This window comes from Anas acuta, chromosome 4 (genome assembly GCF_963932015.1).
Source record: "Anas acuta chromosome 4, bAnaAcu1.1, whole genome shotgun sequence".
Taxonomy (NCBI): domain Eukaryota; kingdom Metazoa; phylum Chordata; class Aves; order Anseriformes; family Anatidae; genus Anas; species Anas acuta.
In genome coordinates this window covers 2,206,688-2,478,341 of record NC_088982.1, presented here as the reverse complement: position 1 = coordinate 2,478,341, position 271,654 = coordinate 2,206,688, and the positions used below count along the sequence as shown (strand labels likewise).

Below are 271,654 nucleotides of genomic sequence, written 5' to 3'. Positions count from 1 at the left end.
CTCAATTTTGTTTTATTTTTTATCCATGAGAAATACAAGGAGCCGTTTTCCCACTGTGACAGCATTTTTAAGGAAATCTTTCAGACTTGTTAGAGAGAAGAAAAAAAGAAGCGTGCCATACTCCTGTGGTAAACAAACAAGGTAGTCACCCGCTGGGTTTTGTACGAATTGTTTTTCCTCCCTTCCGTTCAGATTTATGGGATCCCGTAGAGTTTATGGGATCCCATAAATGTTTCAGCAGAGCCCACCCTCCAGGCAGTGTCCTCAGAGCAGCGGATGTGTTCGTACCAAGAACAGGCGTGCTGCCTACAGAGCTCCTGCTGAAACATTTATGAACAGCACCAGCTGAGGATAAAACAAGACCGTAATGAAAGTTTCCCACTTTTTACCTTGGGAGGGAAAATTGAATAATAACCGATGATGGCGATAAATACTTCCTACTCCATTTATCCCAGTTCTCCGGGCTAAAAGATCTTAGTTCTTCTCAGGTGTTATTTGGGGGAGGCAGATGCTAAGATTTTAAGATTTCCTCTACCCTTAAGTTATTGTTTTGTTCTCGTTGCAAAAGGCAACCCTCGAGTCAAGGAAAATAAAAAGGCAAGTTCATTCTCAGCAAGCTGAGCACAGGAGATGATGGAGACGTGACACACCAAGATCCTGCGAGCACAGGAAATGTATCACAAAACCAGCACTGCCACCAGATGTTTCTTATATCCCTGCTCTTTGTAAGTGGAGAGTTCAGCTAAGAGAGGTGTGAGGGTGACTGTGGAGAGCTTTATGAGATGCAGTTTGCTGTAGCTAACCCCATGCGGGTATGGAAAACTGAATTTGGGGCTGTTGGTGGTAACTGCTGATGTTGTCATTGACTTCGTCAGTGGTGGTAGGAGCAGGGAGGCGTTTGCTGCCTGATGGGGGAACCACTGTCCCTGAGAATAGTCCCTGAGAATAGTTCAGTGGCACGGCTTCTTAATCCCAGCGTGATCTTTGACATCTCCGGGTGCCACGCTGCGACACCTCTTGATGAAAAAGAAATAGGATTTTTGCAATCCGCCCAGCTGCTGTTCCCTGGTGTTATTCTGTCTGGCTCCATGAAATCAAATTCAGGTCTCACCTGCTCACTCACAGCGTGACCCTGGAGGTTAAAGGTAGCATTTTCTAAAGCTGCTTGGGAATGTCAGATTTGCCAGTGTGGGATTTGTCTGATAAAAACCATGAAATGATTGTCTGGAATGATGCGCTGGCTTCTCCTCTGTAATCCCTGGATGCTCTGGAAAGGCTCTGCAAGTGCAGAACAGTCGGGGTATGTCTGAGGATCATAGGATTGTAAGGAAATTCAGGTTGGAAAGAACCTCAGGAGGTCTCTACACCAACCTCCTGCTCCAAGCAGGGACAGCCATGAGGCTGGAACAGCTTGCTCAGGGTTTTATTGCATGTCATCTTGAAAACCCCCAAGGATGGAGACAGCACAACCTCCCTGGGTCCTACAACCCCAAACCTCAAACATTTCCCTGGACCTGCTCCTTTACAAGCGCTTGACCCCAGCCTCCACTTGCCCACCCTCAGCACTACAGCCGTCCTCCCTCTAGATGGCCACAAGCTCCTGGAGGCAACTGACCCTAAATCCATCTCTTTTCCCCCTCTTTGACGTCCTCATTTCAGCCTCAGAAGCACCGAGGAAGCCAGGACCTACTGCGCCTGCTGTGTGGCCTCTCCTGCATCTCATTACCTCCAGGACCAGCCTCCCACCTCTCCCACCCCGCTCCCTCCGGGGCTCAAATCCTTCCCCTCCCTCTGCTTCACCCTTCCAGGAGTCTCCTCTCAACGCTGCCTGGAGAAACGCTTCTTAAAACTCGATTTAAGGCGGCAGCAGCAGGTTATACAGCTCTCCAGCTTGCTCTCAAGTCTCTACCTGTCGGCTTCAAACCATCAGGCCCGGAGAGGCTGCGACTTCAGGCAACGCAACGTCTTCAAAGGCTGGATGCGTAGGCGAGGAGCATCTCTGAGCCTCCCCGTGCCCGGCAGAGCTCCTCAGCCGGTGGTCCTGGAGGGCTCTGGGCTCCTGCAGACCCCACAAAAGGTGCCTAAAGAAAGCCGAGGTGCCAGCGTGCCTTGAACCCTATTGCATCACACTGGAAATTTGCTGGGGGCTCTGCAAAGATCTGAGAGAGCTGTGCTGTGTCGGTGCACACCTCTGCTAAACACAGAAGACATCCAGCTCTCTTTATCTGGAATTTCCCCCTCCTGGGCTCTGTTTCTTGTAACGGTTTCTGGCTCAGAGAGGCTGCGAGCTGGCAGGGCCGGGGATGGCAGGAAGGGAAAATCCACCTCAGCTTTTCACCGCCTTTTGCCAACATTTCAGCCAGGTGATGTATTCCTGCTGCTGAGGCCAACATCTCCCGCGGCTTCCTGCCCACCACCACGCTCGGTCCGGCTCTGACCCTCTCCTACATGGACCACAGACAGTGGGAACGGGGATCTGACCTCTCTGAACCATTTCTTTGTCTTCCCCAAAGAGGGATTTTATACCCTCAGGCTCTGCTGCTGCTAATTTCCAGCCCGTGGAGTCACCACTGCCTTGCCACCTCCTTCCAGACTTCTTTTACGGCAAGATGCAGCTCCTGACCACGTCCCCCTCCGGCTTCCCAGCTTCCAGTGAAGCAGCCCCAAGCTCTCTGCGAGCCAGGAGCTGGGACCACGGGCAGGACTCAACACCGACATCATTTGCAAAGCCATTTTTTCCCATTCGGCTCACTCCGTGGGAAGCCAGGGGTCTGATGGGCAAACGCCGAGCGGCGATTGCCTTCACCCCGTGTGATAAATGAAACTCATTCTCTCAGGACATTATCCGTGAAAACACAGGTGATGATGAAGTCCAGGAGCACTCTGTCTCTGACTCTGTCCTCTTCCATCCTGCCTCAGTCCGCAGGGAAGAGGGCTGAGCTCGTTTTACAGCTCACTTTCACCAGGTCTGCTGTGAAACTGCCAGGAAAAGGGTACTTTGAAATCAAATATGTGATTATGGAGGTTTGGAAGGGGGTGCGCGGGGACAAATTTGGTTAATGCGCTGCCCTTTGGCATAGTTTTTGTGTCTGGGAGCAAGAAGAGTGAAACCACGCAGTAGTGGAACACCAAACAGAGCCTCAAATCCAGCCTTGGGAAGGAAAGCTCCCCCGGTCACAGTTATTCTTGCAAAATACGCAGCACACGGGCTTAACCAGCCGTAAATCTTGGTTTCCTAATAAACTCCTCTCTCCCTACCTCTAGGACAGTTACAGCTGGAAAGTGAAACCCTACAGTCTGTTGCTCAAAAGCTGGGAAATCACCCGAAATCAGAGCTGGCGGGCAGGCTTCGGAGAAGCCCTGCTCAGACCCTGGTGAACAACCTTTATTGCATTTCATGAGCTAAACAGTCTTGGGGGAGAGCATCTGGAAGGAAGACCCAGCTGTGAAGAGCCTACGGGGAAGACAAGGCATGTGGGTCGTAGGTAATAAAGGGCTGAAATCTGCCATTTGGCCCCAAAATCTGCTTTTTGGCTGCTCTGTGCCGCAGGACTGTGTGTGGAGGGGTTGGGCTGGAGCTGATTTCATGACTCAAGCTGCTCCAGGTCTTGCATCACCCCCAGCCTCTTCCAGCGGCTCGCATCCGTTTCCTTCCCAAATGACCCCGGGGAGAGCAGCTGCTCCGTGCTGCTCCCAGGGTTTGTGCAGCTCTGAGAGCAGCAGGGGATAGGGGAGAGGCTGCCGGCCACCAGCATCATTGCAGAAAGGGTTTAGGAGGAAGGGTATGGGGAGAAAAAGGTGAGAAATGGGGGTTTGCAGACTGCTGAGCTGGGGAGGAGCGCTGAGATGCAGCGTGCAGGGCCGGAGGACTGGGCTTCGACTCTTCTTTGTCTCAGGCTTCGCTTTTATCCACCAAAAGGATTGCTGAGTGCAAACCCATTGCTCTAAACCATCACCAGCCTCCTCTAAAGGACCGTGATTTACTGCCTGCCGTCCACCCGAGGGCTGGCCCAGCCCGGGTGACAGCAACGGGAGCAGGAACCGAATTCCCCAGCGGGTGCCTGCAAAGCGCCGGCTGCCGCAGCACAAAACCCCACTGGGAATCCCAGAGGCATTCCTTTCTTTATTGTCAGCGCTACCAACAGCACCACATCCCTGGGCTGTGCTGCCACGGGTTCTTCACACGCGAGACAATGTTTTCTCCTATTTCGCCCCAAAAAAGCGGCCGCCCCATCGCCCAGCAGCGACGCAGGCGGGGCGGCTAAATCCCACGGGGCAAATGCGCTTTTTTGCCGTCACCCAAGGTCACCGGCTTTGACTGGCGGCTGCTTTGCCCGTTCCCTGAGAAACGGAGCATGGAGCTGGCCGGGCAGCCTCTTCCCGAGGGTTTTCCCACCGCTTCGGCTCACCCTCGCCAGCTTTCCTCGGGGAAAAGGGGCATTGTCAGCCCTTTCCTGGCAGTCATGCGTGACACCCGCCAGCAGCAGCTGGGTTATTTATTGTGGCTCTGCTTGTCAGCTGGCCATACAATGCACAGAATGGGCCCCGGGAGCTGCTCGCGCAAGGAAGCAGGGCACACAAGCAAAACTGGGATTTAAATGTCATTTAAGCCATGTCTCTGCATGCCTCTGAATTATAATAATACAAAAAAAAAGAGGTCTTATAATAAATCGCATATTTTTCCATGCAGCTTCTTACAAGCCTTCTTCAAAGGGAGGGTGCAGTGAACCAGCAACAGCTATTGCAATCTTTCCTCCTATAGAAGCTTCCAGTCCTGCAGGTAATTTAAATGAAAGTGGCCACCACCTAAAGTCCCCCAAAATCCAGAATAAAACCTTAACCAGCTGTCTGGGGTTTGGGGTTGCCCCTGCAAAACACGTAGGGGACATTTGGGGTGTCAAAGAGCTCGTTGGGGTCACCCGCACTAAGCCTGGGGCAGAACCTGGCCAAGATGATGTGTGCACATCAAGGGATGGTGGCAAGCAGGAGGATGCCAGCTTGCAGCATCGCTGATACGCCATCAGGTAGCAAAATCCATCATCACACTATGAAGAGAGCACAGCAGGGATCTGAGGGTCTTGGTGCTCTTGGGCACAAAGCTCCAGATGCTCAAAGGGGCTGATTTGAGGTCTAAGAGCAACCGATGTGTTGCATTTCACTCTTGGTCCCCTATGGTTCTCTTCCCTGAATGAAAATCATTATTTTTTTCCATCTCCTGGGGCAGTTTTGCTGCCAGTTTGCCTGGAAATAACGCTTCTCAACAATAGCCCTCATCGGGCAGTGCAGGAGGGGGATATTGTCTATAATCCTGTGAAACAGGCAACAAAATTTCTCGGTCTTATTGCATAGTGATGTTTTTTTCTTCTTCTTCACTCACAAGAGCCCTTTGTGTATAGCTTCTCCCAAAAATACCGTTGCCCATCTTGGTTATTACCGGCCCCACGAAGCTGGTAATTACCCTAAAAGCCACAACATTTCTGTGGGTCCCCAGAGAGGGGCAAATATCCGTGCACAGTGCAGTCTGGGGGACAGTGCTGCCCCCGTATCCCCAGCTGGGGGGCTGGCCGGGTGAGCCCAGGCAGAGCCAGGGCAGATTTCCCCAAAAGGAGCAAATTGACACCAAAAAAAAAAACCTTCCCAGGTCCCTGCCTTGCCTGGCGTGAACCCTGAGGGCTTTGCTGTGAGCCGCAAGCATGCGGCAGGGGCTGCAAGGAACATATGGGGACAGAAAGGCAACCTCCAGTGTCATTAGCTGGGAAAATAAATAAACCATAGGTGTCTCGCCTCCATTGGCCGGTTTTTATATCTGGAACTAATTTTGTCATCATGCTGATGAGTGACGAGATAATTGCCGCAGCTGCGCTATTCAGCCTGCTCCAAAGAAGCCCTTTTTTCATTAATTCAGGCGGTGATTACACACTCGGAGCCAAATTTCTGCTGCATGTAACCCTATTAAGGCAGCGCCTTTACCCTGGGGATGGGCTCAGCCCTCCCTGTTCCAACAGCGTGCTCACGTTTCTTTGTTCTCCGGGAGACAAAGGAAGAGCTTTTTTTATTTTTTTTATTTTTTTTTCCTAAACAGAACAAAATTAAGGAAACCCAATGTATTCCTGCATAAAACAGGATGCTTAAGATGCAATCGGGGACAGCAAGTCGCTATTTACTGCCTAAAGGAAGCTAAAATGTGGATATTAAAGTGATGTCCTGCCAAAAGGAGATGTCTTCTTCCAGTGGCAGCAGAAGGGGTGTGAGGAATCGCCCGTTTTTGACCTTGACATTCCCCTCGTCTGCCTTCACCCGGAGCTTTTCATCCGGGGCATCACCTTGCTTGGTCTTTAACGGGGAACAAAGGGAGGCGAGCTGTTGAGTGAAACGGGCAATTTATTGCTGTCGCCTACCCCCAAAACAAAGGAGCTCAGTTGGGGTTTTGCCTGACGGCCTCCTGGCAACACTAATTTCAAGCCAAGTGCTTTTGGGGCAGCTCATGAAGCCGCAACACACCGCTAGTTCCAGCAGCACAGGCGCTTACAAGGCACAGCCCTGGGCTGCTCTGAAAGGCAAGTGACAGAAACCTTGCAAAAGCCAAAAATCACATTTTTTGTGTGTGTTTTTTTACAACCAGATGGCTCATTGGAGATGGTTGTTGTTGGCGAAGCAGCCAGAGGGCTGGGCACAGCCAGGTGGGTGAGCAAGGGGAATGTTCACATTGCTCCGTGCTGAAGACCTGTCTCTGCCTGGTTTCCATCAAGATTTTGTGTTCATATTCAGTGCAAATTATTTCCATTTCCATGAAAATGATGACGGTGCCTTGGTGATCTGGGTTTGATGTCCCAGCTCCGCATGAAATCCCCACAGCTCCAAGCTGATTATGAAGCAGGAAACCCACAAAACGTACCTTTAGCTTGGGGAAGAGGACGTTCACTTGGAAACATTTCATTTTTAAAATATCACTTACACCTAGCTCTGTGTCATCTCTGTGGGCTCTAATGTAATCCCAAATGTGACAACTAGAGCCAAGCAGGATCTATTTCAATCGTGGCATTGCACCTGGCCTTTGTCACGAGGGAGCAGGCACGGTGTCTGTGGCTCCACGGGAGCTTTAGGATGAGTTGGTACAGCAAGGGAGGTTGCTTGGGGTAAAAGCACACGCTGACTTTTAAAACCCTTTGAATTTTCAGGTCTGGAGCTCTGCCTCTGCTCTATCAGCCTCTGCAGTTGGTGGTCAAGTCAACTTTGTTGTCATGGGTTTAGGAGATGAGCCAGGACCGTACCACGCACGGCTTCACCTTGGAGGATCTCATTGCTTTCACCACGGCAGGGCCGAGCTCAGGCAGCACAGCAGGGCCAAGGGGCTGGGATTTCACTGCTGACGTTTTATTTCAAGGCAAAAACCGTGAAATCACCAGCCCTCGCTTATCTTCATGCAGCGCAAGGGTGGCGTGGCAGCCTTTGTAAAGCTCGTGACGCAGATGATTTAGAGCAATCCAAGGGCAGGTTGCTAGCACTGCGATTGCATTGTAAATCACCCTGCAATCAGCCACCAACAGCTTTTTCTTAGGAAGAAACCAACCTTTTCTTAGCAAGTCCCAAGAGAAAATACCAAGAACTCACGGGGGTTGCCTAGAGGTGAGGACAGCCTGGTCACACGACGGGGCATGTCGTGGGAGCAGCCCCAGCAGATGCTCTGCAGGAGCAGATTGCCTTGGGATGGCTTTTTCTCCATTTAATAGGAGGCAGCATGCATTTCTTTCTATTAATTTACATTTCCCATTCTGCATGAAGTTTCCCTTCGGCTCTATTAATTTTTCTACAGCCAAACCTGACAAGTCCGTGCTCATCCACAGAGCCAGGAGCCGCTCCGCTTCCACGCAGCCACCAACATCAGGCACAAAATCGCACAGCTGGAGGATGTGGCTTGTGAATATCGGGAGTTTTGGCGTGGGTGACCGGTCATTTCTTGAGCTGAAGAAGATTTAGGCAAAGCAAAAAGCAGGGCAGACAATGATTCATGAGGAAGAGCCCCGAACGCCAGCTGCCTGTGCTAAACCCCACCTGGTGCTGGGTTTTCACCCAAAATGCTACTGGGGGGAGCTTGGGCTACAAAAGGCTTCATGGTTATTAACTTAAAAGTATCACATTTTGATTAATTTCAACATATCTTATTGTTAACTTAAATAACACCTCCAAAATGATCACACATCCGAGAAAACTTTGTTCATGTAGGAAACTGGGACTTGCACAGGGAAGGTTTCGCCTCCCAGGAGGTGGCCTTGCAAAAACCTCTCTGTTCGTGAGCAGAAACAGCAGAGCCTGGCCCAAATTCGCTACCAAACAGCACAAAAGCCTCTGGGGCTGGGTGCATGCCAGGTGGGAGCTGGCATTTTTGGCTCTCCGGTGGCTTCGTGCCTCTTGGAGGAAAGCTGCTCAGCGCCTCGCTCCGCAGGCACCAGGAGGCAGCATATGCACAATAAAGGTGCAAAGCTGACTGTGAAATCTAGCCTGGTGCTTTGATTCCTGTGGCTACTGCAGAGCTGGGGATGTTTTCCTCTCTGTATCCTCAAAATGTGCCCTGTGTTTGACGGCAGCAGCTTCTTCCTTCTGGACCCCTAAAGGTAGCGTGTGGGATCCCAAAGGGAGCCCCATAGCGTGAGGCAGGAGCTGGAAACTTCAATAATCACCCTCCTGGCTTCTGCATGGATGCTCATTTCTGGGGCTTTTCTACAAACAGTGGCTGTTGTGTCGTTTGGTGTCTTAAAAGCCGTTTTTAATTTAATCTGTTTTAATTTGTGGTCTGCTATTTATTCCTAGGAGCGCAAGAGTGGCTGCAGTGGAGAGGGAAGATCCCTTTAGCCAGTGCCCGTCTCTGTACCAGGCAGACACAAAGTGCCCTGGCCCTAAAACCCCACAACAGCAGGTGCTTAGGAACTGGCTGGAAAGAAAAATAGCAATGCCATCCTCAAATGTAGTCGAGGGAGCAATCACAGATGAGAAACTCCCAAAAGATGTTGGGGGAGAAGGACTCTGCGTAAAGGAGTTACAGCGGTGTCATTCCTGGGGGATGCTGAACATGTCTCCTCAGTGATTAATTCCCCTTGTTAAAGGTGAAAAGCATTTTTCCTGCCTGCTCCCCGTGCCAAACATTTATGCAGTCACAGCACAAAGCCCAAAGGGCTCGTCTAACCCAGGATGGCACAACGGGGCTCGAGAGAGAGTGCCACGGACGGGGCATGCCCACCGACAGCAGCACAAACCCAACTGCACCACCAGATAATTTGCTTCTAAAATTCCTCCCTTCCAAAGTTTTGACACAGCCAACGTAGCCCCTGCAGAAATGCTGCGGCGTGTCAGATGTAGGAATTACCTACGCAGCAGATCTTGGATATTACAGAGCAGAGAAAGACAAAATTGACACCCAATAGTGAGAAGTTAATGAAGCAGTATCTATATGGGAAATAAATAAGACTTTTAATATATTTTTTCATCAGGGAAGGAGATTGGCTATCTGCACGTGCTGCTGAGGGGTAGGAGGGGGATATTCCCCACGTGGTAACACCAGCTTATCTAAGGTTTTATTGCTTCCCCAGTGTCCCCGTGTTGTAGTGTGCCTTCTTTTGCAGACCTTGGGGCTGGAAACGTGGAGGCAGATTCTCGAGTGCGCTCCTATGGCACACAGACCAAGTCCTAAAATCGGGTATGGGAACCAAGAGCCACAACTAAGCCACAAGATGCAATAGGAAAACAACTTGTACAGCAAAATTAAGCGGGGTGGCACGGTGCTTGCCCTCTCCAGAAACGGTCATCAGTGAGGGAAAGAAATAAGGGAGAGCCAAGAGGCTGAGCTCCCTACATGCAGGCAGGCATCGCTGTGAGCTCAGCTTGATTTTCATGATTGGGCTGAACCTCCAGAGAAGTCTAGGATGTACAAAAGGAGGTCACCACACCGAGTTTGGCTCCTACATTTATTTTGAGGTGCAGGGAGGAACCCTAACAGCTAATGAACTGGACAGCAGTGCCACGACGTGTTGGTTATTCCTCTACTTACCGTTGGGTCTCACCGCGAGCAGGAGGATCGGAATAATGCTCGCTCGCTCCCCTGCAAAAACCCTGAGGATCCAATTCCATTTTTTTTCTTCTTCCTAATTTATATCCTCTCTCCTCCCCGTAAAAACTATCATCCTCCAGCCAGGAGCTGGACAGGGCTCTGGGGATCCCATCAGGGTGGCTGAATCCACAGCCAGAGTGAAGTGGGCCAGAAACACGCAAACTCTTTAGGATTCTGCCCGGGTTCTCCCGCTGCGTAATTCAGCCTGGCAGCACAGGAGAAGACGAGTTTCGCTAACTTGATGAATGTCTTAGATCATCTGCAGACTAAACGGATGCTGTGCTGAATAAAGACACCTATATCTTACTCATTTCAGCGTGCTGGGTGACAGCCGTGGTGCAGCCTGGCTGGGGGAGAGCAGAGATCCTGCAACCTGGAGGGGGCTGCCCTGATGCTGGGTATTGCACCTAGGAGAAAAAAGTTAATATGCACCTAAGTTGCCAGGCCTATTACCTATTTTTTTTTTATTATTTTTTAAGTATTTCAGCCCTTTTTCTAAAGCACAATGCCCTGATGGAATAAATCACTTCAAGAGGCACAGCTGTGGTAGGGATGTTCGTATCCCCACCTTACCGAGCTGGCTCAGAGGTGTTAGAAATAAATACCAGATTTTATTTAATTGTCAATGCACGGCTTCCCTTGGAAATTTTGTACTCAAATACTTTAAGGGGTTAGCCCCAAGTGACCAGCTGTGGCTGGGTGGGAGCTGAGCTTTCACTACCAGGCTAATTGGAGGCTGAAATCTGAAATCACCTGTGCCGGAGCTGTACCTCTGCAGGGGCTTTGCGGGGATGAAAATCCAATTTCGAGTTATTCAACCACTGTGAAGCCTTTAATGCTTGCAAAATTCAAGCTTAAAAAAAAAAAAAAAAAAAAAAAAAAAAGGAAAACCAAGAACAACACACCTTCATCATCTCTATTGGTGTGACAGGAGAAATAAATCCACAAGGTAATGTAATCAGGTACGTGTCTGACAGGACACAGAGTGCTGCGTGCCAAAAAAGACTCAGAAACTCGCTGTTGGCATTGATCTCCCATGATTTCCTCAGGATTAAAGAGGCTTTTCCCTGTCCTTGAGTCGCAAGCCGTGGCACGGCCACCCTTGCAGGATGTGGAGGAGGCAGGGATGCTCCAGGATAACCCGTGCTGTAAGAGCAGACACAGGTTGCATGGGTTTTCAGCTCTAGGAGCAGCTGCTGAGCTTTCAGGTTCCTGGATTTCCAGGGGGAAGGAGAGGACAAGAAGTTTCTGGTTTGGAATGAAAACATAACAAAAAAAACCCCGATGTTTTCCACTTCCCCCAAAGTCCACGTTGCCCAACTAAATGGTGCCGCCCCATTTTTGTTCTTGCACTGAGTCAGTGTGGTGAAAGTAGAACCCTCTCCTTTGATTTTCTGAGGTTCGGATCTCACATAATCACAGAATATTAGGGGTTGGAAGGGACCTTGAAAGATCATCCAGTCCAATCCCCCTGCTGGAGCAGGAACACCTAAATCATCTCCTCCCATCTGTGCTAACTGCTCTACCCGCAGCTCTGTCAGGGAGCACGGCACCTGCACAGGGAACTGCAAAGTGCTTGTCCGGGGTCCTCAGCCTGAATTTGGGGTTAGATCTTAGCCCACAGCTGCCTTCTGAAAGCTGAATCCTGTGTGGGAGCAGGCAGAAACCTAAACTGGCCTCAGCACAACATGAGGTTGGGCAATTCCACCTCACGCTGCCACAGGCCATGTCCTCACCCTGAGTTGTGAGTGTTTCTGGCCTTGTCCTGGTGGCTAATGGAGACACCTTTCTGGGCTACCTTGCCTCTCATGTAATCCTCGATCACCTCTGATTCCTGACTTTTTCTCCTGGAAAGAGGCCAGCAGAGGGCCACAAAGATGATATGGGGCCTGGTGCATCTCCCCTGTGAGGAAAGGCTGAGAGGCCTGGGGCTGTTCAGCCTGGGGAAGAGAAGACTGAGGGGGATCTTATCAATGTTTATCAATATCTGAAGTCTGGGAGACAGAGGGGTTTGGCCAATGTCGTTTCAGTGGTTTGTGGGGACAGGACAAGGGGTAATGGCCACAAGATGGAGCCCAGGCAGTTCTGCACCAACATGGGAAAGAACTTCATGGTGAGGGTGACGGAGCAGTGGGACAGGCAGCCCAGGGAAGTTGTGGGGTCTCCTCTGGAGATATTTAAGGCCCGTCTGGATGCCTACCTGGGCAAACTGCTCTAAGGAACCTGCTTTGGCAGGGGGGTTGGACCCAATGGTCTCTGGAGGTCCCTTCCAACCCCTACAGTTCGGTGATTCTGTGCCTGCCAAACCCCTCACACCCTTTGAAATTTGCGCAGAAACCTCAGCCTTGCCTTGTGTCATCTGCTGGAGACACTGGGACCCTGAAGAAAGGTCTGGTCTCTGCTGGACAGGCAGAGAAAGGATTCCCCATAATTTTTTTCTCCTGCGGGCTCAGACAGATTTTCTACTCGGCCTTTGTAACCTGCCCGTGCATTTCCCTTTTTCCTCTGCTGCCGGGATCTCTACCCCAACTACACCCAGGCTGCTGTGAGCAGGGCTCATAGCTGCCAAAACCAAGGCAGGCTTCCTCTAGGAAAACAAAAGTCATTAAAATTAATAATAACCTGCCAAGAGCTCATGATACAGTGAATAAGCATTTTAAATCAGATCTCACTAGGCTCTCCGCAGCCTGGCCTCAGAAGGCTGGGAAGCTGGAAGAAACAAGTTTCAAATAATTGTGTTTTCATGCTTGGATTTTAATTATATCCACATGCAGACACCGTTTGACATTTTAGGAGCATTTATCTTAAAGGCAGGAGTTTGGGATAACCACAAAATCCAGGGGAGGCAGTGAGTGAATTGTACACTTTACTCCAGCAAGTTATAATTACACTTCTTTATATCACACGCATATATTTAATGCTCTTGACCCCTCCATCCATCCATCCATCCATGTACAAATTATGTCTGAATATGATTTTAAGGCTCTGTCTCCCTGTCTGTTAGAGGCAGCTCCCCCCAGCCTAGTAAATCCTGTGTAAAGGCAAGGGGAGGAAAAAAAAACAGCCCTGAACTGTCTGTAAGGAGCTCCCAGACAGCTGCTCTGTAAATCAGGGGACGTGCACGATCCTATAAATCACGATCCCAAATAGGGTCAGAGGCTGCACGTGCTACACAAAGTGATGCCCGGTCCTGTTAGGATCGCTCCCACGGGAAGAAAGCCAGCGTTTCCCTCCGCAGCTAATTGCAAATGACTGCAAAGTCCTTGGCTCCCAGGAGCCCGGCACTGAACAAAATAAATCCCGGTCTTTTAGGGATTCTGCTCTCACCTGAACTAGATGCCTGTCTCTAGAGGAGGAAGAAAAAAGAGTTGCACTGCCAGATTTAATACCTTACAATGGCTCACTTGGAAGCTGCTGAGAGCTTTGCAATTTGAGAAGCAATCCCGGGAGAGATGGGAGTGCAGGTGAAGGGGGCCAGCCGTGCAGACGAGAAATGGTTTATCCACATTTCTGAGGTCCAATAACCGCACAGAGCCATCAACTATCATAGTTGCCACGCTAGTATCAGCCATCCAAGAGTCTCCGCATGCTTGATGGGCAGAAAATCACGGCCACGTGCCCCCTCCACTGCTAGATGAGCTTTCCTTGGTCTGTTTGAATTGAAGGAAATAGGGGAGTTGTAAGGTTAAGGCAACTTCATCACTCCCTGCTGCACAGAGATGAAGTTCCTACCGCAGGCACATCTCTGCAGCTCTCCCCGTCACCCTGTCTTCAGAGAACTAATGCTGTCATTGGTGTCTGTTTTTTTCTAGAAATAGGTAGATAACAGCATCTATGTCAACATCATGTGCCAAATTCTTGATGATAGGAGGCGGCGTGCTTTGGTTTCCTTACAACAAAGCTCCTGACCTCCTCTGATGTGAGCAGAGCCAGCAGGAAGCACCCGGCTCACTTCAGGCCCTTAAAATGCCACCACAAAACACACCAGGACTTTGGTGCCATGTAGGCACCTCACTCGCAGAGCTCTGTGCTTGATTCTTACCCTCACACAGAGAGTTTGGGGTCGCTGCTGACACCCAGCTGCACACCAGACTGAATTTACCGGCTGTGTGCAGTGGGAACCTGAAATGTGCTGCCCGGGTAGGGCTTTTCCTTTCTTTCTAAGCTTTTTCCCTCCTTGTTTGCTCAGCCCTTTACCAGGAGGAGCTGCAATGCCCCATACTTAATGTTGGGCAGCCTATATCCCGTGGTCGAATTTCATTAGCCTCTCTGGGGATGTGGAGCGTGAGTTTGACCCGCTCGAAGCTCTGCTGTGCTCACCAACCCCAGAAGCAAAGAGGGAAAAATCGATCCGTAAAAGTAGTGCTGAGCGTGCAGTGGCTGGATGCAAGCTGCCACAGTCAGCCTCTTAATTAGCTAGAGAGATAACGAGATCACTTGGTCCTGGAAGCATGTGCATGAACACAAAGCCATACACACAAGTCCTCCTTGGGAAGGGCTACGTAATGTCACCTGTGAAAAATACAGGGTATTCTACATGGTTGCTTTATAGGGGCTAATAATTTTGAAGGAAGGGGCCCCAGATGGAGTTTTTCCCCTTCCAGTGCTTTCTAGGGGCACTCCCTGATGCTCTGATCTAAGAGGGGATGGAGAATGGGCAGTGAGGGATTTTTGGAGGAGCCACCTCTTTACTGAATGTCCTGCAGGACCAGAGAAGAAATGAAATAAATCGCATTTCCCTCGAAGGCTGGAGAAGTTTTTAGAGCGTGTTGCTTGGAGAGGGGGAAAAAGATGGATTGGTTGGTGGGACTCAGCCCTGGACCCTCTGGGGGTGGAGCCCACCACCCCAAACCATGCGCCTCGCCTCGCCTGCGGCTCTGTGAGGTGCTCCAGAGGCTTTGGAGACCTGTTTTGTAGTTCCCACGAAGCCACACGCCCTGGTAAACTGGGACAGCAGTGGCACAGCCAGGACCTTTTGCACCTCAGTGCAAAAAATAAACCCAAACAGAGGACGAGGGAGGGAAGTGGAGAGGAAAAAATGGCTTTTTCAGGCTCACAAGTGCTTGCAAAGGTCTTGCGTACAACACCCCCTCTCCTATTTCTTACCAACTTAAAGGAAAACTTTTCCCCCGGCACCTTTTCTTCCCTTTGCTCCTTCCCATCCCTGGGAGCCCTCCCTGCAGCTTTGCTGGGTTTGGGGCCTCTCGTTCAGTGCGGCCAAGCAGATTGAGTGCAGTTCTGGGCAGATTTACCGAGGCCCAGCTATTTGTCATTCCCCTCGCTCTCACAAAACGCAGACAAATCCACCCTCCGGTCAGGGTAATTTGTGGCCTTTTATGTTGCATTTTGGAACGTGTCATTCTGTGTATTTTGCAGGAACAAGAGCAATTTTAAAGCAGCATTAAATAATAAATTGTCCTAAATAATAGCCCTGCTGATACCACTGAGGACTAGAAATCCTGTCCTCTCTGGTTAGAAGTAAAATAAAACATGGGTTACTCGCCGAGATTTTAAGCATGCATCAGCAAAACATCTGGAAGTTTAAGTTAGTGATTAAATAAACTTCTGTGTATCTTTTAGGGTGATAGTTTTAGAGAGTTATTGTTTTGGTAAATAACCCCCAGACAGAAAATAACGTTACATAAATAAGCATGCTTAATCTTTCATTTTCTGTTTTTATGCCTCTTCACTAGCTGGCATCTGCAAAAGCTAAAGTGCATTTTTTTTTATTCTCCCATTAATAACAGGGCATAAAACATAAAGGGAAATAAAACCCCAGTACCTGCTGGGTACGGAGGGACTGACGCCAGAGTGAAATCTGTTTTGATTTATGTGTGCTGAGATTTTCTCGTGGACAGATGAGTTGGATGGAGAATAACTCACTGAGATCAGGGGAGCTGGAGATTTCACACTCTGGGATAAACACTGGCTGCGATTATAAAAAGAAAACAATGCAGGAAGCCAGTGAAGGAACTCTGAAATTAAACTCAATTTTTTATTTTTTTTTCCATTTTGTTTTGGTTTACACTCACACGGGCTGAACAAAGCTGCCGTCTGGCTAGGGACATGCATGGGAAGATCCATCACGGAGCCACCCCTTAACTGGTGATGTCGAAATGCCGTGCGGCCGCCGACAGCAGCAAGAGAAGTGGCACACAAATAACGACGTGCCCTATAAATAATCTGCAGGAAGCCTTGCTTCCCCACCTCCGCGGGAGCAGCAGAGAGGAGACCTGAGCTGTCAGCACTCATCAACACGAGGAACTGGGAGAACTGGGGAGACTGGTCTGCCTGGCGGAGGCACTGGCTGGTGGCCCAGCAGATGCCATCCCTGGCTGTTGTCCAGGGGCAGATTTTTTTGCAAGGTGGATTTGGGTGAGGAGGGCACGGGCAGGAAGGACAGGGGTGAGTCCTACAGCCCTCGTGGCTCCTCTCTTATCTCCAGGAGGTCCCAGGGTTTCCCACGAGGACGGTTTTGTGGCTCTACAGGAAAACAAACATTGGCAGCTTCCCAGCTTAGCATGATTTGCAACCACGCTGACAGGGAAACTGAAACAAATTGGGAGCCTCTAGACTTCTGCGTAGGTGTGTGGGGTCTTCACTTAATTCCAAGCAAAATGAGGTGGATTTCTCTTTGGGTCCCCACATTTGAATCTCCATTCTTTTTTATTTTTTATGGTGGAGACCTACTGCGTTTGCCTTCTCTGAGGGTGCTGGAGGAAAGCGATGGGAGGTCTGGTCCCAGAAGAGCTTGGGGTTCCCGTTGCTCCACGGGAGGGAGGAAGAAAGGCGCACACAACTTGTGAGCACTTCTCCTATGCCCTTAGGCCTTGGTTCTTAGGCACCACTTGGCTGGAAATTTCCAGTCTATGATAATTTATCCCTTACTGCGTGTATTTTGTCCACAGAGACCAACATCTTCAAATCCTTCCTTTAATCCGTAACACCCAGAGATCCCTGACCACCTCCCCAGCCCCAAGATGCTTTCCCAAGACTCATTTTCCCATGACTGTCATGATGGAAGATCCCCGGCCTTCTTCTCCATGCAGTAGTGTCTCCAAGAAAATCAGCCAGTCTTTTTAATTTCCTCTGGTGCCAGCTCCACAGATTCCTTTTTTTCTCCGAGAGATCGATATCTAAATGGCTGTCTGATTATTACGGCTTCGCAAGTCTACAGCTGGAGGTCACCTCCAGGCATGTTCATAAATAAATCATAAAACGTTATTATTTATATAGTGTCAACAGTGTGATAAGTGCAACATAAGGCAAATTCACCGTGACAGCCGACTTCCAATCTGTTTTCTTCCTGCAGATTTCTGATGCAGCTAACCGGAGCTCTCCCTGTGTTATTGCTCAGCCCCTCCATGAAGTGGGATGTAGCCCCCCTTCCATCACTGGGGTCTCACCTTTGATTTCCAACCCATCCGAGCTTTATCTCCTGTCTCATTGCCCATGTGAGCAGGTTGGGAGCACCTTTGCAATCTCATTTTCCCCCCTTCAACACTTCAGCCTGGGTACCGATGCCTACAGTTGTGGTGTAGGCCGACGGTCACACAATTTGCCTGACTCGTAGACCACCACGTGTCAGTAACATGAATTAGGGTTAGGAACAGCTCAAGATAGGAAGAGCTTCTCCATCGCTTCTCCATCTGACAAGAAATGAAGGCTGGACATGGTTCTGGGCACCCAGCTCTAGGTGGCCCGGCCTGAGCGGTGGTTTTGGGCCTCCAGAGGCCTCTTCCAACCTCAGCTCTTCTGTGATTCTGCGAGGGCTCCAGGCATCTCCTTGCCTCTAGCACTGTGTGGGGATGCCCACACCCTCTGAGCATGCATGGACAACAGATCCAGGTTTCAAAACCCTGAAGAATCAGGATTCAAAAGAGCATTTTGTTCCCACTGCACCATGAGGGCAACCAGAGGCTCCAGTTAGGCAGCGCCTCAGAGGCCCAAGCACACAGCCTCTTCCAAGGGGCTTTTCCCATGGAATAAGGGATTTTTGCTGCTGGGACAGTGTCCAGTGAGAGATAACGGCCACAGATTGGTTATTTTAATTGCTTCATTCCCTCTATAAATATTACCGGAAAGTGACCTTTAGCATCTGTCAGCATGGCACCAAATCCTCCCCTGCCCCAAAGGCTGTTTCTGAGTCCCCGAACCATTTGCCTTATATTTAAATCAGCCAGGAGATGTTTCGCTGCGAAAAGGGCAAATTGGGCAATTTGAAGTGAGTCACCTGCCGGCTGCTCACAGAGAAATGCTCAGCCCCAGCAGCAGCAGCAGCCCGGATTTCACGACTCCTCCATCTCCTCCAAGCACCAAACAGCCTGGGATGTGGTTCCCCCAGCAGGGTGCCCAGCCCCACGTCCCTGACTGCTCTTTCTGAGCAGAAATGTCTCCTCATTTCCCACCCAAATCTCCCCGGGTCCTGCTGGCTTTGAAGGAAAGATGGGGCTGTGTGAGGGGTTGTGCAGTCCCTCTGCCTGCGGTGGATTTGCCCTTAATTTTGAGGAATAAAAACGCAGCCTGTATGTGCATTACACAAAGAAAATCCTTCAGCTCCATATTTTCTGCAGTTAGCAGTTCTTAAGAGAGCAGGTTGAAAAACTTGCAAAGGCAAATCAAAGAGGTAAGCTTCCCGAGACTGAATATTTAATTAAATCCCAGCTTTAAAAAAAAAAAAAAAAAAGTATAAAAAACCCACACAATTGTTTTAAAGGTAGCAAACCAGAACGTTTTAACATTCAAGTGTGAAGCCTTTTCATTTTTCATCTCAGAAGGGCTTTTTATTTCGGCGTCTTACGGACTGAAAAAAGAAAAAAGAGTCAAAATAGAAGAAGAACATTTTGATTGACCAGAAGGTTCGGGGGATTTTCAGTGATGCTCTCCAGGAGAGGTTGCAATGTTTTCTCTGATTCAGAGAACCTGATTTGGAAGCGTGGCATCTCTTCGTGTGGGAATCATGTCCCCCCCCCCCCATATAACCCACTGGTGATTACAGCCGATTTACACATCGGGCTGGAGCGAAACACCACGGGCATTTTGCTGAGGAGGAACAAGACCCAGAATTTATTTCATTTGGGATGTATCAATGGGCTGGGAAGGGGGCTGGAAAATTGGGTTTCTGATCTCCAGCCTTTGGAAACGATGCAGGAAGCTCTCAGTGCCATGAGACTGCGGAGTCCTCAGCTTCATCCAGAAGAGATGCATCCCACCATGTCCCCAACATGATGGCCCCGTACGGGCTCAGCAGACGTCTGTGACAGTGCAAAAAAAATTGTTATCCCCAAATTGGTTAAAAAGCAACCAGCAAGGCTTCTCCCCATGGGCATACTCTTAGGGCTGTTGTTGCAGCAGCCCCTCTTTATTTCTTTCCTATTAGAAAGAGCTGGAAAGAAAAAAACAATTCTACAGTCTTGATTTTTTTTTTTTTTTGAACAATTTCAATCCTACCTGCATTGCAGTTCTGCAAATTAATCGTGTGGATGCTCGCACACACACACAGAGGCAGCATCAGGATGGAAAAGGACCCTGCCACGCAGACGGCCTGAGTCACTGCCAGTGGGAAGGGAGGGGAACAGGGCCCAACGTGCTTGGTTGGTGTACCAAAAACATGGGAGAGACTCCCATATAAGAAATAAGAAATAAGAATAAGAAATAGAAATAAAATAAGAATAAGAATAAGAAATAAATTAGCCCACAAAAAAACCCTTTGATCAGTGAATACAGAAGTGTACAAAGTTCGTGGGGAAAAGAAGCAGATGGGAAGGCGGATGGCAATCCGTGGGGCTGTGAACGGGAGGGGAGAGAAGCAGAGGAAGCAGCAGTGGGGAGGAAAACGGATGGCAAAGGGCCTTTGGATGACAGAGAATCTTGGTGGCATCCTTGATACAGAGAATCACAGTCCGCACTTGCAGAGATGCTCCTCAAGAAGAAAATAAGGACAGCTGTGAGCAGGCACCTTCATCACTTGTGCTTCAGCTTTGTGCCCCCTGGCCACCAGGGACAAGACCTTTCTAACATGTAGGACTCCACAAAGAGGCCAAAACAACGGGGTTGTGAACTGCAAAGGGGTCAGGGAAGGAAAACACTAAAGGTCTGAATCTGTTTTCTAAGCTAAAGGAGGGTAAATGAGCATTTTTGCAGCCTCCTCATCTTGCTCACCCCAGGAAGGATGGCTGGGTTGAAAGCTGCCTGTCGAATTTGCTTACAGAGGTGATTGCAGCCAATGTGAGTGAAAATTCAATTCCTTCCCATTACGGGTGCTGCTTATCGGCCGCCTGGCACGTTGTGCAGCAGGGGCAGTGAGCAGACACGAGCGTTTCCAGCCTCGCTGCCTCTGCACTGATGCAGCCAGGAGGTTTCAGCCACGGACAGGACTCTGTCTGGACTTGGTTTAACGCAGAGGAGAGCCCCTGGACATCACAGCAGTGTTCACGCCAACCCAGATGGGAGGAGGGATGATCTGAGAGCAGTGACAGGCAGCGAAGAAGGAGTCCTGAAAGCTTTGGCCCTGAAAGAGAAGGAAGAAATATTGGAAGTGACAAACAAAGAAGCAAAGAGCTGCAGAGGCGGGTGACATATTTGGGTGAAAACCACAGCAACCATCCCTATCTGCATGTCAGCCATCAGACACTCTCTAGGTGAGAAAAAAAAAAGGGATTGGAATGGAATTTGAACCCAGTAATTGCATATTTTATCTCCGGTTTTCAGTGTTGCCAACTCAAAAAGAAGAAAAAAAAAAAAAAAAAACACCAAAAAGCAACAAGCACCCCCTTTGTCTTACTGTGCTAAGTGTTTTGCCTTCCCAAATCAATGAAAATGAGATTCCTCTTTCCCCTTCAGTCCCTTCCCAGCTGTTTTGTCTCCTGGGCTGCGAATACATTAACATATAGATGCACCTGAGCCCTCTGGAGCTGAAGCCGAGGATCTTTCCCAGGAGCAGACTGCTTGGTGCCTCTGGAGCAATTAGCACTTCACCAGTCCCGGAGACAGAAAAACTGGTCTGGGACATAAAAGAGGAGAAAGAAAGAAAGAAAGAGGCTTGTGTCTTCTATCTAATGAGGTGGTGGCTCTCAATTAGCACAGAATAAAGGTTCCCTGCGATTGCAGCTTTGACCTCTCCATGTCTCCAGTGCGGAGAGGGAGCAGATCAGAAGAGAGAAATTCAAGGCACATCCGTTCTGCCCAGCTGTTCTCTGCTCCATTTCAGTGCTTGGGACCGGAGGATGATTTTTATCCAGAGGTTTAACCAGGAACATCTCGGGTCTGGTTGCATTTTATATAAAAATGTCCCTGGTCCATCCGAGATGCTCACCCCTAGCAAAGATGAAGCTCGCTCCCTTCCCCTCTTTGGGGGAATTTGACAGCCTGGGTGGGATGCTAGCAGCAGGATCTGTCCCTGACTCAATGTCTGTATTACTTTTAAGCCAATAAAGCTGCTATGTAGAGGCAAAGCCACCCAAAATACTGCTAGCACCACGTGGCTCCTCAGCTGCGTCCGGAGATTGTGCTGGTGGAGCATCCTCACTGCCCATGGAGCATCCTCAATGCTCTTGGACAATCCTCCTTGCCCATGGAGCATCCTCACTGCTCCTGGAGCATCCTCACTGCTGTTAGAGCATCCTCGCTGCTGGTGGAGCATCCTTGCTGCTGGGGTCAGGGCCACAGGACCCCATTTCACCCCTCTCCCTACTCCATCCCTTCCCCTCCTTGGTCCAGGAGGGCTTCCACCATGGTTCCTATACCAGCACAGTGAGTGCTAAGAGAGTTTTCAGACCTCGATTAAAAAAAAAAAAAAAAAGGGAGGCTTAGAGAAAGACTAAGCAGGAGCCACCTCTGCTTTAATGAAAGGTTTAGACATGGTGCAGAATTGGACTAATTAATCAAATTAATTAAATGACTGCAAGGCAGGCAAGTAGCATTAAGGGAAAGGGAAGAGAAGAGACTAGAAATTTTGTGTCCTCTTCCTAGACAATTCTGAATCTAGTTCTCCATGCCTTTTCAGCCAGCCTGGGCTTAAATGCGACTTGTTAAGATGTAATCAGAAATCCTCATTGTTGTGTAGACACAGTGGCCTATCTTTATTTATGCAGACATTTGTATAACACACAAAGTCTTTGAGCAAGCCCTTCTCTCTGGATTTAAGTTTTATTTGTACCGGGCATTTGAATGCAGGCTGGAGGGCTATCGCCCTGACTTTTCCCTTCCCTCGTGGAAACAAGCAAGACAGTGTGTCATAGATTAGTTCATTTTCCATCACAAAGAGAACATTTACTATTAGCTGTCCCTGTTAATATCTTGCACTGCCTGGTAATGAAATATTTAATGCCAAGGTCTTTATGCTGCCCTACAAGACCACGAGGATATGAATGAGGATAGTAATTGCAGCAAAAGAAAGAAGAGGCCTGGAGAGGTCAGGGAAGCATCTCATGAGGAGCCCACAAGCAGCAACAGCAAAAAAAAATTGTGATGAACACGTTATTTCCATGGAAATGAGGCAGCTCACTGGCACAGTGAGCAGTTTCAGAGCTCAGCCTAACAGCCAAGCCCATCCTCCCCTGTGGGACACAGTGGAGACACCTCCAGAGTTAGCTCAGCTGCACCAGTTGACTCTTGCTGGTAATTTCCCTCTCCCTTTTTCTTTTTTTTTCCCCTAAATCTCACTGTTTGGCACCAAGAAAGGTATTTTTTCCCTGGTCTTAAGGTCAGGTGGTGAAGGAAGGGGTGACCTTTCAGTCTTGCTCTGTCCCTCAACATGAAGAGCATCAGCTCGGACAAGTCTACGCAAAACCAGGTTGATACATGGGTACAATATCTAAGGATTGTGTTTCCTGCAGGTTTCTGCCCATGAAAGGAATGCTATTGATTTTTTTTTTTTCATTCTTCTGTTGATTTAATCCATCTGGATTTCCCCTCAGCCAGCTGAGCTCTTGAGTCACTTGTAACGTGGTCATGGTAAGTCACGCTGACCCAAGCCCAGCTTCAGAGATTTCAGCCTCCCTTAATTTAGGGAAGCCTTGCTCTTCGCCTCTTCCTCTGTCAAGCAGGATCTGAAAAAGAAAAAAATATATATATATATATATATATATCATTTTTTTCCCTCTGTGTCCTGTCTGGTTTCATAAATTATTCATATAATTTCTGGCTTCTCTGAGCTGAAGCAGTCTCAGTGTAAAGCAGTTATTATTCTCCGTGGGCCAGATCTTTGACAGTTAAAAGGATGGTTCTTGTTAGTTTTAGGCACAGATTTTGAGGCTGAAAGGGATCATTGTGTTTGTGAAACTGGACCCCCCCAAAAAAATCGGGACACGGGATTTGGCTGACCCGATATGCACTTTGAGCTCCCAGGTTTAAGAATGGAAGATCCTGTGAACATCCACACCCGAATTGGAAGGGACCCACAAGGATCATCGACTCCAACTCCTAAGTTTTAGTGGAGTTTAGTAGGGTTTAGTGGAGTTGGCTAGCCACTTTTTGAACCCATGGGAAGCGTTGGCCTTCACATCACCCCACAACAACGGTCTGTGCTGTTGAACCCTCCCTTGTGCTGATTTTGTGCCAGGCATCCATAATCTCACTTGATCCATGGTCCCACCAGGTCAAGGGACCTCCCACCCCTAAACTTTGATAAACCTGGGCAAAACATGGTGGCATGCCCTGAAAGTGAATGCAGAGACAGGTCCCAGGAGTGGTGCTCAGCTTGGTCTTCTCCCAGTGCACTCTTCATCCCTGCCTGAGCCCTTGGCCTTCATCCCTCTTCCTGCTTCTCATTAGTTTTAATTTCATTCATTTTCTCCTAAAAAGAGAAGGACAAAAGGTACCGTTTCCCTGGCCACCCCTGCTCTGTGCTCATCGCTCCTTAGCGCAGTCACGGATGTCAAACAGGAGCAAAATCACCGGAGCTCAAATTAAAGCCATTAAGCAAGGACAAGCCCTTGGCCCAGGCACGTTCAAGCTGACTTCATCCCTTCACACCATCCACAGCAACATCCATCTCTCTGCTTCACGCCCAGGATGATATTTCTGAAAGAAATGCCTCTAAACACGATAAAACACAAAATGCAAACAGAAACTGCTCTAGGCTCACTCGTAGGGTGCTTCTATTTTTCTCCCCACCTTTCCAACCCAATAATCTTCCCTTCCATGCCTCCATGCTTTAAGGAATGCTGACATTGTCTTCTGTGGCTGATCAGCAGATTTAGGGCTGTATGTGAACAGGATTTCGTGGAAGACACCAAATTCCCTGTTGCAGGAATTGCCTGTAAGGCACCGATGTCCAAAGGGATAACCATAGACAGACACCCCTCCTTCTCAGAGGACGGGAGCCTCTGTAGCACAGGTGAGTCCTGCAGCATCCCTGCTCTTTTGGGCTCAGATTCAGGAGGTCACTTAGGCACATGCTTAATTTTAAAGGCGTGCTTAACTCCTTTCCCTGAGCAGGCTTGCTGTCCCCTGCGAGAGCCAAGGCAAATGCAATCTTCAATTTCCGGGGTATTAATCTGGAATTCTTCATGAGCCCTTAACTTGGTAGAAGAGCTTTTAATTTCTCAGCAGCAAACAGGTTTCTTTGGTTAATAAAATATGACTCCACCTAGAAGGAATCAAGGAATCCTTTGATTTGCACTCCTTGAGCAGGAATCGAGCTGCCTCCAGTCGTCCTTGAAGAGGAGTAGTGGAAGGGGACAGAATAACTTTATACAGCTGCTGGTAATAAATTATTTAAACCTTTATGAATACAACATATTATCTGTCCCAGTGCCTTCAGGCATTTTCTGTTCCTTTTGTGCTTTCAAAGCAATTAATCTTGCAACTTCACATCACTTTCCGAGCCAGTCTTACAAGTCTGGAGAATGTGTGAAAATTGGGGAAATTGCAGACGGCAAGCGGCGGATGAGCTCCGGCGGCCACTTTGCCTGCCGGTGTGGGTTGCAGGGACCATCCTCAGCAGGAGGCTTTCTGGAGTTGTGCCTACTGAAAGCTGCAATTTCCCCATGCTGGGACTCTCATCCCTTTCTTGGAGAGTTGCTCCTGGCTGTTAGAAAAGGCATCTTCCTTGCCAGCCTTCTATTAATCACGTTACTCCCAGCTCTCTCATCTATGCGACCCCTGCATCACTGATTTCTTGTTGGCAGCGCTTGCGTGCTTTCCAAGCACCAGACAGAAAATCGTGCTCTTTTTTTTTAATTTCTTATCATAACTCCTCAAAATCAAAATCTTCATTTACATCTAGGCTGGACAAGAATGTTTCATTTGAAGCAAAACCAGGCACGCTCTTGTGAAGCACCCAAGAGGGTCGGAGCTGAGGGATGCTCTGCTCAATCCCTCTGCGGACATTGGGCTTTTTTTTTTTTTTTTGTGAGTAACAAGAGAGAAATGCTCTGATGCTCTGATTTTCTCATTTCTGGGTGAACATCTGGCAGTATCAGCTCAAGCTGCTTCCATGGTGAATGCTTCAGCGCTTCACACTCAGCCAAATGGCTCCATCAGGACAGACCATGAGAGGTCCACGTCAAGATACCAGACGGCCTTGATATGGCAAGGCAGAAGTGGTTTAAATTCAAATGCTTCCACATGGACTGCAGGGGACCCTAAAACCACTCCCTTTGGTTGTAGGTTGGGGTTGAAAGCATCCTGCAGAGCAGCAGGGTCAGTCCCTGGGGCAGGTTGGTGACTTCCCCAGTGAACCCGGGCTTTTCACCAGTTAATATCCCAAATTTAATTCTGAAGGGGTTTCTCCTGCCAAAAAAAAAAAAAAAAAAAAAAAAAAAGAATTTGCTTTGAATTTGTAAATATTCTGAGTAGAGGCAGCATTGCCCAGGTGGCGATGTCCTTGCTGGTGATGTCCCTGAAGAGGCTGGGGAGGAGGGCGGTGGGGTTTGCAGAGCAGCCAGGAGATGGAGCCCACATCCAGGGCACCAGGGATGGAGTCCCTGGGCATCTCACCCTGCCAGGCCATGCAGAGCGGGGATCTGGGGGTGAAGAGGCCCTGAGTGTCTGTCCTTACACAAGAGACTTGCAGAAGGGCTCGTGCCACCTCCCCATCTTCTCAAGGGGCCCCCCGATACGAGCAGAGAGCCACCGATGTGCTCCCCTTCTCCAAGGCCTCACACCCCTGACCACCACGTGCATCAGGGGACCCAAATGCGGGCCCCGTCACAGTGTGGCAGGCACCTGGCAGGCCATGGATTCCTCAGCCTGCACATTTGAGCCAAAAGACAGACATTTTGTGGCACCAGAGAGGGTCCCTGCTATGGTCACGGCCTTCTCGTTGTGTACCAGGAGGGCTGGCATCAGGCTGGGCCTTGCCATGAAAGCAGGGGAGCAGGAGGAACAGAACTGGGGTTTGTGGCCTCACTCTGTGAGGTTTGTGGGCCAGCACAGCTGGAAGGCTCCCTGCTGCTCTTCTGTCCCTCAAAAATACCCGTTAGAGAGTACCTCAGCTGAATTTTTATGCCTGGTTGCTGACCTGGAGTATCTCTGCCCCAAGTCCACCTGCAGAAGCAGCAGTGCTGCCACATAAACCAAGCCCTTCCTCCTGAAAGGTTCTTTTGCTCACATCACTGCTAATGAGATGTGTCCTTCTGGGACAAGCACGTAAACAGGATTTGGGAGCTGCCACAACATCACTTTCTTCATGCTGATCCTGGCTCAGTGAGACACCCCAAGATACAGACAGAAAAACAGCCCTGATCTTTACAGCATCCTTCCTGGGATGCCCTCCTGGAGATGTCCTTCCCTGAAGACCAGCAATTCCTGGCTATGAGTCCTTACTCCTGGCACTGAGTGACCAAAGGGAACAAAAATCCTTTCTAGACCTGACCTGGGGTTGGGGTATAAGCATTAGTACTCCATTTGGGGGTTGGACCCAATGATCTCTCGAGGTCCCTTCCAACCCCTACAATTCTGTGAAAATTAAGAAACAAAGACTGGATTTCACCAGCTGTTTTTGTTTGTTTTGCCATTCTCACAGGAAAGTTGGGGTTTTCTTGGGCTGGGCCATCCGACCACCAGATCCTCCGCAGCGGAGCAGCCCAGAAACCTTCGCCCCCATTTCAGCACTCGCACGATCGTGCTGCGGTGGGTTCCAGCCAAACTGCAGGTCAAATCACCTCATCAATTGCTCAGCCATCACAAAGATCCTCTCTGCTGACCAGGAGGAAGTCCTGAGCAAAGAGGTAGGAGCAACGGACACATCCCCAGCACATGGGAGATAGGGGAAGGGCTGGCTCCAGGATAAAACATCTCCTGGTGAATCCTGCATCCCTCAGCGAGAAGCTCCCCGGCACATCCCGCTGCCCGTGGGGCCCCCCGGCTCATAATGCCCCTTTATAAGGCTTCACAAAGCCCTTCTTGGTTCCTATCCAGGCTGCTAAGAAAGGTTGCCAAGGGTGTCTCTGCAAACAATAAGGGGCCTCTGTTTGCAAGGCGGCTGTGGTCACAAATGCTGTTTTTGTGACCTCCAAACGAAAATAGCTTCTTCTTTCCCAGCAGATCTCCTTCTTCTGCGTCTTCAAGTCACATCGGGCTGCTGAGGCGCACACGGGCCTCGCTGCCAGCAGTGATACCCCTCGGGGAAACGAGCTCTCTCCCTTTGCTAAAGCCTTTGCTGGCTGAGTCCTTGTGAGGATTTTTTATTGCTCGTGGAGCCCAAAAGCCTCCAAGAGCAGTTGGCTTCACCTGGCAATGCTCTTCCCAACCGATTCAGCGAGCCAGCCAGAGCCCTGCTAGCAAATTCTGATTATTATTATTATTTTTAAATCTTAAAAAGCCCAAAGACGCTTCTGGGGTGGGGCAGGAGGATCCTGGGGAGGGACTCTGTCAGGTAGTGTAGTGATAGGACAAGGAGTAATGGTTTTAAATGAAAAAAGAGTAGATTTAGGTTGGATACAAGGAAGAAATTCTTTACTATGAGGGTGGTGAGGCCCTGGAACAGGCTGCCCAGAGGAGCTGTGGCTGCCCCATCCCTGGAAGTGTTCAAAGACAGGCTGTACGGGGCTTTGAGCCTTGATCCCATACTGATCTAGTGGGAGGGGTCCCTGTCCATGGCAGGGGGGTTGGAATGAGACAATCTTTAAGATCCTTTCGAACCCAAACTGTTCTGTGATTCTGTGATTCTATGATTCTATGATTCTATGATTCTATGATTCTATGACACTCAGTCCTAGACTGGACTTAAAAACCCTCAATTTCTCAGTCAGGCCACCTTAAAAGCATGGAGAGCTGAGGCAAAGCCTGCACAGATACAAATTCCTCTCCAACCATGGCCTGCATGGGATTGGAACTCCAATCCTGCTTTGAGGCTGGTTGGTAGCATTTACTAAGAGCCTTTATGAAAGCAGGTAGCTGGAGCTCAGCTTCCAGAGCTCAAAGCACCCAGGGATGTGTCCTTTCACAGTGAAATGTCCACCAAGAAGGTGGTGGAAGGTGGAGGAGCAATTTGTCAGTGCTTTTTGGGATAGAAGTATGAAGGATGGATGGCTCCATGGGGGAGCTGAAGGGCATGGGGACAGTTTTTGCACCCTGACATGGTGTCAGGGATATGCTGATGCATCAATTCCTTGCTTTCACCTCTATGGATTGAAGATAGGCTCACAACGACAGTGATAGCTAACAGATCTCTAGAACTGACCAGATACAAATAAATTTTAGAGTGATCATGGAACTGTTAAGTTGGAAAGGACCTCTGGAGGTCTTCTGGTCAACCCCCTTGGAAAGCCGTGCACTGTCTTGGTGGTGGGGAGGATGACAGATGAAGGTCATCCTAGAGGTGCCCAGGAAAGGAAGAAGCTGCAAGGTGCAGCAAAAGGAAACCCAGTTGGCTATAAGGAAAAAAAAAAAAACCCTGCACCATGAGAGTGTTTAAACACAGGAGCAGGAGCTGGTGCAGTCACCATCTTCATGCTCAAAGCCCTAACCCTGATCTAACTTTGATGTCGGTCCTGCTCTGAGCAGCCTTCTTTAAGCTCCCTACAGCTAGCGAAGCCCTTGTTTTGCTAACTGCTTCCCCAAAAGCTCTCTAGAAAAGGCTCTCATTTCCTGCCTGGTGGCACAGGGCTTTCCCCTGAGGGTCTCTTTGGTGTTTTCCATTGCCCTGTGGTCCATCGCTGGTATTTCAGGGGAAAGCACCACAACGTCTGGAGCAAAGAGAAGCATGGAGGTGGCAGATATTCCCCCGACACCGGCAGATGAAAGATGCTGTGCCCAGACACAGAAAGGCTGCTGGTTAGAGCAGGAGGACGTGCAGCTATCTCCCACTCTCTAGCACTGATTTTCTGCCAGCACACGGGCTCACACGGGGAATTTGAGATAAACGCAGGCTTTTGTCTCCTTGGTTGAACTGCCTAAAGCCCTGGAGAGCCGAGAACACCACGCTGCAGGCGGAGAGATGCAGGGATGCAAAATTTATGAGCACATGTTGCTGCGCGCTCCTCTGACCCATGCATCTCCTCCCGACATGCGTTCCCCCCGTCTCGCTCCCTGAGGAGCGACATCATCTATTAATTAACCCAAACGGCTGAACACATGCTTCCCTCCCAGCGAACGATAAACAAAGCCAGATGACCCGCGAATGAAAAATCAAGTGGCGACATGCTCCAGGCAACGTTGTGCCAGGATAAAGAGACGGCGTCGCTGCGGGATGGATGGCCCTGCGATAAAAAATGAGGCACAGGAGCAACGGATTTGGCGTGCAGACCTAACTCTCGAGCAACCCGACATGGGCTTGAATAAATCACTGCGAGAAATCATCGGGGCTAGGGACGGACCCGAATCCACAATGGCCAGGCAGTGGCCGAGCATCATTTCCATGCAGTGCCTGTTAGCTTTGTGATGAGTTTAGTGGCCTCCCTAGATTACAAAGCTGTCGTTGTGAGTAATTGTCTCCTTTCCAGCCAATATCGGAAAGATTTGGTGGTGGAGACCAAACCCCTCCCTTCCTGTTAAATGCCATGCTAAGTGTGGGATGAACTGCTTGGACAGAGCCTTGTTCTGCTGCTGAGTCCTTCAGGGACTCGTCTGTGTGTAATGCAAACTCATCTGTATGGGGAATATTCCCTCCTGACCCACAGCAGCAGGTGACTGATCTCCAGCACGGAGAAGCAATCCCTCTGTGCAGTCCCTGCGAGCTCGGCTGTGCCATAAATTCCTGACCCTGCTAGCTCGAGCCAGGCCGGCAGGCAGAACTTGCAGAGGAATTGGAAAGATTTGTCTTCGGGTGGTGCTGAATTCATCGTTTTTCTCCCATCGCTGCGTTAATTGCTGTACCTGAGGAGCGCAGAGGGAAAAGGAGGAGCAGCACAAGGATTTATACCCCAGCACTGCTTGCAGGCATGTCAGTCCTTTCCTCCCTGCTCTCTTGAGATATGAGTACTTCGGTCAGGGTTCCTGCTATCTATAAGATGGATAGTCAGCAGAGAGAGACCAGGAGGATGTGATTGCTGGTCCTAGACTTTGAGCCACCTCCAAACCAAGCTGGGAGGTCACAGCTGACCACAGCAACCCCCAAAACCCCAAAAAGTGCAACTTGCCTTACCGACCCCAGGTGGCAGCCCCTTACCTCCCGCAAAGGCCTCCATGGTCACAGCCTTGGATGCTGCTGCAAAGCCAGTTAATATCGTTATTAATATTACTAATAACTAGAAGAACACACAAAGCTGTCCTCAAGCAAGAAATATCCCTCTCCAGGGTAAATCACAGCCATTTGCCTTCATGCCACTGCTCCCCTCTGGCCACCTTGCTGCCAGGGGGCTTTACGACACGGGACAACCTCAGCCCCCAAGTGCACAGGTCTTGTGTTAATCCAGCAGTTAAACTCCAGCAATTCCCGACTCCAGGGTAGGAGAGGGTTAAGGGAAAGCTCGGAGGCCTGAGCTCTCTGGCTGTGGGATGCTCAGGACAGCTGAAATCTCCCCAGAAGGCCTCCTACCCTTTTGACCAGGCTGGAAAAGGAATGTCTCTCGTCATTAAAGTCAATTCTTCCAGGATGGCAAGGAGGGGCATTTTCATGGCTGATTAGCTTTGTAAAGCTCAGGCCAATTCAGCTGCTGGAGGCAGACACACTGTGCTTCTGCCTCCAACAGCCCGAGCAGGCGGATCAGTGGTGCTCAGAGGTGTGCAGGAGCCACGGCACCAAAAATAAATCCAGTTGGGGACCGGAGAAAGTAACAGGGCTCCAAAGCCAGACTAAAAGCCCTGAAGTTCCCTGCCTGCTGCTCTGGCCGTGGCTGCATCTTTGATGTCTGGGTACAGCTGAGACCGGAGCAGGGTGAGCGCTATGAGAGGGGCAGAGAGGTCAGGAGCTAAGCAGCTGCACGCTGGAAAGCAAAGAGCATGAATTCAATAAGCTTCTCCTTCCCACTCCCTTCTTTTTTTTTTTCCTTCTGGCTATGCCAGAATGACACCGAATTTCCACCTGGCCCCCCATAACCCCTCCTCTTCATGCGTGGCTTTTGGGGAGAAAACAGCTTCTCCAGGAGGCTGCTGGTGGGAGCTGGTGGGAGCTGGTGGGAGCCGAGGACTTTTCTAGGGCATCTCCTGTCACGGAAGGCTTTGTTCCCAAAAACGTGATGCTACGATGCACTTGATTTGAGTGTTGCATGGAAATCCCCTCCTGCAGCTGATACAGGGAGAAATGGCTTGAACTGCGGTCAGCTGGGGAAGGCTGCGTGCAAGGCACAGAGAGAAGGAGTCCCCTGCATGCAAAATTGGGACTTTCTGGCTATCTGAGCTGCTGGGCCCTTGTTTTAGCAAGCTGGAAACTGGGCTGGTCACTGGGGCAGCAACCGCAAGCTGGAGCAGATTTCAGCATGCTCCCATGGGCAGCAGGGATCTGGGTTGCTTCGAGGGTGATGAAGAGGAGATGGCAAAGCACGGGGCCTCGTCCTGCCCATCACTTGTGAATGCTCGGTGCTGGCAGAGCCGCTGGGATGCTCTCTGCCTCTCTGCTCACATGCAGCTCGGCTTAACCTGGCAGTGAGGAGCTGGAAGAAGAACCTGCAGAGATGAATTTCTGGCCATCTGCATGTCCTTGGTCCTTATTCCGTCACTGTAGTGGGTGACCGTGACCTGAACTACGTCTGCCTGCAGTGTGTACAATGGCATAAGGAGGCGAGTCCACGAGTCCTGGGCTGAGGATCTCAAGGGTCAGGTGTTAGAAATCATCACTCTTCTCCAGCGCTGCCTTGCAGACCTGCTGGAGAAGACCCCAGGCACTGCTGAGAGGTTTTTCAGGCATAGCAGGATGCCTGGAGAGGCACGGAGGATATCAGGCTCATGTAACAGAACCGAGCCCTGGGGAGCAGAGGTTAAAACAAGTTCATTATCTCCGTGGCTATGGAGAGAGTTCATTGACACGTGAGAGCACTTTCATGCCCCTCTATCAGCCATCAGGCAGGCAGATGACTTGTACAGCATCGTCTCACACAAGGTAAATCCTCTAAAAACAGGCAGCGGAGCATTTAATCACCAAAGATGCTCACCCCAACACAGGACGAGCTCCCCTCTTTTTAATCTTCATGCCTCTACCTTGAGGTACCAGGCTGGGACAACTCAGCAGTCCCAACCTGTGTCCTCCAGCAGCTCCTGAAACTTCCCCAACCATCAGCCAGGAGATCTTCATGCTCTGTGGGCTCAAGCAGAAGAAGAAGGTGTTTTCACACGAGGAGACAGAGCATAAAGAAATGGGAACGATGTATTAGTGGCTGTCACGGAACAGCTCTTGCAGAAATAGCCACTCTCCCGGGCAGACACCAGGCACTCACTGATCATGGCATGGTATCCCTGTGCAAATTAAGGAGCTTGGGGTGCTAAAACTAAGGCAAAGGATGTGGGAAAAAAGGTTGCCATCTGGATATGTGCTGTAAAACACTTCCCCTTCACCTCTCGTCTGACATTTTTATAAGACAATGTAAACATTTTTATACTCAACAATGCCATTCGCTGTTTATTTAAGTAATAACAATCGAGCTCGCAGACATTTCCTGGAGATTACCTTCTGGTGGGGAGCTTTCGTGCTCTAACTCCTCATTAATCCCCCAGTGAATATCCCGGTTTGACACCATTATTGAGACTGCTGTACGAGCACTGTGGAGCCCAGAATGCCATCTCTTCGTGGTAGGTTGTTAGTTTTCAGCACTTAATTCTAGCGGGGTGCTTGTTGTGCATCATTAAAAATTACTCCTGTGTAATAATCCCTGCTCTTAGCCCCCCTGCTCCCACCCCCAGCTCCCAGTGTCACCAGCTCGGTTATTTCCCCCTCCTGTTCCTCGTCCCTTAGCTTGAGATTTGCCTAGAGGTGAATCATTTCTTTCTTTTTTTCTTAATTTTAATTTATTATTTTTTTTTTTTTTGCTACATTTGCCCCAGAGGTAGACCTCTCATCCCTGAGCAAAGAGAGAGCGAAAAGGATAATAAAAATAATTATGAGAAGGAGCCACTTTACACGAGATTTCTGTGCAAGCTGAGGGGACGCACGCTGGCTGGAGGGGCTGGGTTATTTATGGCCCCTCTCCGCAAGCATGTGGGGACTCCTCTGCAAAACATCACTGCTGGGGCTGTCCTCCAGCTCGTCCCCCAAACACATCACCCTTGTGACTCCGTCCTTCCCCTGCCTCGCTGTCTGAACCCCTACCAAACAACATCTCCTTCTTTTCCGCTTTAATTCCTTTCCCCATTTAGCTGCATCCTCTTGCAACCCGCAGTGTTTGGCATTTTGGTCTGTTTTTTTTTTTTTTTTTTTTTTTCCTTAACTCTCTCCCCACTATTGCCTGGAAGGCCACCCCTTGCTGAAGATTATAAACCACAGTCCGAAATTTGTAGATTTTGAATTTTACGCTTGTCCTCCTGCTCACCTCCTCCTTCTGCTGAGTCCTGCTTGCCACTTGGCTACCAGCTTGCTGCAGAAGAAAGGCTTTGCTGTGCTTGGCGCTGCTTTAGCATCTCCGGCACCAAACCTCTGGTCCTCGCCTGTGGTTAAATAATTACATAATGCATTAGTTAATAACACAGGAAAATAATTGGGACTTAGCGAGTAATCCACTAGGGAGTGACAACGAAGCTGAGTGGACCTTTAGAAGTGCCCGTATGGAAAGCTGGATGTAAATAGAAAATTCCACTGCAAAATCTGCACATATTGTGTCCCTGCAGAGGGGAGCATGGGAGCGTTTTGGCCACCAGCTGGATTACGCCTGATAATGGAAAAATTCAACGCTGTGTTTACCAACACATTGCCACTAGAAACACATCGATCTCCCGCACGACTCATGGAAGGATGCAGTGTGCACATTCTCATTACGAGCTGCGATTCGATAGTATTTGAAAGGAAACACGTGGCCATCAGTGACAGTTATATGGGAAAATCTGAACCAAGTCGGGCTGGCTTCTTCTGGCTGGGAGCCCTTCTGTAGGGGGCTTTGGGTCAGCTCAAGGACCAGTCACGAGCATATTGGCATGTGGTGGATTATAATAGGCGTGTTTATGGGTCTGGAACATGCTGAAGGTCAACACTCGTGGCCTGAGAGACCACCCCTGCCTGCTGGTGGGGCTGCTCTGGGCTTTCCCAAACCTTCTTCCCAGGAGCAGCAGTCCAGCCCTCTTCCCCAGCCCCACGCAGGCACGTACAAACTCTCAGGAGCCACCTTTGGCTTTTGTAGGGCAGAATCCCAGACTCCCAGACTGGCTGAGCTTGGAGGGGACCTCTGGAGGTCATCTGGTCCTGAGGACTGCAAAGAGCACAGTCCCTGGCTGAAGAGGAATAACCATGAGCAGCCTGAGGTATCCGAATCAGGAGCTCTGGAGCTTGGGCTGTGCCATGGGGCAGCTGTAACAGCTTGTCCTCACATAGGAACGAGCGGGATCCACGGGGGCACCAGCTGCTATCTGCCACGTGGAGCTCTGCTTATTGTCCAAACAGCCCCTCCAGCCCCACAGGGTGCAGTGTAGACAGACCTCTGTGTAAAGCATCTCGGGAAAACCCCACGCTGGAAAGTCCACGGTTCCCTATCGACCACAGAGAAAACCTCAGATGGAGACATCTGTGCTGCCGACGTCTCATGCCAGCAGAGATGAGTCCCAGCCTCTGAGACAGAGGCAGCAGTATCGAAAAAAATATCAAATAACCTGGAGCAGATGCAGCAAGCACTTCTGGGCTGGAGCAAGGACAGCGTTCATGACTTTGCAAAGGCCGTCGCCGCCTACTCATTGCTGGAACACAGTTCAGCCAAGGAATGCATTTTCTTGGCTCTCCCTGACTGTTCAGAGCTTAACCACAACAGCTTCTTAACGCTGATCTCTGCATGCAGTTAGTAAACGTGCTGGTCATATCGATTGTCTGAGGCTCTAAGCTGTTCCTTTGAGTTGGGTATTATTGCACGCACCTAAATAGCATATTTATCTCCCAGCACCAAGCATAAGCTGACTCACAGATCCCCAGATAAAGCTTCCAGCCAACGTTGTTTCTAAAACACACAACGCTGCTCTAAAGACCCCTCTTGGGAGCATCTTGTTGCTGGAGAGCTCGCTGTTTCCCAGTCACATTCTCAAGCACCGCGGCAGCAGCAGCCGCCCGCGTGTGCTCACGGAGCAGAGGCTGTCACCAAGCAGCCCAGAGCTGTGGTACGAGGCAGTTCCACTCCTTCCAAAATACCTTTTCTATTTTATTAGGAGTCTCCTCACCTCCCAAGGGCCTCGAACACCCAGATGTATGTCAGGGGAAAGCGGTTCTTCAATGTGCTGAACGGGGCTGGGATTTTCCCATTCCTCTGCCTCCTCCACTTTTCCTCCTCTGTTGCCTTTGCTTAAGACTGGCTGCTTACAATAGCGCTGCTGAAAGGAGCAGAAGAAAAGCAGAAATATATTTCTTGCAAAAATCACAACAGATTTAATAATATTAAGCATTTTAACAACATGAAACTGAAAGAAAAGAAAAAAAAAACACCCCCTCGACCTTTTTGGATCGTAATGAAGCACTGTTTCCTCCCAAGAAACCCAAGGGACTATAGAGCAATATTCTTGAGCCAAACGTTCTGCTTTTTTGCACAGCTGCACAGGGCTCCAGTTGCAGTGGAAATCCCCCCAAACTGTGCCATGGCGCTGAGCTTTTCCAGCAGCTCCAGGGCACGGGGATGCGAGACCCTCGGGGGCTGCAGTGGGGTGGGAGCGCCACGCACAGGGCAGGGGCATCGGGATGGAGGCACGGGGCCAGCCTCAATGATCCCACAGTCCCTTCTTGCCTCCAACTCCACGAACTGGGGCCCATAAATCCCACACAGAACAGAGCACCGGGGTCGCATCCGTTCCCTTTTCTTCTCACCTTCCCTTTCTTTTCTCACTCAACTCTTCTACCCTTTCACCCCAAATTTTGCAAGGACCAACCCCCCTCAGTGAAAACTGTCATGGGTCTGTCCCCAATTTATTCCTCCTACCCATGCCTCCCCAAACCCATGAGGGAGTTACACTGCCTGAAACAAGTGAGGAGCGAGTGTTCTTCCTTCCAAGTTTCTTTCACTCATAAAATTGGTTTAATCCTTAGTTAAGCCCTGTAATATTTAGGTATCCACGGCTGTGCTGGAGTTAAGTGGCATGAAACTATTAATCTTGGTTTAGTGGTCAGAGGTGGTGACTGGCCATTTATTTTCAAGCCCTGAACGTTGCTCCAAGGTGCTCTGAGCTGCTGGGAGGAAGGGGGCAGGGTTGGACTGGGTGATGCCTTCCAACCTCAATTTTTCTGCAATTCCCCATTTCTGTTTGCTCCACGCGTAAAACAAACACATCCACGTACACCCTGTGTGCTCTGCACATAATTGTGCTTCCTCCCCTGTAACTTTTAGTCATTTCCTACTCTCCGGTGATGTTCATGCCGCTTCTAATGAAACACCTGCTCCCATGCTGTTATTATCCCGGGCTTTATTACAACAATTATGCTTTGCACAACTATCTTTGCACCGGGGTGCGAGAGGCGTTTGGAGAACTGGTTCCAAACCTGGGTTTAAAATCAGTAGCTGCGTACTGGTTTGGCCTGCCACGATAGGAGGAAGCAGAAGGAGTTGATGCAATCTGGACCCGAGTTCCTTGTGTGCTGTTTCACCGGGGAACGGGCAAGCCCATGTGGAAGTTTCACTCTTGTCAAGCTGCGGGCACAAGTTCAACCACACGTCCAGGCACTCCCACGGAAGTCAGCCGGCTCATTTACGCTCTTAATCACACCTGTAAAAGTTGGGGTAAAGTGTAAATTAATAAAACGTGTGCACACACTAAGCTCCAAATCCCAGAGCACCTTTGCATCCAAATGAGCCCAAGGTGGTTGAAAGACAGGGCTTACGTCCCTTCTGCAAACACCGCCCCCAGCCCATAATTAAGCTGGTTTAAACCAGCATAATTTCACTCAGGGAAAGCAGCAGCCTAGTGCTGGTCAGGTCTGGTTCCTTTTTGCTTGGACGATGAGAAGGAAGCAGCTCAGCCGGAGCTGGGGGGGTCAGCCTGGTGTGAAACTGCTGCTGCTCAGCAGCCACCTGGGCAAAGACGGGAGCGAGAAGCTGCAGGATGGCAGAGGGCAAATTCAGGAGCATTACCCCTAAGCCGCTGGTATTATAAAAAAAAAAGATATGAAGGCTTTGAGACAAGTGTGCCATGGATGGAGAAGAGCTTGGGGTGTTTTTTTCGGGAAGATTGAGGAGCCAGCTGGGGAGAGGGCTTGCACCAGCTGCCTTTCAGCAGGGTGTTTTCCTGCAGAGCCGCATCGAGGGGGAACTTGTGGAGGGCTGGTGCCTCCTTCCACTGCTGCTTCCTTGGGGAAAAGAGGGTGAAGACCTCAAGCAGCTGAGAAAATGAGATGAGCACCTTCTCCCAAAGGGTGAAGAACGCCCAGGTGTCCTTCCCAAGAGTCAGGGTCAGCCCCATGGCGAGCTGGAGGGAGGAAAAGGGAGAACTGGGACTTGGAGCCTGACCTCCCCGCGGTCCCCTGGGGGCTGGCAGTGTGGGGACACCCCTGTCCCCAGGTGGTGCCTGGGGCTGATTAGGGAAGGAAGGTGTTGCCATGGCCGGAGCATGAGTCAGAGGCAGCTGGGCTGCACGTCACAGCTGCTGAGGCCACACCTGGAGCCCTGTGCCCAGTTTTAGGCTCCTCAGTGCAGACTTATGGACATAGTAACAAGAGCCCAACATTGGGCCCTTGAGCAGGGCCTGGGGCACCTCTGCTGTGAGGAGAGGCCGAGAGAGCTGGGGCTGCTCGGCTTGGGGACAAGGAGGGTTTGGGATCCCATCTGAGGAGGGTTTGGGATCCCATCCATGCCCGACAAGCCCCACAGGGAGGTGTTGGGATGCCAGAGCCAGGCTCTGCTCAGCGGAGCCCAGGGCCAGGCCCAGAGGCTGCGGGCCCAGCCCGGAGCCTCCCCCTGCCCCTGAGGCAGCACTGCTGGGCCGGGCAGGGTTTTGTGTTTTTTTTTTTTTTTTAGTTTGTTTATTTCCATCGCACAAAACCGCCTTGCCTCCCTTTGTTCCTGCCCAGAATGCCCCGCATAATCACCACAGCCCCTCTCTTTTCATCCTCTTCCCTCAGCATTGTCCCAGGGGCTTCTGAATGCCTGCCCCGATCCTCTCCATCCTCTCTCGCTGGGCTCCCTTTTGCAAGGAGGGCAGACAGAGCTGTTTTCACAGCATCTCGGCTTTCCCCAGACTGCGTCTGACTCGCTATTGTTGCTCAATGGTCTTTCAGTCACTTACCACACTCGGGATTTTGCGCTGTTCTTGCAAAAAAGAAAAAAAAAAAAGGGCTGGTGTATTCAACACACTCTTTGCAAAGAGCCGGCTGGATGGGACGACTACGGCAGGCAGAAGGGCTGCCTGCAGACAAAGCCTTTCTTTTTATACACAGCAGAGTTTGAAAGTGAATTTGGTCAATCCACCCTTCTGCTTTAAGTCTTCCAAACATCGCTGCCAGGGTGGCATCCTGAGGTGATTTTTCTGTTCCCAAGAAGTGCTAGTTACTTTCTTTCGAATTTAATTTAGTTTTAATTTTATTCTAACTTTAACTCTTCATACAATCCCCTCCTTTTCACTTTGAAACTCAAGGTCATCTCCGAATATGCCGGGATTTCGGAGGAGTGGCTTCACAGAGGTCACAGTTCTGGGCTGGGATCCACACTTCCCAAGGCCTGGCCCAACCTTTGTCCCAGGCCAGTGCACATCCACTTTTTCCCAAACACACACTGTTTTCACCCAATCTGAGGCGATTGGATGCTGGTCTTCAGAGCCCGCACATCTTCCAGCTAACACGGGGGGAGAGATATGGGTCAAACCTTCCCATAAAGCTCTTTCAAGACACAGCTTGGAAACTGGAGCACTTTTGATCCGAGAGCCAGCTCAAGGCAGCCGAATGCCACCTGGGCCACTCCCGGTAAAGCTTTCTAAACTTTGGTCTCATAAAGAAAGCAGCCTTGACTAGTGTTTGAATAGAAAACCTCCATGAAAACCAGCGGCAGGGCAGATATACCGAAAGCAACTCGGCCACCACTGTGCTTCCTGCCGTCCAGGGATCGATCCAGCGGCCGTGCGGTGCTGCAGAATTGTACAGTATGAAATACCAGTTCTTTTGAATGAGACATAAAACCGAGGTCCTCACTTTTTTTGTGATCACTGAAGCTCTCGCAGGGCTGTGCACAAAGGCAGGGGAGCGGAACTGAGGTCCGTGGGAGGTAGTTATGGCCTTCCTGGCCACAATTCCCACAGCAGCTTTGTAAGAGTCTTTCATTTTCTGTCCCAGTTTCTGCAGTTGCAATGGAGTTTTATTACCAGTTTCCCCTTACCCTAAAAGATAAAAGATCTGAAGCAACTGTGCACATGCAGGTATTTTTCAGCTCCTCGCCACCACTGTGCCTATCAGACCTTTGTCCCCCGCAGCACTCCATTTGCTATATTTAATTCCTTATTAATTACATTGTCTAAGGACCTTTGGTCATTATGCTCACACCTAAATGAAGGAAAAAGAGAGGTCAAACTAGACCTCTAGCCATCTCCGGGGTGCCTGCATGTGCTGTAATAAGTGGATGCATGCTGTCAGACGTGCTCACCACGGGATTTCCAGGTGGGTGGGTAGAAAATCCTGGGTTTCTGTGCTCGCTCCTACCATCGGTACGCTTGTAGCAGCTGGGAAAGCTCCTGATTTGCATGCGGGAAGGAGGAGTGGTGCCAGCGTGAGGTCTGAGACATTATCAGAGAAACCCAAAGAAAACAAGCGTGAGTTGTTTGCCGGGAGTCTGAATTCTGGAGAGGAGAAAAAAAAAAAAAAAAAAAAGATCAAACAAGCCCTTCAAATGACCCAGACAGTGTTTTGAAGGAAAATCACGTGGCAGCTGTTGAGTGCACGACTGGCCCACACACCTCCCCAGACAACATAGGAGTACTTCCAGTGAATAAATATATCTTGCTTTAGGCCTGATGCTGCCCGGGCTCTGACTTTCCCCGAGCTGCAGAGATGAAGTACCAAGGGAGGAGAAGCCTTGGGGAAAATCGGTCTTTGTTTCGAGTCGTCTCTGCTATTCGGCCTGAAGTTGCATTTGAGGAGAAGGGCTTTAGTGCTAGGCACAAGCTGCGTTTTGGCATGGCAGGAATTTCTTTCTTGACATTTTCTTCAGCCTGGGAGGGTGAGGAATTTCTGGTGGGGTGCATGGGATGGCCTTGGTGATGGACGGCAGGAAATCCTTTTTCTTCCTCCTGCTCTTTGCAGACCAAGTAGGACTTTTTGGATGGGCAGCAAGGACACGCTGCTGGAGCCCTGTGTCATCTGGGTCCCAGCAGGGTGTCTGGAAGGGCACCAAGAGCAAGGACAGGGCTGCAAGATGCTGAGGATTCAGGAGCATGGGCAGAGGTTGCAACGGGTGGGAACATTGGGTTGGGTGAGGAACAGAAAAACTGGTGATGCTGGGTTGTGAGCTAATTGGAAATAGCTGGTTGCAGGCCCTTGGGAAGGGCGTTATTTCTGGAGGTCAGCATCTCAGCAGGGCTCCTGTGCAACAAGCTCATCTCACCAGGCGGCAAGACGCATTTATATCACGGCGTTAGGCTCCATGTGGCTTTTGACCCCAGGAATTAGGGTGACTCTGCCCATTTGAGTGGCAGAGATAACCAGAGCGAGCCAGCAGCCTGGCAGGGCAGCTCCGCTGTTTACACTTCCACGATACCCAACTCAGCCCTGACTCAGCCGTCAGCAATGATGGTCTGACCTTATTAATATCTATGGGAGTCTTCCTAACGAGGACGTAATTTCACCTCGGAGGCCAATTCATTAATTAGCGTCTCCGGCTATCCTGTCATTGGGCATGCGAGCAGGGGAGCGACTCGACTTATATACTGAGCAAATATGCGCTGAGTAAATATGGGTTTAACTTCAGCACAGCAACAACATACAGGGTCATAAAATTCTGGCAGCAAGAGTGAAAAAGAGGCGAGGGCAGCTCCAAGGATAATTCAGTGCCGGTGATGCTTGCTCACTGCAGGCTTGTCTAAAATCCACGTCCAAGGAAACGCTCGCTTATTAATTAGCTGTTGTTTTCAAGTGCTGCATGTAGTCGTGTGCTGTTCTGATGACTTTTTTTTTATTTTTTTTCCCCCAGGACTCTTCCATCCCTCAGTGCAATACTCTTACTATGTGTGGTTTGCAAAAACACCATTGTCCTGCCGTGCCTGTTGCCAGGAAAGGGCGTTTTATCATTCTAGTATGTCTATTATGAAGCATTTCAGCTTTCCAAAACAAAAATAGCCTAGCCTGCCTTCTGAGCTAACCTAACTCCTCCCCTTCCAAACCATATTCGCATGTTGGAAAGTTGCTTGATAGCATGAACAAAAACAAACAAATAAACGAGAAAGAATTTACGAGCATTCTTTGCGCGTTAAAATTGGTGAGACTGAGCTTAATTTAACAATAATGTCCTCCCATGGTTAATGTTTTATTCCAGATAGCAACAGGGCACAGTGTGATCCCTCGCAAGGTCAGGAAAGGATTTCTTCTATTGTGCAACACTCACGGATGTTAGTCTTCTCTGAAGCATTTGAGATTGGCCACTGGCAGCTGATGAATGCTGCATTAGCTGGACTATCACCTTGCCACAATGTGATTCTCTCCCCACTCTCCTTCGCTGGATGATCTTATGCAGCCGAGCTGATCTTTCTTAACCCTTCCTTTAAGACAGATGAAGTTTGCTTGATTTAAACCAACCCACCCCTGCACAGGTCTGATTATTTCAGTTATTTTGTAGAAAAGTTTTCCCTTGATTACCAATTTTAAGGAACTACTTACTATACAAAAAAGGGTAGGACAAGGTATACGGAGAGATGATATCTTGTGTTGGACCAACAAATTTAGGTGAAAAAAAGAAAAAAAAGTTGTTGAGCACACAAGCCCTTCTCCAACTTTGATTTAACTGGAGGATGCAAGCAGTTTCTCCAAGTTTATTCTCACCATGTCAATCAACCTTTTTACTTTCATTCTCTTGTGCAACAAATACCTGTGTTTGGCAAGAAAGAGGCAAGCAGGAATTGTGAAAACACAGGTATTGTTCCCTCTGACAGCTGCAGGTGAATACAAACAGACCCAGGCAGAGGGCGGAGGTGATATTTGACAGCAGATGCCAACTCCAGGCAAGAGCAGGTGATATCTAAGTGATACACACGATAAAGAAGCTGTCCCAGAGAAATTCCACAGGTGGAAACCCTTTGACTTGAGCTGGTGGGAGCAAGTCATGCTGGCAGCAACAGAGGACAATCCAGAGAGCAGTACCATGTGCTGGCTGCATCCCAAACTCGGTGAGCCTTGGAGTCAGACTGGCTTTTGGTGGCAATGCCTTGGACAGTGGCAGGCCAGTGGATGGTATCCGAATCCTCCCTGGGCGTGCTGGCAGTTGTCTGGGGCCCAGGAAAACACATGCAGATAGAAATACCATCTCCATATGGTCCAGAAGGTTTCGTAATCTCTTTCTCATCTCTGACATTTTTTTCTTCCTCCTTTGGCTACCAGAGCAGCCCAGCATTTTTAAACTGAAGCCATGATTTCATTCTCCTTCCCGGGCCTCAAGCAGAAAAGGCAAACTATAAGAAAAATGAGTTTTGTTAGAAAAATGTGTGACTGAAAGCAGACGTACACATCTTGGTCTTCAAACCATTTTCTTTCCTATGCACTCAAACCTATATCTGTTTATTACCCAGACCTCCTTCAGCTCAGGTAACTGCTGTTTTTATTCATAAATAAGAATGAACCAATAAATACGGTGAGTCAGGCTATTTCTATCTCGGTCATTGTTTATCATCGCATTAGTATACCTAAATCCTGGTTGCCTCCTTTCAAGGGAAAAATATGAATAATATGCATTTTTCGCCTTTCATTAAACAACAACAACAACAAAATACTTCTCAACTGTTGACATCTTCCTACATTTGAAACAAGGTATTAAATTAACTACCCAAGTAACTCCAAATACAGCCAGATTAATGAAGATACACAAAGGGCAACGTTTACCCAAGAACACCAACATCTTCAACTTTCTCACTACTTCACCCAGCTGAAAACGAAAGGCACGATAACTTCAAACAGCACCCACATTTCTGCTCCACCCTTCCTGCTGCATATGGCATCCTTGCTGGTGTGTTCGGAAGACCTCCTGCTGTTTTGCCCAGGAGCTCAGGAGAAGGCTAGAGATACAACCGCGTTACTTTTTCGCTGTTAGGAATTAAGGTTTAGAAATCCTTGCAAAGCATTAGCTCGTTTTGCAGGGTAGGAAGGTATCCCTTTCTGAAGACTGCATTTCCTAGCTTACACAATTAGGTAAAATGGATGAATCTGCCCAATTTTAACCATGGAGCCCTCACTGCCATGCAGTGACAAACACCCCGCGCTTCCAAGCTCGGTTTAGTGCCCCTGGACAGCAGCCTGCTCCTTGTGCTTATGCGAGTCCAAATGATGTTTTGGCTCAAAATTTGAGCTGCCACTTGGATAAGGTCAGGGCACAACCCGAGCACAAGGCACAGCTCCCTTGGGTGCTCCTGCACCAGCCCTGTGTCCTAGGGGGGATCCCAAAGCCTGGCTGGTGGCACCCTGCTCCCCTCACCACAGCTGGGACACCCTGTACCACATGCAGCACGAGTGCTTGTTTAAAAGCCAACCAACCAACCAAAAATAAATGAAAACCATTTATTTTTTTGATCTGATTTCAACCTTGAAGCCTCTGAGCCCATGGTGGAAACCTCTCTGTCTCCTTGTATTCTGCTCCGCTGAAGCCGCACCTTGAGGGTTGGGTTCAGTTTTGGGCCCCTCAGTCCAAGAAGGACATTGAGGTGCTGGAGCGTGGCCATGATATGAGGCTGGGGAATGGTCTGGGACACCAGTCCTGTGAGGGGCGGCTGAGGGAACTGCGGGGTTTTGGGCTGGAGGAGGCTCAGGGCAAACCCCATTGCTCTCTGCTACTGCCTGAGGGGAGCTGTGGGGAGCTCTGGTAATGGTGGGAGGATAAGAGGCAATGGCTTCAAGTTGTGTTAGGGGAGGTTCGGGTGGGAAATGAGGAGACATTTCTGTCAGAAAGAGCGGTCAGGGGTGGGGACGGGGTGACAGGGAGGTGGTGGCGTCCCCATCCCTGGGGGTGTTCGAGGGAAGGTGCTTGGGGACATGGTGCTTGGGGACGTGGTGCTTGGGGACGTGGTGCTTGGGGACGTGGTGCTTGGGGCCACACTTCTTCGGGCGACACCGGGGTCGATCCGTGAGGGCTCCCCCACCCCTCCCACCCCCCTCACTCCACCATTCCAAGCACCAACCGCCTGGGAACAACATGGCGGGGCGCTGAGGTGGTGGTGGTGGGGGGGGGCACAAGATGGCGGAGGGGTGGGGGGGGCACCCCCTCACGCTCCCCGCGCCAACGAGTGACGTCACCGGCGGCGGCCGGGCGGCGGCAACGGCGGCACCGCCTCCCCCCCCCCCCATTTCCCCACCCCCCCGCCCCGTTCCCCTCCCTCCCCTCCCTCCTCCCGCCCCCTCCCGGCCACCGTAGCGGCGGCGGCGGCGGCGGAAGCCCCCTCAGCGGCCACCGTCCCGGGAGGCCCCCGCGGCGGATGGGCCGCGTCGTCCCGGCCGGCGTTCGGCAGATGGCTCAGGAGCTTTCAGCGTTTCTTCACCCGGTTACCCGGGCCGGGTGGAGGTTGTTACCTCCTTTTTTTTTGTTTTGGGTTCTTTTAGGACCGGCCGGGCCCTTTTTCGGTGCAGCCGGTGCCGCCGGAGCTTCTGAAGAAGCGGCGGTTTTGGCGGCGGCTTTAGGGAAGGAATGCGACAAACCCTGCGCCAACGGTGGGCGCTGCCAGCCGGCCAGCGGGCAGTGCGAGTGTCAGCCCGGCTGGGTGGGAGACCAGTGCCAGCACTGCGGGGGCCGCTTCAGGTCAGTACCGGGAATTTTTGGGGTTGGGGGGGGCACCGGGAATTGGGGGGGGGGTACCGGGAACCTGTGGCCTTGAGGGGATCTGGGGGGAGCTGAGGGAGGGGAGCGAGGCTGGGGGCTGTGGTAGGGTTGGGGCGTGTGGAGGGGTTGTGAGAGGGGTTTTGGGGGGTTGGGGGGGAGTTTGGGGGTTGGGTGGGGTAATGGGGATGTGGTGGGGTGAGGGGAGATTATAGGGTGGCTCTCCTATGGGGTGGATCTAGGGGGGGTGTGGGGCGGCCCCTTTATGGGGTGGTCCCCGTGGGGGGGTCGGCTGTGGGGTGGTCCCCTCTGGAGTGGTTCCCGTGGAGGGGGTTGTTTGTGGGGCGGCCCCATAAGGGATGAGCCCTGAGGTGGGTCTGTTGGGGGCCCCCCTAAGGGATGAACCCCGAGAGGGGTCTGTGGGGTAGCCCCCTAAGGGGTGGTCCCCACTGGGGAGGGGGACCTCTGTTGGGGGCCACCCAAGGGATGAGCCCTGAGGGGAGTCTGTGGGGCAGCCCCCTATGGGATGACCCCGGGAGGGGTCTGTGGGGCGGCCCCCTAAGGGGTGGTCCCTATTAGGAGGGGGTTGCCTGTGGGGTGGTCCCCGATGGGATGACCCCGGGAGGGGTTTGTGGGGCGGCTCTCTAAGGGGTGGTCCCCACTAGGGAAGCCGTTGTCTGTGGGGTGGTTTCCTATGGGGTGGCCCCCCGGTGTAGGTCTGTGGGGTGGCCCCTGATGAGATGGTTCTGGGGTGGTGTCTATCGGGGGACCCCTTAAGGGATGAGCACCGGGGGTGGTTCCCTATGGGATGACCCCAGTGGGGGCTGTGGGGCAGCCCCCTATGGGGTGGGCCCTGTGTGGGAGGGTGATTGGCGGGGTGGCCCCTTATGGGGTAGCCCCCCAGGGAGCATCATTTATGGGGTGGCTCCCTATGGGATACCCCGGTGGGGGTCTATGGGGTGGCTCCCGGCTGCTGGGGTGTGGTGGGGCTGGGGAGAGGAGGAGAAGGAAGGAGGACAGGGACAGTTGGGATTTGGGTGTAAGGCCTGGGGGCAGCAGGGGTTGGGTTCCTCCCTGCTGGCTCTGCCCAGCAATGGGGTCTCAGGGGGGTGGGGATGGATCGAGGGGATGCAGGGTGTGGGAGCAGTGGGGTGAGAGGACGGGGTGCTGATTCTGCAGGGGGGGCAGGAGTAAGGGAGGAGGATTTGGGGTGCTGGGGGCCTGCAGGGGAACCTTCACCATCGGTGGTGAGGCTGAAGGGTTGGGGTTGTGTAGGGCTGCGGATAGGGGCGCATCTGGGTGTAGGGCTGAGCGTGTTAGGAGGGAAAACTGGGTGATGGTAGCACACAGGGGGGGGAGTAATGGGGTTGTAGGAGCTCTGGAAAGTGAGAAGGGGTTGGGGAAGGTGTGGGGGCTGCGATTGTAGAGGGTTTGGGATTTGTATGGAGACGGCTGTGGTCAGAGGCAGGTGGAAGAAGTGAGAGTGTGGGGCCGGTTCCTGGGTAGGGTCAGAGGTATGGGAAGCTGTGGGGTGCAGCTGGGGGGCAGGATCTGGCTTGGAGAGGAAGAGGAGGGGTGTATGAGCAGCTTTTGGGGCTGGTGGGAGTGGTGCTGGTGCCTGGGGAGGGCCGGGGGTGGTGGCTGGGAGCTGCTGGGCCGCCTGCGGGACCGAGAGGAGGGGTGTGCTGACGGGGCTCTGAGGTGGGCTGCGTGGCTGGCGTCTGTCCCACGGGGCGAGGAGTGGGAGATCTGTCTGGAAGCATGTTGGAAATGTGCCCTGCCTGCTCTGGAAGCTTTTATTTCCAGCCGAATTGTCCGTAAAGATGGTGAAGTGTCCGTGAGGTGGTTACCTGCTTCGGTTTCAGCAGCTGTGGCAGCAAGAGGCAGCGCGTGGCCGCGTGTGTTCGGTGACTTCTCAGCAGGGCTGGTGCTTCAGGGAGAGGAAAAAAAAAAAAAAGGAAATGGAAAAAAAAAAAAAAAAAAAAGGCTGATTGTCCTGGGTAGAGCTTGCTTCTGAGACGGCTCCTCGTGGAAAGCACCAGGCACCCCTCCGGTGACGCTCGGGGGAAGGGGAGCCACATGGATGAGAGGAGAGAGACTTTGTGGGATTTCCAAGTTGATTCTGCTGTTTTTTTATTTGCAGTTTTGTTTCTATCTGTTTGCAGCTAATTGGGAAGAGGTTTTGGAAGGGATCCGTGCCTGGCCAGGCAGGCTCTGGAAGTTGAGAGCTTCCTTTTCAAGGGTTTTAGCCAGTGTCATGAGAAGTATTTTTTTCTGGTTAATTTTCTCCTAGTATTTTATTCTAGATAAGTGTTTTCTTCTGGTTGAGAAGGGTGCACTTCAGAATAGCCGCTTGCTGTTACCTTCTGTGAGCACTTGAGGACATTTGGACGTTTACGGGGACCAGATGTGAATAGAGGCAGAGGCTTTTTTGGGTAGCACAAGTGGGGCTGCTGAGTACAAACGAGTTGGTTTATTTTCACTGCTAACTGCTCGTCTTCCTCGATAAAGCTGCTTGTTCCTCTTTCAACCCCAATTCCAGCGTAAAATTTTGACTGAAAATATACCGGATGTTTTTCTCTCCTGCTGTTTTGTTCCCCTGTTTGTTTGTTTACCGGTGAGCTGAAGTTTCTAGTCATCTTTTTAGACTTTGAGCTCTAAGAAAAGTGCCAGCGAGTGTTCTTGAGCAACGTTCAGAGCTCTGTGGTCACAGCTCTCCCCTGCCTCGGACTCACTGTCCCGTCAGCAATGGCACCGAAGCTTTTTTGGTGTGTTTCTCCAGAGCTTGGCTCCGAAAGGATTGGTTTTCCACCCGTAGGGATGGATGGGAAGCGTGAGGGCAGGTGAAAATTTATTTCCAAGCGTGGTATATCCCACATGCTTACCTACCTGACGGTGAAATGTAATTAAAGTGGGCACGTTAATCGCCCTGCTCTTTATCTGGGTGTTGATGGTGACTGCGTTCGTGGCCTTGGCTGGTTTATGGTGTGCACTGGAGTTGTGATGCTGTGCCCCGTGTTACAGGCTGCTCATACCTGACATCGGGCTCTGTGCTTATGCTGTGGTTAGAAATGTGGCCCATTTTCCTTCTTGTTTCACCCAAAACACAGGAGGGGAGATGCCGTGCGGTGCAGCGCTGGTCTCACGTGGAGGTGTTTGTGTGTTTTTCCTCAGGACGCCTGCTGTTCTGGCTCGAAAAAGAAGCCACGCATAAATGCACCTGCACGTGGTCTTGGTGGTAATTTGTACTTCTAGGAAAATGAAGAAAACGCCCATTTTTGCACGGCTTAAGGGTGGGCAGGCAGAGGAGCGAGGTGCGAGCCTTTCCGGGCGGCCTATTTTTCGAGGCGAGGAGCCAGCCACCTGAATCCTTTCGAGGCAGAGCCCGAGAGCGTGGCTTTCCACAGAGCTGCGGCAGAAAATGTAGGGCACGCCTGGCGTGCTCCTGTCCTCTGCTGCTGCCCTGCTGCCTGGTGCCAGGCTCCTGCTCGAGGGAGGTGCAGCACCAGGTGCTTTGCTCAGCACTCGGTGCCTTCAAGGGAATCGTTTCAGCTGGCTGCAGAGGGAGGGAGGGCACAGGTTAAGAGGTGACCGCTGTTTTACGCAGGTTTCTTGGCCAAAAATTGGAGAGGATTAGATGAACTCTCAAGGTGCTACCTTCTGGGAAGGTGGCTGGGTGCTAGCGGTGTCGGTAGGCGCGCTGCTGGGCGATTTGGTGTACGATCCTAGCAGCGAAAACGAACAGACTCTGTGTTGTATATAATTAGACACCAAATGTTTCCAGAAAACCAGGGTTTTGTGTGTAAGGGTGCTGCTTCTCTCCTTTCATGGTAATCCTTTTTTGTTTTTTTTTTTTTTGAGGTGGGAGATGGAAAATGCGAAGCGGTGCTTAGCAATGGAACGTGGCAGTGGGGGGGAAAAAAAAAAAATAAAGATTAGGGTGTATCTTTGCAACTACCACTTTATTAATTTAATGGAGGCAGTTTGGGGCTGCTGATTGAATGTTATTAAGGACTCTGTGGTTACACGCTCTCCTTGGCCAAAGAATATTGCAGTAAAAGGAATTTTCTCCCTAGATGATTTGGGTAGATCGTAACCTGCGAGAGCTGCTAGCAAGCAAAGGACTGTCACGAGTCCCGTTCTTAAATAAATGGGAATTTGGTCAACAGCTACTGCACAAATTCTCCGTCTTTAAGGAGCTACCTGATGCAGTTCAGAGCTTCATGAAAGTCAGAAAGCTACTTAATATATTAGAGGTTGTTGGCAATTTGAATCAAATCAGTTTAAGTGCTCAAATTAGATTTGGGTGTTGTGTTTGTGCCTGATCCCAGCTCCACTGCTCTCTTTTCATTAGGGCATTATCGTGCGTTTAAAATTCTTTTCTCTTCCATGGTGCTGTGCGAAAGGCTCCCTCCAACGATGTGCCCTGGTGGTAAGAGAGTGGGCTATGCGAGCTGGAAATGTCTAAGCAGGATGAGCTTCCAGGAAAACATTGGGGGAAGAAAGAAGCCTACTTAAATGGTTTAATTTAGATCTCGGAGGCATTATTTACAAGTTTGGATTTTGAAAATTTGCTCGGAGGTGTGTGAATATGTCTGTGTGTATATATATCTATCTGTCTATGGGCTTATGTGGTCTGTCCGTGGAGAGAGAAACTCTTGGTTGATGTTTCATCCTCATTCTCGCCGTTTTGTTGTTAATCTGTGGATGGAAAGGCTGCTATTTTACTAGAGTTCGAAGAAAAAAGATTAATCTCTGAAACAATTCAGTGTTTTCAACATACCTAGGAGGTTCTGTACATCTTGCTTTGTGGCCAGCAGAATTATTTGCCTGGCCTCAGTTGTTTAATGCTTGCAGTAAGCTCACCTCTACTTCACAGCGTGCTCTACAGCAAGGAGAGGACAGCAGGCAATGCAGGACAGTAAAACAGTGCAGAGGGGGCTGGATCTTTGTCACCTCTGCCTCATGCCCACCGAGCACCTTCCTCTTTGAGCATTTAGGTGCTGGAATCACCGAGCAGCTCACAGCCTCAGCCTGTGGGTGCGAGGAGCAGGACCAGTGGCTGTCTGCTTCCCGAAGTGTGGCTGAGCTTTGGGACCTCTGGGGGTGATGGAGCAGGTAGGGGGAACCTTGCTGTGCCTGCCAAGTCCAGGAGCACGCCTTGGACCTGAGCACCAGCACCTCCTTGTCTTCAGCAGTCCTCACAAAAGACATTTGTGTCCCATTTCTCTCTTGGAATACCAGGGAACAGCCACCTGCATCAGGTCAGCAGAAGTTGTCTGATGCTTGTCTAGTTTTTTCCATTATTTTGCAGGCTCTGTTGCTTCTTTCACCGTGGATCCAAAATAAACTCGCGTTGAGCTGGGTGTTCGTTACCATCTTACTCAATTTACAGACAACAGAAGCAATTTCATTGAAATTTCACCAAATGACTGAGTCTCCACAGAAATGGCATTTTCTTATAAGTCTTCAAAAGAACCGGGAGGTGCTCTTATCGTGCGCCCTCGTGAAGTTAAACAATGCTTGGAAGGCAGGTGGCAGATCTCAGTTTCCCGGCTTGTTCCTCTGAAGCTTGGGTGAGCAATCAAATTTCAAACCACGAACTTCCAGCGCGTAACGTAAGTGTCTGTGATGATCCATGCTGAAAATCCTCTCTATCCTGAGATAATGCTGCTGCTGACCAACCTGCTGGATTACCGCATTAATTAACGATACCCTTGGGTGCTCTTTTCTTAAACAGTTTGCCGGAAGAATTTTTTTTTCCAATTTGAAGTTCCAAGCACGGCGCTTGGAATTAGCTTCTTGATCTTGTAGAGCTTTGCTTTTTTTTTTTTCTTCTGTGCTCAACGTTTTCTCTGCAAGGAGTTCTTTAGGAGCTCTTAAATTGTGTCTTCTAAAATGTAGTGGAAAAAATATAGTAAAAAATGCAGAAGATGGGGTTCAGAATTGTGTGATTTTGTAAGTAAAGGGGTTTTAGAAGAGGAGCAAGCCAATACAAACTGGAGCTCACCCTAAGAAGGACTGCAAGAATCTTCTTAGCAGTGTTTTGTTCTTGTATAGCCGAGGTCTGCCTGCGAAATCTCTGCAGTGCATTGAAAGTGGGGCTGGAAGATTTGATAAGCAATAGTACAACACAGAATGAAGATGATAATTTACCTTTCGGCATGGCTTTGAATCAAACAGTCATGAAGTCATGAAATACTGAACCAGGAATGATGAATGGTTTGAGTTTCCTGCTTTTGTTCCTTTGTTTATGGCAGATCCACGTGGAGTTCCTTTGGACACGAGACCGCCACAAACGTCCTCCCCTCCCTTTGCTTAAAATAAATATTTATTTTACATCTTTCTGGGCAAATGGAGATGCAGGTTGTTGCAAGGGTTTCAGTGGACGTGCTGCGTGTGGGATTTGGGCCATGATTTTGGCTTCTAGAGCCTTAAATCCCTGGGATTCTGACAATGGGAGGGATCCTTCCTGGTGAAATCGTGAAGGATGGCAAGAGACCTGACCTGCACGCTGAGCAGTCTGGAAGTTAAAATCTGATGAGCTAAATTTAGCACAGCAGAATGGCAGATTTTTAGAATAACGTTTTAAAGGAAACGGACTTGGTATTTCGGGCTGATAATGGCCTTTGTCATGTGGAACAGATTTCAGTGTTAGGCTGATCAGCTGAGCGATGTTCCTGATAACGAAGAGCAGCTGATGGCCAGATCAGATGGCTTGAAATACTTCTAGGATGAAGTGGGGGCTGCTTGAAGTTTCAGGTACCAGTTGTGGTTTCCTTGGGTAAATCTGCTTCCCGCAGAGTCCCCAGTCAGAGTTTTCGGTTCTCTGAAAATGCAGAAGCAGAATCCAAGTGATGCAAGGGTGATTGTGCTAGCTGGGGTTTTCCACTGTCTAAAACTTTTATTTTTCCCCCCCTCTCCTGCCGAGCCTGCTGAGCTCGTAGCTGCGGAACAAACAGCGCTGCCTTACACCACGCTCCTCATCTTGGACATGCTTCACAGGTGTCACAAAAACCCACGTAGAGGTTGTTGCTTCAGGTAGGTAGGGAGGGCATTACACACACTACTGAGGATGAAAACAATCCTTAATGTCTTTCAGCACTGCCCAGGGCAGACGGGCTTTGTGTGGAGACCTGAGGATGTGTGAATGCAGCTGTGAAAATCCCACTTTTTCTCTTATTTGTTGTTCTCTTTGTATCTCCTGTTTCTCAGAAGCCTTAGTTTTTATTTGCTAGCTTCTGTAGCCTGAAAGGACAGATAATAAGCGAGGCTAAGGTAGGAAAACACCCTTTTGAAGAGTTTCTTATTAGTCAGTGTTTGTATTGCATGAAAATTTAATATCCGTCTCCGAGGTGGTGCTTGTCTGCTTAGGGTATAAAAGCTTGGTGCGGATGAATTAGCATTTCTGTAAACCCATTTATGAACCCGAATGCAGAAGGTGAGGAGCATTGTTCCATTCTGAAAATGTAGGTTGGAGTTAACCTTATTTCATTGTCAAGCGAGAGAAAAACGGCGGCTTCAATTACGGTGCTTTTTGAAGCTGTGGTCGCCTTTCTCCCTGCTGCTTTTCACTCATTAGTATTGTCACGAACAAAAAAAAAAATAAATGACGCTTCCAGGGTCTCTTGCTTTGGTGAGTTACTGCTGGTGTAACGCGTGGCTGGGTGAGTGTGGGTTTATTTTCAGCATCCTTGCACGTGTGGCGTTACATCCTTCCTTTCACAGCTTTGTAGCACTCGAAGCGTGGGTATTGTGGGGCTGCTGCCAGATATTTTCAGCCCTTATCGGCAGAAAATCTATGACCGAGGCTCACTCTGCCTGCGCGTTTTGGATTTCCTTGTTTGCCACCATCGAGAGCGTGTTTGTGTTCCTCCAAAGTAAGCTGCCCAGGACGGCTTTGTGAAAACCCTTGCTGTAGCCGCGTGTGGTGCTGGTCCTGCCCAAGTTAGGCACCTGCCTGCTTAATGATTAATTCCCAAGACCCCATTAATGCAGACCGCAGGCTGTCACGTGAATTTTTCCAGCAACCTCTGTGCTGAGGTTCTCCGCTATCTGCATTTGCACCAAACTTTGCTCTTCTGCGTCATCGGCGGCGGTGGTTCCAAGAAAAAACTCCGCAGCCGCTGCAAGACCGGAGCTGCCAAGGAGCACGGGGTGAAATGCTGACTGCGGGGCAGCAGGAAGAGGCTCGGGGTAAACCTCCTGTGATTCTTGCCATCGAGGTTCTTAGAAAAAATGTTCTGCCCTGGCAGGACTGCAGGCAGGCATCGCAAGCTGCTTGTTCAGCTGGAGGAGAAGCACCATGCTGCAAATAACACGTTGGGAAATAATTCCTTGTGAGGTCACTCAAGGCTCTGTGGCTTTTATATTTTTTTTTTTCAAACTGAGATTGGGAACGGGAATAATTGCGGCCGGTTGCTTGTGTATTACGTGAAAAATTTGGTGCTGAATTCCTGGTGCGAGATGGGCTCTGTGCTTCCAGATGCATTTATTTATTTATAGCTGCAGCCTGACAGAGTTGGTGCTTTTGTTAACTGCTTGATTTATGGCACTCAGCCTCGTCACCGGGAGTCGTTTAAATATGGGTCAGTCGGCGTCTGCTTCTCGCAAGCACAGGTTGGGGAGATTCTTTAAATTTGGTGTTTTTCATTTGGGGAACTGTGACGGGTGTTTAAACATGCCCTCGCTCAACTATTGGAGGATGAATCATTCGGAGGAGGTGTTGGAGTAGTTCAAAGTCAAAACCAGAACTTGACTTCTTGCCTCTGCACATTTTTTCTGAACCATCCGTTCTAATGCTGCTGGGGATTTGTTTTTTAGAGGATATGCTGATAATTTTTTCGCTTGTTTTGTCTGGATTTGTACCGGGAGCCTGAAACTCCAACCTGTGCATAACGCAACAGTCCACAAATGCCTGGCCTGACGTTGTTTGCTGCTATTCCCAGCAACCTGAGCTGTCAAAGATTTCTGGGGCAGCAGACGCATGTGCCAATTTGTGCATAAATCCCTGCTGCAAATGGCAGAGCTCGCAGCTTGCATGCAGGTCTGGGTTTGGGGTGTAAAGTGGGGGCGATTTGGTGGGAATTGGGATCATGTGGTTGGTTCGTGAAGCTGTAAGGACTTGGTAGCCTGTAACTTTTCCTTCTCCTACAGTGGAAAAAGGGCGAAGGGACTTAAGTCCTGAAAAGGCAAAGGCAGTGAACAGAGAAACAGCTGGAGTTGGCACAGCAGTTGTTCTTCAAAATCGGGCCATTTCTTCAAAACTTCTTCGAGGTGAAGCCCGGGCTGGTTTCTGTTCCCCAGCCCCTCAGCCAGCAGTGCAGGCAGCTGTTCTCCCTGGTCCACGTCTCCTGATGGTTTGTTTTTAAGCAAACACTCGGTATTTATATTGCTGTAAGGCGTGGAAGCCTTGTCTCAAAGTAAAGGATGCTATCGCAGCCAGCGTTGGCTTTTTGTTTCCTCCTTGGCTTTGCCAAAACTCCCAAGTGCTGCCGTATCACATCTGCCTTTAGCTTGAAGACCTTCAGGGTGCAGCATCACCAATAGTAGGGTGCAATACTTCCTACTTCTAGGAATCGGGCAGGAACACGGCTCATCATCTGATCTTCTTGGTTTACCCTCCTTATCTATGAAACAAGGACAGGTTATTAAAGAGAGATGTTTAAAAATGTTCTGATGGTGGCGTTATTCATGCAGTGATGTGGAGGTTTCAAAGGACGTTGTGGTTGTTCTGCATGGCAACTGGTATCCAACTTCTTTGTCTGTACTGTCCTACAAAAGAAATGTGGTTAATGTTACTATAAATACGCCGTAATCAGCTTCGCTGAGGCTTGTGAGAAGGGATATTGTATGTAAAAAGTGAAGAAGTTCAATTGGGATCTTAATTTCTCTCTTCAGAGCCGACAGGAATCTGTCATGTGGGATTTACTCCGATTTTCACGTGGTGGCTTCTCCCTTTATTTGCTCAGAGCTGGTCAAGGCATCAGAACATCTTTTGTGCCTGCGGTTTGCTTGTTTCCATGCGAGCTGGGTGTGTACGAGGGTGTGAAGAGGTTGTGTTGAAGACAACATCCTTTTTCTCACTTGCAGCCTCCTGAAACCAAACTTTCAGCATCTCGAGGCGCTTAAGACTGAGACATCACGGTGAGAAATGAGTGCAGGCACGAAGGTAGAGTGGCTTACTCTCTGCAGCTCCCAGGGGAGGCCCAGGGAGGTTTTCCCTTCTTTTTTGTAGGTTGATGCAACTTCACGCATCTCCTTGCATCATCGTGGGGTAAAAAACATTGGCTGTGTCATGGGACTCGGGACGTGCACGGCTGCTGTGATCTAAATAGTTCTCTTCTAGGAAGGAGCAGTGTTTCTGTGATCCCTGGAAAAAGGATTTGAGAGCTGCTGCTCGCACGATGTGTGTGGAGGAGGGAAGGGTGCTCGGCCCTGTTGCTTTGCAGACCTACAGCAGTGTGGTAAAGGTAATATGGGGTGAGCATCCCCCTCCCCAAATCTGGAGTGTTTCCTGGAAAAGAGATCAGTGTTTTCCTGTTTTCTGTTTGCGCAGAGCTGTGGCTGCCCCGTCCCTGGAAGTGCTTGAGGCCAGGTTTGATGGGGTTTTGAGCAACCTGGGCTGGTGAGAGGCGTCCCTGCTCATGGCAAGGGGGGTTTTAGGTCCCTTTAAACCCAAACCATTCTGTGATTCTCTTATTTTGTGTAGAGAACAGCAGAAGTCAGCCTTCAGAAAGGAATTGTTTTGTGTTTTTTTTTCTTTTTTGTGGATGGAAGAAGAAATACTGTAGGAGACGACTGCGTACGTGTCCATCGATTTCTGTCAACCCTGTAATGTTCCCACAATTCTTCTTGCTTTAAAGCTGTGATGGAGTCATGGGCATCAGAAATCTGCCTGGATGTTTCAGAGCTGGGGCTTCTCTTTGGGCATCAAAGCTGTCTTGTAGGATCTGAGGGCTGCAGAGGACAGGCTGGTTGCATCCCTCTGCCCCACGGGACTCCAACGCTTGACTTGCTAATTCCTGTAGTGCCTTGTAGCCTAACAGTTTCATGAATGGCTTGGCCAAAAGCAACAAATTCTCACGGAAAAATTCAGGGTAGCTGGGTGAAGGCCGCTTTCATAGCGGTGTATTTCCTCCAGCACTGACAGAACGCTTTCCATGGTATCATTGTCACATCTGAAGAGGAAATGCTGCTCGTTTTGAGGCCAGCAAATATTGTGGAGAATTCTTAAATTCTCCTGATTTACACGTGTAAACACCCGGAGCGCTGAAACCCCTTTGTCAGTCTGGACCCTTGCTGGGCTAAGGGTTTGCAGCAGGTCAGGATTGTGGCTTGGCATGAGCTGCTTTTACTTAAATGTCCAGTTAAATAATAATAAAAAAATAGGTGTGATTTTAATGGGGTTAAAATATCTGTATCTGTCCATCAGGATGTATCTCTCTATCCAGTGACCTTCTGGCACTTAGACCCAGAGTCTCCTTTCTGAGAAAAAGAAATGACTTCGAGTAGAAATTGCTCTGCAGGGAAGAAAAGCTTTTTATAAGCTTTTACCCTTGGTCAGACGTTTTTATTATTAGCTCTTGAATACGTAGAAAAAGTCTTCAAAAACAAAATCTGGAAAATCTCAGCTCTAATTAGTTTTGTCTCTGCATATGCTGACAATTAGGAGTGGTAATTTTCTACATTTTTTTTCCATTTAGCAGTTATATTTCTGTGTCTTCTGCATAAAACAGTTGCAGTGTAGTAAAGCTGTGCAGTTACCTAGGCATGGGTTTAAAATAAAGAGTTGTGCAGGTCACAACTCCTATTCCTTAGTGTATAATATCCTGTTTAAGGAACAGATTTATGGAGGAAAGAAAACGGGTTCAGAAAACTATTGGGGAGATCGTTTGCCCAAAGGAGTTTTCATATAGATAATGTTAAGTTTATTAATTATCACTTCATCCTAAAATTTTGCTGTGAGCTGCCTTTTGAGGATTACCACCCTCGGACTGTGTGGACTTCCCAGCTGTCTTGGCTTCGCAGTGATATCAACAGCAAATTGCAGCAGGTCTGAAAATGGAGAAAGGAAATCTCTGATCCTTTACAGTCAGGGTCTGTACCTTGGTTTCTTCCATGATTTTTTTCCGAAGAAGCCTCACACGAGGAGGGTGCAGCACGTTTCCCTTTCGGAGCGAATTAACGTGGGCTGGAATTACAGGATTGATTTATGAACTGGTTAACTGCTTTGATGCCTAATTGATTCAGTACAGCAAGCACTTCGCAGCCCTTGCAGGCTGAGGCCGGGCTGCTGACAGCCTCCTGAAGCAAATCAGTGTTTTAGCTGTCAATCTGCAGCTGGTAATTGGGAGCTGTTTCCCACACCACTCTTTTGGGGATTGCAGAGCCCTTCCCCAGACGGGTTGTTAAACTGCAAAGCTCATCATCGGCGTTGGAGATGAGAACCTCGTACGTACGTACCCAGATCGTCTTACTTATTTGTACTGAGGGAGTGCGTAGGAGTCCTAGTCATAACATTTGGATTGTGTTTCCCCTAAAATAGTCCCTGTTGTAAGTTGTCCTGATTATTTGTAGCCACGGGACTCACGTTCACTGGTTCAAATCGAATTTTCTGGCTTTTTCATTGCTGCTCTTCTGTCTTAATGGCTCGGTGAGGTTTTGGGAAGGGCTGCTGTATTCTCTCTGTCCTTAATTCACTTTTAAAACCTTTTCTTTGTCTAAGTAGCATCAAATTTTTCTCTCGGGTGAGGATTCCCGTAATCTTTTAAGAGCAGTTCTAAACAACAGTCGGCGTGAAGAGCTGGTCGTAGAAAGTAACATCAGCTGAGTCTTTGGACTGTGCAATATAGAGATGTGGAGTGTCCCTTTTTAAAAATAAAGGTGAGAAGGGTGAGCTGTCTGCATACAGACCTGACAATCTGACCTTGAGAGCAAATGGGTTTTAGGGCTTGTGTTAAGGGAAGGAACGACTGAGAATGGACAGAAGGTGCCAGGTAGGGTTGCTGTTTTACATCGTGCTGTTTTAAACAAAATAACGCCTCGGCCGGAGGGCTGTGGGGTGTGTGGGGGTGGTTTTTAGGCATCCTTTAGGACCAAGGCATCTGCAGCAGGTTGCTCAATGCTGCCTGGACTTGGGAAACCTGTCTGAATTGGTGTCATCCGGAGCAGTCCTGAAGCTGGAGCATGCTGCGTGGTGTGCAGGGAGCTTTTCCCCTTCGGTGTGGGAGCTGACAGCCGAGCATCCCTCCTGTTGTGCCACTTGTGCTGCCATCGGGGGAACCAGGCGCCCTCCCAGGTGACAGGGATCACGGGCAGCGTTTGGGAGAGGGAATTTGTTGGTAAGTCAGAGCTGGAACCTGATTTGGTATTTCCTCTGCTGACCTGGGTGCTGATTGCATCAGCTGATGGTGTCACGGGGAATCCCAATGCGGAGATCCCTGCGTCACGCTGGGAAAGCAAAAGGATGAGCAAAGGAACAGAAGCGGGGTGAAAGCACTCTGCGGTGCCGTGTTACTCGTGCTGACTTACAGTAACTGGTCTTTGAATGGTTATTTGTCAGCGTGAAGCTTCTCACAAGGCCAAATGAAATAAAAAGGCGGCGAGGTAAAAGAGGGAAAACAATAATATCATTTAAAGCACTGCTAAAAGCATCTCCTGGGTCGCCTCCTCTAACCAGGCGGTGGGTTTCTAACCCCTTGTTACCCAAGAGGAGCGCTCAGCTCTTATTTCTAGGATGTCTGGCTGAGGTTTAACGCTTAGGGAGCCTGGCTGAGGCTTGCACTGAAGTTGTTCATGGCTATTGATCAGCAAATGCTCTCGCCTGCAGTTATTTCTCCCCAGCGTAAGGAAAAGCTAGTGTTACAGCGCGTCAGCGGTGCGAGCCACAAACGATCGCTGCAGTTACCAAAGGTTCCCTTTGCCAAGCGTGCAATGCTCGTCTTGCGATTTGGAAAAACGGAATAAATGATGTTTTTTTTGACATGAAGCAATCCCCATGTTTGATGCGGAGAGCTGGATGATTCACTGTGGCCCCAGGCGCTCTGATCCTGCTCGCTGTACAGCCCGTGGAAACCTGCCTCAAGTAGGAAGCATTGCAAGCTGGAATACAGCGATCGTGGTACCTTTTGTCATGCCATCTTCCCCTTGAAAACCTATTAAATTATGTTAGAAGCCAAGATTGTGGTGGCTTTTTTATTTACGTCTTGCTTTCCAGCTCCCAGTCTAGCAGTGTAGATGGGGAAGGGGATATTTTGTTTCCTAATAGTTACTGTCTCAGTCTTTTCCCAAATGAAATATTTCCATATTACGATTTAACAGCGTGAAAAGGTTATATAAAGTCCTCTAGCCCTCTTAGTACAGAGCAGCAACCTCAAATGGAAATAATTAAAGCAAAATAATGTGGTTATGCTGTCACTCAGCGCTGGTTGGCATGGAGAGCTGCCAGTGGAGCAGGCTGGGTGCTCTCACCAGGCTTTGCTCTGCGTCAGGGTTTGAAGTTCAGCGTTTCTACCCAAAAATCCCACTTGGAGGGAAACCTGACCTTTTGAGGGGCTTAAGAGCTGGTCTGGATGTAAAATCATTTGCAGGAAGTCCAGTTTTTTCCTTGCATGCAATGTGTTAATGTTTGTGGGGTTTGTTTTATTGAAATCCAAGGATTTCTTTGGAGCTTTCTGCTGAAAAGTGCATCTTCCACTCTCAGTGTGACAGACCCAACAGCACTCATGGTCACTGTTTATATGATCAAGAAGCGCTTAAAGGATTGAGATGTTCATTTCAGCCAGTTTAGCTTTTAGTGCCTTGGAACAGTCAGATAAAATCTCACGCAGGTGATGCTGTTGGATAGGGACAGTGAAGCAACGATTAAATAGATTAAATAGTAAATTAACTATTAAATAAATTAAATATAAATAGTAAATATACTGTTAAATAGATTAAATAGTAAATATTTGGGTGAAATTTCTGTAGGGGCACAGAAGTGCTGAGTCCCTAAAGCACTCTTTTTTTTCCTTAGATTTATTTCCATAAAATATTTCACTTTTTTCTTGCAACCTTCCTCTTTGGGTCAAAAAGTGACCGTTTTTAATACAATTCTGAAAATCTTAGTGCGAAACGTGGCTACTACTGTAACTTTTACGTATTGCTTCACTGCCCTGAGACTTTTATTTATAAAACCTCATCCTGACAGTGCCTCTGTGTTTGGTCAGAGGGGAAACATGACTGAATTAAGCAAGCTCCTCAACGCCACGCAGCAAATTCGCGGCAGGACAAGGCTTTGGAGTTTCGGGGCTCGCTTGGCAGAGCGGTGTCTGCTTGTTGACGACTCGCAGCGCTGCTCATGTAGAAATAATTCCTTCTCCAGAGCAGCCAGGGTGAAGAGCCCTGGGAAAACGCCGGCTTTCCAGTTCGTTATGGAGCGATGGGAGGTGAGAGGCAGCTCCGAAGCCGAACCCGTAATAAATCGATCCGCTGTGACTTGCTCCTGCCCGCTCGCCGGGCGTGAATTCCTTATTGATTCTCGTGCCAGCCAACATTAACAGGATGAAGTCCTCCACCTTATCGAAGCGGTAAAGCTGCCCATGCAAATAGTCCCCAAATTCAGTAGGGTTCTGAAGCCGCAGCGAGTCTGCGCTGCGTTTAACTTGCAAATTTGGCACGAGCCCCGTGGAAGCGCCCGGTTTGCTCCTGTTGTGAAAGCTCCCGTCCTGCATCAGGTGGGCGAGTTTAATGATTGGCTTTGGCTGAAGAGCCCTGTCTGCTTTCAAGGATTTTGGGTGTTTGCTCTTTGTGAAACACTTGGAGCGCGTGTTAAAATCATTGGTCATGCGTGGCAGAAAGCGGAGGGTTGGGTTAAGCCTTTAAATGAATGGCCCAGCTCTTAAAATGCTGGGTATTCATTATTTATCAGTCTTTTTTTGTCTTTTGACCATCTGCCCTTGTGGACAGTTGTTTAGGAGGGAGGAAAAAAACATCTTTTGACTACCTGCCTTTCTGGATAGCTGTTTAGGATGGAGGTGGGAAAAAATATCATTGAGTTTTGTTATGTAGCTGATGGTAAGTGTTTAAATGCTGCTGATCCTTACAGCTTTTGGGGTGTTACTGCCCCTTAACCCCAATTTGAAGGTGGCAAAGCCAGGGCATGCTGGCCCTAGGGCAGCTGCTGTCTTCTCACCTGTAATATTTAACTACCGATGAGCGGTTAACGGGCTTTAATTTTTCGGCTAAAAGGTAAATGGACTGGTTTCCCGGGGAATGCCAACTCCTAGGTTGAGAACTGTCGGATGCTTTCAAACTCTGCTCGTTCAACTTGAGAGGAGAAACACCCCCCCACACCCCGAGCAGAGAGCTATGCAGCTGGAGAATCGGAGCGTTCCCACTTCCTCTAAAATAGGGACTGTAATTAGCGGGAACAATTTGACTCCGAGCCAGTCTGAACAGCCTGGCTTAATCTAAATAAAAACCCGAATGCTTGGAGCAAGTTTTGTCTCCCCAAATTGGGCTCTAATAAATAAATTAAATAACGAGATGCAAAATTCTCAAAATAGCCCCGCGGAGCTCTTGGGGGCGAGAGCACATCTGTTTGTGCGGGCAGGCTGAAGGGGAAAAACAAATTGGGTCCTTGTCCTCTTCCCGTTGGGGTTTTGTGGGTCCTGCCTGCCTGCCTGTGGATCACGTTTGCCTTTTGTCCTCCAGGAAGAGATTGCAGCTCCGTGTTCGAGTACAAAAGGGCTCAAACGTGACCTGTGCTGTGGGAACCCCACCCAGGAGAGCTCCCGGTAACCCCGATGCTCGGAAATCGGACGTGCAGGTGTAAAGGTTTCAGAGAAAACACCGTGCAGCCTTTTTTTTTTTTTATTGCTGTTCCTCATTTTGAGACCTCTGTGAGTGAGTCTCGTGCAGGTCGTAGTTGCAAGAAGTTTGTAGAGGCCGCTGTGAAACTTCTCCATCCCATCAGGAGTGGCTGCAGGTAGCAGGTCCGGGAGCTGGACTCAGATCCTCGTGGGTCCCTTCCAACTCAGGATATCCTGCCTTTAAATTAAAACAGCCACCCAAAACTTTATTTATGTTTTGGAGAGGTGATTTTGGTGTAAGAACCAACTGGTTCCTGAAAATGTTTCCTTCCAGCGAGTGGTATCTTTGTGCTGGCTGTCAGTGAGGAATTTATTACCGTGACTGCTTCGCTTCTATAAATTACCTCTGGCAGATTAATTGAAAGTGCAGCAAATGAGGGGAAGTTCCTGACCTTATGATGCATCGATACGTTTGTTGTTATGTCTGGAAGCCGTTCACCTTCAATTTCCCTCCTCTTAATAACTTGAAATTTGGTATTAGCACCATTTATTGCATTAACCAGCATAAATGACTACTTCTTCCATCGAGATTGTGCTCGGTGCTGCGGCCGTGACCATTAATCTGCCCGACAGCAGGGCAGAGCAGCTTCGGGCCACGAAGAAAAGCACAATTTGGGGGAAAACAGCCTTGTCAGCACCCAGGTTGGCCATCGCTGGACTTGACCCACGCGTGGGATGCCAGAGCCTGCTCTGGAGTCATGCCAGCACCTCCCGAGTCCTCCCAGGACGGCAGCGGGCAGACAATGGGGCAGTGTTGGAGCCAAACACTCGACGTGAAGTGGGTTACACGTTCCTGCTCCGGAGGACTCTGCAGAAGTGGAGTGGCCGTGGGACAAATTGGAAGTTTTAAGTCTTGTTTTCAGCATTTTAAAGGCAGGAGTGAGCTTTTTTCTTGCAGGGCTTAAGGGTGCTTAGAGTAGGTGGTCGGCGTTGCTCTTTCAAATTGTGTTTTAGGACATCTTGGCTGTGCAGAGAGGTAACTAAATGGAACTGCACGAAGCTAACTGGGAAACTGGGATAAGGCAAAATCATTCCTTTTCTGGGTTTCTTAACAAAAATAAAAATGAATGGAAGATCTTGTGCAGAATTCCTAGTTAGTGTCAATGTGCTTTTCCTGTAGATGTTACCTGAATGAGGAAAGAATTCATGATGGCTAAATCCTAAATAACAAAATAGGATTTTTTTTATTTTTTTTTTCCCAGAAAAGGTTAGTTGAGATATGGCCTGTGTGAACTCTCAATTCGGTAGTGAAGAGAGAGAGAGGTTATTTCAAAACTTCGCATAAGCAGCGTTCAGCCCCTGTTTTTGTTTTTGTTGCCACAAATCTGTTGGGAGCAGATGGAATTTCATTTTTTCCCGGTGCCGCCCAAGAATAACTCCTCCTGAAGTCATTTCAGAGGCGTTGGGAGAGGTGCATATGGCAGATCGGAGATGGAAACAATGATTTTTGTAGCCCTGGGGGCAGCCGGTCCTTTGCTGGATGGCTTTGGGCTCTTCAGATGCTCCCCAAGGACGCCCCCAATTGCCTCGCTTTGTGTGTTGACCCCAGAGTTCATTGCCTAGCCCACCTGTTGGGTTGGCTTTATGTTTTTATTTATTTATTTAAAGGAAAAAAAAAACATCTGTGGAGGTTATCAAGAGACCTGCGTGCTAAGATGCTGACTTTTCAAGAAAGAAAACAGACTTCTGCGTGCGTGCCCGCCTCTGCTGCTGCGAAATCAGGGGGCTGGCGGCTGTGACCTCCCCTGCTCCCCCGAGCTGTTTCATAGACAAACACTTGAGAGGTGTTTGTCGCGTAAAGAAACGCTGGCGGATCTTGGATATGAAGATATTTTAGCCGGTCTGTTGCTAAGGCTGCATTGGCACAGACCATGAATTCGGCATTATGTGCAAATAAGTGCCTCGTCTTCAAATCCTCAAGCTTCGCTCCAAATGGAAAACAGTTTCTTAGTCTTTAATTGGTTAAAGATCATGTAAAACATCTTTTTCTTTTTTAAAGGGGATTTGTTTCATTTCTATATAGATTTTCTTGCTATTTACTATATTCCAGTTGAGAAAGCAAGGCTAAGTGTTTTAATAGCCTAGAACCCACTCAACCATGTCCCCAAGCACCACGTCCAACCTTCCCTTAAACACCCCCAGGGATGGTGACTCCACCACCTCCCTGTCACCCCGTCCCCACACCTGGCTGCTCTTTCTGAGAAGAAATGTCTCCTCATTTCCAACCTGAGCCTCCCCTGGAGCATCTTTGAGCCCATTCCCTCTGGTCCTAGCTGTAGGAACTTGTTGAAAAGAACCAATTTGGATGGGCTGCTGCTGTTAAGTCACTGGCACTTGTTTGGTGGGCATGGGGAGGTTGAGGAATGATGTTTGAAAGTCCCTTTACATCCTCACCTGCAGGAGTTGAGATCTGTTGGGTTACTGGCTATTGCCCCGTTGATTTTCTTGGCCTCTTTAACAAAACGTTGTGCTGGGTTGAGCAGTGTGGGCTTACTTCATTCCCGCAAGGAGCTGGTGGAAAAATTGAGGCTTGCTGGTGGAGTGAGCTGCGGAGTGGTTTGACTGCTCTGTGCCAGCAATACAAGTCTTGATTTAAGGGATTGACTTAATTCCATCAAATCTACGCCAAACGTGGCCTTTTCTCTCCTTCCACTAAGCCAGGATGCTGGATCTGGTTGGGTATAAACTAAAAGAGGGGAAATCCCATCTCATGGGCGTGAACAGCATCGTGTCCCCAACTGCATTTCCTTACAATTAAATGAGGGATTTGCAGTGCATTCATGGAGTTGATCAAACTTGTTGGTTCTTTCAGAGGAATTTCACCAGTTTTTAAAAAAAACATCACCAGTTTATCTGACAGGAAAGAAGCGTTTGCACGTGTGGATTTTGTCACCCGATGGATGCACGGTGGTGCTGAGCAGACCTTAAACATCAGCATTGCTGCTGAAAATACAGCTTGCTGTTAACACACGGGTGTGCAAGGGTTGCATATTGATAATAAATTACTTCTCGAGTAGTTTTATGGTTCAATATGCTTATTTACCCCCTTTTTTTGCCGTCGTGATGTTAGATTTTCCATGTTGGCATCCAGGGTGCCTCTGCCTGGGGGTGCAGCATGTGGATGAGTTCAGCACAGTGCTGCCACCGAAGCACAAGAGGAGCAAGAACATGATGCTTCATCTTGCTCAGAGTTTGGGTTTTTATTATGTATTTTATTATATTTTTTATTTATTTTCTGTGTTTTGTTCTACCTAACAATGGGGAACTTATTGAGAAGCTAAGTGCGTGCATCTGCCTTGACGAGATACTTGAAGTGTTCGATATTTAGTTGTTTTTTTCCCCGACTTTGTACGGAATTGCTTTCATTAAAACTGAGTCACGGGGGGGAAAATACCGCTCACTTTTCTGCTCGGGGTTACACTCATCCTTCTTGCTGTCGTCAGGAATTCAGCAAAACAGACCACAGGATGGGAGAGCAGCTGGCTTGAAGTGGAAAATGGGAGGGGAGGGGGGAAGGACTGGTGCACGAGATGTGCGGGGAGGATGATTACAGTTCTCTACCACGTATGGCCGGGCAAGCCAAATCCATACAAATCCAGAAATTAGAAGGGATGGCTTTTGTTCCTCTCTTTTTTTTTCTCCTGATTATTGCCAGTCATAAGATATCCAGGGTATATCCAAGATTATCCATAAGATTTGCATGTTAAGGAGGTGGCTGCTCGCCTCTGGTTACTTCTGCAGCTGCCAAAAAGCATTTGATGGAGGGGCAGAAGTGGGCTCTGTGGTTCAGCCCCCTTCAGCCCCATGAGCTGCCCATTGCAGCCCCCAGCCCATCAATCCCTCATCATCTCTTGGGTAAATGTGCTGGGGGCACCATCAGGAGAAAGATTATGCAGCTGCACAGGGCGTTTGGGAGCAGAATTCAGTGAAATGAGTACAAAAGGGAATCTTTTAATTGGACTTGAGAAGATTGTATGGAGCAAAAAGGTTGGGTGCTCTGTGCATTTCTCCATCTGCTCTGCTTAATTCCTTCTCCATCCCTTTCTTAAAACCAAATATTACTTTAATACTTTTTATACTTTAAGGTAATAAATGTGAGGAGAAGGACATTTTGGGGCCAGACAGCGTATCCTCATGATATAGACATCCACACTTCTAGGGGGCTGCACTTGGGTCTCAAGTTAAATGCTGAGTGCTTACGTGGGCTCCTATCAATGTTGTCTTATTCCTCCTAGTGGCATCCTAGAGAACGTTTTGCCTTATTAGCATTTTTTTAAAGGTATAATTAGATTAAAATTTCGTCTGAAAATCTGTTTCACTCAGATGAATGTGCTTAAGTTGCCAGATGCTGCAGTGGAACGGTGCTGGTGTCCAGGAGCAGAAGCAAAAGCTGCGACTTGCTGCACGTTGCTGGCTGCAGGAGCTCCTGTGAATAGTCACTGAAAGCTGTTGCAGCAGCAAATCGATGGAAACAAACCCAGGCAGCCCAAAACACGTGTTCCGCTGGCTTCCTCTTCCAATATCGATCTCCTGCTCTTTGCATAACCTCCTCCGTGCTGTTTCAGCCAGGAAAGTGCTTTAAAATTTGTTAGCGATTGTCACTGTGTAAGTTCACAGAGCCCTATCTGGGTCTTGGGACATTTATTTTATTCCTTTAATGAACCACACCTGCAGATTGGCATCAAAATCCTTTTTTTCAGACAGAACCGAATGGATGTGAACCATCACCCCAAGCTGCTTTCTATTGATTTTTCTTTTTTTTTTCTTTTTTTTTTTTTTTTTCCTGAGAACATTTCCCGGCAGGTAATGCTGCTGCTTCGTAGCTCAGAAATTTTCGAAACGTCAGGCAGGAAATAAAAGGAATTATTTCTACCCCTATTAGGAAAGTGGATCGGGTTGTGATATTTATTTATAGTCTGTTTCAATATTTTCCGTTTTCCTTTTTTTTTTTTTTTTTGCTGCAAAACTCACTGATCTTAGGCTGGAGCTTTTTTTGAACGCTGCCCCCAGTTTCTGCATTCAGCACCTGCCCTAGAAAGCAGCATCACTGGAGGGGGGCCAGGATTTTGGGCGTGCTTCAGCTGGCTTCAGGTGTCGTGGTTGAGGAGGATTTTGGCTTGATTTTCCGTAGACTTGGGATTTTGACCTTGTCTTAGCAAACTGCTGAAGGATGCAGGTCCTCTGCTCCACGGGGGTGGCCTTAAACCGAGTTTATTTCATTTTGCAGCCGACTGGAGGGTGAAGTCGGCAGCTCGGCCCCTTTTCATTTGCAGGTGCCGCCAGTGAACGCTTTTTCCTGGGTTTTAAGTATAGGACTGGTGACTTGAAAACACATTGAAGCCAAGAGCTCTTCAGCTCTGGGAGAAGATTGATGTGTCTATCACTTCTGAGCGCGTGTGGTTGAAAAATTATAATTACGATGGCTTATTTACAATGTACACAGGTGTGATATACGGCAATCGAGATGCTTATACGTGTACTTAAGATACGTTTTTGATTAATTGAACGTTTCTAATTTTGGGAAAGTGCTGAAAAATCATCCAACAAACCTTGGGTGCTATTTGCAACCAAGTGTGAATGACAATTAACTTAGGGAGGGCAGAATAATGAGCGAAAAGATGATAACTGCTAGGAAAATTAGTTCAGATCGGCAGAACCAGAAGAGCAAACCATGTCCTGAAAGAGCCTAAAATATCTCATCTGTAAAATATTTTGTGTTCGGAAGCCTTTGAGCTAGCAAGTTCTTGAAAAATTTGTATGTGTTAAATTGGTTTTAAATTCTTTGTAGACCAAATGTGTATATAGACTCATTGGTCTTAAAATTACACTGATTTTTTTTTTTACCCTAACACAAGTTAGGTATCTCGTAGGTATGAACTTACGGATAAATGCAGAAAATATTGACAAGGAGTAATTGAAATGCAGAAAATATTGCGTTGGACTAGCGGTGTCTCTTAAATTCTAGGTAGAAACTTAAAAAATAGTGCAGCACTACGGGATGATGAATTTCGATAATGCATTTTGCCCTTGCCCCACTGTAGAAAAGTAGACAAAAACTTGATGATTGGAGCTAAAATTTGGTAAATGCAAACTGGGACTCGAAAACAGATTTAGAAAAAAACTTTTGATTTTTTTCCATGCTTCTGGGTGTATTAAGAACCATTATTTTTTCCTAGCTGTGACATACTTAAGCATAGATGATGTTGTATATCTTCTATATTAGGCTGGATCATTTAATGCAGTGAATATTTTTGATCATCCAGTGGTGGACCTCAACAGGACCTGCTTGGCTCTGGAGCTTCGTTAGGCTTTGATGATCTCTGTGCTAATTGCAATAACGGGCTTTCCTCTTCCTTCGGACTTGCAGGGTGTTTGGATTTTGCCAATACTATGGCCATTACTGTGGGGTGAGGTGCAGGACCACCAGCAGGGGATGAGCCTTGAGTAGTTCTGAGCATCATACGCCTGCAGCTGAATTCTCTTCCTTCCAAAGAATGAGGCCAAGATCCAATAAATGGATTTGTGAACAGATGGGGAAAGCGTAGTGCGACTGGTAGATGAGCCTTACAGACGGCTGCCGGAGGGCGCGCCATCTGCAAGGCGGCTGCCTCAGGTCAAGGTGGCCTTCAGGGGGAGGTATCCGAGGGGTTTTTTGTCATGGAATTATTTCTGGCTGGAATACGGCCACTGGGAGAAGTGTTTTGGAAACAGTCACCGGCAGCCAAGGTGGGAATCGTGGACTCAGAACGGTTCTGGCTGAGGCGTGGAGGCAGAGATCAGCGTCTTGGGAGGGTTGACAGTAGAGCAAAGCCACAGAAATGTGCACCTCCAAAGTACTCCTTGTTTAAAGAAGAGGGTCCCAGAGTAATAATAATGTCATCGTTTGGTGTTCCCCCTCACAGTGAGTTGGAATAGGAGGAAGAATTTGCAGCAGGCAATGTGCCCGAGGCTCTGGCCTACCTGCGGCCTAGGCTCTTGTGTCAAGGGGCTGGAAATCCAGATACAAGGAGAGGAATAAAAGGGAGGAAATGGAGATAGGAATCTAAACTGGGGATGATTACCATATGAATGTAATTGTGGGACCAGTTCGGGGGCAGGAACATCAGGTGGAGCTACAGTTCTTCATGTGTGATGACGTTCTTCAAGTGCGATGACGAGGCGGTCTGTGGCTGGTGGCTGTCAGATGGAAGAAATGTTGAGGTCCTTTGGGATCTGGTGTGATTTTCAGTGCTTCCAATGTGTGCGGAATTGGCGTTGGGGAGGGAAATCAGCTCTTCCTTCATTGTTTCTGTTGCCTTGAAGGTTGCGGTTGGGTAATTCGGTGTTTTGTCGTGCGGTTTCTTCGTGGATATAATTTGCTTACTTATTGTCACTTCAGTGTTTGTAGGGTAAGAGAGAAAGCAACTTCTTCCCGAAAGAGGAGCTGAAGTGCAAAGCACCTGCTAGCCCCAAAAGAGCTGACTTTGGTGGCATTTGTCTCTGGTGACAGCAGAAGAGCAGCAGCTGGGACAGCATCAGGAACAGGACCCTAGTGCCGATACTGTTTGTAGCCTTTGGAGAAGAGGAAAAAAGAGAAAGTATTTGGTTTAAAGCTCGGTGACTTGGTGATTTTTAAGGTTCTTGGAGCATTTGTGCCTTCTGCTCGCTCTGAGGCTCTAAGCATTGGCTCGGCCTTGTTGGGAGCACAGCATTTTGTTAGATCGAGGTGGATATTCCAGGAACAAAGAGATTAAATGTGTTTAGGAGCATCGCTGGTTGTGGGGATACATTTTTACCTGCTGTAATTTCTCTGACCATCCTCTCAGGCGTTGCTGAGCTTTTGCAGGCTCTGCCCTTATCTCTGATCGGCAGCCAGGAAATCACTCTTCATATATTTACATATCTCCCAGAGAAGGGCAAAGCTAATCTCTCCTTTGAAGAAACCACGTTTCCCACATCAAATTAGCAGTGCCACTCGCTGATTTTTTTTCGAAGCAAGGCAGCTCTTCAGCATCAATTTAGCTGAAAGAGGGATGAAAACAGAAGCTATTGAGTGGAGAGTGGTTGTCAGACTTCTCTGACCTCTTTGCCACCCTTGAAATACCCAATTCTGAGAGGAAAACCCTGATCAAGGCAATGCTGGGGATGGTTTTGCAAGCGCTGGAACAGCAATTAGTTGCTATGAGATTGGTTAAAAATGCTTTATGCTTGCAAAGCCACCAGATTTTCTAGGCATTTCATGGTTGTGTGCCTCTGTGGCACACGGTGTGGCAATAAATGACGCTGTTGTGGCAATGCTGAGCTCTTGGTTTCCAAAAATTGAGTGTTCAGATCGGCTGTGGTCGTAGCAAGCTGTGGAGGTTTTATAAATCCTCCCTGTGGAGTGTTTATAAATCCTTATCAGAATTAATTTTGTAGTAGTGTCCTGCATAAGAGCTGGCATGTAGGAATTATTTCATTTGAGCTGTGGCACCTAGCTGGCAGAGAGGGGATGTTGTGCTAGAAATTCATGAAACAGATAAAAAAAAAAATATCTGTGTTTCTGTTTCTATCATTCTGTATGCAGCTATTCCATGCCTATAAATTAGGGCATTTCTTTATAGCAAACCACAGAAGGATATAACCCTTAAAATCTGTGCTTTTTATTATTATTTTTTTAATTTTATTTTGAGAAATGAACAAAGCTAAGTCGGTAATCAATTTAGGAGAGAATGCCATTGTTCTGGTAATAGGCCGTAACAGCCCTTTCTTTATTGGATGCAACTTCAGATTTACCCGAAACAATGGCTTTTAATTGGGGCTTTCTTGAGGCACTTGGGAAAGAAAAGGGAGAGAGGAGGAAACTCCTCCTTTGCATCAGTCTCTAGTTTTAGCAACTTCAAAATTAGGGCGAGCCATTGCGGGCTTGGGTGTTTTCTGTGCTTTTTTTTTAACAGCAAGGCTGTGCCAAAAGTCTAGTGAGCATCCTAAAGTGCTGGCTGTGGCCATGCAAGCATCTCTGCAGTCCCACTGAAAGCAACACAAACCGTTCTGAGATCCTTTGCTGACCCATCAGAGGTTGAGGATTAAGGTAAAGGATGAACGTGCCCTACAAGCCCAAGCAGCCCCCTCGCCTGCTCTGGTGAGTGGTGAAGGAAAGGCGAGTTGCAGCTCCTCTTCTGTACTACGAATATATTCAATATTCAGTGTACTTTTGGTGTTGTGGTGTTTCGGAAGTGCCTCAAGATGATTTACTCCAAAGGTCTGAGCTGTTTTGTGTCTGTGGTTTGTACTTGGATGGTAGCTTTGGTTTGTTAGATGATAATTAGATAACAGCTTGGAGCCTGCCTGCTTGTGCAGTTCATGTTCTCAGAAGGAGCTCTGTCAGTGTATGCTAATTAGTATTTAAGAAATACACACTTCTCGTGTTCCTCACGTCATTAAAACCACTGGGGTTTATCTGGTATGCCTGGGTGAAAATCAATGAAATATTTCCATGGGTTGCAAGTTGCGCTGTTGGTGCCTAGCGGTGTTTGGAGCAAGTCTTGAGCCGCGTCTGTGTGCCCACGAGCAGAAAGAGATGTGTTCAAGTCTGAGTTTTGTGACCAAAAACTTGAAATAGCTTTTCCACCAGGTGGTTTTCAAAGCAATATTGTAGTTTGTAGGTGCTGAGGTGCTGTTTGTGCTGTGTTTATGGCTTTCACCTGCATCTGCATCACCCAACGCCCCAAGGACCTCCCTTTTTTGTGTTCAGAGGGGGCAGCAGCGTGGACGTAACCCCTGAGTAGCACAGGTATGTGTAGGGAGAGCCCATCGAGGGCATGGAATTAATTAGCGAGATAAAATGGGAGCTGACACCTTTCCAAACTTCATGGCGTTGATTATGCGTTTGGGTGATAAAATTAGAAATCTGCACAATAAAGTTAAAGAGTGGTGGGAGAACACAGCACAATATCCTCAGGACTTCACATTTCTAGAGTTTAGTAGGAAAAAGACAGTCCCCTGGTAGTGCATTACCTGGGGTGAGGATTTTGCTTGTTGTACGTCCTGAGAGCTCTGGGCATAGCCCCCTGTAAGTCACAGAAACCTCCTGCCTTCAAGTTCTTTGCTCCTGGGGAGTTTTTCCTCCTTGAATTCCTCACGTGTTCCCTTCCTGAGCCTTTTGTTGTAGAAAAAAAGAAACAAAAAACATTGTCCAGGAAGTGTTCTAGGTATCAGTGCCCACAGGTACTGAGCACGAAGCTTTCAGAAGCTTGAACTGTTTTTTTTTTTTGTTTTGTTTTGTTTTGTTTTGTTTTGTTTTTTTTAATATCCTTTATTTGTCTGTAACGGCAGCGGTTTTTAAAGCTTAGTAAGGAGTCTGAGTAACTTACAGATAAGCATTTAATTAACATTATATCAGGGAAACCAACGGGGTGCCCAGGGAGGTGGTGGCGTCACCGTCCTTGGGAGTGTTCAAGGCAAGGTTGGACGTGGTGCTTGGGGACATGGTTCAGTGGTGACAGTGGTCGCAGGGGGACGGTTGGACCAGATGATCTCGGAGGGATTTTCCAGCCTCTCTGATCCTATTTCTTTGATTCTATGAAATAGGACTGGTTATTTTTTTATAAACTAAACTCTGGGTTTTGGTTTCGCTTTGCTGAAATATGACCGTAAGTTGTGTCAGTGTTGAAATTATCAGGTTTTTCCCCGAAATCTGACACAGCCGGGATTTAAGGGATTTTTCATTTCTTTTTTTTTGCATCGCTCTTGATAGTGTTTCTGCAGTGAAGGATTTAGTAATTGTTTCCAGAGAAAATTGTTCAAAGAGTTTTCTTAGCAGAGGCTTTCTGAGAGCTTGGCAGATTGCATAAGATTGTTTTTAGCTTGCAAGACTTGCTCAGGTTCCCAAAGTCTGTTTGCTCTTGGTGGCATGCGAAGTGCTGTCAGCACTGAAGCTCTGGTATAATTTGATTCTTAGCTTTTCTGGAGATGTTGTTTCCAAAAAGATTATTTTGTTGTTGTTGTTGTTAGACAAAAGGACCAGTTATTAGTTTCTACACTTAGGAATTTGCATCTAGTTGTGCAAATTCTGTATCAGTAGATAAGACCCTCGAATTTTCAAAGATGCTGAACCTTTAAAAACGTGTGTGCATGTGTGTAAATTTGTGTGTGTGCACATTACCATGAAAGGTGCTCCTGAAAACTGTTTTCTTTTCCTTCACTTGCCTAAATGTAAATCTGCAGAACCTCAGAAGCCATCCTTAAAAAATCTTGAACTACATTTCTGAGGTTGAAAAGCGTTATAAGAAGTTAATGTGGAGGAAGAGGAAGCTGGTTCTGAAAAATCCTATATACTTTGTTGTGTGCTTTGTTGTTCTTTTATTTATTTATTTTGGATTAGAAATGAACCGTGTGTAAACTTTAAAATGCTCTACAGAAAAGATTCTGGAAAACCATTTTTGACTCAGTCAAGATATTTGGAAAAGGTGAGATGATATTAATGGATCTCCAGAAAAACACCCAGTAAAGGGTTTCAATATACTGTTTTGGGGAACTCCTGGGATTGGTTCCTTCTCTCTTTTTGTTGAACTTGATTTTGCAGAGTGCTTTTGTTTTACTACAACTGTTTTAAGTAGGATAATGGTAGTTTTCCAGGAGGCTTTGATTAGCTCCAGGCATGGGTGGGTGATGGAGTTTCTAACCTCCATGGGCAGGAATCATCCCTTAGCTCTGCCATGGCATGGTGCCTGGGTGTCTTCAGCTGCTGCTTCTGTTTCACTTCATCCTGCCCTAATAATTTTTGTTTTCAATGCTTTTTGCTGTACCTCAGCTGAAACTGATCTTGAATTTTTGACGTGAGATGGGAGGGTGCATCCGAATGCTCTGGCTCTTGGATTTGTCTTCAGCCCGTGTGTGCTCCTGCCAGGCTCCGCACAAAGACAGGCAATGCAGAATCTCAGTGCCCGATTTTTGGGAACCCAAGCGCTGTACCAGATCTGCTGCCACAGACTCCTGGCCATGGTCCCTGGGGAAAACCTACCCAGGTTAAAATCTGCAGAAGAGACAAGGCACAGCTGCAGCCAGCAGACCTGCCTCCAGCTTGCCTTGCTCTATGTGTTTGCATGGCTGTCGTGCTTCGAGCAGGACTAAAAACAAGAATATCAGTTTTCTTTGTGCTGTGACAAAGGGTTAAGCACAGTTCCAACGTATGTTTTACCTTCTGTTTGCGAGCTTTTCATCCAGATGCCCTTCTGTGGTTTTGTGGCTGCCTGTTTGGACGTGGCTGTGAGCAGTACAGACGAATGCAGTTGCCCAGGAGTTGTGCTGTGACATTTTGCAGATGTAAATAAAAGTTACTTACTCCACTGGCTCGGTTCCCTTCAGTCTTTCAGTGGCATCTTGAACATTTAATGGTTTTAAGTGCTGGTGTTCACTGTGTGTACTGGGATGAATGAGTCCGACCATACTTTCTGCTTTTACATCCCTGGGCTTTTGTGTCTGTGTGTTAGGCCTTGTGGTAGGTCTCTTTAACGGAGTGTTAATCTGAAATACCATCAATCTGATAGAAAAACCATCACCCTTTACTCATTCTGCAAGGACGGGCAGCAGGAAGCGTGTACTTGAGAATCCTGACACTTTCACGTGGTGTTGTTGTTTTTTTTTTAATGGCTACTGAGTAAGTGAAAATCTAATGGTGGCTCTCCTTAAATTCAGGATATCCTTTATTTGTGTTAAAACATTGGAGCCTAATGCTTGTGTTTATCATTTTTTATTTACAGACTCACCGGACCTTCGGGGTATGTAACGGATGGGCCTGGGAACTACAAATACAAAACCAAATGCACCTGGCTCATTGAAGGAAGGTGAGTGTAATAAACACCTTGGCTTTTGGTGAGGTTTATATGCACCGAGGTCTTTTTTTGTTAGTTATTCTTGTGAAAGAAGTTTATTTTGCTGACTTTGTGCAAACTACCTCCTGAATTTGCGGCTTGCTGTATAAAATATGCAGCTCATTGAAACTGCATGGAAAATCAGAATAAATGCATCTGTGTAAGTAAAGAATGAAAAAATTGAACTCTTATTATAGTGGGCTGTTCAGATGATTGGGATTCAGTCTATGTTAACTTTTGACATTATGAAAAAAAGCAAACTGTTAAAACTTGTTCATGAACAGTCAATTTCTGTAATGCTGCATTTGAGATGCTGACTTCCTCTCCAGGCTGTGAAAACACCAGGAGAACCATCGATCCATTTTACAAAGGTCCTCTGAAATGGGAGGAGGCTTTCAGACCTCTTCCTACATCTCCCCGCTGTTCCTGTATTTGATTGTGTATTGCTTACAGTGACCTCTGGCAGAGGTTTTTGGAGCAGCCCATTCAGTGTGCCTCCTCTGACTGCCATCCGATGGATGGTGCAGCGGTTCTGAGCACCTGACTTGTTGAAATACATTTTTCATAGTGCTAGGCTGATGCAAGAACTCTAAAATCCCTTTGTATAGTCTTTAAAACTTGGTTTGGTCGGTTCTGATGCTCGATGCTAACAGCTGCGTGGTAAGTCACGTTCCCTGAATCTTTAAGTAGAGAGGTTTGTGGATGGGAACAAGTTACGTGACAGCACAAATGATTTCATTCACATTCCACACCTTTTAGGCTGAGGTCTCTCAGCCTCCTGGAGGTTTAAACCCTATTCAAGTAGCAGGGTATATTTTTCTTGAGCCTTCTCTTGGTTTAGGAGGCCTGGTGGGTGGGGGCGGAATGGTATTCACTTTGTCTACTCCAGACATTTATTTTGGATGAGTAACTTAAATACCTAAGCTCCCAAGATACTCAAAGGTAAAGGCTAAGCTATTCCAGAGAGCTGTCCACAACGCTGGAACCGGAGGCCTACCACTGGCTATTAACTGGATGAGGAGCCCGATATTTTGATGTGGTGAAGATCAAAGTTAGGTGCTGCAAGTGGCAACACCTTCATGTTCGCAGGTAGTAAAAATTCAACTGCAGCTAGTTCAGAATTACGACTTAAAAACGTTTTGAAAGGATGCTGTTACAGACAAAACAGCCCCAGCAATTCCTATAATCAGCTTAATCCTCGTAGCTTTTTTTTCTCCTCGTTAGAGGATAATTTGCCTTATGTTTTTATCAGAAGGGAAATGCTGCTCACGGGTCTGTGATAATGTCACCGTGACAGCTCCTTCAGCCTTTGTTTGCAAGTCTGGAGAGGCTTCTTGGAGAATCATCACTTTGTGAGGCTTGAAGTGAGATCTTAGGTGCTGTAAAGAGGTGTACGGAATTGTTCCTTCTCCTTTTGTAGCCAGGCATTCAAGCAGATGTCCTTTTCCTGCTTCTGATTGTTTGTACCCTGCTGTCAGAGCACGGTGCTAAACAGAAAGGAGGTGATCACGCTGATTAAGCCAGCTGAAATATGCGCCCTCGTGAAAATAGTCGAAGCTCTCTGCCAAATGTGAAATTCCCAGAGAGATCGGGGCTTGGAAAACAGCTTCTGCAAAGCTGTTAAATTCTGCTAAGTGCCTTCAGCTCGGTGCTAGCACACTGGTACGTAGAGGGCTTTTGAGGTTAGCACGTGAAGGTACAACCAAAGCGTGCAGCTGAAGGTACTAGATAAATTCAGATTAAAAGCCACGTATTCCTGTAAATATTTCCTTTTCACACCTTACCTGACTCTCGGCTGGTGCGTGTGCTGTGTCCTCGTGCCGGGGGTGTGCTGTCCTTTATTCCCCTGAAACACGAGACAAGGCAGATGAGCAGAGCCTGTAGCCCCGTGCCTTGCAGCTCCGCAAATGAGCGCTGTCCGTTAATGAGTTGTTAGCCGTGGCGTGGATGTTCTTTCTTTTTGTTCTTGGTCTAAAGCTTTTATTGATTAAGGATTCCTTTCTGCTCTGCAGCTGTCAGGCCATTAAAATAGAAGCAAACCCCCTACGATTTCATAGTCTGCTCTGTTTTAAAATAATGAAGTGCTCTTTGTACCTTTTCTTTAAGTGAGACATTATCCTTGATTTACACCTGCCGCTCTTTTTCCAAAGGCCTGGAGAAGAGCAGCGTGCCTACCAGAAATTATTCTTTGGCAGAATAACTTCCTAAAGAATTCCCCTTCTGCGGGAAGGAAGGACTCTATGGCAGGCTGACATTTTATTAATTTATTTGATTAGGGCGAACGATGATTTCATCTGAACCCAAGGGCAGTTTTGTTGAAGAAATCCTAATCACCTGCATCAATCCTTTCAACAGCCACCACCGTGGGTAGGAGAAAGAAGCACAGCTATAGATCCACTTCCTTTTTATCTCAGGGTCCAAGCACAAAGCTGGTGGTGTTTTCACTCACCTTGAGCTGAGCGCTGAATTAGATAACTGCTGCGGATCTAGAGGGATTATCTTGAGATAAATCTTTGTATGTGAGCCATGAAACTAACGGTATCTGTGGTTCATTATGTGGTTATGGCTTTTTGGGGCATCTTTTACCTGTGGAATAAAAGAAATGCTGAGTTTTGGCACCTGAACTGCTGCTTCCATCTCCCCATCAAGTGAACAGAACATCTTTCCTGCTGATACGTCTCAGAGGATTAGGCCTACTGATGGTCTTCTCTTGACTAAGTCAGCAGAGCAGATGCTTTTTGACTCTTGCATTGACAAGTTGCATTTTGGGACTTCCAGTTTGTTTCTTCTCAGCTGATCCTGACGTTGTTTGTGATGGTTCTCCAGAAGAGAACCGAGGAACCTGTCAAGCATTTGTAAAGGGTGAGGGGCAGTGGCTGGTGCATGCCAGCAGCCCAAGTAATTATTCAAGACCTCCCTTCTGGCAAAAGCTGAAGCCCTAGGACCTCCTGTCCTGTAGAAGACAAGCCTCCTTTGCATTTTCTTGACCAAGACTGAGAACATGTTTAGTCAGCATCCACTGTAACATATTTCTGATCTCCAGTTTAGATGGGCTTCTTTCAATAGGGCCATCATGCCTTACTGCAGATGTAATAGGATGATAAAGCAGTAGAAGAAGGATTTCTGCCAGTTTCCAGGCAAATAAATAGTCTGAGGCCATCATAATCATGTCAATCTGCAGAAAATCCCTTGAACAAGCAAAAGAGGGCTTGTTAATTCCCTGATGGTGGCTGTGATTCTTCACATGTGTTGTACAGTTGGATTTTCCTTGCTTCCCCCTGCAGTGCCCTATCATTAGGGGAGTTCAGTACTGGTAAAGAACAGAGGGCTGGTTGTGCATGCCCTTCAATTTTTGCTGTCGGTGGTGGGGGAATATTTAAGGACACAGTTGTTTTTCTGCTCATAGAGAAGCTGTTCCTTCATACCAAGGGAGCGTGCACACCAAAAATGAAAGCCACAGCATGTTTGATGCATCTGTATTTACACTAAGCAGCTCAGTTTTAGTCTTGTGTAGAGGGGAGCTTCACACCAAAGGAGTTTGGAGGGATTTTGCCATGTGCGTCAAGTGGCTAATTAATTTTTTTTAATTTATTATCATTTTTTTGCAGGCCAAACACAATCCTCAGGCTTCGATTCAATCACTTTGCCACGGAGTGCAGTTGGGACCACTTGTATGTGTATGATGGAGACTCAATTTATGCTCCTTTACTGGCAGCTTTTAGGTAAGTTCATTTGGTAAGAAGCTGACTGTATGCAGTGATACTTCTTTAACGTGGAGCCTGAATCGAATGTGGCTTTTAGCAGTATAAACATGTTCCAGTAACCTAAATATATAATACTGCCAATACAGCACATACAGTGTCCTTTTGTGCAGTCAGCAGCAGCATAAACAATTACGGAGTTGTTTTTGCTTTTACATGCTACACTGTCGTAACGTGATCTGCTCACTGTACTGTTTTTTTCATTTCCAAATCATTTTAGACACATTTATTGTCGTCTTGCTGAACTTGAGCTAATTTGGTATACAGGCTCTTTCTGAAGTGGAAAACTGCCTCGTTTATCAAGCTTGATTATGATATAGGTTTAGCTTGTAGTCTGTGGGAGCTAAGTAATCAACGTCGCAGCCATATAGTTTGTAAAGAACTGTGTGTAGCCTTACGTACCCTACATTCAAAACTTTAAAACCCTTTGGAGCATGTTCAGAAACAACAGTGACGGGTCAGATAACCTTGTAAAAACATGTAAAAATGTCTGTTCTTCTGATGGATGACTGGTATTTGGCTCATCTGTCTGTGGTGAGAGACTAATTTGTCGATGCTGGTTAACAGTCGACATTTCACGAAGAGATCTAAATATAACTTGTGCATTTATGTGCTTCGGTCTTTCAGCGACTGGCACCACCTTATGTTTTCTATTCTTTTAGCTGAAATTAGAAAAATAATCCCAAGCTGTGAATGGAAAAACTAATGGTTCCCTTTGGACTCTTTTTGTTCCAAGTGGCTCATCAACTATCTCCAGAATTAACCTTCTGCTGTGTTTCTTTTATTTTTGAAATGAATTTCCGAAAATGCTACATGTTTATTTTCAAGTCCTCATAATCTCTATGAGAAAAGATCAGCACAGGAGCAAAAAATGGAACAAAAAAATATAAATTGTTTTCTTTTCCTGGTCTTAAAGTGAACATACAGATTTGAAATTGTTTTGTAGTGAAAGAATGCGTTCTCTAAACCCCCAATCTCTAATGTCAAAATGAATTGTTATGATAGTCTAACCCCATTTGAAGAAGAGGAAACCTTCTCTCTTCTCAAAAACCTGGAAGTACTTTTCTTGTATCACGGGCTGAATTGATATGCATAAAGGAGAAAGATGTCATCTTGACTCATTGTCGTTTTTCTCTAATCGAGGTAATTTTTAATACTCTGTTGAAAAGGTGAAATGATCATGATTTGTGCCTGCAGTTTCTTGTGTATTTTCCAAAAATTAAGAGGCTTTTTGAATTGAGGTTATAAATAGTTCACAGCATTAACAATAATGGTTCAGACTTTAAAATCATCTGTAAATCACTAGGAAGTCTGTGCCTGAGGACAAGCAAGCGTGAGCTTAATACAATAACATTTTTGAGGTAGGAAAAAAAATCAATTATTTTTTTAATTGCTTCTTTAGATGACATTTGAGTTTCATCTTCATTAGTACTGCGCTGTGTTGTTCAGTAAACCAAGATCAAGAAATAGCAGATGCTTCTAATTTTGATGAAGTGCGAAAAAGGCATCTGTTGAAAAATACCTTCATTTGATCCAAAAATAAATGCACTGGAGTTTCTCGAGAGAAATGTTCATATTTTATCACTTTCTTGTCTGATGTTAAATTTTAATATTAACCAGAGCCATATTTCTCTCATTACTATGTTTTGCACCATGCCAGAGGATTTGCAAGATTGAGCTTTGTACCTTTGGGCACTGTAAACTTTCCGAGTTTGTTGATAAACACTGTAAATTCCTCCGTGGCTTCTCCAGAGCCTTTTTACCTCCCTGGCTTTGTACAGCAGTAGCCTGAGCCCTCACTTCCTTCACTGCTCTTGTTTTCTTGACCTTCCGATTTTTACATATCTTTGTTAAAATATGCTATTTACCCTGGAGATCCTCAGCATCAGACTACAGAAAAATTTAAATTAATTTTATCAGTTTTAACTGGAAAAAAAAGTAATTTGTCTAATGCAAACGTTTACATAGTCTGAGAATCTGCATAAAATGTTCGCTAAACTCCTTGTAGTTTGTGTCCCAGGGAGATCCAGTCCTATACATTCATTTTTTCTTCTATTGAGCAGAGTTAAAAATATTTTTGCTCGTTTATATTTGTGGTCATAGGCAACATGAGACTGTATAACTATGTTACTTCAAAAATGCAGCGAAGGAACGCGGAGGTAATAAAAATCCAGTGTGCTCATCTGCGCAGCACAAAGAGATCCGAAGCGGATAAAATACACTCATTGCCTGTAAACTTCGTCGTCGTTTTTAACTCTGTGTTAAACATTTACTGGAGCTGTTCTTGGGCATGTCTTCAGTTCGTGCTGGTCATCGCAGGGTGTTTTTCCTCCTCAAAAAATTATATTATTTTGTAAGGCTGAGGCTCCGTGCTTCTTGAGGTGGCTCCGAAGCCCCTCACAGGCCGCTCGGCACCACATGGCGGGTTGTGGTGGTGGCGACCACCCCATGGTTGTTTGCTGAGCTGGCTTGAAAGCCCTCAGGAAAATGGGAAGAGCTCATCTTCCTCTGGCTAATTCCTGTGAATGTGGCACTTAGCCTGGATTTGGGACTGGGTGCAGAACATAGGATGATTTGGGTTGGAAGGGCCCCTTGGAAGTTTCTGATCTGGTCCCCAAACCAAAGCAAGGCTGGCTTGGGAGCTGGATCAGGCCCTTGCTCCAGTTCTTGTCCAGTGAAGTTGTGGGCAGCTCTTAGGGACGGAGATCCCTTCTCTGAGCCAGTGTTCCAGTGCTTACCCTCATGGGAAAAAATAATCTTTTCCTAATATCTAGTCAGAATTTCCTGTCAACTTCTGCCTCATGTCCTTTTGCTGTGAACCTCGTCTGGTGCTGCCTCCTCTGCTCATTGCCCCTTCGGTGGCTTCATCCCATCTTCAGCCTCCTGGCCTTAGGCCAAGCAAACCTCTCCCCTCCTGCCTCTCCTCACAGGTCGTGTGCTCGGCCCCTGGCCATCAGCTGGACTTGCTCCAGTTTGTGTTTCCTACTGGGAGCCTCCAACTGGAATCAGTGTGGTCTCATGAGAGCTCTTGGCTCCACTTTCCTCACCAAGTTAGACAGAAACTTCTTGTTCTGAACCTCGTGTCCTTCCCTGTGCAGGCACGTCGCATCTCCTCTGCCCTCCCTCTTTCTCCCGTTCCTATTTGCACTGTGTTTTCCTTTTATTCCCTCAAACCCCTATTTCTTTGCCACAGGCACATGTAAATACTCGTGCTTTCCTTCAGCTTTATCCTCAGTGCCCGTCTTGAACTAAGCTGCAAGCCCTGCTTACACCTTGCGGTCAGCTTGGTTCCATTGATTAGAGCTAATGATCACCTCATCACAGTAGGGGGGTTGTGAATGAGGATTATTGATGCTGAGAAAGGTGCAAAACACTTTGAGTCAGTAGTATTTGTGTTAGGGAGTACCCAGAGGCCTAACCAACTTAGGAAGAAGCAGTGCTTGTGGGTGTCAATTCTTTGTGTGACAAAGGGACTGGTTAATGCTGGCATTTTGTTGCTCTCTCAGCTTCAAAACCTCCTCCAGGCCGAACAAAACAAGTGACTTCAGCTGCTCCTCACACATCTTCCCCTCCAGACCCTTCACCATCTTTGTGGCCCTTGTTTGGACGCTCTCTAACAGCTTCGTGTCCTTATATTGTGGTGCCCAGACTGCACACTGCTCGAGGTGAGGCCACACCAGTGCGGAGCAGAGCAGGATGATCCCTTCCCTTCACCATTTAGCAATACCTCCAAGTATTTAGTATTCTGCTCTACTTGCCTTCTTTGGATCCACAACACCTTTCAGGGTATTGACTGAAAAAAACCTGATACAAGTTGAAGAGGAAAGGTATTTGGGATTTGGCTAGAAATTTACCTCCAAATGATGTTCTCCTGTTTACATCGACTCCGTGAGCTTGCCAGTGAGCCAGCTGATGCTTTGAACGTGTGAGAATTGATCAATCAAAATATCTTTGTGGTGGGAAGTCAGATTTCTTAGAGAAATGTAAATGCGCTGTATCAGAACTGCTTCTGTTCACTAAACCTGTAATCCCCTCAGAAAACATCAAATCAGTTTGACAAGGTGGACAAAGAGTTTCTCTTTCAAGGTTTTGAGAAGATAAATCCAGTAAGTTAAACTGAGATATGTGAGGAGTTTAGAACAGAAAGTTTCCTCATCCTCTGTTTCTTCTTTCTTTTCTCTTAAACTGTGATAGATACTGTGTTTTTTTTTTTCCTTCCATTAATTCAAATATCCTGTACTGAGCTTCACAGGTATTAAATGATAACAGACTTTTTTGATTTTTATTTTTAAAGGGAAAAGCATTAGCACCTTGGCGAATATCCTGGAGAGAAAGATGATGGTTAGATATTAAAATCATTTTTTTAAACTTTAAAACTACTTCATTATTATGGCAAAAAAAAAAATGTTTTTGCTTTTGAGGCTTTTCAGCTCATGTTCTTTTGAAATTTGGCTTTTACAGTCACACTCACCACATGGCGTCATCGCTAAAACTTATTGACAGGCTCCTGAGACAAACTTTAATACGTTTACAACTTGTTCTGCTGTTTCGGGGACGAAATGCAACACATAAGAATTGAATTTCTTAGGACAAGCCCTGTTGCTCTGGTGGGCCCTGTGAGCAGGGCATGCCCTGTGCTGCTGCTGCAGCTTCTGCGTTTTTGCATATTGCAACAGGAGAAGATGGTTTCAAGAAAAAAAAAATACGGTGTTGCCAGATCTCAGTAATCAGATTTTTTCTAAGTATTACTGCAATTGCTTCGTTTCCTAAAAAAAAAAAAAAGTCTGCTTTTGGGAGTCATCTTGTTGCACAAGAACGTTAGCTTTTCCTTTACGACAAGAAATTTGAGATGCTTCCTTATCCCTCCCCTGCTTTTCTTTTTGGCATTGATTTGTTTTTCATCTTTTGTAACTTCTATTTTGGGGTTGTTTATTGTTGTTTTTGCTCTTGTGAGCATGGCTGACATGCACGGAGCGTTTTGTAATCAGGTGTGGTTTTGCGCACTTGCCCCCAGTTGACTCCCAGTACTCAACACTAAAGAGAAAAAGAATGATTTTGCACTTGCATGTCAGTAGATGGGAAAGCCAATATATCACCAATGTTTTGGTGTCACCTTTATCCTTTTGCTTCTGTGTGATCTGGATTCTGCATTTCCCCCCTCTCCTTTCACAGCTCCATCTTTTCGACTGGTTTCTGTCGAGGCAGCCACAGACCTCCGTGTGCTTTTTATCTCTGCTGTGCTGGCAGGTTGTGTCTCAAGAGAAAAGGATGAACACGCGCTTCTTGCGATGCTTGCATAGCAAATGATGGAAAAGTAATAGAGGAGATGTCATTTTTTTTAACTAATTCCCATTGCTACATGGTGCAGTGGGAAGAGAGCAAGGCACGATGCAGGCGATAGTGAAGTTGGGTGTCCTAGCGGTTGTTTTGACTGCCGCTGGCTCTACAAGTCCAGTGCACAAAATAGGAGTATTTCAGGGCAAAACCGGCTTGCCTTTCAACTTCTCAGAAGCAGGGTCATTGGGCAATTTAGCTGAGTAGGAGTATTTGTTTGCTTTGGAGTAGTGGTGATTGTGAAATGGTTGGAAAGCTTTTAAAACGAGAGAGGGATGGTGCATTGTGCAATAGGCTAATCTTGGCCGAGTTTGAGAGATTCTGGATTGTCGTTTAGAGGAAGTTGTCTGTAATCCATTATCATTCAGAGTCTGCCTAGAGGACTTTCTGTGGCAGATAATGCCAATATTCTGTGCGCTGGTTTCTTTAAAATGATGCTGTGCGCACTGATTTATGCACACTTTTCGAAGTTTGACCTTTGTGTTTGAGTACCTGATGGTTATTGTTATGTTCTGTTCTGTTCACTGCTTTCTCTGAACAAAATTACTTTAATCTAGCACTTAAATTTCATTAGGACTTTTAAAACTTGTACAGGTGGGATTTCATCCCCTTAGGGTGTTTACACAGGAGTCGCACAAGTCATTGTGTTTGTTAGGAATCTTTCTCCACTACTCAATAGCTTCTGTAAAACTTCCAGTGACGCTAAAATTGCTTTTCTTATCCAAGCCTGGCCACGTCTGTGTCTCGGTAAATGTCACTGGCACCCAGGGAAGGTCCCTCACGTTGTTTGTCCTCAGGAAAGCAGAAAAATACAGTAAGGAAGAGGGAGAGCTAATTCTGCAGAGGTACCTGCCTTCTGCCCAAGCAAATCCCAAAACAGAGATTTCTAAGAGAAAACCAACACCACTCCTGTGTTGGTCATTTTATTAGGGATGGTTATTTGGGGGGATTTTGTCTCTTTTCATCACTGCTGTCCATTCTGTCCTTTGGCTTGTGTTTGCTGCCGTTTTTCTCCCTGCTGCAGGCCGTCCAGCCGAATTGCCCGGTAATATCAGTGATACGTGCTGCAAGAATAAGACCAAAGAAGAATAAAACAGAACAAAGGAATTTTCTCCTTTGGTCCCTGAGCTGTAGTTTGCCTTACCCTGACTTACACTCAGATGTCTGTTTTCCTACAGTGGAGGCGTACTGTCCGACGGTTTGCATTACAAAGGAAAGCTATATATGAACCAAACAGCAAAGAGAAGTTTATTAGGCTTTTTGTTCTTTGATGTTTCGGGAGATGGTCTTTGGGGAGAGATGATCTTCAGATCAGAAGTCTCAAATTTCAGAACAAAACAGGCACCTCTTACGCACGGAGAAAAAAAAAGGCAGCGTGTTTTGCCTTTTAATCCCGTATCCTTGGGATCTGAAAGGGAAAAAATAATTGGCTTTCGCACATGGAAATATTTATTGAGCTACATATCTGCAAGTGTGCTGGAGCTGGTTAGCCAAAACATGAGTTGAGGTTCCTGTGTTTTTATGGCATGTTGGTGATTTGAAGCATGCCTTCGTGTCAGCAGCCTCCGAGTCGTGCACGAAGGGCCGTTGGACAACTTGTACATTTACCCTCTCATAGATAATGTCCATCTGTTGTTCGTGGTGCAAGCACCCCCTGTTTATAAGAAAAGCTGATAAAGATCACGGGGTGTCTGTTATTCTCTCTCTATCATTGTATCGTATCATGGGGACAGAAAAATTGTGGCCACAAATAGTGCTTTACGGGTGATGTGCATGGGTTGCTGCCCGTAGCTCTTAGCATCTTCCATAGGCATGGAGATGTGTTTACCCCATCCTAGGAAGCTCTCTCTTCTGAACATGTCCTAAAAGAGGATAAAGGAGAGCTTTTAATGAGAAAAATTCTGCTTTTCCCTGCTGCCGTGTGTGCTGCCTGCCTGCAGCCTGGCCTGCCGGGCTATGCCCAGCCTTTTGGGCTCTGCTTTTAAGGCGTCAGCTTGGCCTTTTGTTTGAAAAAGGACTCGGGCTGCTGGGGAAGAGGGTTCTGTGTCAGAAAAATAAGAGCCGGCTATTAATAGGTGGTGGTAGTCAATGCGCTTTGCTTAGATAAAGGCTTAAAGGCATTCAATAGACTTCAGGTTCGTGGCTGTTCTCATGGCTTTTGTCTGAGGGAGGAACTGGCTTTGTTTTGTTGTTGTCAGGCTTCTGTCAAAAGCAGGGTAAACATTCCCTTTCAGATACTGACTGTCTTGTGCAATAGGCAAATAGCTTGTAGTTCATTTTTTTTCAAGAGACGTTCATTCCCCTTTTCAGTTTATTCAAGTATTTTGGCAAACTGTTGTATCAATCTGTGCTGTGCCATTCTTGAGTAGAATCACAGAATCCTCTAGGCTGGAAAGGAGCTTCAAGATCCCGCCAGGCCAACCATCAGCCTGACCTTTGGAGTCCCATCACTGATCCACATCCCTCAGTGCCACGTCCACACATCTCTTGAATGCCTCCAGGGGTGGGGATCCCACCACTTCCCTGGGCAGCTCTTAATCATTTTCTCCGTGAAGGAATTCTTCCCTCTATCCCATCTAAACCTTCCTGGTAAAATTTGATTTTCGTAGTGGAAGATCCCAAGGGGTGCTGGTGGGCGATCAGGCAGCAGATGTAAAGCGAGCATAGGAAGTCCTCTCTCTCTCCCCCATTGCAGAGCTGAATTGTTGACCTCCCTGCTGCAGATGTTCCAGGTGAAAAGGGTATAAATGGTTGAGAAAGCAATTCCAAGCACAGATGAATGGTTTATTTAAATGTGCTGGCGTGGGTGCATTCTCCGGGTCAGAAAGCCCCTGAGCTGTGGCTTTCTGGAAGCTGGATAACTGCATGGCTAGGATGCTCCGTACTTGCTTCATTTGTTACAGTCTTTCCCAAGCATTTTCATCCTTCCTCACGGTCCAAGGAAGATACTGGGTTAGACAAACCTGTAATTTTGCCTGCTACAGCAGCTTTTATGCTTTTGTGACACGTTAATTTCTGTCTTGAAGCATGTCACCTTGTTTCAGGAACAGGACCTGTTTAAATTGTGGGAGAATAATACAAAGGGAATTGTTTTTTTTGTAAGAATAGGAAAACTGTGATTCCAGACAGCTTTAGGGTTGCTCAGGCTAAGAGCATTTAATGTACATTTACCTTTCAGAAGAAAGGTAAATGAATTGTTATAATATGTGATTTTGCAGATCATGTGTAGGGGGGCTTCATAAACTGGTCCCTGTGGGATGTGGTTTTATCTTTCTGACAGGGTCTCGTGAGCTCTTAGGCCTGCGAGTTTGTGGCAGTTTTGAGTGTGAATACTCACAATAGTGAGACATTTTTCTTCTGAATATTTGAGAAGTTCTGCTGAAGAAAACCAGTCTGATAACACTGCTCTGCAAAAATGAGGATTAATATACGCAAATTCATTACACTGCAAATAAATGCAAATAAATACCTTCACTTTCAATTATTTTATGTGCATACTGTGTTTACTATTGTTGCCTTGCTCCCTTTTATTTAATTTCCTTTTTTTTTTTTTTCCTTTTTCAGTGGTCTTATTGTTCCTGAGAAAGATAGCAATGAAACAGTACCCGAAGTTGTAGCTACTTCTGGATACGCTCTTCTGCATTTCTTCAGTGATGCTGCCTATAATTTGACTGGCTTTAACATCACGTATAAGTAAGTAGTACCACTCCAGAGTGATTTTGGAGATTACATAAACGGTGCAGGTTGAGTAAAAGGTTTCCTCCTTCCTCAGTCTTGTCTTGAAATAAGCAATTGCCATTGAAGTGCGTAATTATGAGTAGATACTTGAATTTAGATCATCTACTGGACTCTTAGAGTGGCTAATGATGATAATGTGCTCAACATTAACTTCAGTTGTCAATTGTAAGCATGAGCAAATGCTTGCTCAAAAAGACATCACATTATTTATTTGATGTTATCAGATTTATGTGATCTTACTGAGTCAGAACTGACAGACTGTGTGCATTCTGCAGAGATACTTCTGCACAAAAAAGCTTTTGCATAATTGTACGTGTTTCACTTGGGACACTGGACTGTATCTGTTGAGGATCCTCAAGCAATTTTCTTTGGGATGCTCCTATTCAGTCCTTGGATTGAATTGCTTAGTCTGGCTTCTTATTCTGGAGTAGTGGTGGTGTGGTTTTTTGTTTCATATTTGAAGTATTACAGGTGAGTGTTTTCTGTTCACAGACATATATTTTGTCCATGTATTTTTATAATTATTTTTAGTGTAAATTGACTGCTTTTAAAAAGCTTAAGTTATTGAGTAAATGATCTCAGTGGGGAAATACTGGCAAAGATAGAAATTCGTGATTCTGGTGGGAATTGTGGGCTTTGAATTTTAAGCTCATACAGATACAAATTAGTTATGTCCTGCAGTAGGAGACTTTAATTGGGTGAAACTGGAGATGTTTCACCCCTGTCTTGAGGAAAATTAGCTGCAAAGTCCTTGATCACAGTTGACTTCTTGCAAAATTTAAAGGTTTTCTTAAAATGATGTGCTTAGTTTTGAAAGCAGTCTTGGTGCTTTTCTCCTTTTTAATCCCTTAAATTACACAGTTGATTGTTTGAAAAACGTGGGGCATCCAGAGGATGAGGAGCTTCTGCAAAGTGGCTTGAAACACAGCAGCTGAAGCAGTGGCATTTTGAAAGGATGGTTGATATCATAAACCATGACACCATCTACAGCCAGCTGTCAGTATTGCACTGTTGTGACACAGTTGAGAAATTCAAGAATAAGCTGCCCTTAAAAGTTCCTCTGTTACTTTTTAATGTCGCTTTAACTCACCTCCTTCCTTTAACTCATCTCTTTTTTGATCATTTCAAGCAATCTTCAAGTACAGTTCTGTGTGTTTCTTTTTCTTCTTCGTATTCTGGTCAATAGGTTTCCTCCTCATTTTTTTGAGGAGAGGAGATAAAAAGATGTCTTTATATTTTTTTTTCCCAGTTTATCAGTCTTTATATAGTTACTACTGGAGACAGCTACTTGAGAAATACCTGTGAAATCGTGGTCTTGGAGCTAATGACTCCACCTGTTGCATGGCAGTGGGAATATTGGCTCGTAATCTCAGCCTTTGAATTATGCTGGTTAATAGACTGGAGGAAAAAAAAAAAAGAGTTTGGAAAAGAATAGGGTCTCAGAATTTAGATCTTCAACAAGGATGCATCTAGTCTTGCCTCACGTTGCAAATGTTATAAAATCAGAAATGATTCAAAAGAAACCTGTCCTTGGCTTGGGATTCATCTCAAGTGCTTGTTTGGCGAGCAGATCCCGGAATAGCATGCAATTGTGAGTAGTTTAAGTGTAAATTGCACAGACATCACAAAAGGCTCGTGTGCTGATTACATTTTTCACTTAATGTTGGGGATTTTGAGACAATTCATTTGCATTATAAATGGCTAAAAATTTTATTGATAATTTTTCAGAGCTGTTGCGTGTTTAACTGATGAAGTGAGGGTGCTCTGTAGATGACAGGTACAGAACTAATGCATGCAGGTCCATCACGTCAGATTCTAGATGAGCTGTTCGTGTTGGTTGGTATACTAACAAACAGCTGAACTGCTGTATTAACTTCTCTTCAGCATCACTCTTGTGCTCCTTAATAAGAGATGCAGCTTAGGAGCCTGTTTCATTACTGACGAACCTTCTTTCTCTGATGTTTGCAGTTTCAATATGTGTCCCAATAATTGCTCCGGCCGAGGAGAGTGCAAGCTGAATAACAGCAGCAACGCTCTTGAATGTGAATGTGCCAAGTACTGGAAGGGAGAAGCCTGTGATATTCCCTACTGCGCAGACGATTGTGGGGCACCTGAGAGAGGGTACTGTGACTTCAATGATACTAAGACGTGTTTGTGCTCTGCAGGCTGGCAAGGTAAGTCTCTTGATTAATAAGGAGAAGTTCTTGTTAAAAGGATGCCTTTTCTGTAGGTGGTTCTTCAAAGCATTTGAGACCATTTTGCCCAACAAGTATTAGTACTTAAACTAAGAACAGAGTTAAACTTCCATCCAGCTTTTCATATCAACAGGTATCATCCAGTTTTCATATCGTCATTGGGAACAAATTTTTATTAAAGCAACTGTGCTACTGTACAAAGCAGCACCAATCTGTTGCGTGCCAGCATCAGATAAAAACTAAAACAAAAAACCAACACCACACAACCTTCAAACCTTGCTCCTTTGTACCTAAAGCTAAGTTGAGCGTGATATGATGGCAGTAGTTAACCTGTTTGAATGCATACAGTGCTTTATTCTCAGGTCCAGGTGTGCTTGTCAGCCACATCAGTCTTAGCAGCAGTTTGGACCAAACATACGTATTTTCTTTGCAAAGATAGAGTGATGCAGTAGAAATAGTCTCCTGTGAAATACCACCAGTGACAGCACGGACAGCAACTTCTGCCACTGCTTAGCTATGCTGCAAAAACATCCAGTGCAGAAAGAATCTAGGCTGGCAAAACGAGTGTCTTAGAGATGAGGCAGCAGTGCTGAGGTTAACACGCCTGCTTCTCAGACAAAAGCAGCCACAGGTAACGTACTTCAGGGTAATATACTTGTAATCAGCTGGAAGGCCACATCACCTTGTGTGGGGCAGAGCCCTTGTGATGCTTTTCTGGAGTCTGGTTGTGCATAAATCCACAGGAAAGGTGGATTTATATTTGCTGGATTCCTACCCTGCTGTTCTTTCTCCTCATCTTTCACTTAAGTATTAGGTTAGTGTGTAGACAAAACAAAGAGCCAAACAATGAAAACCAACAACAACAAATAAAAACCCCAAAACAGGCCACAACAGAATGAGGTGCAAGCTGCTCTCCTCCTCTTTCCTGTTCTGAAGTTTTTTACATCTAGAAATGTTAGCTTAGGGATATGGTTTAGTGGGGACTGTTAGTGTTAGGTCAGAGGTTGGACTCGATGATCTTGAGGTCTCTTCCAACCTAGAAATTCTGTGATTCTGTGATTCTAACCTTAGAAACTGGGAGTTTTTCAAGGCCATGTTTCAGACTGCTTCCCTGAACTGGAGATTATTGCTGGTACTCAACAAGACCAAGCAGGTGGTGCCTCTTGCAGTCAAGATCGCAGCTCTGCTATGCAGTGATTTGCTTCTATCATTGCCTAAAGGCTGTCCTGATAAACCTTTTCCCTTCCCAAGGCCTGAGCCTCTTCAACGTGTCCTGTAGCAGCCCCGTGTGTATGGATGGGTGTCACTGAGAAGGGAGAGCTTCCATCCAGCTCTGTACTTTACTGAGGCCGTGCGGTTTGCTGCTTCTGCTCTGCTGCAGGAGCCACAACAGACAGCCCAGTTAGACTTTGTTCATCCTCAGGGAGCTGGAAGATCCAGGCTAGCTATTTTGTGGTGGGCCTGTGCTGCTTTTTTTGGTTGATGGGGATCTGAAACATGGACAAAGTCTTGTGGGTCTTCTGCCTTGCGTGGCTTCTCTGCCTGCCCCTTTCCTGTAGCTCCTACTGCCACCTGATGGGCAGGAGCCCCACTCCATGGGGAGCTGTGAAGGAAAGCCTGAAAAGAGCAGAAAAATATGGATAAAACATGAAACGAACAGTTTACAAAAGCAGCATTGGGAACAAAAAGAGAAAGATAGCAAGCAGCACTGTATGAGCTTTGTTTTTCTACAGTGTGCTGCTGAGCAGCTCTCCTGAAGCTTCTGCAGGTTGTCCTGGGGCTTCTGAGTGAGAGCCTGGGGCAGGAAGAATAATGCTGGAAGAAACCTTTGTAGTGTAGAGTGGGAAAGGGTCTGCACAACACCTCTCTAATCAGAGGGGTAGAGAGAAGCTTGTCTGCTTTACTAGAACACAGATTCATCTGGTCTGGAACTGCTTTTTTTTTTTTTTATGTCTGAAACCTTTTTTTAGCATTGAAGGATGTGGTTGTGGTTGGGAGGTCTGTCCCATGAGGTCCTTGCACACCAGGTCCATCCCTGATGATACCGTGGGCAAGGAAATGGCGAGCAAAGCTTCCATCGACTATGTGGCCGTGCACAATCTTCATCACCTATGGTGCAGGATACTGACTTCTAGTTGAAATGCAGACTTTTGCCAGAAGGTTTAACTTCTAAAACTGTTTTTCCCAGGTCCTGGCTGTTCAATTTCTGTTCCCGCAAACCAGTCATTTTGGACCCGGGAGGAATATTCTCTTCCAAAACTTCCTAGAGCATCTCACAAAGCCGTAATCCACGACAATAAAATGTGGATTGTTGGAGGCTATGTCTTCAATCATTCTGACTCTCAGAAGGTTTTAGCGTGAGTATAAGCCTGGATAACATACTTTAAGAACAACACAGACCTGTGAATTATTTTTAGAAAATGCTACCTGACGTGCTGTGCTTTCCCCTGTGCTCCATTTCCAAGGGGAAACAGCAATAATAAAAAACTTTGACTCACGTTTGAGACATGGGAAAATGCTGACAAGGGGTGCTAATTTTGGAAAAGAAAAATGTAAGGTTCCTAATAGTCACAGAGTTTTTGGTTAACCTGCTTATGACAGCATTCAACTCTTTACTGTATATTTCTAGGCTAGCTTATAAATTATATCTAGCCTTGTATTCGCAGAGGGTAGTTCTGCTTCTGTGTTATTAGCCCTTCATTATATTGTGTCTGTGTGTCTCCAGAGTGTTTGACACCTTGATGGAGTCATACTGATTACTGTGGATGTGGAATGGGATCCCAACTGGGAGTGGCATTTTGGGATGATGACATTTATGGAACCTGTTTAGGAGATTTAGCATTTACTAAGTTATCAAGTAGAACTTGTGTATCCTCCTTGAAATCCCCCATAAAAACACTTCAGGCTTCCTCTGGAGCTTGACAAAATTTTGGCATACCTAGGCAAAAGCGAGTACAGGATTTTTTTTTCCAGGGTTACCTGCATACCTGACTTTCAGTGACCTTTGTGAAAGCTGTGCATTTAGTTAGTGGAAATTGAAGAGGAGCTACAAATGTACACATACTTGTAGAACAGTTGCTGATTACATCCACAATTTACTCTTTCAAAGTCATGCCTGATTTTTCAACAGATACCCCGTGCCTTCATTAAATGCTTTCTCAGAGCTGATTTTATCTCATACAGCTCTAAGCCTGGCAAACATAGTTCATTCTTTTATCTAAGAAGCCAGAGGCCATTTTCAGGGCAGAGGGTTTATCTAATTTCAAGTTTACAGAAAAAAATATGTTTGAATGACAAAGACATAATTAAAAATATCTTTTAAACATGGGCAGTTTTTTTATCAAGTTACTGGAACTTACCTGAGCTTAGTGCAACCTTTTCCTACTGTTTTCAGTGCGTCTTTTGGTGTAAATTGTCATAGCTTAAGAGCAAATGCATTAGCTCTTGGCTCTTCTTGAGGAAGAAAACTCAGGGTAAAGCAAATCAATGCGTGGATGTTGAGTAACAGAGCAGGCTTGACTGGATCTTTTTTTGGTCTGCATGCATGCTTTGTGCGCTCTGACATCTTGGTGGGACACTTGTTAAATAATTTCCAACGAATTCTGGAAAGAGCTAGCACTAAGTTTCTCAACTTGATAGCAACTTCTCTGAAAATCATTTCAATTTTTATTATACAGCTATGATCTTATTTCTGAAGAGTGGCTTCCCCTGAACAGCACTGTGAACTCAGTAGAGATGAGGTACGGTCATTCGCTGGCGATACATAAGGTAAGTTCAGTGTTGCACATTCATCACCTAGCTGTGTTTTTCCCTTTTCTCCCCTACTCTGCTAACCACACAGATCAGCACAGATCAGTCGTGCTTTGGGGGAAGCTTTTCTTCTTCAAAGGCTTGTGCATGGATATCCCAGTCTGTGTACTTGTACTCCAGGGAACCCTTGAACTGGTATCATAGGATTTCTGTAGTGCATTTGCTTGCATGTTCCTCCTTTCCCTCTTTTCTCAGAGATTTTTAAGGCTGACTGAGGTCAGTGAGTTAATTATTTCCTTCTCACTGCCTGTGCTCGTAAGACATGCCTGATGACTGGAGTTTGCTGGAGTTCCTCCGGTTCCCCAGTTGCTTTTTGTGTAGCCCATGTAATTATTATGAATGAGCTCCCATGGGTCCAGTTGAGAATTAGGGATTTTTGGAGCTGATCTACTTATGCAACAGACCTATGAATCTGTTCTTCCAGCATCTGAAAGAAGAGGATTTGACTTTTCTTAAATCATTTCTCACCTGCCTGCGTTGCTGTGAGTGCAGACCACGTGAGAGCAGAATGGCAAAGTCTTTGGCTTTCTGGTCTGTTTGAGAAGGAAGCGAGCTAATTATTTACTGATCTTTGGTCTTGGACTGTTAATTAGCTCATCACAGTGGAAGCTTATATTAAGCATAACTAAAAACACTTGAAAAACTCCACACAGCCCAGTTAACAAATAGATCACTCGACAAAACTCATAAAGATGGAAATCCCTAGCTGCAAGGGATCAATACACATTCTGTGAGTAACTTCACAAGTTGGGCACTTGTTAGTAGGTTCATAGTCAGTGACAGGTGGGGGTTCTCAGCAATTTCTCAAGAAAAGCCAACTCTATTAGAGAATTTCCCTTTCCAAGGTTACCGTCTTGTCAGCAAGAAGGCAGGGCTTCACTACACACATCAGGCATCTTGGAATGACTCAAAAATCCATGGGAGAAACACGCGAATAAAACTAGATGGAGTTTGGAGCTTAGCTCTTAATTAGGCAAGATTTTATTAATCATCCTGTATCCTGTCACCCTTCTTTCCAAAAGGTCCTATTTGTTTGGCAATACATTTATTTGTGAGACAAAGCTTTCAGCGTGCAGACACAAGATTTTCCATCTTAACTGCCTTTCTTGCCAGCTATCTTTTGCATTTTGCATTTGCAAGTCATGGGATGGGTTCAGCTTGCATTATTAAAACACTCAACATCAGGTGCCTACCTTTGGGTGCCTTTGGGGAGCCTCTTAGCTCCATTTATAGTGAAAACAGATGTACTCAGTACAGGCAGTGAAATCTGGAGAGCAAGTCAGCTCACCCAAAGGCATGCCTTCCCTGCTTTCAAACAGGGGAATTATTCTCCAGGCTTCACTGTTTTTACAGGGGATGCTTAGACCCTGGTAGCATACAGACACCTCAATTTCAGTGTCTGTCATCTGAAGGTCAATCCTGCCCCCTCCATTCCCTCATCTCAGGTGAGTTCTGTGTGCTGAAGGCATTTTGGTAGCACGGACTTGGGTACAAAGCCTGGCAGTCATGGCTGCTTTCGTATCAAATGTGACCAGTGGGAGCTTCCTTCCTTGAGTAAGGAGACAAACCTAGGCTGGGGGAAGTTAAAATATGGTAACCTCGTTATTTACCTATTAGCTGTTTCCTAAATGCCACGCCTCATTTTAAACCCAACTTCTTTTAGGATGATATATACATGTATGGTGGAAAAATAGATGCCACGGGCAACGTGACCAGCCAGCTGTGGGTGTTCAACATTCCCAGGCAGACGTGGACTCAAGCAACACCGAAAGCCAAGGAGCAGTATGCTGTTGTTGGCCACTCGGCACACATCATCACCTTGAAAGATGACAGCGTGGTCATGCTCGTCATCTTTGGGCACTGCCCTCTCTATGGGTATATCAGCAACGTCCAGGAATACAATCTTGGTGAGTGGCACCCTACCTACCTTTTGGGTCCATTTTAACATTTGAAAATCATTTCAGTGGTCCATACTCAGACAGCAAAACTAAGGTGCCTGTGTTCTTCTCCATTTATTTATTTTTAAGAGAGGTTTGTTTTAAATTCCAGCATTTGTGTAGGTCACATCGTGAGCAATCAGCCACGTGTCTCCAGCTTTATACAGATTATTAGGTCCCAAAGGCAAAAAAGCTGTAACTGAGAGACAAAGCAGGATAACTGTGGGACATTTGAATTTGTTTTCCTCTCTTTCTTGCAAAGCAAACATTTTCAATATTATTTTTATATCCTATGACTGCAAGAATGGCTGTAGCAATTGAAAGCAAGTATCCACTTAACCAGATATACCTATCTCCCATAGCAGTCATTACCGAGTGCTCAGGGGAACAGGGAAAAACTTTCTGGACTCCCATTTACTTCATATCTCTGGAAATAGTCCAAACTCTGATTTTAGGATCTTCAGATTTCTAGTTTTAGCAGTGGAGAAATGTAGGAAGCTCTCCAGATGAAATTGAGCTGCTCCCTAAAGCAGCTGTGCTGAAATGGCTCTCTGGAGGCATATCCCTTGCTCCACTGGACCCCTAGAGAACATAGTTAAGCAGAGGAAGTTTACAATGTGAGTGTGTTCATTATTGTCAGAAGTAGTGGCTGTATAACCACTTTTGACCTGTTCGTTTTCCTTTTTTGTTTTGGATTTGCCCTGCAGTTAGGAACCCTGTTTAGGGTTCCTAAATTCTGCACTAGCTATGGAGATTTGGTGCAAAATTTGGTGTTCTTTGTTTCAGTTGCCATCATATTAAGTCTGCAGTGCTTCAAATATTATTTTTGAATGACAGAATAGGACCGTTAATCATATATTATTTTTTAACTGTAGTGTTCTTCACAGTCATATGTAACTTGGCTTCAGTGCTTAAATATGTAAAATAAAAGTGCTCTTGGGTACTACTCCAAAGCAAGCCACAATGCTGTCATTTTCATTTTCATGTTGCCGAAGTGCAGTGTATTATTTCTGTCATTTTTATCTTTCGTTTACTTAGCTTGTCTGCAAAATTTAATAAACCACTGCAAAAGAGATGTTTCTGGCCTAATTAAAAATACCTGACAATAATTCTTGACAACAAACTTGCTACCTGAAGGAGAACACTTCTGGATGTCAAGTGATAGACAGCGTCTAGAGCTGAGTCAAGGGAAACCCAATTTGTTTCACCATCAGATGTCTTGATAAGTTACTAATGGAGATAAATTAACCGTGGTTTGTCTCTCCTGTTTTTCATTTCTCAGCCACGAATACGTGGAGCATCTTACAGACAAGTGGAGCTTTGGTGCAAGGAGGGTATGGTCACAGTAGTGTTTATGATCCGAAGACAGAATCCATTTATATCCACGGAGGTTACAAGGCATTCAGTGCCAACAAATACAGGCTAGCAGATGACTTGTACAAATATGAAGTTCATACCCGTATGTGGTAAGTACTTCTTGTTCCTCTATACCATCCCTTGCCTTTGTTATGTGGTGGGCAAGAGGCTGGGCTACCTGCTAAGGGTGCAGTAGTACAGAGTTACATGCATTCAGGATAGATAGCGTGCTCCTTTATGTGTTATTTTTATGTCTTTTATGACTCGAGAATCACATAATCACACATAATCAAGGCTGCAAACGAGCCAAGAAATCCGTTTTAATCTATTGTTGTATTAAAGCTGAAAAGAGAAATATTTGATGGGATTTTCTTGCCAGCAGTACAGATTCTGCATACGAGCACAGTTACTGCAGTCAAGTCAGTGGTAATTCATTCTGCAGTTAAGACCACAAAAGAATTTCAATTATAACCCCATTTTCTTCTGACTGTGTGACTGTTTGAAACATTTGTTTCTTAAGTTGAAATCTTCTGTGAGTGGTTTTTGCCCAGAGGTGAGTTTCATTAGAGAGCTATAGCAAAACTTCACACCTTTGAGCTATGGACGTGAAATACGTTTTCCTCAATTTTGTGTTTTTTACTGAAGCTTTTTTAAAGGCACCGTTGAGATAGGAGGCTGGTCTTTTGAATGAACATGTGTAATTTTGACTCACCATATTGTTTTTTTTTTCTTAGAGTTTAAAATAGCTTGTATGTCTGCAACAACAGTTGGTGAGCTTTTACCAATGAGTAAAGCGACTAGTGACAAATTTCTAAAAATCTTCCTTGTTGCTCAGTAGTACACGTGGTAACAGCCTCACTTCCTTTCTTGGTTCATTTAATCCTTTCGTTCAGCCTGGCAAACCTGGCTGGACAGTCAGCAAATGTCACAAGTGTGACAATTTTCTTCCAAAGGGTTCCAGCACCAAATTCCTTTCATGGCATTCAGCTTGTCAGCCTCCAGAGGACAGGCAGAGCAGGCAAGCAGTCACCTTGCAGCAGGACACCTGCTGCCTGGTCATCTTTATTGTAGGTTTTTTGGTGTTACTGACTCCTTCTTTGGTTCCAAGGATTTCATGGTGAGGAAGGGCAAAAAAGCAGCCTCCTAATCCTTATTCTGGCAAGTTTGTTTCTCCCCATTTCCCTCCAGTGTTTTGACTGCTAGTTTTACAGTCTGACACTTGTGGCCCTGCTCAGCAAGCCCCGTGTGCTGCAACACTGCAGCTCATGCCCTAAGAATGTGTCCCCGGCCCCATTTCCTGGCTATTTTGCTGTGAAAGTCTCAGCTTTGGTACCTGCTGCCTTCGGAATGCTTCTGGACTGCAGAAGTGTCAGCAGCACAGCCTGCAAGTCGTGACACCGCTGTTTGCAGCACAGACATGGTCACATCAGGGTTTTCCTGCAGTCACATCCTCTCAGAATAGCAGGGAAACTCTACGAAGGGTGACTGCTTGTGGTCAGTGCTGTTAATCACGCTGATTAAAGGTGAGGTCAGTGGTAATAAGATTAATGCCAGCTGTGGTTTAATCAGGGGTGAGGCATCAAGTTCTCCAGGTGTTAAGCTGCAGGGTTCTGCTGTTGGCAGCTGCATAGATTTCCTTGAAATAGTTTCGTTAGTTTTGAACAAGAGATGATACCCAATTTAAAAGAATGATTTAGGTTCCTATAAATTTAATACTGCCTGAGCTGGAGTTTCCCCAGACAGTGTCCATATCAGCAGGTTTAATTGACTGAGCCCTGTTAGTGTGAAAACTTGATAATCCCTAGGGAAAGAATTGATGATTAGGATCCATAGCTTTGGCGAGATGCCTTCATAGATGTATTTCTCCTATAAATTAGAAAGCAGATTGGGATGTGAGAGCGAAATTACAGGAGGAATTGAACAGTCTGGTGAGAAAGTTGTTAAGTATCTCATTAGGAAAACTAATTAAATAGGACCTCCACGTTCCTTCACCATGTGCCCAAATCATTCCTCAGCTAGGATTTAGGGATTGATTTGCCTTTGCCAGGTCCTGATCAGTTTCCTTAATACATATATTTTTGTTTCTGAAGGACAATTCTTAAAGACAGCAGATTCTTTCGCTATTTGCACACTGCTGTGATAATGAGTGGAACCATGCTGGTGTTTGGAGGAAACACGCACAACGACACTTCCATGAGCCACGGCGCTAAGTGCTTTTCTTCCGATTTTATGGCATATGATATTGGTAAGTTCTTGCAAAAATAATAATAATAAAAAAAAATATCTTAGAGATTCACAAAGAGCTGTCTTCAAGAAGACTAATTTACATGCTGGGTGTATCATACCAAATGCTACTAAGCATACTGCAGAAGAATGTGTAATCAGGAGAAGCACATTTAGCTTAGCACGTATTACCAAGCAAATGAGCTGCTGCAGTGATTTCGAGGCAAATAGAGCAGCAGTTTCGTGGTCAACGGTTTGTACACAACCTTGGGCGTTAAAAATTTTCTTGGATAGAATGCACATTGTTCTAACGTCTCAGCCAAAAAGCTGTAGTGAGATTCTGAACGGGTTTTAATCCGTGAGTTAGGAGAAATGCAGGCTGTTGGGATAGTGACAAGCACTGCTGAAGCTCAGCTTGTCCAGTGCGTGCTCCTGTTTTAACTGAAGGCTGGCTCAGCTTTGCTGTGCTGTTTGTAATGTCAGTTAGTTTGTGTATGCTTTATAAGCATAAATGTCCCCATAAGTACTATTTAATCATAAAGCTGAACAGGCGGGTTTTATTTTGAAGGGTTAAGTTTAGGTGAGGTTGAAGAGCCAGAAGAGGGCAGCATTTATTTGAGAGAGAGAGAGAGAGACAGCCATTAAGAAAAGAAGAAATGAAATTATCTGAAAGAAGGTGCATGCACATCCAGATAATTCATGCTGGAGAAAAACACCATTCTGTGCTCATATCACATTTTACCTTCTGCTCCTACTCCCTGAAATGTGGGATCTCAGGATTGATTCCCTGAAATACTCACGTAAACTGGCTGCTGGGGTGGCACTCCTGCTTTGTGAAAGGAATGTGCCAGTGAGTGGATTACTTGGGCTAGCAGGGTCGGGCATCCTTGTGGCATTTTGCTGTCTGCTACAGGGATTGTTCCCCTGCTTGCTTTGATTTCACACCACATCCCTGTAGAATCTGCTGGGTGCTCCTGGATAGGTTTGTTTTGAATTTTTACTTGAAAAACATTTAAAATAGGGGTATTTTGACAGGCACAAGAGAGAGTAATTTTTTTTAAGGTTGTATAGCAATAATAATGGATTTCTCTTAACACATTTTGCTGTCTTCCCTGATTCATTGCACTGTTTATTAGATGTAAAACACAAATGACACTAATTTTAAAAAATGCATCAGTTGTGGTGTTCATTTTGATTCGGTGTAGTTAACAGGCATTTCCTTTTACAGGAAATAGGCTCTGTAGTCAGCTAGCATAGTTCTTACCAAATAAAACCAAGAATTGGAGCTTGCATTGATTGCACTTTGCATGGCAGGGATGGGGGCCCTGTGGTGCTCCTGTGCCCTCTCATTCCTTAGGGAGAGTCTCAGGCTAGAAAGTGGAAAGAACAACTCTTCCAAAAAAAAAAAATATCACTTTTTTTATTCCCTTTATGGCAGGGCAGCTTTCCTTGCATGCTCTGCCTCGTCTCAGTGAATAACACAATGGGAACTGGACCAGGAGCACAGCCAGGAACACATGAGGGTGCTGGTAGGGAGACCGAAGAAAATCAGAATCAAAATTCAGTCTAAAATCAGGGTCTCAAAGATAGGTCATCTCTTCAGCTGTCACTATTAAAACTTGTTTCTGTAGTGACTTCTTCTGATTACCTTGTCAATTTTTTTCACTTGCCCTCCCCAAACTTCTGAGCAGTCAGCCCATGTGCACTGGGTGTCGTGAGGACGTAGAGTTGTTTTTGTGGGATGCAGACAGACATTGCTGAGATGTATGCTGAGATTCTCAGGGCTTTGCAGATCAGGTAGACCTGAAAATAACGCTCTAAAGATTCTTATCCTTTTACCTTGTGCTTGACCAGGTTGGAGCTTATTCCATCCAAACTATCCAGCTTGTGCCTGGTCTGAGAGGTTTGGGGATATCGGTCCAGCTGCCTGTACACACGAGCATTTCCCACTGCTTCTCAGGACAAGCTTTTGGATTGCCTTGACTCCCAGGCGGGGCGAGCACTTGGCTAGAGAAGGCTCACAGCATTTTTCCCATGTCCTGGGCACTGCAGTTAGCACCTCATGCTCCCCAAATGAGCCTCCCTGGCCTTTATAAAAGAGTTTCCTACCCTGGGGCAGTTCTGTCTCTGGGGAGACAAATCTCACACATGGGAAGTACCTAAAACAAGAACAGAAATCTCCCTGGCAGCCTGTCTCAAAATCCAGTTACTGTAGTTTAAGTAACCATTCTCTTGCATTTCTAAATAAGCTTTTAATTTTATTATTTTTTAATATAGTGCGAGATATTTGTATAGTCTATACTCATGTTATCGTCTCTCTTCCCCACAGGAGAGAAATTATTTTTTTTTCTATTTATCCCTTCAAAAATTCAGTTGTGTTGCCAAGCGCAGAAAGAGGCTGGATGTTTTCAGATGTTTTCATACGTTTTCAGAGCATATGTGTTCCATTTGAGTAATATATTTAATAAAATCCTTTGCATTGTCAGTTTTAGGCTTGGCTTAACTCATAAGTCAGGAAGGAGAGAATTCTTTGTAGTTTCAGACTCAGTCATTTTTTCCAGTACTTGATCTTCTGGTAAAGATGGGAAAGAAGCTTAGAAAGCAAAACATTCCAGGCCTTCTATTAATCTAGAAAAATATGTTTCTTGGCCTCGCATAATTCACAACTAGCTGGATAAAAAATTGCAAATTGCTGTCCAATTTTGCTGAAGTCTCCTGGTAAAAATTGGAACCATGCGTGCTTGTCTCATGAGTGATGCTGGGCTAGGTTAAATTCTTCAAAAATAGACTGAGTGACATTTAAAAATAAACTTCAAAATCATAATTTACCCAAGTATTAAACCCAAGCAGCGGGATCTTACGTCATTTACTTGTCATCACTCTGGAATAAAAGTTTCTACAGGTGCATAGTTTAGGGTCAGCTTTCTTACCAAACAATTCTTCAATTAAATTTCATAAAGAAAGAATAAAGTTGTTTTTCCCTGCTCTCTTGGTTTGTTTAGATACCGGTTGGGGTCTGTGGAGTTTATTTTTCAGAGGCACAGTCCATGCAACAACAATATTATCTTGTATTAAAAATCTGCAAGTATTGCGGGGCTTTGTAGATCTTCACAGCAGATTGACTTTTCTGCCTTAATTGCATAAATTACAGACAGCTGCCGTGGGGATGTTAGCCCCCAAGGTGATCCCATTCACCTTGCAAAGTTGAAGTGGTAGGAATTGGACTGACTTTTCCTGCTTTTGTTCCTTTGATTGCTCAGTGGGTTATATGTTTCTTAGCTTGTTTTTTTTTTTTTTTTCACGCTGCCTAAAGGAAGAAATTACCTGAGAAACCAAGTAAAAAATGAAGCAGAACTTATAAATGTTATGCTAATAGAAAAAGATGGAATAATCTCACATTATATTAAAAGAGAAAAACAACCAAAAATCCTTAAGCTATGATGACTGAAAAATATTTTTAAAAACATGGATAGCTACCCTCTAGGAGTATAATTGCAATGAAAAAAAAAAAAAAAAGATAAGTCTCTGTTCTCAGTGATACTGGTTTGGGGCAAAATTGCAAATAATTCACGTATAAACAGATAAAAACTGAACTTGTTATGCAGTGAAAAATTCCAGTAGTAAATGAAAAAAAACAACTCAAGTCATCGCCATTTAATTACACGTGATTGCCAAGGAGCTAATAATCTCTTCTACATGAGGCTGTGAAGCTTTCCTTGTTCGAGAACTTTGATTTTTTTATGATCAGCCTAGATGATGGCACACAGCCACTGCATCCTTCCTTTCTCCTTTTGTCATACCGTGGCAGCTGGGGTGAAGACAAAGTCGTCAGTCTTGCAAAAGGAGATAACCCAGAGCAGTTTATGAAAGCACTGTTTTCACTTGAGAGATTTGTGTTTTGCTGGTGGGTAGAATCATCTCGCTGTAGATTAAAGCACTCTGGGATCTTTCAGGAAGAAAAGTGCTACCTAAGTTGAGTCATTAATGATGCCGGGGGTACTTTTCTCAAATAATCTTTCCTTAATCCTAGCTTGCAATAAGTGGTCTGTTCTCCCTCGCCCGGGTCTCCATCACGATGTGAACAGGTTCGGCCATTCTGCCCTGCTGTACAACAGGTAAGGACGCAACCAAGCTGCAGTGCATCGGTGTTTTTGGTACCTCACTACACTTACACACCTGTGTATATTACTGCACATACACGTACGTGTGTGTGTTGAGATATACATGTACACTATATACAGAGTTTGTGTGTGTGTTTAGGAATGCTGAGACCAAAGGGTTGAGTTTCCATTGCACATCTGAATTTTTCAGATTTTCACTCTTGTCCTGTCTTCTGTACCCACCTGTCCCTATCAGCCCTTCTTCTGCACTTTGAACTGTCTCAACTCAACTAGATCTTCAAAAAATCTTTTGAAAAAAATCTCTGTTTTCCATATTTCTATTTCTTTCTGCCCATATTTAGCCCCACTGGCAACTTTTGTCTCTGAAATCCTACTTTCCCTTGTGGTTTCTAGACTTGGCTGCATTTTAGTTTTCAGAACGTATCGTGTGGGGACCCAGGGGTTGGACTCGATGATCCTCGTAGGTTTCTTCCAATTTGGATATTCTGTGATTCTGTGGCCCTTACCTGCCAGTCACATGATATATGGAAATCAGGTGAAACCACAAGTGAGATTTTTAGTGTTAAGCATTATATCACTGTGACAGTATCCATGCTCTCAGGTGAGTGGCTGCTGCTGTATTTGAGTCTGTGGAACTGAGTTTGAAGGGGTCTTCAGGGACAGGTATTTCTTTGCAGTCTTTCATTCTAGTTCCTTCACCCTTTGAGGATATTTCTTCTAAATCAGGAATATTATTTAAAGCACAGCGTAAGCTAGGTGGAGAACTTCTACCAACTTTAAAAGGAACACATACTTCTAGATGTCTCTGAAAAATCTTACTACCTGTTTCAGCGTACATGGAATACCAGTTGTCCATTTGCTCCCATGAAGAATGGTTAAGCCTCTGCACTCTTTTCTGAAATGGGATGAAAATAGTGTTTAAAAATACTCATTATTCATCCCAAACTTTCATTCAGTTGCATCAACTCTTCTACACTGTCTTGTTAAATAATATACATTTACAAACATTGATGCCCAGTTTTTTTGAGGTGGTATATTTTTGTGTAACTGATGAAATTTGATGTTATGCCTAAAGCGGTTGTGATGCTAGAGAAGGTTTAAAAACAAAAACAACAACAAAACCACCTTTTTTCTACCCTCAAAGCATTATTTTGTTTATTTTTTTGTCTTTAGTTGACACAATGGCTCTCTGCTCGGTTGCTAACAGCCAGGAAAATAACTGTGGTTTTGTCGCAGCAGCGTAGCAAGATGTGACAACATTGAATTGTTTTGTCACGGTTCCTGAATGCTGCTTTAATGGTGTGATGCTGTCTCCCCCATGTTAGCCTCCTTTCCTTTCTACAGGAGGATCCTGCCCTACTGCAGTATTTTCTGTATCGTGTTAATCAGGTGTCACCCAGGTTTTTGCCCTAATCTTGGATGGGTTTGGCTCTGCCTCAAAAGCCACGTATTGAGATTCTCTGGCTTCTCTGTAACAGTGCAACTTGATTGACCTTTTCTTTAGTGCCTTCCTTAAGCAAGATCCATTCATTTGGATTTATGCATGCTGGAAAATAACAAAGCACCTTGCCCACACCCCGAATAAAACCGAACCGCGGCAGCGCACGGCCTATAAAAACAGGCACAAATTTTTATTTCTTCCCTCACATTTCCTCTAGCACCATGTATGTATTCGGAGGCTTCAACAGCCTCCTCCTGAGCGACATCCTGAAATACACCCCGGAGAGATGCGAAGCCTTCGACAACGAAACTGCCTGCTTGCGAGCGGGCCCTGGCATCCGCTGCGTGTGGGCTGCCACCATCCCGGGCTGCGTCCCCTGGGAAATGGCAACGGTACAGCAGCAGCAAAAGGTCTTTGAGGATTGTCCTTCCCGGCCAGGTATGCGTCATCCTCTTTCCGTTTCCCTTTCCAAAAGCATGGAGGGATATTTCCCTTTCCAAATTCTGTCTCGCGGTAGTTGTGTGCTGTTTTGGGAATGAGCTCAAGGTGGGGGGCTGTGGGTTTGCTTCTGTTTATGCCCTTGGGAGACTGACCTCAACCATGGGCATGTTGGCATCTCTCACTCCGTATCTTTTCATATCTTCCTCTTGGAGGGAGACAGCAGGAGGAGGGTTTAAGGAAAGTTGCTTTATTTCGCCTTCTACAGTCTTGCCTGGGTGAGGGCATACAGAAAGAACATTTGTTTTAAGGTCTGATTCCTGTGTTCTCCCATATGATAACTTTTTAACAACTTTTCAACAATTTTATCCCAATGCTTTCATTGCTCTGAATTGAATTATATGAACCTTGATTCTGTAATAGATTGTAGCCTTTAATTATTTAAAAGAAATTGATGTAAAGGGACATTGCTTTGATGGGCTCTCAATGTACAATAAATTCTCACAAAACACAGGCGATAAGCAATTGGAAAGATGAAGTGGAAAGTTCAAGCTTTGCATGAAAATGCTCCACGTAATTGAAGGCCAGGCTTTCAGCAAAATGGGCCTGTGGTGGGAGATATTCGTTGTCCTTGTGAAATGTCCTCTGGCATCGTTTGCATGTGCATGGACTGAACTCGCGTGCCCCGTCGTAGTTGAGGCGCTTCAATGTCTTGGTGCATTTTCTTGCGGTTGTCTTTTATTGATCCCCGGGCTCTAAAAATGATGGATGGTGCAAATGAAGGCGGTTTGCTGTCCGGTCAGTCGAACGAAAGTATCCGATTTGCTAATAAGTTGCTAAGGGAAAATCTCCAGGTGCTACTGTTTGGTTGTGTCTTTTGCTGTATGTAATCAAGTTCTTAGAGCTCTGTCAGGAAATGCCTGTTTTTGGTCATGCAGGTTTTTTTCTTTAATAGTTGTAGACAATGAAAAATGTGATCAGATTACAGACTGCTATAGCTGTACAGCAAATACAAACAACTGTCAATGGTGCACTGACCAGTGTATCTCAATGCATAACAACTGCACAGAGGAACAGGTAAACTCTCTCTACTACTTTTGTAGTTTACGTGTAGCCTTTGAAATAGCAAATAGCCAGATGTTTTCATCCGTCAGTATTATGAATCCTGATGTTTCCTTATTTCCAGTGCATGTGTAGCTCTGAACAGCTAAGGGTTGTATTTTCAAATTGGTCTGAGGGTTTTTAGTGGGACTCGCTGCTCCTTAAGTGAGGAGTGTGACTAAGGGCAGGGAAAGAGGTGGGTTTCACCATCAGTGTGATGGAAGGTTCACCAAGGCACGTAGCCACCTGGGTTTACTCTTAGAGCCCTCCCTAGAAAAAAAAATACTTAACCCTTTAATAAAAGCTCTAGTGAGGAAGATGTCCCATGCGAGCCTGGGGGGAATATCCTAAATGCATGCTATGGGCTGTCTAGTGTCACAGCTTTTGAACGTACGGCTTGTCCTCTAGGTCTGAAATGTCAAATTTAGTGTGCTAGTCTTTGAGAGTTACAGACCGACGCCGTGTGGATGGGAAAAATCTTCACCTGTGCTGTTTCTTTTAGGTTCCTATTACTGCTTATGAGAATTGTCCTAAGGATAACCCTGCCTATTACTGCAGTAAAAGGACAAGTTGTAAAAGCTGTGCCATGGATCAGAACTGTCAGTGGGAACCTAGGAATCAGGAGTGCATCGCTTTACCAGGTAGGTGGTGCTTGGGTTTGTGTAAGAAACTCCAAATTCACCCAACTGTGGTTTTTTAAACAAATCTGTGACCTTTTAGGTCTAAACTGGAATAAGTAATGTTGTTTAATCATACCAAATCTAGTATGAAACTCTATTTCAAGTAAATTTAGAAAGTGTGATGGAATATTTTTCAGCCCCAATTGTCTGAAGAGAAGCATGATCATTTGTATAATTATTAGCCCGTATTTCATCTCTCTCTTTTCATTTGATGAAAGCGGTACTGTTGATATAATAGGCTTCTGTAAGGTATTGGGTTTAATAATGCATGCCATTTAATTTTAGAAACTAGGATTGTGCAAAACCAGAATGGCACATAGTGGACGCATTAGGCAAATAACACTTAAGTGCCCAAGGAAAATTCTCTTATTAGCAAGTTTCCAGTGGGAGCTCACGGGAGTTCATTATTAGTCCCCTCCACAGTAACTTCTTTTTCCTGGGGACTGGGAAAGAAATGCAGCATCTTCAGTGATTGACACTGACAGTTAATAAAATGTAGAGAAGGGAGAAAAGCAACATGGACAGGACCTTTAAATGGGCATGGAGAGACTTTGCCTCCTAAATCTGTTGGGTCTGGACATGTCCAGGTCTGGTTTCTGCTAGTCTGGGAGAGTGACTAAATGAAGAGGCTTCAGAGGAGAGCCATGAGAGCAAGAAAAACATCTCCTAATGAGACAGGTGAAGAGCTTGGTGTGTTTAATTTCTCGTAGAGAAGAAGAAGGGGTAAAAAGCCCATCTGAAAAAAACACACTCGAGAGCTTTTCAATCTGTTAGATAAATCTAAAGCAAGACTTTGGAGCTAGACATCAGCTCTACAGAAATTCGTGTGGAAAATGTCCATTGTGCTTCTCATAAGTGTAGGTATGAGTGTGGGGGGAAAGTACCACGGAGCTTAAGGATTTTTTCTTTAGTGGGTAAGATTAAATGGGGATTGATGTTGGAAGTTTGGTGCTGAGGACAGAATTAGCACAACCACCCTCTTCTGCTGAAAGGTATCCTTACAACTGTGAGTGAACAAATGGCTTTAACCAACAGCAGGATTTGTTTTTCTTCTGAAATGATTTTACCGTTTGATGTTGAAGTAAGTGCTTTGACTACCTACTGCAGATAACCAAGTGCTAATGTCACACTTCAGCTCCCCTAAGGAGCTTTCTTCTCTGTAGGATTTGTACATAGATGGCTTTGAGCATGCCAACGAGTCGTGCTGGTTTTGAATGGGGCTGTAGGCTTTGGTGGAAGAGCTCTTTCACCACTTCTAATGTTGTGAAGGCCACTTGCACCTGGGTTTTACTTCCTTTTTTTTTTTTTTTGTTCTCCCCCCAGAAAATATCTGTGGAACAAACTGGCATTTGGTTAGCAATTCCTGCTTGAAAATCACGAACGCGAAGGAGAACTACGATCACGCCAAGCTCTCCTGCAGGTCCAATGGTGCCTCGCTGGCTTCTCTCACGACCCAAAAAAAGGTAGAATTTGTTTTAAAGGAGCTGCAGAAGATGCAGTCTTCGGTGAGTGCTTCTCTTTTATGTCCTCTGAGTAATTAAGCTCTGACTGTGGAAGAGACCTTGCTGTGGTATTGTATGCTCTGTGCGGAGCAGACATGCCTCTTAACTGAAAAGGACTGATTTTTCTTTTGAAATTCAACATACCCTATGGGTGTTTCTGAAGAGAAATTGTAGAGAATGTAAATGGGAAAGATAAATACAAACATACATGCTGCCTCAGAGGTAGCGCTTTCTGTAATGAAATCACGTGCGCATTTCTCTTGTGGGATACACGACTGCAACAGGAGTGTGAGCGGTTCTCCTGTGACATGTACACAACATTTTATAAATAAAGGTCCCTTTGGGGACACCAGAGGTGTTTAAAGTAAAGCATTTAAAGTTATTTATTCCGTTCAGGAAAGCACTGTTTAAAATGTCAGCTTCTTACTCTGCAGACCTGCTTGGCTTATTCGGAGTTATTTATGTTTGATTTAGTGGCAGGTGCTTTCCTGTCTGAGGGAGAAGTGAATTGGAATCTGTCCCTCCTCATGCAGCAGTAAAATAAATATTTTTTTTTTCCAGTCACTTGCGGAAGAGCAGAGGCATTCAGGGCAGGTTGTGTAGGTGGTGCTAAAGCCCTAGCAAAGAAGGATGCCGTGCGGCTTCGCTGAAAGCCTGCTTTGAGCTGCAAAGCTGCTATGGCTTGACAGCGTGTCAGAGTGCCTCCTCTGGGGTCTCAGGGCTGGCAGTCAGGAAAAGTTGTATTTGGGGAAAAATGAGTCTGGAGGCAGTTAGGATTGGTACTTTTCAGAGAAGAACATGCTTAAGTATTGAAGAGAAATATTGCCCTTTCAAAACAAGAGCGTTTTCTGCCTTGATCCCCTTGGTGATTTTAAAGTGGTGCTTTGACAATTACAGGGTTTTGGAGGGGCTTCATTTTAGCCAATAAAAGGTAAGGGACAACTCACTCAGGGTGGTTTGTTAAACCTTTTGTTAAGACAGAAAGCCAAATATTGCAAAAATATGTGGCTCTTAACAGCTCCAGAAACAGTTAAGTGTAATGTAAATTCCTAAAGACACGTGTCAACCTTTCCATAACGGTGCTTGAACCTTCGCGCTAGAGGAAACAACAAAAAATTCATGTACAATATCCTTTAAATGTGAGCCCTAGAAATCGAAGCAGACTATTAGCCCATTTTAGCTGATAGTAGTATTAAGTGTTTGCAAGGGGGGGAAATGTGTTTGCTAAAAGGCCAGCCCAAGGCTGGTGTTTGAGCTTGGGCCCCACGGTGCCGTGCTGGGGGAGGCTGTGCCTCGCAGTTCCTCCTTTTTGAAATAAGCTCTGTAAAAAGAGGAAAATGTGTTGGTACCCGATGCTGTGTAACCCTTGCTGTTAGGAGCTGTGGCTCTAAGCCTTAAGAGTGCATAAAATCCCTTGGATGTAGGTGGCTGTTATATGGCAGCGAGGGAAGATGTAGGGTCTGAAGCCTTCCTGGGACAGCTGTGCCACCGAAGAGCTTTGCTGGAGAAAGGATTGGGAACAGGAAAATAACATATTGTACCTATACAGTTAAAATGCCTCTCCCCAAAATAAACCTGTGCCAAAAAATAAATTGCCAGTGGAAATAGTTGTGTTAGAGTTTTTTTCGTACCGAGGTGTTTTTTTGTTTTTGTTTTTGCCAGTGGAGCAGTACTCATTTGGATTTGACCTGCTCTCTCTCTTCTTTCCTCCTCCACCCCCGTACATACACACAAACAAACAGCAGAGCTCTCCTAGCAAGCTGTAGAATAAGTATAGTGTATTATTTAAATTATGTAGGCGACTGCTAGTTTTATTCCTCTTGTCAAAGTAGATCCAGCATTTTTTGAAGTATCTAGCCATTTATACGAGTCACAAACATATAAAGAGCGACTTGGAGTTAACTTCTTAGTTAGCTGGTGTGAATGTTTGACCTGTGCCTCTCCTGGTAGAGATAAGTAGAAATGTAGTTTAAAAAATAAAAAAAAATGGTGTTTTCAGAAGAATTTCTCCATCTCAGTGCCATCCGAATTAAATGCTACAGAGAAACATATTACTGTAATATGTTTTTGCAACACCAAACCTGTCAAAGTTACTTAAGAGCACTGTGTGGTGATGCTTATTTTCTTTTAATACCAAAGCTAATAAAGCTGTGTGTTAAATCTACCATTCTGCTTTATTTCTAGTCCAAAACGTTGACTCCGTGGGTTGGATTGAGGAAAATCAATGTGTCGTATTGGTGCTGGGAGGACATGTCTCCCTTCACAAACACCCTGCTCCAGTGGCTCCCTGATGAACCGAGCGACGCTGGATTTTGTGGTTATTTAGCTGAGCCTTTGCAGCAGGGACTGAAGGCAGCAACGTGCATCAACGAAGTCAACGGCAGCGTCTGCGAAAGGGCAGGTAACAATAGCTCCAGCTACTCTGTCTCGTGGTGGGCAGGTTGACTGATAGGTATTTATATTTCCTAAAGAGTAAACAGGATCCCATCCGTTATGTTTACAGCTGGCTGCTTCGTGACTTTGCCAAAGAAAAGTGGTTCTGAAAAAATGTCTCGTGTAGGTATTTCAAACAAAATTGGACATTTTATAAATAGCTCCACGCTTACAGTGTTAACTCTAAAATGCTTAAAGTACACTGGAGTTTAATTATTTTTCTCTACATTGCATACCTGAATGTGACATTTAGGTTAATTATGGTATGGAGCAATCTACTGTTTAAAAATAAATAAATAAAAGCTACTTTCCAATTGAATTCCCCGTCCTCCCCTGCCATGCTCCATAGCCAGAGGAGGATTTTATCAAAGTTTGAAATTAATTGGGCAAGACACTTTGGAGATATGAGAACTTTGAAAAAGAAGCTATTTGCTTTTGGGAAAAGTCTTCTAGCTTTGTTGGAACCACATATCTTTATAAAAATGGCTTGGTCTGTTAACTCTACGTGATAGTTGATTATTTCTGAATACCAATTAATGATTTTTTAAATTTTAAGAAAGTTGGCTGATTACGTAACATTTGTAAGTGAGCTGCACCACTTTAAATTGTTCTTTGTGGAAGTGCAGGGTGCAGATCATGAGTGTGGAGTCCTAACTCACCATTTTGTCTTTATCTTAGCATATTTTGTATTGTTTTAAGCTTTGACTAGTTTTTATGGCCTGAGAACAGTCACTTAAAACCGATGATAAAGCACTGGCTCACACCATAAATTCCTGGCTTGGTTTTGCTTTCGGTACTCATTTTATGTGTGTAACCGATCAAATAACTTAAAACACATCCCAGCGTGTTAATTTAAAAAGTGGAGTTTCTTCCATCAAACACTGGAATGGGCTGTCCAGGGAGATGGTGGAGTCTCCATCCCTGGAAGTCTTCTCGAAGTTTCATAATTCAATGATTCCCAGCGCTTTAGATGGGAAAATGGTGAAGGACCACATCAACAAAGCTATAGAAATATAAAGTTCACATTTATAATACCATTTTATTTGGTTTTTGTCCACCTTAAAAGCGTTAGCACTCATAGAGGATGCGTAATAAAAGAAATGACGTTACAGGGCTTAGTGCATTTCCCATATTTACAAACCAAATGTTTCAAGCCCATGATGCTGCACTACATTTCAGTCTGAATAACCTACCCAGGGGCTCGTTACCTGTTTCTTTCTGGGCAAAAGCTGACTCTCGCCCTCCTGCCCGCAGCTAACCACAGCGCCAAGCAGTGCCGCACGCCCTGTGCCCTGCGCACCATGTGCGGGGAGTGCACGAGCGGCAGCTCCGAGTGCATGTGGTGCAGCAACATGAAGCAGTGCGTGGACTCCAACGCCTACGTGGCCTCCTTCCCCTACGGGCAGTGCATGGAGTGGTACACCATGAGCAGCTGTCCGCGTGAGTAATTGCTTCTGCATCTTCTTTCCCGGTACAAAAAAGGCAGGGATCTCCTGGAAAGAGGCCAGCAGAGGGCCACAAAGGTGATACGGGGCCTGGAGCATCTTCCCTGTGAGGAAAGGCTGAGAGACCTGGGGCTGTTCAGCCTGGAGAAGAGAAGACTGAAGGGGATCTCATCAATGTTTACAAACATCTGAAGTGTGGGAGACAGAGGGATTTGGCCAACCTCCTCTCAGTGGTTTGTGGGGACAGGATGAGGGGCAATGGCCACAAGATGGAGACCAGGCAGTTCTGCACCAACATAGGAAAGAACTTCTTCACATTGAGGGTGACGGAGCGCAGGGACAAGCTGCCCAGGGAGGTTGTGGGGTCTCCTCTGGAGATATTTAAGGCCCGTCTGGATGCCTACTTGGGCAGCCTGCTCTAGGGAACTGCTTTGGCAGAGGGGTTGGACCTGATGGTCTCCTGAGGTCCCTTCCAACCCCTACAATTCTGGGGTTCTGTGATCTTAGCAGGTGCGCAGAAGTCTTGCGTTTGTAGATGTTTTCTGGCAGAGTCCTGCAGATCCATTATCCTGCACGGTTGTATTGAGAGGATTCTTCAAAAATAACAACTCCATGACCCCAAGAGCTTGGAGTGTGCAGCTCCATCTTGCAGTATGCTCTGTGTAATGCCAAGAGTTAAATAGAATTGGGTCCTGATTACAGGGACTATCAGTTCAGCTAAATGGCAGGTAGTCTAGACTTTCAACTGAGACGATGAAATCTCAACTTTTTCTTTTCAGAGGGAAATGAACTTGCTTCATTATTTGAATCCCTAGCCTTCAAATTAAAGCTGCTACATAATTTCGTATGATTAGCTTATTCTTGCATATCTTCTGTATCTCTTTTATTCGTATGTTGAGCCATGTTAATTTAATATCAGCTCATCAAATCCAAATTATGGTTTACACGAGTGTTTTACTCTGAAGTTTTGTCAACGAATATCCCACAGTGGGGATTTCTTATTTTCAATAAATGTTTTTTTTTTCTCTCTTTTTAGATAGAGGTGAGGAAATTGTAAAAGATTTATCGCTTTCTGTTTTCACACTGGGAGGAAAATAGCCTAGAAATTTAAAACATGGCTGGACATTTTTGTTTAATTAATTTATGTTGAATTCTTCAGGAGCCATGTGTGGGCAGAGGAAGCAGGACAGCTGGGGTTCTCAGGGCAGCAGAGTGTGTGTGCTTCACAGGAGGGGTGCTGGGCACTCTGAGCTGCTGTAGTTGCTCCATGAACTTTTGGAAGCTGCTGAGAATAAGCCTGGTTAGAGTGTTGCAAAACAAGAGATGGAGAAAATTAGTTTCAAGTGACTGCTGAAGATGAGAGCGTAAGCTTCCCATGCTGCCAGAGGTCAAAAGTTGGAGGAGAGTAGGCTGAAATAATGGGAAAAAAATGTTTTTCTACTACTGTGGTTTTTTTGCTTGTTTATTTTTAAAATCAAATATTGTCAAACAAGATAGAAATTCTGCTCCTTGGAACACAGAATCTGCTGGGGGGCCCTGCTAGGGACGGGGGAGCCCTGCCTGCGCCCACACCCTGGGACCCTTGGACATCACATATTTTTTAAGATAATTGGAAAGGAGTAGAAAAGCTTCTGCATACATACAAAATTTGTCATCCCTGAAATACAATCCCACTTCAGAAAGGAGCAGGGAAAGGGCAGCAGTGCATTTTCCCCGATTCAGTTGATTGCAGATTTGCACGTAGCCCTCTGAGCACCCTAAATTGTGTTCTCTATTTCTCCTCTGTGCTTTCTGGTTTGGATAAAGACTTGAAATTGTAGTGCATGATATTAAAATGCATGGTAAAAAGATATGCAAAACAAGTAAACCAACTTTTTTTTAGTCTTTGCTTCCAGATAGCTCCTTTATAGTCTGGCCCATTGTGGATCAAGCAGAGATGCTTTGTAGGTGGGAACGTTCAGCTCTGGTTTTAGTGGGTTGTACTGGTTAGAAAAACCTTACATATGTATTGCATTGTTTCATAAGTCACTGGTTGGTTCAATCTTTGTAGTTATCTTAGATTCTAGAATAAATATGCTGATAGAAATGAACAGATACACTTCTTGCTGTGAGTACCTGAAAAAATATTCACAGGCTTTGGGGAGAGAAATACGTGAGGTCACAAAAGATATGCAAATTGTTCTGCTGTGTTTTAAGACAGCGATTTATGTCACAATTTGATGTTTGTTTTTACAGCTGAGAACTGTTCAGGCTACTGCACATGTGCTCACTGTTTGGAGCAGCCAGGCTGTGGGTGGTGTACCGACCCCAGCAACACCGGCAAGGGCAAGTGCATCGAAGGCTCCTATCGAGGGCCCGTCAAGATGCCAACCCCGTCTGCCACAGGGAAACACAGCTTGGAGCCTGTCCTAAATATCAGCATGTGTCCTGCGGAGAACAAGTACAACTGGTCCTTTATTCAGTGTCCAGGTAAGTGAGTAAGTTTTAACTGGTCAAACAAAACTGGTAGCAAAAGTTAAATGTGAGGCGAGCGGCTTCATAAGGTGGCAGTGATGTTTGTGTTCCCGCGTGGGGGTAGAAAAAGACCTTGGAAGACACATGAGAAATAACACATTTTGGGATGCAAGGAGTTGTAAGGTAAAGTAAGCTCTAGAGATTTGCTTTGTGAAGATTTAGCTATGTTTTTCCCTAATCCGTGCATTATTCTAGTGAGATTTTTTCTTTCTTCAAACCTTAACTGAGTTTTTAACTTTTATTTACTTACTTGCTTTTGGGGTTCTTAAAAAGAAAAGACTGATCTTTCCTTGAAGGTTGGATAACTGTTAGTAATGCTTAGGGAGATGCTGAAATAAAATGTTAGACGCTAAATTAAAATTACTCAAATGCTGCTTAAACCTCCCTTCCCCATTCCTCCTTGTATATCTATCTATCCCACCTGCTGTTTCCAGACCAGTCTGTCCAATGTTCATTTAGTTGTTTGGAGCTCAGTTTACTGTGCGTTGCTTTAAATTTCAAGTTTTCTGTGCACACTTCTCTTTGATTTCATGTATCTGTAGCAAGACGGCAAGAGCATCTTTGGAAGTTGTATGAAGTGGTTTCAGTCAGCCTCTCTGGAGCACAGACTTCTGAGGTGCTATGTGACATGCTGTACTTGAGCACAAATACTCATCCTTCTCTGTTTTCTTCAGCCTGCCAGTGTAACGGGCACAGTAAGTGTGTAAATGAAAGCATCTGTGAGAAGTGTGAAAATCTGACGACTGGCAAGCACTGTGAAACTTGCATCTCTGGCTACTACGGCGATCCTACTAATGGAGGAACGTGTCAGCGTAAGTGACGCCTTAAGTCTTCCCCTGCGGGAGTCTTTGATGTTTGGTTTTCTGCTCTTCACTCATTCCTCTACTATCTTCACCAAAATTATAGCCTGATAATACATTTTTTCTTTCCTGCGAGCAAGGCACAATCAAAGATACAGAAATTGCTTGATGAAATTCTTTGACTTGCGCTGCACAAGATTAAGATGATTTTTACCCTCTTTTGTAAACTTCAAATGACCACGCTGAGAAATGGGTTGGCTTTAGTGTTTGACAGTCCTGTTTTGAAAGGGAACAGTGTTAATCCCAATGTCTTGGACAAATTTCTGCTTATCTAAATTCTGCATTCTATTACATTTGGTTAATGTCTTGTGCATTTATTATTATAGATGTCTGCTTCATAAAAGGATTGCTATATTTCACGGAGGGGTTGGCTGGGTTTCAGTTGAGGATTAGGTGATCCCTTGTAAAATTGAATTTTAAGTTTGCAAAGAGCTTTGGGTCTCTTTGGCACAAAGTACTTTTTCAATTGTGTAACATCCAGTCAACGAAATAGAAAGAATTCTTTACTGAAGGACCCATGAAGTTCTCTTTGGTAATATGGAGAAATAAACATGTCAGATTTGGAGTTTTGTCCTTGAACATTGCAATATTGTTCAGAATTGCTGCAAATTTTGTAGCGTTGTCACACGGAGACACCAGTTTTAAACCAGCATCCAGCTGTGGTAGGTGATAAGCAGACGTAAGGGAAAATGGTTCTTGCTCCAAAGAGCTTTAGTGGAATATAGATAGGTGGAGCGATTGTAATTAGACACAACGATGGGAAAGGTAGAACAGAAATAACATTGTGTGGTGTGAGAGCAGTAACAGTGCTTCTGTGACATGAGTGCGGGTGGTTTGTATGCATCCTGGAAGAATAAATGAAAGTCAATAATAACGGGAGATTGAAGGCTTGGAGTTGCTCCTTCCAAGCATGGAGGTGATCCAGGAAGAAAATATTTGGAAATTCATCTAATATGTTTACTGCAAGTTCAAGGTGGGAGTCAGCAGCTGGAGCACGTGTGTCCTGCTTGCTAAAGCAAGAACAAGTGGGTGACGTTTGAGGAAGAACCCCTCAGTGCACTGATTCAGGAAGGGTAGTAAAAGATGAGAGACTCACAATATTGTTTGCCTGGCTGTGCTCTGAATGAGTAGCAGAGGGGCAGGGGTGCCCTGTGTAGAGGAGAGGGTGTTGGAGTACCTGGGGTATGAATTTATGACAGCACAATGACACAGCTACAAAGGAAAAGGTGCATCTTTGACACTTTATTTCAGAACATTATCTGCAAGATTAAATACTGCTGATATTCTTAAACTCATTTTGCATGAAGATAATTTGAAGTGCGGGAATGAATACATTGAGACGGAGTTGGCATGAGAAAATATAAAATCCTACTCCGAGCATTCAGGTTTAATCGGTGGATCACAATGTGCCTTTTCATATTTGTTGCTTTTCTATGCGTGTGGAAATTCAAGAGTAAGTTACTTTGGACTCTTTCATATGAGGATTGTCCAAAAATAGTTTGTTGTTGAGATAACGAATGATAGACTAAAGTCATCCGGATGCCTGAAAAAGAAATTAGAAAATGTGTTGAGAGACTGTGGAACAGCATTCATTCTCTATCTGATGAAACCAGTAGCTCATGTCAAAAGTGCTTTGCTCTCAAGTGCTTTGGGCCCAGGTTTTTAATTTGCTGTGATTTAATGCTATTTACTGGGATGGCTGAAGACCGAGGGAGGCAGGAAGTTGGGCAGAAAGACCGACATGGATCGGAAAAGGGAAAGCGAGAGGAAATCATCCTATCTGATGCAGCCGGAGTGACTGCTGGCAGTGGGTAATTTCTGTGCTCCGTGAAGAGGATTCCAGAGGGAAATGCTTCAGATGAGGATCAGCTGATGGGCAGCAAAGCAAACTGCTTTCTCTCTCCTCAAAGACGTGGTGTCTCCTTCCTTTCCCGTCGGTGATGTGCTGATCCCACTCTTCTTGGACGTGTATGTGCAGTGTTGTGTGCTGCTGTGTTTGAAAGCCCGTGGTCATATCTGTGCTGCAGACAGCTCTTGGTACACTGCACCCTGATGTACAAGCATCTGTGCTTTTGCACGCTTGTGCAGATCTGCAGCACCAACCCAGTGGCCCCAGCAACACGGGGATCATAAATATCCTCAAAATAAATATTCCATACTGGCGAAACGTGGGTGTTCTGGTATTTCCAGTTCAGATGAGGTGTTAGGATGTTTGGTGACAGTTACAGGGACAGCAGCACCTTGCAAACAGGCAAAGCTGAGCAGAGCTCGAAGGGATGCTAATGCACTTGGCAAGCCCGGGAGGAGAAGGAAGGACAGACTGCATGCAATAAAATGCCTTTTCCTGCTGCTCTGTGCCACCAGGGCAGCTGAACTTTGCTGTCTCGCTTGTATTTAAGAGTTTTGAACAAACTGCAGTCACCTCTGGAAGAATTGTTTGCGTATCATCACAGGCATTGGTGTTTGTGGAGCCGGGCAGATAACAACTAAATGGCAGGTAAATCGCTGCTCAGCAGCCGCTTTTAGGAAGTGCCCGACGCGGAGCGGTGTTAATCAGGAAGGGCAGGAAATGCAGCACATCAAATGTAAAAATAGCTGCAAGGTGCTTTCTCCGCATTCAGGATTCTTATTTATTTTTTTTTTGAATTTTCTGATTAAAGTTCCCCGCGAAAATATGCTAGCGGTAGATAAGGGAGTTATTTGCAAGAGAAGGGAAGGCGCTGCTCTGCCTGGAATCAGATCACTGCTGCGGCAGCGCTGCTCAACACCCCTGTGGGTTGTTTGCTGGTGGCACGGGACTGTCTTGTCCCCCGGGGCTGCCTGGAGGACAGCTTGAAGCACTCGGCGTGGAAGCGTGGTGCCAGGCAGGTGGGTGCTGCCCTCGGGGTGCTGGCCCAGCACAAACACAGGAGGAGGAGAGGTGATCCTCTTTGTTGTCTCTGCAAATCCGTGACCCGTGGTTTGTGAAGGAGGTGGAAGGAGACTCGCTGCGGGCTGGTTCTGCTTCATCATTGAGGTTCTTTCCATGAGTCCCAGTCAAAAAGCCATTTTTCAGTTATCGTGGCTTTCTGCTCTAGCATCAGATTCTGGGGGGAAGCTTTTAGACTCCGCTGAGGGTTTTTAGCATGTTTTGTTAATAGTTTCTTTCCAAACCCCACAGCCATGAGAACATTTCTCATCTCTCTGCATGTTCCACTCCTTCGGCAAATGATCTCCAGTAATGGGGCTCATAGGAAAATGGGTAAATAAGGTCGTTGCTTTAAATTGAGATGTTTGAGTGCTAAATCTTCTCAATAAACACGTAGCTAAAGAGCAGAGTGAGGAAGGTCCAAGCTTTAGTGCTCTGGATACAGTGATCTGCATCTAAACAACATGGAACTTGAAATTTCTCTTTATCATTGTGTGCATGCACGTTGAACATTCAAACAAATTTCTGCTTACGTGTTTCAAAGCAGAAGGAAGTACAAGGCATGCTCAATAGTATTAAGAATTAGTTTTTTAGTGCCACTAATGAGAAGTGTGTTTGGTTCACAGAATACAATTATTTTGTCAAATCTCCATTCCATCTACTTGTTTCCACAATAGCCCTTTATGCTTCTTCATACTTTGTTCCGTGTTGCTGCTAGGAAACCACTCATCCACATCTGAGAAGCACAATTAAGCATCTCTGATACAACAGAGCTCCCGTTGCATGCCGACACAAAGAAGGCATCAAAAGGATTCATAAAATAAGGTCCAAGGTGGGCCAGAATATTCAGAATGGGGAATGTTCTGGCACATACCTTGAAATGGTTCAAAATCAAGAAAAGGTAGGTTAAGATTAGATATTAGGAAGAAATTCTTTGCTATGAGGGCAGTGAGGCCCTGTCCAGGCTGCCCCAAGGAGCTGTGGCTGCCCCATCCCTGCAGTGCCCAAGGCCAGGCTGGATGGGGCTGGGGGCAGGGGCTGGAATTAGGTGGGTTTTAGGGTCCCTTCCAACCCAAACTATCCTAGGATATTACGACTCATCTCCCTGTATCTGAATGAGGAGACACCAGCCTTTAAGCATTCTCTTTCCAGTGAGCACTGAGGGATTTCCTCTTCATGGACTCTGAATGTTCTGGGCTCCCCGGTACAACAAGGACAGGGATCTCCTGGAAAGAGGCCAGCAGAGGGCCACAAAGATGCTTTGGGGCCTGGTGCATCTCCCCTGTGAGGAAAGGCTGAGAGGCCTGGGGCTGTTCAGCCTGGAGAAGAGAAGACTGAGAGGGGATCTTATCAATGTTTATCAATATCTGAAGTGTGGGAGACAGAGGGATTTGGCCAACCTCTTTTCAGTGATTTGTGAAGACAGGATGAGGGGCAATGGCCACAAGATGGAGCCCAGGCAGTTCTGCACCAACATGGGAAAGAACTTCTTCACAGTGAGGGTGATGGAGCAGTGGGACAGGCTGCCCAGGGATGTTGTGGGGTCTTCTCTAGAGATATTCAAGGCCTGTCTGGATGCCTACCTGGGCAGCCTGCTCTAGGGAACTGCTTTGGCAGAGGGGTTGGACCTGATGGTCTCCTGAGGTCCTTTCCAACCCCTACAAATTTTTCATTCTGTGACGCTTTCCCTTTTCACATTCCGTGCTCCTCCATGCCCAGCTCCAGATGAACACAACTTCCAGATCATTGACAGAACAGCTGCTGAAAGGCACCTACCGCCTGGAAGTTCTTCCAGCCATTATTCTAATTAGAGTCAAGATTACCTCAAAGACAACTTTGTCTTGTTTTGGTTTTTTATGTGCCTCCACTACTTCCTCATGCGTAAAGGTCTCGAAGCGTGGCAGCATTAGCATTTTAATTTGAATAGGGAGCACTCTCTTGAAGCAAATCTCCCGAACGCCCCCATTGCCACACTTGGGGTCATATCTCAAGCAGTTGCAGAGTACGTGGAGCTGGTCTGTTCTGAGCACGCCACGAGCCTGCTGATGTCTGATTTGCTTTAGCCATGACCAGGGGGGCATTCAGCTTGTGAGACCAGACTAAATCTATTTCTAAAGTGTGCTGGGGCACTCAGAAGATGAGTTCAGCATGGACATCGTGTTCTCAGCACCAAAGGTTTTACACTGCAGATGCTCTTCCTTTGATGACAGTACTCTCTCAAAGGCCTGTTTATTTCTAGAAACAGCCCTAAAGGCACCAGGAGCTTTGCTTTACTTACAAAAAATAGCGATCACAGTTTTCTCTCAAGAGTTTTGAGTTTGAGTGAAATGTGCTAGCAAGCCCAAAATTATTCCAAATATTACCTTTTCCTTACCAGTTACGATATCCCTAGTGCTATCTAGCAACACGAAGGGAAGTTAGATTTTTGACTCTAGAAAAAAAAAAGCCCAGTTGGATCGTGATTTCATACAAAACATCAGTCCTGCAACCTGCACTCCCTCCGTGCTGACACACGGTCCTATTTTTAGCAGCCCTTAGTATCACAAAGCAACCAGAGGACCAGTAGAGTTTCCATGTGCACTTTAATTGCTGATGTATCGCAGTTTGGCATCTGAAGGACTTAATTGCTTTCCAATCTGTTTCTCTTGCTTCGTTCAACATTGCCTCCTTTTTTTCCCCCCCCCCCTGCTCAACAGCTTGCAAGTGCAACGGCCACGCGTCTGTCTGCAACACAAACACGGGGAAATGTTTCTGCACCACCAAGGGAATCAAAGGAGACGAGTGTCAACTGTGAGTTCCTTTCACTTTGTTAGCTGAAATCGAAAGGCCACGCACATACTGGCGTGGAACCCCTTACATTTTTTTAATGACTGTATTTATGATGTCTCTGCTCGTCTCTTCCTGCTGACAGTTGACTAACTTCATTGACTGTGCAGCCAGCCGTGCTTCCCCCGGGGGGAGAACATGAACAAAATGATTTCCCAAAGGTTTCTATTTTGAGAACGTTTCAACTGTCATGCAGGATGGATGGGGTGAAAAATAATGCCCCCGCCCCCCAAACTGTGCACACCATTTTGTTTTAAGCCCTCACTTTATCCTAGTTACTTTTTAACTGGTAGGTTTTCAGTCTCTGTTCTAGGGGAATATAAATATATCTGAAATAAGACTTCGACATTCAAACATTTTAATAGAGCTATTTCAAAGCATCAGATTTGCTGGAGGTTTCTCTGTAATGTAACAGAAATGCTTTTAATGTCATGTTAGTGGAAATACTTTCATTTCAAATAATTTCATTGCCAGGTTTATTTTTGAAGCGTTACCCACATAAGTAAACATTTATAGGACTAGATCCTAAAATGGACATAAATGTAAATGGAAACTTTAGGTTTTGACTGTTGCAATCCAATTCCATCCATTGTGAAGAGCTGTTAAATACCCTCCAAGTGGATGCAAAAGTTAATTTCCATAATTTTGTATTTTATTTTAATGGCATTATAGTTTGTTTTGCAGGGATCTTGGAGATTTACGTAATTTCTTAAGAAACTCAGTACAGCTCAGACCTACATCTTTTATTTTTAGTTGCGTACTGTATTGGAACAGGTGGTGGTTTTTGATTTTTAGTGGCTGGGAATAAACAGATCTAAAAAAATTAATTAAAAATATTTATTTTCTTTAGGTGTGAAGTTGAAAACAGATATCAGGGAAATCCGCTTAAAGGAACATGTTACTGTGAGTATAGCTGGGATTTTGTTTGTAGATAACAAATGTATGACGTTGGAAATATATTTAAAATTCAATTGCCTCAGATCAGTTTAAAATGCAAGGGATTAAGGATAGGACTAGAAAATACTTCTTGAGAACTTCAGCTTGACTAAGGTTTTGTTTAAAGAAAACAAGCTCTTCTCGATACCCTTCTTGTCTTTGTCGCAATTGGAACTTTCAGAACAAAGTTTTGGATTTTTTTTCCACGTGACCTTGAAATGAAATCTGGTTTTCTGGAAAACACTTTGCAATATATACGTAAGTAAGTAGAAATCAAGGCATGTTTTTAGATTTTTTGCTAGTGTGAAATACTGCGTTTTTAATTTTTAGTTTTAAATTTCGTTCCGCATTAGAATGGGTAAGGCTTCAAAATCGCCATGTTTCCTCTGAAATGAACAGTTGGATTCCCGTGCAACTCAAAAGACACATTGCCAAGATTCAGAGTAGTTAATGGAAACTCTCCAGCTTCTATTTGCAAATACTAGCAATCAGCACATTGGCAAGCATGGACAGATATAATCTTAAATTACATAAAGGTACAAGTCTCCGATAGTATTTTTGTGAAACGCAGAAACTGGCAATGTGCTCTATTTAACAAATTTCAAGTCTGCTTGCATAGCGAAGCAAGGACACTGATGACATCTCATGATAATCTATTTGCAAGGATGACCCACCTCATTGGTGCTAATAGCACTGCTGGTAAAGTGGACAAAAAGGGGGAAAAGAAATTTACAACTCTTGCAAGAACAACCTTGTGCTATACAATTTCAGTCTCATTTGATTTTCTTCTTTGGAAATTTCTCTCGTAGTGCTTCATAAAAGTTGTAGGTATACATCAGAGGCTTGTGTGGCTCGTGTCAACCCAACAAGGGAGGGCATTAAGAGAAAAATAATACCTGCTGTATAGCTTCATATTTATTATTGCTTGGAATATCTCTGCATGGCTTTGGAACTGGGTACAGGTCAGAACACTGTGCTTTAAGAAAAGGATACTGAAATGGAAGGATACTGATGTATCCCCAAAGCTGGTTGTGCACTGTCGGTTACCAGAGGTGATACCCAAAACCTAACCAGACATGAGCAGCAGGACACACTGGCGGACCAAACAGTGGTCCTGCCATGCCAGGGCATGATGTGATGGAGAGCAGGATGGCAGCTGGATTGTGACCAAGCAGCTGCTCTGTAGACATCCTCCCTGTACAGAACCTTAACAGGTATGGAACTTAATCCCCTTCTAAATGGGGATTATACAGACTATTTTATTTTACTAATATTCCATAAGAATGTGGAGGTACTGCAGTATGGAAAAAGGAAATGTCTTGGCATGTTTTTTTCAACTTATGTGTATGAACAGTCATTCAGATTAGGACTGGAGGCTCTTGTCTGGAAAAGGTAAGCTCTTTCTAGTTGAGCCCTCTAGGCTTAACTTCAAAAGGATGAGCGTGTGCCTTTTGTGTAGGATCGTGCATAGGGTGAACTCATTCATAGCAGCGTGGCGACTCCTAGTTGTGCTCAAGGAGTGCTGTACTGTAATGGTTTGCCTCGCTTTGCAGAAGTTTGTTCTGCTCCAAGACCTGGGGTCACTCTCTCTGTGCATTCCTTTCAGATACTCTTCTCATTGACTATCAGTTCACCTTCAGCCTTTCTCAAGAGGATGATCGCTATTACACAGCAATCAACTTTGTAGCAACACCTGAAGAGGTAAATTCTCTACTTTCTCTTTAAACATCACCCTTTGGGTACATGTTTGTCTCTTCCTGGCCATGGACAGGACGAGTTTTACAGTATGGTGAGTCTCCAGAGGTGGTCTTTTAACATAGCATGCGTGTCCAGTTCTGCAAAGCAACAAGAAATTTTTGAGCTTTGCTTGGCAGAGTTTCAAATATTCATGGTAAAATTTCATAGGAACCAACAACTATTTCACAGTTGATTTTTTTTACAGTTGTTTAAACAACTGCTGAGCAATTCTAGTTTTGATTGCTGTTCAACACATACCTCGTGTATCTGTTCTTCTTGTTTTATGCACATGACTTGTTTTGTTCTTTATTATGCTTTCCTTGGGGAGGAGAATACTGCTTTCAGAAAATGGAAATAGTTTTCTAGGCTGTCATTTGCTTAATGTGATGATGCTTGATGTATTTGCTTCACGTAAATAACAAATTCCAAGATTTTTTGCCAGTGAAGGTTTGCTAGAAAACAGTACAGTAAAATTGCTTATCGTGAAAATTATTTTTTATTCTTTTTTTCCCCCCTAGCAAAACAGAGACCTGGACATGTTTATCAATGCATCTAAAAATTTCAACCTCAATATTACTTGGTCAACAAGTTTTGCAGGTAAAATTAGCATGATCTAAGTTGCTTTGGTACCTTGCTTCAGTTATCAGTTTTTGACAAACGCAGATTTAATTGAGGAAACATCTGTCATTACCTATGAACTTGCTATGTAGTGCCCTTTAATTTTAGGCTTGGGGGCAGAAGGAAAATGTTAAAAAGAACTGCGTTTTTCCGTCTTAATGGTGTATTTTGGAAACAGTGGAGGAGCTAATTTAATTTTTAGGAACATGATATTTTGGCATACAGTGATTTTGATAGTGTGATGCAGCTTAACGTTGTCATGTTCAGATGAATGGTTAATTTTATAGCATTATTATTCTGGATGATTAGCTCTTTTTATTTGTCGCTTAAAATATGCATTGAAACATCTTTTCTTGTTACTTCTTAACGTTTGAAAACAGCTGGCACGCAGGCTGGGGAGGAAATTCCAGTTGTTTCAAGAACTAATATAAAAGAATACAAGGACAGTTTCTCCAATGAGAAATTTGATTTCCGCAACAATCCGAACATCACTTTCTTTGTTTACGTCAGCAATTTCACCTGGCCGATAAAAATACAGGTAGGATTTGTTACCAAGCGTAGAATTCTTTAAAAGTATATTGTTTCTTTTGAGCAATGTGGCAATTTCAGCGATCTGTTTTTTCTCCAAACTGTGAGAATTCAAGTTGTGTTTTTGCAGTGGAAAATTTCACTAACCTTGCATATTCAAAAGTAATCGTGCAGGCGTAACAGTGTGGGGAATATTAAGCTGATAAGGGGACAGTGGAAGGTCCTACTGTTCCAAAATAAGGAGGATGGCTGAGAAAAACGAGGCAAGCAGTTGCAAAGTGAGTAAAACCAAAAAACCACAGGCCCTCTAGTCACAAGAGGGGAAGGAAAACCAAAAGGAAAAGGAGAAGTTAAATGTTGGTCAAATAAAATTGTACCTATACGCTATAGTCGTAAGTACTATCGAGTAGTTTGTGAACCTGTAGTACTCAGACAATGAGGAAACAGGGGAGGAATTAAGCGTCGGATAATAGGGAATATAAGCTTATGATACATACTTTTGCTGGGGGCTCCTGCTTGCAGGACGCCCACCATTGCTGTCACAAATAAAAGAGCTTCTTCACTGAGATCCTTGCCTGAGCCTATGTTACTGGCTGCAGATCGTTTCTCACAAAATGGAACCAGCTCTCAGTGTAATCCTGCAGCAGAGAAAGGGTTACTCAACCCAGTGGATCTGGAAATGTGCTATGAAGTCAAGTGGGATGCTCGCCTACTAATTGGGCTATGTTCTAATCAGGGCTTTGGCTTTAAAGGTGCACATCTTGATGCTGAAGAAAGCAGCAAAGACTCAGCCAAAAAACAAGCCCAGAATGAGAATACCCAAATGTTCCCAGTGTCTCTTTTTAACATCTTGTTCTTTAAAGGCACAGCTGGAGTGCCATCCCTCTTTCTCCTTGTGCTGCCAAAGACCTGTGGTACCTGCAGAATAAGATCGAGTTCATTCTTTCCCTTAATTCGGTGCAGTCAGTTAACACACACGTTGCCTCCGGTGTCAGACTGTCTGATGATAATGCTAATGCTGCAGAAGCAGTGGATGAAGCTTGGTGGATCATGAAAATGCTCGTAGATCACAGACTGCAATCACAGAGACTCTGCAACTGCTGCTGCAGCTAATAATTCAGAGCAGCCTTGGGCACCTTCTTGCTCTGGGCTAATCCAAGTATCAACGCACGCTGTACTCAGAGTGATACAGGGTCTCTTTGAAGGGTAAAGCTACTACTGGGTCTGGAACAGAGCTCTCAAATGAGGCTGTATATATTTGATGAATTTGAATTCCCACATTTGACCAAGTCTCTACACAAAAAAAAAAGGTATCAGTCAATCTCCGCCCTTATTCAACCAATCTAACCAATTACCAAATGAAAGCTGGCAACTTCACAAGGATTTCCTTGATATTTCAGTCATTTGTGGTGCAGAAGCTCACTGTTGGGGTCACTTCCAACAAAGATAATACACATTATTATCATATTGAGCGAAGAAATGAGGTCTACCTGGAAAATTGCCCGTAGGCTATGTTTTTCAAGGCATTTCCTGAACTTTTCTGAAAACATTAGGAATACTTGTGAAATGTCTGCTTTACCTTCTGGTAAAGAGTGGTTTTAAACACTTAGGAGACTTTGTATTGTTGGTAAATTTTGTTTCTTGGAATACCACTTACATTATTGGTAATCATTCTTTGGTTTCTGCTTTACCAGTTGTAAAGTCTTACTTCATTGTCAAGTCCTAAGTTTTAGACATGAAGGGATTTGCAAGAACTTCAAGTTTATGTCATTGGCTACACAAGCAGCAAGCTGAGGCAGGCTCATGGTTTTCCAATTAGTGCAGCTCTCAGTAGAGCAAGTGAAGTCCCGTGTACAAAGTCAGGCACTTGCACGATGATTTATTTAAATTTTCAGGCATCTCTTCCATCAAATTGGTAATCAGAGCTGTCAGGAAGAAATACATAATTTATTTTATAACTTACAGGTTGTGCGTTGACTGATATCAGTGCTGACTGTTGGCCTTCCACAGTCAGTGCTGGACCTACCTTCCCCTGAATTATTTACTTTGCTATTTCATGTTCAAAGCTGGGTGTTAGAACTTGGCAGGTGTTTAAGGACCGTACTGATTCCTGTCCCTTAAGCTTTCCTGTGCTTAGTCTAACGTCCATCCTACTTGTACTTACAGTGAATTTCTGCATGCTTTTCCAACGCCGGCATGGTCACTAAGCCTGAATGTCCCCTTTCTCTCCTTGTTTGACAGCAAGGTCTGCTGCCTTCCCTGGAGGTGTTCAGACAGCTCATCTCTTCTCTCTGCCTTCAGTGTTTGTTGGCTTAAGTAAGACAAAACCTCATTGAAACAGATTATCTAGGTGCTCGGTTGCCTCATTTGTCTCTCCTCTGTGCTTCATCTCATGAAATCACATCACATCATCTCACTTGTACACTTTTGGTCAGCCTTGTTTAAGGGTACATAGATAGGCCTCACTGTTTCCTTGTACAGCCGTGTTTCTGGGTCCTTTATGGACCTTTCTAGGTTCTTTTATGGCAGTATTTTGCTTTGCTCGTTCTCATGCCTGCAGTGATTAATAGTCCCTTATTCATTTTAATATGGACTAATATACCCCGCTCTTTTACACCCTTGCCTGCCAACTGATGAGCTCCCAGCCTTGAGAGCGAACATTCTTCTCAGCCCCTAATAGCATCGTAAAATGTTATCCCGCTGCTGTTACTGGATAATATTGCCAGCCCTAAAGATCATCTAGTTTTTCCTTCGGTGTTATTCTTTCCTATATTTTTACTGTTAATCCCCTTCAACTCTGTCAGCAGAGCGTATGATTAGCACTCTTTTTTTTGGGGTCTGTGTCGTTAATGAGGATATCTTTCTTTGCTACGAGGACAGGCTGCCCCAAGGAGCTGTGGCTGCCCCATCCCTGGCAGTGCCCAAGGCCAGGCTGGATGGGGCTGGGGAGGCTCTGAGGTCCCTTCCAAGCCAAACTGTTCTGTGTTTCTTTGAAAGGTCAAAGCCTGTCCAGACACCATCCTTGAACAACTAACTTCTGTCCCCGTTAACCTCGATGACTCCTGAGATAACCCTCACCATCTCTATTTTACCCAGGAGCTCTTCCAACATAGCCTTGCATTGAAAGCCATAATGAAATCTGGATTAGCTCAACTGCACTTCTTAGGTCTACAAAACTAAATTTATATATTTTTTTTAGAAATGGAAAACAGAGGGTTGACACAGCACACTTACCATTGTCAACTCTCTTGATGAATTCAATTTTTTTGTTTACTTCTTCAGTTCTTGCATTCAAAACACGTTCTGAAACTTTGTGTACTATTTAGGTCTTGGGAAGGCGAATATGTAGATTCTCCCTCCTCCTCTAAATACGAGTTTTACATTTTCCGTGGTGCCATGCTCGGCTGGGTAGATTGCTTTAACAGCCTTGCTACTACCAGAGGCGTTATTTCATGTGCCATTTCTTTGGGAGTGCTGGGATGAATGCTGTTTGCTTTCAGCGACTTTGAACATACCAAAACATTTGCGTTTTGTATCCACCTTGCTTGAGTCTCTTTTTATAACCTCGTTCCCACTGGGCTCTTTGCCTTGCACCTACGTTCAGTGTCCTTGTCCTTAATGAAAGCTCTAATTTAGTTTAAAGGATATAGCTGATGGGTTTTAATCTCTCGCCTACCCTTACAGCATATCCTCTTCACTTTCCCTTTATGGTCTCCTTTACTTGCAGGGCTGAAACATCTCTCGCTATTTTGTTTATCGTTTGCTGAGCTCTGGCACAGCTTGACATTCAGCAGTTCTTATTTTATCTCCGTACCACTTGCTGGCTTCTAAGACATTGCTAATGAATCCCATCCTCTCCGTAATATGTAGATTCTTTAATTGTTCCTAATGTCCTTTTAGAGGTTAGTTTTGAGTTAGCTTTCGAATAGTTTTGCATCTTTAACCTGAGAGAGATACTTAGATGGCTGCTTTCCCATTCCTTATCTCCTTGGTCCACTTAATTTTACTGTCTTATTTAATTTCTTGCTGTTAAAAAGAGTGAACTTTGATTCCGTTACAACACCTTCCTTGTTTTATCCTTAATTTAATCTGAATGTGCTAGTGTGCACTCAATCCGTGGTAATTTTTATATCTTCTTAATGTCCTTGTTACTTGCCAAAACAAAGGCTAAAATAGCATCGGCTCTTACTGTATGAGAGGCTCTTTTTGTGCAGAACCCTGGCAGTAACAGCCCAGCCCGGAGTATTTTCCTTACAATTACTACCAACGTATGCACTTCAGTTCATATCTAAGACATTTTTTCCCCTAAACTGACATTTTTCTGACTTCTTTCTCTGCATACCTGGTGGTGTGGAAAATCTCAGCTCTTTCTCGTGTTAGCAATAGCCAACCATCATCTCTGCCTTCAGCCTCTGTTGTCCTTCCCTGCACCTCCTTTGGGTGGAGATCCCATCGTGGCTCTCTGTGGCATCCCTCCCTCCTTGCTCACAGTCTTGCTTGTCTGGCTGTGCATGAAACCAGTTTTCTCCTGCATTATTTAACAACGTTTGTGATGCTTTTCTGTGTTTTACATCCTCAGTTTGACAAACAGCAAGGTCTTGGTTGTTGCTACGTCTACTCGTGAGAGTTGTCCCATCTCCATCACCAAGAGCCTGTAGCCGTATAGATTTGCTTCTGGCTGGTGCGATGCTGAGCTTTTGGCCCGTTTTCCATCTGGTGTAACTGTGCTCTCAGGTTTGGTGCCGCATGAAATCGTTCTCACGCTGGCTGCTAAGACACCATAGTTTGACACTACGCTTCTCGCGCCGCCCCGGGGTGCTGCTTTACTTGCAGGTTTCTTCTCCCTCCTCACCATCCCGGTAATTTTTTCAGACCAGTTGATGAGTAGGAGGTGATGTTATAAAAAGTTACGGTTCCACAGAGGAAAAAAAAAAAACAAAAACTAGGGAAAAGAGAAAATGCAATTAAAAATAAATAAATAATACGATTTGTCTCCAGGACTTGTGGGGTCCTTTCAGGTCTTGTGCAATCTTCCTTGGTGGATTGAGCTGCCCTCCATTGCCCTTAATTGCAATCTGTGTTCCTACCTGTCCTTTCTACACCTCTTTCCTATTTGCTTTATCTTTTCCTTTATTTTTTTTTTGTAAAGTCTGGGCTCTCTGCAGAAGTTTATCTTCAATCAGATGAAATAGAAGATAACTCAAGGTATGGATTTTTGGGACAAAAGGCTTCCTAGCAATTGATCCTTGATTGGGGTGCACTGCAAGATTTAAGATAGAGCCACGGGGTGACTGCTAGCTTCGTGACCACTCTGCTTTCCTGGCTGCTCCTTCTGCACTCACCCTCTGTTCCTTTCTTCTCGGGAAGGATTTTTATTCAGGCCTTTCCCATACTGCTTCTCTTAGCTCTTTTGTAAATATTTCCTCTGCAGTTTGGATTTAGTCCTTCAGGGCAAGCAGACGTGTTAATTAAAACTACATGTTGCAGTATGGCCAGGACACAAACTGTTTTTCTTATCTCGGAGACTGCCTCCTACAGTTTTGCTCATCGCAGTTGCATTCTTAAGCTTTTTTTGCAGCTACAGAACATGTTTCAATTTAGCTTTCAGAATTAGAGTGTTTTCAATAGAAGAAGTGTGATGAAGTTGGCGAAACTCTGCTACTGCCAGACTGCTGATGGGAAATACTTGAAAATATTGCAGCGTACACATTTTGTTTGGTCTGTTCCTGTGTAGAAAAGTATATCCAGCCGGTGCGTGTATATATATATTTTTTTCTGTGTTTGAATAATATAATAAATAGTTGTTTTATGTGCTGTATGCTCCCTTATCCTGACTTGTTTTCCATTTAGTTACACTAGAAGCAGTGATTTTACTTACACTGGAAATGTTACAAAAGAAAACTTGAGAAACTGACAGTCTTTATTGCAGAGCAGCTAAGCTACAATCCACGTTATTATTTTTGAATATATTTTTCTTTATTCTGAAGCCATTGATTGAGGTCTGTCTCTCTTTCCCTCTCTTGTTGCCTTGCTGAATATGGACTCGGAGTATAAATGCTCTTTTGTGTCAGAGATAGCTGTGTCCTTGCCAGTGCTGAATTCTGGCTTTTTTTTTTTTTTTCCCCTTCTTGCTCCACCTCTCTTCAAAACCACTTCGGTTTGGATTTTTTTTTTGTTAAGTATATTGGTTTAGGATGCCTTTCCCTGCCTGCTTTAATGACTTGAAATGATTATTCTGTAAAAGAAGCACGGCTGCAAAATGTAGGGAGCCTTCAAAACAGCAATCCGCTCCCTAATAACTTGTCTGAACGGTTTCCGGTTATGAAAGCTACGTCGCGGAGTTCCCTTAAAATCTTAGTTTGCCAAGCTCTCTTGAAAACCCAGGTAAGGCACCGTCAAAAAACGTCTCAATATTTCCGTTCTCATCGCTTTGCAGCTCCTCTCTGCTAATGCACTCGGTCTGGCACAGCCGCGGGTGACTTTAGAAGTGCTGTGCAAATCCCAGCTGCTCACCTTCCCTTTCTTTTGCTTGGAAAGCACTGCCTCAAATGTGCCTTATCATCCGCTGAACTGAGCAGTGCACCTCTTCTAAAAGGACGTTAGCGGGGTTTTTCTCTAAGCTAGTCATGTAAACACGGTAGGATTTTCCCTCCCCGCCTATTTGATGTATTTTCTTAATGCGTTGCAACTGCTTTATTATTAATTCAAAATGTATCTTAGGCTAGAAAGAATGCCATAGAGTTAAAAAAAAAAAAAAATAATAATAATAGAAAAAAGCTGTAGAGTATTGCAGTAAGGAACAAGGAAATTCAGTGCAGTAACTTTTGGAGTAACTTTCACGGGTTTTAAATTCAGATGAAAATAGCTCACTGCGATTTGAAACTGAACTTCTGGATCTGACAAGCAGGTAATGGTGAGAATTTGAAACTCTGAGAGTTGTGTTAATGCAGGGAGGTTTTACCAATGTTTAAACCAGCAGATATTTCCGTGGAACAGATCCCAGTAAGTGCGTCCCTCTCGGGAACGCACCGTGGGTCAAAATGGGAGTTGCTAATCCAGCCAACTTCCACCCCTCCTAATGGCTGTGAGCTCTCTGTCCCCTTACAGCTTAGTCTTGCTGGAGTTTTCTTCCACTCACTAAATATAAACTTGTGTTCTTGTCTTGTTTCGTACCCAAACTATTGTTTTCGTGAAGATTCTGTCCCGTTTGATTTTAGATTGTACTCTCCCAGAATTCCTATCCCTTTCTATAAAGCTTTTTGCATTGATCTCTGCTTGCTGAGTGCATGTAGGATGCTCAGGAGCTGATTAAGGAAAAAAACAGTTTGTAATTGTATCATTAACTGGCAATTGCCTCCTCTCTTTCTCTTGTGTTGGTTGAAGTATTTTAATTTGAATGCGCTTAAACGTTAATTATAAGCCAAATGCTTCAAGGGACAAAAAGAGGTGAAGGAATTTTACAGCCTTTTGCATACAAAACATGCTGTTTGCAAAATCTCGCTGGATATTTGCTGTATATTGTTTGTTTGGCAGTTCGTCATCCTGTTGGGCTTCAGAAAAGTGCCACCATGGCTGCGTGGCATCGCTGCACAGGATGCTTGGGGAAGCGCTGCAACAGCATTAAGACACCTCACACTGTTTCAGGACTCTTGAGTATTTGAGAATGGGTGGGAAACTTTCAAGTCACTGAAACTGCTGCTTTCTGGCCTGATTTAATAGAGGCTGTAAAAGAAAAATAGCTCAAATTGCCTCTGCTGCCTGCATTTCTTTAATTTTCAAACTCCTGCATGGGTTGTTGAAGCTTCTTTCAGGGTTCCTCCAGTGGATTTATTTCCGAGCTGCGGGTCTATATGGTCTCTCCTAAAGCTTTATTCCCTTCTACGCAGAAAGTTAATGGAGTGTGGATAGCTTAATTCAGTCACATAATGTGTTGTCGTAATTATTCTAGATATTTCAAATATGCTGTTTACAGTGATGGGAAAATATTTGTGAACCCACTCAAAGTGTCGAACTGCCGCATAGTTCATCTGCCGAAACCGTGAATGGTGAACCCAAAAGGTGGAAGCGATTCATCTCTGTTAAATTGATAGCTGCTTTACAAGGAGCTGCCAAAAGTTCAAGCGCAGAAATTGTTACAAATGGCAGGGCTGGAAATTGAGGACGGTTTGAAATGTGCTGTAATTAAATCAGCCTTTTATTTGCGGTGCTTTCTTTCGGTGCCACGCCGGATGCCTGCCGCTAACCTGTACGCACAGGCTCGCACGTCTGCGGGTGACACAGACGCGTGCAGAAACCACGCAGCGTGCCGTGTCCCACCAAATGAAATGTGAGCTCTTCCGTGCAGACTCGTGGATGACACGCTTTTTAATGGGTTCCCTTCCTTTGGTGCTCTCCCCTCGCTGCCTTATGGTGCTTTTGCTAACTCAGTGCTGCCGTGCACATTACCAGGGTGACTGCCTCTGACTTGTAAAGCAAGATGCATATCCATGCTCCAGTTAGAGCTGCGATTGAGGAAGATTTCCAAGAGGTGGGGAAGCACAATTCCACCCTCATGAAGCCTTCAGAAGCGTCGCTTTCTTCGTATATCAGACCAGTGGCTACTCATTTTGATATGCTTCTACAACCTCTTCATGTTAATCTTAGGGAACGAGCGAGGCTCTGTTTAATCCTGTGCATCAAAAGGTTTCTGCTCTGCCTCTCGCTGCCGCTGAACAGTTTGCTCTGGGATAGTTTTATTTTCACCTCCTTTGACCTGTAAAACAGCTCCCACTGGTTTACAATCATGCGCTGAAAATGCACGTAGGAATGTAAGCAAGCAGATTGCTTTCACGTCTATTTGTCTTTGCAGAGCTGGCAATTATGTGTAAATGTGTCTTTTTCTTAAGCCAGTAGATATTTCCTGTGTTATTATGTAGGCAAAGTTCATGTGGAGCCATATGCTGCTGTTGTCAGCTGTATTTCAGAGCAGAGATGAATTATAAACTAGTCTGAGGTTCTCATAAGGAAGGGCTCTCTGGCTGGGTAAAGCAGGCTGATTTTCCCTAGCTCTGAACGTGGCTGTTTAAGTGGGAAATAGTAGCCAGTATTTTATAAAGTGCCAGGAATTACATTCCGAAAAAGACTTCACAATCCTCAGGCAAAGCTCTTTCTCTGATCTTTATCATCATTAGTTTAATGTTGCGCCGTTCTTGTGTCCAGCAGCAGTTGAATACCGAAATCGTCCAAGTTCTCATTTTTCAAAGGAAACCTCCTTCATTAAAGCCGATTTAGATTAAATTTCTTCTTCTGATACTCGATTCCCCGTCCTGCTATTTTTATTGGCGGCCTTACCCATAAAGCAGGTGGTCGCCATTAGCATGAAGCATAACACCACTTTCAATTAAGCCTTAATTTTACTTGCCATTCCGTGTGTAATGCGTGTTGGGAAGTGCTTGGTTATCTCACAGAGCTGAGTGATGGATGACACCCAGCCAAGGAAAGCTTCGGGGTGTGCTCAGCTCCTTCCAGGTGAGGAGCACGGTAGCCTTCCACTTACCAACAGGGCTGGAGGAGCGCTGGATCCCACGCTTCCACCTTCTTTTTATTTCAGGCTTCCCACCCCTTGAAGGTGATATGCATATTGCAAGCGGCGATGCTCTCTGGGGTTACCTCTTTGAGGTTTGCAGCCTAACTAAAAGGCTTTGACAGCGCACGGAATAAGACAGAGCGAAGCAAGCACACCGCGGTTAAAAAGCAGGGTCTGTAACTGATGCTAATACCCTGATGTGTCTCTGGAGGAAACATGAAGCATTTGATACAGGGCATAAATATCCTTGAGGACCGGCCACGGCTCCTGGATGTTCCCAGCTTTTCTTTAAATTAATGTTGTTCTGTAATCAAAAGCCACAGGTGAATCCAATGAAAGCTCTCAGTAGGGGTAAAGGGAAAGCAAAAGTGGCTTTGTTGTTGGCCAAAGAGAATAAAATACATATAGATAGGAAGTGATTGCTTTGATAAAATAATTAGGTAGGCTTGAAACCACACTGAGGCTGCTGATACTGGTGGCTTTCCTGCCGGGTTCTCACTGTGCCTCGTGTACCTTTAATTAGGAGTAGTTGTAGGTGATGAGGTGTAATCATCCTTAGCTCTCTGGGACCCTTCTGTTCCAAAAAATGTTCTTTTTCTTTCGCTTCTGAAAGCACTGGAATGCCGAAGTTGTTTGCCAGCGATGTCCCTTGCCTTTATTTAGACGTAACTGCAGGTGCTTTTGAGCCCCTTTTCACTGCATCTCGCTCGCCGTGGTGAGAGGCTTGCTTTAAACCGAACAATGAAACGTAAATCAATTTGTTAATCTGATGAAATTTGCTGTTGAATGTAATTACTTTTGGAGACATGCAATTACATGCTGATTTTCAGAACAGGCAAACTGACATCTTCTGCTGGGGATGGAAGGATTTGAAACAGAACAGTTAAATGATACTTTAAAACATGAAACAGCTGCTTCCTTTTTATCTGCTCCTGCCTTCTTATTTTTGGCATCGACCGATGACATTTTTCTCCTTTTAGAAATTGTTCCCTTTCCTATTAAGTAGCATTTTTGTTACCAGCTTCTTAAATCCTTAAAACAGAAGGTTTCTCTCAACGCCAGTTAACCCTTTCTAGGATGTGTTGCGACTTCAGTGCTTCCTGCTGGAGGTGGTGACTTGAATGATCTTGAAAACTGCACAGAATAGATTTTCCCCGAGTGCTGGATAAAACAACTGAAATCCCATAAACCAGTACAAGTATTGAAATCATGGGGTTTATACCTACAAGTCGAGCTGTATTTGGGATGCTCTGTGAGTATGCTTTTCTCTACAGTCATGTCGTGGTTTGTAGTGTTAACGCTGTGCTGGCATCTGCTTTGGTTGGAAATGTGACACTTGATCACCATGCACTGGAAAGAAAGAAGCGATACCTGAAAGGAAAGAGGGTTTCAAGGCTGTTTCAGTCTGAACCATATTTTTATTTATTTTTGTCTTCCTTTGAAGCTAGGAAGAGTGATGTTTCAGTGCAGGCCAGCTAATCTTGGAGGTCTCTTCCAACCTAGATAATTAATGTGTTTTTTTTCCCCTTTTTTTTTCTATTGTCTCAATCTCATTTAGATGATCTTGGAGTGTTGAAGAAGTAACTCTTCAGCTTTGAGCTCATAATATGTTCATGAAACGCTGGAATTCTGATCATGTGGCTTTTCTAAAACTTTAGCTACAGAAATAAATCAAAGTTTAGGAGAGCAGAGATGCATAGACTGAGTTTCAGACTTTACTAATACTGAGAGAATTTTTTAAGTTGAGTTTTCGTTCAGATGTGAGAGTAAGATGTGTAGGGATTCTCTTACTTTAAAGGAAGCTGATCTTTTATTTTTTTTTTTCTTTCAAGTTGCCAGGCTGGAAAGTATAATATCAAAAAAATGTACAATTAATTTTGAATGGAAGGAAAGTCTGCATTAGACAGGCAATTAATTTTTGCGTGAGGCCCGGAGTGGTGATGTGCTGGCTGCTTTCAGTTGCTGTACTTCTGAACAGCTCTTCTTGAAAACACAATATGGCACCGCTGAATGTAAATGTAAAACTCAGGTTCAGATATGTTCCAGAAAATGAGCGATGTGGGCCGTTGCTGGGAAGCTTTTACAGCTACCAAAAGAGCTAGATATATTTCCTAATACAAAAGCTTATTTAAAGAGTCAAAGAATGGTAAGCAGAGTTAATGAAGAGGAGAGAAGTGCACTACCAATAAAATAGAAGAAGCCAGAATACTCGAACGGTAACAATAGATACAGCCTCGCTAAACCACTGGGGAAAAATACATCCTGTACTAACACGGGATGACAAAGCCAGAAAGCTTTTGGCTTGTTTAGTTCACTGCCATGAAGGCAGAGCCACCAGCACTCGAATAACGAATCTCAGATGGCTCTGCGAGGCTGCTTTTGTTAAAAGCCAGCCGTTTCTGCAGTGCTGCTGCAACTTTTTTTTCCTTAAGCTCGGTTTCCTGCCTTATGGAGATGTTTTTACCATACTGACAAATCTCCCTCACAGTAGTGCTGGCAGGCAATATAGAGTCAGGGTGAGGATCCCTGACATCCCAAGATTAAATAAAGCCATTCGGAACAAATTTCTGGGAAGATTCAACCCCCAAATCAGGTGTTTTTTTCCTTAATGATTAGTGTCATGCATAGTTATTTCTTAAAACTGTTTGTTTGTTTTGCATACAAGACTAGAACCCGCCTGGTTCCTATACCTGGACCCAAAGTGTCATTAAATTAAATGAATATTTTGACCATGGGGCATGATTGAATTGTCAGTGTAGTGTTTTGTGTTTTCTTTTAACTGGGATATTCTTCATGACAAAATACTGAAATGTGTGTTTGAGAAAGCCTTTAGTGATGGATAGTATCTTCTTTATGTTAATATAAGTGCTTACATCTATGTTGCACATTTTTCCCTACCCAGCAGTGCTGTTTTTTCATGTTAAGATTTCTTTAACACAAAATCACAGCGGAGGCTCTTAAAAAAATAAAAACATGATGAGTAAAACAGGCCAGCCTATGAATTCTGACTTCATCGCTCTTTTCAAGACATGGTTATTGATACCACCCAGTGAAGCCGTCCTTTGATCAGCAGTTACATGAGCTCTGCAGTGCAAGGTTTCTTTCCAAAGTACCCAGTGGTTTTCCTCTCTATTTATGAGAAAGTAAGGGTTGTTTTTTTTTATTACTGCCACTTTGTGTAGTAATGTGGCACTGGATTTGAAGAAGCACAACAATTTGGCATTGCTAATAATGCAAGAAAGGTCATCACTAAAAGGTGTGTATATATATATATATATATATGTATATATTTATTGCTTTTACTAATATAAAATCCTCAGGATTTTTGCAGAGACCTCAGAAGTTGGTATATTGCAAACTTTTTCTGATACAAATTAATATTTTAATATTAATAAAAATATTTTAAATGATTTATCCTGTATGACCCTTAGAAATCATGCCCCCCTCGGGGAGGGAGAGAGGTCTTTCTCCACTAATCCCACTGTAGCACTGAGCTCTGTCTCGCACACATTTCCAGTGTTTTGTCTGGTCAGAGATGATGCAAGACACAAGTTTTTGCCCATTTCCATCTGTCAGCTGTTTTTGTAGCTTAAAAAAAAAAAAAGAGAAAAGAAAAGAAGTGCCAATATCTATTTAGCTGCTTTATTCTTCTCTTTATTCTTGATTCCTGCTTGCCTGCATACATTGCAAGCTCTTCACAAAGCCAACTTTTATTCCATTTAAGTTTTTGGCACTCAGGTGTTGTATACCATAAATTTCATCTTTTTGCTGGGCCTTTAGCGTCTGGGAGAGTGTTTTGAGCTGTTATGCGCTAAAGTTTTAATTTTTTCCATGTTGAAACTCTCCATAAATAGTTGGTGTGCTCAAGAATGTAACTTATCCTGCACGCAGATGGTGGCAGAGCTCCACTCGGCACAACGCCAGCCAACAGGATCCTTCACAAACGCATCCAAACAGCAGCGTTCGGGACTGCGGGGAGGAACTCGAGGACTTGCAACTGGGAAGGGTGGAGCGTTTTAAAGCCGGTGGCTCACTTTCTGTGTCTGGCTTCAGCAAGTTTAATTTTTAAGAACGTTTTTCAAAGCAACTCAAAGCTTCCTCGTCTCCGGAATGATTGTAGCAATAGTGTGTAAATCCAAATCCACTGCAAACAGGGAGCACATCAGCATTTTCCCCTTAAAAAACTCACGTAGTGGCAAGAAAGCCCACTCTATAACCAAAACGTTACTCTCAACTGGAGTTTATAACTTCTTTTCTTGCTGTGGCATGAGCAAACTGCCTGGAGATTTGTGAGCGAGCTGGGCATCATTTGAGCTTTGGGACTGGTCTTGGGGTGCCCGTTCCAGCTGTCAGACGCTCCAGCTAAGGCTTCAGTGCAGTGTTCCTGCTGCCAAGCTTGAGATAACTCGAAACAGCTTCGCAGCATAAACACGTCTGAGGTCCAGCATAAGGCTTGGTGTTTTATATAGGTTTTCAAGAAGTCTCTTGTACTTCTGAATTTGTTTCTTTTAAACCAAGCAGTGGAAAACGTGCATTTTTTTTTTTCTTAAATGAGGGATTTTATTGCATTGTTTTTCTCAGATGAATTCTTAAAGGAGTGAATACCTGACCTGCACTTAATAAGCAAGACCTTTTAGCAAAGGGTGTTTTGTCTTTCCTTCTTGTTAAACTTTTGAAATAGAAAAGGCATGAAGCCTACTTCTTATGCCTTGGTCGAGAAGTTACTGTTGCTTAGAGGTTGCAGAACTAAAACTAGCAACATACAGGGTTGCTTCAAGAATAAAAATCTTGAAGGTGGCTTCAAGGTGGCTTTCACCTAACCTAGAGATCAGGCTTCCAGGTTAGATGTAGATGGACAAGAGTTTGTAAGCAATCCGAAATCCCGTCTTGGACTAAAAGAAGCATTTTGGGAATGAGCAGTTTGGGGGTAGAAGCAATGTGACAACATCGTTTTTCTATACTTGTTTTTTTAATTTCTGCTCTCTGCCTTTTGAATTCCAAGCAGAGAATTTGCTTTCAAAAGTATTCAGCTGGACAGCTTAATAAGACATAGATTTTGAGAGGCCACCGGTAAGTAAAGATTTTGTCTGCAGGCAATATGCAAGGCTGGGAGATTTGTGACTGTTCGATTCTGTTTCTAAACCTTTAAAATAGTTTCAAGGAGTTATTTAGGTTTTTTTATAACTGAACTCTGTGGTGCTGTTTACTGCTAGAAGTGTTTGATGTTGGTAGTTGTTGTCTTCAGGTAATTTTAATTTGCCTGAATTTAGTTGTTTGCACAAAATTTCCTTTTTTTTAACTTTTGCTTTCAGAGTGAGTTGGTATATTTAAAAAAAAAAAAAAAAAGATTCAGTTCAGTTGTTTGCAAAAACCCAAGTAAGGTATAATTATTTGTTAGTCGTGCTCTCTGCTTTGGGGAGGGATCATGCCTGAAGCTTGGGGGAATTGAACGGCACCTCAGTGGTTGTCTTCCCATGGAAATTCACCTTACTAAGTTTTGACTTACAGCTTTACCATCTGACCTTGTTGCATCTACTTCTCATCCTGAATGCTGCCCACTCACTGAGTGTTCTCTTCAACTTGACAAAGCTACAGGGGAATTGTGCTGAAGCAATTTCAGAGGTTTCTACCTGAGTTTTCAGCTCCACTTTGCTCTTGGCTGCTGCACCTATGGAGTCACCTGTGAGCACGGCCTCATTGCTGCAATGCAAAATGCAGGAGTTTGCATTTTTGGCCAGAATTGTAGGTGTGAATTTCTCCTCTAACCCTCTTCAGAGGCTACTTTAATTCTTGGTTAAGAGGAGAGCTGTGACCGTATCTCTTAACCTATGGTGACAAAAATCTATCGTCATCTTTCACAATCAGTTCTCGGTCCACTGATGCCAACCACAAACATGTTGTTCACATGCCTTTCAGAGCAGGCACAGAGCAAAAACTCCTGGGAAGGAGCATCCAGCAGCCAAAATGTGGTGACCAGAGAGAGGTTACAAGGCTGCGAGTTCTCACCTCTGCTTTCCTGTGGCCTGCCACCACCGCTGGTGCCTTCACTACCTGTGAGGTTCACCACCAGCACAGCCTTACCTTTGCTGTTACTTCAGGTACTCCCTTTTATTGCCGTAGCTCTGGAACCGAGAGCTGGGACCCTTTTATTTCATTTTATTTGTTCTGTCCGGCACAATTGCTACAATAGCCTTGAGTTATGGTACCGCTCTTCCCTTGCGTGACCATTGCTGCCCTCAGTGTGTGGACGGGGTGCAGAGTGGATGTGGCAGAAGGCTATGGGAACGAATGATCTTTAGTTTTAAGGTATTTACGCAACACTCAGGCTGAGTTTGTTTTTTTTTTTTTTTCTGGCCCAGCCCCAGGTTCCTTGTGGCATTTGGTAGTGTGTTACTGTAATGAGTATGTGTGCAGGGCCTGAACCGAGATTGCTGTTCCAATTACGGGACTTCCCAGAACATTGTTTGCTAGTGCACTTTAAATTTAGATGTGCATCACTATTCAACACCTGGCTGTTTATTGAACAAATACTTCCCGTTTGTCAGATTTGTGCGGTAATTTTTCTGATGCAGAGAAATGGGGGACTAAATCTTAAAGCGCTATTTTTAATTTAGAGGCAGCTCTGCCCGTGTTTGCTCTGCACAGCAATCTGAGAGCTCGCATGGGGAGACAAAGCGTATATAATTGGCATTTCTGAGCCAACTGCTGACTGCAGCCAATTAGCTGAAAAGTGACAATTTGTGACTACTGCAGTAAGGCGGCACAGTATTGGAATATAAATCGATTTTCATCGTGGTGTAAGTTCAGAAGTGAGCTAGTTTTTATATTTGCACAATATCAAATGTTTGTGCCATAAAGCTCAATGGCTTAGTTAGTATTGCAGCATGTGAAGAATAAGTCATTTATCTCTTTCATTGGCTTTCCGCACAGGGGCAACGTGGTTCACAGTAGAAGGTGTGAAAATCAAATTTTAGTGGAAATTTTATTTTTATTTGTTGTAGAATATAAATCTGAGCATATGAACCTCTTCAGCTGCACCACATTTGCCAGAAGTTTTTCTACTACGAGGTATCAAAGCAGCAATCTGAGTGTGCTTGGGTGCAGATTGTTTTTCAAGCTTCTGACGAGCAACGGGTAATGCCTTTAATGCAAGCAGGAACAGATCAATTTGGACTTAAGTCTGGGGCCTCTCTGCTTTCTGTGATCCGCCTGTCCTGGATTTTTATCTATCAGATCAGCTGTGGATGCTTATCCCTTAATCAAATTTGTCAGCTTTCAGGTGAGCATCTCTGCTCCCTGTTACGTGAATCCAAACACCACAAGAGGTTGTGCTTGGAGAGTGTCCAAAGTAGAACTACAATGATGGTGAAGGGGGTCTAGAGGGGAAGATGTGTGAGGAATGGCTGAGGTGCCTTGGTTTGCTCAGCCCAGAGCAGAGCAGGCCGAGGGGAGGCCTCATGGCGGCCTGCAGCTCCCTTCAGGAGGGGAGCGGAGGGGCAGGCGCTGAGCTCTGCTCTTTGGGGACAGCGACAGGACCCTAGGGAACAGCATGGAGCTGGGACAGGGGAGGGTCAGGCTGGGGGTTAGGGAGAGTTTTGGCACCCAGAGGTGGTTGGGCACTGGGACAAGATCCCCAGGGCAGTGGTCATAGCACCGAGCCTGATGGAGTTCAAGAAGCGTTTGGACAACGCTCTCAGACACACGGTCTGAATTTTGGGTGGTCCTGTGTGGAGCCAGGAGCTGGACTCAATGATACTTTTGGGTCCCTTCCAACTCAGGTTATTCTATGATTCTCTCAGCTTGCGGTGCCACTTTTCTTATGCTCGAGTGTGCTTTCATTGTGGGCAATCTTTCCCTGGGGATGCGTTTTGCCAGATAGGGGCCAAGTGGTTCGTGTAAGCCTGACTCCCAGATTTGAGTTCTTCCATTAGTGAAGTTCTCCCTTCGTTTTCATTGAATTATCTAAGCTTTTAACACTGGAACATGCTGACCTAGTTTCTTCCAGTCTCTCTGTGCTTCTTGATACCGAAAGCAGAAGATTTCATTAATCAGTAGCCACTTTCTTTTTGTTGCTCTACATTTGATCCAATTTCTGTGTACCTTACCACGAGAGCAGCTGCATTCAGTCCAGCAGTGTGTTGTGATATTCAGTGCCTAAACACGGGCAGGTAGTGCCAAGAGGATGGCAGATAGGACCTCTAAGAGGTCCTGTGCCCTTCTGGAGCAGTTGGAGGCCAGGTGAGATGTCTTTTGGCTCATTAAAGGTGTTGACAGAGCATGTGAAACAGCAGCAGCATGCAACAGAGCCAGGACCACCATTTAGGTGGTAGAGCTGGGCTTGGTTTTTCTCAAAACCTCACCACCGACTGTTGGAGTTGGCTCATTGCTTCTGTCCAGTGGAGAGTACCAAGAACAATAAGTTTTTTTTTTTTGCCACGTGTTCCCTAGGACACGCTGTATTTGTATTTTTAAAGAGAACTGCAACCCATAGCAATGCTTCTCTTGAGCTAAAGAGCCCTCTTTCTCCCCCATCGTTAACATAAAGGGCAAAATGAGTGTTTGGATGACTTTGGCATCACTCAAGAATGCTTAAACAAAAAAACACCACCATTTGGTTTTCAGCTGGTCCTCTGACAGTAGTGCAGGCACTCGGCATTCAGGCCACAGCTTCCTCTTACCGTTGACTGTGTTCTCCAAGGTCAGATTGAATCCTTGCCTCTAACAATAAAAATAAAATAAAAAAGCGTGTGGAGGTGCTGAGGAAGAAATAGGGGAAGATGTACATAAATGTCATATACAGCTTGTTTGGCTTTTGGTTTTATCTCTTTGGAAACCCTTGGATTTCCCAGCCTTTTCAGCCTTCTCTACTGCTTTTTTTTTTTCTCTTAACTTCGGCGCTGTGGCTATGTTTGAGTAGAAAGCAAAGCAGCCTGAAATCTCTGGATTTCCATGGTTTTCAGTACTGTGTGATCCTATAGGCTTTGACAACGCGAGTGCTGTAGTGTTCTCCCACCTACTAGGTTAGGTTAATGGATCTAGCAGTAGGGATCCTTTAAAAAACCTTTTGAATTCACAACGAGCACCAAACTCCAGTAGACAGCTTCACACCGTGCCTTCTCTGCTGTACTGCTCTGGTTTCATAAGTTAATTAGGCTTTATTTTTTCCCCTCCTTTACAAATGCTTTCTTGGGAGGGTGTCCTCTTCAAAACATCCTTTCCAGCTTTACTTTTTCTCATCCCTAATATGAAGTAGGGTTGAAAAGAAAGGCAGCACTGTTGTGAGTCTACTCACTTCATGCAGAAGTGGAAAAAGGCAAAAATACATCACGTAAATAATCCTGACTTGTTAGCCAGGGAAAGAGGAGTTGCAGAAGTTCTGTTTTCTGTGTTTATTCATGTTCTCTCAAGCACTCAGATACCCCAAATGATCTGAATTATGCTACGAGAATGTCATACTGGAAATGTTTTTCAGTACATTAGCAGTTCTTTGGACTGGTACTCCTCGTCTGGACAAGTCATGTATAATATAAGAAATGATTTGCATCTTGGAGGCAGATTTGCCTTGTCTCCATCATAGCTAATGATTCTGCTTTTATTTGTTTAAAATAAACAATATTTTATTGCAAAAGTGGAAGGAGTTATTTTGTGATGATTTATCTGTAATTCTTATCACTACAGGTGAGTGAGAGGAGTACTCAAATGTATTTCTTGCTATAATAAAACAAATATTTTTACAGGTTCTCATTAGCTTGGTAATAATTTTTCGTAGTGGTATATGAAATCCAAGCACTTCTTCATGAGTTCAAAGTATTTGTGAATCAAAGAAAGGAGGCTTAAATTGTGTTAGATATGATTGGACTTGCAGGCTTAAAGTGAACTTGTTCCAAAATAAAAAGTGCACTAAGAGTTAGCTAGACCCTCCACCCCGCCCCCCCCTTTTTTAAAAAAAAAAAAAAAAAAAAAAAAAGTATTAAAGGATTCTTTTCAAGCTTTTCTGAAGTTTCTTTTCACGGGGAGCACTAACTGTGTTACTAATGCAAACCAATTCCTGGTAGGCAATCATCCCAATTTGTTTGTCAAACTCTATCAGTCCCAGGCTGTGGTTTCACTCCAGAAGTATGAGCTTGAGATACCAACTGTTACTGAAACGCCAATTGGGTTCAAATTGCTTTTCCTTTACACAGAATGTGTTCTGGCCAAGCACTTTGCTGTAACTCCTTAGAAATAGGTATGTACTAATTTCCAAAGTGCCGCAGTTTTTAGATGACATTGGGTAGCAGAAATAGGCAAAACTCCTTCTTGGCTTCATATTCAGCGTTAATCAAATGATAAAGAAACTAAAGCTTGTAATTTGCAGATTTGTCAGTCCATATAGCTAGCTGTTTGTGTTCGTGTGGAAAGTAGCCACATTTCTTTGATGGTGCTGTGGCATTAGAAAAATCACGATAATGATTTTAAAGCTGGTGTGCCTTTTCAGGTACCTTTCCAGATCATATAAGCTTCATAATATTCTCTGGAATTAGCATAATCAATAGATTTCTGAACTAAATTGATCTTCGCTATTTAAGGATACTGTATTATTTTGAAGATGGGTCTTTGAAGACCACGTCTGTGATGGAGGTGGCGATCCTGACTTGGTGGCGGAGCTGAAGTTCTGCTGTGTGCCTGGGGGAGGCTCTCCAGACCTCCTTTGTGAACTGCCGTGCTTTCCTGCACTTGCACTGCTTCTTCCTTCGGTACAAAATGAGTTTTTGAAAATGGACAAATGAATCTTCTGCTGTCGTCTAAACTTAATTAAAAATCCATACCGCTAAGAAATTTGTGCCGTATTTTCCCTATATTCAGAATGAACAGTTTACTTATAATGACTATTTCTAACCAAACTTTCTATGTAACTGAATTAATTAAGTCCTAGGAACAGATTATATTAGGGGAAATTAAGCTTTAAGTAAGCAAACCATTAACAATTATGATACTAAATTGCCCGTGACACAGATTGGTCAGGTTTAATAGCATAAAGTGTTTTCAGCTTGTGAGAAGTAAATTGCAGAAACCAACCTAGGCGTTCTTTACATCTGTGCGTGGTGTACAGATCCTCAGATGGTCGTTGCAAAAGAAGAGCTCCAACAGGTAGGCAAAAGAAACACCATGGATAAAGCATTGACAGTGCTTCTCCGTGAAACAAATCCAGGTTTTCCTTCTTTGCTTCCTATGTTACCATAAAATGAGGAACCCTTTTCTGGTAACAGCATAGAGTTGAGTTCCCAACCTTGTTAAGTAGCATGATGTAGTTTGAGTTACACTTAAGTTTTTTAGTCTTCTGTGGAATCTGTCCTGTTTTAAAAGAAGCATATACTTGTTTCTTCTTGTGGTTTTGGAGCAAGCTTTGGTTTCCATTGCAGAAACTGGTCCTAGTGGTCATCATCAGAGAGCAAGCTCATTAATGATTCCTTTGTACTTTTTTCTTTTTCTAAGACAAGCTGTTTAAATATAAGCTGTTGATACATAAAATGGTCTTTCTTTGGAAACGCTTCTTTGCCTGTCTGTCAACATCATCGTTATGCTCAGCCCTTATTTCTATATGCTGGAAATATTACGTGTTTGTATTTTGGGATGTGGTATTTTAGTAAGAAATATCTTTGCCTTGAAGAAATGCCAGAATAGTTATGCAAACACAAAACCACCTCGGTTACCATCCTCAGCTGTTAGCATAAAGAGTGAAATCACGCTCACCTTCCTTTTTCTAATCGGAAAGTAGTGGGAAGCACTTTATAAAAAAGAAAAATAGCAACAAACTGTTTTCTTGCCTTTTGTAGGCAGTAGTATTGAGATCGCAAGCATCTGGTCTGCAGGTTTTAAGTTCGCTTTCCAGCAGGACAGAAGTTATGCACTGCAAAGGAGCTTTCAACTTAAGAGTATTTCAGTGTATTTATGAGAAAATGATTTTGGCCAGCTTCTGTACCAAGACACAATGGGTATTTGAAGTAAATATGATAATAGAAGGTGTTATTGAGCAATAGGAATGCTCCAAGGAGTAACTCGTTTTGCATATATTCATGATTTTTGGAAGGTGGCTATTGCTGGGAGGAGAGGTTTATGCTAATAATGCCATATCATGCAGTTTATTAAGAAGAAAAAAGAAAGATGCCTTAAGTGAATTTGCTATCCACTAAAAGCTTTTGTACCTGAAATGCAGATTTCAGTTTGGGTTTGGAATAAATTCAGATACTTCGTGAAAGAGTTAATTTCCTGTTGTGGTGCTGAGATTGATAGGCAGAGGAAATAGGAGGTACCTGGAAAGACCTTCTGATTCCTAATATTGCAGAAGTTGCCTTTCTGTTGGCTTGCCTCCCCTCTGCTTTGTTATTTTTAACCAGGCTCCCTAATCTTTCCTTTTGCCTCTAACCACCTCCCAATTTCCTGTTCGCTTCTTCCCTCTGTTTTTTGTCCAAAATACTCAGTTGTTTTTCACTTCTCTGTGCAGTTTGAGTGGATTGCAGGGGAGTGAGTTAAGATGAATGCCATAGCTGTTTTTACAGTATCTATTATCTTCTGTATTTCATGCCTTTTCGCTGCTCTGGGTGTAAGTTACTTATTCGAGGAGATTTTGGTGTGAGAATATTGTTTGGATATAGGGGCGTGAGTTTTGAACTTCATAATGCTGTGCCTTGGATTGCTGTGGATACAATAATTACAAACATTCTGCTTTAGCTCTTTAAAACTTCCATGTTGTAATTTTTTTGGACTGGTGTTTTCTCCAAGGTGGTTTACATGCGCTGAAGGCTATTCCTTGAATGTTGTTGAGGAGAGAACTGTTACTTTTTTAGGTGGTAATTTTATTTTTTGAGGGGGGCGTATGTATGATTTAAAATAATGTGAAGTAGTAATTTGCTTTCTTTTCCCTCAGAATATTTCAGCACTTGTTCTAAACAGTGTTCAAAACGTTAATTAACCTAAGTAAAGAACATCTTTCATTGTAATTTTTTATCCCAGCAAGAATGCATGTTAAATATGTTTGCTTTTCAGTAACTAATAGAAGGTATTTGCTTTTCTTTTGCAGATTGCATTCTCACAACACAGCAACTTTATGGACCTGGTACAGTTCTTTGTGACGTTTTTCAGGTACTTTTCATTTAAGACACCTAAATGTTTCTTTTTTAGGAAAGATCTTTGGTTTTTGTTTTTCAGTACAGTGGGTTTTGTTGTTTTTCTTTTTTTAATTAAGCGTCCTGCTTACATGACAGCCTAGAAAATGGAAATTTCTGCTATGTTTAAAGCATTTAATTAGGAATTATATTCAGAAAATTGTCTACCCGCCTTTACGGATGCATCTTGTCTCGTGCTTGTAAAGAAAGGGAGGTTAGAGGAAGGTGGGAGGCTTTCTGTAGTGCAGAAGTTATTCTCAAAATGGTGTAAGGACACCTTTTAAGTCCCTACATCATACGAATCCAAAGTGATCTAGAGGAATTGTAGATATTCACACATCGTCAGGCACAACATATAAATTAAAGAATCGATTTTGCAAAAAGTTAGACGTGGGCTAATTTCAGGCTCTGTAGGTCTCACATTTTGATTTCAAACTGAACTCGGAGAAGTTTGCTCGTATTTATCTTGACATGATTTTAACACAGCCGAAGCCAAACACCCTTCTGTCACTCATGAACTGCTTGGTAAAGTTCATTTCTCGGTGTGAAGTAAATTGATGTTTCTTTAGGAGTGAAACCCACAGAAGAAATTTTAGTCCTTGTTTCCTCTTCCATCCTCCAAAACACCATATCCCTAACAAAGAGGTTAAATGTCCCCTGAAGCACAGCAAGCCATCTCTTTAGGGCTTCATGATCCAATGTGTTAGCCTCTATTTTAGGAACTGTTACTACTCCAGAAATATAAAGCAATTATTGCTCCACAAGTATAAAAACAATAATTGATCAATAATGAAGACTCCCACGGGAGAGATAGACATGTCTAGATCTTACAAACTGTTTTAAACTAGGCACTATTATGCCCATTTTGAAGTGAGCGATGTGAATAATATCTTGCTTTAGATTCCATGCTAAATTTAATTAAAGCAAGGAGCTCCAGATGGGTCCTTCAGACGAGTAGTTTGTATTAAATGTTGTCTTTTAGCATGCGGTTTTTACACCGTGGAGTGTGCTTTAATACAATCCCAGGTAAACACAGGGTTGGAGCTGCCACCTCGCTTCCATTGATATGCTATAAATGTTTACCCCTGGATCAGGCTTAAGGGCTTGTTCTGCTGAATCCATTGAAGTCAAGGTCTCTCCTAAAAATCTTTGTGGCAGCGTAATTACTTACAAGGAGAGCTAATAGCTAAGTAGCTGGTTGTTCAGTTCCTTTTTAATGGCACATGATTGATCCGTGCTTTACAAACTAGTCATTAGTTCTTTATAGACCCAGGTCCACCTGCTTATGAGAGTTTGAAGCTCTTCACTGTGAACAATTCCTCCGATTCTATTATTAGAAGAGAACCATGGTTTGAAGTAGAAGATACACGTGCTAAATATCTCGGTGAGCACATACAGATGAAAATACAGAAGTTAGGTAAACTGCAGTCATTTTCCTTCCCTCTTTCACTGCTGTCACCTGGATCTCCTTGAGAAGTAACGTTGCAGCGTTACTTAGCTCACATCTTCACATCCCAGAGGAGTAAGAATGTGTGTATTAGGGAGAAGACAGTTTACTGGTGTTTTCCAGCCACACATTTATAATACATTAGAAAGTCTTTGATTCTTCAATTGTAACTACTGCTAAGTTCCTCCCCATATATTTCAATTTACATTCACTCTACCTTGCTGAATAACCAGTGTAGTAGAACAGCATGATTCATCTCTGCTGTTTGGACAGGTAAAATGATTGAAACTCTTGTATTTTTAATGCTCCAGGGTACATTTCATAATCACAGTTGAATCCAAGTTGAAGTATAAATAAGTAATATCTGATAGCCCCCTGTGATGCTAATGAGATAGAGGTGGCTGAAAATTCACACGCTGAGTAGAGGCAATGAAAATGCTTTTTGCAAAGCTCCAAGGCCATTGCTAAAAGCACCTTTGAGATACAGATTGCCTCTGATGTGGAAACTGGGATACAGTCTGCTTCTCTGGATGCCATGGACACAAAACCAGACTTTGTTCTGTTAAATGAATGCTTAGAATGGCTTTGTTGTCATGTTTAAGAGTATTGCCTCATTTTGCCATTCTGCAAGTAACATTTGAGTAAATTCTCCTGTGCTGGTGATGATGTGGCACATTTTCCATCCCACAGAAGCCACCCTAGGTGCTTTGTTGTAACCCCATCCTAAACATGCTCCTCTGCTGTGCTACCAGAAGGAACAGCTGTGCCTTGAGGTGCATGGGGAGCCATGCAAGGAAATGGGAGTTTTAGGTTCTCTGTTTGCTGACATTTGTGATGATTTAGGCCAAGCAAGTCCTTCCAGTAGGCACTGGAGTGCAAGCTGCATTGCATATCTCCCGTGCTGCTTAATTTATGGAGCATCACAGGCTCTTGCAGAACCCTGACTCTCCGTGTGGCTCACAAAGTTACAGAGCAGCCAGGAACCTGGCAATGCTTTTAAATGGCATCATTTAAAAGTCAGTGTGGAGCAGGACAAAACGACTGCTGGATTCGATTTCCATTTAAGAGCTCTGCTGCTTTGGGTCAGAGGGGGGGTGTGCATCACATTTAGAGGTGCTGGTACACTCCTGGGGCTCCTTCTGGAGTCAGTGTTCAGCTCTATGGCTGAATATTGCCATTATTTTATTTTGCAACACAATAATTTCTTATTTTAAGCGAAGGAAATGTCAATGGATAAAGGTTGGGTAGAACAGTGAAGTTGCAGGGTCATTAATATTGCATTATAATTGGAGCTGTAGGAGAAATGATATTATAACCATGGTTGACCTTTGTAAATCTAAATGAATTGCAAGCAAACGGTGTTTTTCTCTGTTCCCTTCCCCTTGCTTTCCATAATACAGCTCTTTATTATAAAATTCGTGCTGCTTTATTTCGACAGAAAGTCTGAGCTATTTTGACAGTCTCTAGTAAATGTTTGTGTTAGTATCAGTGCTTCTTCAACTTCCAAAAATCCCTGTATGCCATCACACCAATCTATAATATGGATTTTTCACCAGTGTATTTTTCACCAGTGTACTTCTGTGTACAAAAGTCATGAAAATATCAGTGGCTTTCTAAAGTCCTATTGCTGACCAGTGATCTTTTTTCATCCTTTCTGTTCTTCTATTTTAAAAAAGTGCATCTGAATTTTGTCTGTGCTTCTCTGCTCTGTTGGCTCTGTAGAGACTTATCAGATAAATATTTAAGATTGATTTGAATGAAATCAGGATGGAGAGCGTGTGTAAGCACCAGAAGAAACAGCAGACAGGAGCAGAAAGCACGGCTTCTATTCTAACTGGTGACAGATTTGGTTGTAAAGCAGCTGAGGATCGCGCATGTAACCCCTGAGCATCACAGACAGCTTGTCAGGAGGACACCCTGTGCTCCAAAACCAGGACTATTATTAGTGTAGCAGCCCTAAGAAACTCAAAGCAAGGAGGCGGAGGCATTCACCAACTTGCCTAAAAAGTCTGATGAGCAAAGTAAGCAAAACTTCAAGGCCAAGCAGCCCTGCCAAAGACGCTGTTGAGCCCTACATGGTGTAAAAGACCTAAAAACCAGGCTTGCTGTCTCCAGGAAAGACGCCAGGATACACAGCAAGGACCTGACAGCCAGCATCCCCTGTCCTCTGTGAGGGACAGAAGTGATGTTGGCCAGCTCAGCTGGCCACGTGCATCTGCTGGTTTTGGTTGTGAGAGCGTGAGAGGGTATCATTGATTTTCTGTGGGGTTTTGTGAATTGTAATCCCCTTCCCCTTCCATAAGATCGCACACTGGGCTTTGTTACATTGATTTGTGATCAATGTTCTGTATTGTGTTTCTGCTCTGTGTCCTCGTGCACAGTTCACCCTGTTTCTTGTCTTTCTTTCTGTTCCTTTCATATTTATGCTTGGAACATCCTCCATGGGGTTCTCACTGCTGCCTCCCTCCAGCCCTTTTGTAGTCTTACAACAAGGTAGAGATAAGGATCTCTTTCACAAATGGGAAAAAGAAGTTCCAAGTTCTGTGTTTTCACGGTGTCACAGCATGACGTGAACACTTGTGGCCCTTACCGATGTCTGAATATCAAATTGTATAATTTCACTTTGGTGTGAATAATTGGACTTTGAAGTTTTCCTGGTCAGAAAAACTTCAGAGGGAGCAGTATTTGTCTCCATATGACAGTCACGCAGGTGGGTTAAGGTGCTGTATATCATTTTTTCCAGCTGTAAACATTTGCCCAATGTTTTTAATAAGCAGGAATGGCCTGTTGCAATAACTCAAACCTGGAGTCACGCTGCAGCTATTTTATTTACTCTTTTTGCTTATTAAATAGTTTATTTCCTCACCAGAAAGGGTATTTCTAAATAAGTGCCTAAAATACAGTCTGAGTCACCTTTTATTTCATGTCAGGAAAAGGAAGAGATTGGGAAAATCTGAAAATTATTTCTAACGAAATAGACATAAGCACTCTGGGTTTTAAACCTGTTGACGCAGTGGGGCTTAGCTTATAGCTTTCGAACTTAATTTAGGTTTCTGTGTGTTGTGTCCAAGCTCTTACTCTGGTCAATGCAGGTGATAGACACCAAAGACCAGTTCCCAGACATCGGTGTCTACTTCAGAGTGAGGCACGTAGCTCTCAGCAGTCATTCATTTGACCACATCCCATGAGTTGAGCGAAGAAGATGACCAGGTCAGTCAAATAAAGAACAGGGGAACTGAGACTAGAAGGAGTCTATAGGGCCAGTGCCATGCTTCATCCCTGGTCCCACTTGTAGGTACAATCTGCTTGGACATCCCTGCCATCAGAGTAGGTTGTTCTCATACCTGAAATTAGTACAAGGAGAAAAACTTCAAAATAAGGGTCAAGAAAACATTATTTTCCACTCCAATTTCATCATGACCCTCGGGATTTTTGGTGTGTTTACTCAAAACTCCAGCTTTTAGACTTGCATGATGACTTTTTCCCTTTAATTAAGAGTATGCCCTTAGTGAAAAAAGCATGGAAGGGCTTGCAAATCTGAGCCCTAAAAAGCTCAATAAAAAAAAATAAATAAAAAATCAGGAATATATTGATGCTTGCTTTCCAATAAGACCTCAAAACTGTAGTTAAACTGATCCCACGACAGTGGTAGCTACCATGGTTTTTATAGGATGTCGGGTTGGTTGTGCTAGAGAGTAAGTAGATTTAAAAAAAAAATAGACATGAAAGAAAAAATATCACCTGCCGCAAATAAATAAGGCGGGCTGTGGCTTGTTAAACCTTGCTGCTATCTTCAGCAGAAAGATAATGTCATTAGTCCCTAGATCGGGTCTGTTGGTTTGCTGCTGGCTGCAGATAGCTGCTTGGCAGAGGCCGTCGGCGCAAACCCTGTGCGTGCAGTAATAAGAGGCATTCAGCCAGGCTGGTCTTGCCTCGCATCATTATATGGTCAATCCCTTCAGCATTTTGTGTTTGCTCCAATTATTCGGAGCTTTAATGCGTTGAGTAGTCGAAAATGGGTCCTACAACTCTCCAGCACATTAAAAGTTTCTTTTGGATAGCACTTAAATAGCTTCCAATTTATCAAAATAATTTGGGATGTGTTTCTAGTAATCACTGCAGTGCTTTCTGAAATTATTTAACGACCTATATGTGTTAAAGCATATTAGTATTCGAGCTGCTGTATATTTTGGCATTTAAAACTGCCATTTTTACTAGCAGCTCTGATGTTGATAAACATTGTAGGAGAGTTTAATAATTGGGCCCTAATATGCCAGATGGATTTTCTTCTCTCTTAGTGAGAACGCATCAGAGCATAGTGCTGATGAAGTTTTTCCAGCCGTTTAAAAATGCAAGTGTGCTTGTTTGGAGACTTTTACGGGTACCTGGAGTGGAGGGAGTATCCTTTCTGCTATGGAAAGGAGCTTAAGAATGAGGTATGAAACCAGACAGGGTGGTTAAGTTCACATTTCTGTACCAGGGTGGAAATAACCTGTGGCATAAAGAGAGTGGGAGGCTTATCAGCAAACGATGAATGCATTTGTTGAGGCCAACTGACGGGAGATTACTTACAACCATCACTCATTTATTATACTTAAGTAATTCTTAATTATTTATTAAATTAATAAGCTATTTATCAAATTGAAAATTATCCATAAGATGCTAACGTAATTTCTCCCTTGATTGCAGCATAAATGCTGCGTAAGGGATATTTATAGCTCTCTAGGCCAATGAAAGCTGAATTTGGCTGAATCCAACCCATATGATTTCAAATTTCAGCCCATCTGAGTTTTAAATTTCCCTGGGATGAAAAGAAAAAATCTCAGAGAGTCTTAGCTGTCTCTAGAGGGCTCCTTTTCCTTCCAATCTGGTTTCACATCAGAGTTTTTTGGTGTCATCTTTTTAGGTTGCTGAATATGCTGCTTGGCCTCTTACCTGGTATTTGCAGGGGTGCCTACAGACTGCACTGGGATGTAACGAGCCCAAGAACATTTCTGTCCCCTTTACCTTTTTTTTTCAGAGCCACGGATGAGGAGAAACGATACAAAAGCGTTGTTTGAGATGGGAGGAGATGTAGGGAGAAGACTTGAATGAGCAGTGAATTGCAGGGATGAAGGAGGCTCTTGGTAGGCAGTTATTTTTGGAGAAGAAAGAAACAGAAGAAGGTAAAGCAAGTCCTGCAGCAAGGTTTATTTTAAAGCCATTTTTAAACAGATCTATATTCATAGCTGGTAGAGAGAGCGTTGAGGCTCTCCAAGAGAAAGGAGGGCACAGCACGGCGTTGGGCTGGGACTGCCAACTGTAGGCTTCCACTCCAAATCATTTTCCAACACAGCTCTCGTTCCACCCAGCTGTTTCCATCCACTCCTTCCATATTTACACAGTCGCCTTCAGAGAGAAGGTCTGGAAAAAAAGCTGGTTTCAAGCTACTGACAAGAGGACGGCTCTTTTTAACTTCTTTCTTGATGGGTTAGGCTGAGAAAAGGCAGCAGATAGATCTTGACTTGCCTCTACCCCTGGGGTCCTTCCAGCAGATGATGTAGTGCAGCGGGGCGAGCAGGCGCTGCGCTTTATTTCTTCCCGAGTGTTGCCAAGGGGAGGTTGTGCAAGGGGGGAAATATATTTCCGTAGTGCTTTTATGGCTTTTGTGGGTATTTGCTGCCTCCTTGTGACAGTACAAAGATGCATGGTGCAGTTCCTCTGAAATACAGGCCACTGTGGTGAGCATTTTAGGAGGAGTATTTATTGGTCGTTAATTGTTAATTCCTCTCTGTGCTTTCTTCAGAAAGTCTTGGCTGGGATGCCAGAAGCAAGGCAAGTGGCAAACCAGTGAAAGACTCTGGCATTTGTCTGGAAGTACACATTTCCTAAAGGGAATTGAATATGAGGATAAAGACAATCCTCTTAATTCTCCACTCCCTGGCTTTCTTCTCCAAGGGAATAAATTAATATGGAGAGAGAGGTGTGTTTACAGCTTGTTGAGGTCACATTTCTCCTAAAGAAGAGCTCAGTAGGTTTTGAAGTGTATCTTCAGTTTGGTGTGCCTGTTCCTGGCCTGATAGATGGAAGGGAATGGAGCCCGTACGTCTTGTAACAGCCACCCACAAAACGGTGGAGATCTCATTCACTGTGCTGCCTGTGCGTGGCACACAACAGCCCGGGTTTATTTGTATGCTCAGCCTCCTGAGAAACTCCTCCTGTGGGGTAAATCTGGCTGAAATGGGTCTTTATAGCACACTGGCAAAGCATCTGGCTCTGTTCCTCTGCCCTTTGGACTTCCATCTCATTTCCTCAAGTAAAGAGGTAGCAAGGAGGTAAAATGGGATACGCTGTGGCAGTAGCTGTTGTCTCTAAAATGTTTTATCCTGAAATGAAATCGTTGCTCGAGTCACGATGTGTTGCCCTTTGGTATCATGTTGGCAGCCTGTTGTGGGGCTCCTGCAGGTGCTCGAATATTGACGTTTTTGTGGCCAGATTAAACATGCAGCCAGGACGCTTCTCCCTCCTGCCTTGAAGATTTTGTTTTATCTCCCCCCTTCCCTTGCACGCCGGTGCTGAATTTTTTCTGCAAACAAAACAGACAAAAGACAAAAGGTTTAGCTTGTGGTCCTAGCTGCGCTAGCTTGGCTTGGATGCAGTTGGGATTTTCGTTCTGCGGGGAGCACTGGCTTTGGGCCTCAGAGATAAAGTAAACATTTCACCTTAGAAAGAGTTAGTCCCTTTGTGGAAAAGGGAGTTTATAAGAAGAGAAAAGCTTCCTGAAGCCATTGAGTCAGTGCCGTGGCGTTCATGCTGCGGGGAGCTAACGGGAGTCCCAAGACAAATGTGGGTACTCAAAAATTTTGTTAGTCCATCATTCACTTCTGCCTGTTGAAGTGTGGTATGAGTGGAAATCCATCTCATCTAAGTGTGACCTTGTCCAGGAGAGAAATACTATTTCCTGGTGGCGCAGCCAGTCTGCTCTTGCATTTAATGCAGCAGTAGGGAGCTTGAGGAAAGAAAAGGAAAGCTGAAGGTATGACATCCTTAATCATCAGTAATGCATGTTTGCTTCCTTACCGAAATAGCAATTAAAGATTTAATGTGTGTGCTTTAGTGGATGGCACATTGTTCTTTACTACAAAGCTCGACAGTAATCCAGTGCCTCTCAAAAGGGAAAATAAAATAATCATTGAAAGTGCTTGTCTAAACTGTTTGTATTTGCAGAAAAATGACCATGCTTTTACAGTGAACAAATGTCAGATTTTAATATTTAGATAAAGTGTGAGGGAAGTGATTTGGAATATGCGTCTCGAAATGAAAAAGGCCAAACTAATCTCTCCATGATCCTGCTTAAATTTATGAAGAAATAGGCACCGCAGGAGTCTTTAAAAGCTGTGCAGACATTTTAATGCTGAAAGTCGCACGAGTGCCAATTTTTTAATTTCACATAGTATATGATAGGAAGACGTACCTCTGTATATATCCAAGCCTGAAAAATAAAATCACAGCGCCTAAAATCACAGTGCCCCGTGAGCGCTCGGTGCCTGATCACACGCAGTTTTCATAATATATAGGCTATGGATAATGATATGTAATCAGGAACGGGCCCTCCTTTCTCATCTCAGGGAACAGCTCTTGCTGTCTGTCCTTTTTTAGTGATTAATAACTCTGCCAAGCCTCTGCACTGCTCTCTGCTAAAGAATTGGCCATCGGAGAGGGGGACTCCTGGTTGCGCGAAGGACGAGGCGCACGGCCCCTTGTAGCTCATCTAAGGCAAACACTTAGGAAAAGAAGGGGTGAAAATGGAAATGGAGGGATGAAATACCATCAGTCGTCATCAGTTGTGGTCTTTCAATCAAGGGCACATCCAGAGGAGGGCACTGGGGTTGCAGTAAATGGATAAGGGGGAGCACGCTGGAAGCCGCGGTGTCGTTCGGAAATAGGAGGCTTGGGGATCTGCGAACGGGATGGATGCTTGGAGGCAGAGCTTTGTTTTGTGTTGAAGGCAGGGAGCACTGAGTGGTCTTTTGGCTGTAGCAGACCTTCTGTGTCTGTGGTCTCCATTGGGAGCCCCAAAATGATGAGAGCTGAACCTCTCCGAGACACATGGTCGTTCCCGGTCATCCCCCTTTGGACACTCAGAGCACTGCAAGTGGCATAAATGGTGCACTTGGGGAAATAAATCATCTGTTCTGGTTAATCTTCCTATAAGCACACTCTCAAATATACATAAAGAGCATGAGGAAGAGACTTCTGGAGACTTTTTCTCTTCCCCATCAGCAGGGTACTTGAGAAGAGAGGCTTTTTGCTGGGGTACAGTCATACAAAAGGATAAATTTTAATCTAAGCCTGTGTGCCTTGAAGTTGCTTGTTAAGTATGCAGTCCGATAAGATCATAATTGTCAATAGTAGGTTTTTATTATTATGATAACTGCTTTTTGTTAAATCTGCTTTTTTGCATTTTCCCTAGAAGATGATAAACCTATTCATCCTTTTGTTCCTCTTTAGATTTAAGCAAAGCAATATAGATTTGGGGAAATCAAGAAATGCCTATAGTTCTGCAAGAGCCAGTTAAAAAGAATCCAACTACTATACACCTTATCTTATTTCTGCAATTTTGAAATGCAAAAAAAAAATCAATTTTCTCTGCCTCTTTCAAGGCTTTTCTTTTGTTGGGTTATCCTCTCGCTTTAAATATTGCCAAAGATAGTAAATACTGGCTCTTCCAAAACGATTAAATCTTCCTGCCTTGCTGTTCCGATTCCCTAGTGAGAATTGGTGGATGTCGTATAAGGAGGTCAAATAGGTAACTTTGGATCAATGTTTCTCTAAAAATAGATGTACATCGTTCCTCACCAGGTGTCATGAGCACTGAACTGTGCAAAGCATTTTGCACTGCTGTATTATCTTTCATCAAAGTACCTCTAAGTATTATGTGAACTTTTAGTCTAGTTTTTTGATTTGCTAGTTTTGCAGCTGCCGTTATGTTATGAACAAGGACAATAAGATATTTATTTTCTTCTCTCCTTTACAGTTGCTTCCTGTCTTTGCTCCTGGTGGCAGCTGTGGTTTGGAAGATTAAACAAAGTTGCTGGGCATCACGAAGAAGAGAGGTTAAAATGACAAATTTGAATGCTATCTCTTAAATGGCTTTTTTATAGTTCTCTTGTATTTTTTCGTATATGCATAGTATTAACCTTCAGTTAAGGATAAGCTCCACTAATCTGTAAATGCTTCTGTTTAGGCATTGATAATAGTGTACTTTCTATTACAGTTTCAGTGACAAATGATTCTATTTCCTGAATGTGCAATTTCTGTGAAGCACAAAAAATAGGGGTGAATACCCTCTGTTCCCAGAACTCAGGTTCTAGACAGTATAAATACAAAACCTCGGCAAATTAGGAGACTCTTTATTTAGATCTGTTTTCAAAAAAGAAATATCTGTTGCAGTGCTAACCGTATTAGTTCACGCATTCTTCTTTTCACCTAGCTGTGGACCAGCTTCCTAACTTTCATGTGTTTGCAGTGTATAACAAATTAATACTATAACCCCCCCCCAATATTGTTCTTCCTTGATCGTTCCTGGTGCATTTGGTGATTTTTTTTTCACCACCATTTCTCCTTCTCAGCCATCATTGCACATCACACCCTGAGCACTCAGGGTGATCAAGATACAACAGCCAACAAGTTGTGGCTCAGTAATGTAAAGAATGTGTCCTTTCTCATTTTTTAATCACAAATTCAGAAATGAATAGTAGAGCGAGCCATGTTTGTGGAGAAGCAAGCCCTGTGTGCTGCAAGGCAGATGACCGTAGCACATTCCCGGGGTTTTCACGCTGTGCCAGGCACTAAAACCATGTAAGGCAGAGCCCTGTATCATGTGCAAATAAAGCCAAGGTTAGGCTGGGCTGAGCGTGGCTGGGATTATTTTTAGCTTTGCCTTGTGCTGTTTTCTTGTATGCAAAATAAGAGTAGCTAGACTTTATTCAAGTGAGTCCATGTGCGATTTCCAAATGTGATTTTCTGTACCTTATCACCTAAGATGAGTTATCTTTCCCTAGGGGAGAAACACAACATACCCCCAAATCCAAATGCAAGAAGTGAGATCTTCCCATTCCCATAACTTTTCCTCCCAGTCGATCTGCTGGGATGAAGCTCTTGGCAGCTGCAAGCACCCATCTGCGCAACTCTTTTATTCAAGGGCATCTGATTCATACGTAGCAGTTGATCAAGAAGATTCTGAGGATTAATTTCTACAGAAATGAAGTCCTGTGCAAGTGCCCGTTTCTTGCATACCTTCAAGAATCTGTATCTGGTTTTACTTCCAGTGCAATAGTGGGAACAGCATAAAATAACTCAATCTGTGGTTCTCATTTCTTGTAAGAAAGCAGGATGATGGCTGATTATCTCTTCTCCCCTTCTTGCTCTTTCTGCTTCAGATAATTTTGCTCTTACTCGTGAACTAAACTGCATAATCTAACCAGTGTTTTCAAACAGATAACCCTTCATCTTGGAAATCATCTAAGTCTTCGAGGCTTTTTGTGTTCTCTGTAGGCAGATAAATTTTGACCACCATGCCTATTATTTTCTTTCTCACTCTTGGCAAGAAAGTAAGATGGAGTCAGCGTAATGTTTCCTGCTGGCTCCTGAGGTTAAATGTTATCAAGGAATGCATGAGAAAAATAGATGGAGAAATAAATACTGTGCTTTTGAGCTCGGTTAAGATATTTTTAGCAGTGGCCTAAATGAAAAATTCCTCTATAAATTACATGTACTTCAAGTATGATACATCTTTTAAGAAAAAAACCTGGAGTGCTAGCAGGGTACTGGCATGTTCTAGTTTATTTAAACTTGGTTTACATGTGTGGCTATTTGAGAGGCAGCTCATCAGTACGTTCTTTTCCTGGCAGATTCCTGTCTGGCACCACTGTCCGTCTTGCTCCTTCTTTACATCCAATCAATCTTATCTTGCAGTTCATAGGTCTCCCTTACTGCGTTCCTCTGTTGTTGGAAGTAGTTGTAAACTTGGGGAAACTCTTTTAAATTTTTACCATGTCATCGATTAAAGAAAATAATAAAGACTGCCTCCAGAAATGAAAGCCTGCTCAAAAGATCTTTTGACTTTTCGGTAGTATCTAAGATGATTTTATGTCTCACAGTGTTCTTTTCACACAGACTCTCAGTAAATCTCATCAAGGCTCCCTTTAAACACTAGTAGTTAAAATAACAATTAACAGCAGTTAGCTACACTGCAAGTTTTAAGCGTACACAAGTTTGCCACTCTGTTTAAGGATGGTCTTGAAGCACGTGATTTTTAGGTTTGCCATTTCTCCTTCATTTGGAAGCGCCTGCGTTCCTTGTTCTGTTTACCCTGACAAGAGCCTTGGGTTACAGAGTTTGCAGACTGGCATGGGGAAAACAAATTTTGATAGAATCATTGAATGGTTTGGGTTGGAAGGGACCTTAAAGACCATCCAGTTCCAACACCCTGCCATGGGCAGGGACCGCTGCCCCCAGCCCCATCCATCCTGGCCTTGGGCACTTCCAGGGATGTTGCAGCCACAACTCCTTGGGGCAGGGCCTCACCGTCCTCATAGCAAAGAATTTCTTCCTAATGTCTAACCTAAAACTGAGCTTTTTAAATTTAAAATCATCCCCCCTTGTCCTATCACTCTCTGCCTGTGTAAAAAGTTGCTCTTCATCTTTTTTATGAGCCCCTGTAAGTACTGAAAGTGCCACATCCACCCATCTCTTGATCGACTGGGCACTCCACCGCTTCCCTGGGCAGCCCCTTCCAGTGCTCGATCACCCTCCCCATGAAGAAATTCCTCGCAATGTCCCATCTAAACCTCCCCTGGTGCAACTTGAGGGAGTTCCCTTGTGCCCAATTACTTGTCACCTGAGAAAAGAGACCAACACCCTCCTTGCTGCAAACTCCTTCCAGGTTGTTGTAGAGAGTGTTGCGATGAGGTCTCTTCTCAGTTTTCTGTTCCCCAGACTAAACAGCCCCAATTCTTCCAGCTGAGCCTCATATGTCATGTTTTTAGTCCCTTCACAAGCTTCATTGCTTTTCTCTCCACACACCTGAGCAACTCAACGTCCTTCTTGTACAGCGGAGCCCAAAACTGAACCGTGGAACTCGAGGTGTGGTCTCAGGAGTGCCATGTACAAGGGGAAGGGGACAAGCACTAGCCAACTCTCATCTAGCACCCCCAGGTCCTTTTCTCCCAGGTAACTTTCCAGCCACTCTTCCCTGACCCTGTGCTGCTGCATGGGGTGGTTAGGACCCAAGCTGAACGTCGTGCACTTGGACTCAGCCCACCTAAGAATCCTTTCCAGAACCCTCTGCAGATCCTTCCAACTCTCAAGCAGATCTATGCTCCTGGCCAACTTCATATCTTCTGAGAACTCGGTAAGGGTGCACTCGATTCTCTCATCCGGATCATTGATAGAAACGTGAAACAAAACTGTTCCCAAAAAATGAGCCCTGGGAAAAGCTGCTGGTGAGCAGCCCCCAGCTGGACTGGACCCCAATTTCTGTGACTCTTTGAGCCTGGCCAGTGCTTCACCCAACAAACAGCACATCTGTCCAAGCCCCGTGCAGGACAACGCAGTGGGAAACGGCATCAAATGCTTTATTAAAACCCACAAGGACAACATCCTTAGCCTTCCTCTCTTCTATTCAGCTGGTCATCTTGTCATAGAAGGAGATCGGGCTACTCAGGCAGCACCTGCCCTTCATAAATCCGTGCTGGCTGCTTCTGATTGCTCAATTGTTCTGTATGTGCTGCATGGTGCACTGCAGCCCTGGCAGGAAATAGTTCTCCAATTTTGACTATATTTTTAGAAGTGGTCAAGTTACGTATACCCGTCTCCCATGGCTTGTGCCATAGTAATTTTGTGCGGCTTCTCTAATCTTAACCCTAAAGGAAGTAGAATATAATGAAATCTGAAGGTAATTCCCAACTATCAATCACTTCTGCTTCCAATATAAACATCGCTCGTGCCCAACTTCTTATCATAGTGCTGGGTGAAAAGTAGATAACTGAAGCTTAATCCAAGACATATATAGGGAAAAAAAAAATAAAAAAGTATTTTGAAAGATGTAGTGGCCAAAATTAGTCCTGCAGTATTGCTTGGCAAATATGCTGGGAGAAGTCATACAGCTGTCTATGAGGTTAGTGGAACAGGGCAGGGAAAATTTATATCAGCATCATTTGGTTGCAACTACATTTGTGCTATTCCCTCCTGAGAAAGCGATGTGCTACAAATCCAGAATCTGCTACAGGATCTTATGAAATATATAAGATCATCCTTACTTCTTTTTCTTTTTTTTTCTTTTCTTTCAGCAGCTAATCCTCTTTGACCAGCTGCTTGCACATGTCAGTGCTGATGTTCCTCAACCTCACGGCTGAAAGGTCTTTTGGGTGGGCAAACATAGCGTAGCAAATGCATAGTTCTGGGAAAATGAGTTTGGAGCACTGAGCAAAAGTTCAGGTCTTGGAGAGTATAAAACCTGACCTGAAGTTAAAATGGGAACAAATTGTGTCTTATCAGGCAGGGAGGAGATGGGATAGTAAATTGTGCTCCAGTGAGCACCAAGTTTAAATATCTTCAGACATCTTAAAGAGGGAGAATGGAAATAAAAAGGCAGCTTTTATAGGAGGCTTAGGATGAAGTGAATGACATTAGGAAATAAGGATAGGATACCTTTCTATTTTGTCTCTGGAAAATTATATGTTAAATGTATCAAGGTGTTCACAGAGAATAATGCACAAAGTACGAGTGCAGCATTAGAAATTGAACATGCCCATCTGCTCTCTTGAATTTTCCGCCTATTGTTTCATCTTAGCAGCCAAATCTTATTCTCTTCACCCTCAGGCTGTTTACTGCTCCTCCACTTTGGGCAAGAAATAGCTCCTGTTAACATTTCCAGCGAAAGGAGCGTGGAGAGCAACTTGGCCAACCCAGCACAGCTGTCGGCGTGAGGGTCAGCTCTGCAGTTCTTCACGTCCCCCTGGGATGTGGTGGGAGCATCAACACCAAGCACACACAGAGACAACTCAATTTAGCTGCCTAGAGCTCAATTCCATCTTTAATGTACATAAAATACCCTACATTTTGCCTCCTTTCTTGCCAGGACTATCCAGGACTGAATGTTTTTATTGTGTCCACTACTCGACTTATTCAGGATGGGTTTGTATATTGATTTACTGCAGGGATTATCCTTTTTCCTGACCTCCTTCCTGAAACTTTTTGCACCCCAAGTGTCTTCAAAATGTAGCAGTGCTTCTGTTTTCACTAGCATCCTCTGCTGTAACATCTGTGAACACTGACTGCCATTTAGGCAGACTGATTTCTGTATGCGTTTTCACAGCTAAGACTTTCCAGAGGATGTGCGCTGTGTGTTATTTATTGTCCTGCCTCTGTTGCAGTCTGCTTCCAGCTCTCATCTGTTAGCATTTCATTCATCTCGTGTCTTGTCTTGTAGAGTGTGATTTAGGGTATCCGTTGTCAAAGAAAAGGATTCAGGACTGGAATATTTTCAAACTGTAACTGGAAATCAGGATCTTCATCACTGCCTAGACTCCCTGATATCAGCCCCGTGCTGGAACATAAAAAGGTCAGGCTATAAATATGCCTGCGTTGGGCAGTGGGCCATCACAGGCACTTTGTAGGGCATGTGAGAAACAAAATGTGCTGGCGATGAACTTTGCTGCTGTGTTCATCGAGCTCCCGGCAGCCGTTTGACTTGTGGACCGTCTTGTTCGATAGCACCGACAGTGCTGCTCAGTGTCTGTCAGCTCGGAATAACGCATGAAGTCGGCGGTGGGGGCTGTAGATGAAACACAGATTGGAGGAGTGAGGAATCACGACAAGCAGATAACTTCTGCGGAGGTCTAGATTGTGTGGTCAGCACGCTCGGATGTCTTATTACGGCGTCAAATGGAAACTCTGTGTGCAATATCTCTTTTTCAACAGTTGCAGGAGATTTGCTTCCCAGATTATCAGTATCCTGGAAAATAGGCTGAGATGATGGTGGTGGTGGTGATTTAACAGCTGCGTGTAAGTCCCCAGTTCCTGCATTTATAAGTAAAGTAATAAACTAGGATCATATTGCTATTTTCTGGAGCTGGTTGTTAGTGTAGCGTGTCCACTCTGGTTTCGGCGATAGCCTGGGTGTTGCAGATGGTTTGGAAAAACACTGCAAGATTCATTTGTTATCTGAAAGATAAGTGAGAGACTAAAGTGTCAGAAATTACTCATTCTGTCCAAGGGAAAACATATTGAGATTTGATGATGCGAGTGTCTGTGAAAAAGAATCATGGAAGAATCACAACGGGACGAGGCTCTACTAAAATATCAGCCGAAGGCACAACACACAGTTTTTGAAACTGGGGCTAAAAAAGTTGAAAGCTGCTTTGTTTTTCTACTGGTTTTAGTGGCAAGAGTAGCAACGCCAGCCGTTTGTTTTGTCTGAAATCAGACTGTGAGTGCTGTTGGAAGGAGCGTTTCTGGGTCAATCCAAATCATGTGGTTGTGGAAACCACGTGGTGACATTCGGCGGCTCGTCCTACCCAGGAGGTCAGATGAAATAATCGTAGCTCTTTCCGCTACCCCCGAATTTAAAATCTATGAATGGGGACCAACTCGTGGAGCCTGTAGGCTTTTTCCAAAATACTGAGTGCTCTCTGCAGCGATCTGTGCGTCTTTGGCCACCGACTGAAGGAAATTACAGCAGAGAGAAGAGATGCCCTGAAGAGGAAAACCAGCCCTAAATATTAATGTGGATAAGAGATTCTGGCTTAGGGGGAATTGGATGGTCTGGTTTTGTTTAAACGTGCTGTTGTCACTTCTGTGCCTGAGCTCGTGTCTGGCTGAACTTGCAGATGGCCAGATTTGGAGCTTTAATTTGTCTGCATTGGATGCCACCGTGTCACAAAGACAAGCACCCAGCCCAACACTTCTCACGTAGGCTTCTTAGGTGTTGCTGCTAGAGAATTAAAAAAGAAGCTGGAGTTGTTTTTCGTATGCCCTAAAAAGAGCTGGTGGACAGGATTTGGGATGGTGGTGTGATAGCTTAGCTTCAGGAGGGCTCAGCATCATTAAAAAACAAACAAAAAAAACACAAAACAATTGTATGTATATCGAATCTGTTGTCATTTCAGACTCCGAGGTCTGTCTCTGATGATAGGAATCAGTGGTACAGGTATCTAATTTAGCGATTTGGGAAACTCGGGGAGAGAAGCAGTGTCGTGTAATTATGCTGGAAGAGCTTGAGTCAATCAAAGGTGTGCTCTGCTATTGTGTAATTATCTGGTGTTGGTGTATATCCCAGTCTGCACGGACTACATGCTTTTGGTCTTTTCGGCAGAAATGATATCTTATTCTTATTAAAGGTCAGCTTTTCTGTGCCCTCCTACTGGGCATGATTATGATAAATAACTTACTTATCTTAATCAGCCCTGGATTAAATATGTTCTGTTATTTCAGCATGAGGCAACTTCCCAGCAGCTTTGCTTTCTGGTTTGTTAGAGTTTTGAAGTGTGGAAATGCCTGTTGAGAAGCATTTGAACATTAATTCTCTCCTCCTCTCTCTTTCAACATAGCCTGCAAAGTCAGTTACAAAACTAATTAGCTAACATTAATATGTGCACTGCTCTAGGGGCTTAAAAACTTAATTTTCAGTGATGATGGAAGTGTCAAAGAAAATTGTTTGTTTGTTGACTTACATGGTAGTTAATGTAATTGTAGCTAAACGCTGTAAATCACTTACTTTTGAAACAATGTGGTCCTCTTCGCAGAATATTTATTTCTTACATCTTTTGTGGCTTTGTTGATGCCCCTTTTTATTTTGTAGGTAGCTCCATTGATTTCTTCCCTTTCCCCCAAGGTTACCAAGGAATTGTAACATAAAGCAAAGGTTCCCACAATGGGATGCACACAAAATAATGTATTTTAAATAAGCATTACCTCTAAATAATGCATGAGCACAAGTTGGTACCAACTGCATAGAAATGCAGCTCTGTCCTGCTGTTGTTGCCACCAGGATTGACACCTTCTCCAAAGCCCCTTGGGAACCCCAGGAGGGGGAGATCCCCTTCGAATACGGGTTGTAGGAAGCCACAAGCTGTAATTTTGGGAGATGTCATTACAGGAGAGCTCTGGGACAGATTCTCAAGACAAGGTTTTCTAGGTTAGTCATGCAGCAGTGTCTGCAAATAGATAGTTAATTTGGGACAAATGGGAGAAGCCACTTTCTGAATTCAAATGAAGCCCCAGTTCCTGCATGTTTTGGATATCTGTAAGCACAAATGCCTGTCTGCCAGTCCAGCCAGTCTGCCCAGTATGCTTTGGAAGGAAGGGAGCACAGTCTGTCCTCTGACCTCAACAGAATCACCACGACTTGGGTTGGTGAGTTACGAGGTCAGAGTTAATAAGTCTCACTGGGAGAAATTTGGTACCCTTTGGTTACGTATCCTCAGCGTATGCAGCGAGACCTCTTGGTGTTTGATTAGATTGCGTTGTGCACATAGTGCAGAGCCTTGGAGGGAACGGGTAAGGGGACTGACTCAATCGAGCACCTTTGCAGAACTGATGCATTTTAAAAGATTGATTGGGAAGGAGGAGACAGCCTTGGTCTGCTTCTGTCACCCTCTCTTTAGCTGTGATCAGGAGGGGATGACCAGGGCTGCTAAATCCATGTTGGAGAATGGCACCTTCAGCATCCTGCATGGCAGAGCTGCACTTCTCAGCATGACATAGGAAAATCCCAAATATTTTTTTTTTCTGCCCTAAATTGTCCTTTTTCTTCTAAATGTCTTAAACAACAAGAGTACGAATCAGTTTCTCTCCTTATCTTCTTCATCTGTTTCCTCTCTCCATGATGCTGGAGCTGTTACTTCCTTAAGACTTACTGCTGGTTGTGAGGTCTCTGGGTTTCAGCCCACTGGACCATTTTATCTTTGCGATACAGATAGGATAACAGCTCAAAACACACTACGTATTTCAGGGTGCCCTGGCTTTTGAAGTTGGCTGTGGACAGCCTGGAGGATATGGCTGCTGATTGTGCTCGTTCATAACCAAGTGGAGCTTGATGTTTTCCATGGTGGGACTGAAATACGGTGGTAGAGATGCCTACGGTTCTGCAGTTGGTTATCATTGCTTTAGCTCTACAGCAGCATCCCAGATTCATTGAGGCTGTAGTATGAATTTTCAAAGGAGGATCCTTAGTTGTACTTTTGTCAGCAAGGTAAAGGACCACGTGGCTTGCTCTGCTGAAATACCTTCAGCAAAAGTGCCTCTGAAATCCAAGTGTTGCCTCCTCTGGATGCACGGAGTAGCTGTGCTGCTAAAACCAACAAGCTGTAGGTGCAGAAGGCTCAGAGTTTCAGAAATACTTGAAGGATTAGATCTACAAATTTGGGGAAAAAGAAAAAAATATATGAAAAAGACTATTGCTCTTTCCTGGATCCCAATTTTAAAGCCACCTCCTTCAACCACAGGCTGGAGTAACGGTGCCACGCGTTCTGCTGATACCTCTGCAGCATTTTGTCCTGTGTCCTGAATCCGTCCTGCCTGCTGGAAATCCTTCGCTTCCTTTCCCATGAGACCCTGCTTGCTTCGCCTTTCCTCTCCCTTAAACCAAGAGCTCATCTGTGCCCGTTGTTCTCTTTGCACACCCATGGTTTTTTTGTTGTGGAGCTTCTGGTTTTTTTCCTTTCTCATCTCGGTTGAAAATTGAGATGAAACTCGTGTAAAAACCCGCCTTCATTACAAGTTATAGATGGCTGGTTCGGATAGCTTTTAAAACCCGTTCTTTATAAGGAGCAAATAAAATCCCAAACCCATGCTTCTCTTCTGGAAAACCTGGCATCTTTTCAGCCTGACAATACCGGAGCCCGATCCTGAAAGGTACCAGAGCCCTGTGCTCATAAAAGAGGCTCCGCAGGGGGCAGTTGCTGAGATTGATGGTAGCAGGACGGTTATACAGAAACCAGGGACTGCTTTATTACTGTAAATAAAATGTTCAGGCTTTTCCTGTCAGAAAACACAGCACAGGTTATATTAGTCAATTAACCTGGTAACCCGGGTGGCTGTTTTTCTTTTGCATGAGCGGCCGTGCCGCTGCGCAGAGGGAATGGTTTTCCTGCGTCCTCGGGTGCAGTGCTCCCGTCAGTCACCCACTTCATCGTGGATTAACTCCATGGGTATGAACATAAATCGCTACTGGGATGAAACTCTTCTTTCCATGAAAAAAATCCACGCAGATGAAAGTTGTGCAGGTTCTCATTTGAAGTTTGTGCTTCCTTCAGTATTAAATGTCCACGGTGTGTTCCCGGACACGCTTTTTAATGTGTTTTTATTATAAGCCTGTCAAACGTTTCGCCTTTAAGATCCTCTTCAGACCAAGGTGATTAAAAATATTCCCAGGTTGTCCTATTAATTGTGTGATCTAGAAGCCAACGCTTTGCTGGAAGAGTATTCAGGTTAATTATTCTAAGACTCAGAAAGCAAATCATCAGGAATGGTGGTGCGCCGGGTTAGGGGGTATCTTGACATTACCTGCTGCTGATTTCTAATGACATTCTCCACATCTTGACTGGGGAAGTGCCACAATTTCTCCTTCGCAGCATAACAACACATTTTAATTAAAATTTTGATACACCAAACAAATATTGAAGGATATATTCGTGCATAGGTTAAACACGCACAGCGTATGCCTTGGGGGAAGGAGTGACATTCTGGTTCCAGAGCAATTATTTCTCAAATTTGTTCTTAATTTTCAGGGAATTGGTTTTGTAACATGGCTTGTGATGCACAAGAAAACGGTGTTAGGGAAAGGGTATTCTCCTGGAGGCTTTTGCTGGTTTGGTGACTGTCTGGACCTTTGGTTTTACCAGGTTTGGCCACCGTTGTGCTGAGCAGCAGCTGGCTTTGGGACAGCCCTGAAATGGATGACTTTCCTTCTCCAGTTCAGCAAATGCAAGCAGGAATATTGCTGTCAGCACTGCTTTTCCCATTGCTCACTCGGAGGCAGCTCAGCTTTCGCAGCCCTGCCCGGGGTTTTATTTCTTGACGCTACTGTCGACTTCAATAGGAGTCATGTTGCCAAATTGCACATTTGCCTTAGTAAACTGAACTTCCTTCAAAAGAGCTAATAGCTTGCAGTTCGTAAGTCTCCTGGACATCTTCATCAGGACAGCTTGTTCTTTGGTTTTATAGCTATTAAACAAAGCGCTTTATGATAGCTGAAGGGGACAATTGCAGGAACAACAACCCAGCAATCTGTTTCACACTTGCTTTAGTCTGCAATCTGCTGGTGTGCTTTAAATATTCGAAAACTCCTCGACTTCTTTTACCCAAGTGTGAGGTCCGCACAAGTTTGCTTGCAAATACTTAGTGCAGCTCCGTTTGTGTGAATTTCTTGTGTTTTTTTTTTTTCTTTTTGGTTGTGACAGTATCTACAATCTGTTCTGATGGGCTTTGCTTCTCTTGGTCTTCCAGAGACCGGTGTCCTCTTCTGCTGCGTGCAGTGCAGCATCCCTGGGTCACCGGGGGCACAGTGCCTTTGGTGGTGGTTTCTTTAGTGCTATAAATGATGGGTTAGGGCTCGAAGCATCAAATCAGCCAAGCTTAAAGGATGGTGGTAGCATAGAAGGCATTTGGGAGAGCCTCGAACCACCTTACAAATAGAACATAACTAATGCTGCTGCAGCTCTGTAGTAATGCTAATCGCATAACGCTGCTAACGACAGGTGGGATCAGGCACTTTGCTGTGCTTAAGGGTGAGACTGCTGGTTTTTACACGCTATACAAGGTATACATCTCTCCCCTTATTAAAAAGGGGCGCTGAGACACATTACACCCGCTGCTTCTGGGAATTAGGGTCATGGCTTCTGCCTCCAGTTACTGGTGGTGCAGCTCGCTGCTGGTGTCGAGGATTAGCAGCCGAAACCAAGCAGGAGTGTGTGTGTCCACAGCTCGGCTCCAGCTGAAATGCTGTTTCTAGTCCTATAGGAAACATTATTTTGCCTTCAAAAAAAAAGGGAGCTGCATCATAGTGCTTAAAACTGCTTAAGAGCACAATAAAAGATGTCTCGTGTCGTGGAGGCTTGCAGGGATTTGCTCAGGAAAACGTTTTCTGTTGGAATAAAACATTGCAGCAAGGACGTATTTGTCATTTGATGCATTTGCTGTGTTTAGAAAGGAAACAAACAGAAATAATTATTCAGTAGCCACCTGACAACATTTTGCCAGTGCTGTTAGGAAAAAAAAAGTCAGATCCTTTCTTACAGTTGTTACGGACTGCTGCTAGTTTAATTTTAAAATGGTTCCCACAAATCTTACGGAGTCCTCCTATGCCCCGGACAGGTGATGACAAACAGCTAGGGGATCACAGCTTGAAAAGGAATTAGCTGCTTTACGGTAACTTAAGTGGATGGGTTTTCCTTTGCAAGCAAGTCAGGCTAAGACAGTGCTGTACAGCTCTACTTGCAATGACTTGTTAAACTGTAGTAACGTGAATATTTACAATTACCTGTACCCTTCATCCTGTTAAAACACCGGGAGGTTATTTTCCCGTGTTCACTGATATCCCTTTGCGTTGGGCAGAACCTCTCCGATGCGTGGTTTTTCCTCTTTGTGTTGGAACAATAAACTAATAATATTATTTTTCTGTTTATCAAATTAGCAACTACTCCGTGAGATGCAACAGATGGCAAGTCGCCCCTTCGCCTCCATCAACGTTGCCTTAGAAACAGATGAAGAACCGCCAGATCTCATTGGGGGAAGCATAAAGGTGAGAGCTGGTGCTTTAGGGTGGTCCTCACCATAATTCATCGTGGGTCCTTGTTTTAAACTGTGGTTAATGCAATAATCCAAAAATCTCTATTTGCCAGGTATCTACGAGAAACTATAAGTCTCTGAGGGCCAACAGATCTCGTTTTCATTTGATTTGATACCTTCGGGTCTATGTTTACAACTTTTGGGCTGGTTTAGCTGAGAGCTATGCTGTTTGTAGGGTATGAGATTTTGTGTTTGCTTTGTTGGTTTTTATGCCTTGTAATAGAGAAGAATGCGGTTTTACACGGCAGAACATTTGGCTAGAAATAGCTATAGGTACTGCAAATAGAAAGCATTTTTCTGCGATCTCTCAAATCAAACAGGAATATAATCATGTCTGTGTACTGTAATAGTATCAACATATTTCTGGCTATAAATATATTTTCAAATACATCTTGTGATACATAAATAGGAGTGTGGAGAAATCATTGTCTAAAACCTGCCTGGCATGTTCTTAGTCACAGCACGTTGTATTTTTAGGAAACACGTGTTTAAAAGGAGACTAATAAATTAAAAGATCTTTTTTAATGTCATGCTTTCACTAGCAGGCTCATACTCAAAAAGGAAAAGTTAAGAACTTGAGAACATTGATATTTTTTTCTTCTGTCTAAAGTAGCTGTGGTATTTTATTCACACTTCAGTTCTTTGAAGTCTTCTTCATTAGTCCAGGCACAAAGTTTCTCACTTTCTGCTACTGTGGCAAGAAAGCAAGTTATTCTTTTCTATCAAAAATGTGTGCATTTCAAATATTTTAAAGCACCCAAAAACAATCTGACCCCAGAACCTCTGTTTGGTGGATATTCATATTTAAATCTTGGCCTTAGCATCAGGAAATGTCACAATTAAGGTCGCCCCTACAGCCTTAGCTCTTCTTTACATAAATGTGAATACAGTCTTTCATGGCAAGCTGCAGTACTTTTTTCCATCTGATTATTGAATGGAAGAGCAGAAGAGAAAGATTCTCAATACACTGTTGTAGTTTTGTTATTTGTCCTCGTTATTTATTGTATTTCATCCAAACCTGTCCCAAGCTTTGAATGATTCCTGTGACTGCCCCATATTTGAGTACTTCATGAACTAATCATCGCTACCTCTCTAAAGCTAAGGGTTTAGTGTCCCTGTTTTGTAGATAACTTCCACAGGTAGAGAAAACAAAGCAAAATTTGCAAAGGCACTCAGTAATTTGGGGTAATGGACTGACTGAGCAACTAAGCTGACCTGTGCCTGGGACTCCTTGGAGGCCCAGGGTGACCATACTCCTTGTTGGTGCTCATTTTACTCCTAATCATTCAGTTTTTATTTGTTTCTGTAACTTCTAATTTTGTTATGAGGTTGATAGGAATTGGGAATCATTGGCCTCTAACAGCTCACCAAGACTTTGAAATACACACGTGTAAAATTGGGCTGTTGCCCAATGTGTTATAGCCTTTTATTCACTGCTTCATTGAAGAAGCCATAGGATGTGTATGGATGTTTCTATTGGGATGGAGGCATAATTGTGTGCGTGTTTGTGGGGCTGGTGGTTTTGGGCTACAGTCTGTCTGGGCATTTCCCCTCCCCTTTTTCTGTTATTCACATTAATTTTGTAGAAATAAGCTAACTAAAAACACCACCCCTATAGGATCAGGCCAGAACAAAGCTGTCCTAAACTTTTTGATCTCTGACAAGTTTGTCTGTGCTCAAAGAACTGCAGAGAAGATGCTAAACTTTGGATCTCTGCTGTTCTGATGTGTGTTATTTTTCTTCTTGTTCAGCTGGCAGTGCTCGTTTCTTTTTCATATGAGCTTTTTGTTCCCTTGCTCCTCGGTACCTCTCTGCTTTTTATTTTCTTCTCAGTTTCTCCTTTGATTAGAGGAATACAAAAACCTCCTTTGAAGTGCATCGGCAGACAGGATTTCGTCTTTCTGGCACTAGCAGCTCTATTTCCTTGCATTCCCATGTCTGCCGTCATCGTCCATATCCCACTTGTCTGACCTCCTTGGGTTACTCAAGAAGGGATGGAGAAGCCAATTTTAAGCATAATAAGTAAGACTGTGGACAGATGGACATATGTCCCTTTTCAGACCCAGAAATTGTTACCAACTGCTAATTACCCTCTGTGCTGATAATTCAGCAAGGCGTGCAAATGCTTCTTAATCCATTGCAGACAAAAATGAAGCAGTCTAAATCAGGCAAATGGCACAAAGTGTCTGCAGCAACCAGGAGCCAAAGAGAGGACATGGGCTATTGTGCCAGCAGGTAACTCCATCTGCTGGAAGACCTACGTGCAGAATGAGGATGCTTTTCCATGACAAGGAGAGAAACTAATTTTATTTATTTATTTATATATTTTTTTTACTGATAGCTTGCAGAAGTTACGTAGGGGATGAAAGCATGTATGAAAGTCTGGAGTGTTTCAGCAAAGTTGAAGCTGAGAGGAGAGGAGGTGCAGGAGACGTGTAGGTTGTGAGCAGCATGGGGAACAGCCCCTCTGAGACTGCCTAACCTGCTGGATGCTGCATGTAAGTGAATTTTATTAGAAGTGAAAAAGCAATCTCGATATCTCCGAGGTCAACTTCAGTGGTTTTCTCTCATCCCTTTTCTGCCTGCATGTGAGAAAAACTTTTAGCAGGAGGGAGCTGCAGGAAGATGAGCTGGGTTGTTATAGAAATGTGGAACCGCATTTTTCTTTTCATTTTATCTGTCCTTTAATTATTAGCCAAGGAAGGAGTGAGAAGAAATGCTGTTAAGTTGTTGGACCATAAGTCGTTCTCCGGGTGCTCTGCCACTCGCTGTGTCAAACTTGGAGAGCTTTCGTTTTACACAAGAAATCCAGGCTGGCGTTATCAGGCACACATTGATGTTTTCCTTTCCCCGTGTGAATCAAAGCCTTTGGTTAATAATGAGTTTATTTGAGGGTTACAAAGTAGAATTGGAAAATGGGATGTCTTGTCTGCAAGAGATTAATTTCCTTTTCCATTGTACATAGCCAATTGGCAGCCAGTGTCAAGCTAGTTCCATCCTAAGCTAATGTTTTCCAGCTGGACAGTATTAGAACTGTGTTTTCAATTAGTATTTTTCCTGGGGTACTTAGAAGTAATAGAAAATGATTTACCTGCAGGGAAACTATTCATAATATAGTCTGCAGCTAGGCAACACGGAACTAGCTGCTTTGGTTTATTTCCCGCTCAACAAATACCCAGCGGATCACAAATCTACCACTAAATTTGCTTAGTTATTACAAAATCCATTGGCTTTTCTCTGCAGCTTTTCCTGCATTCGGAGGTGCTGCCTATCGTAATTTCTTCTATGAGTATTTAACATCCCTGGGTATCTAAGGCCAAATCTCGTAGCTCTGTGCAGTGATTTGTAGAAGACTGTTTTCCGTGAGAATTTGGAAAGTTTTTATTTTTTACAGTGAGTCCCAGGTATTTTTGAGTTGGTAACGGAATGAAGCTAAGACTTGCAGATTCCCAAGGAAAGCACATAACAGCGTAGCAAGCAAATGCTTAGCTTGAGCAAAACACCTGCAAGATCAACAAGAAAATTGTTTCATTAGGGAAGTTTATCCTTAAGTCAGACAGAATTGTCTTGGAAGCTTTCAGAGGCTTTGAAAAACACTCTCATAAAACAAAGCATTTGCCTGGTGGAGCTGAGCCTTGCTGTGCTGTGTTTAGGGATGCGACGTGCAAAGGCAGTGCTTAGAGATGATTATCTTTGCATCCACGATCGACAGGCTGTCCGCATTTGTAGGTACCTAAATGGAGAGAGGTGTCGGTGAGCAAAACCCCGCTGAAGTTCATTTAGCATGCTCTGTACCTTCGCGCGGGTGTGCATTTAATTCTGCTGTGCTGGGCTTCTGAAGGCAAAATAGCTTCACTGCAAGTCCTTAATCAGACATCAGCTCTGGCTGACTCCATAAAAATAGCAGAAATTTGATGGAAAATAGCATCTTTCTCCAGTAATTAGTTTGTTTTGTTACAGAAGAGTGTTGTTAAGTGGTTTAAAGACTGCCAGAAGGTCCCATCTGTTCAAGAAGTACAGAGACGTAGTGGTGGGCTGATTTAGGAGCAGGCAAGGGATACCACAGATTTATATCCTCAGCCTACTTGTATTTCACATCCGAGCTGTGCCCTTGTTAAACTCGTTTCACACTGCAGTGGGGTTGTAACCACCTGTAATGAGGAGCGGTGAGGAGTCCTGTGGCGAGTGCGATAGCCCTGGTGCCTCCGTGGTGAGGAGTGGAAAAAATAAAATAATAAAATATTGGATGTGGATAAAGCATCGTCCAGCTCCATCGCTGCTACACGGCACCTTTGTTTTTACTTGTAGCTCTGTTTCATGCAATGAGAGAAGCTTGGTGAAGAACAACTAAAGGCTCAGGAACCGGTGGGTTTTAGGGCTGTTATCCTCTGGTTGTTGCTCCTTTCCACCTCGCTTCCCATGTTTTTGACCCATTCTTTGTTCATCAAATTTAGTGACAGATCGGCTTCCCACCCCATTTCACTTATAAAATGAGCTGGGTTAACTTGAGCATGGTGAGCACGGAGCCTCCTGCTTTGCCAGGTCACCCAGATGAGCTGGGGAGTCCTTGGGCAAGCGGGCAGATATGGAAAAATGGCAGGCTTGGCAAATGCATGTGGGCTGGGAGGTAGGAGCAATCCTAACCAAAAACGACCGTGCTATTGAGTTGTGTCAAGGTAAGGACAGAGCAGGTTCAGATTTTCCAAAGCTGAAAGGGAGAGGTGGTTGTTTGAAGAGTCCCAAAAGGATAATGGTTGGAGAGAGGGGATGAAATTGAGGGGTGAAAATAAAAACTGGATGATCCTAAACTGATGTGTGCTGGAGGTGGTCGCCACACAGCCTTTGAATCCAGAAAGTTTGGTGGTGTTTCACCTGACCTGGCTAACGCGGGCTGTTCGGGCTTGGGAGCTTTGCCTTTGGAAATGCAATTTAACTTCTAATGTATTATTTCTGGGGTTTCTCACATTTGCTGGCTCTGGGAGCTTTTCCCTGCATTAAGGCTAAGCCGTTCAGAGCGTGTCAGCGTGTAGCTGTCTCCTTGTCTTTACAAAAGGACAAAAAAAAGCCCCAAAAGCACTTCCACTCATTACGCACGGTCCGTGTGCGGATCATGGGAGCCCTCCTGTTGCATCAGGGTGACAAGGGACACAAAGCAAGATGTGACATCCCAGCTCGTGCTTTATATTTGGCATTAATCCTGCCTGTGCCTGCTAATTCAGAGCAAAGTGTAGGATCCCCTTGGAACAAGAGGCTCGGAGTCACCAGCGGTGGGCAGGGAGGTGTGCAAGAAGGATTGGCTGCACCAACATCAGATGGAGCCTGCCTGGGATCTGTCCCCAAAAAGTGACCACAAAAACACCCGGTAAAACCTTCTCCTAATGAATTATTTCCAGTTAACTAGTGCTGGGAGCCTCGCGTTGGTTTCTGGTACAAAATGAGGTACTTGGGGAAAACTTTCGCCGTTTCCATGCGCGCGGTAAATATTTGGAAGGGGCCTATCAGGAGATCAGCACAAACAGCTGCTAAGCCCGCCTCGTATCGGGGGAATATTCGGCTGATAATTGAGCTGAGATTTTACTGGATTTAGATTTGAAGGCTGCGAAGTTTGCGGCAGAACAGACCCCGATTTTAGCTGATAAGGAGGAGTTTGCTGGAGGGAAACAGTGCAAAGCTCCCTACAGAAGGCTTTTAAATCTCCTTTTTTCCCTCTAGTGCCGGCAACTGTCTCTTCTGATAATAGCAGCAGCTTCCCAAAAACGTTATAGGGGACCTGTTTGCATTCCTTTATGCCCAACTGTGGTTTTGCGTGTCTTGTGTTTGCGATCTTCATCTGCCTGTCCTCCTTCCTTCTCTTATTGCACTTTTTCACGTGCAAAAACCAGCCCGGTGGTCGAAAAGAACAAGCAGAAGAATCCTGCCTCTTCACCCGTACAAAACCAAAATAAATACCCGCTATTTGCCGTGTGTTTTGCCCAGATTTGATCCCTGTGGCCTCGTCCATCCCATCCCCTCCCTGAGGCATCAGCAGGGAGCTGGCAAAGAACAGCAAGCGGCCTGAAACGTGCAGGGAAACGCTCACAGCTCTGACACCAGGCTTTTGTCATTTCAGGGTGACTGCTTTTGAAATACAAACTTGCCTATCGAAATCCTTTCCCTCACTCGGAGCTTTTGCCAGTTCGACAGCATGCACTTTAAAATAGAAAAGAGTTGTTCAAGGCAATGGGAGCGACCTCCGGGCCCCATTACGCTGGGCTGCCGCGTCTGTGCTCCCAGGTATCGGGAGCACAGGATGCTCGGGTGGGTGTTTTCAATTTCAGGCTGTTAGCATTCATCTCAAAGGCTCGAATATGACTTTTATTTAGTTCCTCGCACACAGGAACCCAGTGGCGTGGCAGAGCGGTGAGCGATTCCTTCCCCAGCCCCCGTGTCACTTCCAAGGTAGATATCAGGGACAAAGTAAATATAAATTTTTAATCTAGACTCATTTGCTGCAAATTGTTGCTGGAAGTTCATTCGTCTCTATCTTGGAAGACATACATATTACCCCGAGAATATGATTTTTAAAACTTAATACTCTATTTTTTATCGAAAATTGCTTGTAACTTCTTTTACAAATGTTCAGGCGGCTTTTAATGGCACAATTTAAAAACTTGCAAATGGAATTTGACCCTTTTCCTACAGAGTGAAATCATCTGAAGAAGCGAAATCAAATAATAAAGTTAAACTGTTTCAATAATGGTCCTCTCCTCTTCCCCCACCGTAAGACTTTTGCTTTATTTTAATTTCCTCGCTGGAAATTGAAAACCATGTAAGAGTGATTTGATCAAACCGCGGAAATATGTTTTCTTGTTAAGGAAAAAAACGTCCCCACAGTATTTTTATACATTTGGAGAAACAATATGCTGGCAGTGTATTACAGAACCTAAAGAAATTTGACGCCGTGGTTTTTTTTTTAAATTGCACAGCCTATTTATTGTTCTAGCCGTTAGTTTTGTGTGACATATTATTAACCTTTAGAATTTGTCAAATATAAGCAGCATAAATAGAAATAATGACACGAAATAATAATAAAAATAAAAGAGGTGGGTTTTTTTTAGGTGGAACGTTGTACAATGGAACTTGATTGTGAAAAGCGTTTGGCTGTGAAATTGTCTCCCAAGGGAGCTGGCGGCGCGCTTCACACCTGGGTCACTTAGAAATAGCCCCGACAAAAGGCCTGGAAAAAGCACCGTTGGTGTAGGGACACGCTGCTGGAGAAGGCAGCCTAATTAGACGACCTAATGGCTCTCTTACAGCTTTTAACTTCTGTAATTGTTTAAGCTCTGCGCATATTAAGTATACATCAAAACTCGTAAACAACCGAAATCGCTTGGGTTTTTTAGTGGTGCCTTTGGCCAGTAAAGTCATCGAGGGAAAATTGCTGCCCCCAGAAACAATGGGGTCGTGTCACTGCTTAGTAAAATACCATTAGCTTTGGGTTTTGGTCCAAAATAGGGTAGTCCCTGTTTGCAGGCACTGCCCAGTGCAAAACTTGGCATAGAGCTTTCTGGTTAAGAAACGGCTGCTGCAGCACACCTTGCTGCCTCTTAAAGGGTGTTTAAATCTCTGTGTCGGGCTGAAAGCTCTTTGCTGCATTTTTGGTCTTTGTTTGACGCTTGCAGTATCCCAATTCCTAGTTTTTTTTCACCGTTTTTGTTGATTGTAGCTCTGCTGGCGTGGAAGAGCAGTCCAAGTCCACTGCAGGAGAAGGGCTCAGGCCGCCAGCTGCACAAAGGGGTCACGCAACCACAGCACTGCTTTAAGGACAGGAGGTAGCTTTAGGGCAAGATAAACCAGGAGACTGCTCCTAGCACAGATCAGCACCAGGTCAGCACTACGTCCCTTCACTGCCCTCCCATCGTGACCAGAAGTCTCCTGGCTGCACATTTCTTGGTGCTGCTGAGCCCAGGAGCTGGCTGCAAGCTCGTTGTGCTCAAGCCGAGGGCACGGCTGCTTTCTGCCGGGCTGTCAGATGGCAATTTGGCTGTCCAAATCGACCCGTGCCAGCCAAGGTGAGATCTTTTTTACCCCCTTAGCTGCCTCTCCGGCCACATTCTCAGCAGCTGGGCTCGCCTCTCCCCTCTGTGCCCCCTCCCGGGCAGGATGCTGCTGTTCAGGCGCTGCGCGAAGCACTCAGCGTGTGCCAAGTGTCTGAGGGATGCACCTGATTTGCATAGATTTGAATAATGTGTGCTTTATTGTGCCATTAAGCCTTCAATAAAAAGGAATTGCTTTATATAATTCAACAATGGGTTTATCAAAACACTCTAGATGAAAGTCTCTGGCAGAGGCTGGTTTTAACCATCTGATGAAAGGTGTTACAAACTTCGGAGATCTGCTTTTTTTTTTTTAAGTGGGCCATTAAAAGCCACCTGTCAGACTGAAGCACGAGCATTTCCAATGACCTGATCTCTGGTTCCCAAACCCGCTCCAAACCTCCTTGTGGAAAAGCAGCTTCGGTCTTCAACGAGAGTGCTCAGCAGCCAGGCAGGAGGGAGACAGGCTGAGGAGGAGAAGGAGATGGGAGATCTTGGGTCTCCCCACAAAAATACAGCTCGAGGAAGGCAGCCAGCCCTTCCCTTGCTGCTCTGTGCCATGGTGACATGTGCATAGGTCGTGTAAAATCACGAGCAAGCTCGAGGCAAGGCCAGCTGTGGGTTACATCTTCAAGCAAGATAACCACGAAGTTGCTGGTTGAATTATCCACATGTTCTCCTCTGTGTCTGCAGAATACAGTCCCCAGGCTCCAGCTCTGGGTTGTCGTGCATCTCGCAGAGGGCATGGGATGCCCTTCACTCCCGACTGACCTCACATCGAATTCTCCATCCCCCTCACTTGGCGCCTGAGTCATTTCATCAGGCTGAGCTTCGTCTTTGGGCTGGGCACGCGGGGATGAGATGCGCCCGGAGTCACGGTTCAAAAAGCAGGTGCCCCAACTGCTGCTGTCAAAAACAAATCCACGGGGCTTCGTTCCTCGTGCTGCTTTTGCAGTTCCTAACTGCAGCTCGTCTCGGGGAAACAGTTGGGTTTGACGGACACGAGACTGTTTTTTCCTTGTAGATTTAAGACCGGGATTAGCTGCAACAAGATAATCTTGTTCTTAGCGTATTCCTTTCAAATTAGCTCGCGACAGATTCTGGATGCATCATTCTATAAAGTGTAGGTCCTCGCTTTGCATGATAAATAGAAACAGGGCCCTGCAGGCGGTGAAATACTAAACAATTCCTTTACCTCTGCCCCCAGCTATCCTTGGTACTGCAGCTAGATTAAAAATACGTGGCAGGATGAGGGTCGGAGGCAAGTAACAGGGTTTTATTTAGGTTTCTGTGTGGCTGGGGTCTGCTGTCACTTGCTTGGGGACAGCACCAGCCACCCGGGCTGGGCTCTTCCAGCACCAGTGACACGTGTGGGAGCTTTTCGTGGTTCAGGCTGGGACCGGGGGAACAGATAGGAGGGAGGCGTGTGACCTTGAGGAATGAAATAAAACTAAAAATCCCATGGAACAAAGAAAGATCATGCCCGTGGGGACTCGTAATGAAAGTTTCTGCTGCACGCTGCGGGTTCATTAGTTGGAAAGGGCAGAGGAGGAGAAAGGATCCTGCTTGGGGCTGAGACGAGCTAAATTACCCTCCAAGCCCCTTCAGCTCTGTGACTAAGAGCTGCATAATAAACTTTATATTCCCTTTCTTACCTGTTTAGCATGTTCAGGAGGCTCAGGATGCTTTGATGCCATTGCAGGGGCCTGAAATGCCTCTCAGGTCACCCGCGGTCCAAAGAGCAGAGGAGGGAGCGGAGAGGGGCTGTTGGGAGAGCTGGAGAAGGGAATATTTGTGTTCAGAGAAGAGATTCAGAGCATCCCTCATTCAGATGAGCCCAACGAGGGCCGAGATGTGCAGCAGGAGAAGGCACAGGGAGCGCGTGGAGGACGTGAGCTGGCGGATCGATGCAGGTGGGAAGGAATTTAGGGTAGAGGAAAGTCTTTGGTGTCCGAGCAGCGGGGACCAGGAGCAGAAAATCCCCAGAAAGGTCTCCAGAGGTGATGGCAGAGGCAGGAGTGACTGCTTCTGAAGCAGAGCATTGCACCGTGATAGCGAGGGGCTGCATGCAGAGAACCCAAGAGGCTCTCGAAGCCCCTGTCGCCCACGTTGGCTGGAGGATGATGAGCACGAGCGTGTTTGAAGCAGAGCCGCGCTCTGCAATTCGAGCAGGGGAAGCAGCAGAGCTGCAGACGCGTCCTGATTAATCCAGCAGGACTTAAAAGCAAATACATTAAAAAGAGATTAGAGCAGATGATCTCTTCTTGGCTTCTTCAGTTCTTCCGTCGTACTTTTCCTCCCACCACCGCTTCGCTGCTGGCTTACTCCCTCGGTCTCTGCAGCTCACCCTGAGCACGAGGACTCCCTATATCACCCCAACCCTACAACCCCACGTTGGCACAGCACGGAAAGGAAGGTGCACGATCCCTCTGGATGAAAATAAACTTTGTGCTCGGATCCTGCTCCCCCACCAGAAGCCTCTGCGCTGCGTTTCCGCAGTTGCCTTCCCTGTGCTCTCTCCATTACCCCTGGTAATTGAGTCGCCCGTGGGATATAGCACCAGGATATGCTTGGATGCTTCACGGGGAAGGCGTTTTGTGGAGCTGGATCCCTTTGCTGGGGGTGGGGAGGAGATGTGGAAATCTGCAGTCCTAAACAAGGCAGGCTGCAGCTTACCGTCTTGGTCTGTAGCACAGGTATTTGTCTACCTTGCACGGACCAACTAATCGTTGTTGCAATCATTATGGTAAATATGAGATATGAAAACAGTTTTATGTTTCATTTCGCTTGCTGTCATCTTTTTTTTTTTTTCCTTCTTTTCTTTATAGCACAGCAGTAATTTAATTGCATCGTTTGACTCCTGTTCCCTTTTTTCAATGTCTCGGATCGTATCGAGTTTCTGTTGAGCATTTAAGTACAGTAGTACAACCTAATGCCTAATGAAAAAAGCAATAATTATTTCATTAATACCAGGCTAGAGTTTACCTTGTCCATACTAAAAAAGAAATCAGCTCTCACTGCGTGTATCAGGTAAAATAGTGGTTCTCAGCTTTTTTTTCCTTGGGAAACAAAAGGAAGCAGTCTCTTGATCCTGCGCTTCCAGGCTCAAACTTACACTCTCAGATCACTGCTGGGACATCCTGATCTCACAGAAATGTGGGTGGGATGTGCCTGACTTAGGTAAAACCATATTTTAGTTTCTGGGCTGTGCTGTTGCATTTTGTGTTCTCTAATACCGGAGAGCAGAGCGTGTAGTGGGAGCATCCACAACGCTGCTCCTCTGGCATGGGAGAGGGCTGCTGTATCGATTCACATTTTATCTGCAAATTATTTTCATGCTCGTGTTTGCAACGTAAGTGTTCAAAAAAACCACATTCGTGTTCAAAAAGGGTCATGTTCAAATAGGGTTTAGGAATAGGTAGCCACTCCTGGTGCAGCTGCTCACTGAAACCAGATCCAGAGGCAGGAACTTTGCAGTCCAGAAAGGCAAGACCGTGAGGACAGCGTAAAGCAAGCAGAAAGGAGGCAGTGTTTGGGGACTCGGTGGTGTTCCTGTGTTGATGCAGGCAGGGCCGTGGTGTTGTGACACGGAGCTGAGCTCTGGAAATGGATGCTGAACTCCCGAGTCCCGGCGTGCTGCTTGTTGTGATAGTGCTGCTGATGGGTTTGGAGCTTAATCCCATTGTTTGCCGTAAACTGCTCCTTGGTTATTGAATTTAGGGAGAAATACAAGCCTGGCGCAGCGCTTGACTTCTTAATAGCTGGATTTTATTAAGTAAATGTGTTTTTTATGACAACTAGGGCTTTGATTGTTAGCAACGTTGGGTTTAGCTTTGCTAGCTGCACGCTGGAAGCTGGCCAAGCGCAGAAATACGGTTCGTGCCCTGGAGCTTGTGCGATCCGAAAAAAAAAAAAGATGACACTGGGGGATGAGGGAGGGTGCAACACACCGTGTAACATCAGCTTCTCCTCTTCCTTCCCTCCCCGCAGACTGTGCCGAAACCCATAGCGCTGGAGCCCTGCTTTGGGAACAAAGCTGCCGTTCTCTCCGTGTTCGTGAGGTTGCCTCGAGGACTTGGCGGTATACCACCACCAGGACAGTCAGGTGAGGAACACCTTGTCTCGGCTACCTTGGTATTAACTTCTGGGCTCCTTCCCCAGCCTCAGCGATTCGTTCACCTTGGGGTTTCAGACTTGGTCCTGCAGTAATTGCTGTGTCCGTACTGCAGCTGGTGTGGATGTGCTCAAGTGATTTGAAGCTGGCTGGCTTGGCCCCTGCTAGCTTCCTACCTCAGGTTTGATTCAATTTCTCGGGTCAGTTGGTGGATGAACACCTGATATTTGGATTACACTTTAATTTACAGCTGGGAAAAAAAGTGCAAACTGTTACGGACAGGTTTGCGGGAGATACTTATGAAAATAACTCATCTCCTAGCCTGTTGACTCCATTCCCTGCTCCATCCAGAGAGGGACATCAGGTCCTTGCAAATCATCCATGTCCTGCTTTTAGGAGCTCCAGACAGTGAGGTTTTCTCCATCCAGCTTAAGGTCTCCTTGGTCCAAGCCCCTCTTCAGTTAAACCTCACTGCACAGAGCTGAGACTTATTCTGCTGGGCAGCTGGTGATTTAACTGGGGTTTCTCCAGTGCCCGAAGAGCAAGGTAATCTAAAATTTTTAAGTAGAGGACATTAAAAAGTTGCTCATTGGCTTTGGGACGGGATGGTTTGGCTGTGAGCTAGTGGTTTATCCGTGGATATGGTGGGAGGAGGTTGCAGAGAAGAGGAATGTCTGGGAAGTGCAGTGAAACCTCCGTGCACAGGTGCTTTGAGCATTTATTCTAGCACACTTACTGGTGCAGAGAAAGACTCCTCCCTTTGATATCATGGGTGTCTTATCCATTAATACCCACGCATCTTATTTCCAGCTTCTTCTACTGCAGTTGCTTTCAATAAAACGTGCAGTATTTAAAAGCTTACTTCAGAGTAGCCTCTAGAGTTTAATCTCTCAGCCCGAATGCTTTTCTAGTTTGCTTTTCTTAAGAACAATTCAAAAAATAATATTCATCTCGTGGCTCGGAGGGTTTTTCTCAGCTGCGGTGAAAGAATTTGTTTCTGTGACTGTTTTGTTCTGTTGCCTCAGGTCTCGCTGTGGCCAGCGCACTGGTGGACATTTCACAACAGATGCCAATTGCCTACAAAGAGAAATCGGGTGCAATACGAAATCGGAAACAGCAGCCCCCTGCACAGCCAGGAACCTGTATTTGATGCATGGACATCAGAAACTGTATGGGGTTTTACATAAAACGGAGAAGTAACACCTAGGAGGAGGAAGATTTTCAAGTTGTGTCACAAGAGACTAGAAGCACTCAGAAAAACACAGCTTCCTTGAACCCAGCCTTTTCTCTCATCTACGTGATAGTCGGCTTTCTTTGACAACTGCTCCACTTAAGTTTTTACTGACACGTGGCTTCAGATTGCGCCTTTGTTCTCTTCGAGTTTAAAGTAAAATAATTTTATTGCAGGTCCAGAAACATCCGTTCCCCACCGTTCATGGTCAGTGTAAATAGAACAGTAGTACAATGAATGACACTCAGGTTTATACATGGAAAGTGCTTTGTAGTTCATGTATTTATCAAACTGTACAAAACAAAAAAAAAAAGATGCAGTGTTTATAGGTGTCAGCTCTCAACACATAAACACTACAATTAGTCTTCAAGGCATCTTCATCCTTTTCATTTGATATATATATATGTTTATTCCCGCGTTATTTAAGTGGAACTCTCTTCCAGATACAATTTTTTTGTAGTAATTATGGTCCACAATGTCAGGAAGGCAAGAGCTAGGGTGGTTTAAAGGGTGATGTCGTGTGTTGCTCAGACCACGTGCAATACTTGGAGGAGCTGAGTGTTGCTGTTTGAAGGACTCAGTGTTTACATAGTCTTAACCTACTTGGAGTACACCACACACAAGTGCCTAGACTTGAACAGATCTAGGGAGTGAGGAGACTACTACACGCATTTCTTTTTAACATAATTATGTTCCTTTTAAATATATATATACAGAGAGAGAGAGAATGTCACTCAAGGCAATCTGTGATCTTTATAATATATCACGTGCAGTCAGGGGAAAATAGCATTTTCCTGACCCACCAACTACTCAGCCAGATGGAAATATCTGGAGGGAAAGCAGAGTTTCAGTATCTCAGAAGAAAACTCCTGGCTTCATCGGCGCATTTAATAGAAGCAGCTTGTGTTCTAGGTCAGATACGTTACATTTCTTCTGTGTTTCTTTGCCCATTTGGCCTCTTTCCCTCCCCTTTCCCTCAGGCCATTTTTCTGGACAAGAGCCGAGCTGTGCTGGTGCACGGAGGCGCTGCTCCTTGGCAGCAAGACTTGTCCCATCTCCTTACTGGGTGTAAAAAGCAACACTCCGGGTGCGAGGTCATTTGAGGACAAGGAAAAAAGAAAAAACTTAGGCAGAGCAGCTTCATTTGGCCACAGGTTTGGATTTTCCGTGATTAAATGATGTTCCCCGTGTGGGTTGAGTGTTCGGATCAGGTCTTAGATGCTGAAGACGGTGGCTTGTTGGTGTAAGGAAGGGATTTGGAAAGAGCTAGAAAAAAAAGGCTTGGCTTTTGGAGGATGTGTCAAACCGTCTGGCCCTTTTTAAAGCAAATTAGTTAGGATTGTGTTTGGAGGTTCGAGGTGGGGCTGTACCAGTCTGTGCGTGCTGCTGCACAACGCCTCCATTGATGGTGGATCCAGTGGATCACGACGGGTGCATGTGGTGCAGTGCCGGGACCACGCCAAGTGGTGGTGGAGGAGATATGATGGTGATGTGCCAAACGAGGCACAAAATCATAACTTAATCACTTTATGTGTGGTTCCATTTGGATTGCTGGTTTCTTAGGAGGACATCTGGAATTTATGCAAGGGAGAAGCAACAAACCAGGGGGACTGAAGGGAGCTGCTGTCCAATCTTCTGGTCCGGTAGCACCCTTTCCCCAGACACAACCCGAGTAACTGCATCTTTTTTTGTGCACGTTTTGGTAATCCATCCATCACATATCAGCCACTTGTTCCTTTTTGTTAGTACGTGTTTCGAAGAACCTTTTTGGAGCGCGGCATTGCAATAAAGATGTGAGCTGCTGTGTGTGTCCAGGCGGTGGTGACGGGGGACAGCAATCTCGGTGGATTTTGCTGCTGAGCTGGTGTGTCATTTACCAAATCCAACAGAACTGCAGAAAAAAATAAGGTGGAGAAATGCATAGATACATATATTTGTATATATATGTTTGTATGTATATTCCCCAATCTGCTTCTATACCAGAAGTATAAACTCCCTCTGGGGAAAAGAAATCGAGGTGGGGGGAAAGGGATGAGCGATGTCTTTCAGAATGAAGGGTTTTAGGCAATTTAGTTGTAGCTGATGCACAGATTACCTCAGACAGATTCATCTCCTGCACATATTTTGTGACTTTCTATGTGTATAGGGCTAACCTGGAGTAGACTGTACCAGAGAAATAATACTGGACTACAATTCCTCCCCTGCTCTAACTGCTTGTGCTTTCAGTTGTGCTGCGCAGCCTCATGCTCAAAAACATCTTCTCCTGCTTCTCCGGCCCTTTTGGGGTGGAGATCTGCCAACCCAAATTAAGAAAACTCTCGTGCTTAAGTCTCTGTATTCGGGACAGCAGTTCAGCAGTGCTTAAAGCTGTTGCTTTCCTGGAAGGAAACGGCTTTCTGAACAACAGGCCTGGGAGGGTGATGTATTTGCACGTTACCAAAAGGACAGAGATGATTTTCCCCCAGAGCGAGCTGGGTGGTTTGGTCTCAAAAGGAGGAACGTGCCCAGAAGTGAGGTGTCAGGTATTCAAAAAAACGAGCAAAAACGATCAAACTTTGATGATTAGCAGAACCAAAAAAAAAAAAAATGTAAATAGAGGAACGAGATTTATTTATATAAATCAAACAAAACGGCTCCTTTTGGATGTAGCTCTGCTCTGCATCTTATCTCCATACTGATGAGGGAAAAAGAGAACTCTCATACATATCTCTGCTGCAAACAGTTTCATCCCAGCTTGAAGGTAAAATAGAGATGAGGATGGGAACGGATGGGGGGAAGGACTGCTGGTGGTTTATCACCGGGCCAATATCAGAAGTGAAGGATTTGTGGGGTTGTTTCCCTTGGAGGTGAGGGGGGAAAAAGAGCAACCTGATTTCATGGGAGAATCTGTAAATAAATGAAAAATAACACACCAATTTTGCACTTGTACATAAACTATACAGTAGTGTGCAGAACGTCGAAAGATTTAAAGTGTATATAAACCAGAAAAAAAAATATTGAATGTATTTTTGATGCATTTTAAATGATGTATGAGTTTTGTCTTAATAACTTCTTCATATGACGAGCATTAGATAACTTTCCAGAGCTTTAAAGAAACATCAAATTATCGTCCTGATATCTTGCGGTGTAAAGCAGGGAGGCATAACTTGACTTTATGTATTCAAATGCGTTTCACTTAAATGTGTAAGCAAAGTAAAACAAGGCTCTTCTGTTTGAAAGGGAAAGAACCAACGCTTGAAGACAGGTAATAAATGTACTTAAAGTAGTCGTTACCTGGAGGATTAAGTCAGCAGTTTAAGCCTCTCCTATTAAGATTGTGCCAGTGATTTCCATTCAAAATCACTATTTTCAAGCGTTTATAACTGGCTGAAATTCAGCATTCAAGGTCTCAGCCCTTATTTTTTGATAGTAGCCTTTACAAAACTCAAGAAGAAATGTTGCGGCCCTCTTATTCTAGAAAGCAACAGTGCCACTGGATCTAAAAAAAATAAATAAGTTTTTGCTTCGCCATTGCCCATTTTTTAGCCCAAAATTTTCTCTGGACTGTTGTAGGATGAGCGATAGGAGACCCTTTCCATGATAGGGGTCAAGATGTTGGATACAGGAAGATTTGTGGGACACAGCTTCTGAGTTGTTGCCACTCTCATGGGGCTTAAAATGTGCTGTATTGAAAATGCCAAAATAAACCTGTATGTGATGGGGTTATGCCTGTGATCAGCACAAAGTTGTAGCATACAATGTCCCCAAATTTGATGGTATGTTGCTGTAAGGGCACGACAGGCTCCACAAAGCCCTTGTTGGTAGATGCAGGCTTCCTTAGGGCTGGTTTGTACACGAAATATTGCCACAAAACATAATTTTCTCGGTGGTAAACCCTTACCAAACCACGTCATCATGGTTTATGGTATGGTTTTAAAACGGCAGCTTGGCTTGCTGGCCCTCAAGTAGCCAAAATGAGCTTTTGGTGAAGTTTTTTGGCTCACCCAGGAGGCCAAAATAAAGCTCGAGGCCTGCCCGTAACTAGGCCGAGGCCCAGCACCGTGGCGCTCAGCCCATCTCCATCCATGACCCCTGCCATGCCAGTGGCTGCTTTTGCTTTTCCACCAAAACCCAAGCTGGGGACAGAGCCACCCCACATGCCCTTGGCCGTGCCCCTTTAAAAACCCTCCTTTTTCCCCAAAATGCGGATTTCTCAGCACTGAGCTTGCGAGGAAGCAAAGACCGGGCCCTGCGTGCCGGGAGCAACTTTTAAAGCAATCCAATCAATAATATAACCCGTGGACTTTTATTTTCCCTCGCCATCTCCTGGAGTGCCACAGGGGCAGGTGGGGAAGGGATTGAGCCTTTGGGGATTTCGGAGCCCCCCAAGCTTAGAAGTGAGGGCAGGGGGAGCAAAGGGAAGGGAGGTGCAGGCGTGCGCTCCTCATTTTCAGATACTCTATTGGCAATTTTGGTCAAATTAATGTTTTTTTCCATTGATAGCTGCTTGAACGAGATGAGTAGCCCATGCTGGGGGTGCTGCGTGCTGGTTTTTTTATTTCATCTTGTGCTCCGGGGCAGGTTTGGTTCGGTTTGTATCGCTCCAACACTACGCGTGGACGGCGTTCGTGCGTCTTCCAGGGACCGCAGCTCTCCAGGCGTCCCCTCCATCCCTCCACACCTCTCATCGGCTCCACAAACCTCACCAGAAGGAAGAAAAATCATTGTGGAGGAGCGTAACATAAGTCAGTCCGATTTATTTTTTTTTTTTCTAAAAAAAAAAAAAAAAGGAAAGCAAAAAGAACATAACGACAGGTTTTATATTACTCTGAAATTTGTGCACAATAAATGTCCTTTACACTAGGATCCTTGAATTAATTGTATTCTGGATTTTATTATTTTTTTTGGTCGTTCTGTAATTATTTACAATTCTTATCTGTGTTCGGACTTGAGCTTAGTTTGTTAATATGTATAATTTAGCATTTATTGCATTCATATGTAAATATGAGCAAGTATTGTAAACTATTTCATTGCTGGGGACTGTGGGTGTTATACATACACACATTTAGGACTGCAGTTTTTGGTATAATTTTTTGTATTGTAAAATAACAGCTAATTTAAAGCAGGAACGAGAAAATTATCGGGAGGTCTGTGCATTTTAAATACAAATGTGAAGTACATGTATATAAATAAAAGTAAATAATGCAAATCTTTCCTCTGAAATAAAAAGTAGACGATCTGGTTAAAAACTCCTTTTTGGTTTCTTTTTTTTTTTAAGACGGGGCTGGGGGGATAACTCAAGATTACTTTTTGGGGATGAGTCGCACGTGGTGGAGCTCCAGGTGTTCGTGGCTCTCAAGCGGGCTGTGTTGGTTGTGCCAGGCATAAAATTTGGGAGGAGGGAAGGGAGGACGTGTCCTCCACCGAAGCTGGAGGTCCCCACGGTGCCTTGTGATGTCCCCAAACCATCCCACCTGCTTCTCCGGGCAGGGGGAGAGCCTGGTCCCTTGGGTCCTGGGCTGTCTCCTGAGGGTGGTGGGCAGGGGAAGCGTCCTTCGATGTCCCAGGATGCTGCCTCTTTGAATCAGAAGAGAAAAAATCCAGCATCCCCAAGACTGGATCACCAGGGGGATCTGCTGCCGATTTGGCAACCTCGTTGAATGCCGGATGCCCACAGAAGCGAGGCGACCTCCATTTCTTTTTATGTCGCTCTTCGGCTTCGAAATTAAGCACCGCTGAGACGAAGCGGAGTCGAACCCGGCATTTATGAGCCATGAAGGTTTGCATTCGGCGCCGTCTCCTAAGACCGTTGTGCATCCCGTGGCATTAAGCCCAATTCCCCGAAATTGCCGCCGAGCCGAGCGCGCCGCTCCGAAAGCACAGCGTGCTGCGTCCAGACCTGAAATGAAGCGGGCAGGGGGTAGGGGTTTTAAAGGCAGTTTGAGCTCGTTTCGGACAGCAGGATAAAACGCAAAGGTGTGGTGTGAGATGTTTCAGCCCCGCTCTGATTTTTCTTCTTGCCTTGGAGCAAAGAAAAGGTTGGCAGGGAGGGAAAGGGGCAGCGTGGAGCTGCGTAAGCCCCAGGGATGGTTTTCTGCGCTGCCACGTGCCCTGAGTACAGGGGGAAGGAGTCAGGGAGGCATTTGCTCTGCAGCATTTCTCTCCCAAACACTTCAATATCAATCTTCTGCTCAAAGTGGGGAGGCAATTTTCAGGCTTTTTGTGAAAAGAGACCGATTTTAGCCCCCTGCAGAAAAGCCTGGGCTGGAGGTTGGGTGTCACCACTCCTCACCCAAGGAGGAGACGGGGTTCAGGCAGCTCTTGGGTGGGCTGCATGTTGCTGGTTGGTACAAAAAGCATCTTTTGCTATGGTGGAAGCACAAACATCTGATTTTTCCCCATGAATGGGAAAGGGGGAGGTGTACAAATGAGCCAGAGCACCACAGCTAACGCAGTTCAACATTTGGGCAAAAACACTTTATGGAGGCTTTTGTGTTTCTTCTTGTATTTTTTTCCATTTTTTTTATTATTATTATTATTATTATTTTTGGTTTTGATTCTTATCCGAAGAAAGCAATGAAGCAGGGCGTCAGGTGACAAAAATAATAACGGAGATGTTTTCAGAGGCATAAAAAAGGTGAGGGAGATCTTTTAGTAAGAAGGCCAGTGGGACTGCTGATGGGTCTATGGGTGGTGGTGGAGCTTCAGGACCCTGTGTCACCACCGATGGGCTCCCAGCACTGCTGGGATGGCTGGAGGGGGACAGTGACACCTTCCCGGGCCATGCCTGCACCCATGGGTGCCCTTGGAGGGCTGATTTCCCCTCGGGGACTGCAGAGGCTCAGTGACAAGCTCAGGCTTGGGCATCTGGACTGCGGATGTCTTAGGGGACATCAAACCTGTGCCCAACCCAAAGAGCAGGATCCGATGGTCCCAACCACCTTGGGGCACACGATCTGACCCTTTTTCATTTAATTTCATTTCCCATTTTTCATGTCAGAGCTAATTTTGCGGTGCTTCCCTTTGGCTAACATCCACCATCTCCTCACTCGGCACGGAAAGGCGACATTTTAATAACCAAGGCGAGACGCAGCCACCCCTACCAGCACATTAGCACCGCTTGCATGGAGGCAGAGAACCAGAAATTGTTATTTCTGCCCTAAACTTCCCCTGGCAGTGCTCGTACAACAGCCGGGGGGGTTCATTAGTGCTGTCTGCAGCTGCAGTGTGATGGGGAAGGGGTGGCTGCACCCCCCCGGGTCCCACCCGTGGGTGTCTCTGAACCATTGGGGATGCCCAGGCTCCTCTCTGCCCCATGGGGATCCAGAAGTTATAGGTTATAGGATTTGGGGTTTGTTTTTCTAGAAGTGAGGGAAAAGCACTTCACCTGCTCTTGCTTCAGCATCTGTCCCTGGGCTGTTGTGCCTGGTGGGAGGGAGGGGGGCTTGGTTTGGTTTTGGGCACAGGCAGTGCCCCCAAAACATACCCGACGTGGAGATGGGGATCACAAAAAGCCCCCTCCAGCTCTCAGCGGGGATCCTGCTCCAAAATCTCTTCTCTGCCCCAATGCAGGGCAATTCACTGGTGTGCTTGAGGCAGCTTGAGGGATACTTTACCTGGTCCTGTGCTTCTCAGCCCCAATCACACCAACACCAGCTGCACCAGTGCGTACCCCCAGGTACATGGACATAGCTCACGACTGTGGGCACCCCATGGGCTCCTCCAGCACCAGCTCACAGCACCCAGAGAGGCTGAGGCCACCCATGGGTCCCCCCTGCCCCAGCAGGGTCCCCAACCCCACGTCCCGGCAGAGTTGGGTGCTCAGCACTGGCCCCCGTGGGGTTTTGGTGCTGACCTTGGGCTGAGCAGCAGGGAAAATCCATCAAACCTGCAGCGTTTTCACAGCACATTTCAGGTTCATCCGGCTGGAACTTCCCCAGCGCATTTTCGGTGTGTCTGCAAAACCTCCATGGACCAAACTGGGGTGGGGGGAGAGAAAAGTGGAAGGGGAAGGCTGCTGGGGAGGGATGAGGGGGTGAAAACTGGGGTGGAAGCCTTGAAACAGGCTGCAGTGGGGAGAAGACATGGGGAAATCAGGGTGGGAAGGAAAGAGGGTCCCAAATCCAGCCCTAACCCACAGGCTTTGCTCCCCCCCTGCACTGTCAACAGCTTCATACATGCAGAAAAGCAAAGGGGATTTGGGGGAGGGTAAGGTGCAACGTTTCTGACCTTGATCTCACTTTGTGTTTAGGATCTGACTTGCATTTCACTCGGTATTTTTATGTAAATTTTATATACATTTGTTTTGTAGAATTTTTTTTTCACCTAAAATTGGCAAGAAAACATTCAATTTGCCTCTAATCAATTTCCACGTGATCCCTTTCTTTCTTTTTCTTTCTCTTTTAGATGCCAAAAATAGCTCACAGATGCTGGCGGCACGAACAAACGTCTCCCCGGCCGACGTGAACCGCTGCCCTCCCTTCTCCTCCACCTCCCCTCCTCTTGTTCTGGCACCAGCTTTGAGCTAAACCTTCCCCAAAATTTCCCCAGAGCCCTGCACGTGTCCTTTCCATGTCTTCAGCACCAGCAGCCCCAGGATGTGCACGGGGCCGTGTCCCCTCCGTGGGTGGCACCGATGCCTCTCCATTGGGTTGTGCCATGGCAGAGCTGGTTTCTCACCTTTCTCCCTCCTGGCTGGGATGCAGAGGATCGGAGTTGGGTTTCCAGCCAAGCACAAAATCTCTGAGCCCTTTCTCTGCCACCCCTCCCAAAAAGTCTCCCCATTTCCTCCAGCTGCCCTTACGGTGCAGCACCAGCGGATGCACCAGCGTGGGCACAGCCCCTTAAACAGGATCAGGGGGTCAGGAAAATGCATGTGTGCTTTATTCATGGATATGTTTGAATATTGACTCGTACAGAAGAGATAAGTACAGGCAGACAGCACCCATCCTCCCCTCGGTGCACACACTCCTCACCCTGCCACCCGCGGGGTTATTGCTCCAGCACCGTTTTCCCTCCCTGCTCACCCTCTTGCTTTGGCCATAACGTGGCTACAGAGGGTTGGGCTGGTCAATTTTTTGTTTTTCCCCTCTTTTTTCTTCTTTGTGCTTATGGAAGTCCCCAGGTAGGGAGCGATTCCCAGCAAGTCATCTCCCTGTCTCTCTGGGCTCACTCAGTCCTTTCCCTTTACAGGCAGCTGCTGTGGCTTCGGTGGTCCATCGAGAAGCTTAAAAATGAAGATCCGGGGTTCGCTTCATGGTGCCCAGCAGAGCTGAAAGTTCTCCCAAAAAAATCCCTTTTCACAAGGGAAAACAAACGGTCTGTGCCCTCCTGTTGGGGGGATGTAATCAGGTCTCCTACCTCCCAAAGGGCTCCTCAAAAAAACATCTTTTTTTTGCGAAGTTTCGTTTGTGAATGCACTGGGAGGGAGAGCGGACGTTAAACATTGGCAAAAAGGGTGAAATGGTCAGGAAAATTCATGCAGGTTTTTGGATTTATTTATTTTTTTTTGATCTCTACACGGCATTACCACACACCCCATCCGCTGGCCTTTCCCTGCTGTGCGGAGGCTCGCTGCTCCTGCCTCGCTTCGTCTTGGAGCATCCCCAGAGCCCAGGAGGAGGCAGAAGCTGGCCTGAGCCATGGTTTTGGGGATTCAGCTTCCAAATCCCCAGCACAGGACAAAGGATGAGGACAGCGAGGCCATTTCAGACCTGCAACACCAGCTCTGCTTTTCAGACCCCTTCACCAAGACCATAACGAAGACCCAACTCGCCCTCTGGATTTGGCAGGGATCCCTCCAGACCTTTACCATTTTTTTCAGCCTCCGTGATCCAATCCACGGGGGTTGGCTGTCACCTTCTGCAGCCCGAGGGCACTTCTGCCATCCTCCCAAAACTGAGGACCTGAGAAGAGCCCGAAATGGGAACCGAGAGTCTCTTTGGCCTGCAGTGCTCGGGGACAGCTCACATCCTAAAACGCCTTTAAAGGGTGATAGAAATCCAGAGGAGATGCCAGTGCCTCTGAGAGTGGAATGGTTAGAAACAGGTTAAGATAAATCTGCCAAAAAGTGTAAACAGAGAGGACCCTGCCGTGGGATGTGGTCATGGAGCAGGTGACCCCTGGAGGTCTCCTCCGTCCCTAGCAGCCTGTATTAGGGTTCTCCACATCTGCTTCTCACAGCTTGCCAGCCTTAAAGGAGGGCTGAAGCTGGCTTGCCAGCTCTCCTGGCCACCTAGGAAAAGCCTGCTTCTGCTGGTTGGTTATCAGAGAAGGAAAGGGCGAAGTGGCATTTCGACACCACCGCCAGCGTCCACGAGACAAAGGCCACCCCAAAATTCAGCCCCTGCAAGGAGACTGAAGGCTGGTGGAGACCCACCTTGAGCATAGAGCAGAGGGGGAGGCAAGGAGAGCAACAAGAGGCTGCTCCTTGGGGGAGACACATTAGCAGGGGACACCGATGCCCTGGGTAAGGGGAAAATGACTGCAGCAGCTCAGAGCCTGGCTATGGTGGTCCGAAGGGAGGTCAGGGATTTGGGGTCTGTGCCTCAACCTCCCTGGCTGCATTCCTGGCACTCAGTGAGCCTCCTGGCAGGGGAGGTTTTGCACATTTCGGCTCAGCCTGGCACCTGGCATGCACAGCTTGGATTTTGGCATGTTTCAGGACACTTTTCATGGTCCTGGGCTAGGACACCCAGGTGCTACAACCCCAAGGACCTCCCAGGTGCAGCCCTGCAGCCAGGATGCAGCCAGGAGGGTTTCTGTGCATCCACAGATATTTGTTTGGAAACAAGAATGGGCTCATATTGGACCAAAACCCAAAGGTTTCTCACCTTTGCAGTTTCTCAGCAAAGTCTCAGTATCAAAGCAATGGAAGATGTCCTGCAGGGAATGGGAATAAAAAACACTGGGCTTTGCCACGCCAGCTGCTGCTAAGCTTTTCCATGCATCTGTATGATAAAAAACTAATGTTGTTCCTTGGGGAAGCATAAACCAAGGAGTGAACGGGCTGCTGCAAAGCTCAGGGGGAAAACCTGGAGCTACTCCTGTGCCTCCCCGTGGCCACCAACCTGGGTGAGCATTTGTCCTGGGAAACCTTCCCACCCTTCCTTCCCATCTTCTTCATCGTCTGGATCTAGCAAGGGGTTCAGCTCCCCAAAGGGCACGGGGAGACCTCAGCTCTCCTCCTCAAGGGAAGACCCCCGAGTTCTCACATATCCCAAAGCCACACATTTGCCTTCTTGTGCCCTGAGCAACCAGGGTGAGGTTTGTCCTCACCATCCCTCCTTCTGGATGGGTCAAGCACCAGCCTTGGCTTCAACCACCTTGTGGCTGAGCAGCTGGCACTTGGTGGGGACACTGTCCTTCACGAGCCAACCTGGACACAAGCGAGTTCCTCCACCAGCTCTTCAAGGAGGGGAACTGCAGCAATCCTACTGGTGATGTGATTTATGCCTTGACCTTTCTGGAGACTGGCTGAATTTCTGTCCCCATGGTGGAAGCTAGCAAACCTCTTGTATCCTCTCCCTTCTTTGCAAAGATAATGATGTACCCAAGTGAAATCTCTTTTCCAGACCAAGTGATGCTCAGGTAGCTCATGAGAACAAGTTGTGAAACACCCCCATAGAGCCCTACCCATGGGATCAAATTTACCCCGCACAGAGAAGGCTCAGAGTGGGCTGACATTGCCCCCTGACTTCCATAACGAAAAAATACCTACCCGAAACGCTTCACGGGACCAGTAAATAGAGATGCTAGGGTTGGGACACGAAGAAAGGCAGCCGTAAACAAAACACCAGGCGTGTCTCTTCCTGAACACCATCGGGACATGCCTGAGCCCATTCAGTTTGTGGCCACATGCACCACCCCAAGGTGCTTCAGGTGAACAAACCCAACCACCTTCTCACCAGCAGCTCTGGTTTCTTCACTCCGAACCAGGTGGGCTGCCCTTTGGGTCCCAGACCCAACCCTGGAGATGGTCTGAACCACACATCGTTGACTTGTCCTGCCCAGGGCCCCGCGCCGTGAGGCAGGGCTCCAGGAAACCTCCTGGCAGCTCAGCCAGAAAAAGTCTTTCCCCTCTTGGCCGGGGCAGGCAAAAGCTTTTCCTCTGCAGCTCTCATTTCTTGACTCAACTCTCTCCTTCGGCTTTTCCAAGGGAATTGTCTGTGGCTCCGACCCCAATCCGCAGGGAGCTGGAGAGACAACAACCGAGCTGTGGGGGTGAAAGGTGGCCAGGACCAAGAATGAGCTGGTTGTCGACAATGCTGATTGTATAAAACCAAAGAAATTGGCAGACGGGCGAGGAGGAGGAAGGGCCTACACGCTCACCTCTCCTTCCCATCCCCTCCCTCCTCCCCAGCCCACCCCCCCCCCGCCCCGAAAAAAGTTACTTGTCTGGTTGGTTTTTTTCTTTTAGAGAAACCGACACAAAGAGAGTCACTGCCTGGCGTGTGCCCGCCCTGCCTCACATCACCAGGAGGCTCAGCACGGCCAGAGAGGGGAGAAGCCATGAGTGCAGCGGGGATTCTGCCCGGAGGGACGGAGCTGCTGGGCTGGAGGCCTCTGAGGACAGGCGAGTGGAGCCCCGCAGGAGCCGCTCCTCCCCGGCCACCTGCAAGAGAAAGGAGACAACACGGGGTGAGGAGCTGGGGTTGTTCCCCACATCGGTCTAGATGCCGGGTCTCCAAGCCCTGAAGCCTTCCTGTGGGTTTTCATGTGCAGGAGGAGACTCGGCCTGGCTCTGGATGTGTGGTGGTGGCACCAGGGTCATGGGCAGAGAACCCACAGGTCTGGACACCAGGCTGGAGATGTCCTTTTGTAAAACGGGTACCTGAACACCTACTGTGAGCAACAGAGATCCATTCAGCCCAAGGAGCCACCGCTGGCCAGTGGTTTGGTGTGGTGGCCTCTCCAGGTGGAGATGTCCCCTGGGTGTTGAAGGCATCACTTGCAGGTGATGGCTTGGATAAAAATCTCACTGCAGGGTGGGGACCACCAGCCAGAAGCAAGATCTCCAAATCCTGGTTACCATTGTGGTTTTGGCCAGATGGATTTATCCCTGTGCCATGCGTGGCCACCAAGGCCCCAAAAAGTAGTGAGGGAAGCTGATACGTCTACACCTCCTGAGATGATAACTGTTCAGTGGAAACAGAGTGGAGTGGGATGATTTGGGTGTTTTCTCAGCAAAAGACACAGGGAAAGAGCTTTGAAAACCTGCACGTGGAAGCTCCCTGGAGGTATCAGCTAGCCCAGCACAAAACCCACACTCGGTCCTCAGAGTCTAGTTAACTGCAGCTTCTGTTACCTGTACGTTCAGTAAATCAGGGTCAGTGTTAATTATTCAACAGTAAAATAATTCATTCTGAAGATTAATCTGGTGGGTGGCAAGTCAAGGTCGTTGCTTTTTACTTAATAATAAAATATTTAATGCTTATTACTGTCATCATCAGTAAATTACCCTGTTATTTGTTTTAGAATAATTTCAATTTAATATTAATTTGATACTAACAATTTGCTGCTGACTAGAACCTTTCAGCTGAGGTTTCCCAATGCTTAGCAAACCTTGGTCAGTTAATCCTCAACGTGTGACCTCCAGCAGCTGAAATGCTTGTCTCAACCTACGTGGCTTGACCTCCAGCAGGTCAAGGAGCTGAACCAGTGCTCATGGATCCCTCTTACACTCCTGGAAAGCACAGGGATGCTCCCAGTACTCCTAGAAAACCCATATAACCCATATATCTCAAGAGAACCCATGAAAGAAAGGAGATGGTGAACAACAGGCCAGAGGGCAGCAAGGGATGGGATGGGATGGGATGGGATGGGATGGGATGGGATGGGATGGGATGGGATGGGATGGGATGGGATGGGATGGGATGGGATGGGATGGGATGGGATGGCATGGCATGGCATGGGATGGCATGGCATGGGATGGCATGGCATGGCATAGCCCATGGATTCAGGCAAGAAGATGTCATGGCATGAGGAAGCGGATGATGAGGGACTCCTAAAGGTGGAGGGAAGGTTGGGTATCTGCACCTAGCTGAAATGACACGAGCAGATGAGGGAGCTGAGATGAGGAGGGCTGGAAGGCATGGAGCAGGCACAGACAGAGCCAAGCATCCCCTTGGGCCATGCTCTCCTACCTTGGTCGGCTGGAGGTGCTCGAAGATGTTCTCTCTGAGGGTTGCCACGGCTCTGTTGGCGTTTCGCTCCTGCTTGTACATCTGTGTGGTGGGGGGGATGGACGGGGCCACAGCTGAGTTCAGGTAGGTCCCATTGCCAAAGGCCAGGATGGCGTTTTCTTTGTGTGAGAGAGAGATGGAGAAAAGCATCAGCAGGGGAAAGCACACACCTCCTTTCTCCAGTTTTCTTTGGCCGCCTATCCCAAATGACATCCCTGAGGACCTTCAGAGCTCCTTTGCTGAAAGCCCAGGGAGGATTTGGGCACCTAGAGCCTCCAAAGGACTAGGTCACCTCCGTGTCCTTGCTCCCCAGACCTTTATGGGGAACCTCACCAGCCTGTGGGCAATGCTGCTGGAGGACTCCTGGCGATACTCACGGAGACAGATGTTGTCGGTGAAGAGGCGCAGAAAGCTCTCACACTCTTCCTGCCGGTTGCCACTCGCGTTGCACGTGCACCAGGGGGCTATGCTGGAGGTCGAGTTGTCGATGTAGTTGGGAGTGATGGGGCTGCCTGCAGGAAGGATGAGAAGTGTTACCACAAAGCCGGTATTTCAGGAGGGGACGGGACATTTCCCTTTTTTGCCTTTTTTTCACCCCTCCACCAACAAAGCCTTCAGTTGATCAAAGTGGGCTATCACTCTAAGGAAGGGGCAACTCCTGGGAGCTCAGGTTCCCAAATAACATTCAAAAACTGTATGTGAACCTGTGTCACATCGTCACTAGAAAAGTCACAGCCTCCAGAATGGTCAGAGACAACAAACGAGGGATTAAACCAGAAAGAAATCTTGACCCAACGAGCTGTCAATTTATCCCTTGGGATGGACCAAGCCCAGCACATTGGTGCTTCTCTTTGGACTCTGGCTGTGCTCGTGCTAACAGCTGCCAGCTGGGTCTCTGCAGCATCTGCAAACCAAATCTGACATCTGCAGTCAGCGAGATGGCAGGGGACGGTGATTTCCCAGGGCATCACCAGCGATGGGATCAGGGAACACCCACCAGAGCAGATACCTGGGGTCACCCCATCATCCTGAGCTTCTGTTAGGGTGCAGGGTTTTTTCTGCTTCTGCTGCAGCTATCATAAAATTACCCAATGCTCATGGCTTGGGCACAGCAGAGAGAAAAACCAACAATTCTGTGCGAATCCAGCCTCGGATGCCCACCTCACAGCTTTTAGCGGGCTGGAGTACAGGCGATGCTTCCCCCAAGGGGTGGGAGGGAGAGAAGATGAAGGATGAAGTATGAAACATGAATTATGGAGCCCAGCTCACCTATGATGCCGGTGTATGCCAGCAGGCAGGCAGCATAACTGTCCCGCCGGCAGCCGCTCGCAGCCTGCAGGGACGGCTGGCAATTGAACTGGAACTCTGCATAGCGTGACCTGATGGAGAGAGAGCACAAAACGGGACTTATTAGCACTTACTTGGGGCAAAAAGGGACATAATAGCATGCTGGAGGTGCCGAATGTGATTGCACAGAAGGGGATGTGTTCACGCGATCCTTTGCTGCTGCAAAGGTTGTTGCTAAGCTGGTTTGGATAAATATCACAGGTTTTCTTCTCTCCTGCCCCCTCCAGCAATCCAGAAGTGGGTTTAATCACTCAGAGAGGAGAATGAATAGGTGCTGTAGGTCGTGTTTTACAGGCTTCCCCTGGGACTGCAAGAAAGGTGCAGTCTTGGAAGTAATGTTTGTTTTCTGATGTATGAAGCTGATTTTCCGAGGAAGAGCTGTTGTAGGCAGCGAGGGAATTCGTTCCCTACTGCCATTACCTGACTTCTGGGTACTAACTTCCCCTAGAGACCTAAGCCTTCATTTTTGGACTGAATTGCTGAGAAAGAGAATCACTGTGGCCCAATTTCTCTCTCTTCAAAGATTATGTTCTAAATGTAGCAGAGGACATCTTCAGATTAAGGGCAATGCCCCAAGGCTCAGATATGCTCTAACCATCATCGTGGTTGTTGCCACCTCCTCTGCTACAGGCAGGAGATGTTTGGACTCATTGGAGCCTGTGGAACAGGAGGTGCAAGCCATGCTCCTCTCACCTCTGTTGTGCCTTGAATTTTGTGTGGTCTGGGTAAAAACAACAAATGGCTCAGAAGAAAGGGACTTTGAGACCCAAACCTGGTCTTGTTGGGACCCTCCAGGCCGTGGAAGGAAGCAGGTGCATCATTCAGATGTGCCAAGGTGCTCCTTGTATGTGGCTTCCCTACTTCTTCGGTGGATAAGCTCTGTAAATCGTGCTGCCAGCCAGGTATTTGACACCCAGTGGTTTAGGGGTGGCTCCGTTGTTGGCACATCTAGTGGTATTTGGACATTGCAGGATATCCAAGACATCCACATGGGACTTTCAGGTAGGACACACTACTGGAGATACAGATCCACGAGGCAGGCAGCCAGGGCCCAGAGAAGATGTCCTAAGGTTCCTCATATAGCATCAACCTCTCTCTCCTGTGCCACAGCCAGGCAAAAAACACTGAACAAATTTATGCTGTATTATTTGGAGGGGGGAGATGTGGATTGCGGTTTTGTATCATTCACGTTAGCAAAGCCCACACCTCCAAGTGGGGAAATTTGAGAGGTTATGGATGATAAGAAGCTGCAAGAAGGCTTAGCAGCACAGGCAGGATTAGCCTGGAGTATTTTACTCCTCTAAAGTGCCATGATGTGTTGTTCCTGCCTCTCCTTGTGGTTTCTGCACTGCTGCCTTTGACCGGGTCGCACGTCAACCCCTTGCTCCCGCCGTGTCTCTAGAGGATGTTTTATATAATATATTCAGAGACCAAGGAACCAGATAATTAACAGCTGTGCTGCTTGCAGGAAATGGTTTCCAGCCTCCTGGGAAGCAACACTTTCCCCTTTGATCCTCCTCTTCCCCCCTGGGCCCACTTGCCTTGTTAGGGAGAGGGCAGTACCCCACAATTTGGGATTCCCTAGGTAGCTGGGGGGAATCTCCAAGTAAGAGCTGGTGTGGCTCAGGGGCTTTGCATCTTTCAGAGTCAGCTTCATCTCTGCTGCTCAGTTTTTGTCCATTAGCAGCATATTTGGGTGCAGAGGGATGAGGGCATTAATGCTAGTCCACCTTTCCAAAAGGACATGTGCTGCCCTCACTTCCCCTTCTGAAAATACAAGGTTTGTTTTAATGTACTTTAATGATGATGTTCTGGCAGTGGATGGCTGCTGGGAGTTCAGCTCAGGAAGTCCCAAAACCCAGAATAATTAGAGGCTGGGATGGGACTGGGAGATGTGTCCTGTGCTGGCCTTGCTCTTGTGCTCTTCTCTAGGTGTCTGCTCATGGCCACAGCTGCACGGAGGACACTGGGCTGGGAGCATCACTGCACGTTTGGAGTGGTACAGCTTACATCTCCTGTGGATGGATGCCATCCACCCCAAGAGTTGTACGTGGATTAACCTTCCGGAATATCAAAGACCTTTTGAGAATGGAGGGGTAAATATAGTGGAACTGAAGGAAAATCATGTAAGGGGGGTATATCTGAGGTGCACATTAGGGCAGGTCTGTGCCTGCATGAGGCTGAATGGACCCCACTCTGCATCCCTGCTTTGCTTGCACCTTCCTGGAGCTATTCCCATAGCGGGTCTGTCTTTGGGACCGAATCCAAAACTGATGGGAGAGGTCAAAAACGGCTCCAACACAAAGCTATGAAATCTGTTTCTCAACGCCTTCCATTTCAGGGTATGAGACCAGGAGATGGACCACGGGAAGGAATAACTCAGGCAGTGGCCTACATGGATGAGCTGTGGCGAGATGGATGTGTCCACCACGACTCTTCATCTGGACCCATCAGTTCTCTACCTCACCCACCCGAACCTACCTGCAGACGTAGTTCTCCCGGCAGGAGTCCAGGGGCGCCAGGCAGTTGGGTTTCTCCTTGGACTCGTAGGAGCAGGCAGGAACGATGGTCTGCCGCCGGCGCTCGGCGCAGGCCGTGTCATCGCAGGGGCAGAAGAGGAGCTCGTGGGTGTACTCGGGCGGCACGCGGTCAAAAAACTTGCGCAGGGCCTTGTGGCACTTGGAGCGGTTGCAGGTGTCGGCCCGGGCCAGGCGGCGGATGCAGAAGGAGACGTACTCGGTGCGCAGCCGCTGGCACATCTCGTCCACGTTGCAGGCTTTGGCGGCGTCCAGGCAGCGGTTCACCTGGGTCACCTCGTTCTCAGAGCCTGGGGGCAGCAGAAAATGGGGATGGAGTTCAGTGCTCGTCTCCCCCCAAGCTGCAGCACCCCGTGGAGACCTTGCTCCCACCTTTCCGAAGAGGTGCCATGGCCACACAACAAACCTCACGCCCCAGAACCTGCTCCAAACTCCTACACTTCATAAAATAAAACTTTTCTCTACCTTCGGCATCTTATAGCACTTTATCACCACAAATTGACCACTCTGAGGCCTGGTGAGACAGCAGCCCATCCCAGCGCCTGCCCAGCTACATGAGAGCTGTTTGGGTCTCACAGCCCCAAAACAACATTTTCCAGATCATTCCTGCCCAACATGTCCATGTCCTGAGCTACAACCCTGTCTTCATGGGATGGGAATAATTTGAGGAAAAGGTAAGATGGAAAAACATTTGTCTAATAGTGATTCTGAAGCTGTTTGAAAGGTGGATGGAGCTCTGTTTGATAGCAGGGAAAATGTCACAGCAGTGCTAAGAGTCAGTCAAGACATTGGGCTCTTTCTGATAGGAGAGATAAGATGAGGGTCCTCCAAGTGCGAGAGAGAAAATGAATTTGAAAGCGTTTTCCATCTCTCTGAATTAAGCCCATGACCTGAAGCACACTAGGAGGACTTTTTTTCCCCAGCAGAGAAGATGATTTTTTTTTTTTCCAGAGGAAAAATCCCCAAAATGAAAAATTTCTAGTGCAGAGTCAAGCCCTGTCTTTGGCCAGGAGTTAAGACCAGCCAGTCACCACCGACAAGTTTTAAAAGCATTGACAGTAGCTCTGAGCACTTCAAAACTGGCTGCACTCCTCCGTTTTCACAAACGTTATCAGATGCTCCTTCTCTTAGCTGTTTATTTTCCCCTTCTTTTTTGTCTCCGCTGTTTATGGTGTGCTAAGAGATGAATTTAAAGTTTTGCAGGTATTTTATGATGGGCGAAATTTTTTTGCTCAGTGTGTTCCTACCACATAGGTGCTGCTCTTTAAAAATGCCTTGAGATGAAGATCGCTAGAGCATCAGTTTACACCGGGGAGCTGTCAGCAAGTGTGTAGGAAACAGCTACTTGGAAGGGTTTCATTACCCATTCAGCTAATGAATCACAGGGAACACAGTAGCTTTTCTCCTGTTCCCACGCAACGACGGAGGATGTGCTTTTACAAATCACTACTACAATTAGAGAGGAGGGATATAATTCTGTTTGTACACTTCTAATGGTGGCCATGCGTATTGTTTCTGTAAGATTGGATTAAAAATACCTGTCACTGTGATCTGGTGTGGGGTCATGCGAATGAATGTCTTAAGTTTCAACAAGTTCTTGGGAATTTTGGGGGTATATCTGAAAAAGGATCCTTTGGCTATGCTAACCCTATAATTCTGTGCACTGGACAGGCATAGGGCAACAGGTCATAAGGTGTGTTATAGACTGTGATGAGTATAAATAGGAAAGAAAAATTAAAACCAAAACCTTTATGTGCCTTATGGATGCTGAGTCCTTTGGCACATATCCCTGCTGCTCCAGGCCCATTGGCTTTGCTGCCCAACCAGTTTCAGACTGCTTTAAACACCTGACTATGTGTTAATCGTGCATAAAAATCCCCATCCCTGGACTTTGCCTCGCTCCAAAGAGCCCTGTAGGACCTCCAGAGATAAAGGAAAAACTCTGATGACAAAGGCCACGACCCAGCAAACAGCTTTGTGCATGCTTCACTTTGCATGCTCGGATCAGCCGAGTGGAGTCAATAAAAAGACGTGAGGCCAGGGAGCAACACCCTTCCCTCGCTGGTCAGATTGTCAAGGGCTGATGGGTTAATTCAGTCCCGGACATTTTCACCTAACAAGTGCCATGCTGTCGAGGGGACTGCAGACATCCATCAGATGCAGAGATTCCTGGTTGTGCTCCAGCTGTGTCCTCCAGCCCAGCATCAGGTGTGTGGTCAGGAAGAGCTGCAACACGGCTGCTGTGCTGGCACATCTAAAGAGACACACGTGGAGCGCACAACCTGCTCCCAGGTGGGTAGTTCGGTGACAAAAATCACTGCCTGTAAAGCTTCCCCATGCCTGTGGTGCAGGAGCAGAGCTGGCAGCTGTGATGTTGGTGATGGATGGCTTAATTGCTACCGCACTGACCTTTTAACTGAGGGGCTGAGGGTTCGTGCCCTCGAGGGGGTTAAAAGGTGTGGGGCAGCTCTGCTGACATTATTAAGGGGATTACATGATACAAAGCAGAACACGGGGCTGAGTCCTGAGGTTGCCCTCGGGGCACGGGGTTAAAAGTTGGGATTGGGATCAAGCCAGTAGGCTGGGCTGCTGACCTTTCTGCACACAGTCTGGCCCTGTGACTGATGTGGAAACACCTAATACCTAATGATATCCATCCAGCCAATGTTTCCCAGGGTTTCTGCACCGCACAGGTCATCCACCTGCTGCAGAGAGCCAGCCCACTCATGATGGCTCATTGCAAGAGACCTTCCTATCATGCCCATGAAGAGCTTCATCCCCAGTCCTTCACGGTATGGGCATTAAAGAGTCAAAGGATAAAAATTGCAAGTGCTTCTTCTGAGGACATGTTCTTCTACCAACAATTTAGCACAGGACTCATGGGCAACTCCTTGAAAGAATGGTTTCCAGACCATAGCCATGCAATGCTTTATAAAGAGACCACGAGAGACCACAAGGTCTCATCTCATCAAGACCTCATCCCTAGCACCTGATCCCACAGCCAGCTCCCCCTACTTTGGAGCAATCTAGGGGCATCTTCCCACCCACCTACCTGCTGTGATGGAGGCCAGTCGGACATAATCAAAGCCCCTGATGAAGGGCTCGTAAGGAGAACTCTCCAGTACGTTCATGCCTGAGGGGGGAAAGAGAAGTCAGTGAGAAGGCAGCAGAAGACCCTGAGACATACAAGGTTCAACAGCTGCAGCGTAGGTTGGCTTGGTGATGAAGTTGTGTGCTCTCCAGGCCATAAGTGAATGGATACTCAAGGTCACAGGAAGAATAGGATGCAACTGGCTTTTAAAAATATATCACAACTGTGGGGTGGATCAGCCCGTCAGAGAACTGTTGAGTTGCAACCTTGTAGAGCTCAAGTCCTGGGTCACCCTTCCAGCATTGCTGCTGAGGACACCAGACTGTAGCACAGGCTCTTGCTTATGGGCAGAGTTCATACCACCATCTCCCTATACACACAGGGTTTCCAAAACCATTCTTTTTTAAAAAAAAAAAAAAAAAAAAATCTTACTTTTTTTTTTATGGTTCTCCCAGGGTCAGAAGTCCTTACCTATTTCTAGGACACAGGTAGGGCTATGCATGGGGCTGCATCTGGCAAAACACACACCTACGTACTTACTAACACCTCTCCCCGTCTCCCAAACAGCCCTTTCTTACTTGGCACTGAGCTAATGACCCACAGCTCCCACAGAAACTTCCTCTCTCCATTTTTAAGTTGCTGGGAAGCTAATTTTATTCAATCGGTGCTTCCCTTTTATCTGCTCAATGGTCTGTAATGCCCCGTCACCCTGATAGATACTACAGAATATTATTGAAGCAAACAGCTCAGTATCTTTTTTTTTTTTTTTTTTCCTTTTATTAGACATTTAGATGGATACGGACAGCAGCAGCAGATGTACTGGCTGGGATAAAAGGACTATCAAACCTCTTGCTCCGGGCATATGCTGATCACCAGCTGCGGTCAGGAAGAAATGGCTCCCAGGGTACACAGCCCTGTGCAATTACCACAGGTGCATTACAAGGCAGCTTTACACCTTCATTGAAATATCTTGCATCGTTACTGACTGGAGAGGGGCCCATTTGTATGTTCCAGCATAGCAGTTTTATGTCCTGATGATATAGCACCTTATCAGAGAATTGTTATCGGGTTGTCATCATGTTATTGTGTCTCCAAATGGGAAGGTGGCTAAACACAGGCGCACTCAAGAGAAGCTGAGTAAATAGTACGCTTTGTAAATTCCCTGAGCACACACTTCCACAATTGATTTTATAAGAGGGCTTCTAGGAAGCTTTTTACAGCCTCCTGGGTATGTATGACTGAAAGACAGAGCCCCGCACGGAGCACGTGGACTGGCTTCTTTTCTCAGTCAATTAAACATGTGTAAGGACTCGGAAACATGTGACTATTATGAGGTATATTTCCCCCGGGAAATTAAGGCAAGGAAATCAAAGGTTTGGGAGTGTGAATCTGCATTGCAAGTGAGCTTGGTGCTTGCACAAATGCAGGGCTCAGGCCATGACAGCAGAGGAGAAGTCGGGCAGACTCTTGGCAGTCTCCAATATCGCCCTTCCCACGTTCTTCCCCAGGACAGAGGTCCCAAGGCAGTGGGCAGGAGCCCATCCAGCTCCTACCCTGCATCTTTAGACCCACACCTGGTCCCTATGCTCCCTGCCATCCTCTCTCTTCTCTTCCAGCAGTGGTCCCAGGGTAGTGGGAATCCTCCTGGCACCACTGTCCTGCACAGCCACAAGTCTCCAGCCCACTCATTACCAAGCCCTCTGCTCTGCCTCATGCTATTCACCCTTTGGCAAGCATCTCAAGTTCCTCTCCTTTGGGAAAAAAAAGTAAAATAATAATAATAAAAAAATCAATGTCCCTGAGTTGGAGCCAAACAGCTTTCTTAGACTGATGGTGGGGTTGCCCCATCCCCTGCCCATGCTCGCTCACTGAAGCTGTGCCCCCTCCAGAAGAGATCTGCAAAGCTCCCATCATAAAAAGGCGATGGAAGCCAGGCCACCTGGGAGCTGCTGGAGTGATGGAGAGGGACCCAGCTGTGTCTGCTAGCATGGCCAGGAGACAGGAGCTGCTTTATGAGAAAATCAGGGGGAGGAGGAGGCAGGAGATGGACTGCGTCCAAAACTTCAGCCCAGGAGGGTCAGCGGGGAAAGGGCTGTGACTCAACCTGTTAAGATGAATGGAGGGGCTGGATTGCTCCCTCTTCCCCAGGCTTCAATGCAAACAACTTCACTTGGCAAGTAATTAGGGGAAAGATTGGATCCTGGGTGGTGCTGGGGCCTCTTATTCCCCCAGTCAGTGCAAAGCACCATGCTCTGCACCCTGCAAGCTGTGCTACTTGAAAGCTTTCCGGGAACTTGATCAAGCAGTTCCCATTCTGGCAAGCCGGTGCTTTACGGTCTCCATCCTCTTTGTTTTGCTTGGCCTTTTGGCCTGTGTTATCACCCCTGTACCTTCCCTTTCAGCTTTCAGCCAGCAGTGTTTTATTAATCTATTTTGCAGCCTATGGTTGGAAGGTTCTGTTTTATTCCCCGTTTTAATTTTCATGGCGCATAAAATACCCACCAGCCTGACAACGAAGAGTTATGGCCACAGAGGTGCAATTTTATGATGACTCTTAAAAAACGTCAAAATCCAAACTTACTAAATACTGGCTCTGGGAACACTTTAAATTCCAACTTGATGTCACCAGCCCCAAATCTTCACTAACCCAAAGACACCGGTGCACTTGAGATCCTCCAAGAGAGTGATTTGTTTTAAATTCACACTGTTTTTTTTTCCTCAGTGCCCAGACTTTGTATAGTGTTTCAATAAAATCTGGAGCTTCAGGTCTTGGCTAGAGTTCTTCTATTTACATGCAAAACATGCCATGCGTTTCCCCAGCAAATATCTCAAGATATACCGGGGACATCGTGGAAAAGAAGACAACTTATAAAAAAGGAAGGAGGTGTCTCAGGTTTTTGGGATTGCTTTCCTCAAAACGCCATTACTCTGGGGGTCAGTAGTTCTTGAGAGGGATCGGGATATGATATAGGTGACCTTTTCCTTTTTTGCATTGACTTCACAGAATCACAGAATTTAAGGAAATTCTGTGGAAATTGGAAAGGACCTCAAAAGATCATTGGGTCCAACCCTTGACTTGGGTTCTGGGGACCTCTACAGAAAGCCCCAGCAGCAGTTTCTTTTTAAGAAGACCATGAGAAAAGAGCACCCACCCAACTGACCTTCCATCAGCGTGTGGTGGATGCTCCAGTAGACGCTCAAGCAGTGCTTCTCCTTCTTCATGCCCCGCTTGCACTTGCAGCCGTAGAGCTGGCTGGAGAGCAGGGCCGTCACCGTGCTCCGGCACTGGTTTTTGGCGTCGGGGCCCAGCTTGTTGGCTCCGTTGCCTGCGATGCATTGCCGGAGGGTCCTGAATTTGGAGCTGCAGATGGGGTCGTTGGTGCAGGACTCGCCTGCTTGGAGGCAGTCCCTGCTCGAGCTGACAGCTTCCGCCATACCTTCTGCAAGAAAAAGGGAGAGGGAGGGCGTGAGGGTGATGGAGCAACCCTAGGGATGTTCGTCTTCACTTAAAGAGATTGAAATCACCCTCTTCACTACCCACTCTACAAGCACTGATCGTGTTTCTGTAGCCCTTAAGCAGGCAGGTGGCTCCCCAGCAGGTCGGCTGGGGGTGTCAATGCCCAAGCTCACCACCCCTACTCAGGAGCTGCCCCATACGAGGGTAAATGTTTTACCTGGCCAAGTGTGCTTCAGCATTGCCCAGCAGCATCAGGGAGGAGTGAAAGGAGAGGACTGGGATAAGGGAACCTGGATGTTGGGGAGGCTTGGCTCAACCTGAGCTTCAGCACTCCAACCCAGCCCTCTCTCCCAAAGTTTTGGGCCACCAGCAGCAGAGGGATGCACGTGGCCCCCCACACCTCTGGTTGAGGAGCCAGAAGGAGAGGTCACCTTCATCCTTGGGCCCAGGGTCTTCCTGATTTGAGAGAGGGACCCCAGATGGGGTCAGCATGGAAGCAGGAATATGCATGCATCTGGTTCCCGATGCTTGTCCTTTCCTGCTTGGAGCACAAAAACCTCTCTGAGCCCTTTGCTCCCTCACTTTTCAATTTCATCTCCATCCTCCAAAGATAACAGAAGCCCAGTCCTCCCAGAGACCCCACTCACCTCTCCTTGCACATGATTTAACCCTGCCCACACCTCCTTGAAGCTATGAGCTGCCCCATGCGGAGTGTTTTGACATGGATTTAGCTCACACGTGTCCCTTGTTCATTGTCACCACCTCCCCAGGACTCCCACTGTTTTATCTCGGCTTTTTCCAAGCTCCTGCGAATTCTCCTCAGAATTACTTGTGAAAACACAAAGTGCTGCTCTGTTCCCCCTGCTGTGAGGACAGAGAAAAGCACAGGAGGAAGGCATCAGTGCTACCACACACCAATAAATTAAACGTGCCCAGCAGGGCTCGGTGCTGCTGTGTCCCCACGGCCTGCAGCAGACCATTTCCATGCTATTAAATGCTCTTCCACTCTCCAGCTGGCTGGCCACATCCAGACTGACTGCTGGGGATGGGTCCTGGCTTAGGATCACTCCAAGGCTCATGTAAGCATCCCTGCACCCTGGCAAGGATGGGGCCAGAGGCTCAGCTGTGCTCAGCGGGGCACGGTGGCACCCATGGTGGGGACAGCACAGGAGACAAGGAGAATTGCATCCCTTCCAGTCATTGTGGTGCTCCGGAGCATGTCGACATGGGTCAGGCACGGCTGCACCATGGCCTGGGGGAGTGGTGAAGACTGGAACCTGGTTTATGGCAGGGGAGTTTCAGTCCTGATGCCTGTAAATGTGATCTTTGGATTCTGCTACACTATAAAAGCAGAAAGTGCTGCTATGACCTTGAAGGAGGATTTCTCAAATGGTTCCCAAAAGGAAATCCTTACCCCCCAACATTGCTCATCTGGATGGGAATACATTACAGCTTCATGGGGTGGATAAAACAGGGAGCCCTTTTTATGTTGAACCTCTCCAGGGTCTGCTCCTGGTGAGAGCCAACTCGGACAACACCAACAAATTCTCTCTCTGAAATGTGGCCCCCAGGTTTCCATCCCTGAGAGCTTTAAGAAATCTCCCTCTGATTTCCTATTGATTCCTCCATGGGATTTCTTTTCCCTCCTTCCGCCTGCTGCCTCCCAGGCCCCAAATTTCGGCACCCTCCCTGCCTTTGCTGCCCTCCTCGTGCAGGACTTGAGCCCGATGCACCCATTCCCCTTCCTGGCAGTGTCAGGGTGTTTCCTTAGAAGCTGCTGTTTCTGTTGATTAGAGTGGAAGGTAGCAGCTGGAATTCAGATATTTCAATTACGTTTATTACAAACTTTGGGTGAACCCACCAGGAGGTTTCTCCTGAAACAGCCCAATGGCATCCCAAATGCAGAAACTTTTGTCAAACTCCAGACTATTTCGCGGTGCCTCATGGCCAATGACAAGCTCTCAGTTATCACAAATCTCACAACACCTCAAATTTGAGTTCCCCTTCCCCTGATTTATTCATAGACCTGGTTTGTTTAGCACTCAAGGCTTGTTCGGATCTGCCAAATGTGGAGAGAGAAATTATTTCCAACACATAGGAAACTCTGCCTTGGGCTGTCATATCTTGAAGAACTCAGAACACAAGGAACCAGTTTCCTTGAAATATCATTTGGTCTGCAATTTCTCTGAGATCTATAAAGCGAGCCGGAGCTAGAGTCTCTGCTTTCAGGCACTGCTGAATTTTCCATGCACAACCTTTCTGAGCAGAATCTATAGGAAAAAAAAAAGAAAAAGAGAAAAAAAAAGAAAAGCGCTTGACTTATTTTGCCTTGACTTACTCCAAAGGATCTCCTCTGGCCTACGATAAAGCATGGCAGGTTTTATTCTAGAAGAGATGACTTTGTCAGTGTCATGTCAGCTGCTAAAAAAGTAACTTAAAATAGGAATTATAACCTTCCTTCCCCCTCTCCGCTACATGAGTGGCAGACGATCCTCCCCAGGACAGATATAAACACAGCCAGCCTGTAAAAGCTGTAAAACACTTTGGGATCCCACTTTAAATAAATCAAGCGGATTGACCATTTGAGAAATTTCCTGCAAAATTTTAAGTAAATATATCCTCAAGCCGAGGCTTGCTTCGCAGAACAAAGGCCGGGGGGTGAATATTTACAGCCCAAGCCTGGGGCATAAAACACCACCGTGCAGGCTTTCCAGCAGAGGTGCTTGAAGCAACTTTAACTGGAGCATCACGAATGACCCGCTCCATAATCATGTCACTTAAAAACCAAATCATTCAGGGGCTTTTATTGTCAGCGACGTCTTTGCAACTGAGACAACATAACACTGCGTTTTTCCTCCTCGCACTACCCCTGAGAGAGTAATTTTATGCAACATTAAGAGAGCGCCTCTCAGGGAAAGAAAAAAAAAAAAAAAGGTAAAAAAAAAATCTCGGTGACATAAAATAGACAGCGCTTGCTAACAGGCAGGGACAAAAGCAACATGAGGTTTTCTCTCCCATAGGCAGAGCAGCCCTTCTGGTTTTGCCTTCAGAAATAGCACTTTAATGATTCTCCACCATGGGATTTCTCTCCATATCTGCCCCTGGTCGGTGGGGCTGGGTGTATGTGCCGGGTTGTGCATGGCTTGGGCTTTTTGTGCCTCTGCTTTTCTAATAGCACGACTTCCAGCTCCCTCTGCTCTCTTTAAAAGCCCATTTGTCTGAATTTTTATTCCTCGCTTGCCGCTAATTTCACGCTGTTTACGGTGGGCAGATGGGGTAATGAGTTTATTTTCACATCCTGTTTGCAGCGCTGCTCCACATCTGTTTCTGCTCTTGCTTACCTCGGTGACACTCACATAAAGGCACTCCTAACGTGCAGCAGGAAGAGAAAAACCTGCCTCTTCCCAACGCCTTAACAGAGCCCTGCTTCTCCTGCAGCAGGTCTCTCAAAGTGCACTTGGTTGGACGAGGAGATCAGACTCTCCTTCAGGGAGATTATTTCCTTCACCATGCAAATGCAGCAGGGCCTGGGGTGCAGAAGTGTGAAGGTGACACCGCGTGCCAGCCTGGAAATGGCACACAAAAGGCTTTGTGTAACAGAGCACTGCCACCAGACCCTGCCACGCTAACTTTCCAACCCCTCCTGCAGCAGGACAGGGGGTGCAGATGTTTTAGGAGGCACCACACCGTGTTTTATGGTGCTGTCCAACCTGGGATTTTGGCACACCTCCCTTTTTTTTGTGTGTCTTTGGTGTGAATCCATGCACAGTGCTAGGAAGTCAGTCACTATTAGAGAGACAATCTGTTGACTCCAGATTTTATTTTTTTTTTTTTTTCTTTTACAATATTTGCTGCTTAGAGGAGGACAACCATCCAAAATCTCTAGCAAGGCAACAGAAGTGGTTTATTGCCCATTTAGGTTTTAGGAAGCACCAGGCTGGGTCAGATTAAATCTGCAGGACAAATATTGGTGCTTGACAATAGGTAACAGCCTGATAACCAACCCAGGGCTGTCAGAAATAATTTGTTACTCACACTTTTCCCAGAATGAGAAAGGATGGGGAAGGGAGTCTGGAAGAAATATTCGTAGAATTTCCCCAATATTCATAAACCAATAGTGATGAATGAATGTGTCCAGGTGGCTAATGCTGGTGGTCACTCTTAAAACTTGTTTAGACTCTGCTTTCATACCCTGCCTTTACAGCCAAGCGCTCAGGATCACCTAAGAGCAAACCCCTGTACACAGCCCAGATGTCATTTCCCATTTCCCATCGAAATAGCTGCAGAAGTTGCAGTGGACTGCAATCCCTCCACACATATTTTTTGGATATGCCACCATCTGCATACCTGAGATTGTCTCCAGGAGGGCAAGAAGCTGTGGCTCACAGGTCCCTCTTTCCAGGGGTCCCTTTTGCAATGGGTTTGGGACACTCAAAAGGGCTTGAGACACGCCAGAGTGGCAACACCACTAGGAATTGGCTGTCTGCACTGCTCCAGCATGGACTTACTAGGGCTCATGTTGCTGGACATGAGCCTGATTTAGAGAGAAGAATGCAAAGAGCTGCCCCCATTAAACACCTCTGCCATACGGATGGTCCTTCCTCCAGACCCGTCTGAGAGCAGTCCTGCCAGGAGATCCCCCACGCCTTGCACAGCTGTCAAACAGATTTCGTAGCGCCCAGCAAACCCCTTTGGGATGCTGTTTTGCTGAATTAGATCAGAGCAGCTCATGCAGGGAAGATGTCACCATTCATTGCTGTCAACCCTCTGTGGAACTGGACGGGTTTACAAACATTACACACACAGAATGAAATCCCTCAGTGCAAACTGATCTTTTGCTAGCAGTTCTTCCTGGTCAGTGCTGGGGCGGGGGAATTTGCTGAGAACACTTCAGGAATGTAACGTCGGAGGGTGTCAAAGCAATGCCAGAAAGTTCGAGCCAGTAACATGCTGCACATCTTCAGCAGGCATTAAAAATCTGCTTGCCTGACTCTTTGCACCTACATCTCCGACCTTCCTCCCGTTACTTTAAGGTTATAAGCAAATCTCTTGTCTGAAGAGTGCCTTCAGGCAGGACTTTACAGGCACTGGGGAAATACAAATAAATACAACAACACTCACTAAGTGGTTCCTTCTCTAATAGCTGTTCCATGTACAAGGTAATTTACTCATTGCACAGAATCAAAACCAGAAGAAACCACGTTCCTGTATTCTGGCTTCCTGCTTGTCGTAGACTAACACGTGCCACCTGGATACCTTCAGAGCAGCCTGAAACTTTAGGCACCCTGTTAGTTAAGATCCCTGATGTGGCAGGAGATTTATTAAGCAAGTGACTCCACCTGTCAGTGGCATGATGGATCTGTGCAAGTCTGAGGATGAGCACGTGTTTTTGGTGGGCTGTCCTCTGCCCTGTGGGGACTGACTTAGGCTGCAAAGTGAGAGTGAAAAGCGATGGCCACACGTGTTAAATGAACGCATGAATTACTCAAAGAGGGCACAGTGAGGCGGGTTTTAGACACCTGCTGAGATGAACTCAGTAATCCCCCATTTGTCTTTGACAGCCCTTCGCATCCGTAGCTCTCTTAGCCATTTACCAGGAGGCAAGCGTCGCTCTGACTTTGCTGAAGCTTGGGAAGGTGAAGCAATCTATTTGTTCCCCCACCGAGTCAATGGCTAGAACCTGCCTGGGAAAATAAATAAATAAATAAATAAATAAATAAATAAATAAATAAATTTTTCGTGAGATGGGACATTGGTTGTGGGATTGGGTCTGCAAACTTTAAGGCTGGAAGAAAACCCCTCTGAATGTCTGTAGTCTGGTGAAATTTCATCACACATCCATTACCCTGAAGGAGAAAAAAATTCTTCCTGCAAACTCTCATGATAACTTGTAGTGAAGTCTCCCTAGATATCATTATTCTCCTGCACTAGCACATCCTTTCTGACAAGACTTCAGCCTTTGTTTTGCAAAGATGCCTCTGGAAAGCCCCATCCTGCTCAATTGACTCAGCCAGACTAACCACAGACTCAGCTATAAACAACGGTTTTATGAAATGAAGATGCAAATCAGACCATCATGCTGCGTGCATGACCTGCTTGCAAACAGTTGTGTACCTGCCCTGAATAAGATTCATCCATATCACCAGAAAAAAAAAGAAAAAGAAAAAGAAAAAAAAAAGAAAGGAAAAAAAAAAGAAAAAAAAAAGGCTTACAAGCTTTGAGCATCGATGAGAATTCAAATTGGGTACACTTTATTCTGAAATGCATACTCTGAAAAGCATATTGTACTACAGGGTACAGGTTAGGGCAGTGATCTTGAATCGTGTCACATTCAGTGCTTGCCAAAACCTGAGGACACCGTGACTGTGATAGCTCAGGGAGCTTCAGTTCCTAATTTCTGGTGTAATAGAAGTGCTTCCCCTATCCCAAAGTTAACCAGTTACAGCATCTGAAGGAGACAGGTCAATTAGTGAGGCTTTTGGTCAATAGGTCTTAACACATGTGCCTATAAACAAGCATCAGAGATATCAGGTCCTTGTCCATACATTAAAGATAAGAGCAGGGAGCTGTAAGAACAACTGTATTAAAGCCCGTGAGGTCTCAGGGATCAGAGGTCTCTAAGTACTTAAATTATGTACACATAAACCATAAGCTGTACCTAAATTTGGCTTTAAAATGTGGTAAAATCAAAGATTCTCTGCTACGGCATAGCAAAGCAAATTTAGATCCAGGATGGTCTACCTTTGGTTGGGTCTGCTCAACCAACTTGTCTCCTGTGCCTCCTTCCCCTTTTCTGACCTGGCATGGTCCTCACCCAGACACCTCGTTCTGCACTGGAAAAGTTCATTTTTCCATTTTCAGTTCATTTCTTGTTCGTTTTCCCCCAAAGTGGAACTGAACAAGACCTTTCACCGCATGCCTACCCGTGACTTCAAGCCTGGTATTTGACCGTATGCTGTTGAAAGCACATCCTGAAGAAGGTGACTCAGGAAGAATATCAAGAACCTTTGAGACAGAATCATCTTTATTCTTCCTACTAATCTGATCCCAGGAGGACACTGTGGGCATCCTGTTCCAAAGAGAAGAATTCATTATGCATTTTCTTGGAGAGAGAAGGCACAGTGAGGAAACCTAACTGGCCATGGCTGCAAAGTTGGAAGCACACAGATTGTCTGCATCTCTTGGAAAACTTCAGTCTGATCTCTGTAGAAAGCAGGGAAAAAAGAACTCGAGCATGCACACGTGTGTGTGGAGGGAGGGTTGTGGAAAATGCAGAGTATTGTTCACACCTAGCATTTATTGAGTCAAAAATGTGTCTGATGGGAACCTATGTAGACTGTCGAGCTGAGGCACTAAGTGTATTGCTTTGAATGTGTTTTTATTGCTGACATTTTAAAGCAAATCTTACTGGCATATCAAAATACTTCCAATGAAATCTGCCATTGAAAGGGAAGTCATTATCACTTCAACTGGTGCTGTGTTCAGATGAAGTGAGAGGGATCTAAAAAGGAGAGCAGACCGCTGTAATGCTCCACATGCTGGCGACTTGCATCTGCCCTGTCCAGCCCTGTGATGTTTTCTCTTCTTCTTCAACATCCTTGAGAAGAGTGTGCGACATGTCAGAGCTCTCCAGTGCCATGGTGAAAGCAACAGTCCTGACAAGGTATTTTTCTAAGCCAGGTCTGGCCATAGCAGCCCCAGACAGAGAAATCCAGCCCCTTATGTGGGGAGGATAATGTTTTTAAGAATGTGACAAAAAGAAGCAAATTAAGATGGGAAGCAGGAGGTTTAGCAGGAGATTTGCTTCATGTCACCAGCAAGAACGCAACGACCAAGTCAGCTGCTGGGGTTGACACAGAGAAGAAATAAAATGTCCCCATTCTAGATTTAAAAAAATAAAATAATACATATATATATAAATATAAATAAAAAGCTAATAAAGCTAAGATAAGGATGAATGGAGTATTCTGCAAGCATGTGCGGGAGGCAGGTGGTGAGGGTGGCACAATCCCAAGCAGAGACATCTCTTTACCTCTCTGCCTGTGCCTCAAGAACAGATCAGCATCTCAGCCCAGATTTGTGTAAGTAAGGCAGGCTGATACTCAGCTTTCTGAGCAAAATTTCAGCTAGTGCCTTAAAGGCTGTCTTCTGTCCAGCAGGGTTAGATACAGATCTCCTCCAGAGCCGTTAAGGGGCTTATATACATATATAAATATATAGATATGTAGTTTTTAAACTCCTCTAGCTCCACCTTCCTTCAAATCATTTGACTAAAGATTTCTGGTTTTTGCCAACTCTTCTAAATCTTGCAAAACCCAGTCAATTAAGTATGGACCTTTGTAGAACATAACCACTTCCAGAAGCCCATATCTGCCAAATAAAAGTTTATTGTTTCCTACAAGGTACTTGAGTAGAAATCTCTCCAATTTGGGCACTGTAACAGGCTCCCCAGGGTAGCTCTGTGTGGAGCCAGGAGCAGAGCTCATTAATCCTCATGGGTCCATTCCAACTCGGGATGTTCTATTCTTCAACGTTTCTATAATAATGCAGTCTCAGAATACCCTGGATAATCTCACAGGTCCACCATATCTGACTCACCATCATTCTTTTTTCTCTTTGAGGAGGGAATTGCTGACATGTTTCATACAGAGTCATTTTCTTCATCTCTGTGTTCATTTGTGGCCTCTGCAATACACTTTATGAGATCTCAGAGATTCTATAAAATATATATATATATACATATATATACGTATAACTCTGTAATATTTTTGGCACTATTAATTTTTGTATCCATTCACCACAGTATAAATTACAGAAAGCTATGATTTGAATAGATATGTAATTCCCAAGCCTTCTTTCAGTGACAGTGTTAATAACTTGCTGCAATGTCTTGTCTTTTGCCATGGCCTCCAGAAATGTATTCCCTGTTGTGTCTGAGATGAGAGAAATCTCCTCCAACAGATTTGCGTGTGTTACGTGGCTCTACAGACAGTCTCCATGCACAGACTCATCAAATGCTCTCAGGAGTGTGCCTGCTCTCAGCTGGTGTTTTCCTGGTTTGCAGGAAAACCACACGGATGCAGCTGGAAGACAGAAAGCTAAACAGCCCTCTGCTTTCTGACAGGTGAGTCTCCCCTAGCTGAATATACTTCTGTAACAGCCTCTGCAGCAAACACATCCCTCTATGCATTAGTTTCCAGAGCGTTTCTGAAAACCACTACCACCAGTCTGCAAAGTGCACAAGGATTTTGTCACACTGCCCCAAATCATCAGCAGAGGATTTACTGGCCGTGTGGATCACCTCCAGGTGACACAGCTTGCCAAAATTCAGGTGCTTGCTTTCCTCACTCTCTCAAAAGTCCCTGTCCAAGTTGGCACAATTGTCTCATTTTGAGTCCTTCTGCATAAGAGCCCAGAAAGCTTGTCACCTCAATTCATTCCAGGAACCAACCTCCACAAAATCTTTCTTATCTATTAAAGCAGCATCTCTGGACCTGGCTTTGGCCAGAGTCAGTATAACAATTCACTTACAGTTTCTCCCAGATATCTCACATTTCCGATTTTAAATTATGTTTCTCTTGCCATGTCCTATTTCATGACCCTTTTCTGGGTCAGGAAACATTTCTTTTGTTGTCCTCTTCTTTTGCTGTTCTTCCCTGTCATCTTTCAGGGTATCATCAATGTGTGTTGCAATGTCCTCATTTCCTTCAAATGATTCTTGCACTTTCCTGTCAAAAGTCTCAGGAGCAAGTTAAAACCCAAAGGGAACTCTGTACAAGCAACATCTCCCATCAAGGTCATTGAAAATGCAGACTCTCAAAGTCTTCTCGGTCAGGGCAATTTGCAAGGACCCAAGAGGGGCAGCTAACAGCATAAAAGAAAATAGATCCCCAGTCATTGTCTTGGAAACATCTCCCTTGGCAGACAAAGGAAAATATTTTCTCTGAATATTCCTGTTGAGTTTATTGGGATCTAATCTCAGTCTGAGGGGTTTGTCCTTCTTTCCTACTGCTCCCGGGGGCAGGCACATTGCAGTAGTTTCTATTTTTAAAAATGATACCCAGAGTTAGTAGATAGCCCAAGACCTTTTAATTTCTGTCTCATGAACAGAGAAGCATTTCTGCAGGCTGCAGCTCTGAGTGCTTAGGATCTGACAGCACAGATTTCTATGCCTTGTTCACCAATGACATTCAAGATATATCAATATTATTTTCTTTTTCTTTTTGTTTTGTTTTGTTTTGTTTTGTTTTATTTTGTTTTGTTTTGTTTTGTTTTCAACTGGGTGAATTCTTTAAATCAACTTACTTACAAGTCATAACCTCACCTACCTGTTGACCCACCTACACTGCTGTTGGATTTTATTTTTTAGTTTAATTAATCTTTGGCTTTAGCTTAACTCCCTTCACCCCAGAATTCCTTTTTCCTGGTCTACAATTATTTGTAGAGTATCACTTTCCTGCTCCTAATACCACCCACTGTTTCACATTCTTTAAAATGTGAACCTGAAAAGGAATTTACAGTGGCAAATAAAATGAAAATGAAAAAAAAAAAGAAAAAAAGAAAAAAAAAAAAAAAGAACTTGCTGTGTCTCTTGTTCTCTTATTGTAATCAATTCTCGGAAGAGAGGTTGATGGAATGAGACTGGAGGTGTGGAGAGGAACATCTGTGCTGTTGATCCATTTGGGGACAGGTACACATGCCTAAACTGGGGACAGGTGTGTGTCTGATGTGCACATCATGGCCTCATCCTTCTCTGAGAAAACAAAGAGCAGGACCCTAAACTTCTGCTGCTGCCCAAGCAGGTGGGTGATGAGATGGTCTGCAGTTCCAAGGAGATAAAATACTTTGAGGACCTTTTTGGGGGACACCTCCCAAATGACATCCAGGCTGCTTCCTGTCATATCCCACCCCACTCTCCATGGAAGAAGAGTTGTTCCCTTCAGATACTGCTTTAAAAACCCCCATTCCACACAACTGCTTACACAAAATTATGCATTCCCGGGGGTTTCTGGAGCCTGTCAGAGTGTCTGTGCATACCAGCTACAAGAAGTGGCAGAAAAGTAATATTTTGGCTTCCCAGTCCTTATCAAGAATGTGGCTCTGATGGAGTGGACAAAGAAATGCCCTTTTTAAGGAAGCAGGAGAAGGAACAAGGTGAATTATAGACCGACCAGGTGGTGAGACCAGCCAGGTGGGTCAAAGGGTGATGATTTTATTTTTCCAAGTCATTTGGCAGAGGTCCACATGCTGTACCCATGAGAAAGGTCTCTGTGTAGTCATGGCAAAGTGGGTGCTCATGAATACTCAAAAAGGACTAGCATGGCACGTTTTCAGACTAGAAGGTCTTTGAGGGTCTGTTCTGTGCTGGTACTGTTCAATATTCTGATAATGAGTCCGATGAAGGTATAGAGAATAGATTTATGTAATTTGTGGCTGACAGAAGACAAGAAGGGGGTCACAAGCAATGTGCAGGACAAGAATGGAATTCAAAATTATCTTGATCCACTGAAGGCAGTGTCTGAAAACAGGAGGATTATACTGAGCAGAAGGAGAAGTGGCACTGGGCAATGCCAGTACAAGAGGACAGGAGGGAGAAGTCAAGCTAGGGAACAGATGGCTCACCAACATTATGGGGGACGTGACCATGGGGTGGGAGGTGGTTGTGGGCTGAAAAATAAAATGCAGCAGGATGCTAACCAGAAAAGACAAGTTTCCGGGACATGAGATTCCGGTGCATATTTAACACACAAGGCAATTATCCTGCACTTAGCTCCAGTGAGCTTTGGCTGGAGTTTGGGTCCACCTTTTTGACTAGACAACACACGTTAAGGAACCTTACAAGATCCCAGAGGAATTTCATGAAAACTACAAGTGTTTTTGCAGGTCTGACCTGTGAGGAAGGTCTGAAAGAACTGGGTTTGTTTAGTTTAGGAAGATAGTTGTGAAGAAACAAATCCAAGCACTCAAATATGTAAACAAGACAGTTCAGAAGCGGACAGTGATAGATAGCTCTCCACTGCGGTGGGATGTAAGATGAGACGTAATTTAGAGTAAATGTGCAGCAAGGGAGATTTAGCTAGATATTAAGAAAAATGTTATGTGGAAAGTTAAAAAGTGGAACAGATTACGGAGGGTCTGTTTAATCCCCGGCAGTGGCATTATTTACAGAAGGAGCTGTCAAAAATGCCTCCTGCACAATCCCTCCCCTGCTGGAGCAGAAGGCTGTGCACAGGCCTTGCTGCAGTCCCTGCCTGCTTCTTGTTCCTACGGCCCTGTCCAGTTGTGGTTGCTGAAGGCCTTGTGTTTTTTGTGTGCTTGTAACGTGAGAACAGCCACCTCAAAACCAAAGAAACCACTCTGGAGTCGGGCCTGAATGTCAAGTGAATAAATTCCACGTTAAGCTGATGTTAGTCGGCAGTAACCATCACTGACGGAATCAAGACAGAGGCCTGCAAAACCAAAGCTGAGAGGCAGAAACCCTGGCGAGGCTGTTGTGGGAAAGGGAAGTGGCTTTTCCTCCTCTGAGGATAATTTTTCAGGCTGGTGGTTAGGGACTCTCTTGGGAAGGAGGGGGAATGGGCTCGAAAGCCCTCCCGTGGGGGAAGAGCTGCAACCGCTACACTAACCCATGGAAGATGATCACTGTTTGAGACTGAATGCAGAGTTAGGCATGCCCTGAGCATGGTGATAAGGTTCCTTGGGAAATTTAGCCCTTTGGATTTTCCTGGAAATGAAACACAGAGAAAGCAGGTGTCTACTGGCTCAGCACAGGGCTCTGCTGGGGATGGTGGAGACCTCAGCACCCGAGAACATCCAGGTCCCAGGAGAAATGGCAAGAAGATGTCCCATTTATATTTGACTTTCAGATCCATGAGCGTTTCTGCCTTGTTCAGCCAAAAAATGTATCCAATTCTGCCCAAGTTCTGCTGCCCATCTGTGTAATGAAGAGAATGGCTTTTGCCTACTTGACCAGACACTAGCACAGCTACTGAGGCTTTGCAGCTAACCAAACAACCAAACATTGACACTCTGTCACCAAAGCAGCAGAAAAGTGGCATCTTCACCTGCTGAAGGTCTGTGTCCTCCTTTGCCATTCTTTCCAGAGAGCTGAGGAAACTGCTTACCAAGGGAAAGCAGAGCCCAGTTGTTCACTCCGCACCCTCCTTGGCCTCAACACCATCTCTGCAGGCTTGACCTTATGGCAGAACACACAGCATCCCCATGCACACCCCTGCCAGCTGCAAAATGAGCACAATGCCTTCAAAGACAGAGGGCTCGGTACATGAAGTTCAGCGAGCTCTCCAAGGGAGCTATGATGTCCAGTGAATCAAACAATACTCAGAGCATGTCAACATTGCTGGTTCAGCAGGGGCCAGGACTCATTTTCAGGTTACCATTCATACTGTAGAGAAGCAAAAAGAACATTACTTTTCATTAATTAATTTATTTATTTATTTATTTATTTATGACCTCTGGCACTTTCTGGATCAGGAAAGACCAAGGCTGTTGAGTTTGACCTAATTCCAGACTAACAGCTGTTAGCAGAAATGGGCAGTACTAGCACCACGCTTTCAGTGTTTTAAACAAACCCTTCTCCATCCTATTACACCACTACATGTAACAAAGAACTGAAAAACCTTCCAGCCCTGCCTAGCTTGCAAAACACAGGAATATCCGAAATGAGCCAAGACAACTGTACAGACCTTGAGCGTTCATTGCTAGGAAGTGAATCTCTCCCATTTTTAAAGGGTCATTTATCAATGAACTCTCTTCTTAATGTGCGTCTTTAAAACACTTAAGTGACAGTGTGTTCTGCCTTGCACTGTCATGACAGAGAACCCAGCCATATGTCAAACAGCAACTGTGACCCCTTTTTCTGTGATTAAGTTCTTTTTTGTTCTATCCACTTTTTTTTTTGGTATATGATTAACTGATGAGTATAAAGGCTCTCTTTTATTTTTCTTTGCAAGGGCTGAAGCAGTTTTAATCATATATAATTCAACACTTGCTATGTGATTTGCATTCCCTGCTTTAAGATGAATTTGGCACTAAACAAGCTCTCAATTATACTCCCCCGCCTCTGTTTTCTCTGGAAGTCACAAAATTCATTCAAACAAAAGCTAAACCCCCCTGAAGTTTTATGAAGATGAATGATGATTAAAAACAAGGAACAGAGATCCTTGTCTTGACTTTACAAAACCACAGGGTTCCAAAATACGTCCTCCAGTGGCACTTTTCCAGACAACCTTGGGTTCAAAGACAGAATTGTGTATATGTCTGTATCAGCCCAGGTCACTGCATCTATCTATCATCCTTTCTTCTTACGCCTAGCCTGCTTTTTAGCTTCTGACACTAAATGTTAAACATGAAGGCTGGAGTTTGCAAGCCCAAAGCATAAGTGAGGCTGAACAAGGCAGAAACAGAGATGAGAGAAGGAAGCCAAGCTGAAAAAACTGGCAAAGCTTCTGACTGAGGAGGAAAGGAAGAGATAAGACAGTGGAAGAGATAAGACAGTGAGAATTTAAAAGCAATGAAAGAAGGTAGAAATTAGGTATGTAACTATATATATGCATTTATATATATATGTGTGTGCATTTAAATGTAAGTGTGTATACAGGTAGACAATATATTTTATAGCATCGGTGCAGAGGTTCCTCTAGGAACCTAAACTGAATGCTTGCAGTGAGGCACTTCTGTGCCTTCATTAACTACAGAGAGATATTAGGGAACCCCACTTAGGTGTGATTGCCCCCAGAGCCAACAAGGCTGATGGGGGGAGACAAGCACTAAACACAGGGTGGGAAGTGACTGAGGGAAAAGGCAGGTTGTGTTTGAGAAGAGAAAAAGCAAAGCCATGAAAACCTATACTGAATCCATCAAACCTCCACATTAAAAGGACATTGAGGCTGTAAATGCCAGGATTCAGAAGTTGGGACATGCTGTGTGTAATGCAGAAATAACCTAACTCTACCATCCTCATCCCAAAACAGAACTGTAGTGTAGTCTATACTGATACAGCCAGATAGTAAACCCACTCTGTATATTAATACCCAACTTTCCACACAGGGATGTATCTTATTGTGTGTATCTACATTGCCCAGAACATCAGGGGCTGACTGCAACTTAGGCCCAGATGTGCTATTTTAATTGTCAAATCTGGGTTAGAAATCTACCTTTGGAAGCGATGCAGTCCTCGTATTTGTACCTTGTGTAATATTCAGATTGCTGCAAAGAGCAGTGAGAAGCAGCATTGCAAGATCTAAGCAGCTTTGGCAAGAATTTTCAAATACATCTCATAAAAGGGAGAGTGAAAGAGATATTTCATCCAGCTAACTGTTAGTAATAAAAGGCATAAAACCAACGTGGAGGCCACAGGACAGGGAAACACAGTGGAAACAATACGTGAGATAGAAAGAGAAGAGAAAAAATGGCCATGTCTCATGGTTGTTCCAAATCTGAGGTGACAGACTGACTTTCCCTACAGATGCTGAATCGAGGCAGGAAGCAAGCAGAAGTGAGCAGAAAAGAACCATGGGGGCAGCATGGTAAAAAAATAAAATACGCAATATAGAATATAAGTTTTTTGTCATGGGAAGGCTGTAAAGTCACAGGAAGATGGGAATCATCTTGTAAACATTCAGTCATTCCCATCGGAGCTACATATCTGCATTCCTGTATCACTAAAGCAGCTCACACGTGGGTGCTTCTTGCCATCTGAGATGATGCTCTAGGGTATCTGAGACATGAATAGGACTCCAAATGTGGTACAGTCCTAAGGGAAGTCCACACGCTTCTGGTGCAGCAACTGGAAATTGAGCAGAGCTCTAGGTGGGACAACCATTCAGTTCTAGGCAGGCTCTGAAATGAAGCTGGGGGCATACAATACTTGGAGATTAGTCCTGGTCACAGAGGAGCAGGGTGTTTGCTGGAGATGCACGGAAACAAAGCGAGATGGCAATGAGAATCTAAGTCCCAGGTGTCAGATGTGGCCGAACCTGGGATCATTAATTTCATTGGCGGAGGAAGTAGCGAGCTGATTAAAGAGGAGACCTCTGGCTCATGTCAGGAATTAAATAAAGCATCTGGAACCAGCTAGCAAGAGTCAGAGATTGCCTGAGGTGGGACAGGCTTTCACAGTGCAGCAAAGTGCCAGCAGTGTCATCTACTATAAACACCAGGTCTCCTGGAAAGCAACACTTCTGAAACACCACGGAAGGAAACATCATCCTAATGTCACCATGTCTTCACCTGAGTTAGACCTGTGTTTGTGGCAATTACATTCCTTCTGTCCTAGAGATCCCAGGGGATGGAAAGAAATTAAATAATAATAAGTTATTAAGCAAGGTTTGAACCTTCACGCTGAACTTTCTCCTTATGCCCTCCCCATTGCTGTCCTGGAAATCTGTTTTTCAGTCTCAAATCAAATAACCAAAAGAGAATTTTTCTGTAAGAAACGATCTTGTAATCCAAGACAACTTGATCTGTAAAAAGGTCTAGTAACTTGCTCAAAGGCTTCTGTTACCCTTGTAAAGCAAGAGTCCACCCAGAAACATGAGCAGAATCATAAAATGTAATTACTGGCCTCATGTTGGCAGCGGTACACATGCAATTATTTATAACACACTTTCAATGATTATTCATAGGTTTTGTATTGGGGTGGGCGGGGGGGAAGGTCACCAGGTTGCGAACAAGCCTGAAATTCAGAATTGCTTGCTGGAGAGAGCTGAGAGGAGATGATGATGAAGGATAATAGAAGGGATGAGCGTAAGGGAAATTGATTATGAAGGTTTACCAGGAACATGTGGGCTATTAAAAACTCTACTGCACATCAGTGAATTTCAGACCCTTAGATCGACAGGACCTTTAAAGGGAAATCGCATTTTCTGTCTTCTAATCAAGGTAGGCAACAGTGTGGTTGGTCTCTGTCCCCTGGTCTCATTTGGCTGCAGTTGGCCAGTTTCGAGAAGTTTAATGTTTAATCTGACGTTAAGTGTCGTGAAGTTTGGATAGACCAGAGGCAGCTGACAAAGCCAGAAGCAATAAAGTCCAGCATTCCTCGTAACAGTCTGTATAGAGTCCAGCTAATCACAGCTCTCCTTGAATGGTGTTTGTTATTTCAATAACACTTTTTTTTTTTTTTTTTTCCCCATCATGGTGCATCGAGGCCGCTCTCAACCCCGCGCTGCTCCACTGAAGACAATGCAGATTTGTGCCAGCATCTGGCTGTGAGGACCCCCTTCCTCCATCACGTGGCGAGGAGCAGTTCAGAGCTGCTTGGGACCCAGCCAGGGACAATACAACCAGTCAAGCCCTGATCCTCTGCTGCTTTTCACCTTATAGAGTCATACTCCACTCCGCAAGCACTACTGCAGTCAGGGGCCAGCATCCCTGGCTGTGTGCAGGGATAAGCAATAAGCCAGAGGGCTGCAGTGGCAGCTTTTCACCTTCAAAGTGTTTTTTCAGCTGTGGATGAACTCAAGGTTCCCAGTGCCCGAGGAAGAACTGGGTTCCTACCTTTTTTCCCCCCAGTGCCCTGCTCAATAGCAGAAAGGTCCTGATAAAGAGTAAGGCTGGGAATCATCAAAAGAGGTAGGGACTGCAGTGTCCTTGGAAAAGGAAAGTCACTACCCCCATTTAAAACTACATAAACCATGCCAAAGAGATTACAGCTAGAAGGGAACGGACTTGAGCCTGTCTCCAGACCAGCTCCAGAGCAGGGTACAACCTCAAAGGAGGATCCTTTGATGGACAAGTTTAGGATTTCAGCGTGGGTGCAAGCTCCCATGCGTGTGTGGTCTCTTCATGAGCTGTCAGCAGCTGCTGTGGAGCAAACGAGCCCAAGGAGAGGCAGCAAATTAGGATAGGCACTGGGATTGTCGGAGGCTGTAGGATGAGCAGAGGGTGGAAGTGGTGGTGGAGCAGAACAGCACTAATAAGCACGGCCTCAAAGTGGGTCAGTGCCAGGCTTTTGGAGCAAAACCCACCAAGGGCTGGAAGAGGGAAAAGGTCTGAAGCACTCAGCGGCTCTCCTGCCAGGACGTGCACTGCAGCCAGGATGTGCGAGCATCGCCGTTCTGCTGCTGTCAGCAAGCCGTTGATTAAATCCCTCAGCACTGTGTGCGTGAGCGAGGCAGAGTCCTTGCAGAACGCAAAAAGACTGCATGATTCACAAGTTCAGAGGCCAGGAGGTTCGAGCTGACCTCCTCCACAACACAGGCCAGGGGATTGCATCCGCTTGTGGTGGTAATGGCCCCTGTAATTTCTCTTTGGCTCAAGAAGCCTTTCCAAAGAAGCACCCACCCTTGATAGGAGGCCTCAAGAGACAAAGAAATCTGTTATTGTGGGTAGTTCGTTCCAATGGTTAATTGCCCTTCTTGCAAAAATGTGCTTCTTTTGGCTCCTTGCTTCCCAGATTCTTTCCCCACTTCTTGTTATGACTTTCCCTGTGAGTTATTGTTTTTTTTTTTTTTTTTTTTTTTTTTTTAATAGTGATACATTTCAGGTTTCTCCTTCTGTTGAAAAACATTTGATAACAAAATCACTTCGTCATTCACCTCCCTTCTGCAACAAGCCTTTTTTTTGGCCTTCAAACCCTTGTCCCTGGATGGTCTTTGCAGAATTGGAAATCATTTCTGCAGCTCTTTACTCTGATGACCCAGTGCTTCAAAATCCCAGGCACATGGAGGGGGCCTGTGCCCACTTTTTGGCCATCCACCCCACCTGTGCTGATCTTCTCCAGAACAGAGTTTTTATTTCTGTGTCCGTGGAGGGCTTGAGACCCGCAGACAGCATCTTCTCAGCAAATTATCAGGACTGCTTGTCCACTGTGACCAAAATCCTTCTCATTCTGCCAAAACAATCCTCATTCTGTGACAAGGAATTGTGGTTTTCCTCCCATCCTAAAAGCCTGTCCTTGTATTCAGCTAAAGAAAAAAAAAACTCATTGCATCTGCCCTGCTTATGTATCAATGCTGAGGATCGGTGCCTTCAGTTGCTCAGTACCTCCATGCTACAGATTGTTATCTTGTCCAAGAACAGTATCAATATTTTTAATCATGCAATTAAAGACCATATCAGAATGGATATGCACCAGGGGAAAAGAATTAAATTGCGCTGGCAGTCTCGGATCTGTCATCGCCCGCCTTTTGACTGCTTGACTTTTCTACCTTAACCTTCTCTAATAAGATCAAGCCACTCTTCCTCTCCTTCCCCACAGCATATTAGCAGGTGTAATATACCTTTGCTAACCTCCCACCACCCTCAGGATCTCCAGAATAAACATGTCACAGCTTTCCAAATTACCTTAGAGAGGGGCACAGGCATCTCCAGGCATCGCTGAACCTCCTCCCTCCCCAAATCCTCTAAAGAGCACACATGGGAAGAGCAGCAAACACCACGTTGTATGCTTCATGCCTCATGATCATTTCTACCTGGCTTTGACTACAAATTGGAGCTGGATCCACTTTATTTAGGGTGCTGTTTTGTCCCTACTGACCACAGACATCCCCTCTGAAATGCTCACTTCAGAATTACCCAATTCCAGATTTCTTGCAGCTCCTCTGGGGCATTTTTGAGGGACAGACTTAGTGGGAACAGGTCAGAATTGGGTTGAGCTTCTCTCTGGCCTCTTTAGTTCTCCAGCACTCAGCAATCATTGTCCTCAAGTGTTGGTATCTCCTACAAATCCCGCTAATGGTTGGGGCCCAGGCATTGAACTGGATGACCCTTTTACCACCGATGCAGGCTACCAGACAGAGTCAAATGTAATACTGCACATGGGATACATCTTTCTCACTGGCCAGAGGAAACTAAACACTTCTTAATCACAATATTTCAGAAGATGCCCCAAAAGACAGTGCCAAAAACTCTAGAGCCTTTTCCTGATGGTTTCTTTGAGGAAGGGAATTTTAATCTCCTGTAAGTGCTCCAAATTTAGAGTGTGACTGTGAGCACATTTCTGGGCTAACTCCGTTTTGCTATGAGATTACTTGTTTTAAGATAATTGAATTGCCTTTAAATCTTGATTTTGCAAGCTGAAGTCTCGGGATTTTAGGCAACATTGCAAACTTAGTGGTTCACAGGCTCCAGGTCCTGAACTGGGCACTGTTCCTCTCCATCCACCCCCAACGCTAGAAAATAATCCCTCTGTAGGTCACTTTTGTGACCTTTTTTTGAGGGAATATTGTGCTACAGTCATGCTGCATGTATGTTCACAGCTTGTTCTTCACGATGCCATTGTCTGCCCAGAAATTCCTCATCTCCTGAGACAAGGAGCAGGCACAGAGGATGCGGCTGACTCAGAGCACTCTGCCGAAGCTCTGCTGATTTACACCAGCCCAGGGGAAAGCCGCTGTAATTCTCCTCTCCTCTGAGTGAGTAGCCACAGAGACAACAGACTGAAGGGATGGCAAAATAAAACAGCTCATGAATCTAGAACACGCAGCTGGAATTTCCCCAGTGGAGCCACAATGTGAAACGTCCAAAACAGGCCTGTGAAATAGGAATTAATGTAAGGACAAGGTTTTAATCACAGTTACACAACTTTAAAGCCGCAGTAATTCCACAGAACTCCGTCTGGTGACTCTGGATCTTTGTTAATATTGCTGATGCCTCGAGTGTACAAGGAACAGACCTGGGTCTTATTTTTGCTGGAGTGAATTCTGCAGTGAAGTCAATGGTGCAGCAAATGCATTAAAGGCAATTAAGAGATTGAAGGCAAGTTTCATGGGCTGGGGGATTTGCTGGTGTGACTGGTCAGCTCTGCTCCTCTTCTGGAGGCTCAAACACCTATACTGGAGGCTTCAGCCCTGCTGGTGGTCAGCAAGGTTACTGCAGAGGCTCTGCTCTGAATATTCAGTGATGTCGTTGTGCTGCAAATCAGTAATAAATGATACGACAACGGAAATCAGGACGGTAGGGTTTCATCTGCCACCTGCTTACAAAGGGCTGCATCTAGTGGAGTACCACACAGTGACCTCCTGCTGAGCACTGCGGATATTTGGCAGCTCTGAGAGCAGAGAGAATCGTGTTCAGCAGCAGAAAAATGATGCAACAAGTGTGTCTGTCCTACCCAGGGCTTTGAGTCACTCGGGACTCACATACTGTGAGACAGATTCTTCTCTGGTGTCACCACGCTGCTGGGTGGCCCATGGGACCATGCATTTGGGCTGGGAAGAGGAGGAGGCAGCAGTTCAGGCTGGTTCTGCCCTGCTCAGATGTGGGTGATGATGAAGGGACAGCTCGTGTCTGTGCTGCACCTTGCTGGAGCCCCAAAACCATGCAGATGTGCACAGGCTGCAGGAGTGACTTTGTACCACTTGGGTCAACCACAGTGAAGGTGGACTGGAACATTTCTACTCTGCTAACTAACTCATATTTCATCAAGAAGAAGAGCAAAAAGTCACAGAGATGAGCATTCCTGACCTTCCTAATATATTAGGTTGGATATTAGGAAATATTTCTTTACTGAAAGAGTTGTGTGACATTGGAATAGGCTGCCCAGGGAAGTGGTTGAGTCTCCATCCCTGGAGGTCTTCGAGAAATGTGCAGATGTAGAATTTAGTAGCATGGTTTAGTGGTGGACTTTAACACTATGTTAAAGGTTGGACGAGATGATCTTTGAGGTCTTTTCCAACCTGAATGATGCTATGGTTCTATGACTCTGTGACCTGAACTCTCCCTAGGTCCTTCCAGGCTTTGCTTCCAGGTTTCCTTCCTACAGAGACCAAAGCACAGCTCAAAGCAGAGACCAGTGTGTGCTGAGCCCTTGGTGCAGTGCTGGGCCAGGGCCAAGGCACACCAGTGGGAACAGCAACGAGACATTTCTCGTGGTCTTGTAATTTATACCCAGACTGGGAGACTGACGCTCCTACAATCATAAAACACTTCTGGAAATGAGGTGCCCACCTCGCGTAAGTGCTTCTGAATATGGAGCTCATTATGTGAAAAACACGGTGGTGCTCAGGTCCAGACGAACAATAGATCAAGCAGGGAATCAATGGCACTTTTAGTAAATTAAGGAAAATACTTCATCGATATCGTATGTGCTTGGCTGGGTAAAGGCACTGTCTCCTGGCTACCCACGGAGAGGATAAGAGATCCCCTGTCAGCAGGAGAAAGCTCATCGCTTGTGCTGTAGAGACAACGGTGAGTTTGGGGGATTTAGTCCACATTGGATTTTTTTAGTAATCATTCCTGTAATCAGTAGCTGTGGAGTCACTCTGCAAAGCAGAATTGGCTAAAAACCTCATTTAGACCAAAAAAAGAGAGGGGTTCCTCAAATTTTGTAATGAAGCCCTCCCTCCCTCAAATAAAACAACCTCTTTCCTGTGTTTTACTTTAAGTGGGGTGTATTTTGAGGGGAAAAATTGTCGCAAATTGCAAAGATTTTAGGAAAATCAGTCGTTGTTAATAACAAGTTAATCTATCTTCATATTGATGGCAGCTCTGACCACTGCATTCATTCCTAAGCTTGGATTGGGATAGTTTAGGGTCAATACAAAATGTCTTTTAACTGAAAGTGGAAGCAGTCTGGAGGTACCTGGACTCATCCAGCTGGTGATTTAGGGAAAACTGGAGATAGGGGGTGTTGTGTTTGCTGCACAGCTTTTGACCCAAATGAGTTAAACTGGTTCCTTTTCCAGACTGGAGGGGGAGGCATGTAGATGTAAAAAGGGCTCAGAAATGTCTCACCAAGAGCTGTGTGCCATGCTGCCATGGGATCAGCCAAACACCAAAGCTCTGAGCTTGCACAGGGCAAGTGGAGTTGCAGAGGCAAAGAGAAAGGTGCTTTTGTCTTTAAGCTGAGAACTCAAATGTCCCCAGACCAAGACAAATGTGGTCTCCGAACTATGGCCGTGGTGAGTCCTGCAATCTGGCTCGCTTCTGCTCTGAGTTTCACAGCTGGATTTCCTCTCCCAGCATGCACTACAGATGCAGTTCAGGATCCAAATCACCTCATTTTCAGCCAAAAACATTTTCCCCTTTGCCAAAAATTCAGCAGGCTGCCGGGAGTGTCTTTATCGCCTCTTGTTTTGTCAATATTTCCCACAGAGGAGAAACAACCTTCAAAGGTTTTGCAACCTGTTCTGCTCGGTTAGAATAACCACCTGCTCAGCGGGTTTCGTTATAGGGCTGAGGCTGCCCCATGGCCAGCATCTGGACGGCCCCATAGCAAGCAGTTGCCTCACTTTTGAAGCGCTGCTGCCGAGTCGCCGGCTGCCCGGGTGGCCTTTGGATGCAGCCTACAAAGGGCTCTTTTATCAGGCCGACCACACAGGGACACGGCCGAAATACTCCTTGATTGTGTGTGCAATGACATAAGTGCATTGTACATCCCATGCAACACAACACGTACAATGCAGCACGTGCAACCCAAGCTTTCAGTGTCTGCAGGCTCTACCCAGAGATATTTCTTGCACTCCTTTCAGATTTGCAGGGACCAGAGGAGGCTGAACAGTTGATTGGAGTCTGGGTGGTTTTGAAAGCTTTTTAAAGCTGTACTTGGGCTCGGAAAGTGTTTCCTAACTCCTGATCCTGCCTCATGTTTAATCCATGATGTCTTGCCCTTTATCAGTGGTTGCAAGTGATGGATTATCTCCTCTGCTGCTCGAGGCTGTAGTCTTGTCTCCCTGCACCTCGCCTCCAGTCTAAAGGAACCCGTTTTCACCAATATTTCCCCATTTCACCATATTTCCTCTTGGTCTTTGCTAAGAGCTGGGGCCCAGCAATAGCCAGGGATATCCAAGCATGTCAGAAATGTGCATTTCTTCCTGCGGCCCCAGATATTTGCAGTTACTGCCCCATTTTACTGGTGGGTTCTCAGACGTGTTGCCAATCACAAGCCAGTACCAGAGGAAAGAAAAACCAGGAGCTTTGCTTTTCCTTGGGTAAATTTTCCATGGGTTTATCCAGAATAAGAAAAATTAAGCTGTAGCACAAGGTTTAGCATGGACTTTATCATAGAAGGTATCTCCCTTTACAACAGCTCTCCAGTTTCCCTCTGTTCCTCGCCTAACCTGCAAAGAGCCAGGTGTAGAGAAAGCACCTTACTGAAAGAACTGGGCACAGCAGAGCTTCCAGAAAGCAACTTCATTCTCCTTTCCCCCACTTGGTCATGTACACTTAGCAAATGTGCTTTTAATCTTGTAATGTTGTTTGAAAGAAGCAGTAGTGGATGAATCATCTGATGCAAATGGAATGGTTTAGGGAATACATGCATTTTCATTAGCCTAACTTCTCCTCCAGCACTATGTATTAGCACAGAATTAACCCATTAATTCTATTGATTTCTATTAATATTGTGCATTCCATCAGTGCTCAGATCCCCAAGGACTCCCAAACCCTTTCCAACCATCTTTAGGAACTGGCTTGTTTAATCAACACTGCACAACTAATTGAGGCAACTGTTTGGGGCAGGAAGTGAAGAAGAAAATTGTTTTTAATTGAGACTACAGGAGGAATTTGGGGAGGCAGGGTATAATTACTACTGCTGGAGCAGGGCCAGGATGCCAGCGATCGCACTCTGCTGACGTTGCTGAAAGTGCCACAGAAATTGTCACGAGCACAGCTGATGGAGGCAAGAGCAAAACATCTCGCCTGTTTGCCTGTCCCAAAATCCAGCAGCACTGCACTGGGTAGAGGAGGGCCACTGGTACCCTAAAATCCACTGGGATCTTCTCAAATATCTCCTGTCCATCTGTCATGGGTATTCATTAAATTCTATCACCTTTTATTTATCTTTTTCTTTTATTTTTTTTTATTTATCTTTCTATTTACCTTCACAAAACCCTCTTTACCCTGTGCATATCCACTGTGCCATTCCTCCCTATGCCACATCACGGTGGCATTGATGGACATTGTCTTGGATGGAGTCACCAAAGGTTGTGAGAGGAGATGGGCTGAGTGCCCCATCCCTGTGTAGGACCGGGAAAACTCCCCATATCTCTGCAACTGCAAACATCTCACCAATAGTTTATTGCTGTTACATGCAAGGACGGCTACAGCCAGGGAAGCACGGTAATGAAAGGACAGGGAGGATCCCCAGAGACTGTCAAAGTCAAAGCTCAGTTGCAAAGATGGGCTTTAAAGTTACTGGCTCAAAGCTGCTGGGATTTCCTCATTGCTCAGGTGGCAGGACGGCTCTGCCTCATGTAGCCTTTTGCTTGGAGGAGAGGATAAACGAGGTCTTTGATGTAAAAACCCAAATGAAAGCAAACATGACAAAGTTTCTATTTAAACTTAGCTTATTCACCAACATCTTGTTCTGGCAGTCTCCTCCCTGGGCAATCAGTGCAGCAAGCTCGCCCTCCTGTTGACTCTGCATGCTGAGACCATATCCCATGACATTTTTTACAGCGCTCTCCCAGCAATATTTCGTCTCAAATTGCCTTTGCAAAAGGCTCTCTTTATTCCCCTCATCACAAGCCCTTCCTCATTTTCAGCAGCAAGCTGAATCCTGTCTCTTGCATCCTGGCCTAATTATTAAACAACCCTGTTGAAGTATTCAGTCGTTTGCTGATATTTTACTCACAATTAGAACTATGAATGTGCTCCATTAGGCTTCTAATATCCTTTATGCTCAGGCTGACATTTGGGGAGCTATTTTATTATAGCTGACGTTCTGGGAAATGGGGCTGCTGTAGTTAGCAGCAGTAATGGTGTTATTGACCCCAATTTCATGAATGCAGGAGGATGTCTGAATGTTACACGCTCGTGTCCAGAGGGTTCTCACAGTCTCACATCAGTGTCTGCTTTGGGAGCTCACATCCCCACCATTTTGTGAAAGCATGCCTTTTTTTAAATTATTTTTTATTTTTCTCAGAGATACTTTTCTGATCAAGTAGGTGTCAATTAAATATATATATATATATATCTATATGTATATATATAATCCCACCAAGATAGTGTGGATTAAGGTTGAGTTTCTCATTAGAAAGCCTGTTGATAAGCATCAAACACAGCCAGGGATCCTTAGGGTTGTTCCACCTCCAAAACAGATCGGCTGCACAGCTGTGGGCAAATTATTTCACCTCTGTGTGGTTACTCAGTTACTCAGTGGTTACTCAGTGTCTGCCAGCAGTGCCATCATGATTTTCATAACACAGGAGGATATCAATCTCACCATGTCAGTTTATCTGTCTAAGAGAGAAGATCCCTGCCATGAAGGTCTTCAAGACCAAGCCTCAGGCTCTGCTGGGTTCTTTGACAAGGTTCTGGATGGTCCCAGGTGGGCACAACCCAACCATCACATTCCTTAGACTGCATCTGGCGTGGGTTGCAGGGGGAATGCCTGAGCTGCTGAGTCTTTAAGCACTGACAGCAAGTGCAAGCTCAGTGGTAAATCCAGGTGGAATTTGCAAAAAGCATGTCTGGCTGATGCTCTTCCTCTTTCTTCCTTAACAATCATGATTCACAGTTTTACAATGTCTTATAATAAGACAAATACTCCTCTTTTTCTCTAACCCTTTTTCTCTCCCCTTATCTCTTTCTCTCTTTTTTTTTTTTTTTTTTGGGGGGGGGGGGGTAGATGGGAAAACACCCAGTTCTCATCAAGCTGAAGCTATCACTGAAATTTTGCTCCATTTCAATAATAAAAAGAGGTGAGATTTCTTGCATCAGGATAGGCTTTCACTTTGAAGCCACTTTAAAATAATAAAAAGGAGAAGCCATTCACTCATCACTATGCTTTTTTTAATGTATCCATCCCTAGAGATATGCAAAACCTGGCAGGACACAGTACTGAGCAACCAGCTCTAGGTGGCTCTGCTTGAGCAGGGGGTTGGACTAGAAGACCTCCCAAGGTCCCAGCTATTTCTGTGCAATGCTGGAACATTATCTATAATTATAATAGAGATTTTCTCAGAATGGGTTGGAAAATACAGGCTGGGGATCCTGAAGGATCTGCACAGGGTCTCTTGTAACTGCAGAAGGTTTGGCATCCTGGAAGCAGCTGGATGCCATCACTCTGGCATACTCATGGTCTGCCTTCCAGAGGTGCCAACCATTGTCCATGTTCAGCATCCCTCCAAATCAGGCTGCTTATTTATGGCCAGGGATTCAATCTGCTCTGCTGTGTCTGGAGAAGTTGGGCTTCCAAAGCTCTGTGTCTGCAGCCCCCTCCCAAACTGAGCATTTCAGCACTGGCACAAGGTTATTTCCAGCCACAAGGACCAGGAGAAGGAAACCACAAGCAAGAAGAAATGGAGCTCAACATCACCGAGCAGATCTGAGAGGCAGCACGGCTGTCTCAGCCCCCATTATAACCAGTAGAGACACTGGGAAGGCTCCATGTGCCCACACAGGTGCACTTTGGATGCCTTGGCAAGCCACAAAGGGTGCAGGGACCACATCATCGGGAGCTCCACCTCTTCCCAGTAAAGAAAGGAAGCTTTCAAATGAAATTTCCATCCAAAAAAAAACAACACAGGAGCAATTCTCTCTTTTTTTTTTTTTTTTTTCAGCAGCTGGGTCTGCCTCTGGTTGATCACCGGGGGAAGTTTCAGCGTGCCTCCCCCTTGCCACAGCCTCCCCCAGCACACGCACGCCCTCCTGCAACAACAAAGCTCCAGCTCCCGGCTCCGAAAATTAAATCTTATCTCCGCAAACCACTCCAGCCCCGCACACCTAGGATCCCATCTCTCCCTCTCATCTGACTTTAATAACGACACCGTTCCCCCTCAAAAGGAGGAGGACAGAGCCCAGATTAAAAGGAGCTGTTTAGCTGGCAGCAGTATTACCTTCTTTTGCCCTTTGATTATTTTTTATATATTTTTTGTCGTTGTTGTTGTCACTCTTGCATTTTTTATTGAGCACCTGGGCTGAATGGCTGAATAAAATCGAACTTCCCAGCTGAGACCACAGATGCTCAGCTGTGCATACCTTAGGGAAAAACGTGTGCAATTTCCATTTCGGCCAATTATTATGCGGGGGAATCTTTTATCCTGGTGGGAAGGTGGATGGGAGGAAGAAAAGCCTTTGGAGGTGCCGATTATCTTTTAAAGGAACGCTGGCCATTTGAAAGTGTGGAGCTGGAACTTCAGCAGACGTGAATTAGCAGAAATCCTTCATAAATATGGGGATAACGAGCTAAACATTAGCTGGGGGTCTGGGGTTTGGTCTGGATATGCCTGTGTTTATTTACATCTCAGTTAAATTGTGTTTAGTGGGTGGCGTATTTGTTTTCCTGTGCTTTTTCAGTTTTTTTTTTTTTTTTTTTTTTTTTTTTTGCCTTTCCCCAAGACACTGGAAATCAACTGGCTTGTTTGGGCTCACATTTCTGTGAACTAAATTAATTCCAGGACAGAAACCGCCCCTCCCTTCCACCCTCTCCAAGTGTGCGTGGGTCCTGCACTGCTGCTCTTTGCACAAGCACAAAGTGAAGTTTTATTTATCTCGTTTGTGCTCAGTTTGACTTCCCAGATCATCTCCCTCTCCCTCTCACCCCTCCTCATTCTCTTTTCTCTCAGTTGGCCTGTTTGAGGCCCAGGGTCTCATCCTGAGATGGGTTACACGTGCAGGGAAAGGAAAGCTTGGTGTCAAACAGAAAACAAGTCCACAAGGCAGCTTTGCAAAGCTTGAGCCTTGCAAGGTTTCTCCAGTATCCCCAGTTTGAGTCAGAGAACACAGGCAGCATTTGGGTCCTGAGAAAATCAGGTACTGGGAGTAGGATCTCTTAATCTCCTGTGGAAGACCTGGGATCATCAGGTTGCATGGGGCTTTGAGCAACCTGGGCTGATGGGAGGCGTCCCTGCCCATGGCACAGGGTTGGACCTGGATGGTCTTTAAGTTCCCTTCCAACCCAAACCGCTCTCTAATTCTGTGATTCTGTCATTTTGAATTCTGTAGGAGAAACCAGGAGTAGCTTGCTTTGATGCACTTGCCCCCTGTTGGATTTCAAAAGCTTCAGTTGTAAGTTGATTAAGGCTTTTTGGGGGAGAAAAATAGCAATCTTCTCCTCTCTGGGACCAAAACCAACATCAGTTCTAAGCGAATAATCCCAGAGAAGTTTATAAAAGACCCTTTACATCCACCCCAGTCACAACTATTCAAGCACCATTGCTAGCATCCCTGCACATACATACTGGAAAAAAAAATAATAATAAAAAATGGTGCTGTTATGAGCTCCAGGGGCATCTCTCCACCCTGAGCATGGCACAGAGCCAGATTCCTCCATCCTTGCACCTCCATCCTTGCAGAGAGCAGAGACAGCACAGCAAGGACCAGTCCGCCCAGTTTGGCAGGGGCCAAGCAGCTGGGCTGGGCTGGGGATCAGGACAGCAGGGAACGGGTGGATTCAGAGCCGGGTCATTAGCTTTGCCCTGGAGGGATGGGTGAAAAGCTCGCCCTTCACTTTGATCAGAGCCACTTAGAAGTGTTTTGACTCCAGGCGTATGAATGAGCTCTTTAAGTCTTGCCCCTCCATCCCTCCTGCCCCGAGCTGTTGTCTCGGGGCTCCACGCTGTGAGTGCTGCCAAGGACCTCAGGTAGCTGTGCTGCTTCTCTCTCCTCACTTAGCAAAGATATCACATCCCTTCTTACCCTAGCAGAGAGGCTGATATCTTCCTTCTTCCCACGCCTGCCTGATTAGCATCAGAAATCACCCTGGGCATGAACACAGTCCGCCTAAGGACTAATCCTGAAAGACTGTGTCTTCTTCTCATGTGCTGACACCCTCCCCCTTGTCTGCATTTTTCCTCGCCTTCTTCCCCTCCTCCCTCTTCTCAAAACATCTTCTCCTGCTGGGTTTGTCTCTCCATCTGTTGTCCGTCCGCTTTCCCTCCCTGCCGGGCTGGGAAGCCGCTGTGGGGCTGCAGCACAAGGCTGTGCTTGTGCTCGAGCCCAGCCTCACCCCGCCAGCATCCCCGAGCTCCTCTTCCCCCAGCATCCCTCCCCTGCACCGTGGGTGCATTTTTGCTGCTTGCAATTAATTGCTTACAAAGTCAGGGCGGTGGCTGTGCTGGGAGTACAAGTCCGGAGAGCTGCTGTGGTTTGGGGTTTGCTACTCAAGGTCACCAAACCCAACTCCAGCCTTGGCTCTGTCCCTCCCTGAAGCTTGGGCTGGAAGTGCCCAGCATGCAAACAGCAAAGCAGGAGCCCTGCATCGTGGACGTCTCTCCTGGGTGGGGATGAAGCTGCACAATCCACTGGGGCTATTACTAAATGCAAGGGTCTGGGCACAACCTCTGACCTGCAAAGTTTTCCAGCTGATGCTGATGCTGAGCTGGGAGCACGGCGAAGGGTCTTGCTGGGCTGCCCTTTGCTCTGACATCCTTAAATCACTCACTGACCCCACAAAGTGGCGTTTAACCTCCCCTGACCCAGATTTACATAGGAGCAGCCGTTCAAAGGTGCATCCCACCCAGCAGCCTGTGTGCAGCAGTGACCAGCAGACGCTGCCTGGGGGGTGATGCCCTATGGAAACGGGGCCAGGGCATGGCACTGCCCTCTGATGCCCCTCCAGCCTTCAGCTCTTTTGGCTGGTGGACATCCTGAGCCAGAATTACTGAGGCAATGGCTCTCAGTGGAGTTCTTTTGGGGAATTTGTTCATTTTCCCTGTAGACCGATGTAAACATCCACAATACACTGCTGTGAGTCTTTCCTCTGGTTGTCCACCTTACATGGGTATAAGACCATCTTGTACAACTCCAGAAGACCCAAAAGGCATAAAAGCATGTAGAAAGTGATCTTCCAAATAGTAACAAAGAGCATAAGCATCAATTAAAGACACAGGACAGCAACCCCATCTCTACAAGTTCACTTCTTTCAGGCGTCTGACAGTGCAATTCAAATCAGGCAGCAGGATTTTGGGTAGTGTGTTCCTCCTCTGACAGAGTGATGCCACCCCGCAGCCAAAGGGATGGCTTATCAGCCTGAAAACCTTCTCCCTGGGCTTTAATAAAAAGGTTTTTTAGGTGCAGGGTTATTCTTGCAAAAATAATGCTGCAAGAGCCTCACCCTTCCTCCCTATAGGTACTGCAGAGGTATCTGCAATCTGAGGTGTCTTCTGTCAGTGCCCTTCACCGCTGGCTAAAAGCAAGAAGACAAAAAGAACTGTGGGACAAATGTCCCCAACCAGGACACGTGTCATTGCACGATGTGGAAAAAACAATATAAACAGGACTATGACCAGAAAGTGTGCTCAGTTTCATCTACACCACTGCTGCTTCGGGTACCCAACATGTTGGGCACATTAAACTCAACATCATCTTATCCCAGGGCTGTTCCTAAGGGCTGTTCAGGAGGATAAAAGCTCCCCCAGCTTTTTAATACTGATGGGCATTTGGCACAACAAATGTTCTGTAACTGTAAAAACCTCCTTAAAATATTTTAAATAAAGAAAAAAAAAATAACATGGAAAAGCTGAAAAAGGAAACATTCTTTGTGATGTCAACAGACTTGTCCTGGGCAAACGAGAAAAAGGGGGGGGGGGGGAAAAGAGTTGGATGATTTAGCTGCTTGGCTTTGGTTACTGGATCTCATCTGCAAAGTTGTGGAAAGATGAGCTTAAGGGGAAAAAATCGAGAGATATTTGGACTGGCCATATAACAACAGCCCTGAGTTGAGCTGCAGGATGATTTCCATGAGTATAGTTTTCAGTATCTCTCCCTCTCTTCTCAGAATCAGACCTTCTAGGGGAAAAAGAGTGAAAGTGGAAGGGTAAATAGGAGGGAATACATTACAAATGTTATAAAATGCATAATGGTTTTTGGGTTAGAGGTGAGGCTTGCCAGGAGTGGTCTCTGCTTCCCACCAGGATGTTGAGACCTGGACTCAAATGGACAAGAAAACAACCCAAAGACCCTGACCCCAAACTCAGACAGCCCCAAGAAGAGCTGCTAGTGGTCATGTTTGTATACAAGGGACAACAAAACCTTCCATGAGGGGGTCCTCCTGCTGTCCCACCCCTTGCCACCCAGCTTGGGGTCCCGGTGGCTGCTGACCAGTGCCTTGGTCCTTGCTGCAGTGGGGCTAGCAGCATCCAAAAGGCTTTCCTCTCTCTGGAGCAGAGGAATGCTCCTTTTCCTTTCAAAAACCATCACGTTTCTAGTCTCGAGATGGCTGAGGAAATCTGCATTAAATACACTCTGACAGGCCCCCTGGGTATAACCTTGAAAACAGGGACTTCTCCGCTGCATTTACTGGCTATTAAAGGCACGTGGAGGGTTTGTTGGTGTTTTTTTGTTTTTGTTTTTGTTTTTGTTTTTGTTTTTTACACTGAGGGGTGAGGTTTTCCTAGATGCTAGGAAATGGGTGGAAGGCACGGGGTCTCCGTGATGTCCCCCCGCACAGCCCATGCCCGTCTCCACCCATGATTTTCTGCCTGCTGCCTTGACTCAGGTTTTCAGTTTGGTTTTGCTGCTGAGCTTAAAATCCCTGCTTTCAACTCGTTTGTTTCTCTGCTGAACCCGAACCTCCCAGAGCGAGTAGCTGCTTCTGCTACGGCCCTGGAAGAGCTATAACCATTATTACAGCTCGGGTTGCACACACAGCACTTGGGTTTTGCATGGCTTGCCTCTGCGAACCAAAGTCCCTATCTTTGCTTACAGAGCAGATAAAAAACCTCCTTTAAGCAATAGTTTGCAAGGAATTGTGCATGGCAGCAATTTCAAGCAACATTTCTCAAACAAAGCATTTTGGGGCCATATGAGGAATATTGCAAATTCTTCCAGGCTCAGAGAATAATGTATTTGCACGCTAAGGTCCGAACACAAGCAAAGAAAAACCACAAAGGCAGAGGCCTCCTGCCTCAGGTCCTGCATTAAAAGATACGGTTCCTATCATCACAGAGTAGCAGGTGAGTCAGGAGTCTTCAAGGTTTCCTCTGCTGTTCGGGGCTTTGGTGAGGAGCTAGGGGTTGTAAAGGGAAACTTATGTCCTTGTTCAGTTTTACACTGAAATTTTACACGGCCAGTTTAATTGATTTAGAATAATCCGTCTTTACTTTGCTAGTAACATCAGAAGCATACCTGAGAATTAACAACTTTAAAAATGTATGTTTTTAAAAGAAAAAAAAAAAAAAACATTTGTTTTCTTTCAGAAGGGTCTGATACCCATGGCGCAAGCATTGCTGCTCCACCCTAAATCTTGTGGGTTATCTTTTAGCAACATTTATGTTTGGTAGCAAGTGGGCAGGGGAAAGTTAAAGGCTTTCCATAACACCTCTGCTTTGTGCTGAGTCCTATCCCAGCTCTCCTCCCACCTCAGTATCACCATTTACCTAACGAAGCAATTAGCAGCTCTGCAAGGCTGGAGAGGAGGCGAAGCACCCGGTGCCATCTGCATCCAGGTAAGCCCCCATACAGCCACCAGGGTCGGGTTGCAGGTCCCTTATCCAAGCAGGGGGACTTGGTGGGGGTTTGCTCCCCTACTGCAACCAAAGGGATGTTGTGATGGTTCGAGTGGAAAGAGTTTAGCCCTCGTGAGCCTGTCCTTTCTTCCTCCGTGACTTCCACTTGTTGGCTTTTTTGTTTTTTTTTTCTTCATATATGGCCAGTTTTATGGCTCCTAGCATTGCTGTTTCAAGGCTGGCAATCTGTTCCCTTCTTCACATTTGTCTGCTCCCAAGCAGCTCATGAAAAACATTTCGTCTGTAAACATGTGCTCTCAACCTCTCCAAAGGCTCCTGTGCTTTCAGACACCCCGACAGCTCCTTTGTGCACCAGCACCTTTGATGTGAGCAGAGTGACCAGAGCTGGCACCTCCATCCCTCAGGGGTCCAGAGGGTTCGCAGACTCTGGGAGGCAGGCACGGCTCTGCGAAGGCTGATAATGCATCAGCAAAGCCAGATTTGCTTCAGCTGCAAAATATCTCTGCATCACCGAACGTAAAGTTTGGTTTGAGCTTTCTAAAGATTTTGAGGATTTATTAGCAACAAAAGAGCAAGTGAGGTTTAATCAGCGTCTCAGACCTATTTCATTTCTTTTGCCAGATCAGTCTGCAATCTTTGGAGTACCCAACCTTCGTTAAAAATGAAAAGTCCCAACTTTTGACAGCTGGCATCTCCTTTTTTTGAGTAGTTGAACATCAAGGCTCAGACCTTTTAGACAGACGCAGCTGCTGAAACATGCTTAAAACTGCCTCTCCCTGCATATCAGTCACCGTGCTCTTCCCATCCATGTCTGAAGCAATGGTTTTGATCCTCTTTCGACATCTTTGAGCCAGTCTGAGTGCTGTGCCTTCTGCTCACATCCTTACTTCATTTCTCTGACTTTTCTGAAAACGAAGCAGGGCCAGGGGTGTCTGCTCATGGCTTTCCCTTCCTCAAGACTGCCTCTTCAGCTGTGCTTTCTTGCACGATGCTGGAAAATCTCTCAGCTGAGCTCCCCAGCTTCAAAGGAGTCGTAGAAGCCACCTCTTCACGCTTCATGTATTTAGGAAATATATTGAATTCTTCCATCTTTGAGGGCTTTGAAGGAGGTCTTCTCGGTGGCATGCGGCCAAGGGGAGATGGAGCTTCTTATACAGCCGTGGAGATGCAGCTGGAGAAACAAAGTCATCCTGGAAATACCTTGAAAGAAATTGGAAAAGGGAGGGTTGGTTTTTTTTGCATCCCAAATGAGATGGAAAGACAGTCGATGCCTCTTTCTCCACTTCTGGTTTCTGCTTTCTAGCATCTCTCCTTGTGTGTGACAGCTGGCTGCTCAGGGGAAAGAAGTGAAAGGCTCCTACAAGCACCTGATGTCTGGAGCTGAGGCTTTCAAGGAGAAATGCTGAGTCCTGAGGCCAGGCTCGAGGAGACCAAAGGTACCAAGACACTGGGAAACTCAATAAATGGTGCAGAAGACATTAATGAGCCTTCACTCCACCCAGGCTCAGGCTCTAATCATTAGAGACAAGGCAAAGTGATGCGTGTCCCCTGTATTACGATGCTTTTTAGGAAAAGATTAGTAAAATCCTTGGGAAATGGAATGGCATGTACTGAGGTCTGAAGAAGCAGTCTGATACATTTCTAAAAATATGCAGACAAATATTTTTGTAATGAGGATTTTCTGCTGTTTGTAGGTTTGCTTTTTTTAAGTTTGGTCAGCTTTAATAATGACCCTGCAATGTTTTTCTTGTTTCCTCCTTGTGCAATCAAGAAGCAAAATAAGAATTTCTTCTCACATATTTCTCTGCTTTGCCTTCTCCACACAAACCTAATAAAACCATGGATGGGACTCAATTTTTGCCTCTATCACCACGACATAGCAATGAGTTACGCTGGGTGTAAGCTGCAGTGACTCCAGCAGGTGTCTGCCCTGTTATTTAGTGACTGCAAGGAAGAAGCAAAATTGCTGTTATCTCTGGTATATATATATATGTATTTAATCCTCCCCTGAACCTGTTTTCCATCATGAGATAGAATTAGAGGAATTCAGACTCTGCAATGAGCACGGGACGGGGATGTTGGTACTTGACAAGAATTGCGAGGCTCTGAGTGATGTGCTGAGCAGTTAATGAAGCCACCTAGAAAGGCTGACGTATTTGCATTCATGTTAAAAGAAAATAATAATAATAATTTGAGGCTGTTGAAAAGTACTGCTCTGACAGCCCTGGAGAATGCCTCTCATTTATCTGCGGAAGTGAAGCAGCCTCTGCTGCTGCTGTTTTGGTGGGGATGAGGCTGGTTTGGGACATGATTGCTCTCTGCTGAGCCCAGTCACCCTCCAGCCCCTGTCTCTGCTGTCTTCCTCCTTTCTTTCCTTCTTTTCTTCTTTCGTTCCTTAAGGAAACTCCCATTCTCCATGCCAGGCTTTGCCAGGATACGCTTCGCTGGTGAGGCAGGCAGGAGGGAAGAAAGCATCAGGGAGAAACAAGGAGAAAAGCAGAGAACCCAGGACCGGGTAATTTCTGGCCAACGATTGTCTCTAATAAAGTTTGACTCTATTAATTAATTGAGATGTGCCTTGGAGAGCTGGAGCTGCTGCTGATGGAAGTCAGCCAGGAAGGAAAAAAAATAAATAAATCTTATTTTCCCTGCAAACCTGCTGATTAGACCAGATCTCTGAGGTTCACTTCAGCGGGCTGTGGGGAGACAGGCAGCTTTTCAGGGCCTGCAACACAGCCACGGGTAGAAATCATCTCAGGAACTGCCAAGGGAGGTGGATAAGGGTGGAGGAGGACAAGGGCTTTCAGTGAGACCAAGCTGGGTCATTCCTTCCCATGAGCTTTGAATTCAGGACCGAAATGAAGCCACGTTGCTTGTATTTTCCATCTCTGGGTGCTTATATTTTCCATCTCAGCAGCGTGCACACTTGGTGCGAGGTCCCCAGGGAAGATGCTTCAGTCTTTCTGAGCCTGTCCTTCACTTTGAGTGGTGCTACATCCTTGTAGGGCACAGAGCAGGGGTGCGTGGCGTTGGAGCATGCGGCTGAGTTCACATCCCAGAAGATGTGCAGCGTGTGCAGGAACAGGCACCACGCACAGGGGGGCTGCGAGGATCAGGAGTTTATAGCTTGCGCTACAGGGTTCTTGTAGGACGTGGGTAATGTGCTGGAAAAGGTGGTTTGTAAATCTTTCCAATCTAAGTGACAATTATGAACGAGTAGGGAGAGGACAAAACAGACTTTGCTTCCAACTTTGCTTTGCTGTGATGCAGAGAAACTTTGCTCCTTGCTTTGGCCACAGCGCGAGGGGATCAGCAGGTAGTCTTTGTGCTCTCCGTCCCTCCATGAATCCGGGCTCCTGCACTTCCCCAACAACCCTCCCACTGCTGCCACGAGGAGGGAAGGAGGCTGAGAAACATCTTGCAGCCCTGTTGACCCGACAGCAGCAGCATGACATGAGGTTTAAACATGGAAATATTGACCCAAGCAAAAAGAATTCCAGCAGGGTAGAGGCACGTCTGTGTTAGACTCAGTGACTCCCAACTGCTTTTTCTTGTAATTTTATTTTTTTTTTTCTTTCAGGCTATCTCAGGACTTTCTACTTGGGAGTAGAAGGAACCTCTTATATATCTGTTCAATTTTCCTTTTTTTTTTTTTTTTTTCTTTTTTTTTTTCCTTTTTTTCCTAGAAGATGTAACTCCTACAGCTTGGAAATTAGGGTCTGTTTTTAGACCAGATAGAGTGAAAATGTTGCCAGTAGCTCTTATAACTCCTGCTATGCCAGTATTCAAGAAGATTCTCAACAGAGATGGATGCTGAATAGCACAGGGTTCAGATGTGCAGGATAGGAGGTACTGGGCCTCATTTCCCCCTTCCACTTCTGATATAATTTCAACACACTTGGAAAGAAGCAGTCCCAGTTTTCCATGGATTCTTTTTTCTGCCATAAGAGGAAAATAATTGAGATTGAAACTACTTCCCCTAATTCTCTCACTATTTTAAACCTGAAACGCTGCCAAGTTGCTGCTTGGGAATTACTCAAAGGGCTGTAGCTGCCCTTCTCTCCTGAAGGCCAGGTTCCTTAGCAGGACTTTAGCACACCTTGGGAGATATCGGCTGGTCACACAGCCTAGCCCAGCTACAGCCTCCACTCAATCAGAGATTCCCAAGTGCTGCTGTGCTCTCTGCCCATTAGAAATGCTGAAGTCAGCAAAGTCCATTACATTTTTTTAAGCCTAAAAAAAAAAATAGAGTTATGGTAGAAAGCAGATACTTTCTGCCAAAAGCCAAATGACTCCAAGTGGCTTCAGATAGTTGAAAGTCTTGTTTTTGCAGAAAGAAACAATATGAAATCATTTCAAGCACCTTTCTTAAACCAAGAGAAAGAGCTCACAAGCCCCTTTACTTGCTTCAACTGTCCATGGGCAACAGAATTGCCTGGAAACATTTGGCTTTGCCACCCTGATGTTTCTACCAGCTAAGGTTACAGCAGCCTCAAAGAGAACAAGCTACAGGGAAATCATGGTTATAGGCTCCACTGAAGCAAATTCACCCAAGGTCTGAGTAGGCAGTCATACAGTAGGTAGCTGGCTCTAGACACACAGATGTTCATGAAGCTACCTCCTTGTTAGGACCTACCTCTCCCAGAAACCTCTGAGAAGGTCAATGCCTTAATGTGATACACACATCTCAAAATTCTGGAAGATATTGTCCAAGTCCTAGTGCTGGTCATCCCCAGCATCTGAAAACAATCTCACCTAACATGAAAGCATTTGTATTTCCTCTAAATGCTTTGTGAAGTGGAGCACTTTTGGTTAGTTACCAAAAAATGATATCTTTCCATTGTCCTTTCTGGCCCCAAAGTTTCCGTGTTTGGCACCAATCCTGTCCTTACTCTTTGGTGACTCAATCACTTGTTTTTCCAACAAACTCTTTCTCAAGTACTGGGTTTATATTTTTGAAGCTCCTGCATTGTTTGTTTCTGAGCTGCTCTGGCTCATGAAGAACATGGAAACCCAAGTGTCTGGGGGTGGTTAATCCCAAAACATCCTGCCCTTATCACCGCCAACCTGTGCAAATGATCTCCAGGTCAACAGGTCGTCTAGGTGTAAACGCATTGATTATTGGGTATGTGGCTGCAAGGGGGACATAGAAGTAAAACCAACAGCAGATCAGACAGGAGAACAGAAGAGAAAATCCCTATCAATGCTAGTGAAGAAGCAGGACACATCAAACAAGGACTTACCCAAGCAAAGCTCTGTGTCCCATGCATTTTGCCCATTTGTAACTTGGCCTCAGGGTGCCCACACTAAGAGAAATGGCTGAGAAATGGTTAATTCCTGATGGGAAGTGTTTCTTTGGAAACTGGGGTCAGCCCCTTGCACCTTGGGTTTTATTGGTACCACTGAAAGAAGCCGGCCAGTACCAGGTTTTTGTCTTTGGGGTCAAAAAGCACGCTGTGGTTTGCATGTGCCCACAAGTTTAAACCTTGTTCCCCATCAACACAGGGCACCTTTGCCCACGTGTCCTGGGTTTTTGTCCTCTCCTAGCTATGCTGAGACACCGAATGGTCAGGAGGAGCCAAAACCATGCCAGCAAGCTGGTAGATAACCAGATCGGACAATGGCAAAATAGGGCTTAGGGATACTTCCTGGCCCCACTGATGATTTCACATCTACAAAAGTGGAGCCATTTCATGCCTATAAGTGCAAAACTTTAGGCGTGTGAGCCAGGAGGACGTGGGAGTGGTGTGAGAGCATGCCTGAACATAACCAGGGTCACGCATTCACACGTATGTGCTCGCTGCGAGCCTGCCGTCCCCATGGGGAACCCGTCTCGTACTAAAAATGCTTTTGCGTTAATGCATAAATTAAAGTATGACTGCAGTAATAGTCAAAAGGGAGCCCAAAAGAGAACAGAGAAGATTGATTATGTGCATATTTTAAGTGCTTTGTGTCTGTGAATGTTTATTTGAAAAATAAGAGTGAAAGAGAAGCACTGACACCACAAATAAAAATAATATAGGGAAATACATCTCTTTTATTATTAAATTATAGATTAAAATAGGAAATGTGGGGGAATATAGAAACATATATCTCTTTGTGGAGGCTTTCTATAACAATCAGCATAAAATAACGTAGCGGTACCTGACAGCTTAAATAAAGATAGGAGCCTGAGCTCCTATCTACGCATTTATCTCCTCTGATCCAGACAGGGTAAAGAGGCATAAAAGGCTCAGATAATAGCATCTTTTCTGCACACCAGCTCCCAAACGATAGGCAGATTTTATACTCGGTTACTCCACATAATGTCAACATTGTTAGAAAACAAAAGCACCATGAAGGAACATATTTTTTTCCCCTCCCTCTCTTTCACCCTTTTTTCCCTTAGATCTTTTACCTTGTGATTTCTATACAAAACGCTTTGGGCAAGCATTTTATCCCCTACGTCTGGGGATCAGGCCCCGAATTTGCAGGGCAGCAGGACGTGGGACCACGGGCACGAGTGGTGAGGCTCGGACGGGTGCGCACAATATGCACCCGTCCTTCTGCAATATGCGCAGAAGGGGAGGCAGCACCGGCCAATTCACTTAATCCCTGTCCCTTCCTCGCTTCAAGCTGTCACAATAACTATTGTGCCTGACAGCTATCGACCACTGCTTGCCATGCCATTAACCTTTGCCACCCACCACGTCAGATGACGGAGAACAGGGGTGTCACATCTGAGCCGAGCAGCCTGCGGGAGGTGCCAGCAGAGTCCCGGCACGTGCGCAAATGCCTCCTGGAGCTGCCAGAATGCCTCGCTCTACCTGGGCGCTCCCTGCTGTCACATTTTGTCCAGCAAGGAGGCCTTCACCTTGGGAGGCTTTTCCGTGCTCTGGTGGGTTTTGCACTGAAGATCAGCCTGTGCTTTCCCCGCTCCCTGCACCGCCACCAGTTGCTGGTTGCCTCCTGCACCCTTGGCGTGCCCAAGGGGACACTGTGGAGAGCAAACCCATCCTGATGGAGCTCCTGCACATTTCCAAGCTAACATCCATCTCTCTGGAAAATGCAGCCCTCCTTGGAAGATAAAAATGGCACAGGAGCAAGGTCCTGAGCATCACCAAGAGACAACACATCACATTATGTCCACAGTTGTGCTGCTTTGTGATGGTTAACGTCTACAGTTGGTGATGGTTAATGTCTACAGGTCCATCCTTCCCCTTTGGCATTGCTCAGCTGCTTTTACCTCCCAGGAGCAGTCCTGAACCTCCGTAAAGCTCTCACTTTTCCTTTCCTACCCAGGCTTGCAGGCTGCATGGATCAATTTTATGGTAAGAGGCCTTGGGCTCCCACCAGTCTTACCCAGCACTCACGTCCATCCCTGAAGGCCATTTCTGCGGCTCCGCAGACCTGTGTCATGCACTCTACTCTGTCTCTGCCTTTCCCACAGCCACTTTCACACCTACCTGTGGGACCTGAGCATCTTTGGAGACTTGTATGGAACCTATCTAACCTTGCTGGGGGACCCATAAGTTATTCGGGGTGGACAGACTGGCAAGTCTATGAGCTCTACTTAGGAAACCACAGGCTGACTAACAGCATAATTAACTTGTTTACCTTCAGCTGGATCAACTCGTTAGTTCTTACTAGCCTGAGGGGTTTTCTCCAGGGACTCCTATATTTGGCTAGTTGATTTGTTGTGAGAAGAAAGAGTGCTTGGCATTTGCTCGGGGAGACAGGGAAAAGTCTTGGCAGCAGCTACCTGCATTTTTTGGAAAATGCTGAATTTTGAGTCCCAGCATAACAGAAGGTGACAAGAAGAATGATTGTCCAGGCCAGACTTGGAGCCGATCCCTCGGGGAGCTGCCCCTGAGCTCCTGCCTTCCCCACCTCCATTTCCAGGGAGGATGGGGCCAGGTCTGAGGGACAGGGAGGGCTGGGGAGAGGTGGGCAGGATGCGGCCAGCTCTGAGGCACTGAGAGCAAAGTGGTTTTGCTGGAGAGAAGCTGAACCACCTCATCACCTGCTAACAAGATACAGAGCTCGGGGCTAGCCAAGGCTCTTGGCTGACCCAGCCTCATCCCTCACCGAGCCACCTCCCAAATTTCCCCTCAAACAACCACTAAGTCCCTTGGCTGGGCAGCTCCATCCTTCCGTGATACCTTCAGTATGAGTGTGGGGTGTGTGGGGTGCAGGGAAAAAGAGGATGAAGGAGCTCTGCCCAACCTCAGTACACTTCCAAGTGTGCCAGGCACCAGGGTGACCCTGCACCTGGTGACACTCTCACTGTCCTGGAGGATGACCCCTTGTTCATGGATGCACTTAGGATGTTGAGATCCTATACATGGATGTAGTGTTTAATCCTCATGGCCAAAACCCATGGCTCTTCCAAAAAAACAAAACAAAACAAAACAAAAAACAAACAACAACAACAACAAAAAAAAAAAAGAAAAACAAACAAACAAAAAAAACCATTTGCATCAAGCTTCAAGCCTATCCCAAACTGAGGTCTTTCAATTTCCTTTTCCAGCAAAAGTGAGAAAGGAAAACAGCTTAGACATTTTGCTCCTAATGCTCGGCTTAAAACTTTTCTTTCCTTTGCTTCACGCTGTTGCTCTCCCTCCTCCCCTCCCTGCCCTACAGAAGTGTGACTAATCCTCTTCCTTCCCTTGCACTGTTACCTTGAAGGTATTTATAGAGCACGAGCGTGTTCTCTCCCGTGTCTTTCTCCCCTTTTCAACTCCGGATAAATCAAGCTTCCTCAGACTTCTCTCATGTGTCTTATCTTCCGAGAGGTCACGCTAACTGCAACGGCAAGCCAAGAAAAAGCTTTGGTGCTGGAGAGGACACTTGGGAGCTGATACAGCCAGGGCAAAAACCCCACGAGAAACTCCTGATGGGCTCGCCGAGTGCGTGCGCATCCCCGGCCCCTTGCCAGGGCTGCCTGCGTGCACCTGCTTGCGTTAGGAACGGGGATTTATCTGCTCCCAATCAAATTAGGCAGCACGACCGTTTATTTTACGTTATCTCGTGTCACTGACAGCGTTCTGCCTTCTGAGCTGGAAAGAACAGAAAGGAAGATGAACGTGTGGGGCTGAAAGGGATTAAGCTGAGGCACATTTGCCCAGCAGCATCTGCAGGATGGGTCTGAGCAAAGGGCAGTGGCTGGGAGGGAAAGGGTGGCCTCGTGCTGTGTCTACATTAGGTAATTAAACAAAATCAAGGTGCTGGTCCAAATGGCCCAAAGCTGCTTTGTCTGTGCTATTAAATTCCCTTCCCTGTCAAAGCAGAGCAGCCACATGCAAGCCTCCTGCTGCTAATGGTCCTTGGCTTGTGCTGGCTCCTGACCAAAGCCCACGAGATGGCTAGTTGGCCCCGGCCAAAACCATTTCAGGGAACATTTGGTGTTTTAATAGGCTTGAAAATCAAGTCCAGTGTCTCCGAGGGCTTCTGGGCACTGTGTGATTTATTGGTGGCCTCCAGGACCCTCGGCAGAGTCACCCACTTCAGGTGCTTCCAATCACTGCTGTGGCTGGAGCCGTCAGGTCTGCGAGAGAGCTGGGGATTTCCCATTGGATTTCTTTCCTTCTCTTTTAACTGTGGGAAAATGTGTTCACTGAGAGAAAAAAATGGGGTTATCAAGTAGAAAAACAAGGCACTAAATATTGTTTTAGTATTACTTTCCTTATTTTTTTTTTTTTGTTGGTTACACTGAAATCATGGCTGCTTGGCTGTTCCCTCCATCACCAGCTGCTCCTTAGGGAGGAGAAACCTCGGTGGCTTAGGAGGAGTGCATCTCACTGAACTAAAGACAACTAAAAAATCTGGGAAAGGGCTAAAATTGTCACCTTGAGTTTCTTTGTAATCCTTGGAGGCAATACAGATGTGTAGAGAGGGTAGAAATCCCTCTGGACCCAGCTGATTAATCCACATTAATCCAGGAAAAGTCCAGGTGAAAAGCAGGTGGGATGAAACCCAAACCTGCATTCTGCTGGGACCATCTCCAGTGACTAAGAAAAAGGTTTTCTTCCTGCCCAGTGACCCTCTAGGAAGACCAGTTTCTCTTTTTCTAATAAAAGTTGGTAAAACAGAGCAGAAAACCCGAGACTTTATTCTAGTCCTTGTTTTTTGTCCCCTGGAATTATCTTCAACAAGCATTTTATTTTCTGCACTCTATCTTTTATTGCAATTTTTACTGTCCCCGATTTCCCAGTGTTGTTTGGGAGCCAAATTGAACCAAAAGCCTGGTATTTTTCTGTTTTCCAGCCTGCTCCTCCATCAGAGGCTTTTAGTTTTTGCCCACCACGGCCTCTCCCCTGTCTGCGTGGCACATCCCTGACTCCAACCCCTTCTCCTCAGAAGCTCGCGCCTCTAATCCCGGCACGGAGCAGGACTGCTGATCCCCACGCAGGGGATGCAGGCAGATTTTCGGAGCAGATTAGTCAGCAGCTGCACTTCCATTCAGTTCCTGCGTGAGCACCGAAATAAGAGCTCGGTGGCTGGTGTGCGCAGCAGGTGCTGCTGAAAGTCGCCTTGTTTCTGATGCACCGATGAGTAATTTTGATCCCAGCTTGTAGTTAGCTGCTTCACACAAATATCCCGGGTCAAACACTGCACCGTCACCTGCCTCTGCCTCGCAGTAATTCATCCACCATGAAAACATCCCCTGTTTTACGCTGAGATGCAGGGAGTTCGCATCGTTTTCCAAAACCTGAGAGACACCCGGGAACAGATGCCTTAATTCCTGATCCTGGGGGACTGCAAATTAGGAACATTTTGGAGAGTTCCCTGCATTCCATATTGCTGTTTGTTAGAGGGGTTTGGTTTGGTTGGTTTTCCTTATGTTTGTTGGTTAGGTTTTTATTTTTTTTTCCTCTATAATTTTTCCTCCATTTCCAATTATAAGTCATATTTCTGGTAATGCAATAGTATATATGGAGCCCAACAAGAGGCCTGGGCCCCCTTGAGTCAGGTACTTAATTACAAACAGGCTTTCTAGCACACGTTAAGGACTGGCCTGCCGGGTCTGCGGGGAGGAAGAATGAAGCAATATCAGGAGAGGGAGATAAATTTCCTTGCATGGTTCCCATGGGGGTGGTAATTCAGGAGCTGCTTTACCCAGCACATACACAGCCATGCTCCGCACTGACGGAGCTGCCGCTTCACATCGCCTCCCTCGCAGGCTGGGAGTCCAACTCCTAAAGTTTTCCTAGCTCCAGACTTGTTCAGACTTTTACAACCTTCAACTTTTTCCTCTCAGCTCCCAGATTCCCTCTCAAGGTTCATCTGCAACCTCTGCCCAGCCCCTGAGGAGCCCTTTCGCCTCTGCTTCCCACCTCCAGGGCAGAACCAGCTCTGGACCATCTCCTCTTTCCCCTCCCCACACCTCCTGGTCCACATGGAGAGCTCTCATGCCACAAAATTAATACAATTCATAGAATCGTAGAATCATAGAATTCTTTATCTTTCCCCCAATTCTTTTTCTTTTCCCCAAAACAGCAAGTTGGCCCCAAGGACAGACCAGGTCTTGGGGAAGGATCTTCACCTGAGGCTCGGGACATTTCCATTATTTTTTCCCTGCCATTACTGGGGAAATAATCACAAAAGGCACAGGCTTGCACACTGAACTGGAGAAAACATGAGGTTTTTGGAGCACCCAGCCCATTTCAGGAGCTCCTTGGGACAGCACAGCTCATGGCTGTAAGATTTTTTAATGCCTACAAACCCCAACAAGCCTCAAAGGGATCCCATCATCTTCCTAAAGGGGAACCTGCTCCTCTCCCTTCCTTTAACAGATAGAAGTGGTCCTGGTTCAATTCCTACCACGCAGCTCTATTTCCTCCCCTCTCCTCCTCATCCCAGCTCCTCGGGAGGAGGAGAACAACTCCCTCACATCACCGTGGGGGTATCCTATGGGCTGTGGTCACGATGGCCCCCAAGCACTTCTTCCCACCCTAAGACTTTGCCCATGCCCCCCTCCAGAAGAAGAAGTGTCTGGGACAGACTAACGCATGCAGTTCAGCTCTCCAGCAGCCTCACTGGGTTGCTCTCTCTTAAAGGAAGAAGAAACAAAACAATCAGAAGGAAAGAAAAAAAAAAGAAAAAAAAAAAAGAAAAAAAGAAGCTGCCGTGAAATTGCTATAACTCGTGTGTCAAACCCAGGGCATAAATCAACTAACCCTTGCAAGGAGGAGTGTAATTCCTCGCCGTGCAGAGGAAACACTTAGGCAAACTCAGCCTTGTCTGGGGCTTTACACAAACAGGTCAAATGGCTTTGATTCATTCTAAGCCCTGTCTAATAATTCAGCGTGCTGCTTTGCTCTCCTCTCCATTAGGAGACGGCAAACACGCCGTCCTATCCTGCAGCCTTTATTACAGGAGATTCGGCGTGCGTGGATTGATGTCGCCTCCTGCCTTTTGTGACATCTTCTTAAGGTGCCTTCTGCTGTACAGAACGAACATCAAAGGGAAACTCGGGGAGCAAGGGAGGAAGAAACATGCAGTGCTGCAGGAGACATCTGCTACCTATTTCCAGCTTACAGGTAACGGAGCCAGCTGAATAACGCCTGAGAGTTTGCTGTGAAGGCTGTCATGGGGAGATGCATTTTTCTTCACATGCACGGGAGTTAAAATCTCAGAAGAAATACCCAGCCTGTTATTAAGACCTGTTTACCCAAAGTCACAGGGAGAGGCAGCTCTGAGAAGCTCTGAGTTCCCTCTCCAGGAAATTCTGAATCCCTTTGGCTGGAAGAGGGGGCGGGCTGGTTGTAAGCTGAAGGATTGCCTCCATCCAGCACCTGGGGGGCCTGGACACCAGTTACTGGTGATACTGGTGAGCAATGGCCAGAAGGAAAGGCAAGGTACAATCATGGTGGATCTGATATTTTTGGAGGGTCCGGTATGGGCAGGAAGAGAAAAAAATAAATAGAACAAAGCACTCAGTAAAAAAAATAATAAAATAAAATAAAATAAAAAATCAAACCCCTTTAAGATTGATTTGAGTGTTTCTGTAAAACTCTCACGGACAGGACCACATGAACCCTGTACGAGTGGTGGCCCAGGCACCAGGTTTGCTCCAAAAACTCACAGCCGTCATCCAAGTGAAGGCTCCCTTTCCCCAGGGGCTGGAGCTGCCCTGGGCTTCCTTTGCTGTGTTTAATCAAGGATGATGGGATTTCCCAGGTGGCTGCTGCGCAGACATCAGCCAGCCTCGTTTGATGCGAAACTCAAAGCAAAGCCTGATTATTTTGCAGAGATTGTGTTCAATTCATGCTCTCTGAAAGCACCCTGGAGTTCCCCCAGGAGATGAGCGTTCGCTGGACCCCATTCAGATGAGTCTCCAAACCTCAAATCACGCAGACCTGGACTCCCAAATCCACTCCCCCTGCAGCCACCCGAGGAGCTGAGCTCTTCCCATGAGCACCCCAGTTCCTGGTGGGTTTTCCAGCCATTAGCAGCTAAAATCCTCCAAGGGAGAAGATATATGAAGCTTGCATGTGTGAGGCGTCCTGCAAACAAATAGCACGGAGCACTTACGGTTAAAGTCCTGCAGCTTGGACAGAAACATTAATGATGAGTCCTGACTTGAGTTATGCACTTGGCCTTTTGTTCTTTGTACAAGAAGTAGGGAGAGTGAAAAGGAAAGCAAAGCCCAATGGTTTCTCTGGTCAACTCCCAGACCTTTAGCATCTGGACTTGCTTAAAACCCCATAACCGAAGCGGACTGCCACCCCCGTGGGGACCAAGAATAGATGGCTGGGCCCAGCCAAGTATGAAAGATGAGCAATTTGATCCTGCTTTGGGAAGAAGCACCAGAAAGCCTGACTGGTTCTTTTCTCCTCCATAAACTGGACCCATGAACTTGAAACCAGCTGCCTGCACTTGTGTCAAAATGACCTGCCAACCCATATGTCAGCGGTAGCATGGGGAGCGCTGCTAATAACCCTGTCAAGGCACTCAGCAAGGGCAGGTATCACAGGCAGCTTTTTCCAGTTGGACCCAATAAATCAAAACCACGGCACAACTATTTTTTAACCGCGTCTTTCAGGCAAACTGCTTCCCAGATGGCTTCGGACAGGGAGAGGAGCGTGCGCACCGAGGTGCTGCCTGCAGAGGGACATCAGGGATTTGCATGGAGGGAGGGGAAAAGAGACAAGGATCAAGGGTTTCAGGATACATTCAAAGCAATTCTGATCTGGGGAATATATATCTAGTCCAGCAGGACACAAGGAAACACTTTTTCCCTATAAGAGGTGGACCAGGGGTCCAGAGAGGTTTTTTTCAGTCTACATCTCTAAGCATCATTCTCCCACCCAAGCCATCTGCTGCAGGCAGCTAAATCCCAGCTACCACCCCACCAGCTCCCATCAGGTGGACCAGAAAAAGCTTGGGATGTCCAGGACACCCCAGAGGCTATTCCTTGCCTTGCATGGGTGCCATTCCCAGCAGCAGGGAAAAAATGGGGCACTGCTGGGCCCCTCGAGGCAGATCTGCAGTCGGGGGATGGCTTCCTACCAGCTTAGCTTGTCTAAGATGCAGGGAGGTGCTTGGAAATATTCATGAAGACACCAGCCTGCCTCAACACCTGCCAAGCTCCCTTCAGCTCAGCAGGTGCCAGCTGTGGCATCGCTTCTTATTAGACCGAAATCCTGGAGGAGTCACAGGTGATTTCAGTGCAATGTGACCTTAGAAGCTGCCTTTCCTTCCTGCACTCCCATTTTTCTTCCCTGTGGCCAGGGAATCTCCTTACTCAGGGCAAGAGGGGGCTTTATCTTCTGCAAATCCTTTGTGCTCTCCATATAAATGTCCTGGGACCCTGCTCTCCATCACCTTGACCACCACAACCCCTCCTGGGCACACCTGGGCACACTCACCCACAGTCACACCAAAGTCAGTTTTTCTCCTGGTCCACCTCCAGGACTGTCCACCTTTTCAAACCTAGCCTCCCGATTTCCAAGCATGCCTTCACCAGGAACCCAACCCCACAAGTCCCATGTTTGAGCCTTTCCAGGTGTGATGGCCAGCAGAGCTGAAGGGTGGTGGACACGTGCTGGTGGACACGTCCTGCTCCTGTACCCACCATCATGAGGTTCCCACCACTATTCCATCCAGCCTGGAGGTCCACTGCCAGTTGTTGTTACCAGAGGGGATTTTGACAGATGTATTTTTAAAAAATAGAACTGTACTGAGCTGAAGATTGATGGGAACAACCTTTTCTTTGTTTTATTACTTTTTATTTTATTTTTACATGAAATTGTGTCCTTCTATTCTTCTTTATTATCATTTTATCTTATTTTTTAATTTTTAGCAGTAGGACTCCCTTTGAATTTGTTCTCTTACACCTTTAGGCTGAGAAGAAGGGGGTCCTTTTTTTCTTTAAAGAAGCAGAGGGAAAATGAAATCCACTGGAGGGGGAAAAAAATCATGAATATCTTGGTAGCAAAGTATTATTTTTACAGAAACTTGACAAACTTTAGCCACACTGAAAGTCATGTTTAAAAATGACCAGGCAGAAAGTTATAAAAATGAACAAGTCTTGTGCAGAAATGATGAATTTCAGGCACAATAGATGCCTGTGAAAACAGCCAGGAGAGCAGAGAAGACATTTCTTTCTCCAAAAGCAAAATGAACTCTGCTCTCAGTAATTCACAGTAATGATTAGACTTAACTAGTACTAATTTTTACCCAGGGGTAATTATTTTTTTAGGCTCCAGAGCCCTGGAAAAAAAAAAAAAAAAAATGTTTTCTGGGTGTGGCAATATCCCCGCGGAGGAATTTGCACGGTGTCAGGGGACAGCCTGTTGAGGGAGAAGTTTTATTTCTTCTCCGTGCCAGTACGAAGAGACATAAATATCCCGTTCTTATGGATGCAAATAACGGATTGCTCCCGTCAGAACTGACAAAGGCACTAATTTAGGGAGCGTTTCCCTCTCTCATACACACAGATGCTTTTTTTTTTTTTTTTTTTTTTGAGATTTTTTTGCTCTCCCTCTGGGAAGTGAGCTCCCGAACCAGGTGAAAACTGGCCAGCTGATCCTTCATGTTTGATTGCATCTGTGAAGAGGCCGTGGGAAACATATGCCAGAAATGATGCTAACTACCACGCGTGGTAAAACTTGCCAGGTAAACTCAGCACTTGTCAGCAGAAGACAGCCCAGATGCCGCTCCAGGATGCTGCCTTGCGTCCCCCTGCTCCGAAAAGGGTTTGAAATGGTCTGACGGGGACTTTGCAGCAAACTGCTCGGTTTCTATCTTTGTCTCCAGCACATATTTTCATTGCCGTCCTTTAATTATTAGTTTGTCTCTGCAGGGATTGGTGTGCTCTCTGAATGCTGCACAAAACATCGACAAAGCTTTGGGGGTTGGTTAGAAGGATAGTCCTGAATCCTTGTAAAATTAATGATATTCTTTATATTTATATTATTTTATATTCTTTATTATTTTTTTTCTAATCAGTGCCTTCCAGAGTGTTGATTTTCCTCTGTTTTTACCTGACCAGTGTCCTGCGGGTGGCATTTCTAGCCAAGAACACAGATAGAAACAAATATCAGGGGACACCGAGGCAGCAATGAATGTCCCCAAAGCCAAGTCCCTGTCCCTAGCTGTGCGGTCTTACACTGCCCTTCCTGCTGGAACTGGTACATTGTGGCTGCAGGTGAGACAGATCAGGGAGCTGATCTGGCTGAAAAGTGGCTGAGAAAATCAAAATGTGTTCAAATACTTAATTTTGCCTGGTCTGGCTTCCCCTGCGTGCCCCTTCCAGCAGGGAGCTGGGTGTGAAGTGACAGCAGGAGCTCTCCAGCCAGGCTGGTGGTGGTGACACTGCCCTGTACAGCCTCGGAGAGCCCGAATTTCATCAAGCCCTGCCTCCTCCACCCAGCGTCATCCCCAAAATGGGGGACACGCACACCAAAAGCGAGGCTCTCCTACTGTAGCCCACGTGTTTTTTTTGGTATTGGCTGCAGGGGCTGCCAGCACCAGCCCGATCCCCATGGGAGATCCCTGCACATGGAAACGAGCAGCTCTTGTCCATCCATAACCCAAACACCTAGGAAACATCTGGAGAGCAAACGGAGGGCTTTGGATGGCATCTGCTGAGACGGTGCTGAGCCTGCAAGGGTCTAAAGCCAGTTTGGAGGGGATGAGATCCTTCTGGAGAGCCTGAGAGCAGAAGTTGACTACTAGCTGATGGCATTGCTCTGGTTGGGGTGAGAGATGATGAGCGTATCCTTAAATCCTCCCCGCTAATCCCAGTTGCGTTGCTGGCAATGGAGAGCTGGCCATTTGCAGGAGCTCTTTTCTCTCCGTCCACTTTCTCTAGAGAAAATCAATCAGCCCACCAGGCAGTCAATCAGGCAGTCAATCAGTGACTCAGTCGATCCGAACCACTCGCAAAATGGATCCTGCAGAGACCTGGCCTCCCACCCAGATACCCTGGGATCCTCCAGGGGAGGCTGGGACCTCCCCCAGCCCAGGTTCAGCTCCAGCCCAGGCTGAGAGGCAGGAGCTGAACCAGCCTGGGTCCTGTCCAGAGCCTGGGGCTCCTGAAAAGCTCCAGGGCTAGAATGGTCCCTTCGGGGGGTCGCAATCCCCCTCTGCCTTCGGGACTTGCGAGAGTTGCTGCTGGTGACATCTAGTGACAGGGAGAGCGAGCACGAGGAGTTACCTGGAGCTCTGTCAAAGCCATCTCTGCTGAGATAAAATCCCTCCCGGGGCTCTTGCCCAGGACCAGGGCCGGTGCTGGGGTGCGGAGGAGGTCGGTGCGGAGCCGGGATGTCCCAGCCGCCTCCCCAAACCTCAGGACCTCCTCCTGCCCCAGCGGCCACCTGAGGAGGACCTGAGCATCCTACCCCCAGCCTCCTGCTTCAATTAAGCACAGATCCTTGGCTTCGCCGCCTCAAACAAGAGCAAGGGGGAGGAAAAGGAAAAAAAACAAAAACCCTATGGGGAGCTGTCGGGGTTGCAGCCAAAGCGAGGCGGCTCCCAGCCGTGGCAGACCGCTGCCGGGGGGCTGCCAGCTGGGGGGCTGCAGCCCCTTCACGGCCGGCTAAACGGTCCTGGGGCTGGGGGGAGCCCCAGGCTTTGTCCCCGGGATGGGAGAGGGATGGGAGCGGGATGGGAGCGGGATGGGAGCGGGATGCTCAGAGCGCATCCGCGGTCCCCATCGCAGCGGCCCCAGCAGCATCCCACGGGGGACAGCGTCTCCCACCCGCGACGGCGGTCGCCTTACAGCTCTCGTGGGGCTGAGGGATAGGGCTGGGGTCCTGGGAGCCCGCTCCCGGTGCAAAAAGCCCCGCTGGCATCGCAGTTCGGGGGGGACACAGCTCGGCAAAGGGGCACCCGCGGCTGCCCGGGCGCTCGGCGCTGCGCACCCAGCGCACCCAGTACACCCAGTACACCCAGTACACCCAGTACACCCAGTGCACCCAACTCACACAGAGCACCCAGAGCAACCAGCATACCCAGTACGCCCAGCACAGCTGGGGCTGCTACCCCCCTCGACATTTCCCTGTTTCTCCATCACCCCATTGCCCGGCACAGTGCAAAATCCTCCAGCTCCCAACGCCGCCCCCCCCAAGCTCCTCTTCCCCGGCACGAAGTGCGTTCGTTCCCCGGGTCCAGGATCCACCAGCGCACGCAGGACCACCCGGAGCGACAGCAGGATGGGTCCCATCTCTTGTGTCCCGAGCAGGCACTAAAAAGAGCCAGGTGATGCTACCGGGGGGGGGCTGGCGAGTGGCAGCCCGAGGGGGGCGACCACGGTGTCCCCCCAGTCACCCCCCAGCAGAAAGTTGTCCCCCCGCTCTTGCTACTCACCCAGGAGGATCAGCGTGCAGAAGTAGAGGATGCCCCTCATCCTACCGCTCGGCACGGCTCGGATCACACCGACACGGCACGGCACGGCACGGCACGGCTCGGCACGGCTCGGCACGGCTCGGCACGGCACACCTCGGCCCGTGCAGGCGGTGCCGGAGGATGCGCGGAGGCTGGGCAGGGCGGGAGGCGGCCCCGGCCCGGCCCTCCCGGGGCGAGCGCTCACGGCCGGCCCCGGGTCCTGCCCGCAGCCGGGGGGCTCCCGGCGGCCGCGCTCCCCCGCATCCCTCCGGGGCAGCAGCCTCGAGCTATTCCTCTTCTTCTTCTTCTTATCCCTCCTATATTATTATTACGATCGTATATTTTTACGGTATTATTATTTTTTATTATTATTACTCTTTTCCTATTCCCGTGATTGTTATTATTTTTTTTTTCCTTTTTTTCCTTTTTTTTTCCCTCCCCTTCCAGCAGCAAACTTCCAGCCCGAGCGGCGGGGCAGCCCTCGCCTCCTTCCCCGGGCTGCCTCCGCCGTCGCCCCCGCCTCTACCGCGGCCGCGGCCCCGCGGGGAGGGGCTTGGAGGCCCGGCCTCCCTCCTCCCCGCCTGCTCGGCCCCCGCCCCGGGTCCCCCCCGGGGGGGTTTCCCCCCCCAGTTTGTAGATTTTTGGCTCCGGACAGCCCCTGCGCATCCCTGGGCATTTGCCGCACCCCCCGGTCCCCATGGGTTTTATCCCTCCCTGGGGGTCGCAGCACCCCACGAGTCTTAATCTCTTTGCAGCCCCCCCCCCCGGGCACTTGCTGGGGGTGACAACAACGGCTCTGTCCCCTTGGAGATGTGTCCTGGAGCTGCTTGCTGCTGGAGGTACAGCCCTGAAAGTCTTGGGCCAAATCCTGCCCCCACTGCAATCAACAGCACCTGGGGTCTCCTCCAACAAGACCACCTGGATCTCCTCCCCAGACCACCTCTGGGGGTGCAGGTTATGTGCTCCCACCCCCATCACCCCCCACCCTTCAGCCCCATGTCCCCGCAGGTGACCCCCCCTTTAGGAAGCCAAGCAGCAAAACCTGGCTCCTCCAGCCACCTCTTAATCTTTATGATGATGAGTGAGCATCATTTCGCACTACCTCCATTTCATGCATGGAGAGGCTGCGACACAAAATGTGAAGTGATGTCTTCAGGTTCACCCAGTAATTAGCTGACCAGCAGAGTACCGAGCCTCGCTCCCAGCTCAGCACCCTGTAAACACGGCCACCCCTCTTCTTGTTCTTCATCCGAACACAGCCACGACCTTTCAAAGGTCCTTCTCTCTTTTTTCTTTTTTTCTTTTTTCTTTTTTTCTTTTTCTTTTTTTTTCTTTTTCTTTTTTCTTTTTTTCTTTTTTTCTTTTTTCTTTTCTTTTTTTTATTTTTTCCTTTTTTTTCTATTTTTCTTTTTTTCTTTTTCCTTTATTCATTTATTTTCCTCTTTTCTTTTCTTTTCTTTTCTTTTCTTTTCTTTTCTTTTCTTTTCTTTTCTTTTCTTTTCTTTTCTTTTCTTTTCTTTTCTTTTCTTTTCTTTTCTTTTTTCTTCTCTTCTCTTCTCTTCTCTTCTCTTCTCTTCTCTTCTCTTCTCTTCTCTCTCTTCTCTTCTCTTCTCTTCTCTTCTCTTCTCTTCTCTTCTCTTCTCTTCTCTTCTCTTCTCTTCTCTTCTCTTCTCTTCTCTTCTCTTCTCTTCTCTTCTCTTCTCTTCTCTTCTCTTCTCTTCTCTTCTCTTCTCTTCTCTTCTCTTCTCTTCTCTTCTCTTCTCTTTTCCTGACAGGGGTCTCCCTTCCCTTCCCTTCCCTTCCCTTCCCTTCCCTTCCCTTCCCTTCCCTTCCCTTCCCTTCCCTTCCCTTCCCTTCCCTTCCCTTCCCTTCCCTTCCTTCCCTTCCCTTCCCTTCCCTTCCCTTCCCTTCCCTTCCCTTCCCTTCCCTTCCCTTCCTTCCCTTCCCTTCCCTTCCCTTCCCTTCCCTTCCCTTCCCTTCCCTTCCCTTCCCTTCCCTTCCCTTCCCTTCCCTTCCCTTCCCTTCCCTTCCCTTCCCTTTTTCCTCTCCCATTCTCACACAGAGGCTCCTCAGGGGATGGAGAAGAGGACTGGGCACTTTTTCCGCCCTGAAAGCTCAGGGAATGCTTTTGAACATTTGCAGCAAGAGCTTTGCTCAAGTGCTGGGTCAGGTATTTTGACTGAACAGGTATTTAAAAGCTCTTGGAAGGTATTTTTTTCACTGGAGCTGTTCAGGGTTCTTAACTTGCTTTTCCTCGTGACTTCACCTCATTAATCCTCCAGCAAGTTCTCACGGAAAACCAGAGGAACTGCACCTTTTTGTTTTTCATGAGGAAAACAGAGAAGGGAAATAACTCATACAGCCACAGTTGTAGGACTTATATATATGAGGGATAAAGAAGTTGAGAAAATACTTTTTGCTTTTTTTTCCCCCTTGGCAAATCAGGAGGAAGGGGTGCTCCCTGGCCTGCCTCCCCTTTGGAAAGTCTCCGCCGTGTTCCAGCCTGGAGCTGCTCAATTAGCCAGCTTTTGAGTCCTCTGTCTGAATTGGAAAGCTGTAAATAAATGAATGTCTTTAATAACTGTATTTCACGTCTAAAATGAGCATTTCCTGAGTTGCTCTGTGGGGAAAAATAAAGTGTTAATAAAACCTCATTTGGAGGAAAAAGCATTACTCTTGAGCTAGTTTTTTTTTTTTTTTACTTTTTTTTTTAAGAGTATGATTATGCTTAAGCAAATTTCAAAATGAAATTGCAATGAGATGCAATTGAAACATCTCGCTGGTAAACTGGGGAAATGATTGGATTTTTCTGCTTATTATTATTTTTAATTATTTTGCAGATTCTTTTTTAGCGTGCCATTTTTGAAGTAACTATTTTCCCAGAAAAAAATAAAATAAAATAATAATATTGGACCATATGTGAGCTTTTGTGTTATTTTAACAAACGAAAAAATATTTTCCTCGGAAAACACCCGCCCTTTGCTCAGGAATGAGGTAGGAAGATGCTGCTGGACTGAAGGAGGTGACCCGAGCCCCGTCAGCTCTTCCATTAACGAAGGGATGGGCTCAGTTTGGTGTCCCACCACCCATCCCAGTGTTGAGAGCAGGGGTGTGGGGATTTACTCTGCCTGGTGCCACATCGTGTCCCCTTGCTGTGCCTGAGCTGCCAGGAAACTTTCCTTCTGGCCAGGGCAGGGAGGTGGCAGGAACCTGCTCCATCCCCATAGCTGGAGCCAGGGGAGATGTGAAGGCATCCTTGTGTCCCCTCTAAGGCTAAGGACATGCTACAGCCTCTCCTGTCTACACTGCCAAGGTATCAGTGAGATGAAAGCAACATTTCTTCTTAAATTTGGGAAGAAAAAAAAAAAGCACCGGATTTTTTTTTGGGAAGGGGGGAAAGTCCATGCACAGCCAGCCCCCAGTGTTTATCCCGACAAAGAGGCATTTCCTGCCTTGTCTGTAAAGACATGCATGTGGGGGGGACCCACGCCCTGGGAAAAGCCACCCAGAAGAGAATTGCTGCAGATCCCGTGAAGAAAGAGGCATCATTGTTCTTTGCTGCCTTATTTATCAGATCGGAGCTTCCTCCTAATCACTGGGTGGATGCTGAGATGAAGGGAGTTAATTAAAAACACTCCTTCCATGCTTATACACACACCCCTCCTAAAATTACCTCTTACCTTTCCTTACAAAGGAATCAAGGTATTGATAAGTCAGGTCCAAAAATGCCATTGTTGCTCATGTGAGACCTGCCCCAAAGAGCCACTCCCCAGAGCTCTGGACAACAGATGTAGTGATGCCTATGAAAGGAAGAATTGTTTGGGTAGGTTCAGGGAGAAACTGCTGGGCAGGGGAGGCACACAGAGTATGTTGATTAAAAGAAGTGCACTTAGAGAAGTGAAACTGGTTGCACTGGAAGCTGGAACACAACTTTTTGTCTGTTTACCTGGAGTAAGATTGTTGTGAATGCCTCTCCCATGCCTTGCACACCATAGAAGATCCAAAATGTAGCTACACACACAAAAAAAAAAATTAAAAATTGAAAATTAAAAAACAGGCAAAGGAACTGTGGCCATTCCTTCTCATGAATGGAGAAGTGGTGATAGAGATGTTAAGTGATTCATGCAATTTAATGTTGGAAAACAGCCAGGACCTTCCCAGGACATCCATCCATCCATCCATCCATCCATCCATCCATCCATCCATCCATCCATCCATCCATCCATCCATATCACCAGTGGGGTGTTACCGGGCAGGATCTCTGCTGCCACCCTACGTGTACATCTGTAGGACCCTTATGTGATTGCCTTTCATAGGGCCAAAAGAGAAACTCATCTTCACCACGGAGCAGTAGCAGTTTTCAGTGAAACTGATAGCACATTTGCCCGTGGGATTTTGAAGCTGCTGCATCTCTCTTGAATAACATCCTTCAAAAGACATTTCCACCTACAGAGTTAGGTCTAAGGTTGTTCTCACTCACTTCATGCATGCCATATGATCCAAGACGTGGATAAGCTTCTGCAGATGGAAGGACTTCAGCCTGGCCACTGTCAGAAATAAATTAACCTTCTCCTGATCTGGCAAAGCTGCTCGGATGTTCATCCTTGTCTGCTGTGCTCAGGCACCTGCCTGCAATGTCTGTGCCACCTCTTTAGTCAGGTGTTGTCTCTGCTGGTTTTAAGACAAAGAGGGCAGGAGAAGGTCTTGGTTCTGTCTTTTCAGCTGCTCATGAGAGTGTAAGAGCTGTGAATTTGAAGTGTGAGTTTTGTCAATTTTGGAAGTCTTCTTCCACCTCCTTTCTATTCCTTGCACCTGAGTTGGTTTGGGACTCTGATCACTGACCCTCTGTGTGACTGCCACATAAACCTACTGAACTGGGCTGACAGGGCTGTAGGAAAGTTGTTTCCTACTATTTTGGAGCAAATAACAACAACAATAATAAAAAATATTAAAAACTTTCTAGGAAGAATGCTCTAGGAGTGCTTTTCCAAAGACCCCAGAGTGTCTTAGCTCCTGTAGGGTGTTTAAACCCATTGCCAAACAGGTATTACTTTACAGAAAACTGCAATGGCTTTGGGAATCCTTGTGCATTTTGTGAAGTCTGAAAGGATCTGGAGCTGAGCTCCTCTGTTGAGATCCTGAGCTTACAGACAAGTCAGCTGGGGGACCACGCTGCCTTGCAGAGTTACACCAGCAATAAACACAGCAAATTGTTCTCCTCTCCCATGACCGCTGGAGTGCAGCCAGCCCCGGGTGAGATAGAGCAGGATTTATCTACCACACTTTGCAATTAGGTTGAGGTGAGCCAAAGGAAAAGGGAATCTGAGTGATATCCTGAGTGATAATAACCCCATTCCTTCTGTATTCTTTGTATATCCAATTATGGGATACCTTGAGAGAAAACCCCAGACACACATTACACAGTGAAATGAGAGGTGAGGTTATGGTTGACCTCCAGATATGTGCTTTGTTGTAATGGAGGTATGATATCTTGAGAAAAAGTAAATACTCCATCTTTGCTGTCTGTTAAGATGGACCATTGAATAGGGTCACAAAAAGCAAAGTGGGTCATGGAAATATATGGAAATTCAGAAATGAGAACTAGAGGGAAACTCTATCCCCAAAGCTCTCAAATCAGAACACCTAGATGGAGATAACTCTCCATCACCAGGTCTACAAGGACCAGCATGGACAACTTCTGATCTGGAGGCAATGACTCAGAAGAAAACTCTTGAGTCAAGGTGCAGTTTCTGGGCTGGGGAGCAGCAAAAAGCAGGGCTTATAGCTGAAAGAGAGAGGTAATCCAAAAGATGGCAGAGCTCTTTTCTGTTCTCAAAACTTCACTGGACTTTATTACAACATGGAGGGAAGGGGGCACTAAAGATACAGGGAACAGCTGAGAGAACATAACACGTGAAGTTGATATTTTCTTGAACAAAATAAATTTTAAAGGGAAAAAAATGGGTATGTGAAAAATCTCTCTCTCTCTTTTCTTTTTTTTTTTTTTTTTTATTATTTTAAATGAGGGATTGATGGGGTGCCATAGGGTAACCTTGTTAGTCCAGTAGGAGAAGACAAGAGTTTGATGAGGGAACCACGAGACAGGTAAGAAAGTGGCTAACGGGAAATGATATCGAGCAGTGCTGGAAGCAGGAACTGGTCTATTAGTAGAGTTTCTCCTGGGTCTGTCTTGCGATTGATTTGCTTAAGGTTCGCAGTAATGATTTTGGCCCCCAAGGTGGAAATGAAGTGCTAAGAAAGTCTGTTGGTGGAACAAAGCTGAGAAACATTTGTGAAATGTAGGGAGGAGCTGAATATCACAGAGATGACCGCAAGGATGAACAGAAACGCAATAAGATGGTATAAAATGTGAAGTTACGAACTTGAGAACAAGTTCCATAAATAAGGCAATTTCAGGTAATTCTCTATTGGGAATCATGCCCAGTTGAGCCATGGCAGTTAAGAACAGCAGTGGACATGCAAAGATAGACTGAGGGGCTACATTTTTGGGTACCAGACTGAAACCCACATTCAGCTCAGGTGAAAATGCTGGAGGCACCGTGCCAAGATGCAGAAGCTGACTTTGACTAACACCTGAGAAAGTATCTCAAAAAGATCTCAAAAAGCAAACAACCTGCTGCTGGGGTTCCGTATTCATCAAACCATCACCTGTCCTGCAAAACGTGGGGGAGGATCGACTCTATTTTGGGAAAAAAATCCCTGGATTAGGCAGACCCAACCAAGTGCAGTCCCTGCCAGGATGCGACACAGTGGCTGGTCCAGCTCCCGACTCCCGAGATGGAACCACTTCTCCTAAATCCACTTAAGACGTGCAAACAGCCCTGTCAATAATAGCAGCTCGCGGAGCTGTGTGCTGAACTGTGGCTTTCTCTGGGCTGCAGTAGCCTTGGTAACTCTCAGGGAAAAAATAACCTAATTTTCTCTTTCATCCATAAGCTGAACCCTTTAATTTGCTTTCAAGTGAATTAAACATAAGCCTCCATTTTTCTAATTCCTTTGTCCTAATTTAAAAGTACTGACATTTATCACAGGAGTTTTCTAGATTTCCAGTTTTCAGCTCATTGTTTTAGTATTTTTTAAATAAACCAGAGATTGACATTTTTATTGCTGAAATGCTTCCCTTCTCTCCTCCTTTTCTTAATAACACGGTGATATTGTGTTGATTCCTAAAATTTTCTAATAACAAAGAGGGCAGCCTGTGTCCTGCTGCATAATCAAGGTGACCATGTTATGTAGCTGAGTTATGCTCGTTATGACTTGTGTAACACAAGAGGATCTTTGGAGGAAAACCACCAAATCCAGATGTCCTGAATGCCATCTTCATCCTTTAATATTCTACATGGTGAATGAGCCTTTAGCTGGTTCATCCCATGAAGGTTTTAGAGGTACCAGAAACTACAATTCTGTGAAAACTGCTAATACTAGCACCCATTGGATTGCATTTCCAGAAGTAAGGACTGCCTGAATAACTTTCACCATAGAAAGTTGGTTTGCTGCACTCAATTCATCTTTTCCAAGACAGGAATTTCTCTCATTCTGTGTTTGTACAATATCATGTATATTGAGGCTCCCCTCTCCCATTTGGCATGAGCATAAGCACAGCATAAAATATATCCTGGGGCAAAAATAAATAAATAAAATAAATCTTCTTCCTTGTGGCTGGAGTCCCTCTCGGAAAGTTTGTGCATTTATTTTCCACTTTTGTTTTTCCTTCAGTAAATCATGGGGCTGGTGAAATGGCCTCAAAGCTAACGGACAGCCCTTGGGGACCAAAGCCCTCTGTTTATCCACGGGCATAGAAGGAGGACACTGAAAGTGTTTCCCACACGGCTTTCCTAGCATGCCTCAAAGTTTGCACACAAAGACGAGGGGATGAAGTTCACTCACCTCTAGATGACAGCTCTTCTCCAGACACTGTTATTCTTCATTCCAGCACCAGGCTGCTTTTCAGCAGTTCGTGACAAATCTCTGTTTTCCTGCAGAATTTTGGGTTGTATGTTCTTTTGCTTTTGGACACCGCATAGCCATTCCACCACGCATGAAGTTATCTAAGATCATCTGAACTTCCATCAGTGCCAATGAGTTGCCCTCTTGGGTCATGGCATTTGGGCGCAAGTGATGGGAAGATCTTAGTGCCAGAGTTAACTCAATAAATTGGTGCAAATAAGATCAAATTCCAAAGCTCACACCCAAATGACATTCCTGACTTCTTAAGGAGTTCCCTGTCTGTGCTGAAGACTAAAGAAATCACCATTTGGTCTCCTTTAATGGATTTATACTTTCAACACATGGGAAGGGATATACTAAGCTCAAGAATATGACCAGATGCCCGTAGAAGATGGGTTGTATGAGGGGAAGAAAGGATTCAGCAGGAATTTCAAGCTTCCTTCCTTGTTTCCATCCTTTTTGCTGAGATTTGGTGGGAGCATCTTCCATGCATGCTTTCCCTTTGGATACAATGTTCTGGCTGGCCAGCAGGGAGAAAAACCTTATCCCCTCACACCCACTGCAGTTTCCCTGTGATGTCCAGACTTGCACCCAGTGCATTCTGTGTAGGATGGAGTAATAAGGGGAGTTGGGCCACTGTGGGTAGGTTTTAACTCCTGTTAGGGGCTTGGCTAACCCTGGGAGTAAAGAGAGTTTCAGCCAAGATCTCACACTATGAAGCTAAGTGGATGAATAAGCTTGAGAGCAAACCCAAGCATTGAGAGTCCCATAATTTCTTAATTTCCACTGGCTGAAGCTCAGGTGCAGCCTTTCAGTGCAGAGGAATGGACGAACGGCTGGGCATGGGACCTCTGATGGCTTTGGCTTCGTTGCTGCTGAACCCATCTAAAAGGCATGAAGAGGAGTGGGCACCAAGGGCTGGATGGGATCCCCTCTCCACGAGATGTCCAATATTGGGGTCTCTGGTGGGCAAGTCTGGTGTTGAAAGTGAGCAAAGACTTGCACTCCCCATTGCGTGGATGTACCCTAAAGCATCCAGAGAAAAGGTCTGTACTTCAGCTGGGCTCCTGTGAGGGTAGCCACTCCAGAGCTCCAGGCAGTAAATATATATTTATTCCATATTTTGCCAAATAGGCTTTTTTGTTGTTATTGGTTTTGTTGTTGTCTGCTGCCAGGAGTTGATCTCCAAAAGCAAAAAATATGTGTGTTGGGTTTCAGTGGACTTCTGCCCCTCATTCCCTGATGGTCAGTTTTCTTCTCGGAGCCAGAAAATACCTTTTGAAAAGAAAAGCAAGATTCCAGTCTTTTCTGGTGGCAATTAGAAACGCGGGGTATTGGTACCTTTGAAAATTGAGCCTCTTATTTAACTGTCTAAATACAGATTTAATTTCCCTGCTTTTGGCACCTAAGCTTGAAAATTTTCTTCTTGCAGATGAAAACAGAGCATTATAGAAATTGAGTCTGTGCCATTTTTTCCTACTTTGTGAGAGAAAAAAAAAAAAAGAAAAAGAAAAAGAAAATCATTTATCAGTACTTGCACCTCTTCTGTTCGAGCCACTTTGAACCCAAATCCCTCATGGATATCAACTCTGCACCACTCTGGATATCCCAAACTGATTTTTCTTTTCCTCGGAGCCAGATTTAACCAAGCCATGGTAAGAGGGCAAGCGTTAGCTGAGCTGGGGTCATATTGAGAAGGTAGAGTGCAGGTGGGACAGGAGCAGAGAAGGGACCCCGTAAATTTGTGTGGATGGCATAAGATCTTAGCAGAATCCTGTACTGACATAGCCCAGCACACTGCTGTATGAAACAATCACTGGGAGGTCTGCAATTCTCCACATCCCTCCTTCCATCCCTTCTCAGGTCTGGGGACGCCACTTACTCAGCACAGCTCCGTCACCCTTCGTGGGACTGTG

The 271,654-nt window shown here is 45.8% G+C and overlaps 2 protein-coding genes and 2 long non-coding RNA genes across 8 annotated transcripts; 3 read left to right on the top strand and 1 right to left on the bottom strand.

Moving 5' to 3' along the window:
- The first annotated feature begins 45,096 nt into the window (after positions 1-45,096).
- ATRN (attractin) lies at positions 45,097-190,286 on the top strand. 3 transcript variants are annotated; one of them, XM_068679533.1, is made up of 29 exons: positions 45,098-45,504; positions 75,095-75,178; positions 78,814-78,927; positions 87,865-87,993; positions 90,007-90,212; positions 92,422-92,590; positions 93,911-94,001; positions 95,707-95,950; positions 97,263-97,446; positions 99,427-99,581; positions 103,590-103,674; positions 105,339-105,559; positions 106,515-106,636; positions 107,163-107,301; positions 108,664-108,845; positions 111,027-111,243; positions 112,530-112,715; positions 114,956-115,189; positions 115,909-116,046; positions 121,699-121,792; positions 122,679-122,731; positions 124,371-124,465; positions 125,020-125,098; positions 125,500-125,657; positions 148,273-148,334; positions 158,821-158,899; positions 171,481-171,588; positions 183,701-183,815; positions 184,850-190,286. In XM_068679533.1, the coding sequence occupies exons 1-29, from the start codon at positions 45,185-45,187 to the stop codon at positions 184,972-184,974; spliced, it is 4,188 nt and encodes a 1,395-aa protein (XP_068535634.1). In that variant the 5' UTR covers positions 45,098-45,184; the 3' UTR covers positions 184,975-190,286. The 3 variants fall into 3 exon arrangements, with proteins under 3 accessions (XP_068535635.1, XP_068535634.1, XP_068535636.1); XM_068679535.1 differs by lacking the exons at positions 183,701-183,815; positions 184,850-190,286 and adding an exon at positions 171,689-171,967; XM_068679534.1 differs by lacking the exons at positions 171,481-171,588; positions 183,701-183,815; positions 184,850-190,286 and adding an exon at positions 159,848-160,885 and having other exon boundaries at positions 45,097-45,504.
- On the top strand, positions 46,798-55,196 carry LOC137855417 (uncharacterized). 2 transcript variants are annotated; one of them, XR_011095713.1, is made up of 2 exons: positions 46,798-53,718; positions 54,679-55,196. It is a non-coding gene; the product is annotated as an uncharacterized lncRNA (long non-coding RNA). The 2 variants fall into 2 exon arrangements; XR_011095714.1 differs by having other exon boundaries at positions 46,798-53,866.
- A 6,909-nt stretch (positions 190,287-197,195) lies between the features above and the next one.
- Positions 197,196-262,285, bottom strand: GFRA4 (GDNF family receptor alpha 4). Of its 2 annotated transcripts, none has more exons than XM_068679531.1 (8): positions 261,753-262,285; positions 209,345-209,632; positions 206,154-206,234; positions 203,046-203,391; positions 200,487-200,596; positions 199,595-199,729; positions 199,179-199,336; positions 197,196-197,647 (listed from the first exon to the last, which is right to left on the bottom strand). In XM_068679531.1, the coding sequence occupies exons 1-8, from the start codon at positions 261,790-261,792 to the stop codon at positions 197,501-197,503; spliced, it is 1,305 nt and encodes a 434-aa protein (XP_068535632.1). In that variant the 5' UTR covers positions 261,793-262,285; the 3' UTR covers positions 197,196-197,500. The 2 variants fall into 2 exon arrangements, with proteins under 2 accessions (XP_068535632.1, XP_068535633.1); XM_068679532.1 differs by having other exon boundaries at positions 209,354-209,632; positions 261,753-262,284.
- LOC137855414 (uncharacterized) lies at positions 206,077-207,895 on the top strand. The gene is made up of 3 exons (XR_011095712.1): positions 206,077-206,311; positions 206,648-206,680; positions 206,976-207,895. It is a non-coding gene; the product is annotated as an uncharacterized lncRNA (long non-coding RNA).
- Positions 262,286-271,654: the final 9,369 nt, after the last annotated feature.

Bases quoted from the DNA above. Each gene is read 5' to 3' on its own strand.
- ATRN (XM_068679533.1), top strand. From the start codon at position 45,185: ATGGGCCGCGTCGTCCCGGCCGGCGTTCGGCAGATGGCTCAGGAGCTT. The intron at 116,047-121,698 runs GTAAGTGACGCC...CCTGCTCAACAG, and splicing joins TAATGGAGGAACGTGTCAGC to CTTGCAAGTGCAACGGCCAC. The intron at 125,658-148,272 runs GTAGGATTTGTT...TTTCTTTTGCAG, and splicing joins CCTGGCCGATAAAAATACAG to ATTGCATTCTCACAACACAG.
- GFRA4 (XM_068679531.1), bottom strand. From the start codon at position 261,792: ATGAGGGGCATCCTCTACTTCTGCACGCTGATCCTCCTGG. The intron at 206,235-209,344 runs GTGGGTGCTCTT...TTCCCCCCTCAG, and splicing joins GCTGATGGAAGGTCAGTTGG to GCATGAACGTACTGGAGAGT. The intron at 200,597-203,045 runs GTAGGTTCGGGT...TCTCTCCATCAG, and splicing joins CGGGAGAACTACGTCTGCAG to GTCACGCTATGCAGAGTTCC.